We start from the raw sequence: 288,358 nt of genomic DNA, 5'->3' as shown, positions 1-288,358 counted from the left end.
AGGTGAGGATAAGGCTGTGGGTAAGGGTTAGGGTTAAGGTTAGGTTTAGAGGACAGGAACGGTTTAGGGAACAGGTTAGGGTACATCAATGGTTTAGAGTAAGCGTATGTGTGAGGGCACGGATTAGTCTTAGCGTATGGGTTAGGATTAGGGGACGGGTTAGGGTAAGGCTTTGGGTAAGTGTTGGGGTTAGGGTTAGGGTTAGGGTTAGGGTTAGGGGACGGGGATGGTTTAGGGGACAGGTTAAGGTACAAAAACGGTTTAGGGTGAGCGTATGTGTGAGGGCACAGATTAGTGTTAGCGTACGGGTTAGGATTAGGGGACGGGTTAGGGTAAGGCTTTGGGTAAGTGTTAGGGTTAGGGTTCAGGCTAGGGTTAGGGTTAGGGGACGGGGACGGTTTAGGGTCCAGGTGAGGGTATGACAACGGTTTTGGGGGAGCGTTCTTGTGAGGGCATGAGTTACTGTTAGCGTACAGGTTAGGATTAGGGGACGGGTTAGGGTAAGGCTTCGGGGAAGGGTTAGGTTTAGTGTTCGGGCTAGGGTTAGGGTTAGGGGACAGTAACGGTTTAGGGTCCAGGTGAGGGTACGACAAAGGTTTAGGGGGAGCGTACGTGTTAGGGCACGGGTTAGTGTTAGCGTACGGGATAGGATTAGGGGATGCGTTAGGGTAAGGCTTCGGGGAAGGGTTAGGGTAGGGTTCGGGCTAGGGTTAGGGTTAGGGGATGGGGACGGTTTAGGGGCCAGGTGAGGGTACGACAACGGTTTAGGGGGAGCGTACATGTGAGGGCACGGGTTAGTGTTATCGTACGAGTTAGGATTAGAGGACGGGTAAGTGTAAGGCTTCGGGGAAGGAGTACGGTTAGGGTTCAGGCTAAGGTTAGGGATAGGGGACGGCGATGGTTTTATTGTATAGGTGAGGGTACGACAACGGTTTAGGGGGAGCATACGTGTGAGGGCACGGGTTATTGTTAGCGTACGGGTTAGGATGAGGGGACGGGTTAGGGTAAGGCTTCGGGGAAGGGTTAGGATTAGGGTTCGAGCTAGGGTTAGGGTTAGGGGACGGGGACAGTTTAGGGTCCAGGTGAGGGTACGACAACGGTTTAGGGGGAGCGTACGTGTGAGAACACGGGTTAGTGTTATCGTACGGGTTAGGATTAGCGGACGGGGAAGGGTAAGGCTTTGGGGAAGGGTTAGGGTTAGGGTTAGGGCTAGGGTTAGGGGACGGGGACGGTTTAGAGTACAGGTGAGGGTACCACAACAGTTTAGGGGGAGCGTACGTGTGAGGGCACGGGTTAGTGTTAGCGTACGGGTTAGGATTAGGGGACGGGTTAGGGTAAGGCTTCGGGGAAGGGTTAGGGTTAGGGTTCGGGCTAGGGTTAGGGTTAGGGGACGGGGACGGTTTAGGGTCCAGGTGAGGGTGCGACAAGGGTTTAGGGGGAGCGTACGTGTGAGGGCACGGGTTAGTGTTAGCGTACGGGTTAGGATTAGGGGACGGTTTAGGGTAAGGCTTCGGGGAAGGGTTAGGGTTAGGGTTCGGGCTAAAGTTAGGGTTAGGGGACGGGGACGGTTTAGGGTCCAGTTGAGGGTACGACAACGGTTTAGGGGCAGTGTACGTGTGAAGCCACGGGTTAGTGTTAGCGTACGTGTTATGATTAGGGGACGGGTTAGGGTAAGGCTTCGGGGAAGGTTTAGGGTTAGGGTTCGGGCTAGGGTTAGGGTTAGGGGATGGGGACGGTTTAGGGTCCAGGTAAGGGTACGACAACGGTTTAGGGGGAGCGTACGTGTGAGGTCACGGGTTAGTGTTACCATACGGGTTAGGATTAGGGTACGGGTTACGGTAAGGCTTCGGCGAAGGGTTAGGTTTAGGGTTCGGGCTAGGGTTAGGTTTAGGGGATGGGGACGGTTTAGGGTCCAACTGAGGTTACGACAACGGTTTAGGGGAAGCGTACGTGTGAGGGCACGGGTTACTGTTAGCGTACGGGTTAGGATTAGCGGACGGGATATGGTAAGGCTTCGGGGAAGCGTTAGGGTTAGGGTTAGGGGTAGGGTTAGGCTTAGGGGATCGGGACGGTTCAGGGTCCAGCTGAGGGTACGACAACGGTTTAGCGGGAGTGTACATGTGAGGGCACGGGTTAGTGTTAGCGTACAGTTTAGGATTAGGGGACGGGTTAGGGTAAGGCTTCCGTGAAGTGTTAGTGTTAGGGTTCGGGTTAGGGTTAGGGTTAGTGGATGGGGATGGTTTAGAGTCCAGGTGAGGATATGACAACGGTTTAGGGGGAGTGTAGGTGTGAGGGCACGGGTTAGTGTTAGCGTACGGTTTATGATTCGGGGATGGGTTAGGGTAAGGCTTCGGGGAAGGGTTAGGTTTCTGGCTAGGGTTAGGGTTAGGGGACGGGGACGGTTTACGGTCCAGGTGGGGGTACGACACGGTTTAGGGGGATCTTACGTGTGAGGGCAGGGGTTAGTGTTAGCGTACGGTTTAGGATTAGGGGATGGGTTAGTGTAAGGCTTCGGGGAAGGGTTAGGGTTAGGGTTCGGGGTAGGGTTAGGGTTGTGGGAAGGGGACGGTTTAGGGTCCAGGTGAGGGTACAACAACGGTTTAGGAGGAGCGTATGTGTGAGGGCACGGGTTAGTGTTAGCGTATGGGTTAGGATTAGGGGACAGGTCAGGGTAAGGCTTCGGGGATGGGTTAGGGTTAGGGTTCGGCTAGGGTTAGGGTTAGGGGATGGGGACGGTTTAGGGTCCAGGTGAGGTTACGACAACCGTTTAGGAGGACCGTACGTGTGAGGGCACGGGTTAGTGTTAGCGTACGGGTTAGGACTAGGGGACGGGTTGGGGTAAGGCTTCTGGGAAGGTGTAGGTTTAGGGTTCGGGCTAGGGTTAGGGTTAGGGGACGGGGACGGTTTAGGGTCCAGGTGAGGGTTGACAACGGTTTAGGGTGAGCGTATGTTTGAGGGCACGGGTTAGTGCTAGTGTACGGGTTAGGATTAGGGGACGGGTTAGGGTTAGGGGACGGGGACGGTTTAGGGTACATGTTAGGGTACGACAACGGTTTAGGGTGAGCGTACGTGTGAGGGCACGATTAGTGTTAGCGTACGTGTTAGAATTAGTGGACGTGTTAGGGCAAGGGTTCGGGTAAGGGTTAGGGTTAGGGTTAGGGTTAGGGGATGGGGACGGTTTAGAGGACAGTTTAGGGTAGGACAACAGTTTAGGATGAGCGTACGTGTGAGGGCATGGGTTAGTGTTAGCGTACGGGTTAGGATTAGGGGACGGGTTAGGGTTAGGGGACGGGGACGGTTTAGGGTACATGTTAGGGTACGACAACGGTTTAGGGTGAGCGTACGTGTGAGGGCACGATTAGTGTTAGCGTACGGGTTAGAATTAGTGGATGTGTTAGGGCAAGGGTTCGGGTAAGGGTTAGGGTTAGGGTTAGGGTTAGGGGACGGGGATGGTTTAGGGGAAGCTTAGGGTACGACAACGGTTTAGGGTGAGCGTACCTGTGAGGGCACGGGTTAGTGTTAGCATACGGGTTAGGATTAGGGGATGGGTTAGTGTAAGGCTTCGGGTAAGGGTTAGCGTTAGGGTTAGGGTTAGGGTTACGGTTAGGGTTAGGGGATGGGGATGGTTTAGGTGACAGGTTAGGGTACGACAACGGTTTAGGGTGAGCGTACGTGTGAGGGCACGGGTTAGTGTTAGCGTACGGGTTAGGATTAGGGGACGGGTTAGAGTAAGGCTTCGGGTAAGGGATACGGTTAGGGTTAGGGGATGGGGACAGTTTAGGGGACAGGTGAGGGTACGACAATGGTTTAGGGTGAGTGTATGTGTGAGGGTATGGTTTAATGTTAGTGTATGTGTTACGATTAGGGGACGGGTTAGGATAAGGCTTCGGGTAAGGTTTAGGGTTAGGGATAGGGTTAGGTTTATGGGACAGGGACGGTTTAGGGGACAGGTTAGGGTACAACAACGGTTTAGGGTGAGCGTACGTGTGAGGGCACGGGTTAGTGTTAGCGTATGGGTTAGGGTTAGGGGACAGGTGAGGATAAGGCTGTGGGTAAGGGTTAGGGTTAAGGTTAGGTTTAGAGGACAGGAACGGTTTAGGGAACAGGTTAGGGTACAACAATGGTTTAGAGTAAGCGTATGTGTGAGGGCACGGATTAGTCTTAGCGTATGGGTTAGGATTAGGGGACGGGTTAGGGTAAGGCTTTGGGTAAGTGTTGGGGTTAGGGTTAGGGTTAGGGTTAGGGGACGGGGATGGTTTAGGGGACAGGTTAAGGTACGAAAACGGTTTAGGGTGAGCGTATGTGTGAGGGCACAGATTAGTGTTAGCGTACGGGTTAGGATTAGGGGACGGGTTAGGGTAAGGCTTCGGGTAAGTGTTAGGGTTAGGGTTCAGGCTAGGGTTAGGGTTAGGGGACGGGGACGGTTTAGGGTCCAGGTGAGGGTATGACAACGGTTTTGGGGGAGCGTTCTTGTGAGGGCATGAGTTACTGTTAGCGTACAGGTTAGGATTAGGGGACGGGTTAGGGTAAGGCTTCGGGGAAGGGTTAGGTTTAGTGTTCGGGCTAGGGTTAGGGTTAGGGGACAGTAACGGTTTAGGGTCCAGGTGAGGGTACGACAAAGGTTTAGGGGGAGCGTACGTGTTAGGGCACGGGTTAGTGTTAGCGTACGGGATAGGATTAGGGGATGCGTTAGGGTAAGGCTTCGGAGAAGGGTTAGGGTAGGGTTCGGGCTAGGGTTAGGGTTAGGGGATGGGGACGGTTTAGGGGCCAGGTGAGGGTACGACAACGGTTTAGGGGGAGCATACATGTGAGGGTACGGGTTAGTGTTATCGTACGAGTTAGGATTAGCGGACGGGTAAGTGTAAGGCTTCGGGGAAGGAGTACGGTTAGGGTTCAGGCTAAGGTTAGGGATAGGGGACGGCGATGGTTTTATTGTACAGGTGAGGGTACGACAACGGTTTAGGGGGAGCATACGTGTGAGGGCACGGGTTATTGTTAGCGTACGGGTTAGGATTAGGGGACGGGTTAGGGTAAGGCTTCGGGGAAGGGTTAGGATTAGGGTTCGAGCTAGGGTTAGGGTTAGGGGACGGGGACAGTTTAGGGTCCAGGTGAGGGTACGACAACGGTTTAGGGGGAGCGTACGTGTGAGAACACGGGTTAGTGTTATCGTACGGGTTAGGATTAGCGGACGGGGAAGGGTAAGGCTTTGGGGAAGTGTTAGGGTTAGGGCTAGGGTTAGGGGACGGGGACGGTTTAGAGTACAGGTGAGTGTACCACAACGGTTTAGTGGGAGCGTACGTGTGAGGGCACGGGTTAGTGTTAGCGTATGGGTTAGGATTAGGGGACGGGTTAGGGTAAGGCTTCGGGGAAGGGTTAGGGTTAGGGTTTGGGCTAGGGTTAGGGTTAGGGGACGGGGACGGTTTAGGGTCCAGGTGAGGGTGCGACAACGGTTTAGGGGGAGCGTACGTGTGAGGGCACGGGTTAGTGTTAGCGTACGGGTTAGGATTAGGGGACGGTTTAGGGTAAGGCTTCGGGGAAGGGTTAGGGTTAGGGTTCGGCTAAAGTTAGGGTTAGGGGACGGGGACGGTTTAGGGTCCAGTTGAGGGTACGACAACGGTTTAGGGGGAGTGTACGTGTGAAGCCACGGGTTAGTGTTAGCGTACGTGTTATGATTAGGGGACGGGTTAGGGTAAGGCTTCGGGGAAGGTTTAGGGTTAGGGTTCGGGCTAGGGTTAGGGTTAGGGGATGGGGACAGTTTAGGGTCCAGGTAAGGGTACGACAACGGTTTAGGGGGAGCGTACGTGTGAGGTCACGGGTTAGTGTTACCATACGGGTTAGGATTAGGGTACGGGTTACGGTAAGGCTTCGGCGAAGGGTTAGGTTTAGGGTTCGGGCTAGGGTTAGGTTTAGGGGATGGGGACGGTTTAGGGTCCAACTGAGGTTACGACAACGGTTTAGGGGAAGCGTACGTGTGAGGGCACGGGTTACTGTTAGCGTACAGGTTAGGATTAGCGGACGGGATATGGTAAGGCTTCGGGGAAGCGTTAGGGTTAGGGTTAGGGGTAGGGTTAGGCTTAGGGGATCGGGACGGTTCAGGGTCCAGCTGAGGGTACGACAACGGTTTAGCGGGAGTGTACATGTGAGGGCACGGGTTAGTGTTAGCGTACAGTTTAGGATTAGGGGACGGGTTAGGGTAAGGCTTCCGTGAAGTGTTAGTGTTAGGGTTCGGGTTAGGGTTAGGGTTAGTAGATGGGGATGGTTTAGAGTCCAGGTGAGGATACGACAACAGATTAGGGGGAGTGTAGGTGTGAGGGCACGGGTTAGTGTTAGCGTACGGTTTATGATTCAGGGACGGGTTAGGGTAAGGCTTCGGGGAAGGGTTAGGTTTCTGGCTAGGGTTAGGGTTAGGGGACGGGGACGGTTTACGGTCCAGGTGAGGGTACGACACGGTTTAGGGGGATCTTACGTGTGAGGGCAGGGGTTAGTGTTAGCGTACGGTTTAGGAATAGGGGATGGGTTAGGGTAAGGCTTCGGGGAAGGGTTAGGGTTAGGGTTCGGGGTAGGGTTAGGGTTGTGGGAAGGGGATGGTTTAGGGTCCAGGTGAGGGTACAACAACGGTTTAGGAGGAGCGTACGGGTGAGGGCATGGGTTAGTGTTAGCGTACGGGTTAGGATTAGGGGACGGGTTAGGGTAAGGCTTAAGGGAAGGGTTAGGGTTAGGGTTAGGGCTAGGATTAGGGTTAGGGAATGGGGTTGGTTTAGGGCCAGGTGAGGGTACGACAACGGTTTAGGGGGAGTGTACGTGTGCGGGCACGGGTTAGGGTTAGCATACGGGTTAGGATTAGGGGACGGGTTAGAGTAAGGCTTTGGCGAAGTGTTAGGGTTAGGGTTCGGGCTAGGGTTAGGGTTAGGGGATGGGGAGGGTTTAGGGTCCTGGTGAGGGAACGACAGCGGTTTAGGGTGAGCTTACCTGTGAGGGCAGGGGTTAGTGTTAGCGTATGGTTTAGGATTAGGGAACGGGTTAGGGAAAGGCTTCGGGGAAGGATTAGGGTTAGGGTTCAGGCTAGGGTTAGGTTTTGGGGAGGGGGACGGTTTAGGGTCCAGGTGAGGGTACGACAATGGTTTAGATGGAGCGTACGTGAGAGGGCAGAGGTTAGTGTTAGCGTACGGGTTAGGATTAGGGGACGGGTTAGGGTAAGGCTTTGCGGAAGGGTTAGGTTTAGGGTCGGGGCTAGGGTTAGAGGACGGGTACGGTTTAGTGTCCAGGTGAGCGTACGAGAACGGTTTAGTGGGAGCGTACGTGTGAGGGCACAGGTTAGTGTTAGCGTATGGGTTAGGATTAGGGGACAGGTTAGGGTAAGGCTTCGGGGAAGGGTTAGGTTTAAGGTTCGGCGAGGGTTAGGGTTAGGGGACGGGGACGGTTTAGGGTCCAGGTGAGGTTACGACAACCGTTTAGGAGGACCGTAACGTGTGAGGGCACGGGTTAGTGTTAGCGTACGGGTTAGGACTAGGGTTCGGTTTAGGGTAAGGCTTCTGGGAAGGTGTAGGTTTAGGGTTCGGGCTAGGGTTAGGGTTAGGGGACGGGGACGGTTTAGGGTCCAGGTGAGGTTTGACAATGGTTTAGGGGGAGCGTACATGTGAGGGCACGGGTTAGTGTTAGCGTACGGGTTAGGATTAGGGGATGGGTTATGGTAATGCTTCGGGGAAGGGTTAGGGTTAGGGTTCGGGCTAGGGTTAGGGTTAGGGGACGGGGACAGTTTAGGGTCCAGGTGAGGGTACGACAACGGTTTAGGGGGAGTGTACATGTGAGGGCACGGGTTAGTGTTAACGTACGGATTAAGATTAGGGTACGAGTTAGGGTAAGGCTTCGGGGAAGGGTTAGGGTTAGGTTTCGGGCTAGGGTTAGGGTTAGGGGATGGGGATGGTTTACGGTCCAGGTGAGTGTAAAACAACTGTTGAGGGGGAGCCTACGTGTGAGGGCACAGGTTAGTGTTAGCGTACGCGTTAGGATTAGGGGACGGGTTAGGGTAAGGCTTCGGGGAAGGGTTAGGGTTAGGGTTTGGGCTAGGGTTAGGGTTAGGGGACGGGGACGGTTTAGGGTCCAGGTGAGTGTACGACAATGCTTTAGGGAGAGCGTATGTGTGAGGGCACGTGTTAGTGTTAGCGTAAGGGGTAGGATAAGGGGACTGGTTAGGATAAGGCTTCGGGGAAGGGTTAGGGTTAGGGTTCGGGCTAGGGTTAGGGTTAGGCGACGGGGACGTTTTAGGGTCCAGGTGAGTGTACGACAACGGTTTAGGGGGAGCGTACGTGTGAGGGTACAGGTTAGTGTTAGCGTACGGGTTAGGACTAGGGGACATGTTAGTGTAAGGCATCGGGGAAGGGTTAGGGTTAGGGTTCGGACTAGGGTGAGGCTTGGGGGACGGGGATGGTTTAGGGTCCAGGTGAGGGTACGACAACGGTTTAGGGGGAGCGAAAGTGTGAGGGCACGTGTTAGTGTTAGCGTACGGGTTAGGAATAGGGGACGGGTTAGTATAAGGCTTCGCAGAAGGGTTAGGGTTAGGGGACGGGGGTGGTTTAGGGTCCAGGTGAGGGTACGACAACGGTTAGGGGGAGCGTACGTGGGAAGGCACGGGTTAGAGTTAGCGTACGGGTTAGGATTAGGGGACGGGTTAGGGTAAGTCTTCGGGGAAGGGTTAGGTTTAGGGTTCGGGCTAGAGTTAGGGTTAGGGGACAGGGACGGTTTAGGGTTCAGGTGACTGTACGACAATGGTTTAGGGGGAGCGTACGTGTGAGGGCACAGGTTAGTATTAGCGTAAGGGTTAGGATTATGGGACGGGTTAGGGTAAGGCTTCGGGGAAGGGATAGGGTTAGGGTTCGGGCTAGTGTTAGGGTTAGGGTATGGGGACGGTTTAGGGTCCAGGTGAGGGTATGACAGTGGTTTAGGGGGAGCGTACGTGTGAGGGTACGGGTTAGTGTTAGCGTACGGGATATGATTAGGGGACCGGTTAGTGTAAGGCTTCGGGGTAGGGTTAGGGTGAGGGTTCGGGCTAGGGTTAGGGTTAGGGGACGGGGATGGTTTAGGGTCCAGGTGAGGGTACGACAACGGTTTAGGGGGAGCGTACGTGTGAGGGCACGGGTTAGTGTTAGCGTACGTGTTAGGATTAGGGGACGGGTTAGGGTAAGGCTTCGGGGAAGGGTTAGGTTTACGGTTCGGGCAAGGGTTAGGGTTAGGGGACGGGTACGGTTTAGGGTCCAGGTGAGGGTATGACAACGGTGTAGGGGGAGCGTACGTGTGCAGGCACGGGTTAGTGTTAGCGTACGGGTTAGGACTAGGGGACCTGTTAGTGTAAGGCTTCAGGGAAGGGTTAGGGTTAGGGTTTGGGCTAGGGTTAGTGTTAGGGGACGGGGACTATTTAGGGTCCAGGTGAGGGTATGACAACGGTTTAGGGGAAGCGTACGTGTGAGGGCACAGGTTGGTGTTAGCGTACTGGTTAGGATTAGGGGACGGGTTAGGGTAATGCTTCGGGGAAGGGTTAGGGTTAGGGTTCGGGCTAGGGTTAGGGTTAGGGGACGGGGACGGTTTAGGGTCCAGGTGAGTGTACAACAACGCTTTAGGGAGAGCGTATGTGTGAGGGCACGTGTTAGTGTTAGCGTAAGGGGTAGGATAAGGGGACTGGTTAGGGTAAGGATTCGGGGAAGGGTTAGGGTTAGGGTTCCGGCCAGGGTTAGCGTTAGGGTTAGGGGATGGGGACGGTTAAGGGTCCAGGTGAGGGTACGACAGTGGTTTAGGGGGAGCGTACATGTGAGGGCACGGGTTAGTGTTAGCGTACGGGTTAGGATTAGGGGACGTTTTCGTGTAAGGCTTCGGGGAATGGTTAGGGCTAGGGTTCGGGCTAGGGTTAGGGTTAGGGGACGGGGACAGTTTAGGGTCCAGCTGAGGGTACGAAAACGGTTTAGGGGGAGCGTACGTGTGAGGGCATGGGTTAGTGTTAGCGTACGGGTTAGGATTAGGGGACGGTTAGGGTAAGGCTTCGGGCTAGGGTTAGGGTTAGTGGATGGGGACGGTTTAGGGTCCAGGTGAGGGTACGACAGCGGTTTAGGGGGAGCGTACATGTGAGGGCACGGGTTAGTGTTAGCGTATGGGTTAGGATTAGGTGACGGGTTAGGGTAAGGCTTCGGGAAAGGGTTAGGTTTAGGGTTCGGGCTAGGGTTAGTGTTAGGGGACAGGGACGGTTTAGGGTCAAGGTGAGTGTATGACAACGGTTTAGGGGGAGCGTAGGTGTGACGGCATGGGTTAGTGTTAGCGTACGGCTTAGGATTAGGGGATGGTTTAGGGTAAGTCTTCTGGGAAGTGTTAGGATTAGGGTTCGGGCTAGGGTTAGGGATAGGTGATGGGGATGGTTTAGGGTCTAGGTGAGGGAACGACAACGGTTTAGAGGGAGTGTACGTGTGAGGGCACGGGTTAGTGTTAGCGTACGTGTTAGGATTAGGGAACGGGTTAGGGTAAGGCTTCGGGGAAGTGTTAGGGTTAGGGTTCTGGCTAGGGTTAGGGTTAGGGGACGGGGACGGTTTAGGGTCCATGTGAGGGTACGACAACGGTTTAGGGAGAGCGTAGGTGTGAGAGCCCGGTTAGTGTTAGCGAACTGGTTAGGATTAGGGGACGGGTTAGGGTAAGGCTTCTGGGAAGGGTTAGGTTTAGGGTTCGGGCTAGGGTTAGGGTTAGGGGACGGGGACGGTTTAGGGTCCAGGTGAGGGTATGACAACGGTTTAGGCGGAGCGTACGTGTGAGGGCATGGGTTAGTGTTAGCGTACGGGTTAGGATTATGGTACGGGTTAGGGTAAGGCTTCGGGGAAGGGTTAGGGTTAGGGTTCGGGCTAGGGTTCGGGTTAGGGGATGGGGACTATTTAGGGTCCAGGTGAGGGTATGACAACGGTTTAGGGGGAGCGTACGTGTGAGGGCACGGGTTAGTATTAGCGTCCGGGTTAGGATTAGGGGATGGTTTATGGTAATGCTTCGGGGAAGGGTTAGGGTTAGGGTTCGGGCTAGGGTTAGGGTTAGGGGACGGGGACGGTTTAGGGTCCAGGTGAGGATATGACAACGGTTTAGGGGGAGCGTACGTGTGAGGGCAAGGGTTAGTGTTAGCCTACGGGTTAGGATTAGGGGATGGGTTAGGGTAAGGCTTCAGGGAAGGGTTAGGGTTAGGGTTAGGGCTATGATTAGGGTTCGGGAATGTGGATGGTTTAGGGGCAGGTGAGGGTACGACAACGGTTTAGGGAGAGCGTAGGTGTGAGAGTCCGGGTTAGTGTTAGAGAACTGGTTAGGCTTAGGGGACGGGTTAGGGTAAGGCTTCTGGGAAGGGTTAGGTTTAGGGTTCGGTCTAGGGTTAGGTTTAGGGGACGGGGACGGTTTTGGGTCCAGGTGAATGTTGACAACGGTTTAGAGGGAGCGTACGTGTGAGGGCACGGGTTAGTGTTAGCGTACGGGTTAGGATTATGGGACGGGTTAGGGTAAGGCTTCGGGGAAGGGTTAGGGTTAGGGTTCGGGCTAGGGATAGGGTTAGGGGATGGGGACTATTTAGGGTCCAGGTGAGGGTATGACAACGGTTTAGGGGGAGCGTACGTGTGAGTGCAGGGGTTAGTGTTAGCGTAATGATTAGGATTAGGGGTCGGGTTACAGTAAGGCTTCGCGGAAGGGTTAGGGTTAGGGTTCGGGCCAGGGTTAGGGTTAGGGTTAGGGGATGGGGACGGTTAAGGGTCCAGGTGAGGGTACGACAGTGGTTTAGGGGGAGCGTACATGTGAGGGCATGGATTAGTGTTAGCATACGGGTTAGGATTAGGGGAAGTTTTCGTGTAAGGCTTCGGGGAATGGTTAGGGCTAGGGTTCGGGCTAGGGTTAGGGTTAGGGGATGGGGACGGTTTAGGGTCCAGGTGAGGGTACGACAACGTTTTAGGGGGAGCGTACGTGTGAGGGCACGGGTTAGTGTTAGCATACGGGTTAGGACTAGGGGGCGGGTAGGGTAAGGCTTTGGGGAAGGGTTAAGGTTAGGGTTCGGGCTAGGGTTAGGGATAGGGGACTGGGACGGTTTAGGGTCCAGGTGAGGGTACGACAGTGGTATACGAGGAATGTACGTGTGAGGGCACGGTTTAGTGTTAGCGTACAGGTTAAGATTAGGGGACAGGTTAGGGTAAGGCTTCGGGGAAGGGTTAGGGTTAGGGTTCGGGATAGGGTTAGGTTTAGGTGACGGGTACGGTTTAGGGTCCAGGTGAGGGTACGACAACGGTTTAGGGGGAGTGTACGTGTGAGGGCATGTTTTAGTGTTATCGTACGGTTTAGGATTAGGGGACGGTTTGGGGTAAGGCTTCGGGGAAGGGTTTGTGATAGGGTTCGGGCTAGGGTTAGGGTTAGGGGACGGGGACGGTTTAGAGTCCAGGTGAGGGTACAACAGCGGTTTAGGGGGTGCGTACGTGTGAGGGCATGGGTTACTGTTAGCGTACGGGTTAGGATTATGGGACGTTTTAGGGTAAGGCTTCGGGGATGGGTTAGGCTTAGGGTTCGGGCTATGGTTAGGGTTAGGGGACAGTGACGATTTAGGGTCCAGGTGAGGGTACGACAGCGGTTTAGGGGGAGCGTACGTGTGAGGGCATGGTTTACAGTTAGCGTATGGGTTAGGATTAGGGGATGGGTTTGGGTAAGGCTTCGGGGAAGGGTTAGGTTTCTGGCTAGGGTTAGGGTTAAGGAATGGGGACGGTTTACGGTCCAGGTAAGGGTACGACACGGTTTAGGGGGAGCGTACGTGTGAGGGCATGGGTTAGTGTTAGCGTACGGGTTAGGATTAGGGGATGGGTTAGGGTAAGGCTTCGGGGAGTGGTTAGGGTTAGGGTTCGGGCTAGGGTTAGGGTTACGGGACGGGGACGGTTTAGGATGCAGGTGAGGGTACAACAACGGTTTAGGAGGAGCGTACGTGTGAGGGCAAGGGTTAGTGTTAGCCTACGGGTTAGGATTAGGGGATGGGTTAGGGTAAGGCTTTGGGGAAGGGTTAGGGTTAGGGTTAGGGCTATGATTAGGGTTCGGGAATGTGGATGGTTTAGGGGCAGGTGAGGGTACGACAACGGTTTAGGGAGAGCGTAGGTGTGAGAGTCCGGGTTAGTGTTAGAGAACTGGTTAGGCTTAGGGGACGGGTTAGGGTAAGGCTTCTGGGAAGGGTTAGGTTTAGGGTTCGGTCTAGGGTTAGGGTTAGGGGACGGGAACGGTTTTGGGTCCAGGTGAATGTTGACAACGGTTTAGAGGGAGCGTACGTGTGAGGGCACGGGTTAGTGTTAGCGTACGGGTTAGGATTATGGGACGGGTTAGGGTAAGGCTTCGCGGAAGGGTTAGGGTTAGGGTTCGGGCTAGGGATAGGGTTAGGGGATGGGGACTATTTAGGGTCCAGGTGAGGGTATGACAACGGTTTAGGGGGAGCGTACGTGTGAGGGCACGGGTTAGTATTAGCGTCCGGGTTAGGATTAGGGGATGGTTTATGGTAATGCTTCGGGGAAGGGTTAGGGTTAGGGTTCGGGCTAGGGTTAGGGTTAGGGGACGGGGACGGTTTAGGGTCCAGTGAGGGTACGACAACGGTTTAGGGGGAGCGTAGGTGTGACGGCATGTGTTAGTGCTAGCGTACAGTTTAGGATTAGGGGACGGTTTAGGGTAAGGCTTCAGGGAAGGGTTAGGCCTAGGGTTCGGTCTAGGGTTAGGGTTAGGCGATGGGGACGATTTAGGGTCCAGGTGAGGATATGACAACGGTTTAGGGGGAGCGTATGTGTGAGGGCAAGGGTTAGTGTTAGCCTACGGGTTAGGATTAGGGGATGGGTTAGGGTAAGGCTTCAGGGAAGGGTTAGGGTTAGCGTTAGGGCTATGATTAGGGTTCGGGAATGTGGATGGTTTAGGGGCAGGTGAGGGTACGACAACGGTTTAGGGAGAGCGTAGGTGTGAGAGTCCGGGTTAGTGTTAGAGAACTGGTTAGGCTTAGGGGACGGGTTAGGGTAAGGCTTCTGGGAAGGGTTAGGTTTAGGGTTCGGTCTAGGGTTAGGTTTAGGGGACGGGGACGGTTTTGGGTCCAGGTGAATGTTGACAACGGTTTAGAGGGAGCGTACGTGTGAGGGCACGGGTTAGTGTTAGCGTACGGGTTAGGATTATGGGACGGGTTAGGGTAAGGCTTCGGGGAAGGGTTAGGGTTAGGGTTCGGGCTAGGGATAGGGTTAGGGGATGGGGACTATTTAGGGTCCAGGTGAGGGTATGACAACGGTTTAGGGGGAGCGTACGTGTGAGTGCAGGGGTTAGTGTTAGCGTAATGATTAGGATTAGGGGTCGGGTTACAGTAAGGCTTCGCGGAAGGGTTAGGGTTAGGGTTCGGGCCAGGGTTAGGGTTAGGGTTAGGGGATGGGGACGGTTAAGGGTCCAGGTGAGGGTACGACAGTGGTTTAGGGGGAGCGTACATGTGAGGGCATGGATTAGTGTTAGCATACGGGTTAGGATTAGGGGAAGTTTTCGTGTAAGGCTTCGGGGAATGGTTAGGGCTAGGGTTCGGGCTAGGGTTAGGGTTAGGGGATGGGGACGGTTTAGGGTCCAGGTGAGGGTACGACAACGTTTTAGGGGGAGCGTACGTGTGAGGGCACGGGTTAGTGTTAGCATACGGGTTAGGACTAGGGGGCGGGTAGGGTAAGGCTTCGGGGAAGGGTTAAGGTTAGGGTTCGGGCTAGGGTTAGGGATAGGGGACTGGGACGGTTTAGGGTCCAGGTGAGGGTACGACAGCGGTATACGAGGAATGTACGTGTGAGGGCACGGTTTAGTGTTAGCGTACAGGTTAAGATTAGGGGACAGGTTAGGGTAAGGCTTCGGGGAAGGGTTAGGGTTAGGGTTCGGGATAGGGTTAGGTTTAGGTGACGGGTACGGTTTAGGGTCCAGGTGAGGGTACGACAACGGTTTAGGGGGAGTGTACGTGTGAGGGCATGTTTTAGTGTTATCGTACGGTTTAGGATTAGGGGACGGTTTGGGGTAAGGCTTCGGGGAAGGGTTTGTGATAGGGTTCGGGCTAGGGTTAGGGTTAGGGGACGGGGACGGTTTAGAGTCCAGGTGAGGGTACAACAGCGGTTTAGGGGGTGCGTACGTGTGAGGGCATGGGTTACTGTTAGCGTACGGGTTAGGATTATGGGACGTTTTAGGGTAAGGCTTCGGGGATGGGTTAGGCTTAGGGTTCGGGCTATGGTTAGGGTTAGGGGACAGTGACGATTTAGGGTCCAGATGAGGGTACGACAGCGGTTTAGGGGGAGCGTACGTGTGAGGGCATGGTTTACAGTTAGCGTATGGGTTAGGATTAGGGGATGGGTTTGGGTAAGGCTTCGGGGAAGGGTTAGGTTTCTGGCTAGGGTTAGGGTTAAGGAATGGGGACGGTTTACGGTCCAGGTAAGGGTACGACACGGTTTAGGGGGAGCGTACGTGTGAGGGCATGGGTTAGTGTTAGCGTACGGGTTAGGATTAGGGGATGGGTTAGGGTAAGGCTTCGGGGAGTGGTTAGGGTTAGGGTTCGGGCTAGGGTTAGGGTTACGGGACGGGGACGGTTTAGGATGCAGGTGAGGGTACAACAACGGTTTAGGAGGAGCGTACGTGTGAGGGCAAGGGTTAGTGTTAGCCTACGGGTTAGGATTAGGGGATGGGTTAGGGTAAGGCTTCGGGGAAGGGTTAGGGTTAGGGTTAGGGCTATGATTAGGGTTCGGGAATGTGGATGGTTTAGGGGCAGGTGAGGGTACGACAACGGTTTAGGGAGAGCGTAGGTGTGAGAGTCCGGGTTAGTGTTAGAGAACTGGTTAGGCTTAGGGGACGGGTTAGGGTAAGGCTTCTGGGAAGGGTTAGGTTTAGGGTTCGGTCTAGGGTTAGGGTTAGGGGACGGGAACGGTTTTGGGTCCAGGTGAATGTTGACAACGGTTTAGAGGGAGCGTACGTGTGAGGGCACGGGTTAGTGTTAGCGTACGGGTTAGGATTATGGGACGGGTTAGGGTAAGGCTTCGGGGAAGGGTTAGGGTTAGGGTTCGGGCTAGGGATAGGGTTAGGGGATGGGGACTATTTAGGGTCCAGGTGAGGGTATGACAACGTTTTAGGGGGAGCGTACGTGTGAGGCCACGGGTTAGTGTTAGCATACGGGTTAGGATTAGGGGATGGCTCATGGTAATGCTTCGGGGAAGGGTTAGGGTTAGGGTTCGGGTTAGGGTTAGGGTTAGGGGACGGGGACGGTTTAGGGTCCAGGTGAGGGTACGACAACGGTTTAGGGGGAGCGTACGTGTGAGGGCATGGGTTAGTGTTAGCGTACGTGTTAGGATTAGGGGATGGGTTAGGGTAAGGCTTCGGGGAAGGGTTAGGGTTAGGGTTCATGCTAGGGTTAGGATTAGGGGACGGGGACGGTTTAGGGTCTAGGTGAGGCTACGACAATGGTTTAGCGGGAGCATACGTGTGAGGATACGGGTTAGTGTTAGCGTACGGGATATGATTAGGGGACGGCTTAGTGTAAGGCTTCGGGGAAGGGTTAGGGTGAGAGTTCGGGCTAGGGTTATGGTTAGGGGATGGGGACGGTTTAGGGTCCAGGTGAGGGTACGACAACGGTTTAGGGGGAGTGTACGTGTGAGAGCATGTGTTAGTGTTATCGTACGGTTTAGGATTAGGGGACGGTTTGGGGTAAGGCTTCGGGGAAGTGTTTGTGATAGTGTTTGGGCTAGGGTTAGGGTTAGGGGACGGGGACGGTTTAGGGTCCAGGTGAGGGTACAACAGCGGTTTATGGGGAGGGTACATTTGAGGGAACGGGTTAGTGTTGGCGTACCAGTTAGGATTAGGGGACGGGTTAGGGTCAGGCTTCGGGGAAGGGTTAGTGTTAGGGTTCAGGCTAGGGTTAGAGTTAGGGGACGGGGACGGTTTCGCATCCAGGTGAGGGTACGACAACAGTTTAGGGGGTGCGTACGTGTGAGGGCATGGGTTACTGTTAGCATACGGGTTAGGATTATGGGACGTTTTAGGGTAAGGCTTCGGGGATGGGTTAGGCTTAGGGTTCGGGCTATGGTTAGGGTTAGGGGACAGTGACGATTTAGGGTCCAGGTGAGGGTACGACAGCGGTTTAGGGGGAGCGTACGTGTGAGGGCATGGTTTACTGTTAGTGTACGGGTTAGGATTAAGGGATGGGTTTGGGTAAGGCTTCGGGGAAGGGTTAGGTTTCTGGCTAGGGTTAGGGTTAGGGAATGGGGACGGTTTACGGTCCAGGTAAGGGTACGACACGGTTTAGGGGGAGCGTTCGTGTGAGGGCATGGGTTAGTGTTAGCGTACAGGTTAGGATTAGGGGACGGGTTAGGGTAAGGCTTCGGGGAAGGGTTAGGGTTAGGGTTCGGGCTAGGGTTAGGGTTACGGGACGGGGACGGTTTAGGGTCCAGGTGAGGGTACGACAGTGGATTAGGGGGAGCGTACGTGTGAGGGCACGGGTTAGTGTTAGCGTACGGGTTAGGATTAGGGGACGGGTTAGGGTAAGGCTTCAGGGAAGGTTTAGGGTTAGGTTTCGGCCTAGGGTTAGTGTTAGGGCACGGGTACGGTTTAGGGTCCAGGTGAGGGTACGACAGCGGTATAGGGGAAAGTACGTGTGAGAGCACGGTTTAGTGTTAGCGTACAGGTTAATATTAAGAGACGGGTTAGGGTAAGGTTCGGGGAAGGTTTAGCATTAGGGTTCGGGATAGGATTAGGATTTGGGGACGGGGACGGTTTAGGGTCCAGGTGAGGGTATGACAGTGGTTCAGCGGCTGCGTATGTGTGAGGGCACGGGTTAGTGTTAGCGTAGGGGTTGGGATTAGGGGACTTTTTAGTGTAAGGCTTCGGGGAAGTGTTGGGGTTAGTGTTCGGTCTAGATTTAGGGTTAGGGGATGGGGATGGTTTAGGGTCCAGGTGAGGGTACGACAGTGGTTTAGGGGGAGCGTATGTGTGAGGGCACAGGTTAGTGTTAGCGTACTGGTTAGGATTAGGGGATGGGTTAGGGGAAGGCTTCGGGGAAGTGTTAGGGTTAGGGTTTGGGCTAGGGTTAGGGTTAGGGGACGGGGATGGTTTAGGGTCCAGGTGAGTGTATGACAATGGTTTAGGGGGAGCGTACGTTTGAGGGCATGGGTTAGTGTTAGCGTACTGGTTAGGATAAGGGGACGGGTTAGGGTAAGGCTTCGGGGAAGTGTTAGGGTTAGGGTTCGGTCTAGGGTCAAGGCTAGGGAATGGGGATGGTTTAGGGTCTGGTGAGGGTACGACAACGGTTTAGGGGTGCGTACATGTGAGGGCACGTGTTAGTGTTAGCGTAAGGGTTAGGAATAGGGGACAGGTTAGGGTAAGGTTTCGGGGAAGGTTTAGGGTTAGGGTTCGGGCTAGGGTTAGGGTTAGGGGACGGGGACCGTTTAGGTCCAGGTGAGTGTACGACAACTGTTTAGGGGGAGCGTACGAGTGAGGGCACAGGTTAGTGTTAGCGTACGGGTTAGGATTAGGTGACGGGTTAGGCTAAGGCTTCGGGGAAGGGTTCGGGTTAGGGTTCGGGCTAGGGTTAGGGTTAGGGGACGGAGACTGTTTAGGGTCCAGGTGAGGGTACGGCAATGGTTTAGGGGGCGCGTATGTGTGAGGGCATGGGTTAGTGTTAGTGTACGGGTTAGGATTAGGGAACGGTTTAGGGTAAGGCTTCGGGGAAGAGTTAGGGTTAGGGTTGGGGTAGGGTTAGGGTTAGGGGACGGGGATGGTTTAGGGTCCAGGTGAGCATACAAGAACGCTTTAGGAGGAGCGTACGTGTGAGGGTACGGGTTAGTGTTAGTGTACGGGTAAGGATTAGGGGACGTGTTATGCTAAGGCTTCAGGGAAGGGTTAGGGTTATGGTTGGGGCTAGGGTTAGGGTTAGGGTTAGGTGACGGGGACGGATTAGGGTCCAGGTGAGGGTACGACAACGGTTTAGGGGTAGCGTACGTGTGATGGCATGGGTTAGTGTTAGCGTACGGGTTAGGATTAGGGGACGGTTTAGGGTAAAGCTTCAGGGAAGTGTTAGGGTTAGGGTTCGGGCAGGGTTAGGGTTAGGGTACGGGGAAGGTTTATGGTCCAGGTGAGGGTACGACAACGGTTTAGGGGGAGCGTATGTGTGAGGGAACGGGTTAGTGTTAGCTTACTGGTTAGGATTAGGGGATGGATTAGGGTAAGGCTTCGGGGAAATGTTAGGGTTAGGGTTCGGGCTAGGGTTAGTGTTAGGGCACGGGGACCGTTTAGGGTCCAGGTGAGGGTACGACAACGGTTTAGCGGGAGCATACATGTGAGGGCACGGGTGAGTGTTAAGGTACGGGTTAGGATTTGGGGACGTGTTAGGGTAAGACTTCGGGGAAGGGTAAGGGTTAGGGTTCGGGCTAGGGTTAGGGTTAGTGGACAGGTACGGTTTAGGGTCCAGGTGAGGGTACGACAGCAGTTTTGTTGGAGCGTACGTGTGAGGGCACGGGTTAGTGTTAGCATACGGGTTAGGATTAGGGGACGGTTTAGTGTAAGGCTTCGGGGAAAGGTTAGGGTTAGGGTTCGGGCTAGGGTTAGGGTTAGGGGACGGTGACGGTTTAGTGTCCAGGTGAGGGTACGACAGCGGTTTAGGGGGACCGTACGTGTTAGGGCACGGGTTAGTGTTAGCGTACGGTTTAGGATTATGGGACGGGTTAGGATAAGGCTTCGGGGAAGGGTTAGAGTTAGGTTTCGGGCTAGGGTGTGGGTTAGGGGTTGGGCACAGTTTAGGGTCCAGTAGAGGGTACGACAACGGTTTAGGGGGAGCGTACATGTGAGGCCACAGGTTAGTGTTAGCTTCTGGGTTAGGATTAGGGTACGGGTTAGGGTAAGGCTTCGGGGAAGGATTAGGTTTAGGGTTGGGGCTACGGTTAGCGTTAGGGGACGGGGACGGTTTAGGGTCCAGGTGAGTGTACGAGAACGGTTTAGGGGGACCGTACGTGTTAGGGCACGGGTTAGTGTTAGCGTACGGGTTAGGATTATGGGACGGGTTAGGATAAGGCTTCGGGGAAGGGTTAGGGTTAGGTTTGGGGCTGGGGTTTGGGTTAGGGGTTGGGCACAGTTTAGGGTCCAGTAGAGGGTACAACAACGGTTTAGGGGGAGCGTATGTGTGAGGGCACGGGTTAGTGTTAGCGTACGGATTAGGATTAGGGGACGGGTTAGGGTAAGGCTTCGGGGAAGGGTTAGGGTTAGGGTTCGGGCTAGGGTTAGGGTTAGGGGACGGGGAAGCTTTAGGGTCCAGGTGATGGTACGACAACGGTTTAGGTGGATCGTACGTGTGAGGGCACGCGTTATTGTTAGCGTACGGGTTAGGATTAAGGGACGGGGTAGGGTAAGGCTTCGGGGAACTTTTAGGGTAAGGGTTCGGGCTAGGGTTAGGGTTAGGGGACGGGGACGGTTTAGGGTCCAGGTGAGGGTACGATAACGGTTTAGGGGGAGCGTACGTGTGAGGGCACGGGTTAGTGTTAGCGTAAGGTTTAGGATTAGGGGACGGGTTAGGGTAAGGCTTTGGGGAAGGGTTAGGGTTAGGGTTCAGGCTAGGGTTAGGGTTAGGGGAAGGGGATGGTTTACGGTCCAGGTGAGTGTATGACAAAGGTTTAGGGGGAGCGTACGTGTGAGGGCACGGGTTAGTGTTAGCGTACGGGTTAGGATTAGGGGACGGGTTAGTGTAAGGCTTCGGGGAAGTGTTAGGGTTAGTGTTCGGGTAGGGTCAGGGTAAGGGGACGGGGAAGGTTTAAGGTCCAGGTGAGGGTACGACAACGGTTTAGGGGGAGCGTACATGTGAGGGCACGGGTTAGTGTTAGCATAAGGGATAGGATTAGGGGACAGGTTAGTGTAAGGCTTCGGGGAAGGGTTAGGGTTAGGGTTCGGGGTAGGGTTAGGGTTAGGGGACGGGGACGGTTTAGGTCCAGGTGCGTGTACGGCAAAGGCTTAGGGGCAGCGTACGTGTGAGGGCATGGGTTAGTGTTAGCGTACGGATTAGGATTAGGGGACGTGTTAGGCTAAGGCTTCAGGGAAGGGTTAGGGTTAGGGTTCGGGCTAGGGTTAGGGTTAGGGGACGGGGACGGTTTAGGGTCTAGGTGAGTGTACGACAATGCTTTAGGGGAGTGTACGTGTGAGGGCATGGGTTAGTGTTAGCGAACGGGTTAGGATTCGAGGACGGGTTAAGTTAAAGCTTCGGAGAAGGGTTAGGGTTAGGTTTCGGGCTAAGGTTAGGGTTAGGGGACGGGGACGGTTTAGGCTCAAGGTGAGGGTACGACAACGGTTTAGGTGGATCGTACGTGTGAGGGCACGGGTAAGTGTTAGCGTACGGGTTAGGATTAGGGGACGGGTTAGGGTAAGGCTTCGGGGAAGGGTTAGGGTTAGGGTTTGGGCTAGGGTTAGAGTTAGGGGACGGGGACTGTTTCGGGTCCAGGTGAGGGTACGACAACGGTTTAGGGGGAGCGTACGTGTGAGGGCACGGGTTAGTGTTAGCGTACGGGTTAGGATTAGGGGACGGTTTAGTGTAAGGCTTTGGGGAAAGGTTAGGGTTACGGTTCGGGCTAGGGTTAGGGTTAGGGGATGGGGACGGTTTAGTGTCCAGGTGAGGGTACGACAGCAGTTTAGGGGGAGCGTATGTGTGAGGCCAAAGGTTAGTGTTAGTTTACGGGTTAGGATTAGGGTACGGGTTAGGGTAAGGCTTCGGGGAAGGGTTAGGTTTAGGGTTGGGGCTAGGGTTAGCGTTAAGGGACGGGGACGGTTTAGGGTCCAGATGAGCGTAAGAGAACGGTTTAGGGGAATCGTACGTGTTAGGGCACGGGTTAGTGTTAGCGTACGGGTTAGGATTAGGGGAAGATTTAGGGTAAGGTTTCGGGGAAGGGTTAGGGTTAGGGTTCGGGCTTGGGTTAGTGTTAGGGGATGGGGACTGTTTAGGGTCCAGGTGAGGGTACGACAGCGGTTTAAGGGGAGCGTACGTGTGAGGCCACAGGTTAGTGTTAGCTTACGGGTTAGGATTACGGTACGGGTTAGGGTAAGGCTTCGGGGAAGTGTTAGGTTTAGGGTTGGGGCTAGGGTTAGCTTTAGGGGACGGGGACGGTTTAGGGTCCACGTGAGCGTACGAGAACGGTTTAGGGGGACCGTACCTGTTAGGGCATGGGTTAGTGATACCGTACGGGTTAGGATTATGGGACGGGTTAGGATAAGGCTTTGGGGAAGGGTTAGTGTTAGGTTTCGGGCTAGGGTTAGGGTTAGGGGACGGGGAAGGTTTAGGGTCCAGGTGATGGTACGACAACGGTTTAGGTGGAGCGTACGTGTGAGGGCACCGGTTATTGTTAGCGTACGGGTTGGGATTCAGGGACGGGGTAGGGTAAGGCTTCGGGGAACTTTTAGGGTAAGGGTTCGGGCTAGGGTTAGGGTTAGGGGACGGGGACGGTTTAGGGTCCAGGTGAGGGTACGACAACGGTTTAGGTGGAGCGTACGTGTGAGGGCATGGGTTAGTGTTAGCGTAAGGTTTAGGATTAGGGGACGGGTTAGGGTAAGGCTTTGGGGAAGGGTTAGGGTTAGGGTTTGGGTTAGGGTTAGGGGACGGGGATAGTTTAGGGTCCAGGTGAGTGTATGACAAGGGTTTAGGGGGAGCGTACGTGTGAGGGCACGGGTTAGTGTTAGCGTACAGGTTAGGATTAGGGGACGGGTTAGGGTACGGCTTCTGGGAAGGGTTCGGGTTAGGGTTCGGGCTAGGGTTAGGGTTAGGGGACGGGGACTGTTTAGGGTCCATGTGAGGGTACGACAACGGTTTAGGGGGCACATACGTGTGAGGGCATGGGTTAGTGTTAGCGTACGGGTTAAGATTAGGGGACGTGTTAGGGTAAGGCTTCGGGGAAGGGTTAGGGTTAGGGTTGGGGCTAGGGTTAGGGTTAGGGGACGGGGACGGTTTAGGGTCCAGGTGAGCAGACGAGAAGGGTTTAGGGGGAGCGTACGTGTGAGGGCACGGGTTAGTGTTAGCGTACGGTTTACGATTAGGGGATGGGTTAGTGTAAGACTTCGGGGAAGGGTTAGTGTTAGGGTTCGGGCTAGGGTTAGGGTTAGGGGACGGGGACCATTTAGGGTCCAGGTGAGTGTACGACAAAGGTTTAGCAGGAGTGTACGTGTGAGGGCACGGGTGAGTGTTAGGGTACGGGTCAGGATTTGGGGACGTGTTAGGGTTGCACTTCGGGGAAGGGTTAGGTTTAGGGTTCGGGCTAGGGTTAGGGTTAGGGGACGGGGACGGTTTAGGGTCCAGGTGAGGGTACGAGAACGGTTTAGGGGAAACGTTCGAGTGAGGGCACGGGTTAGTGTTAGCGTACGAGTTAGGATTACGGGACGGGTTAGGGTAAGGCTTTGTGGAAGGGTTAGGGTTAGGTTTCGGGGTAGGGTTAGGGTTAGGGGACAGGGACGGTTTAGTGTCAGGTGAGGGTATGACAACGGTTTAGGGGGAGCGTATGTGTGAGGGCACGGGTTAGTGTTAGCCTACGGGTTAGGATTAGGGAACGGGTTAGTCTAAGGCTTCGGGGAAGGGATAGAGTTCGGGCTAGGGATAGGGTTAGGTGACGGGGACGGTTTAGGGTCCAGGTGAGGGTACCACAACGGTTTAGGGGGAGTGTACGTGTGAGGGCACGCGTTAGTGTTAGCGTACATGTTGGGATTAGGGGACGGGTTAGTGTAAGGCTTCGTGGAAGGGTAAGGGTTAGGGTTCGGGCTAAGGTTAGGGTTAGGGTATGGGGACGGTTTAGGGTCAGGTGAGTGTACGACAACGGTTTAGGGGGAGCGTACGTGTGAGGGCATGGGTTAGTGTTAGCGTACGGGTTAGGATTAGGAGACTGGTTAGGTTAAGGCTTCAGGGAAGGGTTAGGGTTAGGGTTCGGGCTAGGGTTAGGGTTAGGGGACGGGGACGGTTTAGGGTCCAGGTGAGGGTATGACAGCGGTTTAGGGGGATCGTACGTGTGAGGGTACGTTTTAGCGTTAGTGTACAGGGTAGGATTAGGGGACGGGTTAGTGTAAGGCTTCGGGGAAGGGTTAGGGTTAGTGTTCGGGCTAGGGTTAGGGTTAGGGGACGGGGACGGTTTAGGGTCCAGGTGAGGGTACGACAACGGTTTAGGGGTAGTGTATGTGTGAGGGCACGGGTTAGTGTTAGCGTAGGGGTTAGGATTAGGGGCGGGGTAGGGTAAGGCTTCGGGGAAGGGTTAGGGTTAGTCTTCGGGCTAGGGTAAGGGTTAGGGGACGGGGACGGTTTAGGGTCAGGTTTAGGGTAGGACAACGGTTTGGGGGAGCGTACGTGTGAGGGCACGTGTGAGTGAGCATACGGTTTAGGATTAGGGGAAGGGTTAGGGTAAGGCTTCGGGGAAGTGTTAGGGTTAGGGTTCGGTCTAGGGTTAGGGTTAGGGGACGGGGATGGTTTAGGGTCCAGGTGAGGGAATGACAACGGTTTAGGGGGAGCGTACGTGTGAGGGCACGGGTTAGTGTTAGCGTATGCTTTAGGATTAGGAGCGGGTTAGGGTAAGGCTTCTGGGAAGTGTTAGGGTTAGGGTTCGGGGTAGGGTTAGGGTTAGGGGACGGGGACGGTTTAGGGTCCAGGTGAGCATACGAGAACGGTTTAGGGGGAGCGTACGTGTGAGGGCATGGGTTAGTGTTAGCGTACGGTATAGTATTAGGGTACGGGTTAGGGTAAGGCTTTCGGGAAGGGTTAGGTTTAGGGTTCAGCCTAGGGTTAGGGGACGGGGACGGTTTAGGGTCCAGGTGAGCGTACGAGAACGGTTTAGGGGGAGCGTACCTGTGAGAGCACGGGTTAGTGTTAGCGTACTGCTTAGGATTATGGGATGGGTTAGGGTAAGGCTTCGGGGAAGGGTTAGGGTTAGGGTTCGGGCTAGGGTTAGGGTTAGGGGATGGGGACGTTTTAGGGTCCAGGTGAGGGTACGACAACGGTTTAGGGGGAGCGTACGTGTGAGGGCAGGGTTTAGTGTTAGCGTACGGGTTAGGAATAGGGCACGGTTTAGGGTAAGGCTTCGGGGAAGTGTTAGGGTTAGGGTTCGGGCTAAGGTTAGGGTTAGGGGACAGGTACGGTTTAGGGTCCAGGAGAGGGTACGACAACGGTTTAGGGAGAGCGTACGTGTGAGGTCACGGGTTAGTGTTAGCGTAGGGGTTAGGATTAGGAGACGTGTTAGGGTAAGGTTTCGGGGAAGGTTTAGGTTTCGGGCTAGGGTTAGGGTTAGGGGACAGGGACGGTTTAGGATCCAGGTGAGGGTACGACAACGGTTTAGTGGGAGCGTACGTGTGAGGGCAAGTGTGAGTGTTAGCATACGGGTTAGGATTAGGGGATGGGTTAAGGTAAGGCTTCCGGGAAGGGTTAGGGTTAGGGTTCGGGCTAGGGTTAGGGTTAGGGTATGGGGACGGTTTAGGTTCCATGTGAGGGTACGACAATGGTTTAGGGGGTGCGTACTTGTGAGGGCATGGGTTAGTGTTAGCGTACGGGTTAGGATTAGGGGACGGGTTTGGGTAAGGCTTCAGTGAAAGGTTAGGGTTTGGGTTCGGGCTAGGGTTAGGGTTAGGGGACGGGGATGCTTTAGGGTCCAGGTGAGGGTATGATAACGGTTAAGGGGGAGCGTACGTGTGAGGGCATGGGTTAGTTTTAGCATACGGGTTAGGATTAGGGGACTGGTTAGGGTAAGGCCTCGGGAATGGGCTAGGGTTAGGGTTCGGGCTAGGGTTAGGGTTAGGGGATGGGGACGGTTAAGGGTCCAGGTGAGGGAACGACAACGGTTTAGGGGGTGCGTACATGTGAGGGCATGGGTTAATGTTAGCGTACAGCTTAGGATTAGAGGACGGGTTAGGGTAAGGCTTCGGGGAAGGCTGAGGGTTAGGGTTGGGTCTAGGGTTAGGGTTAAGGGACGGGGACTGTTTAGGTTGCAGTTGAGGGTATGACAATGCTTTAGAGGGAGCGTATATGTGAGGGCACGGGTTAGTGTTAGCGTATGGGTTAGGATTAGGGGACGGCTGAGGGTAAGGCTTCGGGGACGGGTTAGGGTTAGGGTTCGGGCTAGGGTTAGGGTTAGGGCACGGTGACGCTTTAGGGTCCAGGTGAGGGTACGACAACGGTGAAGGGAGAGCGTACGTGTGAGGGCACGGGTTAGTGTTAGCGTACAGGTTAGGATTAGGGGACAGGTTAGGGTAAGGCCTCGGGGATGGGCTAGGGTTAGGGTTCGGGCTACGGTTAGTGTTAGGTGATGGGGACGGTTTAGGGTCCAGGTGAGGGTTAGACAATGGTTTAGGGGCTGCGTACGTGTGAGGGCATGGGTTACTGTTAGCGTACGGGTTAGGATTATGGGACGGGTTAGGGTAAGGCTTCGGAAAGGGTTAGGGTTAGGGTTCGGGCTAGGGTTAGGGTTAGGGGACGGGGACGCTTTAGGGTCCAGGTGAGGGTATGACAACGGTTAAGAGGGAGCGTATGTGTGAGGGCACGGGTTAGTGTTAGCCTACGGCTTAGGATTAGGGGACGGGTTAGTGTAAGGCTTCTGTGAAGGGTTAGGGTTAGGGTTCAGGCTAGGGTTAGGTTTAGGTGACGGGGACGGTTTAGGGTCCAGGTGAGGGTACGACAACGGTTTAGGGGGAGTGTACGTGTGAGGGCACGGGTTTGTGTTAGCGTACGGGTTAGGATTAGGGGACGGGTTAGGGTAAGGCTTCGGGGAAGAGGTAGGATTAGGGTTCCGGTTAGGGTTAGAGTTAGGGGACGGGGACGCTTTAGGGTCCAGGTGAGGGTACGACAACGGCTTAGGGGGAGCGGACGTGTGAGGGCACGGGTTATTGTTAGCGTACGGGTTAGGATTAGGGGACGGGTTAGGGTAAGGCTTCGGGGAAGGGTTAGGGTTAGGGTTCGCGCTAGGGTTAGGGTTAGGGGATGGGGATGGTTTAGGGTCCAGGTGAGGGTACGACAACGGTTTTGGTGGAGCGTACGTGTGAGGGCACGTGTTAGTGTTAGCGTACGGGTTAGGACTAGGGGACGTGTTAGGGTAAGGCTTCGGGGAAGAGTTAGGTTTAGGGTTCGAGCTAGGGTTAGGGTTAGGGGCGGGGACGGTTTAGGGTCCAGTTGAGGGTACGACAACGGCTTAGGGTGAGCGGACTTGTGAGGGCACGGGTTATTGTTAGCGTACGGGTTAGGATTAGGGGACGGGTTAGGGTAAGGCTTCGGGCAAGGGTTAGGTTTAGGGTTCGGGTTAGGGTTAGGGGACCGGATGGTTTAGGGTCCAGGTGAGGGTATGACAACGGTTTGGCGGATCGTACGTGTGAGGGCACGGGTTAGTGTTAGCGTACGGGTTGGGATTAGGGGACAGTTTAGGGTAAGGCTTCGGGTAAGGGTTAGGTTTAGGATTTGGGCTAAGTTTAGGGTTAGGGAAGAGGGACGGTTTAGGGTCCAGATGAGGGTACGAGAGGGGTTTAGGGGGAGCGTACATGTGAGGGCACATGTTAGTGTTAGCGTACGGGTTAGGATTAGTGGATGGTTTAGGGTAAGGCTTCGGGGAAGGGTTAGGGTTAGGGTTCAGGCTAGGGTTAGGGTTAGGGGATGGGGACGGTTTAGAGTCCAGGTGAGGGTATGACAGCGGTTTAGGGGGAGCGTACGTGTGAGGGCACGGGTTAATGTTAGTGTACGGGTTAGGATTAGGGGAGGGGTTAGGGTAAGGCTTCGGGGAAGGGTTAGGGTTAGGCTTCGGGCTAGGGTTAGGGTTAGGGGATGGGGACGGTTTAAAGTCCAGTTGAGGGTACCACAACGGTTTAGGGAAGCATACGTGTGAGGGCACGGGTTAGTGTTATCTTACGGGTTAGGACTAGGGAACGGGTTAGGATAAGGCTTCCGGGAAGGGTTAGGGTTAGGGTTCGGGCTAGGGGTAGGGTTAGGGGATGGGGACGGTTTAGGGTCCAGGTGAGGGTACGACAACGGTTTAGGGGGAGCGTACGTGTGAGGGCACGGGTTAGTGTTAGCGTACGGTTTAGGAATAGGGGACGGGTTAGGGTAAGCCTTCGGGGAAGGGTTAGGGTTAGGGTTCGGGCTAGGGTTAGGGTTAGGGGACAGGGATGGTTTAGGGTCCAGGTGAGGGTACGACCATTGTTTAGGGGGAGCGTACGTGTGAGGGCACGGGTTAGTGTTAGCATACGGGTTAGGATTAGGAGCCGGTTTAGGGTAAGGCTTAGGGGAAGGGTTAGGGTTAGTGTTCGGACTAGGGTTAGGGTTAGGGCACGGGGACGGTTTAGGTCCAGGTGAGTGTACGAGAATGGTTTACGGGGAGCGTACGTGTGAGGGCATGGGTTAGTGTTAGCGTATGGATTACGATTAGGGGACGGGTTAGGCTAAGGCTTCAGGGAAGGTTTAGGGTTAGGGTTCGGCGTAGGTTTAGGGTTAGGGGACGGGGATGGTTTAGGGTCCAGGTGAGTGTATGACAACGGTTTAGTGGGAGCCAACATGTGAGGGCATGGGTTAGTGTTAGCGTACGGGTTAGGATTAGTGGCGGGTTAGGATAAGGCTTCGGGGAATGTTTAGGGTTAGGGTACGGGCTAGGGTTAGGGTTAGGGGACGGGGACGGTTTAGTGTCCAGGTGAGGGTACGACAACGGTTTAGGGGGAGCGTACATGTTAGCGCATGTGTTACTGTAGCATACGGGTTAAGATTAGGGGACGTGTTAGGATAAGGCTTCGGGGAAGGGTTAGGGTTAAGGTTCGGGCTAGGGTTAGGGTTAGGGGACGGGGACGGTTTAGGGTCCAGGTGAGGGTACGACAACGGTTTAGGGGGAGCGTACGTGTGAGGGCACGGGTTAGTGTTAGCGTACGGGTTAGGATTAGGGGACGGGTTAGGGTAAGGCTTCGGCGAAGGCTTAGGGTTAGGGTTCGGGCTAGGTGTAGAGTTAGGGGACGGGGACGGTTTAGGGTCCATGTGAGGGTATGACAATGGTTTAGGGGGTGCCTTCGTGTGAGGTTACCTGTTAGTGTTAGCGTACGTGTTAGGATTAGGGGACGGGTTAGGGTAAGGCTTCGGGGAAGTTTAGGGTTAGTTTTCGAGCTAGGGTTAGGGGCTGGGGACGGGGACGGTTTAGGGTCCAGGTGTGGGTACGACAACGGTTTAGGGGGAGCGTACATGTGAGGGCATGGGTTAGTGTTACCGTACAGGTTACGATTAGGGGACGGGTTAGTGTAAGGCTTCGGGGAAGGGTTAGGACTAGGGTTCCGGCTAGGGTTTGGGTTAGGGGATGGGGACGGTTTAGGGTCCAGGTGAGGGTACGACAACGTTTTAGGTGGAGCGTACGTGTGAGGGCATGGTTTAGTGTAGCGTACAGGGTAGGATTAGGGGACGGGTTAGGGTAAGGCTTCGGGGAAGGTTTAGGGTTAGGGTTCGGTCTAGGGTTAGGGTTAGGGGACGGGGACGGTTTATGGTCCAGGTGTGGGTACGACAATAGTTTAGGGGGAGCGTACGTGTGATGGCACGTGTTAGTGTTAGCGTATGGGTTAGTATTATGGAACGGGTTAGGGTAAGACTTCGGGGAAGGGTTAGTGTTAGGGTTCGGGCTAGGGTTAGGGTTAATGGACGGGGACGGTTTAGGGTCCAGGTGAGGGTACGACAGTGGTTTAGGGGGAGCGTACGTGTGAGGGCACAGGTTAGTGTTAGCGTACGTGTTCGGATTAGGGAACGGGTTAGTGTAAGGCTTCGGGGAAGGGTTAGGGTTAGGGTTCGGGCTAGGGTTACGGCTAGGGGACGGGGACGGTTAGGGTCCAGGTGAGGGTATGACAACGGTTTAGGGGGAGCGTACGTGTGAGGGCACGGGTTAGTGTTAGCATACGGGTTAGGATTAGGGGCGGGATAGGGTAAGGCTTCGGGGAAGGGTTAGGGTGAGGGTTCGGGCTAGGGTTAGGGGACGGGGACGGTTTAGGGTCCAGGTGAGGGTACGACACCGGTTTAGGGGGAGCGTATGTGTGAGTGCACGTGTTAGTGTTAGCTATGGGTTAGGATTAGGAGACGGGTTAGTGTAAGGCTTCGGGGAAGGGTTAGGGTTAGGGTACGGGGACGTTTTGGGGTCCAGGTGAGGGTACGAAAACGGTTTAGGAGGAGCGTACATGTGAGGGCACGGGTTAGTGTTAGCGTACGGGTTAGGATTAGGGGAAGGGTTAGGGTAAGGCTTCGGTGAAGGGTTAGGGGTAGGGTTCGGGCTAGGGTTAGGGTTAGGGGACGGGGACGGTTTAGGGTTCAGGTGAGGGTACGACAACGGTTTAGGGGGAGCGTACGTGTGAGGGCACGGGTTAGTGTTAGCGTACGGGTTAGGATTAGGGGACGGGTTAGGGTAAAGCTTCGGGGAAGGGTTAGGGTTAGGGTTCGGGCTAGGGTTATGGTTAGGGGACGGGGACGGTTTGGCTTCCAGGTGAAGGTATGACAACGGTTTATTGGGATCGTACGTATGAGTGCATGGATTAGTGTTAGCGTACGGGTTAGGATTAGGGGACGGGTTAGGGTAAGGCTTCGGGGAAGGGTTAGGGTTAGGGTTCGGGCTAGGGTTAGGGTTAGGGGACGGGGACAGATTATTGTCCAGGTTAGGGTACGACAACGTTTAGGGGGAGCATACGTGTGAGGGCACGGTTTAGTGTTAGCGTACAGGTTAGGATTAGGTGATGGGTTAGCATAAGGCTTCGGGGAAGGGTTAGTGTTAGGGTTCAGGCTAGGATTAGGGGACGGGGAAGGGGATGGTTTAGGGTCCAGGTGAGGGTACGACAACGGTTTAGGGGGAGCCAACGTGTGAGGGCATGGGTTAGTGTTAGTGTACGGGGTAGGATTAGGGGATGGGTTAGGGTAAGGCTTCGGGGAAGGGTTAGGGTTCGGGTTCGGGCTAGGGTTAGGGTTAAGGGACGGGGACAGTTTGGGGTCCAGGTGAGGGTACAACAACGGTTTACGGGAAGCGTAGTTGTGAGGGCATGGGTTAATGTTAGCGTACGGGTTAGGATTAAGGTACATGTTAGTGTAAGGCTTCGGGGAAGGGTTAGCGTTATGGATTGGGCTAGGGTTAGGGTTTGGGGACGGGAACGGTTTAGGGTCCAGGTGAGGGTATGACAACGGTTTAGGGGGAGCGTAAGTGTGAGGGCACAGGTTAGTGTTAGCGTACGGGTTAGGATTAAGGGACGGGTTAGGGTAAGGCTTTGGGGAAGGGTTATGGTTAGTGTTCGGGCTAGGGTTAGTGTTAGGGTTAGGGGAAGGTTTCGGGTCCAGGTGAGGGTACGACAACGGTTTAGGGGGAGCGTACGTGTGAGGGCACGGGTTAGGGTTAGCTTACGGGTTAGGATTAGAGTACGGGTTAGGTTAAGGCTTCGGGGAAGGGTTAGGGTTAGGCTTCGGGCTAGGGTTAGGGTTAGGGGACGGGGACGGTTTAGGGTCCAGGTGAAGTACGACAACGGTTTATGGGGAGCGTACGTGTGAAGGTATGGGTTAGTGTTAGCGTACGTGTTAGCATTAGGGGACGGGTTAGTGTAAGGCATCGGGGAAGGGTTAGGTTTAGGCTTCGGGCTAGGGTTAGGGTTTTAGGACGGGGACGGTTCAGGGTCCAGGTGAGTGTAGGACAATGTTTTAGGGTGAGCGTACGTGTGAGGGCACGGGTTAGTATTAGCGTACGGGTTAGGACTAGGGGACGGGTTAGGGTAAGGCTTCGGGGAAGTGTTACGGTTAGCCTTCGGGCTAGGGTTAGGGTTAGGGGACGGGGACGGTTTAGGGTCCATGTGAGGGTACGACAACGGGTTAGGGGGAGAGTATGTGTGAGGGCACGGGTTTGTGTTAGCGTATGGGTTAGGATTAGGGGACGGGTTATGGTAAGGCTTCGGGGAAGTGTTAGGGTTAGGGTTCGGGCTAGGGATAGGGTTAGTGTAAGGGGACGGTTTAGGGTCCAGCTGAGGGTATGACAACGGTTTAGGGGGAGCGTACGTGTGAGGGCACGGGTTAGTGTTAGCGTACGGGTTAGCACTAGGGGACGGGTTAGGGTAAGGCTTCGGGGAAGGGTTAATGTTAGGGTTCGGGCTAGGGTTACGGTTAGGGTACAGTGAAGGTTTAGGATCCAGGTGAGGGTACGACAACGGTTTAGGGGGAGCATACGTGTGAGGGCACGGGTTAGTGTTAGCGTATAGGTTAGCACTAGGGGACGGGTTAGGGTAAGGCTTCGGGGATGGGTTAGGGTTAGGGTTCGGGCTAGGGTTAGGGTGAGGGGACGGGGACTGTTTAGGGTCCAGGTGAGGGTACGACAACGGTTTAGACGGAGCGTAAGTGTGAGGGCACACGTTAGTGTTAGCGTACGGTTTAGGATTAGGGGACGGGTTAGTGTAGTTCTTCGGGGAAGGGTTAGGGTTATGGTTCGGGCTAGGGTTAGGGTTAGGGGACGGGGACGGTTTATGGTCCAGGTGAGGGTATGACAACGGTTTAGGGGGAGCGTACGTGTGAGGGCACGGATTAATGTCAGCGTACGGTTAGGAGTAGGACGCGGGTTAGGGTAAGGCTTCAGGGAAGGGTTAGGTTTAGGGTTCGGATTAGGGTTAGGGTTAGGGGACGGGGACGGTTTAGGGTCCAGTTGAGGGTACAACAAAGGTTTAGGCGGAGCGTACGTGTGAGGGCATTGGTTAGTGTTAGCGTGTGGGTTAGGGCTAGGGGACGGGTTAGGGTAAGGCTTCGGGGAAGGGTTAGGGTAAGGCTTCGGGCTAGGGTTAGGATTAGGGTTACGGGACGTTTTAGGGTCCAGGTGAGGGTACGACAACAGTTTAGGGGGAGTGTACGTGTGAGGGCACGGGTTAGAGTTAGCGTACGGGTTAGGACTAGGGGACGGGTTAGGGTAAGGCTTCGGGGAAGGGTTAGGGTTAGGGTTCGGGCTAGGGATAGGGTTAGTGTAAGGGGACGGTTTAGGGTCCAGGTGAGGGTACGACAACGGTTTAGGGGAAGCGTACGTGTGAGGGCACGGGTTACTGTTAGCGTACGGGTTAGGACTAGGGGACGGATTCGTGTAAGGCTTTGGGGAAGGGTTAGGGTTAGGGTTCGTCCTAGGGTTATGGTTAGGGGACGGGGATGGTTTAGGTTCCAGGTGAGGTTACGAGTACTGTTTAGGGGGAGTGTACGTGTGAGAGCACGGGTTAGTGTTAGCGTCCGGGTTAGGATTAGGGGACAGGTTAGGGTAAGGCTGCGGGGAAGGGTTAGTGTTAGGGTTCAGGCTAGGGTTAGGGTTAGGGGACGGGGACAGTTTAGGGTCCAGGTGAGGGAACGACAACGGTTTAGGGGGAGCGTACATGTGAGGGCACGGGTTAGTGTTAGCATCCGGGTTAGGATTAGGGGACACGTTAGTGTAAGGCTTCGGGGAAGTGTTAGGGTTAGGATTCGGGCTAGGGTTAGGGTTAGTGGACAGAGATGATTTAGGGTCCAGGTGAAGGTACGATAAGGTTTAGGGTAAGCGTACGTATAAGGGCCCGGGTTAGTGTTAGCGTACGGGTTAGGATTAGGGGACGGGTTAGGGTAAGGCTCCTGGGAAGGGTTAAGGTTAGGGTTCGGGCTAGGGTTAGGGTTACGGGACGGGGATGGTTTAGGGTCCAGGTGAGGGTACGACAACGATTTAGGGGGAGCGTACGTTTGAGGGCACGGGTTAGTGTTAGCGTACGGGTTAAGATTAGGGGATGGGTTAGTGTAAGGCTTCGGGGAAGGGTTAGGGTTCGGGCTAGGGTTAGGGTTAGTGGACGGAGACGGTTTATGGTTCAGGTGAGGGTACGACAACGGTTCAGGGTGAGCGTACGTGTGAGGGCACAGGTTAGTGTTAGCGTATGGGTTAGGATTAGGGGACGGGCTAGAGTAAGGCTTTGGGGAAGGGTTAGGGTTAGGGTTCGGGCTAGGGTTAGGTTTAGGGGACGGGGACGGTTTAGGGTCCAGGTAAGGGTACGACAATGGTTTAGGGGGAGCGTACGTGTGAGGGCATGGGTTAGTGTTAGCATACGGGTTAGGATTAGGGGACGGGTTAGCGTAAGGGTTTGGGGAAGTGTTAGGGTTAGGGTTCGGGCTAGGGTTAGGGTTAGGGGACGGGGATAGTTTATGGTCCAGGTGAGGGTAGGACAACGGTTTAGGGGGAGCGTACATGTGAGGGCACGGGTTAGTTATAGAGTACGGGTTAGGATTAGGGGACGGGTTAGCGTAAGGCTTCAGGGAAGGGTTAGGGTTAGGGTTCGGGCTAGGGTTAGGCTTAGGGTATGGGGACTGTTTAGGGTCCAGGTGAGGGTACGACAACGTTTTAGGGGGAGCGTATGTGTGCGGGCATAGGTTAGTGTTAGCGTACGGGTTAGGATTAGGGGACGGTTTAGGGTAAGGCTTCGGGGAAGGGTTAGGTTTAGGGTTCGGACTAGGGTTAGGGTTAGGGGACGGGGACAGTTTAGGGTCCAGGAGAGGGTACGACAATGGTTTAGGGGGAGTGTACATGTGAGGACACAGTTTAGTGTTAGCGTACGGGTTAGGATTAGGGGACGAGTTAGGGTAAGGCATCGGGAAAGGTTTAGGGTTAGGGTTCGGTCTATGGTTAGGTGTAGGGGACGGGGACGGTTTAGGGTCCAGGTGAGGATACAACAACGGTTTAGGAGGAGTGTACGTGTGAGGGCAGGGGTTAGTGTTTGCGTATGGGTTAGGATTAGGGGATGGTTTAGCCTAAGGCTTCGGGGAAGGGTTAGGGTTAGGGTTCGGGCTAGGGTTAGGGTTAGGGGATGGGGATGGTTTAGGGTCCAGGTGAGTGTACGACAACGGTTTAGGGGGAGTATACGTGTGAGGGCACGTGTTAGTGTTAGCGTACGGGTTAGGATTAGAGGACGGGTTAGGGTAAGGCTTCAGGAAAGGGTTAGGTTTACAGTTCGGGCTACGTTTAGGCTTAGGGGACGGGGAAGGTTTAGGGTCCAGGTGAGGGTATGACAACGGTTTAGGGAGAGCGTATGTGTGAGGGCATGGGTTACTGTTAGCGTACGGGTTAGGATTAGGGGACGGGTTAGGGTAAGGCTTCAGGGAAGGGTTAGGGTAAGGGTTCGGGCTAGGGTTAGGGTTAGGTGACAGGGACGGTTTAAGGTCCAGGTGAGGGTACGACAACGGTTTAGGGGGAGCGTACGTGTGAGGGCACATTTTAGTGTTAGCGTACGGGTTAGGATTAGGGGACGGGTTAGGGTAAGGCTTCTGGGAAGTGTTAGGGTTAGGGTTCGGGCTAGGGTTAGGGTTAGGGGATGGGGACGGTTTAGGGTCCAGGTGAGGGTACGACACCGGTTTAGGGGAAGTGTACGTGTGAGGGCATGGGTTAGTGTTAGCGTACGGGTTAGGACTAGGGGACGGGTGAGGGTAAGGCTTCGGGGCAAGGTTAGGGTTAGTGTTCGGGCTAGGGTTAGTGTTAGCGGATGGGGACAGCATAGGGTCCAGGTGAGGGTAGGACAACGGTTTAGAGGGAGCGTACGTGTGAGGGCACGGGTTAGTGTTAGCGTACGGGTTAGAACTAGGGGACGGGCTAGGGTAAGGCTTCGGGGAAGGGTTAGGGTTAGGGTTCGGGCTAGGGTTAGAGTTAGGGGACGGGATGGTTTAGGGTCCAGGTGAGGGTACGACAACGGTTTAGGGGGAGCGTACGTGTGAGGGCATGGGTTAGTGTTAGCGTACGGGTTAGGATTAGGGGACGTGTTAGGGTAAGGCTTCGGGGAAGGGTTAGTGTTAGGGTTCGGGCTAGGGTTAGGGTTAGGGGACGGAGAAGGTTTCGGGTCCAGGTGAGTGTATGAAAACAGTTTAGGGGGAGCGTACGTGTGAGGGCACGGGTTAGTGTTAGCGTACGGGTTATGATTAGGGGACGGGTTAGAGTAAGGCTTCGGGGAAGGGTTCGGGTTAGGGGACGGGGACGGTTGAGTGTCCAGGTGAGTGTACGAGAACGGTTTAGGGGGGGCGGACTTGTGAGGGCAAGGGTTAGTGCTAGCGTACGGGTTAGGATAGGGGACGGGTTAGGGTAAGGCTTCGGGCAAGGGTTAGGTTTAGGGTTCGGGTTAGGGTTAGGGGACCGGATGGTTTAGGGTCCAGGTGAGGGTATGACAACGGTTTAGGGGGAGCGTACGTGTGAGGGCACGGGTTAGTGTTAGCGTCCGGGTTAGGATTAGGGGACATGTTAGGGTAAGGCTTCGGGGAAGGGTTAGGGTTAGGGTTTGGGCTAGGGTTAGGGTCAGGGGACGGGGACGGTTTAGGGTCCAGGTGAGGGTACGACAATGGTTTAGGGGGAGCGTACGTGTGAGGGCACGTGTTAGTGTTAGTGTACGGATTAGGATTAGGGGACGGGTTAGGGTAAGGCTTCGGGGAATGGTTAGGGTTAGGGTTCGGGCTAGGGTTAGGGTTAGGGGACGGGGACGGTTTAGGGTCCAGGTGAGGGTACGACAATGGTTTAGGGGGAGCGTCCGTGTGAGGGCACGGGTTAGTGTTACCGTACGGGTTAGGATTACGTGACGGGTTAGTGTAAGGCTTCGGGGAAGGGTTAGGGTTAGTGTTCGGACTAGGGTTAGGTTTAGGGGACGGGGACGGTTTAGGGTCCAGGAGAGGGTACGACAACGGTTTAGGGGGAGTGTACCTGTGAGGACACGGTTTAGTGTTAGCATACGGGTTAGGATTAGGGGACGGGTTAGGGTAAGGCTTCGGGGAAGGGTTAGGGTTAAGGTTCAGTCTAGGGTTCGCGTTAGGGGACGGGGACGGTTTAGGGTCCAGGTGAGTGTACGACAACAGTTTAAGGGGAGCGTACGTGTGAGGGCACGGGTTAGTGTTAGCGTACGGTTTAGGATTAGGGGTCGGTGTAGTGTAAGCCTTCAGGAAGTGTCAGGGTTAGGGTTCGGGCTAGGGTTAGGCTTAGGGGACGGGGACGGTTTAGGGTCAAGATGAGGGTACCACAACTGTTTAGGGTGAGCGTACGTGTGAGGGCACGGGTTAGTGTTACCGTACGGATTAGCATTAGGGGTCGTGTTAGGGTAAGGCATCGGGAAAGGTTTAGGGTTAGGGTTCGGGCTATGGTTAGGTTTAGGGGACAGGCACGGTTTAGGGTCCAGGTGAGGGTATTACAACGGTTTAGGGGGAGCGTACATGTGAGGGCACGGGTTAGTGTTAGCGTACGGGTTAGGAGTAGGGGACGGTTTAGGGTAAGGCTTCGGGGAAGGGTTAGGGTTAGGGTTCGGGCTTGGGTTAGGGTTAGGGGACGGGGACAGTTTAGGGTCCAGGTGAGGGTACGACAATGGTTTAGGGGGAGTCTACGTGTGAGGACACAGGTTAGTGTTAGCCTACGGGTTAGGATAAGGGGATGGGTTAGGGTAAGGTTTCGGGGAAGTGTTAGGGTTAGGGTTCGGGCTAGGGTAAGGGTTAGGGGACGGGGACGGTTTAGCGTCCAGGTGAGGGTATGACAACGGTTTAGGGGGAGCGTACGTGTAGGGCAGTGGTTAGTGTTAGCGTACGGGTTAGGATTGGGGGATGGTTTAGTGTAAGGCTTAGGGAAGGGTTAGGGTTAGGGGACGGTGACGGTTTAGGGTCCAGGTGAGGTTACGACAACAGTTTAGGGGGAGCCTACGTGTGAGGGCACGGGTTAATGTTAGCGTACGGGTTAGGATTAGGGGACGGGTTAGGGTAAGCCTTCGGGGAAGGGTTAGGTTTAGGGTTCGGGCTAGGGTTAGGGTTAGGGTATGGGGACTGTTTAGGGTCCAGGTGAGGGTACGACAACGTTTTAGGGGGAGCGTACGTGTGAGGGCACGGGTTAGTGTTACCGTACGGGTTAGGATTAGGGGACGAGTTAGGGTAAGGCATCGGGAAAGGTTTAGGGTTAGGGTTCGGGCTATGGTTAGGTGTAGGGGACGGGGACGGTTTAGGGTCCAGGTGAGGATACGACAACGGTTTAGGAGGAGTGTACGTGTGAGGGCACGGGTTAGTGTTTGCGTATGGGTTAGGATTAGGGGATGGGTTAGCGTAAGGCTTCGGGGAAGGGTTAGGGTTAGGGTTCGGGCTAGGGTTAGGGTTAGGGGATGGGGATGGTTTAGGGTCCAGGTGAGGGTACGACAACGGTTTAGGGGGAGCATACGTGTGAGGGCACGGGTTAGTGTTAGCGTACGGGTTAGGATTAGAGGACGGGTTAGTGTAAGGCTTCGGGGAAGGGTTAGGTTTAGGGTTCGGGCTACATTTAGGCTTAGGGGATGGGGAAGGTTTAGGGTCCAGGTGAGAGTATGACAGCGGTTTAGGGGGAGCGTACGTGTGAGGGCATGGGTTACTGTTAGCGTACTGGTTAGGATTAGGGGACAGGTTAGGGTAAGGCTTCAGGGAAGGTTTAGGGTAAGGGTTCGGGCTAGGGTTAGGGTTAGGTGATGGGGACGGTTTAGGGTCCAGGTGAGGGTATGACAACAGTTTAGGGGGAGCGTACGTGTGAGGGCACATGTTAGTGTTAGCGTACGGGTTAGGAGTAGGGGTCGGTATAGGGTAAGGCTTCGGGACGTGTTAGGGTTAGGGTTCGGGCTAGGGTTAGGCTTAGGGGACGGGGACGGTTTAGGGTCAAGATGAGGGTACCACAATGGTTTAGGGTGAGCGTACGTGTGACGGCACGGGTTAGTGTTACCGTACGGGTTAGGATTAGGGGACGAGTTAGGGTAAGGCATCGGGAAATGTTTAGGGTTTGGGTTCAGGCTATGGTTAGGTTTAGGGGATGGGGACGGTTTAGGGTCCAGGTGAGGGTATTACAACGGTTTAGGGGAGCGTACATGTGAGGGCATGGGTTAGTGTTAGCGTACGGGCTAGGATTAGGGCACGGTTTAGGGTAAGGCTTCGGGGAAGGGTTAGGTTTAGGGTTCGGGCTAGGGTAAGGGTTAGGGGACGGGGACGGTTTAGGGTCCAGGTGAGGGTACGACAATGGTTTAGGGGGAGCGTACGTGTAGGGCAGGGATTAGTGTTAGCGTACGGGTTAGGATTGGGGGATGGGTTAGTGTAAGGCTTAGGGAAGGGTTAGGGTTAGGGGACGGGGACGGTTTAGGGTCCAGGTGAGGTTACGACAACGGTTTAGGGGGAGCCTACGTGTGAGGGCATTGGTTAATGTTAGCGTACGGGTTAGGATTAGGGGACGGGTTAGGGTAAGCCTTCGGGGAAGGGTTAGGGTTAGGGTTCGGGCTAGGGTCAGGGTTAGGGGACGGGGACAGTTTAGGGTCCAGGTGAGGGTACGACAACGGGTTAGGGGGAGCGTACTTGTGAGGGCACGGGTTACTGTTAGCGTACGGGTTAGGATTAGAGGACGGCTTAGGGTAAGGCCTCGGGGAAGGGTTAGGTTTAGGGTTCGGGATAGGGTTAGGGTTAGGGGACAGGGACGGTTTAGGGTCCAGGTGAGGGTACGACAACGGTTTACGGGGAGCGTTCGTGTGAGGGCAAGGGTTAGTGTTAGTGTACGGGTTAGGAATAGGGGAGGGGTTAGGGTCAGACTTTGGGGAAATGTTAGGGTTAGGGGACTGGGACGGTTTAGGGTCCAGGTGAGGGTACGACAACGGTTTAGGAGTAGTGTACGTGTTAGGGTACAGGTTAGTGTTAACGTATGGGTTAGGACTAGGGGACGGTTTAGGGTAAGTCTTCGGGATAGGATTAGGGTTAGGGTTCGGGCTACGGTTAGGGTTAGGGGACGGGATGGTTTAGGGTCCAGGTGAGGGTACGACAACGGTTTAGGGGGAGTGTACGTGTGAGGGCACGGGTTAGTGTTAGCATACGGGTTAGGATTAGCAGAGGGGTTAGGGTAAGGCTTCGGGGAAGTGTTAGGGTTCGGTTTCGAGCTAGGGTTAGGGGATGGGGACGGTTTAGGGTCCAGGTGAGGGTATGACAACGGTTTAGGGCGAGCGTACGTGTGAGGGCACGGATTAGTTTTAGCGTACGGGTTAGGATTAGTGGACGTGTTAGGGTAAGGCTTCGTGGAAAGGTTAGGGTTAGGGTTCAGGCTAGGGTTAGGGTTAGGGGACGGGGACGGTTTAGGGTCCAGGTGAGGGTACGAGAACAGTTTTGGGGGAGCGTACGTGTGAGGGCACAGGTTAGTGTTAGCGTTCGGGTTAGGACTAGGGGACGGGTTAGGGTAAGGCTTCGGGGAAGGGTTAGTACTAGCGTCTGCATTTGCTCACGAACCTCAACAATCCTATCACTGCTGCGTTTAAGTCGCTGTACACACACTTGATTCTCTTTCGGAGACATAGCCATCCATAGGTTTTAAGATTCTTACTAGTCAGGTATATTCTTAGGCGTTTAATATGGGGTGTTGAGTCCACTTCGTTGAGCAAGGAGTAGCTCTTCTCTATTACATATTTGGCTTATGGAACGGTATCTGTGCTAATTTCAATCTCTGGTTTTATACAGCACCCCAACTCATCCTTCCCCTTAAGCAAGCATAAGATGGTTTTCTACATTTGAGACCCTGTTCTGTTTTGTAATTCAGTTCCTGGGTAGCCAAGTATAAATTCCGTGTAGTAGTGATATCTTATGATGTTTCTTTTTCTGTGTGACTTATTTCACTTAGAATCATCGTACCTGAATCCACTCATTATGCTGCTACGGGCCTGATGACATAGATTTCATTGCTGAGTGATATTGCATTTTACGTAAGTACCACAACTTCTTTATCCATTTTTCACTTTCTGTGATATTGAACTTGTACCGTAAACGAGGTTCTTGTAAACAGAGCCGTCCCAAACTTTGGGGTGGCTGTGTCTTTTTGATTTTAATTTCCCTAATCTATAGGACCATAAGTGGAAGTGCCCTAGGCTCTGTTGCTTTGTTTTTTAGATGTTTCAGGAAACACCATACACTTTTCCAGAGTGGCTGTTGGCAATTTACATCGCGCTCATCAGCATAACAAGGCTCCCAGTTCTCCATGGCCTGTCCTGCCTTTCTGGATTTTACACTTTTTTCACATGGCCCTTTTGACCGGGGGGCAGTGAGACTTCATTGTAGTGCAGATTTCCTTTGCAAACTTGCTTGGTTGGCCAAAAAGGGCGTATGCGTTTTTTCCTGAATATATTCAGGAAAAAACGCATACGCCCTTTTTGGCCAAGTGCATCATTGTAGACGTTCTGCCTCTTTTCCTATGCTTTACATGCAATTTCCTATGCTTTACATGCTTTACATGCAATTCCTGAAATCGGTTTCCTGCAATTCTGCCCCGCTTTGAAGTCCTCTTGGCAGCTTACTTCAATATATTTTTGGACGATAGCTGTCATTTATAACTCTGCATGTTTGTGAATGACAGTGCCCCTGAGCTCCTTTCTTCAACTCGCTTTCTTGTGAGCTGGCCGCAACACCGCAGGATTGCTTCAGGCCCTAGTGTGGTTCTGGCATGGCACGCTGAGCCTTTGGTTAATTCCTCTTCCTGGTGGGAAATGAGAGTTAAATTTGCCCGTCCAGACACCTCCAGCTAGTCTCTCATTGGTTCTCCCTATTCCTGTTCATTTTCCACAGAAATTGCAAACTGGGCCAAACAGGAGGTTAAAGGCACTGACTCTCCAAGTGGGGAGAGTGTTAGTAAAGCGTCTGGAATGTTGCACCCGAGTAGCAGGGGACGAAAACTGAGACACATTTGAACACGTTTCCCGATCACACTGTGGATCATACTCTGGGTTCCACATGCATGTTTTAGCTGAAGGAAGAATCCCTTAAACCTGGACAGTTGAGACCCATGAAATGGGGACCATGCAATATGACTTCAAAGGATCTGCATTTGCTCACCGAACCTCACCAATCCTATCACTGCTGCGTTTATGCCACTGTACACTCGATTGATTCTCTTTCGGAGACATATAAATCCATAGGTTTTAAGATTCTTACTAGTCAGGTATATTCTTAGGCGTTTAATATGGGGTGTTGAGTCCACTTCGTTGAGCAAGGAGTAGCTCTTGTCTATTACATATTTGGCTTATGGAACGGTATCTGTGCTAATTTCAATCTCTGGTTTTATGCAGCACCCCAACTCACCTTTCCCCTTAAGCAAGCATAAGTTAGTTTTCTACATTTGAGACCCTGTTCTATTTTGTAATTCAGTTCCTGTGTAGCCAAGTTTACATTCCGTGTAGTAGTGATATCTTATGATGTTTCTTTTTCTGTGTGACTTATTTCACTTAGAATCATCGTACCTGAATCCACTCATTATGCCTCTACGGGCCTGATGACATAGATTTCATTGCTGAGTGATATTGCATTGTACGTAAGTACCACAACTTCTTTATCCATTTTTCGCTTTCTGTGATATTGAACTTGTACCGTAAACGAGGTTCTTGTAAACAGAGCCGTCCCAAACTTTGGGGTGGCTGTGTCTGTTTGATTTTAATTTCCCTAAGCTATAGGACCATATGTGGAAGTGCCCTAGGCTCTGTTGCTTTGTTTTTTAGATGTTTCAGGAAACCTCATACACTTCTCCAGAGTGGCTGTTGGCAATTTTCATCCCGCCCATCAGCATAACAAGGCTCCCAGTTCTCCATGGCCTGTCCTGCCTTTCTGGATTTTACAATTTTTTCAGATGGCCCTTTTGACTGGGGGCAGTGAGACTTCATTGTAGTGCAGATTTCCTTTGCAAGCTTGCTTGGTTGGCCAAAAAGGGCGTATGCGTTTTTTCCTGAATATATTCAGGAAAAAACGCATATGCACTTTTTGGCCAAGTGCATCATTGTGGACGTTCTGCCTCTTTTCCTATGCTTTACATGAAATTCCAGTCTACCTCCTGAAATCGGTTTCCTGCAATTCTGCCCCGCTTTCAACTCCTCTTGGCAGCCTTACTTCAATATATTTTTGGACGATAGCTGTCATTTATAACTCTGTAGGTTTGTGAATGACAGTGCCCCTGAGCTCCTTTCTTCAACTCGCATTCTTGTGAGCTGGCTGCAACACCGCAGGATTGCTTCAGGCCCTAGTGTGGTTCCGGCATGGCACGCTGAGCCTTTGGTTAATTCCTCTTCCTGGTGGGAAATGAGAGTTAAATTTGCCCATGCAGACACCTCCAGCTAGTCTCTCATTGGTTCTCCCTATTCCTGTTCATCTTACGCAGAAATTGCAAACTGGCCCAAACAGGAGTTTAAAGGCACTGATTCTCTAAGTGGGGAGAGTGTTAGTAAAGCGTCTGGAATGTTGCACCTGAGTACCAGGGGACGACAACTGAGACAGATTTGAACACGTTTCCCGATCACACGGTGGATCATACTCTGGGTTCCACATGCATGTTTTAGCTGAAGGAAGAATCCCTTAAACCTGGAGAGTTGAGACCCATGGAATGGGTACCATGCAATATGACTTCGAAGCGTCTGCATTTGCTCACCGAACCTCACCAATCCTATCACTGCTGCGTTTATGCCGCTGTACACACGCTTGATTCACTTTTGGAGACATATAAATCCATAGGTTTTAAGATTCTTACTAGTCAGGTATATTCTTAGGCGTTTAATATGGGGTGTTGAGTCCACCTCGTTGAGCAAGGAGGAGCTCTTGTCTATTACATATTGGGCTTATGGAACGGTATCTGTGCTAATGTCAATCTCTGGTTTTATGCAGCACCCCAACTCACCTTTCCCCTTAAGCAAGCATAAGTTGGTTTTCTACATTTGAGACCCTGTTCTGTTTTGTAATTCAGTTCCTGTGTAGCCAAGTTTACATTCCGTGTAGTAGTGATATCTTATGATGTTTCATTTTCTCTGTGACTTATTTCTCTTAGAATCATCGAAGCTGAATCCACTCATTATGCTGCTATGGGCCTGATGACATAGATTTCATTGCTGAGTGATATTCCATTGTAAGTAAGTACCACAACTTCTTTATCCATTTTTCGCTTTCTTTGATATTGAACTTGTACTGTAAACGAGGTTTTTGTAAACAGAGCCGTCCCAAACTTTGGGTGGCTGTGTCTTTTTATTTTAATTTCCCTAAGCTATAGGACCATAAGTGGAAGTGCCCTAGGCTCTGTTGCTTTGTTTCTTAGATGTTTCAGGAAACACCATACACTTCTCCAGAGTGGCTGTTGGCAATTTACATCCCACCCATCACCATAACAAGGCTCCCAGTTCTCCATGGCCTGTCCTGCCTTTCTGGATTTTATACTTTTTTCAGATGGCCCTTTTGACCGGGGGGCAGTGAGACTTCATTGTAGTGCAGATTTCTTTGCAAGCTTGCTTGGTTGGCCAAAAAGGGCGTATGCGTTTTTTCCTGAATATATTCAGGAAAAAACGCATACGCCCTTTTTGCCCAAGTGCATGATTGTGGACGTTCTGCCTCTTTTCCTATGCTTTACATGCAATTCCAGTGTACCTCCTGAAATCGGTTTCCTGCAATTCTGCTCTGCTTTCAAGTCCTCTTGGCAGTATTACTTCAATATATTTTTGGATGATAGCTGTCATTTATAACTCTGCAGGTTTGTGAATGACAGTGCCCCTGAGCTCCTTTCTTCAACTCGCTTTCTTGTGAGCTGGCCGCAACACCGCAGGATTGCTTCAGGCCCTAGTGTGGTTCCGGCATGGCACGCTGAGCCTTTGGTTAATTCCTCTTCCTGGTGGGAAATGAGAGTTAAATTTGCCCGTCCAGACACCTCCAGTTAGTCTCTCATTGGTTCTCCCTATTCCTGTTCATTTTCCGCAGAATTTGCAAACTGGGCCTAACAGGAGGTTAAAGGCACTGACTCTCCAAGTGGGGAGAGTGTTAGTAAAGCGTCTGGAATTTTGCCCCCGAGTACCAGGGGATGCAAACTGAGACATATTTGAACACGTTTCCCGATCACACGGTGAATCATACGCTGGGTTCCACATGCATGTTTTAGCTGAAGGAAGAATCCCTTAAACCTGGAGAGTTGAGACCCATGGAATGGGGACCATGCAATATGACTTCAAAGGGTCTGCATTTGCTCACCGAACCTCACCAATCCTATGACTGCTGCGTTTGTGCCCCTGTACACATGCTTGATTCTCTTTCGGAGACATATAAATCCATAGGTTTTAAGATTCTTACTAGTCAGGTATATTCTTAGGCATTTAATATGGGGTGTTGAGTCCACTTCGTTGAACAAGGAGTAGCTCTTGTCTATTACATTTTTGGCTTATGGAACGGTATCTGTGCTAATTTCCATCTCTGGTTTTATGCAGCGCCCCAACTCACCTTTCCCGTTAAGCAAGCATAAGTTGGTTTTCTACATTTCACACCCTGTTCTGTTTTGTAATTCAGTTCCTGTGTAGCCAAGTTTACATTCCGTGTAGTAGTGATGTCTTATGATGTTTCTTTTTCTGTGTGACTTATTTCACTTAGAATCATCGTACCTGAATCCACTCATTATGCTGCTATTTGCCTGATGACATAGATTTCATTGCTGAATGATATTGCATTGTACGTAAGTACCACAACTTCTTTATCCATTTTTCGCTTTCTGTGATATTGAACTTGTACCGTAAACGAGGTTCTTGTAAACACAGCCATCTCAAACTTTGGCGTGGCTGTGTCTTTTTGATTTTAATTTCCCTAAGCTGTAGGACCATAAGTGGAAGTGCCCTAGGCTCTGTTGCTTTGTTATTTAGATGTTTCAGGAAACACCATACACTTCTCCAGAGTGGCTGTTGGTAATTTACATCCCACCCATCAGCATAACAAGGCTCCCAGTTCTCCATGGCCTGTCCTGCCTTTCTGGATTTTACACATTTTTCAGATGGCCCTTTTGACTGGGGTGAAGTGAGTCTTCATTGTAGTGCAGATTTCCTTTGCAAGCTTGCTTGGTTGGCCAGAAAGGGTGTATGCGTTTCTTCCTGAATATATTCAGGAAAAAACGCATACGCCCTTTTTGGCCAAGTGCATCATTGTCTACGTTCTGAGTCTGTTCATGTTTTCAATGCAATTCCAGTCTACCTCCTGAAATCGGTTTCCTGAAATTCTGCCTTGCTGTCAGTGCCTCTTCATAGCCTTACCTCAATATACTTTTGGAAAATAGTTGGCCTTTATAACTCTGCATGTTTTTGAATTGCAGTGGCCCTTAGTTCTATTTTTCAGCTCTTATTTTTGTGATCTTGCCTCATATCCACAGGATTTCTTCAGGCCCTATTCTTCTTCTTGGGCGCCTTGCTCTGCCTTTGGTTAATTCTTCTTCCTGATGTGAAATTAGAGTGACATGTGCCCATTGAAACCGCTACAGCTATTTTCTCACTGGTTCCCCCTATTCCCATTCATCCTCCGCACTAACTGCAGACTGTGCCATACCGGAACTTAAAGGCATTGACTCTCCATGTGGGGATGTTGTTAGTAAAGTGGCTGGAATGTTGATCCGGAGCCCCAGGAGAGGAAAATTAGGTGCGTTTTAGAAACCTTTCCCGATCATATGGTATACCATCCGCTGGATTTCCCATACATGGTTTAGCTGTAGGAAGATTCCCTTCAACCTGGAGTGTTGGGATCCTTGGAATGAGTAGCATGAAGTATTGCATTAAACTTTCGGCAGTTGCTCACCAAAGCTCACCAATCCTCTCAGCCCCAAGTGTCCAGCCTTATGTCTTATGCAGCTGTGGGTTTATATGTGGTCATTCCAGGTTGCATCACAGCCCCTGAGCGAATTTTGTAAGAATTTTTCTCTCTTTCATTGTTTCTGCATTTTGTTTTTAAAATTTATTTCTATAATGGGGTTTAGCTCATTTTCACTGCTGTGTTTGGCCGCTCTGCACACACTTGATTCCCTTATGGAGATATATCAATACATGGGTTTTAAGATTCTTATTACTCAGATATATTTCTCTGCGGTGTATAGGGTGTGTTGAGGCCAGTTCATTGAGCAAGGTGTAGATCTTGTCTAATACCTATTTGGTTTATTGAACGGTATCTGTGCTAATTTCAAACTCTGGTTTTATGCATCACCCCACCTCTCCTTTCCCCTTAAGCTGACATAAGTATGTTTTCTAAATGTGAGACACTGTTCTGTTTTGTAATTCATTTTTTGTGCAGCCATATTTACCCTCCCTCTATAAATGATATCTTATGATATGTTTCTTTTTCTGTTTGACTTATTTCAAGTAGTATTATCGGACCTAAATCCACTCTTTATCCTTCTACTAGCCTTATTACATTGATTTCATGGTGAAGAGATATTCCATTGTACATAAGTACCACATTTTCTTTATCCATTGTTCTCTTTCCTGGGATATTTAAGGTGTACTGAAGTTGAGGTTCTTGTAAACAGAGTAGCCCTAAACTGTGGTGTGCTTGTGTCTTGTTGATTTTTAGACTTCCCTAGATATACTTCCGTGATTGGAAGTGCCCTATGCTCTGTAGCTCTGTTTTTTAGATGATTTAGGAACCACCATACACTTCTCCAGAGTGGCTCTCGGCAGTTCACACACTGTCCATCAGCGTATAAAGGCTCCCTGTTCTCCATGGCCTGTCCTGCATTTCTGGTTTTTACAATTTTTTCGGATGGCCCTTTTGACCGGTGGGAAATGAGACTTCTTTGTTGTGCACATTTGCATTGCTTGCTTGCTTGGTTGCCCATAAAGTGCGTATGCGTTTTTTCCTGGATATATTCAGGAAAAAACGCATACTCCCTTTTGGGCCAACTGCATCATTGTCGAAATTCTGCCGCTTTTCATGTGCTTTAAAGACGAGTCCAATCTATCTCTTGAAATCTGTTTCTTGCAATTCTGTCTTGCATTCAGATCCTCTTCTTTGCCTTACCTCAACATATTTTTGGACATTGGTTTTCATTTATAACTCTGCAGGTTTGTGAATTGCAGTGACCCTGAGCTCCATTTTTTAAGTTGCTCTTTTGTGAGCTGGCCTCAAAGCCGCAGGATTGCTTCAGGCCCTATTTTGGCTCCGGCGAGGTGGGCTGAGCCTTTTTTTAATTCTTATTCTTAATGGGAAATTAGAGTGACATGTGCCCGTCCAAACCCCTACAACTATTCTCTCATTGGTTCCCCCTCTTCCCGTTCATCGTCCTCACAATTTGCAAAATGTGTGAAACAGAAGTTTAAATGTGCTGATTCTCTAAGTGGGGAGATTCTAAGTAACGTGGCTGGAATGATGAACAGGAGCACCAGGAGAGGATAAATGAGGTGCATTTTAGACACATCTCCCGATCACATGGTGTACAGTCCTCTGGGTTTTCCATGCATGTTTTAGCTGTAGGAAGATTCCTTGAACCTGCAGATTTGGGACCCATTGAATGAGTACCAGGTAGTATTACTTTAAAGGGTGTGCATTTCCTCACCCAACCTCACATTTCTCTTAACGCGAACAGTTTCCAGCCTTATGTCTCATCCTGCTGTGGGTCTAGATGTGTTCAATCCATGTTGCATCACCGTCCCTGAGGAAAAGTTGTAAGAGGTTTTCTCTGTCTCTCTGTCGTTTATTTTTTTCAATTTATTATTATATTGGTTACAGCTGATTTTCAAAGCTCTGTTTCTTGCTGCTGTACATCCACTTGTTTCACGTACAGAGAGACATCAATAAATTCTTTTTCAGATTCTTACCAGTCATATATATTCTTTTCCGGTGACTTGAGTGTGCTGAGTGCAGTTCTTTTAGCTACCGTGTAGGCCTTGTTGATTATCAGTTTGGTATTTGGAATGGTATCTTTGCTAATTTCAACCTCCTGGATGATGCCTCACCCCTCCCCACCTTTCCCGTTTAGCAGCCTTACGCGTGTTTTCTACATATTTGACTATGTTTTTGTTTTGTAATTTATTTCATGTGTAGCCATTTTGGATTCCACCTTTAAGTGATATCTTATGATATGTGTCTTTTTCTTTTTGAATTATGTCACTTAGAATGATCATACGTAACTCCTCCGGAGTTGTTACAACTGGCCATATTTCATTGATTTCCAGGCTGAGTAATATTCCACTCTACATAAGTACCACATCTCTATCCATTTTTTCCCTCCAGAGACATTTAAGTTATATCCTAGTTGAGGATCTTTTAAACAGAGAGGCAGTAAACATTGGGGTGCCTGTGTCCTCTCGATTTTTGTTTTTCCCAAGATATAGGCCCATGAGTGCAAGTGCCCTATGCTCTGTAGCTCATTTTTTAGATGCTTTAGTAAACACAATACACTTCTCCAGAATGGCCGTTGGCAATATACATTTCCACTATAAGCCTCACAGGGCTCCCTCTTCTCCTTGCCCTGTCTGCATTTCTGGTGTTTACACTTTATGAGGATGGCTCTTCTGACTGATGTGAAGTGATATCTTTTGTAGTATTGATTTCCAGTGCCCACCTGTTTGGTTGGCTAAAAAAGTGTATGCCCTTTTCTTGAATATATACAGAAAGAAACGCATACAGCCTTTTTGGCCAACTGCAATGTTGGCAATGTTCAGCCCCTTTTCTTGTGCTTAATGGCGAGTCCTTTCTACCTCCTCAAATCCCTTTCCTGCCATTCTCCCTTGCTTACCAATCCTTTTCTCTGACTTTCCTCAAGACATTTTTCAGTGATAGATATTTTCAACTCTGCAGTTTTGTGAATTTTACTGCCCCTGCGTTCCATTGTTCAACTTGTGTTTATGGGAACTGGCCACAAAGCAGTGGGATTTCCTCAAGCCCTATACTGTTTCCATGGGCAACCTTAGCCTTTGGTCAATTCGTCTTCCTGATTGGAAATTAGAGTGACATGTGCCTGTCTGAACACCTAGGACTTGTCTCTCATTGTTCCTCATCCTTCCGCTTCATCCTCTGGACAAATTCCAAACTGTACGCAACAGGATGTTGACAGTGCTGACATCTCCAAGTGGGGAGACCGTTAGTAAAGACGCTGGAGGGGTGAACCCGAGCACCAGGAGATGAGGAGATGAGATGCCTTTTCCAAACTCTTCCCGATCAGACGGTATACCATCCTCTGGGTGTGACAGACATGTTTTAGCAGTAGGAAGAGTCCCATTCATGTAAAGAGAACACCAGGGCTTTTTCAAAATCAGTGTCTCCCCGAAACCCAAACTGGGGAATTTTTTAAGCTACGGCTACACATATGTTCATTAAGGGCCTTGGGAAGTAGGCAGAGTCCAAACTTTAGATGATTGAAGTCTTCAGGGTCAGGAGCACTCACCACTGGCATCCCTTAGGTTACACTTTAACTGTCATTGATAGATGATGTCAATAAAAATATCTATTCTTTTTCCAATTATTTCCCCTTATAGGTTATTGCAAAATATTGAGTGTAGTTCCCCGTGCTATACAGTAGTTCCTTGTTGATGATCTATTTTATACATAGCAGTGTGTATGTGTTAATTCCAAACTGTTAATTTATCTCTCCTCCCACCTTTCCCCTTTGGTAATAATAAATTATAAGATTTTATACTTCTCAGAAATGGGGGAGCTGAAAGAGAGGTATCATTTTCAATGGAAAAGCATTTAAAACAAGATTGAAGCTTTAACCAAGATTATTAGATGTACATCCTTGGAAAGAAATCACTTCATTTCTCTAATATTGACCTGACAAATAAGACAAACCTTTTCACTGAACTTGCTTATAATAAAGTGATGGAAATATCAAATGGAAGTGTTAGAAACATCTTATTTTACCCGAGCCTTATAAACTGTTCTATGTTAACTAGAGTTTGGCTCACACATCTGTTCATTGAAGTTACAATAGTCTCAATTTCTGTTACTGATCCTCCAGAGTGGACCCCAACAAGTGTCCCCCTGCCCAGTGTCATTGGGGCCAACAGATCGAGACTGAGTTTGGTTCACAAGCAAAGGAAACTTTATATTTTGATCAGAGAATGGAGAGGTGAGAGCATGCACTACCCCGTGGGCTGTGGGCTGGGCTGCTGTGTAGAGATCCCGTCAGAGTCAGTGGGAGGGAGGGGGCGGAGCTCTCGAGGGCCGGGTTGGCTGCAGCTCAGGCTCTATATCTCGGAGTCTGCACTGGGCCCCAGGAGCTGAGGTGTCGACCCAGCCATTCTGCACTAGGAAATCTGGTCTGAAGTGCCGGGTGTGGAACCTCTGCATGCGGGACCCTAGGAGCACGTGAAATTAGACAAAGGATAAAAAAGGTCAGACTTGACTTTATTGCCCAGATTCTATTTTTATCTCCCAGGGATTTTTAATGGGCTTTGCTGGGGACAAACCCCTCCTCTGCCTTTTGTCCCATTCCTCATTCTTGGAGTGCTGAGGGTGCAGACCCTTCTTCTGTAACTGCTGAGTGCTGAGTTGGGAGCCCTCATACCAGGGGACGAGGGTCAGAACTTCTCCCCAGCAGCCTCCAGGTGACGTTGATTGGCCCCAGGACCCCTGCCTCCCTGCTTGTCCGCCTGAGCACCAGCATTGGAAGTGTTATAGATTCTAATGACCTTTAAGGGTCCAGGAAAGGGATGTGCAGAGACGCTGTGGGGGCCGGTTTCACCCCGCCCCACATTTGTTCGGCCACCTTAGGCTGACCGTTTCTGCCAGCCTAGATGCTCTGACCAGTAGTCTGCTCTTTCTTCAATTAGGCCCCTGAATTAATGTAAAAACAGCACCAGGTGTCAGAGCCCTGCCCGCTCAACTCCCAGACAGTCCAGGGTCAGTGGTGATCAAGGACCATGATGACCACTGAGTCAACAGCCTTTTGAAGTAAACAGGAGTCCAGCCGGTCTTATTGGCCACCATCATCACGGTGTCTGTAGGCTTTTCTATGGTGACAGTGTGATATACGTTTCCCCTGCCAAGATTATTAGCTCCCCTCTGGGTGCATTAAGTCCTGCAAGCAGTAGTCTACTCCTTCGGGACACACTATTGTTGTTTTATGAGAGAAACTCCAGGTCAAGTGATGTTCACACGAGTCGTCATGGTGCCCTGTTGCCCCCGGTTATCTCTCTGGATGTTGTTGTTGGAGGGCCTCCTCACTCGAGGTCGGTGTGCCCACGGAGCGAACCCTGCAACTTCAGGGCATGGTTGGTGATTAGGATCACCACGTGGGGTCCTTTTCCCTTAGGAGGGAGGTGGCCTTTTGGGTTGCTGATTTCCAGGTTTTTAGATACTGCCAGTGTCTTGGCCAGATGTGGCAGTGGGCCAAGCCCCTTGGTGACTGTAGTTTATCCTACCTGGATGGCATTCTTGCGTTGTTCCATTTCAAGTGGTCCCAGTTTTTGCACTAATTTTCCAATGGCGATTCACCTTTCACCGGGAGTGGAAAGGTCAAAGGGTTTAGCTCAATTAGGGAGTTCCAGGGCAAGGGTCTGAATTGACTGCTCTTTCCATTCTTGAAAGGCCACTTCTGGATTCTGTTCAAAAGGATCATCATCTTTTCCTTTCAGTGTTTCATATAGAGGCCCAGCTAGTAGACTGTAGTTAGGGATCCAGAAGCAGCAAACCCTGGCCTCCTCAGGAACCCCTAAGCTGTCTTCTAGTTTTAGAAAGGGGTAAGGCTGAAAATGGTTTCTTCCCTTTCCTGGGATGGGCTTCTCCGACCTTCTGTGAGAATGAAGCCCAGGCAGGTCACCGCAGTCTGTGATATTTGAGCTTTTTCTTGGACAACTTCTATCCTTTATTGGCTTGGTAGTTCAGAAGCCTCCTTAGTAGGGCTGGCGATCAGAATGTCGTCTGCATTTTGAAGGAGGGTTTCCTTTTCCAGAGGTAGAACTTTTCGGTCTTTAGCTAAGCTTTCCCCAAAGATGGTGTGGGAATTTTTGAACCCTTGGGGCAAGACGGCCCGGAAGTATTGTTTTAGTTGTATGTTGAGTCCTGCCACTCACAAGCCAAAATTTCTTGTGACTCTGGGACTAATGGAATACAAAAGAAGGCATCATTGAAGACTAATACAGAATACCATGTCCTGGTGGTTGGTAGAATGACCAGCAGGGTGTAGGAATTAGGAGCAACTGGAGGTATATCCTCGGTGGCTTCACTGACTGTCCTGACATCCTTTACCAGGTCCCCAGCAGCCCATGGGGCTCTCGTGGTCAGGCCAATCCCAGGATATGGAGCTCTCCTGGGCAGGTACCCCACCCCCAACCCAGCCCACGGGGCTCTCGTGGTCAGGCCCCTCCCAGGATACAGAGCTACCCTTGCAGGTACCGTGGCAGGGCTGGGCACACAGGAACCGCGCACATAGCCCTCATTGAAGAGCACCCCCAGCTCACCTGTCGCTCAGAGCTGACACAGAGCACCTCAGAGCAGGACTTGAACTAACAAACAGCAGCTCCGACAGGTCTGTGACCCTGGGCATCACTCTGTGTGGCCTCCCTCCACCTGGTCTTCCAGAGACTTCCACTGCACCCAGGGCACCAGGCCTCTGTCTCCAACCACCACCCACCCCTCCTCTCCCTGACTCCTGGGTTTCTCTCATTAGGAGAGGCTTTTCTTGAAGTTGTCTCCCACTCATGGGCCAGATAAAATGATTAGAAAACAAGCCAAATCTGCAGCCCCTTGTCTATCCTGACTCTCAGGAGCCCACACCTGTTCCTTGGACCTGGCCGGTTCAGCAAGTTCCATTTTCTGCAACTGTGAGCCCCTGAGGGGTGATGATTGGCTGACCTGGGCAGCCTTACCTGCCGGCCAGCCCTCCCCAGGTGTGCCTGGGTTGAGATCAATATAAATACCACTCCAGACAGCAAGAGGCCCTGCAGCTGTGCCTGACACCATTTTCTCTGCCCTGTCTGCAGTCTCGGGGCTGGGCTGGTGGGAGGGAGTGAGAGGCCACGGCTTTGTGGGTGGCCCAGTGTGAGTGGGGCTCTGCTGGACTTTCTGCAGCAGTTGCCAGGCTGCCACCTGCTAAAGAAGAGGATGTGTCACCCATACCTGCTGCTGGAATTTCTCCCTGGGCAGAGGTGAGGAAGGAAAAAAGCAGTGGGGGCAGGGACAGGACGGGTATCTCAGGCAGGGAAATGGAAATCTTCCAGAAGAGCACCCAGGGCCAGGACCATCCTGGCTGGCCTGCAGGCACCAAGTCAGCTGGCATGCTGTCACTCGTGTGGCTCCATGGCCCTTCCTCTAGGCTTTCAAGTCCTTGTATATATTCAGGTGTTTTACCTGGGAAGGGGGGGAACAGTTCAGCAGCAACTGGCCTGGGGCTCAGCTCACGTTTACTCACAGATGCCTCGGCACGGTGCCCCAGCTTTGCAATGAGGACGCTTGTTGTGTGGGGGCTGCTGGCTGAATGGGAGACGATTCCCCACCACTGACCAACTTCAGAATTGTTTACAACTGGAGCAAGTGCCCTGATACGGTTTTCCTCTGAGTAACTGGTGGGTTCTGTTTTTTTTTTCTCTTTTTCGTTTTTGGTTCAAGGTAGATTTTATTCCTCTTTTTTGTATTTACAGATATAAGCATGGAAATAATTTATTCATATAAATACATGTATGTGAAGGGAATAATTGTTTTTTCTGTTTTATTTTTTAAATTTTATTTCTTTTTAATTTTGAATTTTATTTTATATTTTTATACAGCAGGTTCTTATTGGTTATCTATTTTATACATATAAATGTTTACATGCCAATCCCAATCTCTCAACTCCTCCCACCACCACCCCCCCAAGAGCTTTCCCCCCTTGTTGTCCATACGATTGTTGTCTACATCTGTTGCTCTATTTATGCCTTGCAAAACGGTTAATCTGTACAGTTTTTCTAGGTTCCACATATATGCATGAATATACAAGATTTGTTTTTCTCTTTCTGACTTACTTCACTCTGTATGACAGTCTCTAGATCCATCAACGTCTCTACAAATGACCCAATTTCATTCCTTTCATGGCTTAGTAATATTCCATTTTATATATGTACCACATCTTTATGCATTCGTCTGTCTGTGGGCATTTAGGTTGCTTCCATTACCTCGATATTGTAAATAGTGATGCAATGAACATTGCGGTGAATGTCTCTTTTTGATTTATGGTTTTGTCTGGGTATATGTCCAGTACTGGGATTGCTGTATCATATGGTAATTCTATTATTAGTTTCTTAAGAAACTCCATATTGTTCTCCATAGTGACTGTATCAATTTATATTCCCAACAATAGTGGAAGAGGCTTCCTTTTCTCCACACCCTTTCCAGCATTTGTTGTTTGTAGATTTTCAGATGATGCCCATTCTAACAGGTGTGAGGTGATACCTCATTGTTGAGTCCATTTCGTTGAGCAAGGGGTAGGTCTTGTCTATTACATATTTGGCTTATGGAACGGTATCTGTGCTAATTTCAAACTCTGGTTTTATGCAGCACCCCAACTCACCTTTCCCCTTAAGCAAGCATAAGTTGGTTTTCTAAACTTGAGACCCTGTTCTGTTTTGTAATTCAGTTCATGTGTAGCCAAGTTTACATTCCGTGTATTAGTGATACCTTATGATGTTTCTTTTTCTGTGTGACTTATTTCACTTAGAATCATCGTGCCTCAATCCACTCATTATGCTGGTACAGGCCTGGTGACACAGATTTCATTGCTGAGTGGTATTCTGTTGTATGTTAAGTACCGCAACTTCTTTATCAATTATTTGCTCTCTGGGATACTTAACTTGTACCGTAGAAGAGGTTCCTGTAAACAGAGCCGTCCCAAATTTTGGGGTGGCTGTGTCTTTTTGATTTTAATTTCCCTAAGCTATAGGACCATAAGTGGAAATGCCCTAGACTCTGTTGCTTTGTTTTTCAGATGTATCAGGAAACACCATACACTTCTCCAGAGTGGCTGTAGGCAATTTACATCCCGCCCATCAGCATAACAAGGCTCCTTTCTCCCCATGGCCTGTCCTGCCTTTCTGGATTTTACACTTTTTTCAGATGGCCCTTTAGACCGGGGGGAAGTGACACTTCATAGTAGTTCGGATTTCCATTGCAAGCTTGCTTGGTTTGCCAAAAAGGGCATATGTGTTTTTTCCTGAATATATTCAGGAACAAACTCATACGCCCTTTTTTGCCAAGTGCATCATTGTCGATGTTCTGCCTCTTTTCCTATGCTTTAAATGCAAATCCAGTCTACCTCCTGAAATCGGTTTCCTGAAATTCTGCCCCGCTTTCAAGTTCTCTTCGCAGCCTTACTTCAATATATTTTTGGACGTTATCTGTCATTTATAACTCTGCAGGTTTGTGAATTACAGGGTCCCTGAGCTCCTTTCTTCAACTCGCTTTCTTGTGAGCTGGCCGCAAACCCGCAAGACTGCTTCAGGCCCTAATCTGCTTCTGGCAGGGCATGCTGAGCCTTTGGTTAATTCCTCTTCCTGGTGGGAAATGAGTGTTAAATATGGCCGTCCAGACACCTACCTCACTCTCAACCCCTTGGTGATGTGGGTCCTCTGGTTTGTGACCACCTTTATGGGTTCCTCACCTTTCGATGATGTGGCCCCACTAGTGTGAGGACACTCCTGCCTGCTTCTCATCCACGTGGTTATGTGGACCCCCTGGTGAGAGTCTGTTCCTGGCTGTGTTCCTCACCCTTCTATGAGGGAGACCCTCTGTTGATAGGTCACTCCTGCATGGCTGGCACACATTGCCTTGGTGAAGTCAGCCGTGTGGTGGCAGTTGGAGCGTGCTGGGAATCTCCTCCCCCCGGTGATGAGGGCCCTCTTGCGTCAGGCCCTAACTGCTGGGCTCACCAACTTTTCTTAGTGAGCCCAGTGTTGCTTGGGCACTCCTCTTCGGATCCCATCTCCATGCGGATGTGGGCCTTCTGCTGTGAGATCCCAACGGCTGGGTTGTTCACATTTTCATGATGTGGGCTCTCTGGTGTTAGTTCACAGAGGCCTGGATCCCATAGCCTCTGTGCTCTTGGCCGCCTGCTGGGAGGTTCCAACTGCTCGATTCCTCACTTTTTTAATTTTTTGGGCCCTCTGTTGTGAGGATCCTCCTGCCTGCCTCACTCCCAGCCCCTTCGTGATGTGTGTCCTCTGGTTTGAGGCCACATGTGCTGGGTTCCTCACCTTTCGATGATGTGGGACCAATGGTCTTAGGAGACTCCTGCCTGGTTCACATCCCCTTGGTGATGTGGGCCCTCTGTTGAGAGTCTGATCCTGGCTGGGTTCCTCACCCATCTGTGAGGTGGGCCGTCTGCTGTGAGGTCACTCCTGCCTGGCTTGCTCACCTCGCCTTGTGGACATGAGCCCTCTGGTGGCACTTGGAGCCTGCTGGGAGCCTCCTCCCGTCGGTGATGAGGGCCCTCTGGCGTCAGGCCCTAACTGCTGGGCTCCCCACATTTTGTGATGTGCGCCCAGTGGTTCGAAGACACTCCATCCAGGTTCACATCCCCATTGGGATGTGGGCCTTCTGCTCTGTGGTCCCAACGGCTGGGTTGCTCACAGTTTCATGATGTGGGCTCTCTGCTGTTAGTTCACTCCTGCCTGCATCCCATAGCTTCTGTGCTCTCGGCCGCCTGCTGGGAGGTTCCAACTGCTGGATTCCTCACCTTTCTTATTCTTTGGGCCCTCTGTTTTTAGGCTCCTCCTGCCTGCCTCACTCCCATTCCCTTTGTGATATGTGTCCTCTGATTTGAGGCCACATGTGCTGGCTTCCGCACCTTTCGATGATGTGGCCCCACTGGAGGGAAGACAGTCCTGCCTGGTTCCCATCCCCTTGCTGATGTGGGCCCTCAGGTGAGAGTCTGATCCTGGCTGGGTTCCTCACCCTTCTGTGAGGTGGGCCCTCTGCTGTGAGGTCAATCATGCCTGTCTGGCACACGTCACCTTGGCGACGTGGGCCCTCTGGTGGCAGTTGGAGTGTGCTGGGATCCTCCTCCCCTCAGTGATGAGGGCCCTCTTGCCTTAGGCCATAACTGCTGGGCTCCCCACATTTTCTGATGTGCGCCAAGTGAGTGAGGACACTCTTGCCAGGTTCCCATCCCCATGGGGATATGGGCCTTCTGCTCTGAGGTCAAAACGGCTGCCTTGCTCACAGTACCATGATGTGGGCCCTCTGCTGTGAGTTCACTCCGGCAAGGATCCCTTATCATCGGTGCTCTGAGCCGCCTGCTGGGAGGTTCCAACTGCTGGATTCCTCAACTTTTTTATTCTATGTGCCCTCTGTTGTGAGGCTCCTCCTGCCTGCCTCACTGCCAGCCCCTTGGTGATGACTGTCCTATGGCTTGAGGCCACATGTGCTGCGTTCCTCACCTTTCGATGATGTGGCCTCACTCGTGTGAGGACACTCCTGCCTGGTTCCCATCCCCTTGGTGAGGTGGGCCCTCTGGCGAGAGTCTAATCCTGGCTGGGTTCCTCAACGTTCTGTGAGGTAGGCCCTCTGCTGTGAGGTCACTGCGGCCTGGATCCCATAGCCTCGGTGTTCTGAGCTGCCTGCTGGAAGGTCTAAATGCTGGAATCCTCACGTTTTTTATATTATGTGCCCTGTGTTGTGAGGCTACTCCTGCCTGCCTCACTCCAAGGCCCTTGGTGATGTGGGTCCTCTGGTTGAGGACACATGTGCTGGGTTCCTCACCTTAAGATGATGAGGCCCCACTGGTGTGAGGATAATCCTGACTGGTTCCCATCCCCTTTGTGATGTGGGCCCTCTGGTGAGAGTCTGATCCTGGCTGGGTTCCTCACCCATCTGTGAGGTGGGCCCTCTACTATCAGGTAACTCTTGCCTGGCTTGCTCACCTCACCTTGTTGACATGAGCCCTCTGGTGGCACTTGGACCCTGCTGGGAGCCTCCTCACCTCTGTGATGAGGGCCCTCTGACGTCAGGCCCTAACTGCTGGGCTCACCAACTTTTCTTAGTGAGCCCAGTGATGCTCGGGCACTCCTCTTAGGATCCCATCTCCATGGGGATGTGGGCCTTCTGCTCTGAGGTCCCAACGGCTGGGTTGTTCACATTTTCATGATGTGGGCTCTCTGGTGTTAGTTCACAGAGGCCTGGATCCCATAGCCTCTGTGCTCTTGGCCGCCTGCTGGGAGGTCCCAACTGCTGGATTCCTCACTTTTTTAATTTTTTGGGCCCTCTGTTGTGAGGATCCTCCTGCCTGCCTCACTCCCAGCCCCTTCGTGATGTGTGTCCTCTGGTTTGAGGCCACATGTGCTGGGTTCCTCACCTTTCGATGATGTGGGACCAATGGTCTTAGGAGACTCCTGCCTGGTTCACATCCCCTTGGTGATGTGGGCCCTCTGTTGAGAGTCTGATCCTGGCTGGGTTCCTCACCCATCTGTGAGGTGGGCCGTCTGCTGTGAGGTCACTCCTGCCTGGCTTGCTCACCTCGCCTTGTGGACATGAGCCCTCTGGTGGCACTTGGAGCCTGCTGGGAGCCTCCTCCCGTCGGTGATGAGGGCCCTCTGGCGTCAGGCCCTAACTGCTGGGCTCCCCACATTTTGTGATGTGCGCCCAGTGGTTCGAAGACACTCCATCCAGGTTCACATCCCCATTGGGATGTGGGCCTTCTGCTCTGTGGTCCCAACGGCTGGGTTGCTCACAGTTTCATGATGTGGACTCTCTGCTGTTAGTTCACTCTGGCCTGGATGCCATAGCCTCTGTGCTCTGGGCCGCCTGCTGGGAGGTTCCAACTGCTCGATTCCTCAACTTTTGTATTCTATGGGTCCTGTGTTGCGATGCTCCTCCTGCCTGCCTCACTCGCAACCCCTTCGTGATGTGGGTCCTCTGGTTTGAGGCCACATGTGCTGGGTTCCGCAACTTTCAATGATGTGGCCCCACTGGTGTGAGGACACTCCTGCCTGGTTCCCATCCCCTTGGTGATGTGGGCCTTCTGGTGACAGTCTTATCCTGGCTGGATTCCTCACTCTTCTGTGAGGTAGGCCCTCTGCTGTGAGGTCAATCCTGCCTGACTTGCACACATCACCTTGGCGACGTGGGCCCTCTCTTGGCACATGGAACCTGCTTGGAGCCTCCTGCCCTCGTTGATGATGGCCCTCTAGCATCAGGCCCTAACTGCTGGGCTCCCCACGTTTTCTGATGTGAGCCCAGTGATGTCAGGACACTCCTGTCAGGTTCCCATCCCCATGGGGATGTGGGCTTTCTGCTCTGAGGTCCCAACGCCTGGGTTGCTCACAGTTTCATGATGTGGGCTCTCTGGTGTTAGTTCACTCCTGCCTGCATCCCATAGCTTCTGTGCTCTCGGCCGCCTGCTGAGAGGTTCCAAATGCTGGATTCCTCACCTTTTTTATTCTTTGGGCCCTCTGTTTTTAGGCTACTCCTACCTGCCTCACTCCCATCCCCTTTGTGATGTATGTCCTCTGATATGAGGCCGCATGTGCTGGGTTCCTCACCTTTCGATGATGTGGCCCCACTGGTGGGAGGACAGTCCTGACTGGTTCCCATCCCCTTGGTGTTGTGGGCCCTCTGGCGAGAGTCTCATCCTACCTCGGTTCCTCACCCTTCTGTGAGATAGGCCCTCTGCTGTGAGGTCACTACTGTCTGGCTGGCGCATGCCACCTTGTAGACGTGGGCCCTCTGTTGGCAGTTGGAACCTGCTGGGAGTCTCCTCCCCTCAGTTATGAGGGCCCCCTGGCGTCAGGCCCTAACTGCTGAGCTCCTAACATTTTCTGATATGTGCTAAGTGGTGCGAAGCCACTCCTGCCAGGTTCCCATCCCAATGGGGATGTGGGCCTTCTGTTCTGAGGTCCCAACGGCTGGGCTACTCACAGGTTCATGATGTGGGCCCTCTGCTGTGAGTTCACTGCGGCCTGCATCCCATAACCTCGGTGCTCTGGGCCGCTTGCTGGGAGGTTCCAACTGCTGGATTCCTCAACTTTTATATTCTATGGACCCTGTGTTGTGAGGCCGGTCCTGCCGGCCTCATTCCGAACCCCTTGGTGATGTGGTTCCTCTGGTTTGAGGCTACATGTGCTGGGATCCTCACCTTTCGATGATGTTGTCCCACTGGTGTGGGGACACTCCTGCCTGGTTCCCATCCCCTTGGTGATGTGGGCCCTCTGGTGAGAGTCTGATCCTGGCTGTGTTCCTCACCCTTCTGTGAGGTGGGCCCTCTGCTGTGAGGTCACTCCTGCCGGGCTGGCACACATCGCCTTGGTGACGTTGGCACTCTGGTGGCAGCTGGAGCCTGCTGGGAGCCTCCTCCCCTCGGTGATGAGTGCCCTCTAGCGTCAGGCCCTAACTTCTGAGCACCCCACGTTTTCTGATGTGAGCCCAGTGATGCCAGGACACTCCTGTCATGTTCCCATCATCATGGGGATGTGGGCCTTCTGCTCTGAGGTCCCAATGTCTGGGTTGCTCACAGTTTCATGATGTGGGCTGTCTGGTGTTAGTTCACTCTGGCCTGGATCCCCTAGCCTCTGTGCTCTGGGCCGCCTGCTGGGAGGTTCCAACTGCTGGATTCCTCACCTTTCTTATTTTTGGGCCCTCTGTTGTGAGGCTCCTCCTGCCTGCCTCACTCCCAGCCCCTTGGTGATGGGTGTCCTATGGTTTGAAGCCACATGTTCTGGGTTCCTCACCTTTAGATGATGTGGCCCTACTCATGTGAGGACACTCCTGCCTGGTTCCAATCCATTTGGTGATGTGGGCCCTCTGGTGTGAGTCTGATCCTGACTGTGTTCGTCACACTTCTCTGAGGTGGGCCCTCTGCTGTGAGGTCATTCGTGCCTGGTTGGCACACATCGCCTTGGCAACGTCAGCCCTCTGGTGGCAGTTGGAGCCTGCTGGGAGCCTCCTTCCCTTGGTGATGAGGGTCCTCTGGTGTCAGGCCCTAACTGCTGGTCTCCCAAAATTTTCTGATACGTACTCAGTGGTGCGAGGACACTCCTACCAGATTTATATCCCCATGGGGATGTGGGCCTCCTGCTCTGAGGTCCCAATGGCTGGGTTGCTCAGTTTCATGACATGGGCCCTCTTCTGTGAGTTCACTGTGGCCTGGATCCCATAGCCTTGGTGCTCTGGGCCGCCTGCTGGGAGGTTCCAACTGCTGGATTCCTTACTTTTTTATTCTATGGGCCCAGTGTTGTGAGGCTACTCCTGCCTGCCTCACTCCGAGGCCCTTGGTGATGTGGGTCCTCTGGTTTGAGGACACATGTGCCGAGTATCTCACCTTTCAATGATGTGGCCCCAATGGTGTGAAGACACTCCTGCCTGGTTCCCATCCCCTTGGTGATGTGGGCCCTCTGGTGAGAGTCTGATGTTGGCTGGGTTTCTCACCTTTCTGTGAGGTGGGACCTCTGCTGTGAGGTAACTCCTGCCTGGCTTGCTCACATTGCCTTGGCAACGTGAGCCCTCAGGTGGCAGTTGGAGCCTGCTGGGAAACTCCTCCCCTCAGTTATGAGATCTCTGGATAAAACACATATGCCCTTTTTTGCCAAGTGCATTATTTTCCAAGTTCTGTCTCTTTTCCTATGCTTTAAAAGCGACTCCCGTGTACCTTCTGAAATCGGTTTCCAGCAATTCTGCCCCGCATTCAAGTCCTCTTCGCAGCCTTACTTCAGTAAAATTTTGGATGATACCTGTCATTTATAACTCTGCAGGTTTGTGAATTACAGTGCCCCTGAGCTCCTTTCTTCAACTCGCTTTCTTGTGAGCTGGCCGCAAAACCGCAGGATCTCTTCAGGTCCTAATCTGGTTCCAGCATGGCATGCGGAGCCTTTGGTACATTCGTCTTCCTGGTGGGAAATGAGAGTTAAATTTGCCCGTCCAGACACCTCCAGCTAGTCTCTCATTGGTTCTCCTTATTCCTGTTCATCTTCCGCAGAAATTGCAAACTTGGCGAAACAGGAGGTTAAAGGCACTGACTTTCCAAGTGGGGAGAGTGTTAGTGAAGCGTCTGGAATGTTGCACCCGAGTACCAGGGGACAAAAACTGAGACACATTTGAACACGTTTCCCGATCACATGGTGGATCATACTCTGGGTTCCACATGCATGTTTTAGCTGAAGGAAGAATCCCTTAAACCTGGAGAGTTGAGACCCTTGGAATGGGTACCATGCAATATGACTTCAAAGGGTCTGCATTTGCTCACCGAACCTCACCAATCCTATCACTGCTGCGTTTATGCCGCTGTACACCCCCTTGATTCTCTTTCGGAGACATATAAATCCATAGGTTTTAAGATTCTTACTAGTCAGGTATATTCTTACGCTTTTAATATGGGGTGTTGAGTCCACTTCGTTGAGCAAGGAGTAGCTCTTGTCTATTACATATTTGGCTTATGGAACGGTATCTGTGCTAATTTCAATCTCTGGTTTTATGCAGCACCCCAACTCACCTTTCCCCTTAAGCAAGCATAAGTTGGTTTTCTACATTTGATAGCCTGTTCTGTGTTGCAATTCAGTTCCTTTGTAGCCAAGTTTACATTCCATGTAGTAGTGATATCTTCTGATGTTTCTTTTTCTGTGTGACTTATTTCACTTAGAATCATCGTACCTGAATGCACTCATTATGCTGCTATGGTCCTGATGACGTAGATTTCATTGCTGAGTGATATTGCATTGTACGTAAGTACCACAACTTCTTTATCCATTTTTCGCTTTCTGTGATACTGAACTTGTACCGTAAATGAGGTTCTTGTAAAGAGAGCCGTCCCAAACTTTGGGTGCCTGTGTCTTCTTGATTTTAATTTCCCTAAGCTATAGGACAATAAGTGGAAGTGCCCTATGCTCTGTTGCTTTGTTTTTTAGATGTTTCAGGAAACACCATACACTTCTCCAGAGTGGCTGTTGGCAATTTACATCCCGCCCATCAGCATAACAAGTCTCCCAGCTCTCCATGGCCTGTCCTGCCTTTCTGGATTTTACACTTTTTTCAGATGGCCCTTTTGACCTGGGGACAGTGAGACTTCATTGTAGTGCAGATTTCCTTTGCAAGCTTGCTTGGTTGGCCAAAAAGGGCGTATGCGTTGTTTCCTGAATATATTCAGGAAAAAACGCATACACCCTTTTTGGCCAAGTGCATCATTGTGGACGTTCTGTCTATTTTCCTATGCTTTACATGCAATTGCAGTATACCTCCTGAAATCGGTTTCCTGCAATTCTGCCCTGTTTTCAAGTCCTCTTGGCAGCCTTACTTCAATATATTTTTGGACGATAGCTGTCATTTATAACTCTGCAGGTTTGTGAATGACAGTGCCCCTGAGCTCCTTTCTTCAACTCGCTTTCTTGTGAGCTGGCCGCAACACCGCAGGATTGCTTCAGGCGCTAGTGTGGTTCCGGCATGGCACGCTGAGCGTTTGGTTAATTCCTCTTCCTGGTGGGAAATGAGAGTTAAATTTGCCCGTCCAGACACCTCCAGCTAGTCTGTCATTGGTTCTCCATATTCCGGTTCATTTTCCACAGAAATTGCAAACTGGGCCAAACAGGAGGTTAAAGGCACTGACTCTCCAAGTGGGGAGAGTGTTACTAAGCGTCTGGAATGTTGCACCCGGGTACCAGGGGACAAAAACTGAGACACATTTGAACACGTTTCCCGATCACACGGTGGATCATACTCTGGGTTCCACATGCATGTTTTAGCTGAAGGAAGAATCCCTTAAACCTGGAAAGTTGAGACCCATGGAATGGGTACCATGCAATATGACTTCAGAGGGTCTGCATTTGCTCACCGAACCTCACCAATCCTATCACTGCTGCGTTTATGCACTGTACACACGCTTGATTCTCTTTCGGAGACATATAAATCCATAGGTTTTAAGATTCTTACTAGTCAGGTATATTCTTAGGCGTTTAATATGGGGTGTTGAGTCCACTTCGTTGAGCAAGGAGTAGCTCTTGTCTATTACATATTTGGCTTATGGAACGGTATCTGTGCTAACTTCCATCTCTGGTTTTATGCAGCAGCGCAACTCACCTTTCCCCTTAAGAAAGCATAAGTTGGATTTCTACATTTGAGACCCTGTTCTGTTTTGTAATTCACTTCCTGTGTAGCCAAGTTTACATTCCGTGTAGTAGTGATATCTTATGATGTTTCTTTTTCTGTGTGACTTATTTCACTTAGAATCATCGTACCTGAATCCACTCATTGTGCTGCTAAGGGCCTGATGACATAGATTTCATTGCTGAGTGATATTGCATTGTACGTAAGTACCACAACTTCTTTATCCATTTTTCGCTTTCTGTGATATTGAACTTGTACCGTAAACGAGGTTCTTGTAAACAGAGCCGTCCCAAACTTTGGGGTGGCTGTGTCTTTTTGATTTTAATTTCCCTAAGCTATAGGACCATAAGTGGAAGTGCCCTATGCTCTGTTGCTTTGTTTTTTAGATGTTTCAGGAAACACCATACACTTCTCCAGAGTGGCTGTTGGCAATTTACATTCCGCCCATCAGCATAACAAGGCTCCCAGTTCTCCATGGCCTGTCCTGCCTTTCTGGATTTTACACTTTTTTCAGATGGCCCTTTTGACCTGGGGGCAGTGAGACTTCATTGTAGTGCAGATTTCCTTTGCAAGCTTGCTTGGTTGGCCAAAAAGGGCATATGCGTTGTTTCCTGAATATATTCAGGAAAAAACGCATACGCCCTTTTTGGCCAAGTGCATCATTGTGGACGTTCTGCCTCTTTTCCTATGCTTTACATGCAATTGCAGTATACCTCCTGAAATCGGTTTCCTGCAATTCTGCCCTGTTTTCAAGTCCTCTTGGCAGCCTTACTTCAATATATTTTTGGACGATAGCTGTCATTTATAACTCTGCAGGTTTGTGAATGACAGTGCCCCTGAGCTCCTTTCTTCAACTCGCTTTCTTGTGAGCTGGCCGCAACACCGCAGGATTGCTTCAGGCCCTAGTGTGGTTCCGGCATGGCACGCTGAGCGTTTGGTTAATTCCTCTTCCTGGTGGGAAATGAGAGTTAAATTTGCCCGTCCAGACACCTCCAGCTAGTCTGTCATTGGTTCTCCATATTCCGGTTCATCTTACGCAGAAATTGCAAATTGGGCCAAACAGGAGGTTAAAGGCACTGACTCTCCAAGTGGGGAGAGTGTTACTAAGTGTCTGGAATGTTGCACCCGGGTACCAGGGGACGAAAACTGAGACACATTTGAACACGTTTCCCGATCACACGGTGGATCATACTCTGGGTTCCACATGCATGTTTTAGCTGAAGGAAGAATCCCTTAAACCTGGAAAGTTGAGACCCATGGAATGGGTACCATGCAATATGACTTCAGAGGGTCTGCATTTGCTCACCGAACCTCACCAATCCTATCACTGCTGCATTTATGCCGCTGTACACACGCTTGATTCTCTTTCGGAGACATATAAATCCATAGGTTTTCACATTCTTACTAGTCAGGTATATTCTTAGGCGTTTAATATGGGGTGTTGAGTCCACTTCGTTGAGCAAGGAGTAGCTCTTGTCTATTACATATTTGGCTTATGGAACGGTATCTGTGCTAACTTCCATCTCTGGTTTTATGCAGCAGCGCAACTCACCTTTCCCCTTAAGCAAGCATAAGTTGGATTTCTACATTTGAGACCCTGTTCTGTTTTGTAATTCACTTCCTGTGTAGCCAAGTTTACATTCCGTGTAGTAGTGATATCTTATGATGTTTCTTTTTCTGTGTGACTTATTTCACTTAGAATCATCGTACCTGAATCCACTCATTGTGCTGCTATGGGCCTGATGACATAGATTTCATTGCTAAGTGATATTGCATTGTACGTAAGTACCACAACTTCTTTATCCATTTTTCGCTTTCTGTGATAATGAACTTCTACCATAAACGAGGTTCTTGTAAACAGATCCGTCCCAAACATTGGGTGGCTGTGTCTTTTTGATTTTAATTTCCCTAAGCTATAGAACCATAAGTGGAAGTGCCCTAGGCTCTGTTGCTTTGTTTTTTAGATGTTTCAGGAAACACCATACACTTATCCAGAGTGGCTGTTGGCAATTTACATCCCGCCCAGCAGCATAACAAGGCTCCCAGTTCTCCATGGCCTGTCCTGCCTTTCTGGATTTTACACTTTTTTCAGATGTCCCTTTTGACCGGGGGGCAGTGAGACTTCATTGTAGTGCAGATTTCCTTTGCAAGCTTGCTTGGTTGGCCAAAAAGAGCGTATGCGTTTTTTCCTGAATATATTCAGGAAAACACGCATACGCCCTTTTTGGCCAAGTGCATCATTGTGGACGTTCTGCCTCTTTCCCAATGCTTTACATGCAATTCCAGTCTACCTCCTGAAATCGGTTTCCTGCAATTCTGCCCCGCTTTCAAGTCCTCTTGGCAGCCTTACTTCAATATATTTTTGGACGATAGCTGTCATTTATAACTCTGCAGGTTTGTGAATGACAGTGTCCCTGAGCTCTTTCTTCAACTCGCTTTCATGTGAGCTGGCCGCAACACCGCAGGATTGCTTCAGGCCCTAGTGTGGTTTCGGCATGGCATGCTGAGCCTTTGGTTAATTCCTCTTCCTGGTGGGAAATGAGAGTTAAATTTGCCCGTCCAGACACCTCCAGCTAGTCTCTCATTGGTTCTCCCTATTCCTGTTCATTTTCCACAGAAATTGCAAACTGGGTCAAACAGGCGGTTAAAGGCATTGACTTTCCAAGTGGGGAGAGTGTTAGTAAAGCGTCTGGAATGTTGCACCCGAGTACCAGGGGACGAAAACTGAGACACATTTGAACACGTTTCCCGATCACACAGTGGATCATACTCCGGGTTCCACATGCATGTTTTAGCTGAAGGAAGAATCCCTTAAACCTGGAGAGTTGAGACCCATGGAATGGGTACCATGCAATATGACTTCAAAGGGTCTGCATTTGCTCACCGAACCTCACCAATCCTATCACTGCTGCGTGTATGCCGCTGTACACATGCTTGATTCTCTTTCGGAGACATATAAATCCATAGGTTTTCAGATTCTTACTAGTCAGGTATATTCTTAGCCGTTTAATATGTCGTGTTGAGTCCACTTCGTTGAGCAAGGAGTAGCTCTTGTCTATTACATATTTGGCTTATGGAACTGTATCTGTGCTAACTTCCATCTCTGGTTTTATGCAGCACCCCAACTCACCTTTCCCCTTAAGCAAGCATAAGTTGGTTTTCTACATTTGAGACCCTGTTCTGTTTTGTAATTCAGTTCCTGTGTAGCCAAGTTTACATTCCGTGTAGTAGTGATATCTTATGATGTTTCTTTTTCTGTGTGACTTACTTCACTTAGAATCATCGTACCTGAATCCACTCATTATGCTGCTACGGGCCTGATGACATAGATTTCATTGCTGAGTGATATTGCATTGTACGTATGTACCACAAGTTCTTTATCCATTTTTCGCTTTCTGTGATATTGAACTTGTACCGTAAACGAGGTTCTTGTAAACAGAGCCGTCCCAAACTTTGGGGTGGCTGTGTCTTTTTTATTTTAATTTCCCTAAGCTATAGGACCATAAGTGGAAGTGCCCTAGGCTCTGTTGCTTTGTTTTTTAGATGTTTCAGGAGACACCGTACACTTCTCCAGAGTGGCTGTTGGCAATTTACATCCCGCCCATCAGCATAACAAGGCTCCCAGTTCTCCATGGCCTGTCCTGCCTTTCTGGATTTTACACTTTTTTCAGATGGCCCTTTTGACCAGGGGGCAGTGAGACTTCATTATAACACAGATTTCCTTTGCAAGCTTGCTTGGTTGGCCAAAAAGGGCGTATGCGTTTTTTCCTGAATATATTCAGGAAAAAACGCATACGCCCTTTTTGGCCAAGTCCATCATTGTGGACGCTCTGCCTCTTTTCCTATGCTTTACATGCAATTCCAGTCTACCTCCTGAAATCGGTTTCCTGCAATTCTGCCCCGCTTTCAAGTCCTCTTGGCAGCCTTACTTCAATATATTTTTGGACGATAGCTGTCATTTATAACTCTGCAGGTTTGTGAATTACAGTGCCCCTGAGCTCCTTTCTTCAACTCGCTTTCTTGTGAGCTGGCCGCAACACCGCAGGATTGCTTCAGGCCCTAGTGTGGTTCCCGCATGGCATGCTGAGCCTTTGGTTAATTCCTCTTCCTGGTGGGAAATGAGAGTTAAATTTGCCCGTCCAGACACCTCCAGCTAGTCTTTCATTGGTTCTCCCTATTCCTGTTCATTTTCCGCAGAAATTGCAAACTTGGCCAAACAGGAGGTTAAAGGCACTGACTCTCCAAGTGGGGAGAGTGTTAGTAAAGCGTCTGGAATGTTGCACCCGAGTACCAGGGGACGGAAACTGAGACACATTTGAACACATTTCCCGATCACACGGTGGATCATACTCTGGGTTCCACATGCATGTTTTAGCTGAAGGAAGAATCCCTTAAACCTGGAGAGTTGAGACCCATGGAATGTGTACCATGCAATATGACTTCAAAGGGTCTGCATTTGCTCACCGAACCTCACCAATCCTATCACTGCTGCGTTTATGCTGCTGTACACACGCTTGATTCTCTTTCGGAGACATATAAATCCATAGGTTTTAAGATTCTTACTAGTCAGGTATATTCTTAGGCGTGTAATATGGGGTGTTGAGTCCACTTCGTTGAGCAAGGAGTAGTTCTTGTCTATTACATATTTGGCTTATGGAACGGTATCTGTGCTAATTTCAATCTCTGGTTTTATGCAGCACCCCAACTCACCTTTCCCCTTAAGCAAGCATAAGTTGGTTTTCTACATTTGAGACCCTGTTCTGTTTTGTAATTCAGTTCCTGTGTAGCCAAGTTTACATTCCGTGTAGTAGTGATATCTTATGATGTTTCTTTTTCTGTGTGACTTATTTCACTTAGAATCATCGTACCTGAATCTACTCATTATGCTGCTACGGGCCTGATGACATAGATTTCATTGGTGATTGATATTACATTGTACATAAGTACCACAACTTCTTTATCCATTTTTCGCTTTCTGTGATATTGAACTTGTACCGTAAACGAGGTTCTTGTAAACAGAGCCGTCCCAAACTTTGGGGTGGCTGTGTCTTTTTTATTTTAATTTCCCTAAGCTATAGGACCATAAGTGGAAGTGCCCTAGGCTCTGTTGCTTTGTTTTTTAGATGTTTCAGGAGACACCGTACACTTCTCCAGAGTGGCTGTTGGCAATTTACATCCCGCCCATCAGCATAACAAGGCTCCCAGTTCTCCATGGCCTGTCCTGCCTTTCTGGATTTTACACTTTTTTCAGATGGCCCTTTTGACCAGGGGGCAGTGAGACTTCATTATAACACAGATTTCCTTTGCAAGCTTGCTTGGTTGGCCAAAAAGGGCGTATGCGTTTTTTCCTGAATATATTCAGGAAAAAACGCATACGCCCTTTTTGGCCAAGTCCATCATTGTGGACGCTCTGCCTCTTTTCCTATGCTTTACATGCAATTCCAGTCTACCTCCTGAAATCGGTTTCCTGCAATTCTGCCCCGCTTTCAAGTCCTCTTGGCAGCCTTACTTCAATATATTTTTGGACGATAGCTGTCATTTATAACTCTGCAGGTTTGTGAATTACAGTGCCCCTGAGCTCCTTTCTTCAACTCGCTTTCTTGTGAGCTGGCCGCAACACCGCAGGATTGCTTCAGGCCCTAGTGTGGTTCCCGCATGGCATGCTGAGCCTTTGGTTAATTCCTCTTCCTGGTGGGAAATGAGAGTTAAATTTGCCCGTCCAGACACCTCCAGCTAGTCTTTCATTGGTTCTCCCTATTCCTGTTCATTTTCCGCAGAAATTGCAAACTTGGCCAAACAGGAGGTTAAAGGCACTGACTCTCCAAGTGGGGAGAGTGTTAGTAAAGCGTCTGGAATGTTGCACCCGAGTACCAGGGGACGGAAACTGAGACACATTTGAACACATTTCCCGATCACACGGTGGATCATACTCTGGGTTCCACATGCATGTTTTAGCTGAAGGAAGAATCCCTTAAACCTGGAGAGTTGAGACCCATGGAATGTGTAGCATGCAATATGACTTCAAAGGGTCTGCATTTGCTCACCGAACCTCACCAATCCTATCACTGCTGCGTTTATGCTGCTGTACACACGCTTGATTCTCTTTCGGAGGCATATAAATCCATAGGTTTTAAGATTCTTACTAGTCAGGTATATTCTTAGGCGTGTAATATGGGGTGTTGAGTCCACTTCGTTGAGCAAGGAGTAGTTCTTGTCTATTACATATTTGGCTTATGGAACGGTATCTGTGCTAATTTCAATCTCTGGTTTTATGCAGCACCCCAACTCACCTTTCCCCTTAAGCAAGCATAAGTTGGTTTTCTACATTTGAGACCCTGTTCTGTTTTGTAATTCAGTTCCTGTGTAGCCAAGTTTACATTCCGTGTAGTAGTGATATCTTATGATGTTTCTTTTTCTGTGTGACTTATTTCACTTAGAATCATCGTACCTGAATCTACTCATTATGCTGCTACGGGCCTGATGACATAGATTTCATTGGTGAGTGATATTACATTGTACATAAGTACCACAACTTCTTTATCCATTTTTCGCTTTCTGTGATATTGAACTTGTACCGTAAACGAGGTTCTTGTAAACAGAGCCGTCCCAAACTTTGGGGTGGCTGTGTCTTTTTTATTTTAATTTCCCTAAGCTATAGGACCATAAGTGGAAGTGCCCTATGCTCTGTTGCTTTGTTTTTTAGATGTTTCAGGAAACACCATACACTTCTCCAGAGTGGCTGTTGGCAATTTACATTCCGCCCATCAGCATAACAAGTCTCCCAGCTCTCCATGGCCTGTCCTGCCTTTCTGGATTTTACACTTTTTTCAGATGGCCCTTTTGACCTGGGGGCAGTGAGACTTCATTGTAGTGCAGATTTCCTTTGCAAGCTTGCTTGGTTGGCCATAAAGGGCGTATGCGTTGTTTCCTGAATATATTCAGGAAAAAACGCATACGCCCTTTTTGGCCAAGTGCATCATTGTGGACGTTCTGTCTATTTTCCTATGCTTTACATGCAATTGCAGTATACCTCCTGAAATCGGTTTACTGCAATTCTGCCCTGTTTTCAAGTCCTCTTGGCAGCCTTACTTCAATATATTTTTGGACGATAGCTGTCATTTATAACTCTGCAGGTTTGTGAATGACAGTGCCCCTGAGCTCCTTTCTTCAACTCGCTTTCTTGTGAGCTGGCCGCAACACCGCAGGATTGCTTCAGGCCCTAGTGTGGTTCCGGCATGGCACGTTGAGCGTTTGGTTAATTCCTCTTCCTGGTGGGAAATGAGAGTTAAATTTGCCCGTCCAGACACCTCCAGCTAGTCTGTCATTGGTTCTCCATATTCCGGTTCATCTTACGCAGAAATTGCAAATTTGGCCAAACAGGAGGTTAAAGGCACTGACTCTCCATGTGGGGAGAGTGTTACTAAGCGTCTGGAATGTTGCACCCGGGTACCAGGGGACGAAAACTGAGACACATTTGAACACGTTTCCCGATCACACGGTGGATCATACTCTGGGTTCCACATGCATGTTTTAGCTGAAGGAAGAATCCCTTAAACCTGGAAAGTTGAGACCCATGGAATGGGTACCATGCAATATGACTTCAGAGGGTCTGCATTTGCTCACCGAACCTCACCAATCCTATCACTGCTGCGTTTATGCCGCTGTACACACGCTTGATTCTCTTTCGGAGACATATAAATCCATAGGTTTTCCGATTCTTACTAGTCAGGTATATTCTTAGGCGTTTAATATGGGGTGTTGAGTCCACTTCGTTGAGCAAGGAGTAGCTCTTGTCTATTACATATTTGGCTTATGGAACGGTATCTGTGCTAACTTCCATCTCTGGTTTTATGCAGCAGCGCAACTCACCTTTCCCCTTAAGCAAGCATAAGTTGGATTTCTACATTTGAGACCCTGTTCTGTTTTGTAATTCACTTCCTGTGTAGCCAAGTTTACATTCCATGTAGTAGTGATATCTTATGATGTTTCTTTTTCTGTGTGACTTATTTCACTTAGAATCATCGTACCTGAATCCACTCATTGTGCTGCTACGGGCCTGATGACATAGATTTCATTGCTAAGTGATATTGCATTGTACGTAAGTACCACAACTTCTTTATCCATTTTTCGCTTTCTGTGATAATGAACTTCTACCATAAACGAGGTTCTTGTAAACAGATCCGTCCCAAACATTGGGTGGCTGTGTCTTTTTGATTTTAATTTCCCTAAGCTATAGAACCATAAGTGGAAGTGCCCTAGGCTCTGTTGCTTTGTTTTTTAGATGTTTCAGGAAACACCATACACTTATCCAGAGTGGCTGTTGGCAATTTACATCCCGCCCAGCAGCATAACAAGGCTCCCAGTTCTCCATGGCCTGTCGTGCCTTTCTGGATTTTACACTTTTTTCAGATGTCCCTTTTGACCGGGGGGCAGTGAGACTTCATTGTAGTGCAGATTTCCTTTGCAAGCTTGCTTGGTTGGCCAAAAAGAGCGTATGCGTTTTTTCCTGAATATATTCAGGAAAACACGCATACGCCCTTTTTGGCCAAGTGCATCATTGTGGACGTTCTGCCTCTTTCCCAATGCTTTACATGCAATTCCAGTCTACCTCCTGAAATCGGTTTCCTGCAATTCTGCCCCGCTTTCAAGTCCTCTTGGCAGCCTTACTTCAATATATTTTTGGACGATAGCTGTCATTTATAACTCTGCAGGTTTGTGAATGACAGTGCCCCTGAGCTCTTTCTTCAACTCGCTTTCATGTGAGCTGGCCGCAACACCGCAGGATTGCTTCAGGCCCTAGTGTGGTTTCGGCATGGCATGCTGAGCCTTTGGTTAATTCCTCTTCCTGGTGGGAAATGAGAGTTAAATTTGCCCGTACAGACACCTCCAGCTAGTCTCTCATTGGTTCTCCCTATTCCTGTTCATTTTCCACAGAAATTGCAAACTGGGTCAAACAGGCGGTTAAAGGCATTGACTTTCCAAGTGGGGAGAGTGTTAGTAAAGCGTCTGGAATGTTGCACCCGAGTACCAGGGGACGAAAACTGAGACACATTTGAACACGTTTCCCGATCACACAGTGGATCATACTCCGGGTTCCACATGCATGTTTTAGCTGAAGGAAGAATCCCTTAAACCTGGAGAGTTGAGACCCATGGAATGGGTACCATGCAATATGACTTCAAAGGGTCTGCATTTGCTCACCGAACCTCACCAATCCTATCACTGCTGCGTGTATGCCGCTGTACACATGCTTGATTCTCTTTCGGAGACATATAAATCCATAGGTTTTCAGATTCTTACTAGTCAGGTATATTCTTAGCCGTTTAATATGTCGTGTTGAGTCCACTTCGTTGAGCAAGGAGTAGCTCTTGTCTATTACATATTTGGCTTATGGAACTGTATCTGTGCTAACTTCCATCTCTGGTTTTATGCAGCACCCCAACTCACCTTTCCCCTTAAGCAAGCATAAGTTGGTTTTCTACATTTGAGACCCTGTTCTGTTTTGTAATTCAGTTCCTGTGTAGCCAAGTTTACATTCCGTGTAGTAGTGATATCTTATGATGTTTCTTTTTCTGTGTGACTTACTTCACTTAGAATCATCGTACCTGAATCCACTCATTATGCTGCTACGGGCCTGATGACATAGATTTCATTGCTGAGTGATATTGCATTGTACGTATGTACCACAAGTTCTTTATCCATTTTTCGCTTTCTGTGATATTGAACTTGTACCGTAAACGAGGTTCTTGTAAACAGAGCCGTCCCAAACTTTGGGGTGGCTGTGTCTTTTTTATTTTAATTTCCCTAAGCTATAGGACCATAAGTGGAAGTGCCCTAGGCTCTGTTGCTTTGTTTTTTAGATGTTTCAGGAGACACCGTACACTTATCCAGAGTGGCTGTTGGCAATTTACATCCCGCCCATCAGCATAACAAGGCTCCCAGTTCTCCATGGCCTGTCCTGCCTTTCTGGATTTTACACTTTTTTCAGATGGCCCTTTTGACCAGGGGGCAGTGAGACTTCATTATAACACAGATTTCCTTTGCAAGCTTGCTTGGTTGGCCAAAAAGGGCGTATGCGTTTTTTCCTGAATATATTCAGGAAAAAACGCATACACCCTTTTTGGCCAAGTCCATCATTGTGGACGCTCTGCCTCTTTTCCTATGCTTTACATGCAATTCCAGTCTACCTCCTGAAATCGGTTTCCTGCAATTCTGCCCCGCTTTCAAGTCCTCTTGGCAGCCTTACTTCAATATATTTTTGGACGATAGCTGTCATTTATAACTCTGCAGGTTTGTGAATTACAGTGCCCCTGAGCTCCTTTCTTCAACTCGCTTTCTTGTGAGCTGGCCGCAACACCGCAGGATTGCTTCAGGCCCTAGTGTGGTTCCCGCATGGCATGCTGAGCCTTTGGTTAATTCCTCTTCCTGGTGGGAAATGAGAGTTAAATTTGCCCGTCCAGACACCTCCAGCTAGTCTTTCATTGGTTCTCCCTATTCCTGTTCATTTTCCGCAGAAATTGCAAACTTGGCCAAACAGGAGGTTAAAGGCACTGACTCTCCAAGTGGGGAGAGTGTTAGTAAAGCGTCTGGAATGTTGCACCCGAGTACCAGGGGACGGAAACTGAGACACATTTGAACACATTTCCCGATCACACGGTGGATCATACTCTGGGTTCCACATGCATGTTTTAGCTGAAGGAAGAATCCCTTAAACCTGGAGAGTTGAGACCCATGGAATGTGTACCATGCAATATGACTTCAAAGGGTCTGCATTTGCTCACCGAACCTCACCAATCCTATCACTGCTGCGTTTATGCTGCTGTACACACGCTTGATTCTCTTTCGGAGGCATATAAATCCATAGGTTTTAAGATTCTTACTAGTCAGGTATATTCTTAGGCGTGTAATATGGGGTGTTGAGTCCACTTCGTTGAGCAAGGAGTAGTTCTTGTCTATTACATATTTGGCTTATGGAACGGTATCTGTGCTAATTTCAATCTCTGGTTTTATGCAGCACCCCAACTCACCTTTCCCCTTAAGCAAGCATAAGTTGGTTTTCTACATTTGAGACCCTGTTCTGTTTTGTAATTCAGTTCCTGTGTAGCCAAGTTTACATTCCGTGTAGTAGTGATATCTTATGATGTTTCTTTTTCTGTGTGACTTATTTCACTTAGAATCATCGTACCTGAATCTACTCATTATGCTGCTACGGGCCTGATGACATAGATTTCATTGGTGAGTGATATTACATTGTACATAAGTACCACAACTTCTTTATCCATTTTTCGCTTTCTGTGATATTGAACTTGTACCGTAAACGAGGTTCTTGTAAACAGAGCCGTCCCAAACTTTGGGGTGGCTGTGTCTTTTTTATTTTAATTTCCCTAAGCTATAGGACCATAAGTGGAAGTGCCCTATGCTCTGTTGCTTTGTTTTTTAGATGTTTCAGGAAACACCATACACTTCCCCAGAGTGGCTGTTGGCAATTTACATTCCGCCCATCAGCATAACAAGTCTCCCAGCTCTCCATGGCCTGTCCTGCCTTTCTGGATTTTACACTTTTTTCAGATGGCCCTTTTGACCTGGGGGCAGTGAGACTTCATTGTAGTGCAGATTTCCTTTGCAAGCTTGCTTGGTTGGCCAAAAAGGGCGTATGCGTTGTTTCCTGAATATATTCAGGAAAAAACGCATACGCCCTTTTTGGCCAAGTGCATCATTGTGGACGTTCTGTCTATTTTCCTATGCTTTACATGCAATTGCAGTATACCTCCTGAAATCGGTTTCCTGCAATTCTGCCCTGTTTTCAAGTCCTCTTGGCAGCCTTACTTCAATATATTTTTGGACGATAGCTGTCATTTATAACTCTGCAGGTTTGTGGATGACAGTGCCCCTGAGCTCCTTTCTTCAACTCGCTTTCTTGTGAGCTGGCCGCAACACCGCAGGATTGCTTCAGGCCCTAGTGTGGTTCCGGCATGGCACGTTGAGCGTTTGGTTAATTCCTCTTCCTGGTGGGAAATGAGAGTTAAATTTGCCCGTCCAGACACCTCCAGCTAGTCTGTCATTGGTTCTCCATATTCCGGTTCATCTTACGCAGAAATTGCAAATTTGGCCAAACAGGAGGTTAAAGGCACTGACTCTCCAAGTGGGGAGAGTGTTACTAAGCGTCTGGAATGTTGCACCCGGGTACCAGGGGACGAAAACTGAGACACATTTGAACACGTTTCCCGATCACACGGTGGATCATACTCTGGGTTCCACATGCATGTTTTAGCTGAAGGAAGAATCCCTTAAACCTGGAAAGTTGAGACCCATGGAATGGGTACCATGCAATATGACTTCAGGGGGTCTGCATTTGCTCACCGAACCTCACCAATCCTATCACTGCTGCGTTTATGCCGCTGTACACACGCTTGATTCTCTTTCGGAGACATATAAATCCATAGGTTTTAAGATTCTTACTAGTCAGGTATATTCTTAGGCGTTTAATATGGGGTGTTGAGTCCACTTCGTTGAGCAAGGAGTAGCTCTTGTCTATTACATATTTGGCTTATGGAACGGTATCTGTGCTAACTTCCATCTCTGGTTTTATGCAGCAGCGCAACTCACCTTTCCCCTTAAGCAAGCATAAGTTGGATTTCTACATTTGAGACCCTGTTCTGTTTTGTAATTCAGTTCCTGTGTAGCCAAGTTTACATTCCGTGTAGTAGTGATATCTTATGATGTTTCTTTGTCTGTGTGACTTATTTCACTTAGAATCATCGTACCTGAATCCACTCATTGTGCTGCTACGGGCCTGATGACATAGATTTCATTGCTAAGTGATATTGCATTGTACGTAAGTACCACAACTTCTTTATCCATTTTTCGCTTTCTGTGATAATGAACTTCTACCATAAACGAGGTTCTTGTAAACAGATCCGTCCCAAACATTGGGTGGCTGTGTCTTTTTGATTTTAATTTCCCTAAGCTATAGAACCATAAGTGGAAGTGCCCTAAGCTCTGTTGCTTTGTTTTTTAGATGTTTCAGGAAACACCATACACTTATCCAGAGTGGCTGTTGGCAATTTACATCCCGCCCAGCAGCATAACAAGGCTCCCAGTTCTCCATGGCCTGTCCTGCCTTTCTGGATTTTACACTTTTTTCAGATGTCCCTTTTGACCGGGGGGCAGTGAGACTTCATTGTAGTGCAGATTTCCTTTGCAAGCTTGCTTGGTTGGCCAAAAAGAGCGTCTGTGTTTTTTCCTGAATATATTCAGGAAAAAACACATATGCCCTTTTTGACCAAGTGCATCATTGTGGACGTTCTGCCTCTTTTCCTATGCTTTACATGCAATTCCAGTCTACCTCCTGAAATCGGTTTCCTGCAATTCTGTCCCGCTTTCAAGTCATTTTGGCAGCCTTACTTCAATATATTTTTGGACGATAGCTGTCATTTATAACTCTGCAGGTTTGTGAATTACAGTGCCTCTGAGCTCCTTTCTTCAACTCGCTTTCTTGTGAGCTGGCCGCAACACCGCAGGATTGCTTCAGACCCTAGTGTGGTTCCGGCATGGCACACTGAGCCTTTGGTTAATTCCTCTTCCTGGTGGGAAATGAGAGTTAAATTTGCCCGTCCAGACACCTCCAGCTAGTCTGTCATTGGTTCTCCCTATTCCTGTACATCTTCCGCAGAAATTGCAAACTGGGCCAAACAGGAGGTTAAAGGCACTGACTCTCCAAGTGGGGAGAGTGTTAGTAAAGCGTCTGGAATGTTGCACCCGAGTACCAGGGGATGAAAACTGAGACACATTTGAACACGTTTCCCGATCACACGGTGGATCATACTCTGGGTTCCACATGCATGTTTTAGCTGAAGGAAGAATCCCTTAAACCTGGAGAGTTGAGACCCATGGAATGGGTACCATGCAATATGACTTCAAAGGGTCTGCATTTGCTCAACGATCCTCTCCAATCCTATCACTGGTGCGTTTATGCTGCTGTACACGCACTTGATTCTCTTTTGGAGACATATAAATCCATAGGTTTTCAGATTCTTACTAGTCAGGTATTTTCTTAGGCGTTTAATATGGGGTGTTGAGTCCACTTCGTTGAGCAAGGAGTAGCTCTTGTCTATTACATATTTGGCTTATGGAACGGTATCTGTGCTAATTTCAATCTCTGGTTTTATGCAGCACCCCAACTCACCTTTCCCCTTAAGCAAGCATAAGTTGGTTTTCTACATTTGAGACCCTGTTCTGTTTTGTAATTCAGTTCCTGTGTAGCCAAGTTTACATTCCGTGTAGTAGTGATATCTTATGATGTTTCTTTTTCTGTGTGACTTATTTCACTTAGAATCATTGTACCTGAATCCACTCATTATGCTGCTAAGGACCTGATGACATAGATTTCATTGCTGAGTGATATTGCATTGTACGTAAGTACCACAACTTCTTTATCCATTTTTCGCTTTCTGTGATATTGAACTTGTACCGTAAACGAGGTTCTTGTAAACAGAGCCGTCCCAAACTTTGGGGTGGATGTGTCTTTTTGATTTTAATTTCCCTAAGCTATAGGACCATAAGTGGAAGTGCCCTAGGCTCTGTTGCTTTGTTTCTTAGATGTTTCAGGAAACACCATACACTTCTCCAGAGTGGCTGTTGGCAATTTACATCCCGCCCATCAGCATAACAAGGCTCCCAGTTCTCCATTGCCTGTGCTGCCTTTCTGGATTTTACACTTTTTTCAGATGGCCCTTTTGACCGGGGGGCAGTGAGACTTCATTGTAGTGCAGATTTCCTTTGCAAGCTTGTTTGGTTGCCAAAAAGGGCGTATGCGTTTTTTCCTGAATATATTCAGGAAAAAACGCATACGCCCTTTTTGGCCAAGTGCATCATTGTGGACATTCTGCCTCTTTTCCTATGTTTTACATGCAATTCCAGTCTACCTCCTGAAATCGGTTTCCTGCAATTTTGCCCCGCTTTCAATTCCTCTTGGCAGCCTTACTTCAATACATTTTAGGATGATAGCTGTCATTTATAACTCTGCAGGTTTGTGAATGACAGTGTCCCTGAGCTCCTTGCTTCTGCTCACTTTCTTGTGATCTGGCCGCAACACTGCAGCATTGCTTTAGGCCATAGTGTGCTTCCGGCACGGCACACTGAGCCTTTGGTTAATTCCTCTTCCTGGTGGGAAATGAGAGTTAAATTTGCCCGTCCAGACACCTCCAGCTAGTCTCTCATTTGTTCTCCCTATTCCTGTTCATCTTCCGCAGAAATTGCAAACTGGGCCAAACAGGAGGTTAAAGGCACTGACTCTCCAAGTGGGGAGAGTGTTAGTAAAGCGTCTGGAATGTTGAACCCGAGTACCAGGGGACGAAAACTGAGACACATTTGAACACGTTTCCCGATCACATTTTGGATCATACTCTGGGTTCCACATGCATGTTTTAGCTGAAGGAAGAATCCCTTAAACCTGGAGAGTTGAGACCCATGGAATGGGTACCATGCAATATGACTTCAAAGGGTCTGCATTTGCTCACCGATCCTCACCAATCCTATCACTGGTGCGTTTATGCTGCTGTACACGCACTTGATTCTCTTTTGGAGACATATAAATCCATAGGTTTTCAGATTCTTACTAGTCAGGTATATTCTTAGGCATTTAATATGGGGTGTTGAGTCCACTTCGTTGAGCAAGGAGTAGCTCTTGTCTATTACATATTTGGCTTATGGAACGGTATCTGTGCTAATTTCAATCTCTGGTTTTATGCAGCACCCCAACTCACCTTTCCCCTTAAGCAAGCATAAGTTGGTTTTCTACATTTGAGACCCTGTTCTGTTTTGTAATTCAGTTCCTGTGTAGCCAAGTTTACATTCCGTGTAGTAGTGATATCTTATGATGTTTCTTTTTCTGTGTGACTTATTTCACTTAGAATCATCGTACCTGAATCCACTCATTATGCTGCTACGGGCCTGATGACATAGATTTCATTGCTGAGTGATATTGCATTGTACGTAAGTATCACAACTTCTTTGTCCATTTTTCGCTTTCTGTGATATTGAACTTGTAGCGTAAACGAGGTTCTTGTAAACAGAGCCGTCCCAAACTTTCGGGTGGCTGTGTCTTTTTGATTTTAATTTCCGTAAGCTATAGGACCATAAGTGGAAGTGCCCTAGGCTCTGTTGCTTTGTTTCTTAGATGTTTCAGGAAACACCATACACTTCTCCAGAGTGGCTGTTGGCAATTTACATCCCGCCCATCAGCATAACAAGGCTCCCAGTTCTCCATGGCCTGTCCTGCCTTTCTGGATTTTACACTTTTTTCAGATGGCCCTTTTGACCGGGGGGCAGTGAGACTTCATTGTAGTGCAGATTTCCTTTGCCAGCTTGCTTGGTTGGCCAAAAAGTGCGTATGCGTTTTTTCCTGAATATATTCAGGAAAAAACGTATATGCCATTTTTGGCCAAGTGCATCATTGTCGACGTTCTGCCTCTTTTCCTATGCTTTACATGCAATTCCAGTCTACCTCCTGAAATCGGTTTCCTGCAATTCTGCCCCACTTTCAAGTCCTCTTGGCAGCCTTACTTCAATATATTTTTGGACGACAGCTGGCATTTATAACTCTGCAGGTTTGTGAATGACAGTGCCCCTGAGCTCCTTTCTTCAACTCGCTTTCTTGTGAGCTGGCCGCAACACCGCAGGATTGTTTCAGGCCCTAGTGTGGTTCCGGCATGGCATGCTGAGCCTTTGGTTAATTCCTCTTCCTGGTGGGAAATGAGAGTTAAATTTGCCCGTCCAGACACCTCCAGCTAGTCTCTCATTGGTTCTCCCTATTCCTGTTCATTTTCCTCAGAAATTGCAAACTGGGCCAAACAGGAGGTTAAAGGCACTGACTCTCCAAGTGGGGAGAGTGTTAATAAAGCGTCTAGAATGTTGCACCCGAGTACCAGGGGACGAAAACTGAGACACATTTGAACACGTTTCCCGATCACACGGTGGATCATACTCTGGTTTCCACATGCATGTTTTAGCTGAAGGAAGAATCCCTTAAACCTGGAGAGTTGAGACCCATGGAATGGGTACCATGCAATATGACTTCAAAGGGTCTGCATTTGCTCACTGATCCTCAACAATCCTATCACTGCTGTGTTTATGCCGCTGTACACACACTTGATTCTCTTTTGGAGACATATAAATCCATAGGTTTTAAGATTCTTACTAGTCAGGTATATTCTTAGGCGTTTAATATGAGGTGTTGAGTCCAATTCGTTCATCAAGGAGTAGCTCTTGTCTGTTACATATTTGGCTTATGGAACGGTATCTGTGCTAATTTCAATCTCTGGTTTTATGCAGCACCCCAACTCACCTTTCCCCTTAAGCAAGCATAAGTTGGTTTTCTACATTTGGGACCCTGTTCTGTTTTGTAATTCAGTTCCTGTGTAGCCAAGTTTACATTCCGTGTAGTAGTGATATCTTATGATGTTTCTTTTTCTGTGTGATTTATTTCACTTAGAATCATCGCACCTGAATCCACTCATTATTCTGCTATGGGCCTGATGACATAGATTTCATTGCTGAGTGATATTGCATTGTACGTAAGTACCACAACTTCTTTATCCATTTTTCGCTTTCTGTGATATTGAACTTGTACCATAAACGAGGTTCTTGTAAACAGAGCCGTCCCAAACTTTGGGGTGGCTGTGTCTTTTTGATTTTAATTTCCCTAAGCTATAGGACCATAAGTGGAAGTGCCCTAGGCTCTGTTGCTTTGTTTTTTAGATGTTTCAGGAAACACCATACACTTCTCCAGAGTGGCTGTTGGCAATTTACATCCCGCCCATCAGCATAACAAGGCTCCCAGTTCTCCATGGCCTGTCCTGCCTTTCTGGATTTTACACTTTTTTCAGATGGCCCTTTTGACCGGGGGGAAGTGAGACTTCATTGTAGTGCAGATTTCCTTTGCAAGCTTGCTTGGTTGGCCAAAAAGGGCGTATGCGTTTTTTCCTGAATATATTCAGGAAAAAACGCATACGCCCTTTTTGGCCAAGTACATTATTGTGGACATTCTGCCTCTTTTCCTATGCTTTACATGCAATTCCAGTCTACCTCCTGAAATCGGTTTCCTGCAATTCTGCCACGTTTTCAAGTCCTCTTGGCAACCTTACTTCAATATATTTTTGGATGATAGCTGTCATTTATAACTCTGCAGGTTTGTGAATGACAGTGCCCCTGAGCTCCTTTCTTCAACTCGCTTTCTTGTGAGCTGGCCACAACACCGCAGGATTGCTTCAGGCCCTAGTGTGCTTCCGGCATGGCACACTGAGCCTTTGGTTAATTCCTCTTCCTGGTGGGAAATGAGAGTTAAATTTGCCCGTCCAGACACCTCCAGCTAGTCTCTCATTGGTTCTCCCTATTCCTGTTCATTTTCCGCAGAAATTGCAAACTGGGCCAAACAGCAGGTTAAAGGCACTGACTCTCCAAGTGGGGAGAGTGTTAGTAAAGCGTCTGGAATGTTGCACCCGAGTACCAGGGGACGAAAACTGAGACACATTTGAACACGTTTCCCGATCACACGGTAGATCATACTCTGGGTTCCACATGCATGTTTTAGCTGAAGAAAGAATCCCTTAAACCTGGAGAGTTGAGACCCATGGAATGGGTACCATGCAATATGACTTCAAAGGGTCTGCATTTGCTCACCAAACCTCACCAATCCTACCACTGCTGCGTTTATGCTGCTGTACACACACTTGATTCTCTTTCGGAGGCATATAAATCCATAGGTTTTAAGATTCTTACTAGTCAGGTGTATTCTTAGGCGTTTAATATGGCGTCTTGAGTCCACTTCGTTGAGCAAGGAGTAGCTCTTGTCTATTACATATTTGGCTTATGGAACGGTATCTGTGCCAATTTCAATCTCTGGTTTCATGCAGCACCCCAACTCAACATTCCCCTTAAGCAAGCGTAAGTTGGTTTTCTACATTTGAGACCCTGTTCTGTTTTGTAATTCAGTTCCTGTGTAGACAAGTTTACATTCCGTGTAGTAGTGATATCTTATGAAGTTTCTTTTTCTATGTGACTTATTTCACTTAGAATCATCGTATCTGAATCCACTCATTATGCTGCGACGGGCCTGATGACATAGATTTCATTGCTGAGTGATATTGCATTGTACGTAAGTACCACAACTTCTTTATCCATTTTTCGCTTTCTGTGATATTGAACTTGTACCGTAAACAAGGTTCTTGTGAACAGAGCCATCCCAAACTTTGGGGTGGCTTTGTCTTTTTGATTTTAATTTCCCTAAGCTATAGGACCATAAGTGAAAGTGCCCTAGGCTCTGTTGCTTTGGTTTTTAGATGTTTCAGGAAACACCATACACTTCTCCAGAGTGGCTGTTGGCAATTTACATCCCGCCCGTCAGCATAACAAGGCTCCCAGTTCTCCATGGCCTGTCCTGCCTTTCTGGATTTTACACATTTTTCAGATGGCCCTTTTGACCGGTGGGCAGTGAGACTTCATTGTAGTGCAGATTTCCTTTGCAAGCTTGCTTGGTTGGCCAAAAAGGGCCTATGCGTTTTTTCCTGAATATATTCAGGAAAAAACGCATAGGCCCTTTTTGGCCAAGTGCATCATTGTGGACGTTCTGCCTCTTTTCCTATGCTTTACATGCAATTCCAGTCTACCTCCTGAAATCGGTTTCCTGCAATTCTGCCCCGCTTTCAACTCCTCTTGGCAGCCTTACTTCAATATATTTTTGGACGATAGCTCTCATTTATAACTCTGCAGTTTTGTGAATGACAGTGCCCCTGAGCTCCTTTCTTCAACTCGCTTTCTTGTGAGCTGGCTGCAACACCGCAGGATTGTTTCAGGCCCTAGTGTGGTTCCGGCATGGCACGCTGAGCCTTTGGTTAATTCCTCTTCCTGGTGGGAAATGAGAGTTAAATTTGCCCGTCCAGACACCTCCAGCTAGTCTCTCATTGGTTCTCCCTATTCCTGTTCATTTTCCGCAGAAATTGCAAACTGGGCCAAACAGGAGGTTAAAGGCACTGACTCTCCAAGTGGGGAGAGTGTTAGTAAAGCGTCTGGAATGTTGCACCCGAGTACCAGGGGACGAAAACTGACACACATTTGAACACGTTTCCCGATCACACGGTGGATCATACTCTGGGTTCCACATGCATGTTTTAGCTGAAGGAAGAATCCCTTAAACCTGGAGAGTTGAGACCCATGGAATGGGAACCATGCAATATGTCTTCAAAGGGTCTGCATTTGCTCACCGAACCTCACCAATCCTATCACTGCTGCGTTTATGCCGCTGTACACACACTTGATTCTCTTTCGGAGACATATAAATCCATAGGTTTTCAGATTCTTACTAGTCAGGTATATTCTTAGGCGTTTAATATGGGGTGTTGAGTCCACTTCGTTGAGCAAGGAGTTGCTCTTGTCTATTACATATTTGGCTTATGGAACGCTATCTGTGCTAATTTCAATCTCTGGTTTTATGCAGCACCCCAACTCACCTTTCCCCTTAAGCAAGCATAAGTTGGTTTTCTACATTTGAGACCCTGTTCTGTTTTGTAATTCTTTTCCTGTGTAGCCAAGTTTACATTCCGTGTAGTAGTGATATCTTATGATGTTTCTTTTTCTCTGTGACTTATTTCACTTAGAATCATCGTACCTGAATCCACTCATTATGCTGCTACGGGCCTGATGACATAGATTTCATTGCTGAGTGATATTGCATTGTACGTAAGTACCACAACTTCTTTATCCATTTTTCGCTTTCTGTGATATTGAACTTGTACCGTAAACGAGGTTCTTGTAAACAGAGCCGTCCCAAACTTTGGGGTGTCTGTGTCTTTTTGAGTTTAATTTCCCTAAGCTATAGGACCATAAGTGGAAGTGCCCTAGGCTCTGTTGCTTTGTTTTTTAGATGTTTCAGGAAACACCATACACTTCTCCAGAGTGGCTGTTGACAATTTACATCCCTCCCAGCAGCATAACAAGGCTCCCAGTTCTCCATGGCCTGTCCTGCCTTTCTGGATTTTACACTTCTTTCAGATGGCCCTTTTGACCGGGGGGCAGTGAGAGTTCATTGTAGTGCAGATTTCCTTTGCAAGCTTGCTTGGTTGGCCAAAAAGAGCATATGCGTTTTATCCTGAATATATTCAGGAAAAAATGCATACGCCCTTTTTGGCCAAGTGCATCACTGTGGACGTTCTGCCTCTTTTCCTATGCTTTACATGCAATTCCAGTCTACCTCCTGAAATCGGATTCCTGCAATTCTGCCCCGCTTTCAAGTCCTCTTGGCAGCCTTACTTCAATATATTTTTGGACGATAGCTGTCATTTATAACTCTGCAGGTTTGTGAATGACAGTGCCCCTGAGCTCCTTTCTTCACCTCGCTTTCTTGTGAACTGTCCGCAACACCGCAGGATTGCTTCAGGCCCTAGTGTGGTTCTGGCATGGCACGCTGAGCCTTTGGTTAATTCCTCTTCCTGGTGGGAAATGAGAGTTAAATTTGCCCGTCCAGACACCTCCAGCTAGTCTCTCATTGGTTCTCCCTATTCCTGTTCATTTTCCGCAGAAATTGCAAACTGGGCCAAACAGGAGGTTAAAGGCACTGACTCTCCAAGTGGGGAGAGTGTTAGTAAAGCGTCTGGAATGTTGCACCCGAGTACCTGGGCACGAAAACTGAGACAACTTTGAACACGTTTCCCGAGCACACGGTGGATCATACCCTGGGTTCCACATGCATGTTTTAGCTGAAGGAAGAATCCCTTAAACCTGGAGAGTTGAGACCCATGGAATGGGTACCATGCAGTATGACTACAAAGGGTCTGCATTTGCTCACCGAACCTCACCAATCCTATCACTGCTGCCTTTATGCTGCTGTACACACATTTGATTCTCTTTCAGAGACATATAAATCCATAGGTTTTAACATTCTTACTAGTCAGGTATATTCTTAGGCGTTTAATATGGGGTGTTGAGTCCACTTCGCTGAGCAAGGAATAGCTCTTGTCTATTACATATTTGGCTTATGGAACGGTATCTGTGCTAATTTCAATCTCTGGTTTTATTCAGCAGCCCAACTCACCTTTCCCCTTAAGCAAGCATAAGTTGGTTTTCTACATTTGAGACCCTGTTCTGTTTTGTAATTCAGTTCCCGTGTAGCCAAGTTTACATTCCGTGTGGTAGTGATATCTTATGATGTTTCTTTTTCTCTGTGACTTATTTCACTTAAAATCATCGTACCTGAATCCACTCATTATGCTGCTACGGGCCTGATGACATAGATTTCATTGCTGAGTGATATTGCATTGTACGTAAGTACCACAACTTCTTTATCCATTTTTCGCTTTCTGTGATATTGAACTTGTACCGTAAACGAGGTTCTTGTAAACAGAGCTGTCCCAAACTTTGGGGTGGCTGTGTCTTTTTGATTTTAATTTCCCTAAGCTATAGGACCATAAATGAAAGTGCCCTAGGCTCTGTTGCTTTGGTTTTTAGATGTTTCAGGAAACACCATACACTTCTCCAGAGTGGCTGTTGGCAATTTACATCCCGCCCATCAGCATAACAAGGCTCCCAGTTCTCCATGGCCTGTCCTGCCTTTCTGGATTTTACACTTTTTTCAGATGGCCCTTTTGACCGGGGGGCAGTGAGACTTCATTGTAGTGCAGATTTCCTTTGCAAGCTTGTTTGGTTGCCAAAAAGGGCGTATGCGTTTTTTCCTGAATATATTCAGGAAAAAACGCATACGCCCTTTTTGGCCAAGTGCATCATTGTGGACGTTCTGCCTCTTTTCCTATGTTTTACATGCAATTCCAGTCTACCTCCTGAAATCGGTTTCCTGCAAATTTGCCCCGCTTTCAAGTCCTCTTGGCAGCCTTACTTCAATATATTTTTGGACGATAGCTGTCATTTATAACTCTGCAGGTTTGTGAATGACAGTGCCCCTGAGCTCCTTGCTTCTACTCACTTTCTTGTGATCAGGCCGCAACACCGCAGCATTGCTTTAGGCCATAGTGTGCTTCCGGCACGGCACACTGAGCCTTTGGTTAATTCCTCTTCCTGGTGGGAAATGAGAGTTAAATTTGCCCGTCCAGACACCTCCAGCTAGTCTCTCATTTGTTCTCCCTATTCCTGTTCATCTTCCGCAGAAATTGCAAACTGGGCCAAACAGGAGGTTAAAGGCACTGACTCTCCAAGTGGGGAGAGTGTTAGTAAAGCGTCTGGAATGTTGAACCCGAGTACCAGGGGACGAAAACTGAGACACATTTGAACACGTTTCCCGATCACATTTTGGATCATACTCTGGGTTCCACATGCATGTTTTAGCTGAAGGAAGAATCCCTTAAACCTGGAGAGTTGAGACCCATGGAATGGGTACCATGCAATATGACTTCAAAGGGTCTGCATTTGCTCACCGATCCTCACCAATCCTATCACTGGTGCGTTTATGCTGCTGTACACGCACTTGATTCTCTTTTGGAGACATATAAATCCATAGGTTTTCAGATTCTTACTAGTCAGGTATATTCTTAGGCGTTTAATATGGGGTGTTGAGTCCACTTCGTTGAGCAAGGAGTAGCTCTTGTCTATTACATATTTGGCTTATGGAATGGTATCTGTGCTAATTTCAATCTCTGGTTTTATGCAGCACCCCAACTCACCTTTCCCCTTAAGCAAGCATAAGTTGGTTTTCTACATTTGAGACCCTGTTCTGTTTTGTAATTCAGTTCCTGTGTAGCCAAGTTTACATTCCGTGTAGTAGTGATATCTTATGATGTTTCTTTTTCTGTGTGACTTATTTCACTTAGAATCATCGTACCTGAATCCACTCATTATGCTGCTACGGGCCTGATGACATAGATTTCATTGCTGAGTGATATTGCATTGTACGTAAGTATCACAACTTCTTTGTCCATTTTTCGCTTTCTGTGATATTGAACTTGTACCGTAAACGAGGTTCTTGTAAACAGAGCTGTCCCAAACTTTCGGGTGGCTGTGTCTTTTTGATTTTAATTTCCGTAAGCTATAGGACCATAAGTGGAAGTGCCCTAGGCTCTGTTGCTTTGTTTCTTAGATGTTTCAGGAAACACCATACACTTCTCCAGAGGGGCTGTTGGCAATTTACATCCCGCCCATCAGCATAACAAGGCTCCCAGTTCTCCATGGCCTGTCCTGCCTTTCTGGATTTTACACTTTTTTCAGATGGCCCTTTTGACCGGGGGGCAGTGAGACTTCATTGTAGTGCAGATTTCCTTTGCAAGCTTGCTTGGTTGGTCAAAAAGTGCGTATGCGTTTTTTCCTGAATATATTCAGGAAAAAACGTATATGCCATTTTTGGCCAAGTGCATCATTGTCGACGTTCTGCCTCTTTTCCTATGCTTTACATGCAATTCCAGTCTACCTCCTGAAATCGGTTTCCTGCAATTCTGCCCCACTTTCAAGTCCTCTTGGCAGCCTTACTTCAATATATTTTTGGACGACAGCTGGCATTTATAACTCTGCAGGTTTGTGAATGACAGTGCCCCTGAGCTCCTTTCTTCAACTCGCTTTCTTGTGAGCTGGCCGCAACACCGCAGGATTGTTTCAGGCCCTAGTGTTTTTCCGGCATGGCATGCTGAACCTTTGGTTAATTCCTCTTCCTGGTGGGAAATGAGAGTTAAATTTGCCCGTCCAGACACCTCCAGCTAGTCTCTCATTGGTTCTCCCTATTCCTGTTCATTTTCCTCAGAAATTGCAAACTGGGCCAAACAGGAGGTTAAAGGCACTGACTCTCCAAGTGGGGAGAGTGTTAATAAAGCGTCTAGAATGTTGCACCCGAGTACCAGGGGACGAAAACTGAGACACATTTGAACACGTTTCCCGATCACACGGTGGATCATACTCTGGTTTCCACATGCATGTTTTAGCTGAAGGAAGAATCCCTTAAACCTGGAGAGTTGAGACCCATGGAATGGGTACCATGCAATATGACTTCAAAGGGTCTGCATTTGCTCACTGATCCTCAATAATCCTATCACTGCTGTTTTTATGCCGCTGTACACACACTTGATTCTCTTTTGGAGACATATAAATCCATAGGTTTTAAGATTCTTACTAGTCAGGTATATTCTTAGGCGTTTAATATGAGGTGTTGAGTCCAATTCGTTCATCAAGGAGTAGCTCTTGTCTGTTACATATTTGGCTTATGGAACGGTATCTGTGCTAATTTCAATCTCTGGTTTTATGCAGCACCCCAACTCACCTTTCCCCTTAAGCAAGCATAAGTTGGTTTTCTACATTTGGGACCCTGTTCTGTTTTGTAATTCAGTTCCTGTGTAGCCAAGTTTACATTCCGTGTAGTAGTGATATCTTATGATGTTTCTTTTTCTGTGTGATTTATTTCACTTAGAATCATCGCACCTGAATCCACTCATTATTCTGCTATGGGCCTGATGACATAGATTTCATTGCTGAGTGATATTGCATTGTACGTAAGTACCACAACTTCTTTATCCATTTTTCGCTTTCTGTGATATTGAACTTGTACCATATACGAGGTTCTTGTAAACAGAGCCGTCCCAAACTTTGGGGTGGCTGTGTCTTTTTGATTTTAATTTCCCTAAGCTATAGGACCATAAGTGGAAGTGCCCTAGGCTCTGTTGCTTTGTTTTTTAGATGTTTCAGGAAACACCATACACTTCTCCAGAGTGGCTGTTGGCAATTTACATCCCGCCCATCAGCATAACAAGGCTCCCAGTTCTCCATGGCCTGTCCTGCCTTTCTGGATTTTACACTTTTTTCAGATGGCCCTTTTGACCGGGGGGAAGTGAGACTTCATTGTAGTGCAGATTTCCTTTGCAAGCTTGCTTGGTTGGCCAAAAAGGGCGTATGCGTTTTTTCCTGAATATATTCAGGAAAAAACGCATACGCCCTTTTTGGCCAAGTACATCATTGTGGACATTCTGCCTCTTTTCCTATGCTTTACATGCAATTCCAGTCTACCTCCTGAAATCGGTTTCCTGCAATTCTGCCACGTTTTCAAATCCTCTTGGCAACCTTACTTCAATATATTTTTGGATGATAGCTGTCATTTATAACTCTGCAGGTTTGTGAATGACAGTGCCCCTGAGCTCCTTTCTTCAACTTGCTTTCTTGTGAGCTGGCCGCAACACCGCAGGATTGCTTCAGGCCCTAGTGTGCTTCCGGCATGGCACACTGAGCCTTTGGTTAATTCCTCTTCCTGGTGGGAAATGAGAGTTAAATTTGCCCGTCCAGACACCTCCAGCTAGTCTCTCATTGGTTCTCCCTATTCCTGTTCATTTTCCGCAGAAATTGCAAACTGGGCCAAACAGCAGGTTAAAGGCACTGACTCTCCAAGTGGGGAGAGTGTTAGTAAAGCGTCTGGAATGTTGCACCCGAGTACCAGGGGACGAAAACTGAGACACATTTGAACACGTTTCCCGATCACACAGTGGATCATACTCTGGGTTCCACATGCATGTTTTAGCTGAAGGAAGAATCCCTTAAACCTGGAGAGTTGAGACCCATGGAATGGGTACCATGCAATATGACTTCAAAGGGTCTGCATTTGCTCACCAAACCTCACCAATCCTACCACTGCTGCGTTTATGCTGCTGTACACACACTTGATTCTCTTTCGGAGGCATATAAATCCATAGGTTTTAAGATTCTTACTAGTCAGATGTATTCTTAGGCGTTTAATATGGCGTCTTGAGTCCACTTCGTTGAGCAAGGAGTAGCTCTTGTCTATTACATATTTGGCTTATGGAACGGTATCTGTGCCAATTTCAATCTCTGGTTTCATGCAGCACCCCAACTCAACATTCCCCTTAAGCAAGCGTAAGTTGGTTTTCTACATTTGAGACCCTGTTCTGATTTGTAATTCAGTTCCTGTGTAGCCAAGTTTACATTCCGTGTAGTAGTGATATCTTATGAAGTTTCTTTTTCTGTGTGACTTATTTCACTTAGAATCATCGTATCTGAATCCACTCATTATGCTGCGACGGGCCTGATGACATAGATTTCATTGCTGAGTGATATTGCATTGTACGTAAGTACCACAACTTCTTTATCCATTTTTCGCTTTCTGTGATATTGAACTTGTACCGTAAACAAGGTTCTTGTGAACAGAGCCATCCCAAACTTTGGGGTGGCTTTGTCTTTTTGATTTTAATTTCCCTAAGATATAGGACCATAAGTGAAAGTGCCCTAGGCTCTGTTGCTTTGGTTTTTAGATGTTTCAGGAAACACCATACACTTCTCCAGAGTGGCTGTTGGCAATTTACATCCCGCCCATCAGCATAACAAGGCTCCCAGTTCTCCATGGCCTGTCCTGCCTTTCTGGATTTTACACTTTTTTCAGATGGCCCTTTTGACCGGGGGGCAGTGAGACTTCATTGTAGTGCAGATTTCCTTTGCAAGCTTGCTTGGTTGGCCAAAAAGTGCGTCTGTGTTTTTTCCTGATTATATCCAGGAAAAAACACATATGCCCTTTTTGACCAAGTGCATCATTGTGGACGTTCTGCCTCTTTTCCTATGCTTTACATGCAATTCCAGTCTACCTCCTGAAATCGGTTTCCTGCAATTTTGGCCCACTTTCAATTCCTCTTGGCAGCCTTACTTCAATACATTTTAGGATGATAGCTGTCATTTATAACTCTGCAGGTTTGTGAATGACAGTGCCCCTGAGCTCCTTGCTTCTACTCACTTTCTTGTGATCTGGCCGCAACACCGCAGCATTGCTTTAGGCCATAGTGTGGTTCCGGCATGGCACACTGAGCCTTTGGTTAATTCCTCTTCCTGGTGGGAAATGAGAGTTAAATTTGCCCGTCCAGACACCTCCAGCTAGTCTCTCATTTGTTCTCCCTATTCCTGTTCATCTTCCGCAGAAATTGCAAACTGGGCCAAACAGGAGGTTAAAGGCACTGACTCTCCAAGTGGGGAGAGTGTTAGTAAAGCGTCTGGAATGTTGAACCCGAGTACCAGGGGACGAAAACTGAGACACATTTGAACACGTTTCCCGATCACATTTTGGATCATACTCTGGGTTCCACATGCATGTTTTAGCTGAAGGAAGAATCCCTTAAACCTGGAGAGTTGAGACCCATGGAATGGGTACCATGCAATATGACTTCAAAGGGTCTGCATTTGCTCACCGATCCTCACCAATCCTATCACTGGTGCGTTTATGCTGCTGTACACGCACTTGATTCTCTTTTGGAGACATATAAATCCATAGGTTTTCAGATTCTTACTAGTCAGGTATATTCTTAGGCGTTTAATATGGGGTGTTGAGTCCACTTCGTTGAGCAAGGAGTAGCTCTTGTCTATTACATATTTGGCTTATGGAACAGTATCTGTGCTAATTTCAATCTCTGGTTTTATGCAGCTCCCCAGCTCACCTTTCCCCTTAAGCAAGCATAAGTTGGTTTTCTACATTTGAGACCCTGTTCTGTTTTGTAATTCAGTTCCTGTGTAGCCAAGTTTACATTCCGTGTAGTAGTGATATCTTATGATGTTTCTTTTTCTGTGTGACTTATTTCACTTAGAATCATCGTACCTGAATCCACTCATTATGCTGCTACGGGCCTGATGACATAGATTTCATTGCTGAGTGATATTGCATTGTACGTAAGTATCACAACTTCTTTGTCCATTTTTCGCTTTCTGTGATATTGAACTTGTAGCGTAAACGAGGTTCTTGTAAACAGAGCCGTCCCAAACTTTCGGGTGGCTGTGTCTTTTTGATTTTAATTTCCGTAAGCTATAGGACCATAAGTTGAAGTGCCCTAGGCTCTGTTGCTTTGTTTCTTAGATGTTTCAGGAAACACCATACACTTCTCCAGAGTGGCTGTTGGCAATTTACATCCCACCCATCAGCATAACAAGGCTCCCAGTTCTCCATGGCCTGTCCTGCCTTTCTGGATTTTACACTTTTTTCAGATGGCCCTTTTGACCGGGGGGCAGTGAGACTTCATTGTAGTGCAGATTTCCTTTGCAAGCTTGCTTGGTTGGCCAAAAAGTGCGTATGCGTTTTTTCCTGAATATATTCAGGAAAAAACGCATACGCCCTTTTTGGCCAAGTGCATCATTGTCGACGTTCTGCCTCTTTTCCTATGCTTTACATGCAATTCCAGTCTACCTCCGGAAATCGGTTTCCTGCAATTGTGCCCCACATTCAAGTCCTCTTGGCAGCCTTACTTCAATATATTTTTGGACGACAGCTGTCATTTATAACTCTGCAGGTTTGTGAATGACAGTGCCCCTGAGCTCCTTTCTTCAACTCGCTTTCTTGTGAGCTGGCCGCAACACCGCAGGATTGTTTTAGGCCCTAGTGTTTTTCCGGCATGGCATGCTGAACCTTTGGTTAATTCCTCTTCCTGGTGGGAAATGAGAGTTAAATTTGCCCGTCCAGACACCTCCAGCTAGTCTCTCATTGGTTCTCCCTATTCCTGTTCATTTTCCGCAGAAATTGCAAACTGGGCCAAACAGGAGGTTAAAGGCACTGACTCTCCAAGTGGGGAGAGTGTTAATAAAGCGTCTAGAATGTTGCACCCGAGTACCAGGGGACGAAAACTGAGACACATTTGAACACGTTTCCCGATCACACGGTGGATCATACTCTGGTTTCCACATGCATGTTTTAGCTGAAGGAAGAATCCCTTAAACCTGGAGAGTTGAGACCCATGGAATGGGTACCATGCAATATGACTTCAAAGGGTCTGCATTTGCTCACCGATCCTCACCAATCCTATCACTGTTGCGTTTATGCCACTGTACACACACTTGATTCTCTTTTGGAGACATATAAATCCATAGGTTTTAAGATTCTTACTAGTCAGGTATATTCTTAGGCGTTTAATATGAGGTGTTGAGTCCAATTCGTTCAGCAAGGAGTAGCTCTTGTCTGTTACATATTTGGCTTATGGAACGCTATCTGTGCTAATTTCAATCTCTGGTTTTATGCAGCACCCCAACTCATCTTTCCCCTTACGCAAGAATAAGTTGGTTTTCTACATTTGAGACCCTGTTCTGTTTTGTAATTCAGTTCCTGTGTAGCCAAGTATACATTCTGTGTAGTAGTGATATCTTATGATGTTTCTTTTTCTGTGTGACTTATTTCACTTAGAATCATCGTACCTGAATCCACTCATTATGCTGCTACGGGCCTGATGACATAGATTTCATTGCTGAGTGATATTGCATTGTATGTAAGTATCACAAATTCTTTGTCCATTTTTCGCTTTCTGTGATATTGAACTTGTACCGTAAACGAGGTTCTTGTAAACAGAGCCGTCCCAAACTTTGGGGTGGCTGTGTCTTTTTGATTTTAATTTCCCTAAGCTATAGAACCATAAGTGGAAGTGCCCTAGGCTCTGTTGCTTTGTTTCTTAGATGTTTCAGGAAACACCATACACTTCTCCAGAGTGGCTGTTGGCAATTTACATCCCGCCCATCAGCATAACAAGGCTCCCAGTTCTCCATGGCCTGTCCTGCCTTTCTGGATTTTACACTTTTTTCAGATGGCCCTTTTGACCGGGGGGCAGTGAGACTTCATTGTAGTGCATATTTCCTTTGCAAGCTTGCTTGGTTGGCCGAAAAGTGCGTATGCGTTTTTTCCTGAATATATTCAGGAAAAAACGCACATGCCATTTTTGGCCAAGTGCATCATTGTGGACGTTCTGCCTCTTTTCCTATGCTTTACATGTAATTCCAGTCTACCTCCTGAAATCGGTTTCCTGCAATTCTGCCCCACTTTCAAGTCCTCTTGGCAGCCTTACTTCAATATATTTTTTGATGAAAGCTGTCATTTATAACTCTGCAGGTTTGTGAATGACAGTGCCCCTGAGCTCCTTTCTTCAACTTGCTTTCTTGTGAGCTGGCCGAAACACCACCGGATTGCTTCAGGCCCTAGTGTGGTTCCGGCATGGCAAGCTGAGCCTTTGGTTAATTCCTCTTCCTGGTGGGAAAGGAGAGTTAAATTTCCCCGTCCAGACACTTGCAGCTAGTCTCTCATTGGTTCACCCTATTCCTGTTCATCTTACAGAGAAATTGCAAACTGGGCCAAACAGGAGGTTAAAGGCACTGACTCTCCAAGTGGGGAGAGTGTTAGTAAAGCGTCTGGAATGTTGCACCCGAGTACCAGGGCACGAAAACTGAGACACATTTGAACACGTTTCCCGATCACACGGTGGATCATACTCTGGGTTCCACATGCATGTTTTAGCTGAAGGAAGAATCCCTTAAACCTGGAGAGTTGAGACCCATGGAATGGGTACCATGCAATATGACTTCAAAGGGTCTGCATTTGTTCACCAAACCTCACCAATCCTATCACTGCTGCCTTCATGCCGCTGTACACTTGCTTGATTCTCTTTCGGAGACATATAAATCCATAGGTTTTAAGATTCTTACTAGTCAGGTATATTCTTAGGCATTTAATATGGGGTGTTGAGTCCACTTCCTTGAGCAAGGAGTAGCTCTTGTCTTTTACATATTTGGCTTATGGAACGGTATCTGTGCTAATTTCAATCTCTGGTTTTATGCAGCACCCCAAGTCACCTTTCCCCTTAAGCAAGCATAAGTTGGTTTTCTACATTTGAGACCCTGTTCTGTTTTGTAATTCAGTTCCTGTGTAGCCAAGTTTACATTCCGTGTAGTAGTGATATCTTATGATGTTTCTTTTTCTGTGTGACTTATTTCACTTAGAATCATCGTACCTGAATCCACTCATTTTATGCTGCTACGGGCCTGATGACATAGATTTCATTGCTGAGTGATGTTGCATTCTACGTAAGTACCACAACTTCTTTATCCATTTTTCGCTTTCTGTGATATTGAACTTGTACCGTAAACGACGTTCTTGTAAACAGAGCCGTCCCAAACTTTGGGGTGGCTGTGTCTTTTTTATTTTAATTTCCCTAAGCTATAGGACCATAAGTAAAAGTGCCCTAGGCTCTGTTGCTTTGGTTTTTAGCTGTTTTAGGAAACACCATACACTTCTCCAGAGTGGCTGTTGGCAATTTACATCCCGCCCATCAGCATAAAAAGGCGCCCAGTTCTCCATGGCCTGTCCTGCCTTTCTGGATTTTACACTTTTTTCAGATGGCCCTTTTGACCTGGGTACAGTGAGACTTCATTGTAGTGCAGATTTCCTTTGCAAGCTTGCTTGGTTGGCCAAAAAGAGCGTCTGTGTTTTTTCCTGAATATATTCAGGAAAAAACACATATGCCCTTTTTGACCAAGTGCATCATTGTGGACGTTCTGCCTCTTTTCCTATGCTTTACATGCAATTCCAGTCTACCTCCTGAAATCGGTTTCCTGCAATTCTGTCCCGCTTTCAAGTCATCTTGGCAGCCTTACTTCAATATATTTTTGGACGATAGCTGTCATTTATAACTCTGCAGGTTTGTGAATTACAGTGCCTCTGAGCTCCTTTCTTCAACTCGCTTTCTTGTGAGCTGGCCGCAACACCGCAGGATTGCTTCAGGCCCTAGTGTGGTTCCGGCATGGCACGCTGAGCCTTTGGTTAATTCCTCTTCCTGGTGGGAAATGAGAGTTAAATTTGGCCGTCCAGACACCTCCAGCTAGTCTCTCATTGGTTCTCCGTATTCCTGTTCATTTTCCACAGAAATTGCAAACTGGGCCAAACAGGAGGTTAAAGGCACTGACTCTCCAAGTGGGGAGAGTGTTAGTAAAGCGTCTGGAATGTTGCACCCGAGTACCAGGGGACGAAAACTGAGACACATTTGAACACGTTTCCCGATCACACGGTGGATCATACTCTGGGTTCCACATGCATGTTTTAGCTGAAGGAAGAATCCCTTAAACCTGGAGAGTTGAGACCCATGGAATGGGTACCATGCAATATGACTTCAAAGGGTCTGCATTTGCTCACCGATCCACACCAATGTTATCACTGCTGCGTTTACGCCACTGTACACACGCTTGATTCTCTTTCGGAGACATATAAATCCATAGGTTTTCAGATTCTTACTAGTCAGGTATATTCTTAGGCGTTTAATATGGGGTGTTGAGTCCACTTCGTTGAGCAAGGAGTAGCTCTTGTCTATTACATATTTGGCTTATGGAACGGTATCTGTGCTAATTTCAATCTCTGGTTTTATGCAGCACCCCAACTCATCATTCCTCTTAAGCAAGCATAAGTTGGTTTTCTACATTTGAGACCCTGTTCTGTTTTGTAATTCAGTTCCTGTGTAGCCAAGTTTACATTCCGTGTAGTAGTGATATCTTATGATGTTTCTTTTTCTGTGTGACTTATTTCACTTAGAATCATCGTACCTGAATCCACTCATTATGCTGCTACGGGCCTGATGACGTAGATTTCATTGCTGAGTGATATTGCATTGTACGTAAGTACCACAACTTCTTTATCCATTTTTCGCTTTCTGTGATATTGAACTTGTACCGTAATCGAGGTTCTTGTAAACAGAGCCATCCCAAACATTGAGGTGGCTGTGTCTTTTTGATTTTAATTTCCCTAAGCTATAGGACCATAAGTGGAAGTGCCCTAGGCTGTGTTGCTTTGTTTTTTAGATGTTTCAGGAAACACCATACACTTCTCCAGAGTGGCTGTTGGCAATTTACATCCCGCCCATCAGCATAACAAGGCTCCCAGTTCTCCATGGCCTGTCCTGCCTTTCTGGATTTTACACTTGTTTCAGATGGCCCTTTTGACCGGGGGGCAGTGAGACTTCATTGTAGTGCAGATTTACTTTGCAAGCTTGCTTGGTTGGCCAAAAAGGGCGTATGCGTTTTTTCCTGAATATATTCAGGAAAAAACGCATACGCCCTTTTTGGTCAAGTGCATCATTGTGGACGTTCTGCCTCTTTTCCTATGCTTTACATTCAATTCCAGTCTGCCTCGTGAAATCGGTTTCCTGCAATTCTGCCCCACTTTCAAGTCCTCTTGGCAGCCTTACTTCAATATATTTTTGGACGATAGCTGTCATTTATAACTCTGCAGGTTTGTGAATGAAAGTGCCCCTGAGCTCCTTTCTTCAACTCGCTTTCTTGTGAGCTGGCCGCAACACCACAGGATTGCTTCAGGCCCTAGTGTGGTTCCGGCATGGCACGCTGATCCTTTGGTTAATTCCTCTTCCTGGTGGGAAATGAGAGTTAAATTTGCCCGTCCAGACACCTCCAGCTAGTCTCTCATTGGTTCTCCGTATTCCTTTCCATCTTACGCAGAAATTGCAAACTGGGCCAAACAGGAGTTTAAAGGCACTGACTCTCCAAGTGGGGAGAGTGTTAGTAAAGCGTCTGGAATGTTGCACCCGAGTACCAGGGGACAAAAACTGAGACACATTTGAACACGTTTCCTGATCTCACGGTGGATCATACTCTGGGTTCCACATGCATGTTTTAGCTGAAGGAAGAATCCCTTAAACCTGGAGAGTTGAGACCCATGGAATGCGTACCATGCAATATGACTTCAAAGGGTCTGCATTTGCTCACCGATCCTCACCAATGTTATCACTGCTGCGTTTACACCATTGTTCACACGCTTGATTCTCTTTCGGAGACATATAAATCCATAGGTTTTCAGATTCTTACTAGTCAGGTATATTCTTAGGCGTTTAATATGGGGTGTTGAGTCCACTTCGTTGAGCAAGGAGTAGCTCTTGTCTATTATATATTTGGCTTATGGAATGGTATCTGTACTAATTTCAATCTCTGGTTTTATGCAGCACCCCAACTCACCTTTCCCCTTAAGCAAGCATAAGTTGGTTTTCTACATTTGAGATCCTGTTCTGTTTTGTAATTCAGTTCCTGTGTAGCCAAGTTTACATTCCGTGTAGTAGTGATATCTTATGATGTGTCTTTTTCTGTGTGACTTATTGCACTTAGAATCATCGTACCTGAATCCACTCATTACGCTGCTACGGGCCTGATGACATAGATTTCATTGCTGAGTGATATTGGATTGTACGTAAGTATCACAACTTCTTTATCCATTTTTCACTTTCTGCGATATTGAATGTGTACCGTAAACGAGGTTCTTGTAAACAGAGCCATCCCAAACTTTGGGTGGCTGTGTCTTTTTGATTTTAATTTCCCTAAGCTATAGGACCATAAGTGGAAGTGCCCTAGGCTCTGTGGCTTTGTTTTTTAGATGTTTCAGGAAACACCATACACTTCTCCAGAGTGGCTGTTGGCAATTTACATCCCGCCCATCAGCATAACAAGGCTCCCAGTTCTCCATGGCCTGTCCTGCCTTTCTGGATTTTACACTGTTTTCAGATGGCCCTTTTGACCGGGGGGCAGTGAGACTTCATTGTAGTGCAGATTTCCTTTGCAAGCTTGCTTGGTTGGCCAAAAAGTGTGTATGCGTTATTTCCTGAATATATTCAGGAAAAAACGCATACGCCCTTTTTGGCCAAGTGCATCATTGTGGACGTTCTGCCTCTTTTCCTATGCTTTACATGCAATTCCAGTCTACCTCCTGAAATCGGTTTCCTGCAATTCTGCCCCGCTTCCAAGTCCACTTGGCAGCCTTACTTCAATATATTTTTGGATGATAGCTGTCATTTATAACTCTGCAGCTTTGTGAATTACAGTGTCCCTGAGCTCCTTTCTTCAACTCGCTTTCTTGTGAGCTGGCCGCCACACCGCAGGATTGCTTCAGGCCCTAGTGTGGTTCCGGCATGGCACGCTGAGCCTTTGGTTAATTCCTCTTCCTGGTGGGAAATGAGAGTTAAATTTGCCCATCCAGACACCTCCAGCTAGTCTCTCATTGGTTCTCCGTATTCCTGTTCATTTTCCGCAGAAATTGCAAACTGGGCCAAACAGGAGGTTAAAGGCACTGACTCTCCAAGTGGGGAGAGTGTTAGTAAAGCGTCTGGAATGTTGCACCCGAGTACCAGGGGACGAAAACTGAGACACATTTGAACACGTTTCCCGATCACAAGGTGGATCATACTCTGGGTTCCACATGCATGTTTTAGCTGAAGGAAGAATCCCTTACACCTGGAGAGTTGAGACCCATGGAATGGGTACCATGCAATATGACTTCAAAGGGTCTGCATTTGCTCACCGATCCTCACCAATGTTATCACTGCTGCGTTTACGCCACTGTACACACGCTTGATTCTCTTTCGGAGACATATAAATCCATAGGTTTTCAGATTCTTACTAGTCAGGTATATTCTTAGGCGCTTAATATGGGGTGTTGAGTCCACTTCGTTGAGCAAGGAGTAGCTCTTGTCTATTACATATTTGGCTTATGGAACGGTATCTGTGCTAATTTCAATCTCTGGTTTTATGCAGCACCCCAACTCACCTTTCCCCTTAAGCAAGCATAAGTTGGTTTTCTACATTTGAGATCCTGTTCTGTTTTGTAATTCAGTTCCTGTGTAGCCAAGTTTACATTCCGTGTAGTAGTGATATCTTATGATGTTTCTTTTTCTGTGTGACTTATTTCACTTAGAATCATCGTACCTGAATCCACTCATTATGCTGCTACGGGCCTGATGACATAGATTTCATTGCTGAGTGATATTGCATTGTACGTAAGTACCACAACTTCTTTATCCATTTTTCGCTTTCTGTGATATTGAACTTCTACCGTAAACGAGGTTCTTGTAAACAGAGCCGTCCCAAACTTTGGGGTGGCTGTGTCTTTTTGATTTTAATTTCCCTAAGCTATCGGACCATAAGTGGAAGTGCCCTAGGCTGTGTTGCTTTGTTTTTTAGATGTTTCAGGAAACACCATACACTTCTCCAGAGTGGCTGTTGGCAATTTACATCCCGCCCATCAGCATAACAATGCTCCCAGTTCTCCATGACCTGTCCTGCCTTTCTGGATTTTACACTTTTTTCAGATGGCCCTTTTGACCGGGGGGCAGTGAGACTTCATTGTAGTGCAGATTTCCTTTGCAAGCTTGCTTGGTTGGCCAAAAAGGGCGTATGTGTTTTTTCCTGAATATATTCAGGAAAAAACACATACGCCCTTTTTGGCCAAGTGCATCATTGTGGACGTTCTGCCTCTTTTCCTATGCTTTACATGCAATTCCAGTCTACCTCCTGAAATCGGTTTCCTGCAATTCTGCCCCGCTTTCAAGTCCACTTGGCAACCTTACTTCAATATACTTTTGGATGATAGCTGTCATTTATAACTCTGCAGCTTTGTGAATTACAGTGCCCCTGAGCTCCTTTCTTCAACTCGCTTTCTTGTGAGCTGCCCGCAACACCGCAGGATTGCTTCAGGCCCTAGTGTGTTTCTGGCATGGCACGCTGAGCCTTTGGTTAATTCCTCTTCCTGGTGGGAAATGAGAGTTAAATTTGCCCGTCCAGACACCTCCAGCTAGTCTCTCATTGGTTCTCCGTATTCCTGTTCATTTTCCACAGAAATTGCAAAATGGGCCAAACAGGAGGTTAAAGGCACTGACTCTCCAAGTGGGGAGAGTGTTAGTAAAGCGTCTGGAATGTTGCACCCGAGTACCAGGGGACGAAAACTGAGACACATTTGAACACGTTTCCCGATCACACGGTGGATCATACTCTGGGTTCCACATGCATGTTTTAGCTGAAGGAAGAATCCCTTAAACCTGGAGAGTTGAGACCCATGGAATGGGTACCATGCAATATGACTTCAAAGGGTCTGCATTTGCTCACCGATCCACACCAATGTTATCACTGCTGCGTTTACGCCACTGTACACACGCTTGATTCTCTTTCGGAGACATATAAATCCATAGGTTTTCAGATTCTTACTAGTCAGGTATATTCTTAGGCGTTTAATATGGGGTGTTGAGTCCACTTCGTTGAGCAAGGAGTAGCTCTTGTCTATTACATATTTGGCGTATGGAACGGTATCTGTGCTAATTTCAATCTCTGGTTTTATGCAGCACCCCAACTCATCATTCCTCTTAAGCAAGCATAAGTTGGTTTTCTACATTTGAGACCCTGTTCTGTTTTGTAATTCAGTTCCTGTGTAGCCAAGTTTACATTCCGTGTAGTAGTGATATCTTATGATGTTTCTTTTTCTCTGTGACTTATTTCACTTAGAATCATCGTACCTGAATCCACTCATTATGCTGCTACGGGCCTGATGACGTAGATTTCATTGCTGAGTGATATTGGATTGTACGTAAGTATCACAACTTCTTTATCCATTTTTCGCTTTCTGTGATATTGAACTTGTACCGTAATCGAGGTTCTTGTAAACAGAGCCATCCCAAACATTGAGGTGGCTGTGTCTTTTTGATTTTAATTTCCCTAAGCTATAGGACCATAAGTGGAAGTGCCCTAGGCTGTGTTGCTTTGTTTTTTAGATGTTTCAGGAAACACCATACACTTCTCCAGAGTGGCTGTTGGCAATTTACATCCCGCCCATCAGCATAACAAGGCTCCCAGTTCTCCATGGCCTGTCCTGCCTTTCTGGATTTTACACTTGTTTCAGATGGCCCTTTTGACCGGGGGGCAGTGAGACTTCATTGTAGTGCAGATTTCCTTTGCAAGCTTGCTTGGTTGGCCAAAAAGGACGTATGCGTTTTTTCCTGAATATATTCAGGAAAAAACGCATACGCCCTTTTTGGCCAAGTGCATCATTGTGGACGTTCTGCCTCTTTTCCTATGCTTTACATTCAATTCCAGTCTGCCTCGTGAAATCGGTTTCCTGCAATTCTGCCCCACTTTCAAGTCCTCTTGGCAGCCTTACTTCAATATATTTTTGGACGATAGCTGTCATTTATAACTCTGCAGGTTTGTGAATGAAAGTGCCCCTGAGCTCCTTTCTTCAACTCGCTTTCTTGTGAGCTGGCCGCAACACCACAGGATTGCTTCAGGCCCTAGTGTGGTTCCGGCATGGCACGCTGATCCTTTGGTTAATTCCTCTTCCTGGTGGGAAATGAGAGTTAAATTTGCCCGTCCAGACACCTCCAGCTAGTCTCTCATTGGTTCTCCGTATTCCTTTCCATCTTACGCAGAAATTGCAAACTGGGCCAAACAGGAGTTTAAAGGCACTGACTCTCCAAGTGGGGAGAGTGTTAGTAAAGCGTCTGGAATGTTGCACCCGAGTACCAGGGGACAAAAACTGAGACACATTTGAACACGTTTCCTGATCACACGGTGGATCATACTCTGGGTTCCACATGCATGTTTTAGCTGAAGGAAGAATCCCTTAAACCTGGAGAGTTGAGACCCATGGAATGCGTACCATGCAATATGACTTCAAAGGGTCTGCATTTGCTCACCGATCCTCACCAATGTTATCACTGCTGCGTTTACACCACTGTTCACACGCTTGATTCTCTTTCGGAGACATATAAATCCATAGGTTTTCAGATTCTTACTAGTCAGGTATATTCTTAGGCGTTTAATATGGGGTGTTGAGTCCACTTCGTTGAGCAAGGAGTAGGTGTTGTCTATTACATATTTGGCTTATGGAACGGTATCTGTGCTAATTTCAATCTCTGGTTTTATGCAGCGCCCCAACTCACCTTTAACCTTAAGCAAGCGTAAGTTGGTTTTCTACATTTGAGACCCTGTTCTGTTTTGTAATTCAGTTCCTGTGTAGCCAAGTTTACATTCCGTTTATTAGTGATATCTTTTGATGTTTCTTTTTCTGTGTGACTTATTTCACTTAAAATCATCATACCTGAATCCACTCATTATGCTGTTACAGGCCAGATGACATAGATTTCATTGCTGAGTGATATTGCATTGTACGTAAGTACCACAACTTCTTTATCCATTTTTCACTTTATGTTATATTGAACTTGTACCGTAAACGAAGTTCTTGTAAACAGAGCCGTCCCAAACTCTGGGGTGGCTGTGTCTTTTTGATTTTAATTTCCCTAAGCTATAGGACCATAAGTGGAAGTGCCCTAGGCTCTGTTGCTTTGTTTTTTAGATGTTTCAGGAAACACCATACACTTCTCCAGAGTGGCTTTTGGCAATTTACATCCCGCCCATCAGCATAACAAGGCTCCCAGTTCTCCATGGGCTGTCCTGCCTTTCTGGATTTTACACTTTTTTCAGATGGCCCTTTTGACTGGTGGGCAGTGAGACTTCATTGTAGTGCAGATTTACTTTGCAAGCTTGCTTGGTTGACCAAAATGTGCGTATGCATTTTTTCCTGAATATATTCAGGAAAAAACCCATAGGCCCTTTTTGGCCAAGTGCATCATTGTGGATGTTCTGCCTCTTTTCCTATTCTTTACATGAAATTCCGGTCTACCTCCTGAAATCGGTTTCCTGCAATTCTGCCCCGCTTTCATGTCCTCTTGGCAGCCTTACTTCAATATATTTTTGGACGATAGCTGTCATTTATAACTCTGCAGGTTTGTGAATGACAGTGCCCCTGAGCTCCTTTCTTCAACTCGCTTTCTTGTGAGCTGGCCGCAACACCGCAGGATTGCTTCAGGCCCTAGAGTGGTTCTGGCATGGCACGTTGAGCCTTTGGTTAATTCCTCTTCCTGGTGGGAAATGAGAGTTAAATTTGCCCATCCAGACACCTCCAGCTAGTCTCCCATTGGTTCTCCCTATTCCTGTTCATTTTCCGCAGAAATTGCAAACTGGGCCAAACAGGAGGTTAAAGGCACTAACTCTCCAAGTGGGGAGAGTGTTAGTAAAGCGTCTGGAATGTTGCACCCAAGTACCAGGGGACAAAAACTGAGACACATTTGAACACGTTTCCCGATCTCACGGTGGATCATACTCTGGGTTCCACATGCCTGTTTTAGCTGAAGGAAGAATCCCTTAAACTTGGAGAGTTGAGACCCGTGGAATGGGTACCATGCAATACGACTTCAAAGGGTCTGCATTTGCTCACCGAACCTCACCAATCCTATCACTGCTGCGTTTATGCCGCTGTACACACGCTTGATTCTCTTTCGGAGACATATAAATCCATAGTTTTTCAGATTCTTACTAGTCAGGTATATTCTTAGGCGTTTAATATGGGGTGTTGAGTCCACCTCGTTAAGCAAGGAGTAGCTCTTGTCTATTACATATTTGGCTTATGGAACGGTATCTGTGCTAATTTCAATCTCTGGTTTTATGCAGCACCCTAACTCACCTTTCCCCTTAAGCAAGCATAAGTTGTTTTTCTGCATTTGAGACCCTGTTCTGTTTTGTAATTCAGTTCCTGTGTAGCCAAGTTTACATTCCGTGTATTAGTGATATCTTATGATGTTTCTTTTTCTGTGTGACTTATTTCACTTAAAATCATCGTACCTGAATCCACTCATTATGCTGCTACGGGCCTGATGACGTAGATTTCATTGCTGAGTGATATTGCATTGTACGTAAGTACCACAACTTCTTTATCCATTTTTCGCTTTCTGTGATATTGAACTTGTACTGTAAACGAGGTTCTTGTAAACAGAGCCATCCCAAACTTTGGGGTGGCTGTGTCTTTTTGATTTTAATTTCCCTAAACTATAGGACCATAAGTGGAAGTGCCCTAGGCTCTGTTGCTTTGTTTTTTAGATGTTTCAAGAAACACCATACACTTCTCCAGAGTGGCTGTTGGCAATTTACATCCCGCCCATCAGCATAACAAGGCTCACAGTTCTCCATCGCCTGTCCTGCCTTTCTGGATTTTACACTTTTTTCAGATGGCCCTTTTGACCGGGGGGCAGTGAGACTTCATTGTAGTGCAGATTTCCTTTGCAGGCTTGCTTGGTTGGCCAAAAAGGGCGTATGCGTTTTTTCCTGAATATATTCAGGAAAAAACGCATACGCTCTTTTTGGTCAAGTGCATCATTGTGGACCTTCTGCCACTTTTCCTATGCTTTACATGCAATTCCAGTCTACCTCCTGAAATCAGTTTCCTGCAATTCTGCCCAGCTTTCAAGTCCTCTTGGCAGCCTTACTTCAATTTATTTTTGGACGATAGCTGTCATTTATAACTCTGCAGGTTTGTGAATGACAGTGCCCCTGAGCTCCTTTCTTCAACTCGCTTTCTTGTGAGCTGGCCGCAACACCGCAGGATTGCTTCAGGCCCTAGAGTGTTTCTGGCATGGCACGTTGAGCCTTTGGTTAATTCCTCTTCCTGGTGGGAAATGAGAGATAAATTTGCCCGTCCAGACACCTCCAGCTAGTCTCTCATTGGTTCTCCCTATTCCTGTTCATTTTCCGCAGAAATTGCAAACTGGGCCAAACAGGAGGTTAAAGGCACTGACTCTCCAAGTGGGGAGAGTGTTAGTAAAGCATCTGGAATGTTGCACCCGAGTACCAGGGGACGAAAACTGAGACACATTTGAACACGTTTCCCGATCACATGGTGGATCATACTCTGGGTTCCACATGCATGTTTTAGCTGAAGGAAGAATCCCTTAAACCTGGAGAGTTGAGACCCATGGAATGGGTACCATGCAATATGACTTCAAAGGGTCTGCATTTGCTCACCGAACCTCACCAATCCTATCACTGCTGCGTTTATGCCGCTGTACACACGCTTGATTCTCTTTCGGAGACATATAAATCCATAGGTTTTCAGATTCTTACTAGTCAGGAATATTCTTAGGCGTTTAATAAGGGGTGTTGAGTCCACTTCGTTGAGCAAGGTGTAGCTCTTGTCTATTACATATTTGGCTTATGGAACGGTATCTGTGCTAACTTCTATCTCTGGTTTTATGCAGCACCCCAACTCACCTTTCCCCTTAAGCAAGCAAAAGTTGGTTTTCTACATTTGAGACCCTGTTCTGTTTTGTAATTCAGTTCCTGTGTAGCCAAGTTTACATTCCGTGTAGTAGTGATGTCTTATGATGTTTCTTTTTCTGTGTGACTTATTTCACTTAGAATCATCGTACCTGAATCCACTCATTATGCTGCTATGGGCCTGATGACATAGGTTTCTTTGCTGAGTGTTATTGCATTGTATGTAAGGACCACAACTTCTTTATCCATTTTTCGCTTTCTGTGATATTGTACTTGTACTGTAAATGAGGTTCTTGTAAACAGAGCCGTCCCAAACTTTGGGGTGGCTGTGTCTTTTTGATTTTAATTTCCCTAAGCTATAGGACCATAAGTGGAAGTGCCCTAGGCTCTGTTGCTTTGTTTTTTAGATGTTTCAGGAAACACCATACACTTCTCCAGAGTGGCTGTTGGCAATTTACATCCCGCCCATCAGCATAACAAGGCTCCCAGTTCTCCATGGCCTGTCCTGCCTTTCTGGATTTTACACTTTTTTCAGATGGCCCTTTTGACTGGGGGGCAGTGAGACTTCATTGTAGTGCAGATTTCCTTTGCAAGCTTGCTTGGTTCGCCAAAAAGGGCGTATGCGTTTTTTCCTGAATATATTCAGGAAAAAACGCATACGCTCTTTTTGGTCAAGTGCATCATTGTGGACCTTCTGCCTCTTTTCCTATGCTTTACATGCAATTCCAGTCTACCTCCTGAAATCAGTTTCCTGCAATTCTGCCCAGCTTTCAAGTCCTCTTGGCAGCCTTACTTCAATATATTTTTGGACGATAGCTGTCATTTATAACTCTGCATGTTTGTGAATGACAGTGCCCCTGAGGTCCTTTCTTCAACTTGCTTTCTTGAGAGCTGGCCGCAACACTGCAGGATTGCTTCAGGCCCTGGTGTGGTTCTAGCATGGCACGTTGAGCCTTTGGTTAATTCCTCTTCCTGGTGGGAAATGAGAGTTAAATTTGCCCGTCCAGACACCTCCAGCTAGTCTCTCATTGGTTCTCCCTATTCCTGTTCATTTTCTGCAGTAATTCCAAACTGGGCCAAACAGGATGTTAAAGGCACTGACTCTCCAAGAGGGGAGAGTTTTAGTAAAGCGTCTGGAATGTTGCACCCGAGTACCAGGGGACGAAAACTGAGACACATTTGAACATGTTTCCCGATCACACGGTGGATCATACTCTGGGTTCCACATGCATGTTTTAGCTGAAGGAAGAATTCCTTAAACCTGGAGAGTTGAGACCCATGGAATGGGTACCATACAATATGACTTCAAAGGGTCTGCATTTGCTCACCGAACCTCACCAATCCTATCACTGCTGCATTTATGCCGCTGTACCCACGCTTGATTGTCTTTCGGAGATATATAAATCCATAGGTTTTAAGATTCTTACTAGTCAGGTATATTTTTAGGCGTTTAATATAGGGTGTTGAGTCCACTTCGTTGAGCAAGGAGTAGCTCTTGTCTATTACATATTTGGCTTATGGAACTGTATCTGTGCTAACTTCCATCTCTGGTTTTATGCAGCACCCCAACTCACCTTTCCCGTTAAGCAAGCATAAGTTGTTTTTCTACATTTGAGACCCTGTTCTGTTTTGTAATTCAGTTCCTGTGTAGCCAAGTTTACATTCCGTGTAGTAGTGATATCTTATGATGTTTCTTTTTCTGTGTGACTTATTTCACTTAGAATCATCGTACCTGAATCCACTCATTATGCTGCTATGGGCCTGATGACATAGGTTTCATTGCTGAGTGTTATTGCATTGTACGTAAGGACCACAACATCTTTATCCATTTTTCGCTTTCTGTGATATTGAACTTGTACCGTAAACGAGGTTCTTGTAAACAGAGCCGTCCCAAACTTTGGGGTGGCTGTGTCTTTTTGATTTTAATTTCCCTAAGCTATAGGACCATAAGTGGAAGTGCCCTAGGCTCTGTTGCTTTGTTTTTTAGATGTTTCAGGAAACACCATACACTTCTCCAGAGTGGCTGTTGGCAATTTACATCCCGCCCATCAGCATAACAAGGCTCACAGTTCTCCATGGCCTGTCCTGCCTTTCTGGATTTTACACTTTTTTCAGATGGCCCTTTTGACCGGGGGGCAGTGAGACTTCGTTGTAGTGCAGATTTCCTTTGCAAGCTTGCTTGGTTGGCCAAAAAGGGCGTATGCGTTTTTTCCTGAATATATTCAGGAAAAAACCCATAGGCCCTTTTTGGCCAAGTGCATCATTGTGGATGTTCTGCCTCTTTTCCTATTCTTTACATGAAATTCCGGTCTACCTCCTGAAATCGTTTTCCTGCAATTCTGCCCCGCTTTCATGTCCTCTTGGCAGCCTTACTTCAATATATTTTTGGACGATAGCTGTCATTTATAACTCTGCAGGTTTGTGAATGAGAGTGCCCCTGAGCTCCTTTCTTCAACTCGCTTTGTTGTGACCTGGTCGCAACACTGCAGCATTGTTTCAGGCCCTAGTGTGTTTCCGGCACGGCACCCTGAGCCTTTGTTTAATTCCTCTTCCTGGTGGGAAATGAGAGTTAAATTTGCCCGTCCAGACATCTCCAGCTAGTCTCTCATTGGTTCTCCCTATTCCTGTTCATTTTCTGCAGAAATTGCAAACTGGGCCAAACAGGATATTAAAGGCACTGACTCTCCAAGTGGGGAGTGTTTTAGTAAAGCGTCTGGCATGTTGCACCTGAGTACCAGGGCACGAAAACTGAGACACATTTGAACACGTTTCCCGATCACACGGTGGATCATACTGTGGGTTCCACATGCATGTTTTAGCTGAAGGAAGAATTCCTTAAACCTGGAAAGTTGAGACCCATGGAATGGGTACCATGCAATATGACTTCAAAGGGTCTGCATTTGCTCACCGAACCTCACCAATCCTATCACTGCTGCGTTTATGCCGCTGTACACACGCTTGATTGTCTTTCGGAGATATATAAATCCATAGGTTTTAAGATTCTTACTAGTCAGGTATATTCTTAGGCGTTTAATATGGGGTGTTGAGTCCACTTCGTTGAGCAAGGAGTAGCTCTTGTCTATTATATATTTGGCTTATGGAATGGTATCTGTGCTAACTTCCATCTCTGGTTTTATGCAGCACCCCAACTCACCTTTCCCCTTAAGCAAGCATAAGTTGGTTTTCTACATTTAAGACCCTGTTCTGTTTTGTAATTCAGTTCCTGTGTAGCCAAGTTTACATTCCTTGTAGTACTGATATCTTATGATGTTTCTTTTTTTGTGTGACTTATTTCACTTAGAATCATCGTACCTGAATCCACTCATTATGCTGCTATGGGCCTGATGACATAGGTTTCTTTGCTGAGTGTTATTGCATTGTATGTAAGGACCACAACTTCTTTATCCATTTTTCGCTTTCTGTGATATTGTACTTGTACTGTAAATGAGGTTCTTGTAAACAGAGCCGTCCCAAACTTTGGGGTGGCTGTGTCTTTTTGATTTTAATTTCCCTAAGCTATAGGACCATAAGTGGAAGTGCCCTAGGCTCTGTTGCTTTGTTTTTTAGATGTTACAGGAAACACCATACACTTCTCCAGAGTGGCTGTTGGCAATTTACATCCCGCCCATCAGCATAACAAGGCTCCCAGTTCTCCATGGCCTGTCCTGCCTTTCTGGATTTTACACTTTTTTCAGATGGCCCTTTTGACTGGGGGGCAGTGAGATTTCATGTAGTGCAGATTTCCTTTGCAAGCTTGCTTGGTTCGCCAAAAAGGGCGTATGCGTTTTTTCCTGAATATATTCAGGAAAAAACGCATATGCTCTTTTTGGTCAAGTGCATCATTGTGGACCTTCTGCGTCTTTTCCTATGCTTTACATGCAATTCCAGTCTACCTCCTGAAATCAGTTTCCTGCAATTCTGCCCAGCTTTCAAGTCCTCTTGGCAGCCTTACTTCAATTTATTTTTGGACGATAGCTGTCATTTATAACTCTGCAGGATTGTGAATGACAGTGCCCCTGAGCTCCTTTCTTCAACTCGCTTTCTTGTGAGCTGGCCGCAACACCGCAGGATTGCTTCAGGCCCTAGAGTGGTTCTGGCATGGCACGTTGAGCCTTTGGTTAATTCCTCTTCCTGGTGGGAAATGAGAGATAAATTTGCCCGTCCAGACACCTCCAGCTAGTCTCTCATTGGTTCTCCCTATTCCTGTTCATTTTCCGCAGAAATTGCAAACTGGGCCAAACAGGAGGTTAAAGGCACTGACTCTCCAAGTGGGGAGAGTGTTAGTAAAGCATCTGGAATGTTGCACCCGAGTACCAGGGGACGAAAACTGAGACACATTTGAACACGTTTCCCGATCACATGGTGGATCATACTCTGGGTTCCACATGCATGTTTTAGCTGAAGGAAGAATCCCTTAAACCTGGAGAGTTGAGACCCATGGAATGGGTACCATGCAATATGACTTCAAAGGGTCTGCATTTGCTCACCGAACGTCACCAATCCTATCACTGCTGCGTTTATGCCGCTGTACACACGCTTGATTCTCTTTCGGAGACATATAAATCCATAGGTTTTCAGATTCTTACTAGTCAGGAATATTCTTAGGCGTTTAATATGGGGTGTTGAGTCCACTTCGTTGAGCAAGGTGTAGCTCTTGTCTATTACATATTTGGCTTATGGAACGGTATCTGTGCTAACTTCTATCTCTGGTTTTATGCAGCACCCCAACTCACCTTTCCCCTTAAGCAAGCATAAGTTGGTTTTCTACATTTGAGACCCTGTTCTGTTTTGTAATTCAGTTCCTGTGTAGCCAAGTTTACATTCCGTGTAGTAGTGATGTCTTATGATGTTTCTTTTTCTGTGTGACTTATTTCACTTAGAATCATCGTACCTGAATCCACTCATTATGCTGCTATGGGCCTGATTACATAGATTTCATTGCTGAGTGATATTGCATTGTACGTAAGTACCACAACTTCTTTATCCATTTTTCGCTTTCTGTGATATTGAACTTGTACTGTAAACGAGGTTCTTGTAAACAGAGCCGTCCCAAACTTTGGGGTGGCTGTGTCTTTTTGATTTTAATTTCCCTAAGCTATAGGACCATAAGTGGAAGTGCCCTAGGCTCTGTTGCTTTGTTTTTTAGATGTTTCAAGAAACACCATACACTTCTCCAGAGTGGCTGTTGGCAATTTACATCCCGCCCATCAGCATAACAAGGCTCCCAGTTCTCCATGGCCTGTCCTGCCTTTCTGGATTTTACACTTTTTTCAGATGGCCCTTTTGACTGGGGGGCAGTGAGACTTCATTGTAGTGCAGATTTCCTTTGCAAGCTTGCTTGGTTCGCCAAAAAGGGCATATGCGTTTTTTCCTGAATATATTCAGGAAAAAACGCATACGCTCTTTTTGGTCAAGTGCATCATTGTGGACCTTCTGCCTCTTTTCCTATGCTTTACATGCAATTCCAGTCTACCTCCTGAAATCAGTTTCCTGCAATTCTGCCCAGCTTTCAAGTCCTCTTGGCAGCCTTACTTCAATATATTTTTGGACGATAGCTGTCATTTATAACTCTGCATGTTTGTGAATGACAGTGCCCCTGAGGTCCTTTCTTCAACTTGCTTTCTTGTGAGCTGGCCGCAACACTGCAGGATTGCTTCAGGCCCTGGTGTGGTTCTAGCATGGCACGTTGAGCCTTTGGTTAATTCCTCTTCCTGGTGGGAAATGAGAGTTAAATTTGCCCGTCCAGACACCTCCAGCTAGTCTCTCATTGGTTCTCCCTATTCCTGTTCATTTTCTGCAGTAATTCCAAACTGGGCCAAACAGGATGTTAAAGGCACTGACTCTCCAAGAGGGGAGAGTTTTAGTAAAGCGTCTGGAATGTTGCACCCGAGTACCAGGGGACGAAAACTGAGACACATTTGAACACGTTTCCCGATCACACGGTGGATCATACTCTGGGTTCCACATGCATGTTTTAGCTGAAGGAAGAATTCCTTAAACCTGGAGAGTTGAGACGCATGGAATGGGTACCATACAATATGACTTCAAAGGGTCTGCATTTGCTCACCGAACCTCACCAATCCTATCACTGCTGCATTTATGCCGCTGTACCCACGCTTGATTGTCTTTCGGAGATATATAAATCCATAGGTTTTAAGATTCTTAGTAGTCAGGTATATTCTTAGGCGTTTAATATGGGGTGTTGAGTCCACTTCGTTGAGCAAGGAGTAGCTCTTGTCTATTACATATTTGGCTTATGGAACTGTATCTGTGCTAACTTCCATCTCTGGTTTTATGCAGCACCCCAACTCACCTTTCCCCTTAAGCAAGCATAAGTTGTTTTTCTACATTTGAAACCCTGTTCTGTTTTGTAATTCAGTTCCTGTGTAGCCAAGTTTACATTCCGTGTAGTAGTGATATCTTATGATGTTTCTTTTTCTGTGTGACTTATTTCACTTAGAATCATCGTACCTGAATCCACTCATTATGCTGCTATGGGCCTGATGACATAGGTTTCATTGCTGAGTGTTATTGCATTGTACGTAAGGACCACAACATCTTTATCCATTTTTCGCTTTCTGTGATATTGAACTTGTACCGTAAACGAGGTTCTTGTAAACAGAGCCGTCCCAAACTTTGGGGTGGCTGTGTCTTTTTGATTTTAATTTCCCTAAGCTATAGGACCATAAGTGGAAGTGCCCTAGGCTCTGTTGCTTTGTTTTTTAGATGTTTCAGGAAACACCATACACTTCTCCAGAGTGGCTGTTGGCAATTTACATCCCGCCCATCAGCATAACAAGGCTCCCAGTTCTCCATGGCCTGTCCTGCCTTTCTGGATTTTACACTTTTTTCAGATTGCCCTTTTGACCGGGGGGCAGTGAGACTTCATTGTAGTGCATATTTCCTTTGCAAGCTTGCTTGGTTGGCCAAAAAGGGCGTATGCGTTTTTTCCTGAATATATTCAGGAAAAAACCCATAGGCCCTTTTTGGCCAAGTGCATCATTGTGGATGTTCTGCCTCTTTTCCTATTCTTTACATGAAATTCCGGTCTACCTCCTGAAATCGGTTTCCTGCAATTCTGCCCCGCTTTCATGTCCTCTTGGCAGCCTTACTTCAATATATTTTTGGACGATAGCTGTCATTTATAACTCTGCAGGTTTGTGAATGACAGTGCCCCTGAGCTCCTTTCTTCAACTCGCTTTCTTGTGAGCTGGCCGCAACACCGCAGGATTGCTTCAGGCCCTAGAGTGGTTCTGGCATGGCACGTTGAGCCTTTGGTTAATTCCTCTTCCTGGTGGGAAATGAGAGTTAAATTTGCCCATCCAGACACCTCCAGCTAGTCTCCCATTGGTTCTCCCTATTCCTGTTCATTTTCCGCAGAAATTGCAAACTGGGCCAAACAGGAGGTTAAAGGCACTAACTCTCCAAGTGGGGAGAGTGTTAGTAAAGCGTCTGGAATGTTGCACCCAAGTACCAGGGGACAAAAACTGAGACACATTTGAACACGTTTCCCGATCTCACGGTGGATCATACTCTGGGTTCCACATGCCTGTTTTAGCTGAAGGAAGAATCCCTTAAACTTGGAGAGTTGAGACCCGTGGAATGGGTACCATGCAATACGACTTCAAAGGGTCTGCATTTGCTCACCGAACCTCACCAATCCTATCACTGCTGCGTTTATGCCGCTGTACACACGCTTGATTCTCTTTCGGAGACATATAAATCCATAGTTTTTCAGATTCTTACTAGTCAGGTATATTCTTAGGCGTTTAATATGGGGTGTTGAGTCCACCTCGTTAAGCAAGGAGTAGCTCTTGTCTATTACATATTTGGCTTATGGAACGGTATCTGTGCTAATTTCAATCTCTGGTTTTATGCAGCACCCTAACTCACCTTTCCCCTTAAGCAAGCATAAGTTGTTTTTCTGCATTTGAGACCCTGTTCTGTTTTGTAATTCAGTTCCTGTGTAGCCAAGTTTACATTCCGTGTATTAGTGATATCTTATGATGTTTCTTTTTCTGTGTGACTTATTTCACTTAAAATCATCGTACCTGAATCCACTCATTATGCTGCTACGGGCCTGATGACGTAGATTTCATTGCTGAGTGATATTGCATTGTACGTAAGTACCACAACTTCTTTATCCATTTTTCGCTTTCTGTGATATTGAACTTGTACTGTAAACGAGGTTCTTGTAAACAGAGCCATCCCAAACTTTGGGGTGGCTGTGTCTTTTTGATTTTAATTTCCCTAAACTATAGGACCATAAGTGGAAGTGCCCTAGGCTCTGTTGCTTTGTTTTTTAGATGTTTCAAGAAACACCATACACTTCTCCAGAGTGGCTGTTGGCAATTTACATCCCGCCCATCAGCGTAACAAGGCTCACAGTTCTCCATCGCCTGTCCTGCCTTTCTGGATTTTACACTTTTTTCAGATGGCCCTTTTGACCGGGGGGCAGTGAGACTTCATTGTAGTGCAGATTTCCTTTGCAGGCTTGCTTGTTTGGCCAAAAAGGGCGTATGCGTTTTTTCCTGAATATATTCAGGAAAAAACGCATACGCTCTTTTTGGTCAAGTGCATCATTGTGGACCTTCTGCCACTTTTCCTATGCTTTACATGCAATTCCAGTCTACCTCCTGAAATCAGTTTCCTGCAATTCTGCCCAGCTTTCAAGTCCTCTTGGCAGCCTTACTTCAATTTATTTTTGGACGATAGCTGTCATTTATAACTCTGCAGGTTTGTGAATGACAGTGCCCCTGAGCTCCTTTCTTCAACTCGCTTTCTTGTGAGCTGGCCGCAACACCGCAGGATTGCTTCAGGCCCTAGAGTGTTTCTGGCATGGCACGTTGAGCCTTTGGTTAATTCCTCTTCCTGGTGGGAAATGAGAGATAAATTTGCCCGTCCAGACACCTCCAGCTAGTCTCTCATTGGTTCTCCCTATTCCTGTTCATTTTCCGCAGAAATTGCAAACTGGGCCAAACAGGAGGTTAAAGGCACTGACTCTCCAAGTGGGGAGAGTGTTAGTAAAGCATCTGGAATGTTGCACCCGAGTACCAGGGGACGAAAACTGAGACACATTTGAACACGTTTCCCGATCACATGGTGGATCATACTCTGGGTTCCACATGCATGTTTTAGCTGAAGGAAGAATCCCTTAAACCTGGAGAGTTGAGACCCATGGAATGGGTACCATGCAATATGACTTCAAAGGGTCTGCATTTGCTCACCGAACCTCACCAATCCTATCACTGCTGCGTTTATGCCGCTGTACACACGCTTGATTCTCTTTCGGAGACATATAAATCCATAGGTTTTCAGATTCTTACTAGTCAGGAATATTCTTAGGCGTTTAATAAGGGGTGTTGAGTCCACTTCGTTGAGCAAGGTGTAGCTCTTGTCTATTACATATTTGGCTTATGGAACGGTATCTGTGCTAACTTCTATCTCTGGTTTTATGCAGCACCCCAACTCACCTTTCCCCTTAAGCAAGCAAAAGTTGGTTTTCTACATTTGAGACCCTGTTCTGTTTTGTAATTCAGTTCCTGTGTAGCCAAGTTTACATTCCGTGTAGTAGTGATGTCTTATGATGTTTCTTTTTCTGTGTGACTTATTTCACTTAGAATCATCGTACCTGAATCCACTCATTATGCTGCTATGGGCCTGATGACATAGGTTTCTTTGCTGAGTGTTATTGCATTGTATGTAAGGACCACAACTTCTTTATCCATTTTTCGCTTTCTGTGATATTGTACTTGTACTGTAAATGAGGTTCTTGTAAACAGAGCCGTCCCAAACTTTGGGGTGGCTGTGTCTTTTTGATTTTAATTTCCCTAAGCTATAGGACCATAAGTGGAAGTGCCCTAGGCTCTGTTGCTTTGTTTTTTAGATGTTTCAGGAAACACCATACACTTCTCCAGAGTGGCTGTTGGCAATTTACATCCCGCCCATCAGCATAACAAGGCTCCCAGTTCTCCATGGCCTGTCCTGCCTTTCTGGATTTTACACTTTTTTCAGATGGCCCTTTTGACTGGGGGGCAGTGAGACTTCATTGTAGTGCAGATTTCCTTTGCAAGCTTGCTTGGTTCGCCAAAAAGGGCGTATGCGTTTTTTCCTGAATATATTCAGGAAAAAACGCATACGCTCTTTTTGGTCAAGTGCATCATTGTGGACCTTCTGCCTCTTTTCCTATGCTTTACATGCAATTCCAGTCTACCTCCTGAAATCAGTTTCCTGCAATTCTGCCCAGCTTTCAAGTCCTCTTGGCAGCCTTACTTCAATATATTTTTGGACGATAGCTGTCATTTATAACTCTGCATGTTTGTGAATGACAGTGCCCCTGAGGTCCTTTCTTCAACTTGCTTTCTTGAGAGCTGGCCGCAACACTGCAGGATTGCTTCAGGCCCTGGTGTGGTTCTAGCATGGCACGTTGAGCCTTTGGTTAATTCCTCTTCCTGGTGGGAAATGAGAGTTAAATTTGCCCGTCCAGACACCTCCAGCTAGTCTCTCATTGGTTCTCCCTATTCCTGTTCATTTTCTGCAGTAATTCCAAACTGGGCCAAACAGGATGTTAAAGGCACTGACTCTCCAAGAGGGGAGAGTTTTAGTAAAGCGTCTGGAATGTTGCACCCGAGTACCAGGGGACGAAAACTGAGACACATTTGAACATGTTTCCCGATCACACGGTGGATCATACTCTGGGTTCCACATGCATGTTTTAGCTGAAGGAAGAATTCCTTAAACCTGGAGAGTTGAGACCCATGGAATGGGTACCATACAATATGACTTCAAAGGGTCTGCATTTGCTCACCGAACCTCACCAATCCTATCACTGCTGCATTTATGCCGCTGTACCCACGCTTGATTGTCTTTCGGAGATATATAAATCCATAGGTTTTAAGATTCTTACTAGTCAGGTATATTTTTAGGCGTTTAATATAGGGTGTTGAGTCCACTTCGTTGAGCAAGGAGTAGCTCTTGTCTATTACATATTTGGCTTATGGAACTGTATCTGTGCTAACTTCCATCTCTGGTTTTATGCAGCACCCCAACTCACCTTTCCCGTTAAGCAAGCATAAGTTGTTTTTCTACATTTGAGACCCTGTTCTGTTTTGTAATTCAGTTCCTGTGTAGCCAAGTTTACATTCCGTGTAGTAGTGATATCTTATGATGTTTCTTTTTCTGTGTGACTTATTTCACTTAGAATCATCGTACCTGAATCCACTCATTATGCTGCTATGGGCCTGATGACATAGGTTTCATTGCTGAGTGTTATTGCATTGTACGTAAGGACCACAACATCTTTATCCATTTTTCGCTTTCTGTGATATTGAACTTGTACCGTAAACGAGGTTCTTGTAAACAGAGCCGTCCCAAACTTTGGGGTGGCTGTGTCTTTTTGATTTTAATTTCCCTAAGCTATAGGACCATAAGTGGAAGTGCCCTAGGCTCTGTTGCTTTGTTTTTTAGATGTTTCAGGAAACACCATACACTTCTCCAGAGTGGCTGTTGGCAATTTACATCCCGCCCATCAGCATAACAAGGCTCACAGTTCTCCATGGCCTGTCCTGCCTTTCTGGATTTTACACTTTTTTCAGATGGCCCTTTTGACCGGGGGGCAGTGAGACTTCGTTGTAGTGCAGATTTCCTTTGCAAGCTTGCTTGGTTGGCCAAAAAGGGCGTATGCGTTTTTTCCTGAATATATTCAGGAAAAAACCCATAGGCCCTTTTTGGCCAAGTGCATCATTGTGGATGTTCTGCCTCTTTTCCTATTCTTTACATGAAATTCCGGTCTACCTCCTGAAATCGTTTTCCTGCAATTCTGCCCCGCTTTCATGTCCTCTTGGCAGCCTTACTTCAATATATTTTTGGACGATAGCTGTCATTTATAACTCTGCAGGTTTTTGAATGACAGTGCCCCTGAGCTCCTTTCTTCAACTCGCTTTCTTGTGAGCTGGCCGCAACACCGCAGGATTGCTTCAGGCCCTAGAGTGGTTCTGGCATGGCACGTTGAACCTTTGGTTAATTCCTCTTCCTGGTGGGAAATGAGAGTTAAATTTGCCCATCCAGACACCTCCAGCTAGTCTCCCATTGGTTCTCCCTATTCCTGTTCATTTTACGCAGAAATTGCAAACTGGGCCAAACAGGAGGTTAAAGGCACTAACTCTCCAAGTGGGGAGAGTGTTAGTAAAGCGTCTGGAATGTTGCACCCAAGTACCAGGGGACAAAAACTGAGACATATTTGAACACGTTTCCCGATCACACGGTGGATCATACTCTGGGTTCCACATGCATGTTTTAGCTGAAGGAAGAATCCCTTAAACTTGGAGAGTTGAGACCCGTGGAATTGGTACCATGCAATACGACTTCAAAGGGTCTGCATTTGCTCACCGAACCTCACCAATCCTATCACTGCTGCGTTTATGCCACTGTACACACGCTTGATTCTCTTTCGGAGACATATAAATCCATAGTTTTTCAGATTCTTACTAGTCAGGTATATTCTTAGGCGTTTAATATGGGGTGTTGAGTCCACCTCGTTAAGCAAGGAGTAGGTCTTGTCTATTACATATTTGCCTTATGGAACGGTATCTGTGCTAATTTCAATCTCTGGTTTTATGCAGCACCCTAACTCACCTTTCCCCTTAAGCAAGCATAAGTTGTTTTTCTGCATTTGAGACCCTGTTCTGTTTTGTAATTCTGTTCCTGTGTAGCCAAGTTTACATTCCGTGTATTAGTGATATCTTATGATGTTTCTTTTTCTGTGTGACTTATTTCACTTAAAATCATCGTACCTGAATGCACTCATTATGCTGCTACGGGCCTGATGACGTAGATTTCATTGCTGAGTGATATTGCATTGTACGTAAGTACCACAACTTCTTTATCCATTTTTCGCTTTCTGTGATATTGAACTTGTACTGTAAACGAGGTTCTTGTAAACAGAGCCATCCCAAACTTTGGGGTGGCTGTGTCTTTTTGATTTTAATTTCCCTAAACTATAGGACCATAAGTGGAAGTGCCCTAGGCTCTGTTGCTTTGTTTTTTAGATGTTTCAAGAAACACCATACACTTCTCCAGAGTGGCTGTTGGCAATTTACATCCCGCCCATCAGCATAACAAGGCTCCCAGTTCTCCATGGCCTGTCCTGCTTTTCTGGATTTTACACTTTTTTCAGATGGCCCTTTTTTCCGAGGGGCAGTGAGACTTCATTGTAGTGCAGATTTCCTTTGCAAGCTTGCTAGGTTGGCCAGAAAGTGCATATGCGTTTTTTCCTGAATATATTCAGGAAAAAACGCATACGCACTTTTCCGCCAAGTGCATCATTGTGGACGTTCTGCCTCTTTTCCTATGCTTTACATGCAATTCCAGTCTACCTCCTGAAATCGGTTTCCTGCAATTTTGCCCCGCTTTCAAGTCCTCTTGGCAGCCTTACTTCAATATATTTTTGGACGATAGCTGTCATTTATAACTGTGCAGGTTTGTGAATTACAGTGCCCCTGAGCTCCTTTCTTCAACTCGCTTTCTTGTGAGCTGGCCGCAACACCGCAGGATTGCTTCAGGCCCTACTGTGTTTCCGACATGGCACGCTGAGCCTTTGGTTAATTCCTCTTCCTGGTGGGAAATGAGAGTTAAATTTGCCCGTCCAGACACCTCCAGCTAGTCTCTCATTGGTTCTCCCTATTCCTGTTCATTTTCCGCAGAAATTTCAAACTGGGCCAAACAGGAGGTTAAAGGCACTGACTCTCCAAGTGGGGAGAGTGTTAGTAAAGCGTCTGGAATGTTGCACCCGAGTACCAGGGCACGAAAACTGAGACACATATGAACACGTTTCCCGATCACACGGTGGATCATACTCTGGGTTCCACATGCATGTTTTAGCTGAAGGAAGAATCCCTTAAACCTTGGGAGTTGAGACCCATGGAATGGGTAAAATGCAATATGACTTCTTAGGGTCTGCATTTGCTCACCGAACCTCACCAATCCTATCACTGCTGCGTTTATGCCGCTGTACACACGCTTGATTCTCTTTCAGAAACATATAAATCCATAGGTTTTAAGATTCTTACTAGTCAGGTATATTCTTAGGCGTTTAATATGGGGTGTTGAGTCCACTTCGTTGAGCAAGGAGTAGCTCTTGTCTATTACATATTTGGCTTATGGAACGGTATCTGTGCTAATTTCAATCTCTGGTTTTATGCAGCACCCCAACTCACCTTTCCCCTTAAGCAAGCATAAGTTGGTTTTCTACATTTGAGACCCTGTTCAGTTTTGTAATTCAGTTCCTGTGTAGCCAAGTTTACATTCTGTGTAGTAGTGATATCTTATGATGTTTCTTTTTCTGTGTGACTTATTTCACTTAGAATCATCGTACCTGAATCCACTCATTATGCTGCCACGGCCCTGATGACATAGATTTCATTGCTGAGTGATATTGCATTGTACGTAAGTACCAAAACTTCTTTATCCATTTTTCGCTTTCTGTGATATTGAACTTTTATCGTAAACGAGGTTCTTGTAAACAGAGCCATCCCAAACTTTGGGGTGGCTGTGTCTTTTTGATTTTAATTTCTCTAAGCTATAGGACCATAAGTGGAAGTGCCCTAGGCTCTGTTGCTTTGTTTCTTAGATGTTTCAGGAAACACCATACACTTCTCCAGAGTGGCTGTTGGCAATTTACATCCCGCCCATCAGCATAAGAAGGCTCCCAGTTCTCCATGGCCTGTCCTGCCTTTCTGGATTTTACACTTTTTTCAGATGGCCCTTTTGACCGGGGGGCAGTGAGACTTCATTGTGGTGCAGATTTCATTTGCAAGCTTGCTTGGTTGGCCAAAAAGGGCGTATGCGTTTTTTCCTGAATATATTCAGGAAAAAACGCATACGCCCTTTTTGGCCAAGTGCATCATTGTGGAACTTCTGCCTCTTTTCCTATGCTTTACATGCAATTCCAGCCTACCTCCTGAAATCGGGTTCCTGCAATACTGCCCCGCTTTCAAGTCCTCTTGGCAGCCTTACTTCAATATATTTTTGGACGATAGCTGTCATTTATAACTCTGCAGGTTTGTGAATGACAGTGCCCCTGAGCTCCTTTCTTCAACTCGCTTTCTTGTGAGCTGGCCGCAACACCGCAGGATTGCTTCAGGGCCTAGTGTGGTTTCGGCATGGCACGCTGATCCTTTGGTTAATTCCTCTTCCTGGTGGGAAATGAGAGTTAAATTTGCCCGTCCAGACACCTCCAGCTAGTCTGTCATTGGTTCTCCCTATTCCTGTTCATTTTCCGCAGAAATTGCAAACTGGGTCAAACAGGAGGTTAAAGGCACTGACTCTCAATGTGGGGAGAGTGTTTGTAAAGCGTCCTGAATGTTGCACCCGAGTACCAGGGGACGAAAACTGAGATACATTTGAACACGTTTCCCGATCATACGGTGGATCATACTCTGTGTTCCACATGCATGTTTTAGCTGAAGGAAGAATCCCTAAAACCTGGAGAGTTGAGACCCATGGAATGGGTACCATGCAATATGACTTCAAAGGTTCTGCATTTGCTCACAGTTCCTCACCAATCCTATCACTGCTGCGTTTATGCTGCTGTAAGCACGCTTGATTCTCTTTCGGAGACATATAAATCCATAGGTTTTAAGATTCTTACTAGTCAGGTATATTCTTAGGCGTGCAATATGGTGTGTCGAGTCCACATCGTTGAGCAAGGAATAGCTCTTGTCTATTACATATTTGGCTTATGGAACGGTATCTGTGCTAATTTCAATCTCTGGTTTTATGCAGCACACCAACTCACCTTTCACCTTAGGCAAGCGTAAGTTGCTTTTCTACATTTGAGACCCTGTTCTGTTTTGTGATTCAGTTCCTGTGTAGCCAAGGTTACATTCCGTGTAGTAGTGATATCTTATGATGTTTTTTTTTCTGTGTGACTTATTTCACTTAGAATCATCGTACTTGAATCCACTCATTATGATGCTCCGGGCCTGATGACATAGATTTCATTGCTGAGTGATATTGCATTGTACGTAAGTACCACAACGTCTTTATCCATTTTTCGCTTTCTGTGATATTGAACTTGTACCGTAAACTAGGTTCTTGTAAGCAGAGCCGTCCCAAACTTTGGGGTGGATGTGTCTTTTTGATTTTAATTACCCTAAGCTATAGGACCATAAGTGGAAGTGCCCTAGGCTCTGTTGCTTTGTTTTTTAGATGTTTCAGGAAACACCATACACTTCTCCAGAGTGGCTGTTGGCAATTTACGTCCAGCCCATCAGCATAACAAGGCTCCCAGTTCTCCATGGCCTGTCCTGCCTTTCTGGATTTTACACTTTTTTCAGATGGCCCTTTTGACCGGGGGGCAGTGAGACTTCATTGTAGTGTAAATTTCCTTTGCAAGCTTGCTTGGTTGGTCAAAAAGGGCGTATGCGTTTTTTCCTATTCAGGAAAAAACACATACTCCCTTTTTGGCCACGTGCATCATTGTGGACGTTCTGCCTCTTTTCCTATGCTTTACACGCAATTCCAGTCTACCTCCTGAAGTCAGTTTCCTGCAATTCTGCCCCGCTTTGAACTCCTCTTGGCAGCCTTACTTCAATATATTTTTGGACGATAGCTGTCATTTATAACTCTGCAGGTTTGTGATTGACAGTGCCCCTGAGCTCCTTTCTTCTACTCGCTTTCTTGTGAGCTGGCCGCAACACCGCAGGATTGCTTCAGTCCCTAGTGTGGTTCTGGCATGCCACGCTGAGCCTTTGGTTAATTCCTCTTCCTGGTGGGATATGAGAGTTAAGTTTGCCCATCCAGACACCTCCAGCTAGTCTCTCATTGGTTCTCGCTATTCCTGTTCATTTTCCGCAGAAATTGCAAACTGGGCCCAACAGGAGGTTAAAGGCACTGACTCTCCAACTGGGTAGAGTGTTAGTAAAGCGTCTGGAATGTTGCAACCGAGTACCAGGGGACAAAAACAGACACGTTTGAACACGTTTCCCGATCACACGGTGGATCATACTCTGGATTCCCCATGCATGTTTTAGCTGAATGAAGAATCCCTTAAACCTGGAGAGTTGAGACCCATGGAATGGGTACCATGCAATATGACTTCAAAGGGTCTGCATTTGCTCACTGATCCTCACCAATCCTATCACTGCTGCGTTTATGCCGCTGTGCACATGCTTGATTCTCTTTCGGAGACATATAAATCCATAGGTTTTAAGATTCTTACTAGTCAGGTATATTCTTAGGCGTTTAATATGGGGTGTTGAGTCCACTTCGTTGAGCAAGGAGTAGCTCTTGTCTATTACATATTTGGCTTATGGAACGGTATCTGTTCTAATTTCAATCTCTGGTTTTATGCAGCACCCCAACTCACCTTTCCCCTTAAGCAAGCATAAGTTGGTTTTCTACATTTGAGACCCTGTTCTGTTTTGTAATTCAGTTCCTGTGCAGCCAAGTTTACCTTCCGTGTAGTAGTGATATCTTATGATGTTTCTTTTTCTGTGTGACTTATTTCACTTAGAATCATCGTACCTGAATCCACTCATTATGCTGCTACGGGCCTGATGACATAGATTTCATTGCTGAGTGATATTGCATTGTACGTAAGTACCACAACTTCTTTATCCATTTTTCGCTTTCTGTGATATTGAACTTGTACCGTAAACGAGGTTCTTGTAAACAGAGCCATCCGAAACTTTGGGGTGGCTGTGTCTTTTTGATTTTAATTTCGCTAAGCTATAGGACCATAAGTGGAAGTGCCCTAGGCTCTGTTTCTTTGTTTTTTAGATGTTTCAGGAAACACCATACACTTCTCCAGAGTGGCTGTTGGCAATTTACATCCCGCCCATCAGAATAACAAGGCTCCCAGTTCTCCATGGCCTGTCCTGCCTTTCTGGATTTTACACATTTTTCAGAAGGCTCTTTTGACAGGGGGGCAGTGAGACTTCATTGTAGTGCACATTTCTTTGCAAGCTTGCTTGGTTGGCCAAAAAGTGCGTATGCGTTTTTTCCTGAATATATTCAGGAAAAAACGCATATGCCCTTTTTGGCCAAGTGCATCATTGTGGACGTTCTGCCTCTTTTCCTATGCTTTACATGCAATTCCAGTCTACCTCCTGAAATTGGTTTCCTGCAATTCTGCCCCGCTTTTAATGCTCTTGGCAGCCTTACTTCAATATATTTTTGGACGATAGCTGTCATTTATAACTCTGCAGGTTTGTGAAAGACAGTGCCCCTGAGCTCCTTTCTTCAACTCGCTTTCTTGTGAGCTGGCCGCAACACCGCAGGATTGCTTTAGGCCCTAGTGTGGTTCCGGCATGGCACACTGAGCCTTTGGTTAATTTCTTTTCCTTGTGGGAAATGAGGGTTAAATTTGCCCGTCCAGACACCTCTAGCTAGTCTTCTTATTGGTTCTCCCTATTCCTGTTCATTTTCCACAGAAATTGCAAACTGGGCCAAACAGGAGGTTAAAGGCACTGACTCTCCAAGTGGGGAGAGTGTTAGTAAAGCATCTGGAATGTTGCACCTGAGTACCAGGGGACGAAATCTGAGACACATTTGAACACGTTTCCCGATCACACGGTGGATCATACTCTGGGTTCCACATGCATGATTTAGCTAAAGGAAGAATCCCTTAAACCTGGAGAGTTGAGACCCATGGAATGGGTACCATGCAATATGACTTCAAAGGGTCTGCATTTGTTCACCAATCCTCACCAATCCTATCACTGCTGCGTTTATGCCACTGTACACACGCTTGATTCTCTTTCGGAGACATATAAATCCATAGGTTTTAAGATTCGTACTAGTCAGGTATATTCTTAGGCGTTTAATGTGGGGTGTTGAGTCCACTTCGTTGAGCAAGGAGTAGCTCTTGTCTACTACATATTTGGCTTATGGAACGGTATCTGTGCTAATTTCAATCTCTGGTTTTATGCAGCACCCCAACTCACCTTTCCCCTTAAGCAAGCATAAGTTGGTTTTCTACATTTGAGACCCTGTTCTGTTTTGTAATTCAGTTCCTGTGTAGCCAAGTTTACATTCCGTGTAGTAGTGATATCTTATGATGTTTCTTTTTCTGTGTGACTTATTTCACTTAGAATCATCGTACCTGAATCCACTCATTATGCTGCTACGGGCCTGATGACATAGATTTCATTGCTGAGTGATATTGCATTGTACGTATGTACCACAACTTCTTTATCTATTTTTCACTTTCTGTGATATTGAACTTGTACCGTAAACGAGGTTCTTGTAAACAGAGCCGTCCCAAACTTTGGGGTGGCTGTGTCTTTTTGATTTTAATTTCCCTAAGCTATAGGACCATAAGTGGAAGTGCCCTAGGCTCTGTTGCTTTGTTTTTCAGATGTTTAAGGAAACACCATACACTTCTCCAGAGTGGCTGTTGGCAATTTACATCCCGCCCATCAGCATAACAAGGCTCCCAGTTCTCCATGGCCTGTCCTGCCTTTCTGGATTTTACAATTTTTTCAGATGGCCCTTTTGACCGGGGGGCAGTGAGACTTCATTGTAGTGCAGATTTCCTTTGCAAGCTTGCTTGGTTAGCCAAAAAGTGCGTATGCGTTTTTTCCTGAATATATTCAGGAAAAAACGCATACGCCCTTTTTGGCCAAGTGCATCATTGTGGACGTTCTGCCTCTTTTCCTATGCTTTACATGAAATTCCAGTTCACCTCCTGAAATCGGTTTCCTGCAATTCTGCCCCGCTTTCAAGTCCTCTTGGCAGCCTTACTTCAATATATTTTTGGACGATAGCTGTCATTTATAACTCTGCAGGTTTGTGAATTACAGTGCCCCTGAGCTCCTTTCTTCAACTCGCTTTCTTGTGAGCTGGCCGCAACACCGCAGGATTGCTTCAGTCCCTAGTGTGGTTCCGGCATGGCACGCTGAGCCTTTGGTTAATTCCTCTTCCTGGTGGGAAATGAGAGTTAAATTTGCCCGTCCAGACACCTCCAGCTAGTCTCTCATTGGTTCTCCCTATTCCTGTTCACTTTCCGCAGAAATTGCAAACTGGGCCAAACAGGAAGTTAAAGGCACTGACTCTCCAAGTGGGGAGAGTGTTAGTAAAGCGTCTGGAATGTTGCACCCGAGTACCAGGGGACGAAAACGGAGACACATTTGAACACGTTTCCCGATCACACGGTGGATCATACTCCGGGTTCCACATGCATGTTTTAGCTGAAGGAAGAATCCCTTAAACCTTGAGAGTTGAGACCCATGGAATGGGTACCATGCAATATGACTTCAAAGGGTCTGCATTTGCTCACCGAACCTCAACAATCCTATCACTGCTGCGTTTATGCCGCTTTACACATGCTTGATTCTCTTTCGGAGACACATAAATCCATACGTTTTAAGATACTTATTAGTCAGGTATATTCTTAGGCGTTTAATATGGAGTGTTGAGTCCACTTCGTTGAGCAAGGAGTAGCTCTGGTCTATTACATATTTGGCTTATGGAATGGTATCTGTGCTAATTTCAATCTCTGGTTTTATGCAGCACCCCAACTCACCTTTCCCCTTAAGCAAGCATAAGTTGGTTTTCTACATTTGAGACCCTGTTCTGTTTTGTAATTCAGTTCCTGTGTAGCCAAGTTTACATTCCGTGTAGTAGTGATATCTTACGATGTTTTTTTTCTGTGTGACTTATTTCACTTAGAATCATCGTACCTGAATCCACTCATTATGCTGCTGTGGGCCTGATGACATAGATTTCATTACTGAGTGATGTTACATTGTACGTAAATACCACAACTTGTTTATCCATTTTTCGCATTCTGTGATATTGAACTTGTACTGTAAATGAGGTTCTTGTAAACAGAGCCATCCCAAACTTTGGGGTGGCTGTGTCTTTTTGATTTTAATTTCCCAAAGCTATAGGACCATAAGTGGAAGTTCCCTAGGCTCTGTTGCTTTGTTTTTTAGATGTTTCCGGAAACACCATACACTTCTACAGAGTGGCTGTTGGCAATTTACATCCCGCCGAGCAGCATAACAAGGCTCCCAGTTCTCCATGACCTGTCCTGCCTTTCTGGATTTTACACTTTTTTCAGATGGCCCTTTTGACCGGGGGGCAGTGAGACTTCATTGTAGTGCAGATTTCCTTTGCAAGCTTGCTTGGTTGGCCAAAAAGTGCGTATGCGTTTTTTCCTGAATATATTCAGGAAAAAACGCATACGCCCTTTTTGGCCAAGTGCATCATTGTGGACGTTCTGCCTCTTTCCCTATGCTTTACATGCAATTCCAGCCTACCTCCTGAAATCGCTTTCCTGCAATTCTGCCCCGCTTTCAAGTCCTCTTGGCAGCCTTACTTCAATATATTTTTGGACGATAGCTGTCATTTATAACTCTGCAGGTTTCTGAATGACAGTGGCCCTCATCTCCTTTCTTCAACTCGCTTTCTCGTGAGCTGGCCGCAACACCGCAGGATTGCTTCAGGCCCTAGTGTGGTTCCGGCATGGCACGCTGAGCCTTTGGTTAATTCTTCTTCCTGGTGGGAAATGAGGGTTAAATTTGCTAGTCTCTCATTGGTTCTCCCTATTCCTGTTCAGCTAGTCTCTCATTGGTTCTCCCTATTCCTGTTCATTTTCCACAGAAATTCCAAACTGGGCCAAACAGGAGGTTAAAGGCACTGACTCTCCAAGTGGGGAGAGTGTTAGTAAAGCGTCTGGAATGTTGCACCCGAGTACCAGGGGACGAAAACTGAGACACATTTGAACACGTTTCCCGATCACACGGTGGATCATACTCTGGGTTCCACATGCATGTTTTAGCTGAAGGAAGAATCCCTTAAACCTTGAGAGTTGAGACCCATGGAATGGGTACCATGCAGTATGACTTCAAAGGGTCTGCATTTGCTCACCGAACCTCAACAATCCTATCACTGCTGAGTTTATTCCGCTGTACACACGCTTGATTCTCTTTCGGAGACATATAAATCCATAGGTTTTAAGAATCTTACTAGTCCGGTATAATCTTAGGCGTTTAATATGGGGTGTTGAGTCCACTTCGTTGAGCAAGGAGTAGCTCTTGTCTATTATATATTTGGCTTATGGAACGGTATCTGTGCTAATTTCAATCTCTGGTTTTATGCAGCACCCCAACTCACCTTTCCCCTTAAGCAAGCATAAGTTGGTTTTCTACATTTGAGACCCTGTTCTGTTTTGTAATTCAGATCCTGTGTAGCCAAGTTTACATTCCGTGTAGTAGTGATATCTTATGATGTTTCTTTTTCTGTTTGACTTATTTCACTTAGAATCATCGTACCTGAATCCACTCATTATGCTGCTATGGGCCTGATGACATAGATTTCATTGCTGAGTGATATTGCATGTACGTAAGTACCACAACTTCTTTATCCATTTTTCGCTTTCTGTGATATTGAACTTGTACCGTAAACGAGGTTCTTGTAAACAGAGCCGTCCCAAACTTTGGGGTGGCTGTGTCTTTTTGATTTTAATTTCCCTAAGCTATAGGACCATAAGTGGAAGTGCCCTAGGCTCTGTTGCTTTGTTTTTTAGATGTTACAGGAAACACCATACACTTCTCCAGAGTGGCTGTTGGCAATTTACATCCCGCCCATCAGCATAACAAGGCTCCCAGTTCTCCATGGTCTGTCCTGCCTTTCTGGATTTTACACTTTTTTCAGATGGCCCTTTTGACCGGGGGGCAGTGAGACTTCATTGTAGTGTAGATTTCCTTTGCAAGCTTGCTTGGTTGGCCAAAAAAGGCGTATGCGTTTTTTTCTGAATATATTCAGGAAAAAACGCATACGCCCTTTTTGGCCAAGTGCATCATTGTGGACGTTCTGCCTCTTTTCCTATGCTTTACATGAAATTCCAGTTCACCTCCTGAAATCGGTTTCCTGCAATTCTGCCCCGCTTTCAAGTCCTCTTGGCAGCCTTACTTCAATATATTTTTGGACGATAGCTGTCATTTATAACTCTGCAGGTTTGTGAATTACAGTGCCCCTGAGCTCCTTTCTTCAACTCGCTTTCTTGTGAGCTGGCCGCAACACCGCAGGATTGCTTCAGTCCCTAGTGTGGTTCCGGCATGGCACGCTGAGCCTTTGGTTAATTCCTCTTCCTGGTGGGAAATGAGAGTTAAATTTGCCCGTCCAGACACCTCCAGCTAGTCTCTCATTGGTTCTCCCTATTCCTGTTCACTTTCCGCAGAAATTGCAAACTGGGCCAAACAGGAAGTTAAAGGCACTGACTCTCCAAGTGGGGAGAGTGTTAGTAAAGCGTCTGGAATGTTGCACCCGAGTACCAGGGGACGAAAACTGAGACACATTTGAACACGTTTCCCGATCACACGGTGGATCATACTCTGGGTTCCACATGCATGTTTTAGCTGAAGGAAGAATCCCTTAAACCTTGAGAGTTGAGACCCATGGAATGGGTACCATGCAATATGACTTCAAAGGGTCTGCATTTGCTCACCGAACCTCAACAATCCTATCACTGCTGCGTTTATGCCGCTTTACACATGCTTGATTCTCTTTCGGAGACACATAAATCCATACGTTTTAAGATACTTATTAGTCAGGTATATTCTTAGGCGTTTAATATGGAGTGTTGAGTCCACTTCGTTGAGCAAGGAGTAGCTCTGGTCTATTACATATTTGGCTTATGGAATGGTATCTGTGCTAATTTCAATCTCTGGTTTTATGCAGCACCCCAACTCACCTTTCCCCTTAAGCAAGCATAAGTTGGTTTTCTACATTTGAGACCCTGTTCTGTTTTGTAATTCAGTTCCTGTGTAGCCAAGTTTACATTCCGTGTAGTAGTGATATCTTACGATGTTTTTTTTCTGTGTGACTTATTTCACTTAGAATCATCGTACCTGAATCCACTCATTATGCTGCTGTGGGCCTGATGACATAGATTTCATTACTGAGTGATGTTACATTGTACGTAAATACCACAACTTGTTTATCCATTTTTCGCATTCTGTGATATTGAACTTGTACTGTAAATGAGGTTCTTGTAAACAGAGCCATCCCAAACTTTGGGGTGGCTGTGTCTTTTTGATTTTAAATTCCCAAAGCTATAGGACCATAAGTGGAACTTCCCTAGGCTCTGTTGCTTTTTTTTTAGATGTTTCCGGAAACACCATACACTTCTACAGAGTGGCTGTTGGCAATTTACATCCCGCCGAGCAGCATAACAAGGCTCCCAGTTCTCCATGACCTGTCCTGCCTTTCTGGATTTTACACTTTTTTCAGATGGCCCTTTTGACCGGGGGGCAGTGAGACTTCATTGTAGTGCAGATTTCCTTTGCAAGCTTGCTTGGTTGGCCAAAAAGGGCGTATGCGTTTTTTCCTGAATATATTCAGGAAAAAACGCATACGCCCTTTTTGGCCAAGTGCATCATTGTGGACGTTCTGCCTCTTTCCCTATGCTTTACATGCAATTCCAGCCTACCTCCTGAAATCGGTTTCCTGCAATTCTGCCCCGCTTTCAAGTCCTCTTGGCAGCCTTACTTCAATATATTTTTGGACGATAGCTGTCATTTATAACTCTGCAGGTTTCTGAATGACAGTGGCCCTCATCTCCTTTCTTCAACTCGCTTTCTCGTGAGCTGGCCGCAACACCGCAGGATTGCTTCAGGCCCTAGTGTGGTTCCGGCATGGCACGCTGAGCCTTTGGTTAATTCTTCTTCCTGGTGGGAAATGAGGGTTAAATTTGCTAGTCTCTCATTGGTTCTCCCTATTCCTGTTCAGCTAGTCTCTCATTGGTTCTCCCTATTCCTGTTCATTTTCCACAGAAATTCCAAACTGGGCCAAACAGGAGGTTAAAGGCACTGACTCTCCAAGTGGGGAGAGTGTTAGTAAAGCGTCTGGAATGTTGCACCCGAGTACCAGGGGACGAAAACTGAGACATATTTGAACACGTTTCCCGATCACACGGTGGATCATACTCTGGGTTCCACATGCATGTTTTAGCTGAAGGAAGAATCCCTTAAACCTTGAGAGTTGAGACCCATGGAATGGGTACCATGCAGTATGACTTCAAAGGGTCTGCATTTGCTCACCGAACCTCAACAATCCTATCACTGCTGAGTTTATTCCGCTGTACACACGCTTGATTCTCTTTCGGAGACATATAAATCCATAGGTTTTAAGAATCTTACTAGTCAGGTATAATCTTAGGCGTTTAATATGGGGTGTTGAGTCCACTTCGTTGAGCAAGGAGTAGCTCTTGTCTATTATATATTTGGCTTATGGAACGGTATCTGTGCTAATTTCAATCTCTGGTTTTATGCAGCACCCCAACTCACCTTTCCCCTTAAGCAAGCATAAGTTGGTTTTCTACATTTGAGACCCTGTTCTGTTTTGTAATTCAGATCCTGTGTAGCCAAGTTTACATTCCGTGTAGTAGTGATATCTTATGATGTTTCTTTTTCTGTTTGACTTATTTCACTTAGAATCATCGTACCTGAATCCACTCATTATGCTGCTATGGGCCTGATGACATAGATTTCATTGCTGAGTGATATTGCATGTACGTAAGTACCACAACTTCTTTATCCATTTTTCGCTTTCTGTGATATTGAACTTGTACCGTAAACGAGGTTCTTGTAAACAGAGCCGTCCCAAACTTTGGGGTGGCTGTGTCTTTTTGATTTTAATTTCCCTAAGCTATAGGACCATAAGTGGAAGTGCCCTAGGCTCTGTTGCTTTGTTTTTTAGATGTTTCAGGAAACACCATACACTTCTCCAGAGTGGCTGTTGGCAATTTACATCCCGCCCATCAGCATAACAAAGCTCCCAGTTCTCCATGGCCTGTCCTGCCTTTCTGGATTTTACACTTTTTTCAGATGGCCCTTTTGACCGGGGGGCAGTGAGACTTCATTGTAGTGTAGATTTCCTTTGCAAGCTTGCTTGGTTGGCCAAAAAAGGCGTATGCGTTTTTTTCTGAATATATTCAGGAAAAAACGCATACGCCCTTTTTGGCCAAGTGCATCATTGTGGACGTTCTGCCTCTTTTCCTATGCTTTACATGAAATTCCAGTTCACCTCCTGAAATCGGTTTCCTGCAATTCTGCCCCGCTTTCAAGTCCTCTTGGCAGCCTTACTTCAATATATTTTTGGACGATAGCTGTCATTTATAACTCTGCAGGTTTGTGAATTACAGTGCCCCTGAGCTCCTTTCTTCAACTCGCTTTCTTGTGAGCTGGCCGCAACACCGCAGGATTGCTTCAGTCCCTAGTGTGGTTCCGGCATGGCACGCTGAGCCTTTGGTTAATTCCTCTTCCTGGTGGGAAATGAGAGTTAAATTTGCCCGTCCAGACACCTCCAGCTAGTCTCTCATTGGTTCTCCCTATTCCTGTTCACTTTCCGCAGAAATTGCAAACTGGGCCAAACAGGAAGTTAAAGGCACTGACTCTCCAAGTGGGGAGAGTGTTAGTAAAGCGTCTGGAATGTTGCACCCGAGTACCAGGGGACGAAAACTGAGACACATTTGAACACGTTTCCCGATCACACGGTGGATCATACTCTGGGTTCCACATGCATGTTTTAGCTGAAGGAAGAATCCCTTAAACCTTGAGAGTTGAGACCCATGGAATGGGTACCATGCAATATGACTTCAAAGGGTCTGCATTTGCTCACCGAACCTCAACAATCCTATCACTGCTGCGTTTATGCCGCTTTACACATGCTTGATTCTCTTTCGGAGACACATAAATCCATACGTTTTAAGATACTTATTAGTCAGGTATATTCTTAGGCGTTTAATATGGAGTGTTGAGTCCACTTCGTTGAGCAAGGAGTAGCTCTGGTCTATTACATATTTGGCTTATGGAATGGTATCTGTGCTAATTTCAATCTCTGGTTTTATGCAGCACCCCAACTCACCTTTCCCCTTAAGCAAGCATAAGTTGGTTTTCTACATTTGAGACCCTGTTCTGTTTTGTAATTCAGTTCCTGTGTAGCCAAGTTTACATTCCGTGTAGTAGTGATATCTTACGATGTTTTTTTTCTGTGTGACTTATTTCACTTAGAATCATCGTACCTGAATCCACTCATTATGCTGCTGTGGGCCTGATGACATAGATTTCATTACTGAGTGATGTTACATTGTACGTAAATACCACAACTTGTTTATCCATTTTTCGCATTCTGTGATATTGAACTTGTACTGTAAATGAGGTTCTTGTAAACAGAGCCATCCCAAACTTTGGGGTGGCTGTGTCTTTTTGATTTTAATTTCCCAAAGCTATAGGACCATAAGTGGAAGTTCCCTAGGCTCTGTTGCTTTGTTTTTTAGATGTTTCCGGAAACACCATACACTTCTACAGAGTGGCTGTTGGCAATTTACATCCCGCCGAGCAGCATAACAAGGCTCCCAGTTCTCCATGACCTGTCCTGCCTTTCTGGATTTTACACTTTTTTCAGATGGCCCTTTTGACCGGGGGGCAGTGAGACTTCATTGTAGTGCAGATTTCCTTTGCAAGCTTGCTTGGTTGGCCAAAAAGAGCGTATGCGTTTTTTCCTGAATATATTCAGGAAAAAACGCATACGCCCTTTTTGGCCAAGTGCATCATTGTGGACGTTCTGCCTCTTTCCCTATGCTTTACATGCAATTCCAGCCTACCTCCTGAAATCGGTTTCCTGCAATTCTGCCCCGCTTTCAAGTCCTCTTGGCAGCCTTACTTCAATATATTTTTGGACGATAGCTGTCATTTATAACTCTGCAGGTTTCTGAATGACAGTGGCCCTCATCTCCTTTCTTCAACTGGCTTTCTCGTGAGCTGGCCGCAACACCACAGGATTGCTTCAGGCCCTAGTGTGGTTCCGGCATGGCACGCTGAGCCTTTGGTTAATTCTTCTTCCTGGTGGGAAATGAGGGTTAAATTTGCTAGTCTCTCATTGGTTCTCCCTATTCCTGTTCAGCTAGTCTCTCATTGGTTCTCCCTATTCCTGTTCATTTTCCACAGAAATTCCAAACTGGGCCAAACAGGAGGTTAAAGGCACTGACTCTCCAAGTGGGGAGAGTGTTAGTAAAGCGTCTGGAATGTTGCACCCGAGTACCAGGGGACGAAAACTGAGACACATTTGAACACGTTTCCCAATCACACGGTGGATCATACTCTGGGTTCCACATGCATGTTTTAGCTGAAGGAAGAATCCCTTAAACCTTGAGAGTTCAGACCCATGGAATGGGTACCATGCAGTATGACTTCAAAGGGTCTGCATTTGCTCACCGAACCTCAACAATCCTATCACTGCTGAGTTTATTCCGCTGTACACACGCTTGATTCCCTTTCGGAGACATATAAATCCATAGGTTTTAAGAATCTTACTAGACAGGTATAATCTTAGGCGTTTAATATGGGGTGTTGAGTCCACTTCGTTGAGCAAGGAGTAGCTCTTGTCTATTATATATTTGGCTTATGGAACGGTATCTGTGCTAATTTCAATCTCTGGTTTTATGCAGCACCCCAACTCACCTTTCCCCTTAAGCAAGCATAAGTTGGTTTTCTACATTTGAGACCCTGTTCTGTTTTGTAATTCAGATCCTGTGTAGCCAAGTTTACATTCCGTGTAGTAGTGATATCTTATGATGTTTCTTTTTCTGTTTGACTTATTTCACTTAGAATCATCGTACCTGAATCCACTCATTATGCTGCTATGGGCCTGATGACATAGATTTCATTGCTGAGTGATATTGCATGTACGTATGTACCACAACTTCTTTATCCATTTTTCACTTTCTGTGATATTGAACTTGTACCGTAAACGAGGTTCTTGTAAACAGAGCCGTCCCAAACTTTGGGGTGGCTGTGTCTTTTTGATTTTAATTTCCCTAAGCTATAGGACCATAAGTGGAAGTGCCCTAGGCTCTGTTGCTTTGTTTTTTAGATGTTTCAGGAAACACCATACACTTCTCCAGAGTGGCTGTTGGCAATTTACATCCCGCCCATCAGCATAACAAGGCTCCCAGTTCTCCATGGCCTGTCCTGCCTTTCTGGATTTTACACTTTTTTCAGATGGCCCTTTTGACCGGGGGGCAGTGAGACTTCATTGTAGTGTAGATTTCCTTTGCAAGCTTGCTTGGTTGGCCAAAAAAGGCGTATGCGTTTTTTTCTGAATATATTCAGGAAAAAACGCATACGCCCTTTTTGGCCAAGTGCATCATTGTGGACGTTCTGCCTCTTTTCCTATGCTTTACATGAAATTCCAGTTCACCTCCTGAAATCGGTTTCCTGCAATTCTGCCCCGCTTTCAAGTCCTCTTGGCAGCCTTACTTCAATATATTTTTGGACGATAGCTGTCATTTATAACTCTGCAGGTTTGTGAATTACAGTGCCCCTGAGCTCCTTTCTTCAACTCGCTTTCTTGTGAGCTGGCCGCAACACCGCAGGATTGCTTCAGTCCCTAGTGTGGTTCCGGCATGGCACGCTGAGCCTTTGGTTAATTCCTCTTCCTGGTGGGAAATGAGAGTTAAATTTGCCCGTCCAGACACCTCCAGCTAGTCTCTCATTGGTTCTCCCTATTCCTGTTCACTTTCCGCAGAAATTGCAAACTGGGCCAAACAGGAAGTTAAAGGCACTGACTCTCCAAGTGGGGAGAGTGTTAGTAAAGCGTCTGGAATGTTGCACCCGAGTACCAGGGGACGAAAACTGAGACACATTTGAACACGTTTCCTGATCACACGGTGGATCATACTCTGGGTTCCACATGCATGTTTTAGCTGAAGGAAGAATCCCTTAAACCTTGAGAGTTGAGACCCATGGAATGGGTACCATGCAATATGACTTCAAAGGGTCTGCATTTGCTCACCGAACCTCAACAATCCTATCACTGCTGCGTTTATGCCGCTTTACACATGCTTGATTCTCTTTCGGAGACACATAAATCCATACGTTTTAAGATACTTATTAGTCAGGTATATTCTTAGGCGTTTAATATGGAGTGTTGAGTCCACTTCGTTGAGCAAGGAGTAGCTCTGGTCTATTACATATTTGGCTTATGGAATGGTATCTGTGCTAATTTCAATCTCTGGTTTTATGCAGCACCCCAACTCACCTTTCCCCTTAAGCAAGCATAAGTTGGTTTTCTACATTTGAGACCCTGTTCTGTTTTGTAATTCAGTTCCTGTGTAGCCAAGTTTACATTCCGTGTAGTAGTGATATCTTACGATGTTTTTTTTCTGTGTGACTTATTTCACTTAGAATCATCGTACCTGAATCCACTCATTATGCTGCTGTGGGCCTGATGACATAGATTTCATTACTGAGTGATGTTACATTGTACGTAAATACCACAACTTGTTTATCCATTTTTCGCATTCTGTGATATTGAACTTGTACTGTAAATGAGGTTCTTGTAAACAGAGCCATCCCAAACTTTGGGGTGGCTGTGTCTTTTTGATTTTAATTTCCCAAAGCTATAGGACCATAAGTGGAAGTTCCCTAGGCTCTGTTGCTTTGTTTTTTAGATGTTTCCGGAAACACCATACACTTCTACAGAGTGGCTGTTGGCAATTTACATCCCGCCGAGCAGCATAACAAGGCTCCCAGTTCTCCATGACCTGTCCTGCCTTTCTGGATTTTACACTTTTTTCAGATGGCCCTTTTGACCGGGGGGCAGTGAGACTTCATTGTAGTGCAGATTTCCTTTGCAAGCTTGCTTGGTTGGCCAAAAAGAGCGTATGCGTTTTTTCCTGAATATATTCAGGAAAAAACGCATACGCCTTTTTTGGCCAAGTGCATCATTGTGGACGTTCTGCCTCTTTCCCTATGCTTTACATGCAATTCCAGCCTACCTCCTGAAATCGGTTTCCTGCAATTCTGCCCCGCTTTCAAGTCCTCTTGGCAGCCTTACTTCAATATATTTTTGGACGATAGCTGTCATTTATAACTCTGCAGGTTTCTGAATGACAGTGGCCCTCATCTCCTTTCTTCAACTCGCTTTCTCGTGAGCTGGCCGCAACACCGCAGGATTGCTTCAGGCCCTAGTGTGGTTCCGGCATGGCACGCTGAGCCTTTGGTTAATTCTTCTTCCTGGTGGGAAATGAGGGTTAAATTTGCTAGTCTCTCATTGGTTCTCCCTATTCCTGTTCAGCTAGTCTCTCATTGGTTCTCCCTATTCCTGTTCGTTTTCCACAGAAATTCCAAACTGGGCCAAACAGGAGGTTAAAGACACTGACTCTCCAAGTGGGGAGAGTGTTAGTAAAGCGTCTGGAATGTTGCACCCGAGTACCAGGGTACGAAAACTGAGACACATTTGAACACGTTTCCCGATCACACGGTGGATCATACTCTGGGTTCCACATGCATGTTTTAGCTGAAGGAAGAATCCCTTAAACCTTGAGAGTTGAGACCCATGGAATGGGTACCATGCAGTATGACTTCAAAGGGTCTGCATTTGCTCACCGAACCTCAACAATCCTATCACTGCTGAGTTTATTCCGCTGTACACACGCTTGATTCTCTTTCGGAGACATATAAATCCATAGGTTTTAAGAATCTTACTAGTCAGGTATAATCTTAGGCGTTTAATATGGGGTGTTGAGTCCACTTCGTTGAGCAAGGAGTAGCTCTTGTCTATTATATATTTGGCTTATGGAACGGTATCTGTGCTAATTTCAATCTCTGGTTTTATGCAGCACCCCAACTCACCTTTCCCCTTAAGCAAGCATAAGTTGGTTTTCTACATTTGAGACCCTGTTCTGTTTTGTAATTCAGATCCTGTGTAGCCAAGTTTACATTCCGTGTAGTAGTGATATCTTATGATGTTTCTTTTTCTGTTTGACTTATTTCACTTAGAATCATCGTACCTGAATCCACTCATTATGCTGCTATGGGCCTGATGACATAGATTTCATTGCTGAGTGATATTGCATGTACGTAAGTACCACAACTTCTTTATCCATTTTTCGCTTTCTGTGATATTGAACTTGTACCGTAAACGAGGTTCTTGTAAACAGAGCCGTCCCAAACTTTGGGGTGGCTGTGTCTTTTTGATTTTAATTTCCCTAAGCTATAGGACCATAAGTGGAAGTGCCCTAGGCTCTGTTGCTTTGTTTTTTAGATGTTTCAGGAAACACCATACACTTCTCCAGAGTGGCTGTTGGCAATTTACATCCCGCCCATCAGCATAACAAGGCTCCCAGTTCTCCATGGCCTGTCCTGCCTTTCTGGATTTTACACTTTTTTCAGATGGCCCTTTTGACCGGGGGGCAGTGAGACTTCATTGTAGTGTAGATTTCCTTTGCAAGCTTGCTTGGTTGGCCAAAAAAGGCGTATGCGTTTTTTTCTGAATATATTCAGGAAAAAACGCATACGCCCTTTTTGGCCAAGTGCATCATTGTGGACGTTCTGCCTCTTTTCCTATGCTTTACATGAAATTCCAGTTCACCTCCTGAAATCGGTTTCCTGCAATTCTGCCCCGCTTTCAAGTCCTCTTGGCAGCCTTACTTCAATATATTTTTGGACGATAGCTGTCATTTATAACTCTGCAGGTTTGTGAATTACAGTGCCCCTGAGCTCCTTTCTTCAACTCGCTTTCTTGTGAGCTGGCCGCAACACTGCAGGATTGCTTCAGTCCCTAGTGTGGTTCCGGCATGGCACGCTGAGCCTTTGGTTAATTCCTCTTCCTGGTGGGAAATGAGAGTTAAATTTGCCCGTCCAGACACCTCCAGCTAGTCTCTCATTGGTTCTCCCTATTCCTGTTCACTTTCCGCAGAAATTGCAAACTGGGCCAAACAGGAAGTTAAAGGCACTGACTCTCCAAGTGGGGAGAGTGTTAGTAAAGCGTCTGGAATGTTGCACCCGAGTACCAGGGGACGAAAACTGAGACACATTTGAACACGTTTCCCGATCACACGGTGGATCATACTCTGGGTTCCACATGCATGTTTTAGCTGAAGGAAGAATCCCTTAAACCTTGAGAGTTGAGACCCATGGAATGGGTACCATGCAATATGACTTCAAAGGGTCTGCATTTGCTCACCGAACCTCAACAATCCTATCACTGCTGCGTTTATGCCGCTTTACACATGCTTGATTCTCTTTCGGAGACACATAAATCCATACGTTTTAAGATACTTATTAGTCAGGTATATTCTTAGGCGTTTAATATGGAGTGTTGAGTCCACTTCGTTGAGCAAGGAGTAGCTCTGGTCTATTACATATTTGGCTTATGGAATGGTATCTGTGCTAATTTCAATCTCTGGTTTTATGCAGCACCCCAACTCACCTTTCCCCTTAAGCAAGCATAAGTTGGTTTTCTACATTTGAGACCCTGTTCTGTTTTGTAATTCAGTTCCTGTGTAGCCAAGTTTACATTCCGTGTAGTAGTGATATCTTACGATGTTTTTTTTCTGTGTGACTTATTTCACTTAGAATCATCGTACCTGAATCCACTCATTATGCTGCTGTGGGCCTGATGACATAGATTTCATTACTGAGTGATGTTACATTGTACGTAAATACCACAACTTGTTTATCCATTTTTCGCATTCTGTGATATTGAACTTGTACTGTAAATGAGGTTCTTGTAAACAGAGCCATCCCAAACTTTGGGGTGGCTGTGTCTTTTTGATTTTAATTTCCCAAAGCTATAGGACCATAAGTGGAAGTTCCCTAGGCTCTGTTGCTTTGTTTTTTAGATGTTTCCGGAAACACCATACACTTCTACAGAGTGGCTGTTGGCAATTTACATCCCGCCGAGCAGCATAACAAGGCTCCCAGTTCTCCATGACCTGTCCTGCCTTTCTGGATTTTACACTTTTTTCAGATGGCCCTTTTGACCGGGGGGCAGTGAGACTTCATTGTAGTGCAGATTTCCTTTGCAAGCTTGCTTGGTTGGCCAAAAAGAGCGTATGCGTTTTTTCCTGAATATATTCAGGAAAAAACGCATACGCCCTTTTTGGCCAAGTGCATCATTGTGGACGTTCTGCCTCTTTCCCTATGCTTTACATGCAATTCCAGCCTACCTCCTGAAATCGGTTTCCTGCAATTCTGCCCCGCTTTCAAGTCCTCTTGGCAGCCTTACTTCAATATATTTTTGGACGATAGCTGTCATTTATAACTCTGCAGGTTTCTGAATGACAGTGGCCCTCATCTCCTTTCTTCAACTCGCTTTCTCGTGAGCTGGCCGCAACACCGCAGGATTGCTTCAGGCCCTAGTGTGGTTCCGGCATGGCACGCTGAGCCTTTGGTTAATTCTTCTTCCTGGTGGGAAATGAGGGTTAAATTTGCTAGTCTCTCATTGGTTCTCCCTATTCCTGTTCAGCTAGTCTCTCATTGGTTCTCCCTATTCCTGTTCATTTTCCACAGAAATTCCAAACTGGGCCAAACAGGAGGTTAAAGGCACTGACTCTCCAAGTGGGGAGAGTGTTAGTAAAGCGTCTGGAATGTTGCACCCGAGTACCAGGGGACGAAAACTGAGACACATTTGAACACGTTTCCCGATCACACGGTGGATCATACTCTGGGTTCCACATGCATGTTTTAGCTGAAGGAAGAATCCCTTAAACCTTGAGAGTTGAGACCCATGGAATGGGTACCATGCAGTATGACTTCAAAGGGTCTGCATTTGCTCACCGAACCTCAACAATCCTATCACTGCTGAGTTTATTCCGCTGTACACACGCTTGATTCTCTTTCGGAGACATATAAATCCATAGGTTTTAAAAATCTTACTAGTCAGGTATAATCTTAGGCGTTTAATATGGGGTGTTGAGTCCACTTCGTTGAGCAAGGAGTACCTCTTGTCTATTATATATTTGGCTTATGGAACGGTATCTGTGCTAATTTCAATCTCTGGTTTTATGCAGCACCCCAACTCACCTTTCCCCTTAAGCAAGCATAAGTTGGTTTTCTACATTTGAGACCCTGTTCTGTTTTGTAATTCAGATCCTGTGTAGCCAAGTTTACATTCCGTGTAGTAGTGATATCTTATGATGTTTCTTTTTCTGTTTGACTTATTTCACTTAGAATCATCGTACCTGAATCCACTCATTATGCTGCTATGGGCCTGATGACATAGATTTCATTGCTGAGTGATATTGCATGTACGTAAGTACCACAACTTCTTTATCCATTTTTCGCTTTCTGTGATATTGAACTTGTACCGTAAACGAGGTTCTTGTAAACAGAGCCGTCCCAAACTTTGGGGTGGCTGTGTCTTTTTGATTTTAATTTCCCTAAGCTATAGGACCATAAGTGGAAGTGCCCTAGGCTCTGTTGCTTTGTTTTTTAGATGTTTCAGGAAACACCATACACTTCTCCAGAGTGGCTGTTGGCAATTTACATCCCGCCCATCAGCATAACAAGGCTCCCAGTTCTCCATGGCCTGTCCTGCCTTTCTGGATTTTACACTTTTTTCAGATGGCCCTTTTGACCGGGGGGCAGTGAGACTTCATTGTAGTGTAGATTTCCTTTGCAAGCTTGCTTGGTTGGCCAAAAAAGGCGTATGCGTTTTTTTCTGAATATATTCAGGAAAAAACGCATACGCCCTTTTTGGCCAAGTGCATCATTGTGGACGTTCTGCCTCTTTTCCTATGCTTTACATGAAATTCCAGTTCACCTCCTGAAATCGGTTTCCTGCAATTCTGCCCCGCTTTCAAGTCCTCTTGGCAGCCTTACTTCAATATATTTTTGGACGATAGCTGTCATTTATAACTCTGCAGGTTTGTGAATTACAGTGCCCCTGAGCTCCTTTCTTCAACTCGCTTTCTTGTGAGCTGGCCGCAACACCGCAGGATTGCTTCAGTCCCTAGTGTGGTTCCGGCATGGCACGCTGAGCCTTTGGTTAATTCCTCTTCCTGGTGGGAAATGAGAGTTAAATTTGCCCGTCCAGACACCTCCAGCTAGTCTCTCATTGGTTCTCCCTATTCCTGTTCACTTTCCGCAGAAATTGCAAACTGGGCCAAACAGGAAGTTAAAGGCACTGACTCTCCAAGTGGGGAGAGTGTTAGTAAAGCGTCTGGAATGTTGCACCCGAGTACCAGGGGACGAAAACTGAGACACATTTGAACACGTTTCCCGATCACACGGTGGATCATACTCTGGGTTCCACATGCATGTTTTAGCTGAAGGAAGAATCCCTTAAACCTTGAGAGTTGAGACCCATGGAATGGGTACCATGCAATATGACTTCAAAGGGTCTGCATTTGCTCACCGAACCTCAACAATCCTATCACTGCTGCGTTTATGCCGCTTTACACATGCTTGATTCTCTTTCGGAGACACATAAATCCATACGTTTTAAGATACTTATTAGTCAGGTATATTCTTAGGCGTTTAATATGGAGTGTTGAGTCCACTTCGTTGAGCAAGGAGTAGCTCTGGTCTATTACATATTTGGCTTATGGAATGGTATCTGTGCTAATTTCAATCTCTGGTTTTATGCAGCACCCCAACTCACCTTTCCCCTTAAGCAAGCATAAGTTGGTTTTCTACATTTGAGACCCTGTTCTGTTTTGTAATTCAGTTCCTGTGTAGCCAAGTTTACATTCCGTGTAGTAGTGATATCTTACGATGTTTTTTTTCTGTGTGACTTATTTCACTTAGAATCATCGTACCTGAATCCACTCATTATGCTGCTGTGGGCCTGATGACATAGATTTCATTACTGAGTGATGTTACATTGTACGTAAATACCACAACTTGTTTATCCATTTTTCGCATTCTGTGATATTGAACTTGTACTGTAAATGAGGTTCTTGTAAACAGAGCCATCCCAAACTTTGGGGTGGCTGTGTCTTTTTGATTTTAATTTCCCAAAGCTATAGGACCATAAGTGGAAGTTCCCTAGGCTCTGTTGCTTTGTTTTTTAGATGTTTCCGGAAACACCATACACTTCTACAGAGTGGCTGTTGGCAATTTACATCCCGCCGAGCAGCATAACAAGGCTCCCAGTTCTCCATGACCTGTCCTGCCTTTCTGGATTTTACACTTTTTTCAGATGGCCCTTTTGACCGGGGGGCAGTGAGACTTCATTGTAGTGCAGATTTCCTTTGCAAGCTTGCTTGGTTGGCCAAAAAGAGCGTATGCGTTTTTTCCTGAATATATTCAGGAAAAAACGCATACGCCCTTTTTGGCCAAGTGCATCATTGTGGACGTTCTGCCTCTTTCCCTATGCTTTACATGCAATTCCAGCCTACCTCCTGAAATCGGTTTCCTGCAATTCTGCCCCGCTTTCAAGTCCTCTTGGCAGCCTTACTTCAATATATTTTTGGACGATAGCTGTCATTTATAACTCTGCAGGTTTCTGAATGACAGTGGCCCTCATCTCCTTTCTTCAACTCGCTTTCTCGTGAGCTGGCCGCAACACCGCAGGATTGCTTCAGGCCCTAGTGTGGTTCCGGCATGGCACGCTGAGCCTTTGGTTAATTCTTCTTCCTGGTGGGAAATGAGGGTTAAATTTGCTAGTCTCTCATTGGTTCTCCCTATTCCTGTTCAGCTAGTCTCTCATTGGTTCTCCCTATTCCTGTTCATTTTCCACAGAAATTCCAAACTGGGCCAAACAGGAGGTTAAAGGCACTGACTCTCCAAGTGGGGAGAGTGTGAGTAAAGCGTCTGGAATGTTGCACCCGAGTACCAGGGGACGAAAACTGAGACACATTTGAACACGTTTCCCGATCACACGGTGGATCATACTCTGGGTTCCACATGCATGTTTTAGCTGAAGGAAGAATCCCTTAAACCTTGAGAGTTGAGACCCATGGAATGGGTACCATGCAGTATGACTTCAAAGGGTCTGCATTTGCTCACCGAACCTCAACAATCCTATCACTGCTGAGTTTATTCCGCTGTACACACGCTTGATTCTCTTTCAGAGACATATAAATCCATAGGTTTTAAGAATCTTACTAGTCAGGTATAATCTTAAGCGTTTAATATGGGGTGTTGAGTCCACTTCGTTGAGCAAGGAGTAGCTCTTGTCTATTATATATTTGGCTTATGGAACGGTATCTGTGCTAATTTCAATCTCTGGTTTTATGCAGCACCCCAACTCACCTTTCCCCTTAAGCAAGCATAAGTTGGTTTTCTACATTTGAGACCCTGTTCTGTTTTGTAATTCAGTTCCTGTGTAGCCAAGTTTACATTCCGTGTAGTAGTGATATCTTATGATGTTTCTTTTTCTGTGTGACTTATTTCACTTAGAATCATCGTACCTGAATCCACTCATTATGCTGCTACGGGCCTGATGACATAGATTTCATTGCTGAGTGATATTGCATTGTACGTAAGTACCACGACTTCTTTATCCATTTTTCGCTTTCTGTGATATTGAACTTGTACCGTAAACGAGGTTCTTGTAAACAGAGCCGTCCCAAACTTTGGGGTGGCTGTGTCTTTTTGATTTTAATTTCCCTAAGCTATAGGACCATAAGTGGAAGTGCCCTAGGCTCTGTTGCTTTGTTTTTTAGATGTTTCAGGAAACACCATACACTTCTCCAGAGTGGCTGTAGGCAATTTACATCCCGCCCAACAGCATAACAAGGCTCCCAGTTCTCCATGGTCTGTGCTGCCTTTCTGGATTTTACACTTTTTCCAGATGGCCCTTTGGACCGGGGGGCAGTGAGACTTCATTGTAGTGCAGATTTCCTTTGCAAGCTTGCTTGGTTGGCCAAAAAGGGCGTATGCGTTTTTTCCTGAATATATTCAGGAAAAAATACATACGCCCTTTTTGGCCAAGTGCATCATTGTGGACGTTCTGCCTCATTTCCTATGCTTTACATGCAATTCCAGTCTACCTCCTGAAATCGGTTTCCTGCAATTCTGCCCCACTTTCAAGTCTTCTTGGCAGCCTTACTTCAATATATTTTTGGACGATAGCTGTCATTTATAACTCTGCAGCTTTGTGAATGAGAGTGCCCCTGAGCTCCTTTCTTCAACGCGCTTTCTTGTGAGCTGGCCGCAACACCGCAGGATTGCTTCAGTCCCTAGTGTGGTTCAGGCATGGCACGCTGAGCCTTTGGTTAATTCCTCTTCCTGGTGGGAAATGAGAGTTAAATTTGCCCGTCCAGACACCTCCAGCTAGTCTCTCATTGGTTCTCCCTATTCCTGTTCATCTTCCGCAGAAATTGAAAACTGGGACAAACAGGAGGTTAAAGGCACTGACTCTCCAAGTGGGGAGAGTGTTAGTAAAGCGTCTGGAATGTTGCACCCGAGTACCAGGGGACGAAAACTAAGACACATTTGAACACGTTTCCCGATCACACGGTGGATCATACTCTGGGTTCCACATGCATGTTTTAGCTGAAGGAAGAATCCCTTATATCTGGAGAGTTGAGACCCATGGAATGGGTACCATGCAATATGACTTCAAAGGGTCTGCATTTGCTCACCGAACCTCACCAATCCTATCACTGCTGCATTTATGCCGCTGTACACACGCTTGATTCTCTTTCGGAGACATATAAATCCATAGGTTTTAAGTTTCTTACTAGTCAGGTATATTTTTAGGCTTTCAATATGTGGTGTTGAGTCCACTTCGTTGAGCAAGGAGTAGCTCTTGACTATTACATATTTGGCTTAGGGAACGGCATCTGTGCTAATTTCAATCTCTGGTTTTATGCAGCACCCCAACTCACCTTTCCCCTTAAGCAAGCATAAGTTGGTTTTCTACATTTGAGACCCTGTTCTGTTTTGTAATTCAGTTCCTGTGTAGCTAAGTTTACATTCCGTGTAGTAGTGATATCTTATGATGTTTCTTTTTCTGTGTGACTTATTTCACTTAGAATCATCGTACCTGAATCCACTGATTATGCTGCTACGGGCCTGATGACATAGATTTCATTGCTGAGTGATATTGCATTGTACGTAAGTACCACAACTTCTTTATCCATTTTTCGATTTCTGTGATATTGAACTTGTACCGTAAACGAGGTTCTTGTAAACAGAGCTGTCCCAAACTTTGGGGTGGCTGTGTCTTTTTGATTTTAATTTCCCTAAGCTATAGGACCATAAGTGGAAGTGCCCTAGGCTCTGTTGCTTTGTTTTTTAGATGTTTCAGGAAACACCATACACTTCTCCAGAGTGGCTGTTGGCAATTTACATCCCTCCCAACAGCATAACAAGGCTCCCAGTTCTCCATGGTCTGTGCTGCCTTTCTGGATTTTACACTTTTTCCAGATGGCCCTTTGGACCGGGGGGCAGTGAGACTTCATTGTAGTGCAGATTTCCTTTGCAAGCTTGCTTGGTTGGCCAAAAAGGGCGTATGCGTTTTTTCCTGAATATATTCAGGAAAAAACGCATACGCCCTTTTTGGCCAAGAGCATCATTGTGGACGTTCTGCCTCTTTTCCTATGCTTTACATGCACTTCCAGTCTACCTCCTGAAATCGGTTTCCTGCAATTCTGCCCCACTTTCAAGTCTTCTTGGCAGCCTTACTTCAATATATTTTTGGACGATAGCTGTCATTTATAACTCTGCAGGTTTGTGAATGACAGTGCCCCTGAGCTCCTTTCTTCAACGCGCTTTCTTGTGAGCTGGCCGCAAAACCGCAGGATTGCTTCAGGCCCTAGTGTTGTTCCGGAATGGCACGCTGAGCCTTTGGTTAATTCCTCTTCCTGGTGGGAAATGAGAGTTAAATTTGCCCGTCCAGACACCTCCAGCTAGTCTCTCATTGGTTCTCCCTATTCCTATTCATGTTCCGCAGAAATTACAAACTGATCCAAACAGGAGGTTAAAGGCACTGACTCTCCAAGTGGGGAGAGTGTTAGTAAAGCCTCTGGAATGTTGCACCCGAGTACCAGGGGACGAAAACTGAGACACATTTGAACACGTTTCCCGATCACACGGTGGATCATACTCTGGGTTCCACATGCATGTTTTAGCTGAAGGAAGAATCCCTTAAACCTGGAGAGTTGAGACCCATGGAATGGGTACCATGCAATATGACTTCAAAGGGTCTGCATTTGCTCACCGAACCTCACCAATCCTATCACTGCTGCATTTATGCTGCTGTACACACACTTGATTCTCTTTCGGAGACATATAAATCCATAGGTTTTAAGATTCTTACTAGTCAGGTATATTCTTAGGCGTTTAATATGGGGTGTTGAGTCCACTTCGTTGAGCAAGGAGTAGCCCTTGTCTATTACATATTTGGCTTATGGAACGGTATCTGTGCTAATTTCAATCTCTGGTTTTATGCAGCACCCCAACTCACCTTTCCCCTTAAGCAAGCATAAGTTGGTTTTCTACATTTGAGACCCTGTTCTGTTTTGTAATTCAGTTCCTGTGTAGCCAAGTTTACATTCCGTGTAGTAGTGATATCTTATGATGTTTCTTTTTCTGTGTGACTTATTTCACTTAGAATCATCGTACCTGAATCCACTCATTATGCTGCTACGGGCCTGATGACATAGATTTCATTGCTGAGTGATATTGCATTGTACGTAAATACCACAACTTCTTTATCCATTTTTCGCTTTCTGTGATATTGAACTTGTACCGTAAACGAGGTTCTTGTAAACAGAGCCGTCCCAAACTTTGGGGTGGCTGTGTCTTTTTGATTTTAATTTCCCTAAGCTATAGGACCATAAGTGGAAGTGCCCTAGGCTCTGTTGCTTTGTTTTTTAGATGTTTCAGGATACACCGTACACTTCTCCAGAGTGGCTGTTGGCAATTTACATCCCTCCCATCAGCATAACAAGGCTCCCAGTTCTCCATGGCCTGTCCTGCCTTTCTGGATTTTACACTTTTTTCAGATGGCCCTTTTGACCGGGGGGCAGTGAGACTTCATTGTAGTGCAGATTTCCTTTGCAAGCTTGCTTGGTTGGCCAGAAAGTGCGTATGCGTTTTTTCCTGAATATATTCAGGAAAAAACGCCTACGCCCTTTTTAGCCAAGTGCATCATTGTGGACGTTCTGCCTCTTTTCCTATCCTTTACATGCAATTCCAGTCTACCTCCTGAAATCGGTTTCCTGCAATTCTGCCCCGCTTTCAAGTCCTCTTGGCAGCCTTACTTCAATATATTTTTGGACGATAGCTGTCATTTATAACTCTGCAGGTTTGTGAGTAACAGTGGCCCTGAGCTCCTTTCTTCAACTCGCTTTCTTGTGAGCTGGCCGCAACACCGCAGGATTGCTTCAGGCCCTAGGGTGGTTCCGGCATGGCACGCTGAGCCTTTGGTTAATTCCTCTTCCTGGTGGGAAATGAGAGTTAAATTTGCCCGTCCAGACACCTCCAGCTAGTCTCTCATTGGTTCTACCTATTCCTATTCATTTTCTGCAGAAATTGCAAACTGGGCCAAACAGGAGGTTAAAGGCACTGACTCTCCAAGTGGGGAGAGTGTTAGTAAAGCGTCTGGAATGTTGCACCCGAGTACCAGGGGACAAAAACTGAGACACATTTGAACACGTTTCCCGATCACACGGTGGATCATACTCTGGGTTCCACATGCATGTTTTAGCTGAAGGAAGAATCCCTTAAACCTAGAGAGTTGAGACCCATGGAATGGGTACCATGCAATATGACTTCAAAGGGTCTGCATTTGCTCACCGAACCTCACCAATCCTATCACTGCTGCATTTATGCTGCTGTACACACACTTGATTCTCTTTCGGAGACATATAAATCCATAGGTTTTAAGATTCTTACTAATCAGGTATATTCTTAGGCGTTTACTATGGGGTGTTGAGTCCACTTCGTTGAGCAAGGAGTAGCCCTAGTCTATTATATATTTGGCTTATGGAACGGTATCTGTGCTAATTTCAATCTCTGGTTTTATGCAGCACCCCAACTCACCTTTCCCCTTAAGCAAGCATAAGTTGGTTTTCTACATTTGAGACCCTGTTCTGTTTTGTAATTCAGTTCCTGTGTAGCCAAGTTTACATTCCGTGTAGTAGTGATATCTTATGATGTTTCTTTTTCTGTGTGACTTATTTCACTTAGAATCATCGTACCTGAATCCACTCATTATGCTGCTACGGGCCTGATGACATAGATTTCATTGCTGAGTGATATTGCATTGTACGTAAATACCACAACTTCTTTATCCATTTTTCGCTTTCTGTGATATTGAAATTGTACCGTAAACGAGGTTCTTGTAAACAGAGCCGTCCCAAACTTTGGGGTGGCTGTGTCTTTTTGATTTTAATTTCCCTAAGCTATAGGACCATAAGTGGAAGTGCCCTAGGGTGTGTTTCTTTGTTTTTTAGATGTTTCAGGAAACACCATACACTTCTCCAGAGTGGCTGTTGGCAATTTACATCCCGCCTATCAGCATAAGAAGGCTCCCAGTTCTCCATGGCCTCTCCTGCCTTTCTGGATTTTACACTTTTTTCAGATGACCCTTTTGACCTGGGGGCAGTGAGACTTCATTGTAGTGCAGATTTCCTTTGCAAGCTTGCTTGGTTGGCCAGAAAGGGCGTATGCATTTTTTCCTGAATATATTCAGGTAAAAACGCATATGCCCTTTTTGGCCAAGTGCATCATTGTGGATGTTCTGCCTCTTTTCCTATGCTTTACATGCAATTCCAGTCTACCTCCTGAAATCGGTTTCCTGCAATTCTGCCCCGCTTTCAAGTCCTCTTGGCAGCCTTACTTCAATATATTTTTGGACGATAACTGTCATTTATAACTCTGCAGGTTTGTGAATGACAGTGATCCTGAGCTCCTTTCTTCAACCCGCTTTCTTGTGAGCTGGCCGCAACACCGCATTATTGCTTCAGTCCCTAGTGTGGTTCCGGCATGGCTCGCTGAGCCTTTGGTTAATTCCTCTTCCTGGTGGGAAATGAGAGTTAAATTTGCCCATCCAGACACCTCCAGCTAGTCTCTCATTAGTTCTCCCTATTCCTGTTCATTTACCACAGAAATTGCAAACTGGGCCGAAAGGAGTTTAAACGCACTGACTCTCCAAGTGGGGAGAGTGTTAGTAAAGCATCTGGAATGTTGCACCCAGGTACCAGGGGACGAAAACTGAGACACATTTGAACACGTTTCCCGATCACATGGTGGATCATAATCTGGGTCCACATGCATGTTTTAGCTGAAGGAAGAATCCCTTAAACCTGGAGAGTTGAGACCCATGGAATGGGTACCATGCAATACGACTTCAAAGGGTCTGCATTTGCTCACCGAACCTCACCAATCCTATCACTGCTGCGTTTATGCCGCTGAACACACGCTTGATTCTCTTTCGGAGACATATAAATCCATAGGTTTTAAGATTCTTACTAATCAGGTATATACTTAAGCGTTTAATATGGGGTGTTGAGTCCACTTCGTTGAGCAAGAAGTAGCCCTTGCCTACTACATATTTGGCTTATGGAATGGTATCTGTGCTAATTTCAATCTCTGGTTTTATGCAGCACCCCAAATCACCTTTCCCCTTAAGCAAGCATAAGTTGGTTTTCTACATTTGAGACCCTGTTCTGTTTTGTAATTCAGTTCCTGAGTAGCCAAGTTTACATTCCGTGTAGTAGTGATATCTTATGATGTTTCTTTTTCTGTGTGACTTATTTCACTTAGAATCATCGTACCTGAATCCACTCATTATGCTGCTACGGGCCTGATGACATAGATTTCATTGCTGAGTGATATTGCATTGTACGTAAATACCACAACTTCTTTATCAATTTTTCACTTTCTGTGATATTGAACTTGTACCGTAAACGAGGTTCTTGTAAACAGAGCCATCCCAAACTTTGGGGTGGCTGTGTCTTTTTGATTTTAATTTCCCTAAGCTATAGGACCATAAGTGGAAGTGCCCTAGGCTCTGTTGCTTTGTTTTTTAGATGTTTCAGGAAACACCGTACACTTCTCCAGAGTGGCTGTTGGCAATTTACATCCCGCCCATCAGCATAACAAGGCTCCCAGTTCTCCATGGCCTGTCCTGCCTTTCTGGATTTTACACTTTTTTCAGATGGCCCTTTTTACCGGGGGGCAGTGAGGCTTCATTGTAGTGCAGATTTCCTTTGCAAGCTTGCTTGGTTGGCCAAAAAGGGTGTATGCGTTTTTTCCTGAATATATTCAGGAAAAAACGCATACGTCCTTTTTGGCCAAGTGCATCATTGTGGACGTTCTGCCTCTTTTCCTATGCTTTACATGCAATTCCAGTCTACCTCCTGAAATCGGTTTCCTGCAGTTTTGCCCTGCTTTCAAGTCCTCTTGGCAGCGTTAATTCAATATATTTTTGGACGATAGCTGTCATTTATAACTCTGCAGGTTTGTGAATGAGAGTGCCCCTGAGCTCCTTCCTTCAACTCGCTTTCTTGTGAGCTGGCTGCAAGACCGCAGGATTGCTTCAGGCCCTAGTGTGGTTCTGGCATGGCACGCTGAGCCTTTGGTTAATTCCTCTTCCTGGTGGGAAATGAGAGTTAAATTTGCCCGTCCAGACACCTCCAGCTAGTCTCTCATTGGTTCTCCCTATTCCTGTTCATCTTCTGCAGAAATTGCAAACTGGGCCAAACAGGAGGTTAAAGGCACTGACTCTCCAAGTGGGGAGAGTGTTAGTAAAGCGTGTGGAATGTTGCACCCGAGTACCAGGGGACGAAAACTGAGACACATTTGAACACGTTTCCCGATCACACGGTGGATCATACTCTGGGTTCCACATGCATGTTTTAGCTGAAGGAAGAATCCCTTAAACCTGGAGAGTTGAGACCCATGGAATGGGTACCATGCAATATGACTTCAAAGGGTCTGCATTTGCTCACCGAACCTGACCAATCCTATCACTGCTGCATTTATGCCACTGTAAAAACGCTTGATTCTCTTTCAGAGACATATAAATCCATAGGTTTTAAGATTCTTACTAGTCAGGTATATTCTTAGGTTTTTAATATGGGGTGTTAGTCCACTTCGTTGAGCAAGGAGTAGCTCTTGTCTATTACATATTTGGCTTATGGAACGGTATCTGTGCTAATTTCAATCTCTGGTTTTATGCAGCACCCCAACTCACCTTTCCCCTTAAGCAAGCATAAGTTGGTTTTCTACATTTGAGACCCTGTTCTGTTTTGTAATTCAGTTCCTGTGTAGCCAAGTTTACATTCCGTGTAGTAGTGATATCTTATGATGTTTCTTTTCTGTGTGACTTATTTCACTTAGAATCATCATACCTGAATCCACTCATTATGCTGCTACGGGCCTGATGACATAGATTTTATTGCTGAGTGATACTGCATTGTACATAAGTACGACATCTTCTTTATCCATTTTTTGCTTTCTGTGATATTGAACTTGTACCATAAACGAGGTTCTTGTAAACAGAGCCGTCCAAAACTTTGGGGTGGCTGTGTCTTTTTTATTTTAATTTCCCTAAGCTATAGGACCATAAGTGGAAGTGCCCTAGGCTCTGTTGCTTTGTTTTTTTAGCTGTTTCAGGAAACACCATACACTTCTCCAGCGTGGCTGTTCGCAATTTACATCCCGCTCATCAGCGTAACAAGGCTCCCAGTTCTCCATGGCCTGTCCTGCCTTTCTGGATTTTACACTTTTTTCAGATGGCCCTTTTGACCGGGGGGCAGTGAGACTTCATTGTAGTGCAGATTTCCTTTGCAAGCTTGCTTGGTTGGCCAAAAAGGCCGTATGCGTTTTTTCCTGAATATATTCAGGAAAAAACGTATACGCCCTTTTTGGCCAAGTGCATCATTGTGGATGTTCTGCCTCTTTTCCTATGCTTTACATGCAATTCCAGTCTACCTCCTGAAATCGGTTTCCTGCAATTCTGCCCCGCTTTCAAGTCCTCTTGGCAGCCTTACTTCAATATATTTTTGGACTATAGCTGTCATTTATAACTCTGCAGGTTGTGAATGACAGTGCCCCTGAGCTCCTTTCTTCAACTCGCTTTCTTGTGAGCTGGCCGCAACACCGCAGTATTGCTTCAGGCCCTAGTGTTGTTCCGGCATGGCACGCTGAGCGTTTGGTTAATTCCTCTTCCTGGTGGGAAATGAGAGTTAAATTTGCCCATCCAGACACCTCCAGCTAGTCTCTCATTGGTTCTACCTATTCCTGTTCATTTTCCGCAGAAATTGCAAACTGGGCCAAACAGAAGGTTAAAGGCACTGACTCTCCAAGTGGGGAGAGTGTTAGTAAAGCATCTGGAATGTTGCACCTGAGTACCGGGGGACGAAAACTGAGACACATTTGAACACGTTTCCCGATCACACGGTGGATCATACTCTGGGTTCCACATGCATGTTTTAGCTGAAGGAAGAATCCCTTAAACCTGGAGAGTTGAGACCCATGGAATGGGTACCATACAATATGACTTCAAAGGGTCTGCATTTGCTCACCGAACCTCACCAATCCTATCACTGCTGCGTTTATGCTGCTGTACACATGCTTGATTCTCTTTCAGAGACATATAAATCCATAGGTTTTAAGATTCTTACTAGTCAGGAATATTTTTAGGTTTTTATATGGGGTGTTGAGTCCACTTCGCTGAGCAAGGAGTAGCTCTTGTCTATTACATATCTGGCTTAGGGAACGGTATCTGTGCTAATTTCAATCTCTGGTTTTATGCAGCAGCCCAACTCACCTTTCCCCTTAAGCAAGCATAAGTTTGTTTTCTACATTTGAGACCCTGTTCTGTTTTGTAATTCAGTTCCTGTGTAACCAAGTTTACATTCCGTGTAGTAGTGATATCTTATGATGTTTCTTTTTCTGTGTGACTTATTTCACTTAGAATCATCGTACTTGAATCCACTCATTATGCTGCTCCGGGCCTGATGACATAGATTTCATTGCTGAGTGATATTGCATTGTACGTAAGTACCACAACTTCTTTATCCATTTTTCGCTTTGTGTGATATTGAACTTGTACCGTAAACGAGGTTCTTGTAAACAGAGCCGTCCCAAACTTTGGGGTGGCTGTGTCTTTTTGATTTTAATTTCCCTAAGCTATGGGACCATAAGTGGAAGTGCCCTAGGCTCTGTTGCTTTGTTTTTCAGATGTTTCAGGAAACACCATACACTTCTCCAGAGTGGCTGTTCGCAATTTACATCCCGCCCATCAGCATAACAAGGCTCCCTGTTCTCCATGGCCTGTCCTGCCTTTCTGGATTTTACACTCTTTTCAGATGGCCCTTTTCACCGGGGGGCAGTGAGACTTCATTGTAGTGCAGATTTCCTTTGCAAGCTTGTTTGGTTGGCCAAAAAGTGCGTATGCGTTTTTTCCTGAATATATTCAGCAAAAAACGCATACGCCCTTTTTGGCCAAGTGCATCACTGTGGACGTTCTGCCTCTTTTCCTATGCTTTACACGCAATTCCACTCTACCTCCTGAAATCGGTATCCTGCAATTCTGCCCCGCTTTCAAGTCCTCTTGGCAGCCTTACTTCAATATATTATTGGACGATAGCTGTCATTTATAACTCTGCAGGTTTGTGAATCACAGGGCCCTTGAGCTCATTTCTTCAACTCGCTTTCTTGTTAGCTGGCCGCAACACCGCAGGATTGCTTCAGGCCCTCGTGTGGTTCCGGCATGGCACGCTGAGCCTTTGGTTAATTCCTCTTCCTGGTGGGAAATCAGGGTTAAATTTGCCCGTCCAGACACCTCCAGCTAGTCTCTCATTGGTTCTCCCTATTCCTGTTCATCTTCTGCAGAAATTGAAAACTGGGCCAAACAGGAGTTTCAAAGCACTGACTCTCCAAGTGGGGAGAGTGTTAGTAAAGCGTCTGGAATGTTGCACCCGAGTACCAGGAGACGAAAACTGAGACACATTTGAACACGTTTCCCGATCACACGGTGGATCATACTCTGGGTTCCACATGCATGTTTTAGCTGAAGCTAGAATCCCTTAAACCTGGAGAGTTGAGACCCATGGAATGGGTACCATGCAATATGACTTCAAAGGGTCTGCATTTGCTCACCGATCCTCACCAATCCTATCACTGCTGCGTTTATGCTGCTGTACACACGCTTGATTCTCTTTTGGAGACATATAAATCCATAGGTTTTAAGATTCTTACTAGTCAGGTATAGTTTTAGGCGTTTAATATGGGGTGTTGAGTCCACTTCGTTGAGCAAGGAGTAGCTCTTGTCTATTACATATTTGGCTTATGGAACGGTATCTGTGCTAATTTCATTCTCTGGTTTTATGCAGCGCCCCAACTCACCTTTCTGCTTAAGCAAGCATAAGTTGGTTTTCTACATTTGAGTCCCTGTTCTGTTTTGTAATTCAGTTCCTGTGTAGCCAAGTTTACATTCCGTGTAGTAGTGATATCTTATGATGTTTCTTTTTCTGTGTGACCTCTTTCACTTAGAATCATCGTACCTGAATCCACTCATTATGCTGCTACGGGCCTGATGACATAGATTTCATTGCTGAGTCATATTGCATTGTACGTAAGTACCACAACTTCTTTATCCATTTTTCGCTTTCTGTGATATTGAACTTGTACCGTAAACAAGGTTCTTGTAAACAGAGCCGTCCCAAACTTTGGGGTGACAGTGTCTTTTTGATTTTAATTTCCCTAAGCTATTGGACCATAAGTGGAACATCCCTAGGCTCTGTTGCTTTGTTTTTTAGATGTTTCAGGAAACACCATACACTTCTACAGAGTGGCTGTTGGCAATTTACATCCCGCCCATCAGCATAACAAGGCTCCCAGTTCTCCATGGCCTGTCCTGACTTTCTGGATTTTACACTTTTTTCAGATGGCCCTTTTGACCGGGGGACAGTGAGACTTCATTGTAGTGCAGATTTCCTTTGCAAGCTTGCTTGGTTGGCCAAAAAGTGCGCATGCGTTTTTTCCTGAATATATTCAGGAGAAAACGCATACGCCCTTTTTGGCCAAGTGCATCATTGTGGACGTTCTGCCTCTTTTCCTATGCTTTACATGCAATTCCAGTCTACCTCCTGAAATCCGTTTCCTGCAATTCGGCCCTGCTTTCAAGTCCTCTTGGCAGCCTTACTTCAATATATTTTTGGACGATAGCTGTCATTTATAACTCTGCAGGTTTGTGAATGACAGTGCTCCTGAGCTCCTTTCTTCAACTCGCGTTCTTGTGAGCTGGCCGCAACACTGCAGGATTGCTTCAGGCCCTAGTGTGGTTCCGGCATGGCACGCTGAGCCTTTGGTTAATTCCTCTTCCTGGTGGGAAATGAGAGTTAAATTTGCCCGTCCAGACACCTGCCGCTAGTCTGTCATTGGTTCTCCCTATTCCTGTTAATTTACCACAGAAATTGCAAACTGGGCCGAACAAGGGGTTAAACGCACTGACTCTCCAAGTGGAGAGAGTGTTCATAAAGCATCTGGAATGTTGCACCCAGGTACCAGTGGACGAAAACTGAGACACATTTGAACACGTTTCCCGATCACATGGTGGATCATACTCTGGGTTCCACATGCATGTTTTAGCTGAAGGAAGAATCCCTTAAACCTGGAGAGTTGAGACCCATGGAATGGGTACCATGCAATATGACTTCAAAGGGTCTGCATTTGCTCACCGATCCTCACCAATCCTATCACTGCTGCGTTTTTGCTGCTGTACACGCGCTTGATTCTCTTTTGGAGACATATAAATCCATAGGTTTTAGATTCTTACTAGTCAGGTATATTCTTAGGCATTTAATATGGGGTGTTGAGTCCAATTCGTTGAGCAAGGAGTAGCTCTTGTCTATTACATATTTGGCTTATGGATCGGTATCTGTGCTAATTTCAATCTCTTGTTTTATGCAGCACCCCAACTCACCTTTCCCCTTAAGCAAGCATAAGTTGGTTTTCTACATTTGAGACCCTGTTCTGTTTTGTAATTCAGTTCCTGTGTAGCCAAATTTACATTCCGTGTAGTAGTGATATCTTATGATGTTTCCTTTTCTGTGTGACTTATTTCACTTAGAATCATCGTACCTGAATCCACTCATTATGCTGCTATGGGCCTGATGACATAGATTTCATTGCTGAGTGATATTGCATTGTACGTAAGTACCACAACTTCTTTATCCATTTTTCGCTTTCTGTGATATTGAACTTGTACCGTAAACAAGGTTCTTGTAAACAGAGCCGTCCCAAACTTTGGGGTGGCTGTGTCTTTTTGATTTTAATTTCCCTAAGCTATAGGACCATAAGTGGAAGTGCCCTAGGCTCTGTTGCTTTGTGTCTTAGATGTTTCAGGAAACACCATACACTTCTCCAGAGTGGCTGTTGGCAATTTACATCCCGCCCATCAGCATAACAAGGCTCCCAGTTCTCCATGGCCTGTCCTGCCTTTCTGGATTTTACACTTTTTTCAGATGGCCCTTTTGACCAGGGGGCAGTGAGACTTCATTGTAGTGCAGATTTCCTTGGCAAGCTTGCTTGGTTGGCGAAAAAGGGCGTATGCGTTTTTTCCTGAATATATTCAGGAAAAAACGCATACGCCCTTTTTGGCCAAGTGCATCATTGTGGACGTCCTGCCTCTTTTCCTATGCTTTACATGCAATTCCAGTCTACCTCCTGAAATCGGTTTCCTGCAATTCTGCCCTTTTTTCAAGTCCACTTGGAAGCCTTACTTCAATATATTTTTGGACGATAGCTGTCATTTATAACTCTGCAGGTTTGTGAATTACAGTGCCCCTGAGGTCCTTTCTTCAACTCGCTTTCTTGTGAGCTGGCCGCAACACCGCAGGATTGCTTCAGGCCCTAGTGTGGTTCCGGCATGGCATGCTGAGCCTTTGGTTAATTCCTCTTCCTGGTGGGAAATGAGAGTTAAATTTGCCCGTCCAGACACCTCCAGCTAGTCTCTCATTGGTTCTCCCTATTCCTGTTCATCTTCCGCAGAAATTGCAAACTGGGCCAAGCAGGAGGTTGAAGGCACTGACTCTCCAAGTGGGGAGAGTGTTAGTAAAGCATCTGGAATGTTGCACCCGAGTACCAGGGGACGAAAACTGAGACACATTTGAACACGTTTCCCGATCACACGGTGGATCATACTCTGGGTTCCACATGCATGTTTTAGCTGAAGGAAGAATCCCTTAAAACTGGAGAGTTGAGACCCATGGAATGGGTACCATGCAATATGACTTCAAAGTGTCTGCATTTGCTCACCGATCCTCACCATTCCTATCACTGCTGCGTTTATGCTGCTGTACACACGCTTGATTCTCTTTTGGAGACATATAAATCCATAGGTTTTAAGATTCTTACTAGTCAGGTATATTCTTAGGCGTTTAATATGGGGTGTTGAGTCCAGTTCGTTGAGCAAGGAGTAGCTATTGTCTATTACATATTTGGCTTATGGAACGGTATCTGTGCTAATTTCAATCTCTGGTTTTATGCAGCACCCCAACTCACCTTTCCCCTTAAGCAAGCATAAGTTGGTTTTCTACATTTGAGACCCTGTTCTGTTTTATAATTCAGTTCCTGTGTAGCCAAGTTTACATTCCGTGTAGTAGTGATATCTTATGATGTTTCTTTTTCTGTGTGACTTATTTCACTTAGAATCATCTTACCTGAATCCACTCATTATGCTGCTACGGGCCTGATGACATAGATTTCATTGCTGAGTGATATTGCATTGTACGTAAGTACCACAACTTCTTTATCCATTTTTCGCTTTATGTGATATTGAACTTGTACCGTAAATGAGGTTCTTGTAAACAGAGCTGTCCCAAACTTTGGGGTGGCTGTGTCTTTTTGATTTTCATTTCCCTAAGCTATAGGACCATAAGTGGAAGTGCCCTAGGCTCTCAAGTTTTGTTTTTTAGAGGTTTCAGGAAACACCATACACTTCTCCAGAGTGGCTGTTGGCAATTTACATCCCGCCCATCAGCATAACAAGGCTCCCAGTTCTCCATGGCCTGTCCTGCCTTTTTGGATTTTACACTTTTTTCAGATGGCCCTTTTGACCGGGGGGCAGTGAGACTTCATTGTAGTGCAGATTTCCTTTGCAAGCTTGCTTGGTTGGCCAAAAAGGGCGTATGCGTTTTTTCCTGAATATATTCAGGAAAAAACGCATACGGTCTTTTTGGACAAGTGCATCATTGTGGACCTTCTGCCTCTTTTCCTATGCTTTACATGCAATTCCAGTCTACCTCCTGAAATCGGTTTCCTGCAATTCTGCCCTTCTTTCAAGTCCACTTGGAAGCCTTACTTCAATATATTTTTGGACGATACCTGTCATTTATAACTCTGCAGGTTTGTGAATTACAGTGCCCCTGAGCTCCTTTCTTCAACTCGCTTTCTTGTGAGCTGGCCGCAACACCGCAGGATTGCTTCAGGCCCTAATGTGGTTCCGGCATGGCATGCTGAGCCTTTGGTTAATTCCTCTTCCTGGTGGGAAATGAGAGTTAAATTTGCCCGTCCAGACACCTCCAGCTAGTCTCTCATTGGTTCTCCCTATTCCTGTTCATTTTCCTCAGAAATTGCAAACTGGGCCAAACAGGAGGTTAAAGGCACTGACTCTCCAAGTGGGGAGAGTGTTAGTAAATCGTCTGGAATGTTGCACCCGAGTACCAGGGGACGAAAACTCAGACACATTTGAACACGTTTCCCGATCACACGGTGGATCATACTCTGGGTTCCTCATGCATGTTTTAGCTGAAGGAAGAATCCCTTAAACCTGGAGAGTTGAGACCCATGGAATGGGTACCATGCAATATGACTTCAAAGGGTCTGCATTTGCTCACCGATCCTCACCATTCCTATCACTGCTGCGTTTATGCTGCTGTACACACGCTTGATTCTCTTTTGGAGACATATAAATCCATAGGTTTTAAGATTCTTACTAGTCAGGTATATTCTTAGGCGTTTAATATGGGGTGTTGAGTCCAATTCGTTGAGCAAGGAGTAGCTATTGTCTATTACATATTTGGCTTATGGAACGGTATCTGTGCTAATTTCAATCTCTGGTTTTATGCAGCACCCCAACTCACCTTTCCCCTTAAGCAAGCATAAGTTGGTTTTCTACATTTGAGACCCTGTTCTGTTTTATAATTCAGTTCCTGTGTAGCCAAGTTTACATTCCGTGTAGTAGTGATATCTTATGATGTTTCTTTTTCTGTGTGAGTTATTTCACTTAGAATCATCGTACCTGAATCCACTCATTATGCTGCTACGGGCCTGATGACATAGATTTCATTGCTGAGTGATATTGCATTGTACGTAAGTACCACAACTTCTTTATCCATTTTTCGCTTTATGTGATATTGAACTTGTACCGTAAACGAGGTTCTTGTAAACAGAGCTGTCCCAAACTTTGGGGTGGCTGTGTCTTTTTGATTTTCATTTCCCTAAGCTATAGGACCATAAGTGGAAGTGCCCTAGGCTCTCAAGTTTTGTTTTTTAGAGGTTTCAGGAAACACCATACACTTCTCCAGAGTGGCTGTTGGCAACTTACATCCCGCCCATCAGCATAACAAGGCTCCCAGTTCTCCATGGCCTGTCCTGCCTTTTTGGATTTTACACTTTTTTCAGATGGCCCTTTTGACCGGGGGGCAGTGAGACTTCATTGTAGTGCAGATTTCCTTTGCAAGCTTGCTTGGTTGGCCAAAAAGGGCGTATGCGTTTTTTCCTGAATATATTCAGGAAAAAACGCATACGCCCTTTTTGGCCAAGTGCATCATTGTGGACCTTCTGCCTCTTTTCCTATGCTTTACATGCAATTCCAGTCTACCTCCTGAAATCGGTTTCCTGCAATTCTGCCCTTCTTTCAAGTCCACTTGGAAGCCTTACTTCAATATATTTTTGGACGATACCTGTCATTTATAACTCTGCAGGTTTGTGAATTACAGTGCCCCTGAGCTCCTTTCTTCAACTCGCTTTCTTGTGAGCTGGCCGCAACACCGCAGGATTGCTTCAGGCCCTAGTGTGGTTCCGGCATGGCATGCTGAGCCTTTGGTTAATTCCTCTTCCTGGTGGGAAATGAGAGTTAAATTTGCCCGTCCAGACACCTCCAGCTAGTCTCTCATTGGTTCTCCCTATTCCTGTTCATTTTCCTCAGAAATTGCAAACTGGGCCAAACAGGAGGTTAAAGGCACTGACTCTCCAAGTGGGGAGAGTGTTAGTAAATCGTCTGGAATGTTGCACCCGAGTACCAGGGGACGAAAACTCAGACACATTTGAACATGTTTCCCGATCACACGGTGGATCATACTCTGGGTTCCTCATGCATGTTTTAGCTGAAGGAAGAATCCCTTAAACCTGGAGAGTTGAGACCCATGGAATGGGTACCATGCAATATGACTTCAAAGGGTCTGCATTTGCTCACCGATCCTCACCAATCCTATCACTGCTGCGTTTATGCCGCTGTACACACACTTGATTCTCTTTCGGAGACATATAAATCCATAGCTTTTAAGATTCTTACTAGTCAGGTATATTCTTAGGCGCTTAATATGAGGTGTTGAGTCCAATTCGTTGAGCAAGGAGTAGCTCTTGTCTGTTACATATTTGGCTCATGGAACGGTATCTGTGCTAAATTCAGTCTCTGGTTTTATGCAGCACCCCAACTCACCTTTCCCCTTAAGCAAGCATAAGTTGGTTTTCTACATTTGAGACCCTGTTCTGTTTTGTAATTCAGTTCCTGTGTAGCCAAGTTTACATTCCGTGTAGTAGTGATATCTTATGATGTTTCTTTTTCTGTGTGACTTATTTCACTTAAAATCATCGTACCTGAATCCACTCATTATGCTGCTACGGGCCTGATGACATAGATTTCATTGCTGAGTGATATTGCATTGTACGTATGTACCACAAGTTCTTTATCCATTTTTCGCTTTCTGTGATATTGAACTTGTACCGTAAACGAGGTTCTTGTAAACAGAGCCGTCCCAAGCTTTGCGGTGGCTGTGTCTTTTTGATTTTAATTTCCCTAAGCTATAGGACCATAAGTGTAAGTGCCCTAAGCTCTGTTGCTTTGTTTTTTAGATGTTTCAGGAAACACCATACACTTCTCCAGAGTGGCTGTTGGCAATTTACATCCCGCCCATCAGCATAACAAGGCTCCCAGTTCTCCATGGCCTGTCCTGCCTTTCTGGATTTTACACTTTTTTCAGATGGCCCTTTTGACCGGGGGCTGTGAGACTTCATTGTAGTGCAGATTTCCTTGGCAAGCTTGCTTGGTTGGCCAAAAAGGCCGTATGCGTTTTTTCCTGAATATATTCAGGAAAAAACGCATACGCACTTTTTGGCCAAGTGCATCATTGTGGACGTTCTGCCTCTTTTCCTATGCTTTACATGCAATTCCAGTCTACCTCCTGTAATCGGTTTCCTGCAATTCTGCCCTTCTTTCAAGTCCACTTGGAAGCCTTACTTCAATATATTTTTGGACGATAGCTGTCATTTATAACTCTGCAGGTTTGTGAATGACAGTGCCCCTGAGCTCCTTTCTTCAACTCGCTTTCTTGTGAGCTGGCCGCAACACCGCAGGATTGCTTCAGGCCCTAGTGTGGTTCCGGCATGGCATGCTGAGCCTTTGGTTAATTCCTCTTCCTGGTGGGAAATGAGAGTTAAATTTGCCCATCCAGACACCTCCAGCTAGTCTCTCATTGGTTCTCCCTATTCCTGTTCATTTTCCTCAGAAATTGCAAACTGGGCCAAACAGGAGGTTAAAGGCACTGACTCTCCAAGTGGGGTGAGTGTTAGTAAAGCGTCTGGAATGTTGCACCCGAGTACCAGGGGACGAAAACTCAGACACATTTGAACACGTTTCCCGATCACACGGTGGATCATACTCTGGGTTCCACATGCATGTTTTAGCTGAAGGAAGAATCCCTTAAACCTGGAGAGTTGAGACCCATGGAATGGGTACCATGCAATATGACTTCAAAGGGTCTGCATTTGCTCACCGATCCTCACCAATCCTATCACTGCTGCGTTTATGCCGCTGTACACACACTTGATTCTCTTTCGGAGACATATAAATCCATAGGTTTTAAGATTCTTACTAGTCAGGTATATTCTTAGGCGCTTAATATGAGGTTTTGAGTCCAATTCGTTGAGCAAGGAGTAGCTCTTGTCTGTTACATATTTGGCTTATGGAACGCTATCTGTGCTAATTTCAATCTCTGGTTTTATGCAGCACCCCAACTCACCTTTCCCCTTAAGAAAGCATAAGTTGGTTTTCTACATTTGAGACCCTGTTCTGTTTTGTAATTCAGTTCCTGTGTAGCCAAGTTTACATTCCGTGTAGTAGTGATATCTTATGATGTTTCTTTTTCTGTGTGACTTATTTCACTTAGAATCATCGTACCTGAATCCACTCACTATGCTGCTACGGGCCTGATGACATAGATTTCATTGCTGAGTGATATTGCATTGTACGTAAGTACCACAACTTCTTTATCCATTTTTCGCTTTCTGTGATATTGAACTTGTACCGTAAACGAGGTTCTTGTAAACAGAGCCGTCCCAAACATTGCGGTGGCTGTGTCTTTTTGATTTTAATTTCCCTACGCTATAAGACCATAAGTGTAAGTGCCCTAAGCTCTGTTGCTTTGTTTTTTAGATGTTTCAGGAAACACCATACACTTCTACAGAGTGGCTGTTGGCAATTTACATCCCGCCCATCAGCATAACAAGGCTCCCAGTTCTCCATGGCCTGTCCTGCCTTTCTGGATTTTACACTTTTTTCAGATGGCCCTTTTGACCGGGGGCTGTGAGACTTCATTGTAGTGCAGATTTCCTTGGCAAGCTTGCTTGGTTGGCCAAAAAGGCCGTATGCGTTTTTTCCTGAATATATTCAGGAAAAAACGCATACGCCCTTTTTGGCCAAGTGCATCATTGTGGACGTTCTGCCTCTTTTCCTATGCTTTACATGCAATTCCAGTCTACCTCCTGAAATCGGTTTCCTGCAATTCTGCCCTTCTTTCAAGTCCACTTGGAAGCCTTACTTCAATATATTTTTGGACGATAGCTGTCATTTATAACTCTGCAGGTTTGTGAATTACAGTGCCCCTGAGCTCCTTTCTTCAACTCGCTTTCTTGTGAGCTGGCCGCAACACCGCAGGATTGCTTCAGGCCCTAGTGTGGTTCCGGCATGGCACACTGAGCCTTTGGTTAATTCCTCTTCCTGGTGGGAAATGAGAGTTAAATTTGCCCGTCCAGACACCTCCAGCTAGTCTCTCATTGGTTCTCCCTATTCCTGTTCATCTTCCGCAGAAATTGCAAACTGGGCCAAGCAGGAGGTTAAAGGCACTGACTCTCCAAGTGGAGAGACTGTTAGTAAAGCATCTGGAATGTTGCACCCGAGTACCAGGGGACGAAAACTGAGACACATTTGAACACATTTCCCGATCACACGGTGGATCATACTCTGGGTTCCACATGCATGTTTTAGCTGAGGGAAGAATCCCTTAAACCTGGAGAGTTGAGACCCATGGAATGGGTACCATGCAATATGACTTCAAAGGGTCTCCATTTGCTCACCGATCCTCACCAATCCTATCACTGCTGCGTTTATGCTGCTGTACACACGCTTGAGTCTCTTTTGGAGACATATAAATCCATAGGTTTTCAGATTCTTACTCGTCAGGTATATTCTTAGGCGCTTAATATGGGGTGTTGAGTCCACTTCGTTGAGCAAGGAGTAGCTCTTGTTTATTACATATTTGGCTTATGGAACGGTATCTGTGCTAATTTCAATCTCTGGTTTTATGCAGCACCCCAACTCACCTTTCCCCTTAAGCAAGCATAAGTTGGTTTTCTACATTTGAGACCCTGTTCTGTTTTGTAATTCAGTTCCTGTGTAGCCAAGTTTACATTCCGTGTAGTAGTGATATCTTATGATGTTTCTTTTTCTGTGTGACTTATTTCACTTATAATCATCGTACCTGAATCCACTCATTATGCTGCTACGGGCCTGATGACATAGATTTCATTGCTGATTGATATTCCATTGTACGTAAGTACCACAACTTCTTTATCCATTTTTCGCTTTCTGTGATATTGAACTTGTACCGTAAACGAGGTTCTTGTAAACAGAGCCGTCCCAAACTTTGGGGTGGCTGTGTCTTTTTTATTTTAATTTCCCTAAGCCATAGGACCATAAGTGGAAGTGCCCTAGGCTCTGTTGCTTTGTTTTTTAGATGTTTCAGGAAACACCATATACTTCTCCAGAGTGGCTGCTGGCAATTCACATCCTGCCCATCAGCATAACAAGGCTCCCAGTTCTCCATGGCCTGTCCTGCCTTTCTGGATTTTACACTTTTTTCAGATGGCCCTTTTGACCGGGGGGCAGTGAGACTTCATTGTAGTGCAGATTTCCTTTGCAAGCTTGCTTGGTTGGCCAAAAAGGGCGTATGCGTTTTTTCCTGAATATATTCAGGAAAAAACGCATACGCCCTTTTTGGCCAAGTGCATCATTGTGGACGTTCTGCCTCTTTTCCTATGCTTTACATGCAATTCCAGTCTACCTCCTGAAATCGGTTTCCTGCAATTCTGCCCTTCTTTCAAGTCCACTTGGAAGCCTTACTGCAATATATTTTTGGACGATAGCTGTCATTTATAACTCTGCAGGTTTGTGAATTACAGTGCCCCTGAGCTCCTTTCTTCAACTCGCTTTCTTGTGAGCTGGCCGCAACACCGCAGAATTGCTTCAGGCCCTAGTGTGGTTCCGGCATGGCATGCTGAGCCTTTGGTTAATTCCTCTTCCTGGTGGGAAATGAGAGTTAAATTTGCCCGTCCAGACACCTCCAGCTAGTCTCTCATTGGTTCTCCCTATTTCTGTTCATTTTCCTCAGAAATTGCAAACTGGGCCAAACAGGAGGTTAAAGGCACTGACTCTCCAAGTGGGGAGAGTGTGAGTAAAGCGTCTGGAATGTTGCACCCGAGCACCAGGGGACGAAAACTGAGACACATTTGAACACATTTCCCGATCACACGGTGGATCATACTCTGGGTTCCACATGCATGTTTTAGCTGAAGGAAGAATCCCTTAAACCTGGAGAGTTGAGACCCATGGAATGGGTACCATGCAATATGACTTCAAATGGTCTGCATTTGCTCACCGATCCTCACCAGTCCTATCACTGCTGCGTTTATGTCGCTGTACACACACTTCATTCTCTTTCGGAGACATATAAATCCATAGGTTTTAAGATTCTTACTAGTCAGGTATATTCTTAGCCGTTTTATATGGGGTGTTGAGTCCACTTCGTTGAGCAAGAAGTAGCTCTTGTCTATTATATATTTGGCTTATGGATCGGTATCTGTGCTAATTTCAATCTCTGGTTTTATGCAGCACCCCAACTCACCTTTCCCCTTAAGCAAGCATAAGTTGGTTTTCTACATTTCAGACCCTGTTTTGTTTTGTAATTCAGTTCCTCTGTAGCCAAGTTTACATTCCGTGTAGTAGTGATATCTTATGATGTTTCTTTTTCTCTGTGACTTATTTCACTTAGAATCATCGTACCTGAATCCACTCATTATGCTGCTACGGGCCTGATGACGTAGATTTCATTGCTGAGTGATATTGCATTGTACGTAAGTACCACAACTTCTTTATCCATTTTTCGCTTTTTGTGATACTGAACTTGTACCGTAAACGAGGTTCTTGTAAGCAGAGCCGTCCCAAACTTTGGGGTGGCTGTGTCTTTTTGATTTCAATTTCCCTTAGCTATAGGACCATAAGTGGAAGAGCCCTAGGCTCTGTTGCTTTGTTTTTTAGATGTTTCAGGAAACACCATACACTTCTCCAGAGTGGCTGTTGGCAATTTACATCCCGCCCATCAGCATAACAAGGCTCCCAGTTCTCTATGGCCTGTCCTGCCTTTCTGGATTTTACACTTTTTTCAGATGGCCCTTTTGACCGGGGGACAGTGAGACTTCATTGTAGTGCAGATTTCCTTTGCAAGCTTGCTTGGTTGGCCAAAAAGGGCGTATGCGTTTTTTCCTGAATATATTCAGGAAAAAACGCATACGCCCTTGTTGGCCAAGTGCATCATTGTCGACGTTCTGCCTCTTTTCCTATGCTTTACATGCAATTCCAGTCTACCTCCTGAAATCGGTTTCCTGCAATTCTGCCCCACTTTCAAGTCCTCTTGGCAGCCTTACTTCAATATATTTTTGGACGATAGCTGTCATTTATAACTCTGCAGGTTTGTGAATGACACTGCCCCTGAGCTCCTTTCTTCAACTCGCTTTCTTGTCAGCTGGCCGCAACACCACAGGATTGCTTCAGGCCCTAGTGTGGTTCCGGCATGGCATGCTGAGCCTTTGGTTAATTCCTCTTCCTGGTGGGAAATGAGAGTTACATTTGCCCGTCCAGACACCTCCAGCTAGTCTCTCATTGGTTCTCCCTATTCCTGTTCATTTTCCTCAGAAATTGCAAACTGGGCCAAACAGGAGGTTAAAGGCACTGACTCTCCAAGTGGGGAGGGTGTTAGTAAAGCGTCTGGAATGTTGCACCCGAGTACCAGGGGACGAAAACTGGGACACATTTGAACACGTTTCCCGATCACACGGTGGATCATACTCTGGGTTACACATGCATGTTTTAGCTGAAGGAAGAATCCCTTAAACCTGGAGAGTTGAGACCCATGGAATGGGTACCATGCAATATGACTTCAAAGGGTCTGCATTTGCTCACCGATCCTCACCAATCCTATCACTGCTGCGTTTATGCCGCTGTACACACACTTGATTCTCTTTCGGAGACATATAAATCCATAGGTTTTAAGATTCTTACTAGCCAGGTATATTCTTAGGCGTTTAATATGTGGTGTTGAGTCCAATTCTTTGAGCAAGGAGTAGCTCTTGTCTGTTACATATTTGGCTTATGGAACGCTATCTGTGCTAATTTCAATCTCTGGTTTTATGCAGCACCCCAACTCACCTTTCCCCTTAAGCAAGCATAAGTTGGTTTTCTACATTTGAGACCCTGTTCTGTTTTGTAATTCAGTTCCTGTGTAGCCAAGTTTACATTCCGTGTAGTAGTGATATCTTATGATGTTTCTTTTTCTGTGTCACTTATTTCACTTAGAATCATCGTACCTGAATCCACTCATTATGCTGCTACGGGCCTGAAGACATAGATTTCATTGCTGAGTGATATTGCATTGTACGTAAGTACCACAACTTCTTTATCCATTTTTCGCTTTCTGTGATATTGAACTTGTACCGTAAACGAGGTTCTTGTAAACAGAGCCGTCCCAAACTTTGGGGTGGCTGTGTCTTTTTGATTTTAATATCCCTAAGCTATAGGACCATAAGTGGAAGTGCCCTAGGCTCTGTTGCTTTGTTTTTTAGATGTTTCAGGAAACACCATACACTTCTCCAGAGTGGCTGTTGGCAATTTACATCCCGCCCATCAGCATAACAAGGCTCCCAGTTCTCCATGGCCTGTCCTGCCTTTCTGGATTTTACACTTTTTTCAGATGGCCCTTTTGACCGGGGGGCAGTGAGACTTCATTGTAGTGCAGATTTCCTTTGCAAGCTTGCTTGGTTGGCCAAAAAGGGCGTATGCGTTTTTTCCTGAATATATTCAGGAAAAAACGCATACGCCCTTTTTGGCCAAGTGCATCATTGTGGACGTCCTGCCTCTTTTCCTATGCTTTACATGCAATTCCAGTCTACCTCCTGAAATCGGTTTCCTGCAATTCTGCCCCACTTTCAAGTCCTCTTGGCAGCCTTACTTCAATATATTTTTGGACGATAGCTGTCATTTATAACTCTGCAGGTTTGTGAATGACACTGCCCCTGAGCTCCTTTCTTCAACTCGCTTTCTTGTCAGCTGGCCGCAACACCACAGGATTGCTTCAGGCCCTAGTGTGGTTCCGGCATGGCATGCTGAGCCTTTGGTTAATTCCTCTTCCTGGTGGGAAATGAGAGTTAAATTTGCCCGTCCAGACACCTCCAGCTAGTCTCTCATTGGTTCTCCCTATTCCTGTTCATTTTCCTCAGAAATTGCAAACTGGGCCAAACAGGAGGTTAAAGGCACTGACTCTCCAAGTGGGGAGGGTGTTAGTAAAGCGTCTGGAATGTTGCACCCGAGTACCAGGGGACGAAAACTGGGACACATTTGAACACGTTTCCCGATCACACGGTGGATCATACTCTGGGTTACACATGCATGTTTTAGCTGAAGGAAGAATCCCTTAAACCTGGAGAGTTGAGACCCATGGAATGGGTACCATGCAATATGACTTCAAAGGGTCTGCATTTGCTCACCGATCCTCACCAATCCTATCACTGCTGCGTTTATGCCGCTGTACACACACTTGATTCTCTTTCGGAGACATATAAATCCATAGGTTTTAAGATTCTTACTAGCCAGGTATATTCTTAGGCGTTTAATATGTGGTGTTGAGTCCAATTCTTTGAGCAAGGAGTAGCTCTTGTCTGTTACATATTTGGCTTATGGAACGCTATCTGTGCTAATTTCAATCTCTGGTTTTATGCAGCACCCCAACTCACCTTTCCCCTTAAGCAAGCATAAGTTGGTTTTCTACATTTGAGACCCTGTTCTGTTTTGTAATTCAGTTCCTGTGTAGCCAAGTTTACATTCCGTGTAGTAGTGATATCTTATGATGTTTCTTTTTCTGTGTCACTTATTTCACTTAGAATCATCGTACCTGAATCCACTCATTATGCTGCTACGGGCCTGATGACATAGATTTCATTGCTGAGTGATATTGCATTGTACGTAAGTACCACAACTTCTTTATCCATTTTTCGCTTTCTGTGATATTGAACTTGTACCGTAAACGAGGTTCTTGTAAACAGAGCCGTCCCAAACTTTGGGGTGGCTGTGTCTTTTTGATTTTAATATCCCTAAGCTATAGGACCATAAGTGGAAGTGCCCTAGGCTCTGTTGCTTTGTGTCTTAGATGTTTCAGGAAACACCATACACTTCTCCAGAGTGGCTGTTGGCAATTTACATCCCGCCCATCAGCATAACAAGGCTCCCAGTTCTCCATGGCCTGTCCTGCCTTTCTGGATTTTACACTTTTTTCAGATGGCCCTTTTGACCGGGGGGCAGTGAGACTTCATTGTAGTGCAGATTTCCTTTGCAAGCTTGCTTGGTTGGCCAAAAAGGGCGTATGCGTTTTTTCCTGAATATATTCAGGAAAAAACGCATACGCCCTTTTTGGCCAAGTGCATCATTATCTACGTTCTGAGTCTGTTCATGTTTTCAATGCAATTCCAGTCTACCTCCTGAAATCGGTTTCCTGCAATTCTGCCTTGCTGTCAGTGCCTCTTCATAGCCTTACCTCAATATACTTTTGGAAAATAGTTGGCCTTTATAACTCTACAGGTTTTTGAATTTCAGTGGCCCTTAGTTCCGTTTTTCAGCTCTTATTTTTGTGATCTTGCCTCATATCCACAGGATTTCTTCAGGCCGTATTCTTCTTCTGGGGCGCCTTGCTCTTCCTTTGGTTAATTCTTCTTCCTGATGTGAAATTAGAGTTACATGTGCCCATTGAAACCTCTACAGCTATTTTCTCACTGGTTCTCCCTATTCCCATTCACCCTCCGCACTAACTGCAGACTGTGCAATACCGGAACTTAAAGGCATTGACTCTCCATGTGGAGATGTTGTTAGTAAAGTGGCTGGAATGTTGATCTGGAGCCCCAGGAGAGGAAAATTAGGTGCGTTTTAGAAACCTTTCCCGATCATATGGTATACCATCCGCTGGATTTCCCATACATGGTTTAGCTGTAGGAAGATTCCCTTCAACCTGGAGTGTTGGGACCCTTGGAATGAGTAGCATGAAGTATTGCATTAAACTTTCGGCAGTTGCTCACCAAAGCTCACCAATCCTCTCAGCCCCAAGTGTCCAGCCTTATGTCTTATCCAGCTGTGGGTTTATATGTGGTCATTCCAGGTTGCATCACAGCCCCTGAGTGAATTTTGTAAGAATTTTTCTCTCTTTCATTGTTTCTGCATTTTGTTTTTAAAATTTATTTCTATAATGGGGTTTAGCTCATTTTCACTGCTTTGTTTGGCCGCTCTGCACACACTTGATTCCCTTATGGAGATATGTCAATACATGGGTTTTAAGATTCTTATTACTCAGATATATTTCTCTGCGGTGTATAGGGTGTGTTGAGGCCAGTTCATTGAGCAAGGTGTAGATCTTGTCTAATACCTATTTGGTTTATTGAACGGTATCTGTGCTAATTTCAAACTCTGGTTTTATGCATCACCCCACCTCTCCTTTCCCCTTAAGCTGACATAAGTGTGTTTTCTAAATGTGAGACACTGTTCTGTTTTGTAATTCATTTTTTGTGCAGCCATATTTATCCTCCCTCTATAAGTGATATCTTATGATATGTTTCTTTTTCTGTTTGACTTATTTCAAGTAGTATTATCGGACCTAAATCCACTCTTTATCCTTCTACTAGCCTTATTACATTGATTTCATGGTGAAGAGATATTCCATTGTACATAAGTACCACATTTTCTTTATCCATTGTTCTCTTTCCTGGGATATTTAAGGTGTACTGAAGTTGAGGTCCTTGTAAACAGAGTAGCCCTAAACTGTGGTGTGCTTGTGTCTTGTTGATTTTTAGATTTCCCTAGATATACTTCCATGATTGGAAGTGCCCTATGCTCTGTAGCTCTGTTTTTTAGATGATTTAGGAACCACCATACACTTTTCCAGAGTGGCTCTCGGCAGTTCACACACTGTCCATCAGCGTATAAAGGCTCCCTGTTCTCCATGGCCTGTCCTGCATTTCTGGTTTTTACAATTTTTTCGGATGGCCCTTTTGACCGGTGGGAAATGAGACTTCTTTGTTGTGCACATTTGCATTGCTTGCTTGCTTGGTTGCCCATAAAGTGCGTATGCGTTTTTTCCTGGATATATTCAGGAAAAAACGCATACTCCCTTTTGGGCCAACTGCATCATTGTCGAAATTCTGCCGCTTTTCATGTGCTTTAAAGACGAGTCCAATCTATCTCTTGAAATCTGTTTCTTGCAATTCTGTCTTGCATTCAGATCCTCTTCTTTGCCTTACCTCAACATATTTTTGGACGTTAGTTTTCATTTATAACTCTGCAGGTTTGTGAATTGCAGTGACCCTGAGCTCCATTTTTTAAGTTGCTCTTTTGTGAGCTGGCCTCAAAGCCGCAGGATTGCTTCAGGCCCTATTTTGGCTCCAGCGAGGCGGGCTGAGCCTTTTTTTAATTCTTATTCTTAATGGGAAATTAGAGTGACATGTGCCCGTCCAAACCCCTACAACTATTCTCTCATTGGTTCCCCCTCTTCCCGTTCATCCTCCTCACAATTTGCAAAATGTGTGAAACAGAAGTTTAAATGTGCTGATTCTCTAAGTGGGGAGATTCTAAGTAACGTGGCTGGAATGATGAACAGGAGCACCAGGAGAGGATAAATGAGGTGCATTTTAGACACATCTCCCGATCACATGGTGTACAGTCCTCTGGGTTTTCCATGCATGTTTTAGCTGTAGGAAGATTCCTTGAACCTGCAGATTTGGGACCCATTGAATGGGTACCAGGTAGTATTACTTTAAAGGGTGTGCATTTCCTCACCCAACCTCACATTTCTCTTAGCACGAACAGTTTCCAGCCTTATGTCTCATCCTGCTGTGGGTCTAGATGTGTTCAATCCATGTTGCATCACCGTCCCTGAGGAAAAGTTGTAAGAGGTTTTCTCTGTCTCTCTGTCGTTTATTTTTTTCAATTTATTACTATATTGGTTACAGCTGATTTTCAAAGCTCTGTTTCTTGCTGCTGTACATCCACTTGATTCACGTACAGAGAGACATCAATAAATTCTTTTTCAGATTCTTACCAGTCATATATATTCTTTTCCGGTGACTTGAGTGTGCTGAGTGCAGTTCTTTTAGCTACCGTGTAGGCCTTGTTGATTATCAGTTTGGTATTTGGAATGGTATCTTTGCTAATTTCAACCTCCTGGATGATGCCTCACCCCTCCCCACCTTTCCCGTTTAGCAGCCTTACGCGTGTTTTCTACATATTTGACTATGTTTTTGTTTTGTAATTTATTTCATGTGTAGCCATTTTGGATTCCACCTTTAAGTGATATCTTATGATATGTGTCTTTTTCTTTTTGAATTATGTCACTTAGAATGATCATACGTAACTCCTCCGGAGTTGTTACAACTGGCCATATTTCATTGATTTCCAGGCTGAGTAATATTCCACTCTACATAAGTACCACATCTCTATCCATTTTTTCCCTCCAGAGACATTTAAGTTATATCCTAGTCGAGGATCTTTTAAACAGAGAGGCAGTAAACATTGGGGTGCCTGTGTCCTCTCGATTTTTGTTTTTCCCAAGATATACGCCCATGAGTGCAAGTGCCCTATGCTCTGTAGCTCATTTTTTAGATGCTTTAGTAAACACAATACACTTCTCCAGAATGGCCGTTGGCAATATACATTTCCACTATAAGCCTCACAGGGCTCCCTCTTCTCCTTGCCCTGTCCTGCATTTCTGGTGTTTACACTTTATGAGGATGGCTCTTCTGACTGATGCGAAGTGATATCTTTTGTAGTATTGATTTCCAGTGCCCACCTGTTTGGTTGGCTAAAAAAGTGTATGCCCTTTTCTTGAATATATACAGAAAGAAACACATACAGCCTTTTTGGCCAACTGCAATGTTGGCAATGTTCAGCCCCTTTTCTTGTGCTTAATGGCGAGTCCTTTCTACCTCCTCAAATCCCTTTCCTGCCATTCTCCCTTGCTTACCAATCCTTTTCTCTGACTTTCCTCAAGACATTTTTCAGTGATAGATATTTTCAACTCTGCAGTTTCGTGAATTTTACTGCCCCTGAGTTCCATTGTTCAACTTGTGTTTATGGGAACTGGCCACAAAGCAGTGGGATTTCCTCAAGCCCTATACTGTTTCCATGGGCAACCCTAGCCTTTGGTCAATTCGTCTTCCTGATTGGAAATTAGAGTGACATGTGCCTGTCTGAACACCTAGGACTTGTCTCTCATTGTTCCTCATCCTTCCGCTTCATCCTCTGGACAAATTCCAAACTGTACGCAACAGGATGTTGACAGTGCTGACATCTCCAAGTGGGGAAACTGTTAGTAGAGACGCTGGAGGGGTGAACCCGAGCATCAGGAGATGAGGAGATGAGATGCCTTTTCCAAACTCTTCCCGATCAGACGGTATACCATCCTCTGGGTGTGACAGACATGTTTTAGCAGTAGGAAGAGTCCCATTCATATAAGGAGAACACCAGGGCTTTTTCAAAATCAGTGTCTCCCCGAAACCCAAACTGGGGAATTTTTTAAGCTACGGCTACACATATGTTCATGAAGGGCCTTGGGAAGTAGGCAGAGTCCAAACTTTAGATGATTGAAGTCTTCAGGGTCAGAAGCACTCACCACTGGCTTCCCTTAGGTTACACTTTAACTGTCATTGATAGATGATGTCAATAAAAATATCTATTCTTTTTCCAATTATTTCCCCTTATAGGTTATTGCAAAATATTGAGTGTAGTTCCCTGTGCTATACAGTAGTTCCTTGTTGATGATCTATTTTATACATAGCAGTGTGTATGTGTTAATTCCAAACTGTTAATTTATCCCTCCTCCCACCTTTCCCCTTTGGTAATAATAAATTATAAGATTTTATACTTCTCAGAAATGGGGGAGCTGAAAGAGAGGTATCATTTTCAATGGAAAAGCATTTAAAACAAGATTGAAGCTTTAACCAAGATTATTAGATGTACATCCTTGGAAAGAAATCACTTCATTTCTCTAATATTGACCTGACAAATAAGACAAACCTTTTCACTGAACTTGCTTATAATAAAGTGATGGAAATATCAAATGGAAGTGTTAGAAACATCTTATTTTACCCGAGCCTTATAAACTGTTCTATGTTAACTACAGTTTGGCTCACACATCTGTTCATTGAAGTTACAATAGTCTCAATTTCTGTTACTGATCCTCCAGAGTGGACCCCAACAAGTGTCCCCCTGCCCAGTGTCATTGGGGCCAACAGATCGAGACTGAGTTTGGTTCACAAGCAAAGGAAACTTTATATTTTGATCAGCGAATGGAGAGGTGAGAGCATACACTACTGTGTGGGCTATGGGCTGGGCTGCTGTGTAGAGATCCTGTCAGAGTCAGTGGGATGGAGGGGGCGGAGCTCTCGAGGGCCGGGTTGGCTGCAGCTCAGGCTCTATATCTCGGAGTCTGCACTGGGCCCCAGGAGCTGAGGTGTCGACCCAGCCATTCTGCACTAGGAAATCTGGTCTGAAGTGCCGGGTGTGGAACCTCTGCCTGCGGGACCCTAGGAGCACGTGAAATTAGACAAAGCACAAAGGATAAAAAAGGTCAGACTTGACTTTATTGCCCAGATTCTATTTTTATCTCCCAGGGATTTTTAATGGGCTTTGCTGGGGACAAACCCCTCCTCTGCCTTTTGTCCCGTTCCTCATTCTTGGAGTGCTGAGGGTGCAGACCCTTCTTCTGTAACTGCTGAGTGCTGAGTTGGGAGCCCTCATACCAGGGGACGAGGGTCAGAACTTCTCCCCAGCAGCCTCCAGGTGACGTTGATTGGCCCCAGGACCCCTGCCTCCCTGCTCATCCACCTGAGCACCAGCATTGGAAGTGTTATAGATTCTAATGACCTTTAAGGGTCCAGGAAAGAGATGTGCAGAGACGCTGTGGGGGCCGGTTTCACCCCGCCCCACATTTGTTTGGCCACCTTAGGCTGACCGTTTCTGCCAGCCTAGATGCTCTGACCAGTAGTCTGCTCTTTCTTCAATTAGGCCCCTGAATTAACATAAAAACAGCACCAGGTGTCAGAGCCCTGCCTGCTCAAGTCCCAGACAGTCCAGGGTCAGTGGTGATCAAGGACCATGATGGCCACTGAGTCAACAGCCTTTTGAAGTAAACAGGAGTCCAGCCGGTCTTATTGGCCACCATCATCACGGTGTCTGTAGGCTTTTCTATGGTGACAGTGTGATATATGTTTCCCCCGCCAAGATTATTAGCTCCCCTCCGGGTGCAGTAAGTCCTGCAAGCAGTAGTCTACTCCTTCGGGACACACTATTGTTGTTTTATGAGAGAAACTCCAGGTCAAGTGATGTTCACACGAGTTGTCATGGTGCCCTGTTGCCCCCGGTTATCTCTCTGGATGTTGGAGTTGGAGGGCCTCCTCACTCGAGGTCGGTGTGCCCACGGAGCGAACCCTGCAACTTCAGGGCATGGTTGGTGATTAGGATCACCACGTGGGGTCCTTTTCCCTTAGGAGGGAGGTGGCCTTTTGGGCTGCTGATTTCCAGGTTTTTAGATACCGCCAGTATCTTGGCCAGATGTGGCAGTGGGCCAAGCCCCTTGGTGACTGTAGTTTATCCTACCTGGATGGCATTCTTGCGTTGTTCCATTTCAAGTGGTCCCAGTTTTTGCACTAATTCTCCAATGGCGATTCACCTTTCACTGGGAATGGAAAGGTCAAAGGGTTTAGCTCAATTAGGGAGTTCCAGGGCAAGGGTCTGAATTGACTGCTCTTTCCATTCTTGAAAGGCCACTTCTGGATTCTGTTCAAAAGGATCATCATGTTTTCCTTTCAGTGTTTCACATAGAGGCCCAGCTAGTAGACTGTAGTTAGGGATCAAGAAGCAGCAAACCCTGGCCTCCTCAGGAACCCCTAAGCTGTCTTCTAGTTTTAGAAAGGGGTAAGGCTGCAAATGGTTTCTTCCCTTTCCTGGGATGGGCTTCTCCGACCTTCTGTGAGAATGAAGCCCAGGCAGGTCACCGCAGTCTGTGATATTTGAGCTTTTTCTTGGACAACTTCTATCCTTTATTGGCTTGGTAGTTCAGAGGCCTCCTTAGTAGGGCTGGCGATCAGAATGTCATCTGCATATTGAAGGAGGGTTTCGTTTTCCAGAGGTAGAACTTTTCGGTCTTTAGCTAAGCTTTCCCCAAAGATGGTGTGGGAATTTTTGAACCCTTGGGGCAAGACGGCCCGGAAGTATTGTTTTAGTTGTATGTTGAGTCCTGCCACTCACAAGCCAAAATTTCTTGTGACTCTGGGACTAATGGAATACAAAAGAAGGCATCATTGAAGACTAATACAGAATACCATGTCCTGGTGGTTGGTAGAATGACCAGCAGGGTGTAGGAATTAGGAGCAACTGGAGGTATATCCTCGGTGGCTTCACTGACTGTCCTGACATCATTTACCAGGTCCCCAGCAGCCCATGGGGCTCTCGTGGTCAGGCCAATCCCAGGATATGGAGCTCTCCTGTGCAGGTACCCCACCCCCAACCCAGCCCACGGGGCTCTCATGGTCAGGCCCCTCCCAGGATACAGAGCTACCCTTGCAGGTACCGTGGCAGGGCTGGGCACACAGGAACCGTGCACATAGCCCTCATTGAAGAGCACCCCCATCTCACCTGTCACTCAGAGCTGACACAGAGCACCTCAGAGCAGGACTTGAACTAACAAACAGCAGCTCCGACAGGTCTGTGACCCTGGGCATCACTCTGTGTGGCCTCCCTCCACCTGGTCTTCCAGAGACTTCCACTGCACCCGGGGCACCAGGCCTCTGTCTCCAACCACCACCCACCCCTCCTCTCCCTGACTCCTGGGTTCCTCTCATTAGGAGAGGCTTTTCTTGAAGTTGTCTCCCACTCATGGGCCAGATAAAATGATTAGAAAACAAGCCAAAGCTGCAGCCCCTTGTCTATCCTGACTCTCAGGAGCCCACACCTGTTCCTTGGACCTGGCCGGTTCAGCAAGTTCCATTTTCTGCAACTGTGAGCCCCTGAGGGGTGATGATTGGCTGACCTGGGCAGCCTTACGGTGCTGGCCAGCCCTCCCCAGGTGTGCCTGGGTTGAGATCAATATAAATACCACTCCAGGCAGCAAGAGCCCCTGCAGCTGTGCCTGACGCCATTTTCTCTGCCCTGTCAGCAGTCTCGGGGCTGGGCTGGTGGGAAGGAGTGAGAGGCCACGGCTTTGTGGGTGGCCCAGTGTGAGTGGGGCTCTGCTGGACTTTCTGCAGCAGTTGCCAGGCTGCCACCTGCTAAAGAAGAGGATGTGTCACCCATACCTGCTGCTGGAATTTCTCCCTGGGCAGAGGTGAGGAAGGAAAAAAGCAGTGGGAGCAGGGACAGGACGGGTATCTCAGGCAGGGAAATGGAAATCTTCCAGAAGAGCACCCAGGGCCAGGACCATCCTGGCTGGCCTGCAGGCACCAAGTCAGCTGCCATGCTGTCACTCATGTGGCTCCATGGCCCTTCCTCTAGGCTTTCAGGTCCTTGTATATATTCAGGTGTTTTACCTGGGAAGGGTGGGAACAGTTCAGCAGCAACTGACCTGGGGCTCAGCTCACGTTTACTCACAGATGCCTCGGCACGGTGCCCCAGCTTTGCAATGAGGACGCTTGTTGTGTGGGGGCTGCTGGCTGAATGGGAGATGATTCCCCACCACTGACCAACTTCAGAATTGTTTACAACTGGAGCAAGTGCCCTGATACGGTTTTCCTCTGAGTAACTGGTGGGTTCTGTTTTTTTTTTCTCTTTTTCGTTTTTGGTTCAAGGTAGATTTTATTCCTCTTTTTTGTATTTACAGATATAAGCATGGAAATAATTTATTCATATAAATACATGTATGTGAAGGGAATAATTGTTTTTTCTGTTTTATTTTTTAAATTTTATTTCTTTTTAATTTTGAATTTTATTTTATATTTTTATACAGCAGTTTGTTATTGGTTAACTATTTTATACATATAAATGTTTACATGCCAATCCCAATCTCCAAACTCCTCCCACCACCACCACCCCAAGAGCTTTCCCCCCTTGTTGTCCATACGATTGTTGTCTACATCTGTTGCTCTATTTATGCCTTGCAAAACGGTTAATCTGTACAGTTTTTCTAGGTTCCACATATATGCATGAATATACAAGATTTGTTTTTCTCTTTCTGACTTACTTCACTCTGTATGACAGTCTCTAGATCCATCGACGTCTCTACAAATGACCCAATTTCATTCCTTTCATGGCTTAGTAATATTCCATTTTATATATGTACCACAGCTTTATGCATTCTTCTGTCTGTGGGCATTTACGTTGCTTCCATTACCTCGATATTGTAAATAGTGATGCAATGAACATTGCGGTGAATGTCTCTTTTTGATTTATGGTTTTGTCTGGGTATATGTCCAGTACTGGGATTGCTGTATCATATGGTAATTCTATTATTAGTTTCTTAAGAAAATCCATATTGTTCTCTATAGTGACTGTATCAATTTATATTCCCAACAATAGTGGAAGAGGGTTCCTTTTCTCCACACCCGTTCCAGCATTTGTTGTTTGTAGATTTTCAGATGATGCCCATTCTAACAGGTGTGAGGTGATACCTCATTGTTGAGTCCATTTCGTTGAGCAAGGGGTAGGTCTTGTCTATTACATATTTGGCTTATGGAACGGTATCTGTGCTAATTTCAAACTCTGGTTTTATGCAGCACCCCAACTCACCTTTCCCCTTAAGCAAGCATAAGTTGGTTTTCTAAACTTGAGACCCTGTTCTGTTTTGTAATTCAGTTCATGTGTAGCCAAGTTTACATTCCGTGTATTAGTGATACCTTATGATGTTTCTTTTTCTGTGTGACTTATTTCACTTAGAATCATTGTGCCTCAATCCACTCATTATGCTGGTACAGGCCTGGTGACACAGATTTCATTGCTGAGTGGTATTCTGTTGTACGTTAAGTACCGCAACTTCTTTATCAATTATTTGCTCTCTGGGATACTTAACTTGTACCGTAGAAGAGGTTCCTGTAAACAGAGCCATCCCACATTTTGGGGTGGCTGTGTCTTTTTGATTTTAATTTCCCTAAGCTATAGGACCATAAGTGGAAGTGCCCTAGGCTCTGTTGCTTTGTTTTTCAGATGTATCAGGAAACACCATACACTTCTCCAGAGTGGCTGTTGGCAATTTACATCCCGCCCATCAGCATAACAAGGCTCCTTTCTCCCCATGGCCTGTCTTGCCTTTCTGGATTTTACACTTTTTTCAGATGGCCCTTTAGACCAGGGGGAAGTGACACTTCATAGTAGTTCGGATTTCCATTGCAAGCTTGCTTGGTTTGCCAAAAAGGGCATATGTGTTTTTTCCTGAATATATTCAGGAACAAACTCATACACCCTTTTTTGCCAAGTGCATCATTGTCAATGTTCTGCCTCTTTTCCTATGCTTTAAATGCAAATCCAGTCTACCTCCTGAAATCGGTTTCCTGCAATTCTGCCCCACTTTCAAGTCCTCTTGGCAGCCTTACTTCAATATATTTTTGGACGTTATCTGTCATTTATAACTCTGCAGGTTTGTGAATTACAGGGCCCCTGAGCTCCTTTCTTCAACTCGCTTTCTTGTGAGCTGGCCGCAAACCCGCAAGACTGCTTCAGGCCCTAATCTGCTTCTGGCAGGGCACGCTGAGCCTTTGGTTAATTCCTCTTCCTGGTGGGAAATGAGTGTTAAATATGCCCGTCCAGACACCTACCTCACTCTCAACCCCTTGGTGATGTGGGTCCTCTGGTTTGTGGTCACCTTTATGGGTTCCTCACCTTTCGATGATGTGGCCCCACTAGTGTGAGGACACTCCTGCCTGGTTCTCATCCACGTGGTTATGTGGACCCCCTGGTGAGAGTCTGTTCCTGGCTGTGTTCCTCACCCTTCTGTGAGGGAGACCCTCTGCTGATAGTCACTCCTGCATGGCTGGCACACATTGCCTTGGTGAAGTCAGCCGTGTGGTGGCAGTTGGAGCGTGCTGGGAATCTCCTCCCCCCGGTGATGAGGGCCCTCTTGCGTCAGGTCCTAACTGCTGGGCTCACCAAATTTTCTTAGTGAGCCCAGTGATGCTTGGGCACTCCTCTTAGGATCTCATCTCCATGGGGATGTGGGCCTTCTGCTCTGAGGTCCCAACGGCTGGGTTGTTCACATTTTCATGATGTGGGCTCTCTGGTGTTAGTTCACAGAGGCCTGGATCCCATAGCCTCTGTGCTCTCGGCCGCCTGCTGGGAGGTTCCAACTGCTCAATTCCTCACTTTTTAAATTTTCTGGGCCCTCTGTTGTGAGGATCCTCCTGCCTGCCTCACTCCCAGCCCCTTCGTGATGTGTGTCCTCTGGTTTGAGGCCACATGTGCTGGGTTCCTCCCCTTTCGATGATGTGGGACCAATGGTCTTAGGAGACTCCTGCCTGGTTCACATCCCCTTGGTGATGTGGGCCCTCTGTTGAGAGTCTGATCCTGGCTGGGTTCCTCACCCATCTGTGAGGTGGGCCGTCTGCTGTGAGGTCACTCTTGCCTGGCTTGCTCACCTCGCCTTGTGGACATGAGCCCTCTGGTGGCACTTGGAGCCTGCTGGGAGCCTCCTCCCGTCGGTGATGAGGGCCCTCTGGCGTCAGGCCCTAACTGCTGGGCTCCCCACATTTTGTGATGTGCGCCCAGTGGTGCGAGGACACTCCAGCCAGGTTCACATCCCCATTGGGATGTGGGCCTTCTGCTCTGAGGTCCCAACGCCTGGGTTGCTCACAGTTTCATGATGTGGGCTCTCTGCTGTTAGTTCACTCCTGCCTGCATCCCATAGCTTCTGTGCTCTCAGCCGCCTGCTGGGAGGATCCAACTGCTGGATTCCTCACCTTTCTTATTCTTTGGGCCCTCTGTTTTTAGGCTACTCCTGCCTGCCTCACTCCCATTCCCTTTGTGATATGTGTCCTCTGATTTGAGGCCACATGTGCTGGGTTCCGCACCTTTCGATGATGTGGCCCCACTGGAGGGAAGACAGTCCTGCCTGGTTCCCATCCCCTTGCTGATGTGGGCCCTCAGGTGAGAGTCTGATCCTGGCTGGGTTCCTCACCCTTCTGTGAGGTGGGCCCTCTGCTGTGAGGTCAATCATGCCTGTCTGGCACACGTCACCTTGGCGATGTGGGCCATCTGGTGGCAGTTGGAGTGTGCTGGGATACTACTCCCCTCGGTGATGAGGGCCCTCTTGCCTTAGGCCATAACTGCTGGGCTCCCCACATTTTCTGATGTGCGCCAAGTGAGTGAGGACACTCTTGCCAGGTTCCCATCCCCATGGGGATATGGGCCTTCTGCTCTGAAGTCAAAACGGCTGGCTTGCTCACAGTACCATGAGGTGGGCCCTCTGCTGTGAGTTCACTCCGGCAAGGATCCCTTATCATCGGTGCTCTGAGCCGCCTGCTGGGAGGTTCCAACTGCTGGATTCCTCAACTTTTTTATTCTATATGCCCTCTGTTGTGAGGCTCCTCCTGCCTGTCTCACTGCCAGCCCCTTGGTGATGACTCTCCTATGGCTTGAGGCCACATGTGCTGCATTCCTCACCTTTCGATGATGTGGCCCCACTCATGTGAGGACACTCCTACCTGGTTCCCATCCCCTTGGTGAGGTGGGCCCTCTGGCGAGAGTCTAATCCTGGCTGGGTTCCTCAACGTTCTGTGAGGTAGGCCCTCTGCTGTGAGGTCACTCCTGCCTGGCTGGCACACATCACCTTGGAGACGTGAGCCCTCTGGTGGCAGTTGGAGCGTGCAGGGTGCCTCCTCCTCTCGGTGATGACGGCCCTCTGGCGTCAGGCCCTAAATGGTGGGCTCCCCACATTTTCTGATGTGCGCCCAGTGGTGCGAGGACACTCCAGCCAGGTTCCCATTCCCATGGGGATGTGGGCCTTCTGCGCTGAGGTCCCAACGCCTGGGTTGCTCACAGTTTTATGATGTGGGCCCTCTGCTGTGAGTTCACTGCGGCCTGGATCCCATAGCCTCAGTGTTCTGAGCCGCCTGCTGGAAGGTCTAAATGCTGGAATCCTCACGTTTTTTATATTATGTGCCCTGTGTTGTGAGGCTACTCCTGCCTGCCTCACTCCAAGGCCCTTGGTGATGTGGGTCCTCTGGTTTGAGGACACATGTGCTGGGTTCCTCACCTTAAGATGATGAGGTCCCACTGGTGTGAGGATAATCCTGACTGGTTCCCATCCCCTTTGTGATGTGGGCCCTCTGGTGAGAGTCTGATCCTGGCTGGGTTCCTCACCCATCTGTGAGGTGGGCCCTCTACTATCAGGTAACTCTTGCCTGGCTTGCTCACCTCGCCTTGTTGACATGAGCCCTCTGGTGGCACTTGGATCCTGCTGGGAGCCTCCTCACCTCTGTGATGAGGGCCCTCTGACGTCAGGCCTTAACTGCTGGGCTCCCCAACTTTTCTTAGTGAGCCCAGTGATGCTCGGGCACTCCTGTTAGGTTCCCATCTCCATGGGGATTTGGGCCTTCTATTCTGAGGTCCCAACGGCTGGGCTGCTCACAGGTTCATGATGTGGGCTCTCTGGTGTTAGTTCACTGCGGCCTGGATCCCATAGCCTCTGTGCTCTTGGCCGCCTGCTGGGAGGTTCCAACTGCTGGATTCCTCACTTTTTTAATTTTTTAGGCCCTCTGTTGTGAGGATCCTCCTGCCTGCCTCACTCCCAGCCCCTTCGTGATGTGTGTCCTCTGGTTTGAGGCCACATGTGCTGGGTTCCGCATCTTTCGATGATGTGGCCCCACTCGTGTGAGGACACTCCTGCCTGGTTCCCATCCCCTTGGTGATGTGGGCCTTCTGGTGACAGTCTTATCCTGGCTGGGTTCCTCACTCTTCTGTGAGGTAGGCCCTCTGCTGTGAGGTCAATCCTGCCTGACTTGCACACATCACCTTGGCGATTTGGGCCCTCTGTTGGCACATGGAACCTGCTGGGAACCTCCTGCCCTCGGTGATGACGGCCCTCTAGCATCAGGCCCTAACTGCTGGGCGCCCCACATTTTCTGATGTGAGCCCAGTGATGCCAGGACACTACTGTCAGGTTCCCATCCCCATGGGGATGTGGGCTTTCTGCATTGAGGTCCCAACACTTGGGTTGCTCACAGTTTCATGATGTGGGCTTTCTGGTGTTAGTTCACTCCTGCCTGGATCCCATAGCTTCTGTGCTCTTGGCCGCCTGCTGGGAGGTTCCAAATGCTGGATTCCTCACCTTTTTTATTCTTTGGGCCCTCTGTTGTGAGGCTACTCCTGCCTGCCTCACTCCCAGCCCCTCGGTGATGGGTGTCCTATGGTTTGAAGCCACATGTTCTGGGTTCCTCACCTTTCGATGATGTGGCCCCACTGGTGTGAAGACACTCCTGCCTGGTTCCCATCCCCTTGGTGATGTGGGCCCTCTGGTGAGAGTCTGATGTTGGCTGGGTTTCTCACCCTTCTGTGAGGTGGGACCTCTGCTGTGAGGTAACTCCTGCCTGGCTTGCTCACGTTGCCTTGGCAACGTGAGCCCTCAGGTGGCAGTTGGAGCCTGCTGGGAATCTCCTCCCCTCGGTTATGAGAGCTCTGGATAAAACACATATGCCCTTTTTTGCCAAGTGCATTATTTTCCAAGTTCTGTCTCTTTTCCTATGCTTTAAGAGCGACTCCCATGTACCTTCTGAAATCGGTTTCCAGCAATTCTGCCCTGCATTCAAGTCCTCATCGCAGCCTTACTTCAGTATAATTTTCGATGATAGCTGTCATTTATAACTCTGCAGGTTTGTGAATTACAGGGCCCCTGAGCTCCATTCTTCAACTCGCTTTCTTGTGAGCTGGCCGCAACACCGCAGAATTGCTTCAGGCCCTAGGGTGGTTCCGGCATGGCACGCTGAGCCTTTGGTTAATTCCTCTTCGTGGTGGGAAATGAGAGTTAAATTTGCCAGTCCAGACACCTCCAGCTAGTCTCTCATTGGTTCTCCCTATTCCTGTTCATTTTCCGCAGAAATTGCAAACTGGGCCAAACAGGAGGTTAAAGGCACTGACTCTCCAAGTGGGGAGAGTGTTAGTAAAGCGTCTGAAATGTTGCACCCGAGTACCAGGAGACGAAAACTGAGACACATTTGAACATGTTTCCCGATCACACGGTGGATCATACTCTGGGTTCCACATGCATGTTTTAGCTGAAGGAAGAATCCCTTAAACCTGGAGAGTTGAGACCCATGGAATGGGTACCATGCAATATGACTTCAAAGGGTCTGCATTTGCTCACCGATCCTCACCAATCCTATCACTGCTGTGTTTATGCTGCTATACACACACTTGATTTTCTTTCGGAGACATATAAATCCATAGGTTTTAAGATTCTTACTAGTCAGGTATATTCTCAGGCATTTAATATGGGGTGTTGAGTCCACTTCGTTGAGCAAGGAGTAGCTCTTGTCTATTACATATTTGGCTTATGGAACGGTATCTGTGCTAATTTCAATCTCTGGTTTTATGCAGCAACCCAACTCACCTTTCCGCTTAAGCAAGCATAAGTTGGTTTTCTACATTTGAGACCCTGTTCTGTTTTGTAATTCAGTTCCTGTGTAGCCAAGGTTACATTCCGTGTAGTATTGATATCTTATGATATTTCTTTTTCTGTGTGACTTATTTCACTTAGAATCATCGTACCTGAATCCACTCATTATGCTGCTATGGGCCTGATGACATAGATTTCATTGCTGAGTGATATTGCATTGTACGTAAGTACCACAACTTCTTTATCCATTTTTCGCTTTCTCTGATATTGAAATTGTACCGTGAACGAATTTCTTGTAAACAGAGCCGTCCCAAATTTGCGGTGGCTGTGTCTTTTTGATGTTAATTTCCCTAAACTATAGGACCATAAGTGGAAGTGCCCTAGGCTCTGTTGCTTTGTTTTTTAGATGTTTCAGGAATCACCATACACTTCTCCAGAGTGGCTGTTGGCAATTTACATCCTGCCATTCAGCATAACAAGGCTCCCAGGTCTCCATGGCCTGTCCTGACTTTCTGGATTTTACACTTTTTTCAGATGGCCCTTTTGACCAGGGGGCAGTGAGACTTCATTGTAGTGCAGATTTCATTGGCAAGCTTGCTTGGTTGGCCAAAAAGGGCGTATGGGTTTTTTCCTGAATATATTCAGGAAAAAATGCATACGCCCTTTTTGGCCAAGTGCATCATTGTGGACGTTCTGCCTCTTTTCCTATGCTTTACATGCAATTCCAGTCTACCTCCTTAAATCGGTTTCCTGCAATTCTGCCCCGCTTTCAAGTCCTCTTGGCAGCCTTACTTCAATATATTTTTGGACAATAGCTGTCATTTATAACTCTGCAGGTTTGTGAATTACAGTGTCCCTGAGCTCCTTTCTTCAACTCACTTTCTAGTGACCTGGCCGCAACACCGCAGGATTGCTTCAGGCCCTAGTGTGGTTCAGGCATGGCATGCTGAGCCTTTGGTTAATTCCTCTTCCTGGTGGGAAATGAGAGTTAAATTTGCCCGTCCAGACACCTCCAGCTAGTCTCTCATTGGTTCTCCCTATTCCTGTTCATTTTCGGCAGAAATTGCAAACTGGGCCAAACAGGAGGTTAAAGGCACTGACTCTCCAAGTGGGGAGAGTGTTAGTAAAGCTTCTGGAATGTTGCCCCCGAGTACCAGGGGACGAAAACGGAAACACATTTTAACACGTTTCCCGATCACACGGTGGATCATACTCTGGGTTCCACATGCATGTTTTAGCTGAAGGAAGAATCCCTTAAACCTGGAGAGTTGAGACCCATGGAATGGGTACCATGCAATATGACTTCAAAGTGTCTGCATTTGCTCATCGATCCTCACCAATCCTATCACTGTTGCGCTTATGCCGCTGTACACACGCTTGATTCTCTTTCAGAGACATATAAATCCATAGGTTTTAAGATTCTTACTAGTCAAGTATATTCTTAGGCGTTTAATATGGGGTGTTGAGTCCACTTCGTTGAGCAAGGAGTAGGTCTTTTCTATTACATATTTGGCTTATGGAACGGTATCTGTGCTAATTTCAATCTCTGGTTTTATGCAGCACCCCAAATCACCTTTCCCCTTAAGCAAGCATAAGTTGGTTTTCTCCATTTGATACCCTGTTGTGTTTTGAAATTCAGTTCCTGTGTAGATAAATTTACATTCCGTGTAGTAGTGATATTTTATGATGTTTCGTTTTCTGTGTGACTTATTTCACTTAGAATCATCGTACCTGAATCCACTCATTATGCTGCTATGGGCCTGATGACGTAGAATTCATTGCTGAGTGATATTGCATTGTACGTAAGTACCACAACTTCTTTATCCATTTTTCACTTTCTGTGATATTGAACTTGTACCGTAAACGAGGTTCTTGTAGGCAGAGCCGTCCCAAACTTTGGGGTCACTGTGTCTTTTTGATTTTAATTTCCCTAAGCTATAGGACCATAAGTGGAAGTGCCCTAGGCTCTGTTGCTTTGTTTTTTAGATGTTTCAGGAAACACCATACACTTCTCCAGAGTGGCTCTTGTCAATTTACATCCTGCCCATCAGCATAACAAGGCTCCCAGTTCTCCGTGGCCTGTCCTGCCTTTCTGGATTTTACACTTTTTTCACATGGACCATTTGACCGGAGGGCAGTGAGACTTCATTGTAGTGCGGATTTCCTTTGCAAGCTTGCTTGGTTGGCCAAAAAGTGCGTATGCGTTTTTTCCTGAATATATTCAGGAAAAAACGCATACGCCCTTTTTGGCCAAGTGCATCATTGTGGACGTTGTGCCTCTTTTCCTATGCTTTACATGCAATTCCAGTCTACCTCCTGAAATCAGTTTACTGCAATTCTGCTCCACTTTCAAGTCCTCTTGGCAGCCTTACTTCAATATATTTTTGGACGATAGCTGTCATTTATAACTCTGCAGGTTTGTGAATTACAGTGCCCCTGAGCTCCTTTCTTCAACTCGCTTTCTTGTGAGCTGGCCACAACTCCGCAGGATTGCTTCAGGCTGTAGTATGGTTCAGGCATGGCACGCTGAGCCTTTGGTTAATTCCTCTTCCTGGTGGGAAATGAGAGTTAAATATGCCCTTCCAGAAACCTCCAGCTAGTCTCTCATTGGTTCTCCCTATTCCTGTTCATTTTCCGCAGAAATTGCAAACTGGGCCAAACAGGAGGTTAAAGGCACTGACTCTCCAAGTGGGGAGAGTGTTAGTAAAGCGTCTGGAATGTTGCACCCGAGTACCAGGGTACGAAAACTGAGACACATTTGAGCACGTTTCCCGATCACACGGTGGATCATACTCTGGGTTCCACATGCATGTTTTAGCTGAAGGAAGAATCCCTTAAACCTGGAGAGTTGAGACCCTTGGAATGGGTACCATGCAATATGACTTCAAAGGGTCTGCATTTGCTCACCGATCCTCACCATTCCTATCACTGCTGCGCTTATGCCACTGTACACACGCTTGATTCTCTTTCGGAGACATATAAATCCATAGGTTTTAAGATTCTTACTCGTCAGGTATATTCTTAGGCGTTTAACATGGGGTGTTGAGTCCAATTCTTTGAGCAAGGAGTAGCTGTTGTCTATTACATATTTGGCTTATGGAACGGTATTTGTGCTAATTTCAATCTCTGGTTTTATGCAGCACCCCAACTCACCTTTCCCCTTAAGCAAGCATAAGTTGGTTTTCTACTTTTGAGACCCTGTTCTGTTTTGTAATTCAGTTCCTGTGTAGCCAAGTTTACATTCCATGTCGTAGTGATATCTTATGATGTTTCTTTTTCTGTGTGACTTATTTCACTTAGAATCATCGTACCTGAATCCACTCATTATGCTGCTACGGGCCTGATGACATAGATTTCATTGCTCAGTGATATTGCATTCTACGTAAGTACCACAACTTCTTTATCCATTTTTCGCTTTCTGTATATTGAACTTGTACCGTAAATGAGGTTCTTGTAAACAGAGCCGTCCCAAATTTTGGGGTGGCTGTGTCTTTTTGATTTAAATGTCCCTAAGCTATAGGACCATAAGTGGAAGTGCCCTAGGCTCTGTTGCTTTGATTTTTAGATGTTTCAGGAAACACCATACACTTCTCCAGAGTGGCTGTTGGCAATTTATAACCCGCCCATCAGCATAACAAGGCTCCCAGTTCTCCATGGCCTGTCCTGCCTTTCTGGATTTTACACTTTTTTCAGATGTCCCTTTTGACCGGGTGGCAGTGAGACTTCATTTTAGTGCAGATTTCCTTTGCAAGCTTGCTTGGTTGGCCAAAAAGTGCGTATGGGTTTTTTCCTGAATATATTCAGGAAAAAAACGCATACGTCCTTTTTGGCCAAGTGCATCATTGTGGACGTTCTGCCTATTTTCCTATGCTTTACATGCAATTCCAGTCTACCTCCTGAAATCGGTTTCTTGCAATTCTGCCCCGCTTTCAAGTCCTCTTGGCAGCCTTACTTCAATATATTTTTGGACGATAGCTGTCATTTATAACTCTGCAGGTTTGTGAATGACAGTGCCCCTGAGCTCCTTTCTTCAACTCGCTTTCTTGTGAGCTGGCCGCAACACAGCAGGATTGCTTCAGGCTCTAATGTTGTTCCGGCATGGGACACTGAGCCTTTGGTTAATTCCTCTTACTGGTGGGAAATGAGAGTTAAATTTGCCCATCCAGACAGCTCCAGCTTGTCTCTCATTGGTTCTCCCTATTCCTGTTCATTTTCTACAGAAATTGCAAACTGGGCCAAACAGGAGGTTAAAGGCACTGACTCTCCAAGTGGGGAGAGTGTTAGTAAAGCGTCTGGAATGTTGCACCCGAGTACCAGGGGACGAAAACTGAGACACATTTGAACACGTTTCCCGATCACACGGTGGATCATACTCTGGGTTCCACATGCATGTTTTAGCTGAAGGAAGAATCCCTTAAACCTGGAGAGTTGAGACCCATGGAATGGGTACCATGCAATATGACTTCAAAGGGTCTGCATTTGCTCACCGAACCTCACCAATCCTATCACTGCTGCGTTTATGCCACTGTACATACGCTTGATTCTCTTTCGGAGACATATAAATCCATAGGTTTTAAGATTCTTACTAGTTAGGTATGTTCTTAGGCTTTTAATATGGGGTGTTGAGTCCACTTCGTTGAGCAAGGAGTAGCTCTTGTCTATTACATATTTGGCTTATGGAACGGTATCTGTGCTAATTTCTATCTCTGGTTTTATGCAGCACCCCAACTCACCTTTCCCCTTAAGCAAGCATAAGTTGGTTTTCTACTTTTGAGACCCTGTTCTGTTTTGTAATTCAGTTCCTGTGTAGCCAAGTTTACATTCCATGTCGTAGTGATATCTTATGATGTTTCTTTTTCTGTGTGACTTATTTCACTTAGGATCATCGTACCTGAATCCACTCATTATGCTGCTACGGGCCTGATGACATAGATTTCATTGCTCAGTGATATTGCATTCTACGTAAGTACCACAACTTCTTTATCCATTTTTCGCTTTCTGTATATTGAACTTGTACCGTAAACGAGGTTCTTGTAAAAAGAGCCGTCCCAAATTTTGGGGTGGCTGTGTCTTTTTGATTTAAATTTCCCTAAGCTATAGGACCATAAGTGGAAGTGCCCTAGGCTCTGTTACTTTGTTTTTTAGATGTTTCAGGAAACACCATACACTTCTCCAGAGTGGCTGTTGGCAATTTACATCCCGCCCATCAGCATAACAAGGCTCCCAGTTCTCTATTCCCTGTCCTGCCTTTCTGGATTTTACACTTTTTTCAGATGACCCTTTTTACCGGGGGGCAGTGAGACTTCATTGTAGTGCAGATTTCCTTTGCAAGCTTGCTTGTTTGGCCAAAAAGGGCGTATGCGTTTTTTCCTGAATATATTCAGGAAAAAACGCATACGCCCTTTTTGGCCAAGTGCATCATTGTGGACGTTCTGCCTCTTTTCCTATGCTTTACATGCAATTCCAGTCTACCTCCTGAAATCGGTTTCCTGCAATTCTGCCCCGCTTTCAAGTCCTCTTGGCAGCCTTACTTCAATATATTTTTGGACGATAGCTGTCATTTATAACTCTGCAGGTTTGTGAATGACAGTGCCCCTGAGCTCCTTTCTTCAACTCGCTTTCTTGTGAGCTGGCCGCAACACCGCAGGATTGCTTCAGGCCCTAGTGTGGTTCCGGCATGGCACGCTGAGCCTTTGGTTAGTTCCTCTTCCTGTTGGGAAGTGAGAGTTAAATTTGCCCGTCCAGACACCTGCAGCTAGTCTCTCATTGGTTCTCCCTATTCCTGTTCATTTTCCACAGAAATTGCAAACTGGGCCAAACAGGAGGTTAAAGGCACTGACTCTGCAATTGGGGAGAGTGTTAGTAAAGCATCTGGAATGGTGCATGAGAGTAGCAGGGGAAGAAAACTGAGACACATTTGAACACATTCCCCGATCACACGGTGGATCATACTCTGGGTCCACATGCATGTTTTAGCTGAAGGTAGAATCCCTTAAACCTGGAGAGTTGAGACCCATGGAATGGGTACCATGCAATATGACTGCAAAGGGTCTGCATTTGCTCACCGAACCTCACCAATCCTATCACTGCTGCGTTTATGCCACTGTACGCACGCTTGATTCCCTTTCGGAGACATAAATATCCATAGGTTTTAAGATTCTTACTAGTCAGGTATATTCTTAGGCGTTTAATATGGGGTGTTGAGTCCACTTCGTTGAGCAAGGAGTAGCTCTTGTCTATTACATATTTGGCTTATGGAACGGTATATGTGCTAATTTCAATCTCTGGTTTGATGCAGCACCCCAACTCACCTTTCCCCTTAAGCAAGCATAAGTTGGTTTTCTACATTTGAGACCCTGTTCTGTTTTGTAATTCAGTTCCTGTGTAGCCAAGTTTACATTCCGTGTAGTAGTGATATCTTATGATGTTTCTTTTTCTGTGTGACTTATTTCACTTAGAATCATCTTACCTGAATCCACTCATTATGCTGCTATGGGCCTGATGACATAGATTTCATTGCTGAGTGATATTGCATTGTACGTAAGTATCACAACTTCTTTATCCATTTTTCGCTTTCTGTGATACTGAACATGTACTGTAAACGAGGTTCTTGTAAACAGAGCTGTCCCAAACTTTGGGGTGGCTGTGTCTTTTTCATTTTAATTTCCCTAAGCTATAGGACCATAAGTGGAAGTGCGCTAGGCTCTGTTGCTTTGTTTTTTAGATGTTTCAGGAAACACCGTACACTTCTCCAGAGTGGCTGTTGGCACTTTACATCCCGCCCATCAGCATAACAAGGCTCCCAGTTCTCCATGGCCTGTCCTGCCTTTCTGGATTTTACACTTTTTTCAGATGGCCCTTTTGACCGGGGGGCAGTGAGACTTCATTGTAGTGCAGATTTCCTTTGCAAGCTTGCTTGGTTGGCCAAAAAGTGCGTATGCGTTTTTTCCTGAATATATTCAGGTAAAAACGCATACGGTCTTTTTGGACAAGTGCATCATTGTGGACGTTCTGCCTCTTTTCCTATGCTTTACATGCAATTCCAGTCTACCTCCTGAAATCGGTTTCTTGCAATTCTGCCCCGCTTTCAAGTCCTCTTGGCAGCCTTACTTCAATATATTTTTGGACGATAGCTGTCATTTATAACTGCAGGTTTGTGAATGACAGTGCCCCTGAGCTCCTTTCTTCAACTCGCTTTCTTGTGAGCTGGCCGCAACACCGCAGGATTGCTTCAGGCCCTAGTGTGGTTCCGGCATGGCACGATGAACCTTTGGTTAATTCCTCTTCCTGGTGGGAAATGAGAGTTAAATTTGCCCGTCCAGACACCTCCAGCTAGTCTCTCATTGGTTCTCCCTTTTCCTGTTCATTTTCCACAGAAATTGCAAACTGGGCCAAACAGGAGGTTAAAGGCACTGACTCTGCAATTGGGGAGAGTGTTAGTAAAGCATCTGGAATGGTGCATCAAAGTAGCAGGGGAAGAAAACTGAGACACATTTGAACACGTTCCCAGATCACACAGTGGATCATACTCTGGGTCCACATGCATGTTTTAGCTGAAGGAAGAATCCCTTAAATCTGGAGAGTTGAGAACCATGGAATGGGTACCATGCAATATGACTTCAAAGGGTCTGCATTTCCTCACCGAACTTCACCAAAACTATCACTGTTGCGTTTATGTCGCTGTACACACGCTTGATTCTCTTTCGGAGACATATAAATCCATAGGTTTTCAGATTCTTACTAGTCAGGTATATTCTTAGGCGTTTAATATGGGGTGTTGAGTCCACTTCGTTGAGCAAGGAGTAGCTCTTGTCTATTACATATTTGGCTTATGGAACGGTATCTGTGCTAATTTCAATCTTAGGTTTTATGCAGCACCCCAACTCACCTTTCCCCTTAAGCAAGCATAAGTTGGTTTTCTACATTTGAGACCCTGTTCTGTTTTGTAATTCAGTTCCTGTGTAGCCAAGTTTACATTCCGTGTAGTAGTGATGTCTTATGATGTTTCTTTTTCTGTGTGACTTATTTCACTTAGAATCATCGTACCTGAATCCACTCATTATGCTGCTACGGGCCTGATGACGTAGATTTCATTGCTGAGTGATATTGCATTGTACGTAAGTACCACAACTTCTTTATCCATTTTTCTCTTTCTGTGATATTGAACTTGTACCGTAAACGAGGTTCTTGTAAACAGAGCCATCCCAAACTTTGAGGTGGCTGTGTCTTTTTGATTTTAATTTCCCTAAGCTGTAGGACCATAAGTGGAAGTGCCCTAGGCTCTGTTGCTTTGTTTTTTAGATGTTTCAGGAAACACCATACACTTCTCCAGAGTGTCTGTTGGCAATTTACATCCCGCCCATCAGCATAACAAGGCTCCCAGTTCTCCATGGCCTGTCCTTCCTTTCTGGATTTTACACTTTTTTCAGATGTCCCTTTTGACCAGAAGGCAGAGAGACTTCATTGTAGTGCAAATTTTCTTTGCAAGCTTGCTTGGTTGGCCAAAAAGTGCGTATGCATTTTTTCCTGAATATATTCAGGAAAAAACGCATACGCCCATTTTGGCCAAGTGAATCATTGTGGACGTTCTCCCTCTTTTCCTATGCTTTACATGCCATTCCAGTCTACGTCCTGAAATCGGTTTCCTGCAATTCTGCCCCGCTTTCAAGTCCTCTTGGCAGCCTTACTTCAATATATTTTTGGACGATAGCTGTCATTTATAACTCTGCAGGTTTGTGAATGACAGTGCCCCTGAGCTCCTTTCTTCAACGCGCTTTCTTGTGAGCTGGCCGCAACACCACAGGATTGCTTCAGGCCCTAGTGTGGTTCCGGCATGGCATGCTGAGCCTTTGGTTAATTCCTCTTCCTGGTGGCAAATGAGAGTTAAATTTGCTCACCCAGACACCTCCAGCTAGTCTCTCATTGGTTCTCCCTATTCCGGTTCATCTTATGCAGAAATTGCAAACTGGGCCAAACAGGAGGTTAAAGGCACTGACTCTCCAAGTGGGGAGAGTGTTAGTAAAGCGTCTGGAATGTTGCACCCGAGTACCAAGGGACGAAAACTGAGACACATTTGAACACGTTTCCCGATCACAAGGTGCATCATACTCTGGGTTCCACATGCATGTTTTAGCTGAAGGAAGAATCCCTTAAACCTGGAGAGTTGAGACCCATGGATTGGGTACCATGCAATATGACTTCAAAGGGTCTGCATTTGCTCACCGAACCTCACCAATCCTATCACTGCTGTGCTTATGCCGCTGTACACATGCTTGATTCTCTTTCGGAGACATATAAATCCATAGGTTTTAAGATTCTTACTCGTCAGGTATATTCTTAGGCGTTTAATATGGGGTGTTGAGTCCACTTCGTTGAGCAAGGAGTACCTCTTATCTATTACATATTTGGCTTATGGAACGGTATATGTGCTAATTTCAATCTCTGGTTTTATGCAGCACCCCAACTCACCTCTCCCCTTAAGCAAGCATAAGTTGGTTTTCTACATTTGAGACACTTTTCTGATTTGTAATTCAGTTCCTGTGTAGCCAAGTTTACATTCCGTGTAGTAGTGATATCTTATGATGTTTCTTTTTCTGTGTGACTTATTTCACTTAGAATCATCGTACCTGAATCCACTCATTATGCTGCTACGGGCCTGATGACATAGATTTCATTGCTGAGTGATATTGCATTGTACATAAGTAGCACATCTTCTTTATCCATTTTTTGCTTTCTGTGATATTGAACTTGTACCGTAAACGAGGTTCTTGTAAACAGAGCCGTCCCAAACTTTGGGTGGCTGTGTCTTTTTGATTTTAATTTCCCTAAGCTATAGGACCATAAGTGGAAGTGCCCTAGGCTGTGTTGCTTTGTTTTTTAGATATTTCAGGAAACACCCTACACTTCTCCAGAGTGGCTGTTGGCAATTTACATCCCACCCATCATGATAACAAGGTTCCCAGTTCTCCATGGCCTGTCCTTCCTTTCTGGATTTTACACTTTTTTCAGATGGCCCTTTTGACCCGGGGGCAGTGAGACTTCATTGTAGTGCAGATTTCCTTTGCAAGCTTGCTTGGTTGGCCAAAAAGGGCGTATGCGTTTTTTCCTGAATATATTCAGGAAAAAACGCATACGCCCTTTTTGGCCAAGTGCATCATTGTGGACGTTCTGCCTCTTTTCCTATGCTTTACATGCAATTCCAGTCTACCTCCTGAAATCGGTTTCCTGCATTTCTGCCCCGCTTTCAAGTCCTCTTGGCAGCCTTACTTCAATATATTTTTGGACGATAGCTGTCATTTATAACTCTGCAGGTTTGTGAATGACAGTGCCCCTGAGCTCCTTTCTTCAACTCGCTTTCTTGTGAGATGGCCGCAACACCGCAGGATTGCTTCAGGCCCTAGTGTGGTTCCGGCATGGCATGCTGAGCCTTTGGTTCATTCCTCTTCCTGGTGGGAAATGAGTGTTAAATATGCCCGTCCAGACACCTACCTCACTCTCAACCCCTTGGTGATGTGGGTCCTCTGGTTTGTGGTCACCTTTATGGGTTTCTCACCTTTCGATGATGTGGCCCCACTAGTGTGAGGACACTCCTGCCTGCTTCTCATCCACGTGGTTATGTGGACCCCCTGGTGAGAGTCTGTTCCTGGCTGTGTTCCTCACCCTTCTGTGAGGGAGACCCTCTGCTGATAGTCACTCCTGCATGGCTGGCACACATTGCCTTGGTGAAGTCAGCCGTGTGGTGGCAGTTGGAGCGTGCTGGGAATCTCCTCCCCCCGGTGATGAGGGCCCTCTTGCGTCAGGTCCTAACTGCTGGGCTCACCAAATTTTCTTAGTGAGCCCAGTGATGCTTAGGCACTCCTCTTAGGATCCCATCTCCATGGGGATGTGGGCCTTCTGCTCTGAGGTCCCAACGGCTGGGTTGTTCACATTTTCATGATGTGGGCTCTCTGGTGTTAGTTCACAGAGGCCTGGATCCCATAGCCTCTGTGCTCTTGGCCGCCTGCTGGGAGGTCCCAACTGCTCAATTCCTCACTTTTTAAATTTTCTGGGCCCTCTGTTGTGAGGATCCTCCTGCCTGCCTCACTCCCAGCCCCTTCGTGATGTGTGTCCTCTGGTTTGAGGCCACATGTGCTGGGTTCCTCACCTTTCGATGATGTGGGACCAATGGTCTTAGGAGACTCCTGCCTGGTTCACATCCCCTTGGTGATGTGGGCCCTCTGTTGAGAGTCTGATCCTGGCTGGGTTCCTCACCCATCTGTGAGGTGGGCCGTCTGCTGTGAGGTCACTCTTGCCTGGCTTGCTCACCTCGCCTTGTGGACATGAGCCCTCTGGTGGCACTTGGAGCCTGCTGGGAGCCTCCTCCCGTCGGTGATGAGGGCCCTCTGGCGTCAGGCCCTAACTGCTGGGCTCCCCACATTTTGTGATGTGCGCCCAGTGGTGCGAGGACACTCCAGCCAGGTTCACATCCCCATTGGGATGTGGGCCTTCTGCTCTGAGGTCCCAACGCCTGGGTTGCTCACAGTTTCATGATGTGGGCTCTCTGCTGTTAGTTCACTCCTGCCTGCATCCCATAGCTTCTGTGCTCTCGGCCGCCTGCTGGGAGGATCCAACTGCTGGATTCCTCACCTTTCTTATTCTTTGGGCCCTCTGTTTTTAGGCTACTCCTGCCTGCCTCACTCCCATTCCCTTTGTGATATGTGTCCTCTGATTTGAGGCCACATGTGCTGGGTTCCGCACCTTTCGATGATGTGGCCCCACTGGAGGGAAGACAGTCCTGCCTGGTTCCCATCCCCTTGCTGATGTGGGCCCTCAGGTGAGAGTCTGATCCTGGCTGGGTTCCTCACCCTTCTGTGAGGTGGGGCCTCTGCTGTGAGGTCAATCATGCCTGTCTGGCACACGTCACCTTGGCGATGTGGGCCATCTGGTGGCAGTTGGAGTGTGTTGGGATACTACTCCCCTCGGTGATGAGGGCCCTCTTGCCTTAGGCCATAACTGCTGGGCTCCCCGCATTTTCTGATGTGCGCCAAGTGAGTGAGGACACTCTTGCCAGGTTCCCATCCCCATGGGGATATGGGCCTTCTGCTCTGAGGTCAAAACGGCTGGCTTGCTCACAGTACCATGATGTGGGCCCTCTGCTGTGAGTTCACTCCGGCAAGGATCCCTTATCATCGGTGCTCTGAGCCGCCTGCTGGGAGGTTCCAACTGCTGGATTCCTCAACTTTTTTATTCTATATGCCCTCTGTTGTGAGGCTCCTCCTGCCTGCCTCACTGCCAGCCCCTTGGTGATGACTCTCCTATGGCTTGAGGCCACATGTGCTGCGTTCCTCACCTTTCGATGATGTGGCCCCACTCATGTGAGGACACTCCTACCTGGTTCCCATCCCCTTGGTGAGGTGGGCCCTCTGGCGAGAGTCTAATCCTGGCTGGGTTCCTCAACGTTCTGTGAGGTAGGCCCTCTGCTGTGAGGTCACTCCTGCCTGGCTGGCACACATCACCTTGGAGACGTGAGCCCTCTGGTGGCAGTTGGAGCGTGCAGGGTGCCTCCTCCTCTCGGTGATGACGGCCCTCTGGCGTCAGGCCCTAAATGGTGGGCTCCCCACATTTTCTGATGTGCGCCCAGTGGTGCGAGGACACTCCAGCCAGGTTCCCATTCCCATGGGGATGTGGGCCTTCTGCGCTGAGGTCCCAACGCCTGGGTTGCTCACAGTTTTATGATGTGGGCCCTCTGCTGTGAGTTCACTGCGGCCTGGATCCCATAGCCTCAGTGTTCTGAGCCGCCTGCTGGAAGGTCTAAATGCTGGAATCCTCACGTTTTTTATATTATGTGCCCTGTGTTGTGAGGCTACTCCTGCCTGCCTCACTCCAAGGCCCTTGGTGATGTGGGTCCTCTGGTTTGAGGACACATGTGCTGGGTTCCTCACCTTAAGATGATGAGGTCCCACTGGTGTGAGGATAATCCTGACTGGTTCCCATCCCCTTTGTGATGTGGGCCCTCTGGTGAGAGTCTGATCCTGGCTGGGTTCCTCACCCATCTGTGAGGTGGGCCCTCTACTATCAGGTAACTCTTGCCTGGCTTGCTCACCTCGCCTTGTTGACATGAGCCCTCTGGTGGCACTTGGACCCTGCTGGGAGCCTCCTCACCTCTGTGATGAGGGCCCTCTGACGTCAGGCCCTAACTGCTGGGCTCCCCAACTTTTCTTAGTGAGCCCAGTGATGCTCAGGCACTCCTGTTAGGTTCCCATCTCCATGGGGATTTGGGCCTTCTATTCTGAGGTCCCAACGGCTGGGCTGCTCACAGGTTCATGATGTGGGCTCTCTGGTGTTAGTTCACTGCGGCCTGGATCCCATAGCCTCTGTGCTCTTGGCCGCCAGCTGGGAGGTTCCAACTGCTGGATTCCTCACTTTTTTAATTTTTTAGGCCCTCTGTTGTGAGGATCCTCCTGCCTGCCTCACTCCCAGCCCCTTCGTGATGTGTGTCCTCTGGTTTGAGGCCACATGTGCTGGGTTCCGCATCTTTCGATGATGTGGCCCCACTCGTGTGAGGACACTCCTGCCTGGTTCCCATCCCCTTGGTGATGTGGGCCTTCTGGTGACAGTCTTATCCTGGCTGGGTTCCTCACTCTTCTGTGAGGTAGGCCCTCTGCTGTGAGGTCAATCCTGCCTGACTTGCACACATCACCTTGGCGATGTGGGCCCTCTGTTGGCACATGGAACCTGCTGGGAACCTCCTGCCCTCGGTGATGACGGCCCTCTAGCATCAGGCCCTAACTGCTGGGCGCCCCACATTTTCTGATGTGAGCCCAGTGATGCCAGGACACTACTGTCAGGTTCCCATCCCCATGGGGATGTGGGCTTTCTGCTCTGAGGTCCCAACGCTTGGGTTGCTCACAGTTTCATGATGTGGGCTTTCTGGTGTTAGTTCACTCCTGCCTGGATCCCATAGCTTCTGTGCTCTTGGCCGCCTGCTGGGAGGTTCCAAATGCTGGATTCCTCACCTTTTTTATTCTTTGGGCCCTCTGTTGTGAGGCTACTCCTGCCTGCCTCACTCCCAGCCCCTCGGTGATGGGTGTCCTATGGTTTGAAGCCACATGTTCTGGGTTCCTCACCTTTCGATGATGTGGCCCCACTGGTGTGAAGACACTCCTGCCTGGTTCCCATCCCCTTGGTGATGTGGGCCCTCTGGTGAGAGTCTGATGTTGGCTGGGTTTCTCACCCTTCTGTGAGGTGGGACCTCTGCTGTGAGGTAACTCCTGCCTGGCTTGCTCACGTTGCCTTGGCAACGTGAGCCCTCAGGTGGCAGTTGGAGCCTGCTGGGAATCTCCTCCCCTCGGTTATGAGAGCTCTGGATAAAACACATATGCCCTTTTTTGCCAAGTGCATTATTTTCCAAGTTCTGTCTCTTTTCCTATGCTTTAAGAGCGACTCCCATGTACCTTCTGAAATCGGTTTCCAGCAATTCTGCCCTGCATTCAAGTCCTCATCGCAGCCTTACTTCAGTATAATTTTCGATGATAGCTGTCATTTCTAACTCTGCAGGTTTGTGAATTACAGGGCCCCTGAGCTCCATTCTTCAACTCGCTTTCTTGTGAGCTGGCCGCAACACCGCAGAATTGCTTCAGGCCCTAGGGTGGTTCTGGCATGGCACGCTGAGCCTTTGGTTAATTCCTCTTCGTGGTGGGAAATGAGAGTTAAATTTGCCAGTCCAGACACCTCCAGCTAGTCTCTCATTGGTTCTCCCTATTCCTGTTCATTTTCCGCAGAAATTGCAAACTGGGCCAAACAGGAGGTTAAAGGCACTGACTCTCCAAGTGGGGAGAGTGTTAGTAAAGTGTCTGAAATGTTGCACCCGAGTACCAGGGGACGAAAACTGAGACACATTTGAACATGTTTCCCGATCACACGGTGGATCATACTCTGGGTTCCACATGCATGTTTTAGCTGAAGGAAGAATCCCTTAAACCTGGAGAGGTGAGACCCATGGAATGGGTACCATGCAATATGACTTCAAAGGGTCTGCATTTGCTCACCGATCCTCACCAATCCTATCACTGCTGTGTTTATGCTGCTATACACACACTTGATTTTCTTTCGGAGACATATAAATCCATAGGTTTTAAGATTCTTACTAGTCAGGTATATTCTCAGGCATTTAATATGGGGTGTTGAGTCCACTTCGTTGAGCAAGGAGTAGCTCTTGTCTATTACATATCTGGCTTATGGAACGGTATCTGTGCTAATTTCAATCTCTGGTTTTATGCAGCAACCCAACTCACCTTTCCCCTTAAGCAAGCATAAGTTGGTTTTCTACATTTGAGACCCTGTTCTGTTTTATAATTCAGTTCCTGTGTAGCCAAGGTTACATTCCGTGTAGTATTGATATCTTATGATATTTCTTTTTCTGTGTGACTTATTTCACTTAGAATCATCGTACCTGAATCCACTCATTATGCTGCTATGGGCCTGATGACATAGATTTCATTGCTGAGTGATATTGCATTGTACGTAAGTACCACAACTTCTTTATCCATTTTTCGCTTTCTCTGATATTGAAATTGTACCGTGAACGAGTTTCTTGTAAACAGAGCCGTCCCAAATTTAGGGTGGCTGTGTCTTTTTGATGTTAATTTCCCTAAACTATAGGACCATAAGTGGAAGTGCCCTAGGCTCTGTTGCTTTGTTTTTTAGATGTTTCAGGAAACACCATACACTTCTCCAGAGTGGCTGTTGGCAATTTACATCCTGCCATTCAGCATAACAAGGCTCCCAGGTCTCCATGGCCTGTCCTGACTTTCTGGATTTTACACTTTTTTCAGATGGCCCTTTTGACCGGGGGGCAGTGAGACTTCATTGTAGTGAAGATTTCATTTGCAAGCTTGCTTGGTTGGCCAAAAAGGGCGTATGGGTTTTTTCCTGAATATATTCAGGAAAAAATGCATACGCCCTTTTTGGCCAAGTGCATCATTGTGGACGTTCTGCCTCTTTTCCTATGCTTTACATGCAATTCCAGTCTACCTCCTTAAATTGGTTTCCTGCAATTCTGCCCCGCTTTCAAGTCCTCTTGGCAGCCTTACTTCAATATATTTTTGGACAATAGCTGTCATTTATAACTCTGCAGGTTTGTGAATTACAGTGTCCCTGAGCTCCTTTCTTCAACTCACTTTCTAGTGACCTGGCCGCAACTCCGCAGGATTGCTTCAGGCTGTAGTATGGTTCAGGCATGGCACGCTGAGCCTTTGGTTAATTCCTCTTCCTGGTGGGAAATGAGAGTTAAATATGCCCTTCCAGAAACCTCCAGCTAGTCTCTCATTGGTTCTCCCTATTCCTGTTCATTTTCCGCAGAAATTGCAAACTGGGCCAAACAGGAGGTTAAAGGCACTGACTCTCCAAGTGGGGAGAGTGTTAGTAAAGCGTCTGGAATGTTGCACCCGAGTACCAGGGTACGAAAACTGAGACACATTTGAGCACGTTTCCCGATCACAAGGTGGATCATACTCTGGGTTCCACATGCATGTTTTAGCTGAAGGAAGAATCCCTTAAACCTGGAGAGTTGAGACCCATGGAATGGGTACCATGCAATATGACTTCAAAGGGTCTGCATTTGCTCACCGATCCTCACCAATCCTATCACTGCTGCGCTTATGCCACTGTACACACGCTTGATTCTCTTTCGGAGACATATAAATCCATAGGTTTTAAGATTCTTACTAATCAGGTATACTCTTAGGCGTTTAATATGGGATGTTGAGTCCACTTCGTTGAGCAAGGAGTAGGTCTTTTGTATTACATATTTGGCTTATGGAACGGTATCTGTGCTAATTTCAATCTCTGGTTTTATGCAGCACCCCAACTCACCTTTTCCCTTAAGCAAGCATAAGTTGGTTTTCTACATTTGAGACCCTGTTCTGTTTTGTAATTCAGTTCCTGTGTAGCCAAGTTTACATTCTGTGTAGTAGTGATATCTTATGATGTTTCGTTTTATGTGTAACTTATTTCCGTAGAATCATCATACCTGAATCCACTCATTATGCTGCTACGGGCCTGATGACATAGATTTCATTGCTGAGTGATATTGCATTGTACGTAAGTACCACAACTTCTTTATCCATTTTTCGCTTTCTGTGATATTGAACTTTTACCATAAAAGAGGTATTTGTAAGCAGAGCCGTCCCAAACTTTGGGTGGCTGTGTCTTTTTGATTTAAATTTCCCTAAGCTATAGGACCATAAGTGGAAGTGCCCTAGTCTCTGTTGCTTTGTTTTTTAGATGTTTCAGGAAACACCATACACTACTCCAGAGTGGCTGTTGTCAATTTACATCCTGCCCATCAGCATAACAAGGCTCCCAGTTCTCCATGGCCTGTCCTGCCTTTCTGGATTTTACACTTTTTTCACATGGACCTTTTTACCGGAGGGCAGTGAGACTTCATTGTAGTGCAGATTTCCTTTGCAAGCTTGCTTGGTTGGCCAAAAAGTGTGTATGCGTTTTTTCCTGAATATATTCAGGAAGAAACGCATACGCCCTTTTTGGCCAAGTGCATCATTGTGGACGTTCTGCTTCTTTTCCTATGCTTTACATGCAATTCCAGTCTGCCTCCTGAAATCGATTTCCTGCAATTCTGCCCCGCTTTCAAGTCCTCTTGGCAGCCTTACTTCAATATATTTTTGGACGATAGCTGTCATTTATAACTCTGCAGGTTTGTGAATTACAGTGTCCCTGAGCTCCTTTCTTCAACTCGCTTTCTAGTGACCTGGCCGCAACACCGCAGGATTGCTTCAGGCCCTAGTGTGGTTCAGGCATGGCATGCTGAGCCTTTGGTTAATTCCTCTTCCTGGTGGGAAATGAGAGTTAAATTTGCCAGTCCAGACACCTCCAGCTAGTCTCTCATTGGTTCTCCCTTTTCCTGTTCATTTTCCACAGAAATTGCAAACTGGGCCAATCAGGAGGTTAAAGGCACTGACTCTCCAAGTGGGGAGAGTGTTAGTAAAGCATCTGGAATGGTGCATCAAAGTAGCAGGGGAAGAAAACTGAGACACATTTGAACACGTTTCCCGATCACAAGGTGCATCATACTCTGGGTTCCACATGCATGTTTTAGCTGAAGGAAGAATCCCTTAAACCTGGAGAGTTGAGACCCATGGAATGGGTACCATGCAATATGACTTCAAAGGGTCTGCATTTGCTCACCGAACCTCACCAGTCCTATCTCTGCTGCGTTTATGCCGCTGTACACACGCTTGATTCTCTTTCGGAGACATATAAATCCATAGGTTTTAAGATTCTTACTAGTCAGGTATATTCTTAGGCGTTTAATATGTGGTGTTGTGTCCACTTCGTTGAGCAAGGAGTAGCTCTTGTCTATTACATATTTGGCTTATGAAACGGTATCTGTGCTAATTTCAATCTCTGGTTTTATGCAGCACCCCAACTCACTTTTCCCCTTAAGCAAGCATAAGTTGGTTTTCTACATTTGAGACCCTGTTCTGTTTTGTAATTCAGTTCCTGTGTAGCCAAGTTTACATTCCATGTAGTAGTGATATCTTATGATGTTTCTTTTTCTGTGTGACTTATTTCACTTAGAATCATCGTACCTGAATCCACTCATTATGTTGCTACGGGCCTGATGACATAGATTTCATTGCTGAGTGATATTGCATTGTACGTAAGTACCACAACTTCTTTATCCATTTTTCGCTTTCTGTGATATTGAACTTGTACTGTAAACGAGGTTTTTGTAAACAGAGCCATCCCAAACTTTGGGTGGCTGTGTCTTTTTTATTTTAATTTCCCTAAACTATAGCACCATAAGTGGAAGTGCCCTAGGCTCTGTTGCTTTGTTTTTTAGATGTTTCAGGAAACACCATACACTTCCCCAGAGTGGCTGTTGACAATTTACATCCCGCCCATCAGCATAACAAGGCTCCCAGTTCTCCATGGCCTGTCCTGCCTTTCTGGATTTTACACTTTTTTCAGATGGCCCATTTGACCGGGGGGCAGTGAGACTTCATTGTAGTGCAGATTTCCTTTGCAAGCTTGCTTGGTTGGCCAAAAAGTGCGTATGCGATTTTTCCTAAATATATTCAGGAAAAAACGCATACACCCTTTTTACCCGAGTGCATCATTGTGGACGTTCTGCCTCTTTTCCTATGCTTTACATGCAATTCCAGTCTACCTCCTGAAATCGGTTTCCTGCAATTCTGCCCCGCTTTCAAGTCCTCTTGGCAGCCTTACTTCAATATATTTTTGGACGATAGCTGTCATTTATAACTCTGCAGGTTTTTGAATGACAGTGTCCCTGAGCTCCTTTCTTCAGCTCGCTTTCTTGTGAGCTGGAGCAACACGGCAGGATTGTTTCAGGCCCTAGGGTGGTTCCGGCATGGCACGCTTAGCCTTTGGTTAATTCCTCTTCCTGGTGGGAAATGAGAGTTAAATTTGCCCGTCCAGAAACCTCTAGCTAGTCTCTCATTGGTTCTCCCTATTCCTGTTGCTTTTCCGCAGAAATTGCAAACTGGGCCAAACAGGAGGTTAAAGGCACTGACTCTCCAAGTGGAGAGAGTGTTAGTAAAGCGTCTGGAGTGTTGCACCCGAGTACCAGGGGATGAAAACTGAGACACATTTGAACACGTTTCCCGATCACATGGTGGATCATACTCTGGGATCCACATGCATGTTTTAGCTGAAGGAAGAATCCCTTAAACCTGGAGAGTTGAGACCCGTGGAATGGGTACCATGCAATATGACTTCAAAGGGTCTGCATTTGCTAACCGAACATCAGCAATCCTATCACTGCTGCGTTTATGCCGCTGTACACACGCTTGATTCTCTTTCAGAGACATATAAATCCATAGGTTTTAAGATTCTTACTAGTCAGGTATATTCTTAGGCGTTTAATATGGGTTGTTGAGTCCACTTCGTTGAGCAAGGAGTAGCTCTTGTCTATTACATATTTGGCTTATGGAACGGTTTCTGTGCTAATTTCAATCTCTGGTTTTATGCAGCACCCCAACTCACCTTTCCCCTTAAGCAAGCATAAGTTGGTTTTCTACATTTGAGACCCTGTTCTGTTTTGTAATTCAGTTCCTGTGTAGCCAAGTTTATATTCCGTGTAGTAGTGATATCTTATGATGTTTCTTTTTCTGTGTGACTTATTTCACTTAGAATCATCGTACCTGAATCCATTCATTATGCTGCTATGGGCCTGATGACGTAGATTTCATTGCTGAGTGATATTGCATTGTACGTAAGTACCACAACTTCTTTATCCATTTTTCGCTTTCTGTGATATTGAACTTGTACCGTAAACGAGGTTCTTGTAAACAGAGCCATCCCAAACTTTGAGGTGGCTGTGTCTTTTTGATTTTAATTTCCCTAAGCTATAGGACCATAAGTGGAAGTGCCCTAGGCTCTGTTGCTTTGTTTTTTAGATGTTTCAGGAAACACCATACACTTCTCCAGAGTGGCTGTTGGCAATTTACATCCCGCCCATCAGCATAACAAGGCTCCCAGTTCTCCATGGCCTGTCCTGCCTTTCTGGATTTTACACTTTTTTCAGATGTCCCTTTTGACCAGAAGGCAGAGAGACTTCATTGTAGTGCAAATTTCTTTTGCAAGCTTGCTTGGTTGGCCAAAAAGTGCGTATGCATTTTTTCCTGAATATATTCAGGAAAAAACGCGTACACCCATTTTGGCCAAGTGCATCATTGTGGACGTACTGCCTCTTTTCCTATGCTTTACATGCAATTCCAGTCTACCTCCTGAAATCGGTTTCCTGCAATTCTGCCCCGCTTTCAAGTGCTCTTGGCAGACTTACTTCAATATATTTTTGGACGATAGCTGTCATTTATAACTCTGCAGGTTTGTGAATGACAGTGCCCCTGAGCTCCTTTCTTCAACTCGCTTTCTTGTGAGCTGGCCGCAACACCACAGGATTGCTTCAGGCCCTAGTGTGGTTCCGGCATGGCAGGCTGAGCCTTTGGTTAATTCCTCTTCCTGGTGGCAAATGAGAGTTAAATTTGCCCACCCAGACACCTCCAGCTAGTCTCTCATTGGTTCTCCCTATTCCGGTTCATCTTACGCAGAAATTGCAAACTGGGCCAAACAGGAGGTTAAAGGCACTGACTCTCCAAGTGGGGAGAGTGTTAGTAAAGCGTCTGGAATATTGCACCCGAGTACCAGGGGACGAAAACTGAGACACATTTGAACACGTTTCCCGATCACACGGTGGATCATACTCTGGGTTCCACATGCATGTTTTAGCTGAAGGAAGAATCCCTTAAACCTGGACAGTTGAGACCCATGGAATGGGTACCATGCAATATGAGTTCAAAGGGTCTGCATTTGCTCACCGATCCTCACCAATCCTATCACTGCTGCATATATGCCACTGTACACACGCTTGATTCTCTTTCGGAAACATATAAATCCATAGGTTTTAAGATTCTTACTAGTCAGGTATATTCTAAGGCGTTTAATATGGGGTGTTGAGTCCACTTCGTTGAGCAAGGAGTAGCTCTTGTCTATTACATATTTGGCTTATGGAACGGTATCTGTGGTAATTTCCATCTCTGGTTTTATGCAGCACCCCAACTCACCTTTCCCCTTAAGCAAGCATATGTTGGTTTTCTACATTTGAGACCCTGTTGTGTTTTGTAATTCAGTTCCTGTGTAGCCAAGTTTACATTCCGTGTCGTAGTGATATCTTATGATGTTTCTTTTTCTGTGTGACTTATTTCACTTAGAATCATCGTACCTGAATCCACTCATTATGCTGCTACGGGCCTGATGACATAGATTTCATTGCTGAGTGATATTGCATTGTACGTAAGTACCACAACTTCTTTATCCATTTTTCGCTTTCTGTGATATTGAACTTGTACCGTAAACGAGGTTCTTGTAAACAGAGCCGTCCCAAACTTTGGGGTGGCTGTGTCTTTTTGATTTTAATTTCCCTAAGCTATAGGACCATAAGTGGAAGTGCCCTAGGCTCTGTTGCTTTGTTTTTTAGATGTTTCAGGAAACAGCATACACTTCTCCAGAGTGGCTGTTGGCAATTTACATCCCGCCCATCAGCATAACAAGGCTCCCAGTTCTCCATGGCCTGTCCTGCCTTTCTGGATTTTACACTTTTTTCAGATGGCCCTTTTGACCGGGGGGCAGTGAGACTTCATTGTAGTGCAGATTTCCTTTGCAAGCTTGCTTGGTTGGCCAAAAAGTGCGTATGCGTTTTTTCCTGAATATATTCAGGAAAAAACGCATACGCCCTTTTTGGCCAAGTGCATCATTGTGGACGTTCTGCCTCTTTTCCTATGCTTTACATGCAATTCCAGTCTACCTCCTGAAATCGGTTTCCTGCAATTCTGCCCCGCTTTCAATCGCTCTTGGCAGACTTACTTCAATATATTTTTGGACGATAGCTGTCATTTATAACTCTGCAGGTTTGTGAATGACAGTGTCCCTGAGCTCCTTTCTTCAACTCGCTTTCTTGTGAGCTGGCCGCAACACCACAGGATTGCTTCAGGCCCTAGTGTGGTTCCTGCATGGCATGCTGAGCCTTTGGTTAATTCCTCTTCCTGGTGGGAAATGAGAGTTAAATTTGCCCAACCAGACACCTCCAGCTAGTCTCTCATTGGTTCTCCCTATTCCGGTTCATCTTACGCAGAAATTGCAAACTGGGCCAAACACGAGGTTAAAGGCACTGACTCTCCAAGTGGGGAGAGTGTTAGTAAAGCATCTGGAATGTTGCACCCGAGTACCAGGGGATGAAAACTGAGACACATTTGAACACGTTTCCCGATCACACGGTGGATCATACTCTGGGTTCCACATGCATGTTTTAGCTGAAGGAAGAATCCCTTAAACCTGGACAGTTGAGACCCATGGAATGGGTACCATGCAATATGACTTCAAAGGGTCTGCATTTGCTCACCGAACCTCACCAATCCTATCACTGCTGCATTTATGCTGCTGTACACACTCCTGATTCTCTTTCGGAGACATATAAATCCATAGGTTTTAAGATTCTTACTAGTCAGGTATATTCTTAGGCGTTTAATATGGGGTGTTGAGTCCACTTCATTGAGCAAGGAGTAGCTCTTGTCTATTACATATTTGGCTTATGGAACGGTATCTGTGCTAATTTCAATCTCTGGTTTTATGCAGCACCCCAACTCACCTTTCCCCTTAAGCAAACATAAGTTGGTTTTCTACATTTGAGACCCTGTTGTGTATTGTAATTCAGTTCCTGTGTAGCCAAGTTTACATTCCGTGTAGTAGTGATGTCTTATGATGTTTCTTTTTCTGTGTGACTTATTTCACTTAGAATCATCGTACCTGAATCCACTCATTATGCTGCTACGGGCCTGATGACATAGATTTCATTGCTGAGTGATATTGCATTGTACGTAAGTACCACAACTTCTTTATCCATTTTTCGCTTTCTGTGATATTGAACTTGTACTGTAAACGAGGTTTTTGTAAACAGAGCCGTCCCAAACTTTGGGGTGGCTGTGTCTTTTTGATTTTAATTTCCTTAAGCTATAGGACCATAAGTGGAAGTGCCCTAGGCTCTGTTGCTTTGTTTTTTAGATGTTTCAGGAAACACCATACACTTCTCCAGAGTGGCTGTTGGCAATTTACAGCCCGCCCAGCAGCATAACAAGGCTCCCAGTTCTCCATGGCCTGTCCTGCCTTTCTGGATTTTACACTTTTTTCAGATGGCCCTTTTGACCGGGGGGCAGTGAGACTTCATTGTAGTGCAGATTTCCTTTGCAAGCTTGCTTGGTTGGCCAAAAAGGGCGTATGCATTTTTTCCTGAATATATTCAGGAAAAAACGCATACGCCCTTTTTGGCCAAGTGCATCATTGTGGACGTTCTGCCTCTTTACCTATGCTTTACATGCAATTCCAGTCTACCTCCTGAAATCGGTTTCCTGCAATTCTGCCCCGCTTTCAAGTCCTCCTGGCAGCCTTACTTCAATATATTTTTTGACGATAGCTGTCATTTATAACTCTGCAGGTTTGTGAATGACAGTGCCCCTGAGCTCCTTTCTTCAACTCACTTTCTTGTGAGCGGGCCGCAATACCGTAGGATTGCTTCAGGCCCTAGTGTGGTTCCGGCATGGCACGCTGAGCCTTTGGATAATTCCTCTTCCTGGTGGGAAATGAGAGTTAAATTTGCCCATCCAGACACCTCCAGCTAGTCTCTCATTGGTTCTCCCTATTCCGTTTCATCTTACGCAGAAATTGCAAAGTGGGCCAAACAGGAGGTTAAAGGCCCTGACTCTCTAAGTGGGGAGAGTGTTAGTAAAGCGCCTGGAATATTGCACCCGAGTACCAAGGGACGAAAACTGAGACACATTACAACACGTTTCCCGATCACATGGTGGATCATACTCTGGGTTCCACATGCATGTTTTAGCTGAAGTAAGAATCCCTTAAACCTGGAGAGTTGAGACCCATGGAATGGGTACCATGCAATATGACTTCAAAGGGTCTGCATTTGCTCACCGAACCTCACCAATCCTATCACTGCTGCGTTTATGCCACTTTACACACGCTTGATTCTCTTTCGGAGACATATAAATCCATGGGTTTTAAGATTCTTACTAGTCAGGTATATTCTTAGGCGTTTAATATGGGGTGTTGAGTCCACTTCGTTGAGCAAGGAGTAGCTCTTGTCTATTACATATTTGGCTTATGGAACGGTATCTGTGGTAATTTCCATCTCTGGTTTTATGCAACACCCCAACTCACCTTTCCCCTTAAGCAAGCATAAGTTGGTTTTCTACATTTGAGACCCTGTTATGTTTTGTAATTCAGTTCCTGTGTAGCCAAGTTTACATTCCGTGTAGTAGTGATATCTTATGATGTTTCTTTTTCTGTGTGACTTATTTCACTTAGAATCATCGTACCTGAATCCACTCATTATGCTGCTACGGGCCTGATGACGTAGATTTCATTGCTGATTGATATTGCATTGTACGTAAGTACCACAACTTCTTTATCCATTTTTCGCTTTCTGTGATATTGAACTTGTACCGTAAACGAGGTTCTTGTAAACAGAGCCGTCCCAAACTTTGGGATGGCTGTGTCTTTTTGATTTTAATTTCCCTAATCTATAGGACCATAAGTGGAAGTGCCCTAGGCTCTGTTGCTTTGTTTTTTGGATGTTTCAGGAAACACCATACACTTCTCCAGAGTGTCTGTTGGCAATTTACATCCCGCCCATCAGCATAACAAGGCTCCCAGTTCTCCATTCCCTGTCCTGCCTTTCTGGATTTTACACTTTTTTCAGATGGCCCTTTTGACCGGGGGCAGTGAGACTTCATTGTAGTGCAGATTTCCTTTGCAAGCTTGCTTGGTTGGCCAAAAAGGGCGTATGCGTTTTTTCCTGAATATATTCAGGAAAAAACGCATACGCCCTTTTTGGCCAAGTGCATCATTGTGGACGTTCTGCCTCTTTTCCTATGCTTTACATGTAATTCCAGTCTACCTCCTGAAATCGGTTTCCTGCAATTCTGCCCCGCTTTCAGGTCATCTTGGTAGCCTTACTTCAATATATTTTTGGAGGATAGCTGTCATTTATAACTCTGCATGTTTGTGAATAACACTGCCCCTGAGCTCCTTTCTTCAACTCGCCTTCTTGTGAGCTGGCCGCAACACCACAGGATTGCTTCAGGCCCTAGTGTGGTTCCTGCATGGCACGCTGAGCCTTTGGTTAATTCCTCTTCCTGGTGGGAAATGAGAGTTAAATTTGCCCGTCCAGACACCTCCAGCTAGTCTCTCATTGGTTCTCCCTATTCCGGTTCATCTTACGCAGAAATTGCAAACTGGGCCAAACAGGTGGTTAAAGGCAGTGACTCTGCAAGTGGGGAGAGTGTTAGTAAAGCCTCTGGAATGTTGCACCCGAGTACCAGGGGACGAAAACTGAGAAAAATTTGAACACGTTTCCCGATCACACGGTGGATCATACTCTGGCTTCCACATGCATGTTTTAGCTGAAGGAAGTATCCCTTAAACCTGGAGAGTTGAGACCCATGGAATGGGTACCATGCAATATGACTTCAAAGGGTCTGCATTTGCTCACTGAACCTCACCAATCCTATCACTGCTGCATTTATGCCGCTGTACACACGCTTCATTCTCTTTCGGAGACATATAAATCTATAGGTTTTAAGATTCTTACTAGTCAGGTATATTCTTAGGCGTTTAATATGGGGTGTTGAGTCCACTTCGTAGAGCAAGTAGTAGCTCTTGTCTATTACATATTTGGCTTATGGAACGGTATCTGTGCTAATTTCCATCTCTGGTTTTATGCAGCACCCCAACTCACCTTTCCCCTTAAGCAAGCATAAGTTGGTTTTCTACATTTGAGACCCTGTTCTGTTTTGTAATTCAGTTCCTGTGTAGCCAAGTTTACATTCCGTGTAGTAGTGATATCTTATGATGTTTCTTTTTCTGTGTGACTTATTTCACTTAGAATCATCGTACCTGAATCCACTCATTATGCTGCTACGGGCCTGTTGACATAGATTTCATTGCTGAGTGATATTGCCTTGTACGTAAGTACCACAACTTCTTTATCCATTTTTCGCTTTCTGTGATATTGAACTTGTACCGTAAACGAGGTTCTTGTAAACAGATCCATCCCAAACTTTGGGATGGCTGTGTCTTTTTGATTTTAATTTCCCTAAGCTATAGGAGCATAAGTTGAAGCGCCCTAGGCTCTGTTGCTTTGTTTCTTAGATGTTTCAGGAAACACCATACACTTCTCCAGAGTGGCTGTTGGCAATTTACATCCCGCCAATCAGCATAACAAGGCTCCCAGTTCTCCATGGCCTGTCCTGCCTTTCTGGATTTTACACTTTTTTCAGATGTCCCTTTTGACCAGGGGGTAGAGAGACTTCTTTGTAGTGCAAATTTCCTTTGAAAGCTTGCTTGGTTGGCCAAAAAGGGCATATGCTTTTTTTCCTGAATATATTCAGGAAAAAACGCATATGCGCTTTTTGTCCAAGTGCATCATTGTGGACGTTCTGCCTCTTTTCCTATGCTTTACATGCAATTCCAGTCTACCTCCTGAAATAGGTTTCCTGCAATTCTGCCCCGCTTTCAAGTGCTCTTGGCAGACTTACTTCAATATATTTTTGGATGATAGCTGTCATTTATAACTCTGCAGGTTTGTGAATGAGAGTGCCCCTGAGCTCCTTTCTTCAACTCGCTTTCTTGTGAGCTGGCCGCAACACCGCCGGATTGCTTCAGGCCCTAGTGTGGTTCCGGCATGGCACACTGAGCCTTTGGTTAATTCCTCTTCCTGGTGGGAAATGAGAGTTAAATTTGCCCGTCCAGACACCTCCAGCTAGTTTCTCATTGGTTCTCCCTATTCCTGCTCATCTTCCGCAGAAATTGCAAACTGGGACAAGCAGGAGGTTAAAGGCACTGACTCTCCAAGTGGGGAGAGTGTTAGTAAAGCTTCTGGAATGTTGCACCCGAGTACCAGGGGACGAAAACTGAGACACATTTGAACACGTTTCCCGATCACACGGTGGATCATACTCTGGGTTCCACATGCATGTTTTAGCTGAAGGAAGAATCCCTTAAACCTGGAGAGTTGAGACCCATGGAATGGGTACCATGCAATATGACTTCAACGGGTCTGCATTTGCTCACCGATCCTCACCAATCCTATCACTGCTGCGTTTATGCTGCTCTACACGCGCTTGATTCACTTTTGGAGACATATAAATCCATAGGTTTTAAGATTCTTACTAGTCAGGTATATTCTTAGGTGTTTAATATGGGGTGTTGAGTCCACTTCGTTGAGCAAGGAGTAGCTCTTGTCTATTACATATTTGGCTTATGGAACGGTATCTGTGCTAATTTCAATCTCTGGTTTTATGCAGCACCCCAACTCACCTTTCCCCTTAAGCAAGCATAAGTTGGTTTTCTACATTTGAGACCCTGTTCTGTTTTGTAATTCAGTTCCTGTGTAGCCAAGTTTACATTCCGTGTAGTAGTGATATCTTATGATGTTTCTTTTTCTGTGTGACTTATTTCACTTAGAATCATCGTACCTGAATCCACTCATTATGCTGCTACGGGCCTGATGACATAGATTTCATTGCTGAGTGATACTGCATTGTACGTAAGTACCACAACTTCTTTATCCATTTTTCGCTTTCTGTGATATTGAACTTGTACTGTAAACGAGGTTCTTGTAAACAGAGCCATCCCAAACTTTGGGGTGCCTGTGTCTTTTTGATTTTAATTTCCCTAAGCTATAGTACCATAAGTGGAAGTGCCCTAGGCTCTGTTGCTTTGTTTCTTAGATGTTTCAGGAAACACCATACACTTCTCCAGAGTGGCTGTTGGCAATTTACATCCCGCCCATCAGCATAACAAGGCTCCCAGTTCTCCATTCCCTGTCCTGCCTTTCTGGATTTTACACTTTTTTCAGATGGCCCTTTTGACCGGGGGCAGTGAGACTTCATTGTAGTGCAGATTTCCTTTGCAAGCTTGCTTGGTTGGCCAAAAAGGGCGTATGCGTTTTTTCCTGAATATATTCAGGAAAAAACGCATACGCCCTTTTTGGCCAAGTGCATCATTGTGGACGTTCTGCCTCTTTTCCTATGCTTTACATGTAATTGCAGTCTACCTCCTGAAATCGGTTTCCTGCAATTCTGCCCCGCTTTCAGGTCATCTTGGTAGCCTTACTTCAATATATTTTTGGAGGATAGCTGTCATTTATAACTCTGCATGTTTGTGAATAACACTGCCCCTGAGCTCCTTTCTTCAACTCGCCTTCTTGTGAGCTGGCCGCAACACCACAGGATTGCTTCAGGCCCTAGTGTGGTTCCTGCATGGCACGCTGAGCCTTTGGTTAATTCCTCTTCCTGGTGGGAAATGAGAGTTAAATTTGCCCGTCCAGACACCTCCAGCTAGTCTCTCATTGGTTCTCCCTATTCCGGTTCATCTTACGCAGAAATTGCAAACTGGGCCAAACAGGTGGTTAAAGGCAGTGACTCTGCAAGTGGGGAGAGTGTTAGTAAAGCCTCTGGAATGTTGCACCCGAGTACCAGGGGACGAAAACTGAGAAAAATTTGAACACGTTTCCCGATCACACGGTGGATCATACTCTGGCTTCCACATGCATGTTTTAGCTGAAGGAAGTATCCCTTAAACCTGGAGAGTTGAGACCCATGGAATGGGTACCATGCAATATGACTTCAAAGGGTCTGCATTTGCTCACTGAACCTCACCAATCCTATCACTGCTGCATTTATGCCGCTGTACACACGCTTCATTCTCTTTCGGAGACATATAAATCTATAGGTTTTAAGATTCTTACTAGTCAGGTATATTCTTAGGCGTTTAATATGGGGTGTTGAGTCCACTTCGTAGAGCAAGTAGTAGCTCTTGTCTATTACATATTTGGCTTATGGAACGGTATCTGTGCTAATTTCCATCTCTGGTTTTATGCAGCACCCCAACTCACCTTTCCCCTTAAGCAAGCATAAGTTGGTTTTCTACATTTGAGACCCTGTTCTGTTTTGTAATTCAGTTCCTGTGTAGCCAAGTTTACATTCCGTGTAGTAGTGATATCTTATGATGTTTCTTTTTCTGTGTGACTTATTTCACTTAGAATCATCGTACCTGAATCCACTCATTATGCTGCTACGGGCCTGTTGACATAGATTTCATTGCTGAGTGATATTGCCTTGTACGTAAGTACCACAACTTCTTTATCCATTTTTCGCTTTCTGTGATATTGAACTTGTACCGTAAACGAGGTTCTTGTAAACAGATCCATCCCAAACTTTGGGATGGCTGTGTCTTTTTGATTTTAATTTCCCTAAGCTATAGGAGCATAAGTTGAAGCGCCCTAGGCTCTGTTGCTTTGTTTCTTAGATGTTTCAGGAAACACCATACACTTCTCCAGAGTGGCTGTTGGCAATTTACATTCCGCCAATCAGCATAACAAGGCTCCCAGTTCTCCATGGCCTGTCCTGCCTTTCTGGATTTTACACTTTTTTCAGATGTCCCTTTTGACCAGGGGGTAGAGAGACTTCTTTGTAGTGCAAATTTCCTTTGAAAGCTTGCTTGGTTGGCCAAAAAGGGCATATGCTTTTTTTCCTGAATATATTCAGGAAAAAACGCATATGCGCTTTTTGTCCAAGTGCATCATTGTGGACGTTCTGCCTCTTTTCCTATGCTTTACATGCAATTCCAGTCTACCTCCTGAAATAGGTTTCCTGCAATTCTGCCCCGCTTTCAAGTGCTCTTGGCAGACTTACTTCAATATATTTTTGGATGATAGCTGTCATTTATAACTCTGCAGGTTTGTGAATGAGAGTGCCCCTGAGCTCCTTTCTTCAACTCGCTTTCTTGTGAGCTGGCCGCAACACCGCCGGATTGCTTCAGGCCCTAGTGTGGTTCCGGCATGGCACACTGAGCCTTTGGTTAATTCCTCTTCCTGGTGGGAAATGAGAGTTAAATTTGCCCGTCCAGACACCTCCAGCTAGTTTCTCATTGGTTCTCCCTATTCCTGCTCATCTTCCGCAGAAATTGCAAACTGGGACAAGCAGGAGGTTAAAGGCACTGACTCTCCAAGTGGGGAGAGTGTTAGTAAAGCTTCTGGAATGTTGCACCCGAGTACCAGGGGACGAAAACTGAGACACATTTGAACACGTTTCCCGATCACACGGTGGATCATACTCTGGGTTCCACATGCATGTTTTAGCTGAAGGAAGAATCCCTTAAACCTGGAGAGTTGAGACCCATGGAATGGGTACCATGCAATATGACTTCAACGGGTCTGCATTTGCTCACCGATCCTCACCAATCCTATCACTGCTGCGTTTATGCTGCTCTACACGCGCTTGATTCACTTTTGGAGACATATAAATCCATAGGTTTTAAGATTCTTACTAGTCAGGTATATTCTTAGGTGTTTAATATGGGGTGTTGAGTCCACTTCGTTGAGCAAGGAGTAGCTCTTGTCTATTACATATTTGGCTTATGGAACGGTATCTGTGCTAATTTCAATCTCTGGTTTTATGCAGCACCCCAACTCACCTTTCCCCTTAAGCAAGCATAAGTTGGTTTTCTACATTTGAGACCCTGTTCTGTTTTGTAATTCAGTTCCTGTGTAGCCAAGTTTACATTCCGTGTAGTAGTGATATCTTATGATGTTTCTTTTTCTGTGTGACTTATTTCACTTAGAATCATCGTACCTGAATCCACTCATTATGCTGCTACGGGCCTGATGACATAGATTTCATTGCTGAGTGATACTGCATTGTACGTAAGTACCACAACTTCTTTATCCATTTTTCGCTTTCTGTGATATTGAACTTGTACTGTAAACGAGGTTCTTGTAAACAGAGCCATCCCAAACTTTGGGGTGCCTGTGTCTTTTTGATTTTAATTTCCCTAAGCTATAGTACCATAAGTGGAAGTGCCCTAGGCTCTGTTGCTTTGTTTCTTAGATGTTTCAGGAAACACCATACACTTCTCCAGAGTGGCTGTTGGCAATTTACATCCCGCCCATCAGCATAACAAGGCTCCCAGTTCTCCATGGCCTGTCCTGCCTTTCTGGATTTTACACTTTTTTCAGATGGCCCTTTTTACCGGGGGGCAGTGAGACTTCATTGTAGTGCAGATTTCCTTTTCAAGTTTGCTTGGTTGGCCAAAAAGGGCGTATGCATTTTTTCCTGAATATATTCAGGAAAAAACGCATACGCCGTTTATGGCCAAGTGCATCATTGTGGACGTCCTGCCTCTTTTCCTATGCTTTACATGCAATTCCAGTCTACGTCCTGAAATCGGTTTCCTGCAATTCTGCCCTTCTTTCAAGTCCACTTGGAAGCCTTACTTCAATATATTTTTGGACGATAGCTGTCATTTATAACTCTGCAGGTTTGTGAATTACAGTGCCCCTGAGCTCCTTTCTTCAACTCGCTTTCTTGTTAGCTGGCCGCAACACCGCAGGATTGCTTCAGGCCCTAGTGTGGTTCCGGCATGGCATGCTGAGCCTTTGGTTAATTCCTCTTCCTGGTGGGAAATGAGAGTTAAATTTGCCCATCCAGACACCTCCAGCTAGTGTCTCATTGGTTCTCCCTATTCCTGTTCATCTTCCGCAGAAATTGCAAACTGGGCCAAACAGGAGGTTAAAGGCAATGACTCTCCAAGTGGGGAGAGTGTTAGTAAAGCATCTGGAATGTTGCACCCGAGTACCAGGGGACGAAAACTGAGACACATTTGAACACGTTTCCTGATCACACGGTGGATCATACTCTGGGTTCCACATGCATGTTTTAGCTGAAGGAAGAATCCCTTAAACCTGGAGAGTTGAGACCCATGGAATGGGTACCATGCAATATGACTTCAGAGGGTCTGCATTTGCTCACCGATCTTCACAAATCCTATCACTGCTGCGTTTATGCCACTGTACACACGCTTGATTCTCTTTTGGAGACATATAAATCCATAGGTTTTAAGATTCTTACTAGTCAGGTATATTCTTAGGCGTTTAATATGGGGTGTTGAGTCCACTTCGTTGAGCAAGGAGTAGCTCTTGTCTATTATATATTTGGCTTATGGAACGGTATCTGTGCTAATTTCAATCTCTGGTTTTATGCAGCACCCCAAGTCACCTTTCCCCTTAAGCAAGCATAAGTTGGTTTTCTACATTTGAGACCCTGTTCTGTTTTGTAATTCAGTTCCTGTGTAGCCAAGTTTACATTCCGTGTAGTAGTGATATCTTATGATGTTTCTTTTTCTGTGTGACTTATTTCACTTAGAATCATCGTACCTGAATCCACTCTTTATGCTGCTACGGGCCTGATGACATAGATTTCATTGCTGAGTGATATTGCATTGTACGTAAGTACCACAATTTCTTTATCCATTTTTCGCTTTCTGTGATGTTGAACTTGTACCGTAAACGAGGTTCTTGTAAACAGAGCCGTCCCAAACTTTGGGGTGGCTGTGTCTTTTTGATTTTAATTTCCCTAAGCTATAGGACCATAAGTGGAAGTGCCCTAGGCTCTGTTGCTTTGTGTCTTAGATGTTTCAGGAAACACCATACACTTCTCCAGAGTGGCTGTTGGCAATTTACATCCCACCCATCAGCATAACAAGGCTCCCAGTTCTCCATGGCCTGTCCTGCCTTTCTGGATTTTACACTTTTTTCAGATGGCCCTTTTGACCTGGGGGCAGTGAGACTTCATTGTAGTGCAGATTTCCTTTGCAAGCTTGCTTGGTTGGCCAAAAAGGGCGTATGCGTTTTTTCCTGAATATATTCAGGAAAAAACGCATATGCCCTTTTTGGCCAAGTGCATCATTTTGGACGTCCTGCCTCTTTTCCTATGCTTTACATGCAATTCCAGTCTACCTCCTGAAATCGGTTTCCTGCAATTCTGCCCTTCTTTCAAGTCCACTTGGAAGACTTACTTCAATATATTTTTGGACGATACCTGTCATTTATAACTCTGCAGGTTTGTGAATTACAGTGCCCCTGAGCTCCTTTCTTCAACTCGCTTTCTTGTGAGCTGGCCGCAACACCACAGGATTGCTTCAGGCCCTAGTGTGGTTCCGGCATGGCACGCTGAGCCTTTGTTTAATTCCTATTCCTGGTGGGAAATGAGAGTTAAATTTGCCCGTCCAGACACCTCTAGCTAGTCTCTCATTTGTTCTCCCTATTCCTGTTCATTTTCCTCAGAATTTGCAAACTGGGCCAAACAGGAGGTTAAAGGCACTGACTCTCCAAGTGGGGAGAGTGTTGGTAAAGCGTCTGGAATGTTGCACCCGAATACCAGGGGACGAAAACTGAGACACATTTGAACACGTTTCCCGATCACACGGTGGATCATACTCTGGGTTCCACATGCATGTTTTAGCTGAAGGAAGAATCCCTTAAACCTGGAGAGTTGAGACCCATGGAATGGGTACCATGCAATATGACTTCAAAGGGTCTGCATTTGCTCACCGATCCTCACCAATCCTATCGCTGCTGCGTTTATGCTGCTGTACACACGCTTGATTCTCTTTTGGAGACATATAAATCCATAGGTTTTAAGATTCTTACTAGTCAGGTATATTCTTAGGCGTTTAATATGGGGTGTTGAGTCCACTTCGTTGAGCAAGGAGTAGCTCTTGTCTATTACATATTTGGCTTATGGAACGCTATCTGTGCTAATTTCAATCTCTGGTTTTATGCAGCACCCCAACTCACCTTTCCCCTTAAGCAAGCATAAGTTGGTTTTCTACATTTGAGACCCTGTTCTGTTTTGTAATTCAGTTCCTGTGTAGCCAAGTTTACATTCCGTGTAGTAGTGATATCTTATGATGTTTCTTTTTCTGTGTGACTTATTTCACTTAGAATCATCGTACCTGAATCCACTCATTATGCTGCTACGGGCCTGATGACATAGATTTCATTGCTGAGTGATATTGCATTGTACGTAAGTACCACAACTTCTTTATCCATTTTTCGCTTTCTGTGATATTGAACTTGTACCGTAAACGAGGTCCTTGTAAACAGAGCCGTCCCAAACTTTGGGGTGGCTGTGTCTTTTTGATTTTAATTTCCCTAAGCTATAGGACCATAAGTGGAAGTGCCCTAGGCTCTGTTGCTTTGTGTCTTAGATGTTTCAGGAAACACCATACACTTCTCCAGAGTGGCTGTTGGCAATTTACATCCCGCCCATCAGCATAACAAGGCTCCCAGTTCTCCATGGCCTGTCCTGCCTTTCTGGATTTTACACTTTTTTCAGATGGCCCTTTTGACCGGGGGGCAGTGAGACTTCATTGTAGTGCAGATTTCCTTTGCAAGCTTGCTTGGTTGGCCAAAAAGTGCGTATGCATTTTTTCCTGAATATATTCAGGAAAAAACGCATACGCCCTTTTTGACCAAGTGCATCATTGTGGACGTCCTGCCTCTTTTCCTATGCTTTACATGCAATTCCAGTCTACCTCCTGAAATCGGTTTCCTGCAATTCTGCCCTTCTTTCAAGTCCACTTGGAAGCCTTACTTCAATATATTTTTGGACGATAGCTGTCATTTATAACTCTGCAGGTTTGTGAATTACAGTGCCCCTGAGCTCCTTTCTTCAACTCGCTTTCTTGTTAGCTGGCCGCAACACCGCAGGATTGCTTCAGGCCCTAGTGTGGTTCCGGCATGGCATGCTGAGCCTTTGGTTAATTCCTCTTCCTGGTGGGAAATGAGAGTTAAATTTGCCCATCCAGACACCTCCAGCTAGTGTCTCATTGGTTCTCCCTATTCCTGTTCATCTTCCGCAGAAATTGCAAACTGGGCCAAACAGGAGGTTAAAGGCACTGACTCTCCAAGTGGGGAGAGTGTTAGTAAAGCATCTGGAATGTTGCACCCGAGTACCAGGGGACGAAAACTGAGACACATTTGAACACGTTTCCTGATCACACGGTGGATCATACTCTGGGTTCCACATGCATGTTTTAGCTGAAGAAAGAATCCCTTAAACCTGGAGAGTTGAGACCCATGGAATGGGTACCATGCAATATGACTTCAAAGGGTCTGCATTTGCTCACCGATCTTCACAAATCCTATCACTGCTGCGTTTATGCCACTGTACACACGCTTGATTCTCTTTTGGAGACATATAAATCCATAGGTTTTAAGATTCTTACTAGTCAGGTATATTCTTAGGCGTTTAATATGGGGTGTTGAGTCCACTTCGTTGAGCAAGGAGTAGCTCTTGTCTATTATATATTTGGCTTATGGAACGGTATCTGTGCTAATTTCAATCTCTGATTTTATGCAGCACCCCAAGTCACCTTTCCCCTTAAGCAAGCATAAGTTGGTTTTCTACATTTGAGACCCTGTTCTGTTTTGTAATTCAGTTCCTGTGTAGCCAAGTTTACATTCCGTGTAGTAGTGATATCTTATGATGTTTCTTTTTCTGTGTGACTTATTTCACTTAGAATCATCGTACCTGAATCCACTCATTATGCTGCTACGGGCCTGATGACATAGATTTCATTGCTGAGTGATATTGCATTGTACGTAAGTACCACAACTTCTTTATCCATTTTTCGCTTTCTGTGATATTGACCTTGTACCGTAAACGAGGTTCTTGTAAACAGAGCCGTCCCAGACTTTCAGGTGGCTGTGTCTTTTTGATTTTAATTTCCCTAAGCTATAGGACCATAAGTGGATGTGCCCTAGGCTCTGTTGCTTTGTTTCTTTTATGTTTCAGGAAACACCATACACTTCTCCAGAGTGGCTGTTGGCAATTTACATCCCGCCCATCAGCATAACAAGGCTCCCAGTTCTCCATGGCCTGTCCTGCCTTTCTGGATTTTACAATTTTTTCAGATGGCCCTTTTGACCGGGGGGCAGTGAGACTTCATTGTAGTGCAGATTTCCTTTGCAAGCTTGCTTGGTTGGCCAAAAAGTGCGTATGCGTTTTTTCCTGAATATATTCCGGAAAAAACGCATACGCCCTTTTTGGCCAAGTGCATCATTGTGGACGTTCTGCCTCTTTTCCTATGCTTTACATGCAATTCCAGTGTACCTCCTGAAATCGGTTTCCTGCAATTCTGCCCCGCTTTCAAGTCCACTTGGAAGGCTTACTGCAATATATTTTTGGACGATAGCTGTCATTTATAACTCTGCAGGTTTGTGAATTACAGTGCCCCTGAGCTCCTTTCTTCAACTCGCTTTCTTGTGAGCTGGCCGCAACACCGCAGGATTGCTTCAGACCCTAGAGTGATTCCGGCATGGCATGCTGAGCCTTTGGTTAATTCCTCTTCCTAGTGGGAAATGACAGTTAAATTTGCCCGTCCAGAAACCTCCAGCTAGTCTCTCATTGATTCTCCCTATTCCTGTTCATTTTCCTCAGAAATTGCAAACTGGGCCAAACACGAGGTTAAAGGCACTGACTCTCCAAGTGGGGAGAGTGTTAGTAAAGCGTCTGGAGTGTTGCACCCGAGTACCAGGGGGCGAAAACTGAGACACATTTGAACACGTTTCCCGATCACACGGTGGATCATACTCTGGGTTCCACATGCATGTTTTAGCTGAAGGAAGAATCCCTTAAACCTGGAGAGTTGAGACCCATGGAATGGGTACCATACAATATGACTTCAAAGGGTCTGCATTTGCTCACCGATCCTCACCAATCCTATCGCTGCTGCGTTTATGCTGCTGTACACACGCTTGATTCTCTTTTGGAGACATATAAATCCATAGGTTTTAATATTCTTACTAGTCAGGTATATTCTTAGGCGTTTAATATGGGGTGTTGAGTCCACTTCGTTGAGCAAGGAGTAGCTCTTGTCTATTACATATTTGGCTTATGGAACGCTATCTGTGCTAACTTCAATCTCTGGTTTTATGCAGCACCCCAACTCACCTTTCCCCTTAAGCAAGCATAAGTTGGTTTTCTACATTTGAGACCCTGTTCTGTTTTGTAATTCAGTTCCTGTGTAGCCAAGTTTACATTCCGTGTAGTAGTGATATCTTATGATGTTTCTTTTTCTGTGTGACTTATTTCACTTAGAATCATCGTACCTGAATCCACTCATTATGCTGCTACGGGCCTGATGACATAGATTTCATTGCTGAGTGATATTGCATTGTACGTAAGTACCACAACTTCTTTATCCATTTTTCGCTTTCTGTGATATTGAACTTGTACCGTAAACGAGGTTCTTGTAAACAGAGCCGTCCCAAACTTTGGGGTGGCTGTGTCTTTTTGATTTTAATTTCCCTAAGCTATAGGACCATAAGTGGAAGTGCCCTAGGCTCTGTTGCTTTGTTTCTTAGATGTTTCAGGAAACACCATACACTTCTCCAGAGTGGCTGCTGGCAATTTACATCCCACCCATCAGCATAACAAGGCTCCCAGTTCTCCATGGCCTGTCCTGCCTTTCTGGATTTTACACTTTTTTCAGATGGCCCTTTTGACCTGGGGGCAGTGAGACTTCATTGTAGTGCAGATTTCCTTTGCAAGCTTGCTTGGTTGGCCAAAAAGTGCGTATGCGTGTTTTCCTGAATATATTCAGGAAAAAACGCATACGCCCTTTTTGGCCAAGTGCATCATTGTGGACGTCCTGCCTCTTTTCCTATGCTTTACATGCAATTCCAGTCTACCTCCTGAAATCGGTTTCCTGCAATTCTGCCCTTCTTTCAAGTCCACTTGGAAGACTTACTTCAATATATTTTTGGACGATACCTGTCATTTATAACTCTGCAGGTTTGTGAATTACAGTGCCCCTGAGCTCCTTTCTTCAACTCGCTTTCTTGTGAGCTGGCCGCAACACCACAGGATTGCTTCAGGCCCTAGTGTGGTTCCGGCATGGCACGCTGAGCCTTTGTTTAATTCCTATTCCTGGTGGGAAATGAGAGTTAAATTTGCCCGTCCAGACACCTCTAGCTAGTCTCTCATTGGTTCTCCCTATTCCTGTTCATTTTCCTCAGAATTTGCAAACTGGGCCAAACAGGAGGTTAAAGGCACTGACTCTCCAAGTGGGGAGAGTGTTGGTAAAGCGTCTGGAATGTTGCACCCGAATACCAGGGGACGAAAACTGAGACACATTTGAACACGTTTCCCGATCACACGGTGGATCATACTCTGGGTTCCACATGCATGTTTTAGCTGAAGGAAGAATCCCTTAAACCTGGAGAGTTGAGACCTATGGAATGGGTACCATGCAATATGACTTCAAAGGGTCTGCATTTGCTCACCGATCCTCACCAATCCTATCGCTGCTGCGTTTATGCTGCTGTACACACGCTTGATTCTCTTTTGGAGACATATAAATCCATAGGTTTTAAGATTCTTACTAGTCAGGTATATTCTTAGGCGTTTAATATGGGGTGTTGAGTCCACTTCGTTGAGCAAGGAGTAGCTCTTGTGTATTACATATTTGGCTTATGGAACGCTATCTGTGCTAATTTCAATCTCTGGTTTTATGCAGCACCCCAACTCACCTTTCCCCTTAAGCAAGCATAAGTTGGTTTTCTACATTTGAGACCCTGTTCTGTTTTGTAATTCAGATCCTGTGTAGCCAAGTTTACATTCCGTGTAGTAGTGATATCTTATGATGTTTCTTTTTCTGTGTGACTTATTTCACTTAGAATCATCGTACCTGAATCCACTCATTATGCTGCTACGGGCCTGATGACATAGATTTCATTGCTGAGTGATATTGCATTGTACGTAAGTACCACAACTTCTTTATCCATTTTTCGCTTTCTGTGATATTGAACTTGTACTGTAAACGAGGTTCTTGTAAACAGAGCCGTCCCAAACTTTGGGGTGGCTGTGTCTTTTTGATTTTAATTTCCCTAAGCTATAGGACCATAAGTGGAAGTGCCCTAGGCTCTGTTGCTTTGTGTCTTAGATGTTTCAGGAAACACCATACACTTCTCCATAGTGGCTGCTGGCAATTTACATCCCGCCCATCAGCATAACAAGGCTCCCAGTTCTCCATGGCCTGTCCTGCCTTTCTGGATTTTACACTTTTTTCAGATGGCCCTTTTGACCGGGGGGCAGTGAGACTTCATTGTAGTGCAGATTTCCTTTGCAAGCTTGCTTGGTTGGGCAAAAAGTGCGTATGCATTTTTTCCTGAATATATTCAGGAAAAAACGCATACGCCCTTTTTGACCAAGTGCATCATTGTGGACGTCCTGCCTCTTTTCCTATGCTTTACATGCAATTCCAGTCTACCTCCTGAAATCGGTTTCCTGCAATTCTGCCCTTCTTTCAAATCCACTTGGAAGCCTTACTTCAATATATTTTTGGACGATAGCTGTCATTTATAACTCTGCAGGTTTGTGAATTACAGTGCCCCTGAGCTCCTTTCTTCAACTCGCTTTCTTGTTAGCTGGCCGCAACATCGCAGGATTGCTTCAGGCCCTAGTGTGGTTCCGGCATGGCATGCTGAGCCTTTGGTTAATTCCTCTTCCTGGTGGGAAATGAGAGTTAAATTTGCCCATCCAGACACCTCCAGCTAGTGTCTCATTGGTTCTCCCTATTCCTGTTCATCTTCCGCAGAAATTGCAAACTGGGCCAAACAGGAGGTTAAAGGCACTGACTCTCCAAGTGGGGAGAGTGTTAGTAAAGCATCTGGAATGTTGCACCCGAGTACCAGGGGACGAAAACTGAGACACATTTGAACACGTTTCCTGATCACACGGTGGATCATACTCTGGGTTCCCCATGCATGTTTTAGCTGAAGGAAGAATCCCTTAAACCTGGAGAGTTGAGACCCATGGAATGGGTACCATGCAATATGACTTCAAAGGGTCTGCATTTGCTCACCGATCTTAACAAATCCTATCACTGCTGCGTTTATGCCACTGTACACACGCTTGATTCTCTTTTGGAGACATATAAATCCATAGGTTTTAAGATTCTTACTAGTCAGGTATATTCTTAGGCGTTTAATATGGGGTGTTGAGTCCACTTCGTTGAGCAAGGAGTAGCTCTTGTCTATTATATATTTGGCTTATGGAACGGTATCTGTGCTAATTTCAATCTCTGGTTTTATGCAGCACCCCAAGTCACCTTTCCCCTTAAGCAAGCATAAGTTGGTTTTCTACATTTGAGACCCTGTTCTGTTTTGTAATTCAGTTCCTGTGTAGCCAAGTTTACATTCCGTGTAGTAGTGATATCTTATGATGTTTCTTTTTCTGTGTGACTTATTTCACTTAGAATCATCGTACCTGAATCCACTCATTATGCTGCTACGGGCCTGATGACATAGATTTCATTGCTGAGTGATATTGCATTGTACGTAAGTACCACAACTTCTTTATCCATTTTTCGCTTTCTGTGATATTGAACTTGTACCGTAAACGAGGTTCTTGTAAACAGAGCTGTCCCAAACTTTAGGGTGGCTGTGTCTTTTTGATTTTAATTTCCCTAAGCTATAGGACCATAAGTGGATGTGCCCTAGGCTCTGTTGCTTTGTTTCTTTTATGTTTCAGGAAACACCATACACTTCTCCAGAGTGGCTGTTGGCAATTTACATCCCGCCCATCAGCATAACAAGGCTCCCAGTTCTCCATGGCCTGTCCTGCCTTTCTGGATTTTACAATTTTTTCAGATGGCCCTTTTGACCGGGGGGCAGTGAGACTTCATTGTAGTGCAGATTTCCTTTGCAAGCTTGCTTGGTTGGCCAAAAAGTGCGTATGCGTTTTTTCCTGAATATATTCCGGAAAAAACGCATACGCCCTTTTTGGCCAAGTGCATCATTGTGGACGTTCTGCCTCTTTTCCTATGCTTTACATGCAATTCCAGTCTACCTCCTGAAATCGGTTTCCTGCAATTCTGCCCCGCTTTCAAGTCCACTTGGAAGGCTTACTGCAATATATTTTTGGACGATAGCTGTCATTTATAACTCTGCAGGTTTGTGAATTACAGTGCCCCTGAGCTCCTTTCTTCAACTCGCTTTCTTGTGAGCTGGCCGCAACACCGCAGGATTGCTTCAGACCCTAGAGTGGTTCCGGCATGGCATGCTGAGCCTTTGGTTAATTCCTCTTCCTAGTGGGAAATGACAGTTAAATTTGCCCGTCCAGAAACCTCCAGCTAGTCTCTCATTGATTCTCCCTATTCCTGTTCATTTTCCTCAGAAATTGCAAACTGGGCCAAACACGAGGTTAAAGGCACTGACTCTCCAAGTGGGGAGAGTGTTAGTAAAGCGTCTGGAGTGTTGCACCCGAGTACCAGGGGGCGAAAACTGAGACACATTTGAACACGTTTCCCGATCACACGGTGGATCATACTCTGGGTTCCACATGCATGTTTTAGCTGAAGGAAGAATCCCTTAAACCTGGAGAGTTGAGACCTATGGAATGGGTACCATGCAATATGACTTCAAAGGGTCTGCATTTGCTCACCGATCCTCACCAATCCTATCGCTGCTGCGTTTATGCTGCTGTACACACGCTTGATTCTCTTTTGGAGACATATAAATCCATAGGTTTTAAGATTCTTACTAGTCAGGTATATTCTTAGGCGTTTAATATGGGGTGTTGAGTCCACTTCGTTGAGCAAGGAGTAGCTCTTGTCTATTACATATTTGGCTTATGGAACGCTATCTGTGCTAACTTCAATCTCTGGTTTTATGCAGCACCCCAACTCACCTTTCCCCTTAAGCAAGCATAAGTTGGTTTTCTACATTTGAGACCCTGTTCTGTTTTGTAATTCAGTTCCTGTGTAACCAAGTTTACATTCCGTGTAGTAGTGATATCTTATGATGTTTCTTTTTCTGTGTGACTTATTTCACTTAGAATCATCGTACCTGAATCCACTCATTATGCTGCTACGGGCCTGATGACATAGATTTCATTGCTGAGTGATATTGCATTGTACGTAAGTACCACAACTTCTTTATCCATTTTTCGCTTTCTGTGATATTGAACTTGTACCGTAAACGAGGTTCTTGTAAACAGAGCCGTCCCAAACTTTGGGGTGGCTGTGTCTTTTTGATTTTAATTTCCCTAAGCTATAGGACCATAAGTGGAAGTGCCCTAGGCTCTGTTGCTTTGTGTCTTAGATGTTTCAGGAAACACCATACACTTCTCCAGAGTGGCTGTTGGCAATTTACATCCCGCCCATCAGCATAACAAGGCTCCCAGTTCTCCATGGCCTGTCCTGCCTTTCTGGATTTTACACTTTTTTCAGATGGCCCTTTTGACCGGGGGGCAGTGAGACTTCATTGTAGTGCAGATTTCCTTTGCAAGCTTGCTTGGTTGGCCAAAAAGGGCGTATGCGTTTTTTCCTGAATATATTCAGGAAAAAACGCATACGCCCTTTTTGGCCAAGTGCATCATTGTGGACGTCCTGCCTCTTTTCCTATGCTTTACATGCAATTCCAGTCTACCTCCTGAAATCGGTTTCCTGCAATTCTGCCCTTCTTTCAAGTCCACTTGGAAGACTTACTTCAATATATTTTTGGACGATACCTGTCATTTATAACTCTGCAGGTTTGTGAATTACAGTGCCCCTGAGCTCCTTTCTTCAACTCGCTTTCTTGTGAGCTTGCCGCAACACCACAGGATTGCTTCAGACCCTAGTGTTGTTCCGGCATGGCACGCTGAGCCTTTGTTTAATTCCTATTCCTGGTGGGATATGAGAGTTAAATTTGCCCGTCCAGACACCTCCAGCTAGTCTCTCATTGGTTCTCCCTATTCCTGTTCATTTTCCTCAGAAATTGCAAACTGGGCCAAACAGGAGGTTAAAGGCACTGACTCTCCAAGTGGGGAGGGTGTTGGTAAAGCGTCTGGAATGTTGCACCCGAATACCAGGGGACGAAAACTGAGACACATTTGAACACGTTTCCCGATCACACGGTGGACCATACTCTGGGTTCCACATGCATGTTTTAGCTGAAGGAAGAATCCCTTAAACCTGGAGAGTTGAGACCCATGGAATGGGTACCATGCAATATGACTTCAAAGGGTCTGCATTTGCTCACCGATCCTCACCAATCCTATCACTGCTGCGTTTATGCTGCTGTACACGTGCTTGATTCTCTTTCGGAGACATATAAATCCATAGGTTTCAAGACTCTTACTAGTCAGGTATATTCTTAGGCGTTTAATATGGGGTGTTGAGTCCACTTCGTTGAGCAAGGAGTAGCTCTTGTCTATTACATATTTGGCTTATGGAACGCTATCTGTGCTAATTTCAATCTCTGGTTTTATGCAGCACCCCAACTCACCTTTCCCCTTAAGCAAGCATAAGTTGGTTTTCTACATTTGAGACCCTGTTCTGTTTTGTAATTCAGTTCCTGTGTAGCCAAGTTTACATTCCGTGTAGTAGTGATATCTTATGATGTTTCTTTTTCTGTGTGACTTATTTCACTTAGAATCATCGTACCTGAATCCACTCATTATGCTGATACGGGCCTGATGACATAGATTTCATTGCTGAGTGATATTGCATTGTATGTAAGTACCACAACATCTTTATCCATTTTTCGCTTTCTGTGATATTGAACTTGTACCGTAAACGAGGTTCTTGTAAACAGAGCCGTCCCAAATTTTTGGGTGCCTGTGTCTTTTTGATTTTAATTTCCCTAAGCTATAGGACCATAAGTGGAAGTGCTCTAGGCTCTGTTGCTTTGTGTCTTAGATGTTTCAGGAAACACCATACACTTCTCCAGAGTGGCTGTTGGCAATTTACATCCCGCCCATCAGCATAACAAGGCTCCCAGTTCTCCATGGCCTGAGCTGCCTTTCTGGATTTTACACTTTTTTCAGATGGCCCTTTTGACCGGGGGGCAGTGAGACTTCATTGTAGTGCAGATTTCCTTTGCAAGCTTGCTTGGTTGGCCAAAAAGGGCGTATGCGTTTTTTCCTGAATATATTCAGGAAAAAACGCATACGCCCTTTTTGGCCAAGTGCATCATTCTGGACGTCCTGCCTCTTTTCCTATGCTTTACATGCAATTCCAGTCTACCTCCTGAAATCGGTTTCCTGCAATTCTGCCCTTCTTTCAAGTCCACTTGGAAGCCTTACTTCAATATATTTTTGGACGATAGCTGTCATTTATAACTCTGCAGGTTTGTGAATTACAGTGCCCCTGAGCTCCTTTCTTCAACTCGCTTTCTTGTTAGCTGGCCGCAACACCGCAGGATTGCTTCAGGCCCTAGTGTGGTTCCGGCATGGCATGCTGAGCCTTTGGTTAATTCCTCTTCCTGGTGGAAAATGAGAGTTAAATTTGCCCGTCCAGACACCTCCAGCTAGTCTCTCATTTGTTCTCCCTATTCCTGTTCATTTTCCTCAGAAATTGCAAACTGGGCCAAACAGGAGGTTAAAGGCACTGACTCTCCAAGTGGGGAGAGTGTTAGTAAAGCGTCTGGAGTGTTGCACCCGAGTACCAGGGGACGAAAACTGAGACACATTTGAACACGTTTCCCGATCACACGGTGGATCATACTCTGGGTTCCACATGCATGTTTTAGCTGAAGGAAGAATCCCTTAAACCTGGAGAGTTGAGACCCATGGAATGGGTACCATGCAATATGACTTCAAAGGGTCTGCATTTGCTCACCGATCCTCAACAATCCTATCACTGCTGCGTTTATGCCGCTGTACACACGCTTGATTCTCTTTTGGAGACATATAAATCCATAGTTTTTAAGATTCTTACTAGTCAGGTATATTCTTAGGCGTTTAATATGGGGAGTTGAGTCCAATTCGTTGAGCAAGGAGTAGCTCTTGTCTGTTACATATTTGGCTTATGGAACGCTATCTGTGCTAATTTCAATCTCTGGTTTTATGCAGCACCCCAACTCACCTTTCCCCTTAAGCAAGCATAAGTTGGTTTTCTACATTTGAGACCCAGTTCTGTTTGTAATTCAGTTCCTCTGTAGCCAAGTTTACATTCCGTGTAGTAGTGATATCTTATGATGTTTCTTTTTCTGGGTGACTTATTTCACTTAGAAACATCGTACCTGAATCCACTCATTATGCTGCTACGGGCCTGATGACATAGATTTCATTGCTGAGTGATATTGCATTGTACGTAAGTACCACAACTTCTTTATCCATTTTTCGCTTTCTGTGATATTGAACTTGTACCGTAAACGAGGTTCTTGTAAACAGAGCCGTCCCAAACTTTGGGGTGGCTGTGTCTTTTTTATTTTAATTTCCCTAAGCTATAGGACCATAAGTGGAAGTGCCCTAGGCTCTGTTGCTTTGTTTCTTAGATGTTTCAGGAAACACCATACACTTCTCCAGAGTGGCTGTTGGCAATTTACATCCCTCCCATCAGCATAACAAAGCTCCCAGTTCTCCATGGCCTCTCCTGCCTTTCTGGATTTTACACATTTTTCAGATGGCCCTTATGACCAGGGGGCAGTGAGACTTCATTGTAGTGCAGATTTCCTTTGCAAGCTTGCTTGTTTGGCCAAAAAGGGCGTATGCGTTTTTTCCTGAATATATTCAGGAAAAAACGCATACGCCCTTTTTCGCCAAGTGCATCATTGTGGACGTCCTGCCTCTTTTCCTATGCTTTACATGAAATTCCAGTCTACCTCCTGAAATCGGTGTCCTGCAATTTTGCCCCACATTCAAGTCCTCTTGGAAGCCTTACTTCAATATATTTTTGGACGATAGCTGTCATTTATAACTCTGCACGTTTGTGAATGACAGTGCCCCTGAGCTCCTTTCTTCAACTCGCTTTATTGTGAGCTAGCCGCAACACCGCAGGATTGCTTCAGGCCCTAGTGTGGTTCCGGCATGACACGCTGATCCTTTGGTTAATTCCTATTCCTGGTGGGAAATGAGAGTTAAATTTGCCCGTCCAGACACCTCCAGCTAGTCTCTCATTGGTTCTCCCTATTCCTGTTCATTTTCCGCAGAAATTGCAAACTGGGCCAAACAGGAGGTTAAAGGCACTGACTCTCCAAGTGGGGAGAGTGTTAGTAAAGCATCTGGAATGTTGCACCCGAGTACCAGGGGACGAAAACTGAGACACATTTGAACACGTTGCCCGATCACATGGTGGATCATACTCTGGGTTGCACATGCATGTTTTACCTGAAGGAAAAATCCCTTAAACCTGGAGAGTTGAGACCCATGGAATGGGTACCTTGCAATATGACTTCAAAGGGTCTGCATTTGCTCACCGTTCCTCAGCAATCCTATCACTGCTGCGTTTATACCGCTGTACACACTCCTGATTCTCTTTCGGAGACATATAAATCCATAGGTTTTAAGATTCTTACTAGTCAGTTTTATTCTTAGGCGTTTAATATGGGGTGTTGAGTCCACTTCGTTGAGCAAGGAGTAGCTCTTGTCTATTACATATTTGGCTTATGGAACGGTATCTGTGCTAATTTCCATCTCTGGTTTTATGCAGCACCCCAACTCACCTTTCCCCTTAAGCAAGCATAAGTTGCTTTTCTACATTTGAGACCCTGTTCTGTTTTGTAATTCAGTTCCTGTGTAGCCAAGTTTACATTCCGTGTAGTAGTGATATCTTATGATGTTTCTTTTTCTGTGTGACTTATTTCACTTAGAATCATCGTACCTGAATCCACTCATTATGCTGCTATGGGCCTGATGACATAGATTTCATTGCTGAGTGATATTGCATTGTACGTAAGTACCACAACTTCTTTATCCATTTTTCGCTTTCTGTGATATTGAACTTGTACCGTAAACGAGGTTCTTGTAAACAGAGCCATCCCAAACTTTGGGGTGGCTGTGTCTTTTTGAGTTTAATTTCCTTAAGCTATAAGACCATAAGTGGAAGTGCCCTAGGCTCTGTTGCTTTGTTTTTTCGATGTTTCAGGAAACACCATACACTTCTCCACAGTGGCTGTTGGCAATTTACATCCTGCCCAGCAGCATAACAAGGCTCCCAGTTCTCCATGGCCTGTCCTGCCTTTCTGGATTTTACACTTTTTTCAGATGGCCCTTTTGACCGGGGGGCAGTGAGACTTCATTGTAGTGCAGATTTCCTTTGCAAGCTTGCTTGTTTGGCCAAAAAGGGCGTATGCGTTTTTTCCTGAATATATTCAGGAAAACACGCATACGCCCTTTTTGGCCAAGTGCATCATTATCTACGTTCTGAGTCTGTTCATGTTTTCAATGCAATTCCAGTCTACCTCCTGAAATCGGTTTCCTGCAATTCTGCCTTGCTGTCAGTGCCTCTTCATAGCCTTACCTCAATATACTTTTGGAAAATAGTTGGCCTTTATAACTGCAGGTTTTTGAATTTCAGTGGCCCTTAGTTCCATTTTTCAGCTCTTATTTTTGTGATCTTGCCTCATATCCACAGGATTTCTTCAGGCCCTATTCTTCTTCTGGGGCGCCTCTCTCTTCCTTTGGTTAATTCTTCTTCCTGATGTGAAATTAGAGTGACATGTGCCCATTGAAACCGCTACAGCTATTTTCTCACTGGTTCCCCCTATTCCCATTCACCCTCCGCACTAACTGCAGACTGTGCAATACCGGAACTTAAAGGCATTGACTCTCCATGTGGAGATGTTGTTAGTAAAGTGGCTGGAATGTTGATCCGGAGCCCCAGGAGAGGAAAATGAGGTGCGTTTTAGAAACCTTTCCCGATCATATGGTATACCATCCGCTGGATTTCCCATACATGGTTTAGCTGTAGGAAGATTCCCTTCAACCTGGAGTGTTGGGACCCTTGGAATGAGTAGCATGAAGTATTGCATTAAACTTTCGGCAGTTGCTCACCAAAGCTCACCAATCCTCTCAGCCCCAAGTGTCCAGCCTTATGTCTTATCCAGCTGTGGGTTTATATGTGGTCATTCCAGGTTGCATCACAGCCCCTGAGTGAATTTTGTAAGAATTTTTCTCTCTTTCATTGTTTCTGCATTTTGTTTTTAAAATTTATTTCTATAATGGGGTTTAGCTCATTTTCACTGCTGGTTTTGGCCGCTCTGCACACACTTGATTCCCTTATGGAGATATATCAATACATGGGTTTTAAGATTCTTATTACTCAGATATATTTCTCTGCGGTGTATAGGGTGTGTTGAGGCCAGGTCATTGAGCAAGGTGTAGATCTTGTCTAATACCTATTTGGTTTATTGAACGGTATCTGTGCTAATTTCAAACTCTGGTTTTATGCATCACCCCACCACTCCTTTCCCCTTAAGCTGACATAAGTGTGTTTTCTAAATGTGAGACACTGTTCTGTTTTGTAATTCATTTTTTGTGCAGCCATATTTATCCTCCCTCTATAAGTGATATCTTATGATATGTTTCTTTTTCTGTTTGACTTATTTCAAGTAGTATTATCGGACCTAAATCCACTCTTTATCCTTCTACTAGCCTTATTACATTGATTTCATGGTGAAGAGATATTCCATTGTACATAAGTACCACATTTTCTTTATCCATTGTTCTCTTTCCTGGGATATTTAAGGTGTAATGAAGTTGAGGTTCTTGTAAACAGAGTAGCCCTAAACTGTGGTGTGCTTGTGTCTTGTTGATTTTTAGACTTCCCTAGATATACTTCCGTGATTGGAAGTGCCCTATGCTCTGTAGCTCTGTTTTTTAGATGATTTAGGAACCACCATACACTTCTCCAGAGTGGCTCTCGGCAGTTCACACACTGTCCATCAGCGTATAAAGGCTCCCTGTTCTCCATGGCCTGTCCTGCATTTCTGGTTTTTACAATTTTTTCGGATGGCCCTTTTGACCGGTGGGAAATGAGACTTCTTTGTTGTGCACATTTGCATTGCTTGCTTGCTTGGTTGCCCATAAAGTGCGTATGCGTTTTTTCCTGGATATATTCAGGAAAAAACGCATACTCCCTTTTGGGCCAACTGCATCATTGTCGAAATTCTGCCACTTTTCATGTGCTTTAAAGACGAGTCCAATCTATCTCTTGAAATCTGTTTCTTGCAATTCTGTCTTGCATTCAGATCCTCTTCTTTGCCTTACCTCAACATATTTTTGGACGTTAGTTTTCATTTATAACTCTGCAGGTTTGTGAATTGCAGTGACCCTGAGCTCCATTTTTTAAGTTGCTCTTCTGTGAGCTGGCCTCAAAGCTGCAGGAATGCTTCAGGCCCTATTTTGGCTCCGGCGAGGTGGGCTGAGACTTTTTTTAATTCTTATTCTTAATGGGAAATTAGAGTGACATGTGCCCGTCCAAACCCCTACAACTATTCTCTCATTGGTTCCCCCTCTTCCCGTTCATCCTCCTCACAATTGCAAAATGTGTGAAACAGAAGTTTAAATGTGCTGATTCTCTAAGTGGGGAGATTCTAAGTAACGTGGCTGGAATGATGAACAGGAGCACCAGGAGAGGATAAATGAGGTGCATTTTAGACACATCTCCCGATCACATGGTGTACAGTCCTCTGGGTTTTCCATGCATGTTTTAGCTGTAGGAAGATTCCTTGAACCTGCAGATTTGGGACCCATTGAATGGGTACCAGGTAGTATTACTTTAAAGGGTGTGCATTTCCTCACCCAACCTCACATTTCTCTTAGCACGAACAGTTTCCAGCCTTATGTCTCATCCTGCTGTGGATCTAGATGTGTTCAATCCATGTTGCATCACCGTCCCTGAGGAAAAGTTGTAAGAGGTTTTCTCTGTCTCTCTGTCGTTTATTTTTTTCAATTTATTACTATATTGGTTACAGCTGATTTTCAAAGCTCTGTTTCTTGCTGCTGTACATCCACTTGATTCACGTACAGAGAGACATCAATAAATTCTTTTTCAGATTCTTACCAGTCATATATATTCTTTTCCGGTGACTTGAGTGTGCTGAGTGCAGTTCTTTTAGCTACCGTGTAGGCCTTGTTGATTATCAGTTTGGTATTTGGAATGGTATCTTTGCTAATTTCAACCTCCTGGATGATGCCTCACCCCTCCCCACCTTTCCCGTTTAGCAGCCTTATACGTGTTTTCTACATATTTGACTATGTTTTTGTTTTGTAATTTATTTCATGTGTAGCCATTTTGGATTCCACCTTTAAGTGATATCTTATGATATGTGTCTTTTTCTTTTTGAATTATGTCACTTAGAATGATCATACGTAACTCCTCCGGAGTTGTTACAACTGGCCATATTTCATTGATTTCCAGGCTGAGTAATATTCCACTCTACATAAGTACCACATCTCTATCCATTTTTTCCCTCCAGAGACATTTAAGTTATATCCTAGTCGAGGATCTTTTAAACAGAGAGGCAGTAAACATTGGGGTGCCTGTGTCCTCTCGATTTTTGTTTTTCCCAAGATATACGCCCATGAGTGCAAGTGCCCTATGCTCTGTAGCTCATTTTTTAGATGCTTTAGTAAACACAATACACTTCTCCAGAATGGCCGTTGGCAATATACATTTCCACTATAAGCCTCACAGGGCTCCCTCTTCTCCTTGCCCTGTCCTGCATTTCTGGTGTTTACACTTTATGAGGATGGCTCTTCTGACTGATGCGAAGTGATATCTTTTGTAGTATTGATTTCCAGTGCCCACCTGTTTGGTTGGCTAAAAAAGTGTATGCCCTTTTCTTGAATATATACAGAAAGAAACGCATACAGCCTTTTTGGCCAACTGCAATGTTGGCAATGTTCAGCCCCTTTTCTTGTGCTTAATGGCGAGTCCTTTCTACCTCCTCAAATCCCTTTCCTGCCATTCTCCCTTGCTTACCAATCCTTTTCTCTGACTTTCCTCAAGACATTTTTCAGTGATAGATATTTTCAACTCTGCAGTTTCGTGAATTTTACTGCCCCTGAGTTCCATTGTTCAACTTGTGTTTATGGGAACTGGCCACAAAGCAGTGGGATTTCCTCAAGCCCTATACTGTTTCCATGGGCAACCCTAGCCTTTGGTCAATTCGTCTTCCTGATTGGAAATTAGAGTGACATGTGCCTGTCTGAACACCTAGGACTTGTCTCTCATTGTTCCTCATCCTTCCGCTTCATCCTCTGGACAAATTCCAAACTGTACGCAACAGGATGTTGACAGTGCTGACATCTCCAAGTGGGGAGACTGTTAGTAAAGACGCTGGAGGGGTGAACCCGAGCACCAGGAGATGAGGAGATGAGATGCCTTTTCCAAACTCTTCCCGATCAGACGGTATACCATCCTCTGGGTGTGACAGACATGTTTTAGCAGTAGGAAGAGTCCCATTCATGTAAAGAGAACACCAGGGCTTTTTCAAAATCAGTGTCTCCCCGAAACCCAAACTGGGGAATTTTTTAAGCTACGGCTACACATATGTTCATGAAGGGCCTTGGGAAGTAGGCAGAGTCCAAACTTTAGATGATTGAAGTCTTCAGGGTCAGAAGCACTCACCACCGGCTTCCCTTAGGTTACACTTTAACTGTCATTGATAGATGATGTCAATAAAAATATCTATTCTTTTTCCGATTATTTCCCCTTATAGGTTATTGCAAAATATTGAGTGTAGTTCCCTGTGCTATACAGTAGTTCCTTGTTGATGATCTATTTTATACATAGCAGTGTGTATGTGTTAATTCCAAACTGTTAATTTATCCCTCCTCCCACCTTTCCCCTTTGGTAATAATAAATTATAAGATTTTATACTTCTCAGAAATGGGGGAGCTGAAAGAGAGGTATCATTTTCAATGGAAAAGCATTTAAAACAAGATTGAAGCTTTAACCAAGATTATTAGATGTACATCCTTGGAAAGAAATCACTTCATTTCTCTAATGTTGACCTGACAAATAAGACAAACCTTTTCACTGAACTTGCTTATAATAAAGTGATGGAAATATCAAATGGAAGTGTTAGAAACATCTTATTTTACCCGAGCCTTATAAACTGTTCTATGTTAACTACAGTTTGGCTCACACATCTGTTCATTGAAGTTACAATAGTCTCAATTTCTGTTACTGATCCTCCAGAGTGGACCCCAACAAGTGTCCTCCTGCCCAGTGTCATTGGGGCCAACAGATCGAGACTGAGTTTGGTTCACAAGCAAAGGAAACTTTATATTTTGATCAGAGAATGGAGAGGTGAGAACATGCACTACCCTGTGGGCTGTGGGCTGGGCTGCTGTGTAGAGATCCTGTCAGAGTCAGTGGGAGGGAGGGGGCGGAGCTCTCGAGGGCCGGGTTGGCTGCAGCTCAGGCTCTATATCTCGGAGTCTGCACTGGGTCCCAGGAGCTGAGGTGTCGACCCAGCCATTCTGCACTAGGAAATCTGGTCTGAAGTGCCGGGTGTGGAACCTCTGCATGCGGGACCCTAGGAGCACGTGAAATTAGACAAAGCACAAAGGATAAAAAAGGTCAGACTTGACTTTATTGCCCAGATTCTATTTTTATCTCCCAGGGATTTTTAATGGGCTTTGCTGGGGACAAACCCCTCCTCTGCCTTTTGTCCCGTTCCTCATTCTTGGAGTGCTGAGGGTGCAGACCCTTCTTCTGTAACTGCTGAGTGCTGAGTTGGGAGCCCTCATACCAGGGGACGAGGGTCAGAACTTCTCCCCAGCAGCCTCCAGGTGACGTTGATTGGCCCCAGGACCCCTGCCTCCCTGCTCATCCACCTGAGCACCAGCATTGGAAGTGTTATAGATTCTAATGACCTTTAAGGGTCCAGGAAAGAGATGTGCAGAGACGCTGTGGGGGCCGGTTTCACCCCGCCCCACATTTGTTTGGCCACCTTAGGCTGACCGTTTCTGCCAGCCTAGATGCTCTGACCAGTAGTCTGCTCTTTCTTCAATTAGACCCCTGAATTAACGTAAAAACAGCACCAGGTGTCAGAGCCCTGCCTGCTCAAGTCCCAGACAGTCCAGGGTCAGTGGTGATCAAGGACCATGATGGCCACTGAGTCAACAGCCTTTTGAAGTAAACAGGAGTCCAGCCGGTCTTATTGGCCACCATCATCACGGTGTCTGTAGGCTTTTCTATGGTGACAGTGTGATATACGTTTCCCCCGCCAAGATTATTAGCTCCCCTCCGGGTGCAGTAAGTCCTGCAAGCAGTAGTCTACTCCTTCGGGACACACTATTGTTGTTTTATGAGAGAAACTCCAGGTCAAGTGATGTTCACACGAGTTGTCATGGTGCCCTGTTGCCCCCGGTTATCTCTCTGGATGTTGGAGTTGGAGGGCCTCCTCACTCGAGGTCGGTGTGCCCACGGAGCGAACCCTGCAACTTCAGGGCATGGTTGGTGATTAGGATCACCACGTGGGGTCCTTTTCCCTTAGGAGGGAGGTGGCCTTTTGGGCTGCTGATTTCCAGGTTTTTAGATACCGCCAGTATCTTGGCCAGATGTGGCAGTGGGCCAAGCCCCTTGGTGACTGTAGTTTATCCTACCTGGATGGCATTCTTGCGTTGTTCCATTTCAAGTGGTCCCAGTTTTTGCACTAATTCTCCAATGGCGATTCACCTTTCACTGGGAATGGAAAGGTCAAAGGGTTTAGCTCAATTAGGGAGTTCCAGGGCAAGGGTCTGAATTGACTGCTCTTTCCATTCTTGAAAGGCCACTTCTGGATTCTGTTCAAAAGGATCATCATGTTTTCCTTTCAGTGTTTCACATAGAGGCCCAGCTAGTAGACTGTAGTTAGGGATCAAGAAGCAGCAAACCCTGGCCTCCTCAGGAACCCCTAAGCTGTCTTCTAGTTTTAGAAAGGGGTAAGGCTGCAAATGGTTTCTTCCCTTTCCTGGGATGGGCTTCTCCGACCTTCTGTGAGAATGAAGCCCAGGCAGGTCACCGCAGTCTGTGATATTTGAGCTTTTTCTTGGACAACTTCTATCCTTTATTGGCTTGGTAGTTCAGAGGCCTCCTTAGTAGGGCTGGCGATCAGAATGTCATCTGCATATTGAAGGAGGGTTTCGTTTTCCAGAGGTAGAACTTTTCGGTCTTTAGCTAAGCTTTCCCCAAAGATGGTGTGGGAATTTTTGAACCCTTGGGGCAAGATGGCCCGGAAGTATTGTTTTAGTTGTATGTTGAGTCCTGCCACTCACAAGCCAAAATTTCTTGTGACTCTGGGACTAATGGAATATAAAAGAAGGCATCATTGAAGACTAATACAGAATACCATGTCCTGGTGGTTGGTAGAATGACCAGCAGGGTGTAGGAATTAGGAGCAACTGGAGGTATATCCTCGGTGGCTTCACTGACTGTCCTGACATCATTTACCAGGTCCCCAGCAGCCCATGGGGCTCTCGTGGTCAGGCCAATCCCAGGATATGGAGCTCTCCTGTGCAGGTACCCCACCCCCAACCCAGCCCACGGGGCTCTCATGGTCAGGCCCCTCCCAGGATACAGAGCTACCCTTGCAGGTACCGTGGCAGGGCTGGGCACACAGGAACCGTGCACATAGCCCTCATTGAAGAGCACCCCCATCTCACCTGTCGCTCAGAGCTGACACAGAGCACCTCAGAGCAGGACTTGAACTAACAAACAGCACCTCCGACAGGTCTGTGACCCTGGGCATCACTCTGTGTGGCCTCCCTCCACCTGGTCTTCCAGAGACTTCCACTGCACCCGGGGCACCAGGCCTCTGTCTCCAACCACCACCCACCCCTCCTCTCCCTGACTCCTGGGTTCCTCTCATTAGGAGAGGCTTTTCTTGAAGTTGTCTCCCACTCATGGGCCAGATAAAATGATTAGAAAACAAGCCAAAGCTGCAGCCCCTTGTCTATCCTGACTCTCAGGAGCCCACACCTGTTCCTTGGACCTGGCCGGTTCAGCAAGTTCCATTTTCTGCAACTGTGAGCCCCTGAGGGGTGATGATTGGCTGACCTGGGCAGCCTTACAGTGCCGGCCAGCCCTCCCCAGGTGTGCCTGGGTTGAGATCAATATAAATACCACTCCAGGCAGCAAGAGCCCCTGCAGCTGTGCCTGACGCCATTTTCTCTGCCCTGTCAGCAGTCTCGGGGCTGGGCTGGTGGGAGGGAGTGAGAGGCCACGGCTTTGTGGGTGGCCCAGTGTGAGTGGGGCTCTGCTGGACTTTCTGCAGCAGTTGCCAGGCTGCCACCTGCTAAAGAAGAGGATGTGTCACCCATACCTGCTGCTGGAATTTCTCCCTGGGCAGAGGTGAGGAAGGAAAAAAGCAGTGGGGGCAGGGACAGGACGGGTATCTCAGGCAGGGAAATGGAAATCTTCCAGAAGAGCACCCAGGGCCAGGACCATCCTGGCTGGCCTGCAGGCACCAAGTCAGCTGCCATGCTGTCACTCGTGTGGCTCCATGGCCCTTCCTCTAGGCTTTCAAGTCCTTGTATATATTCAGGTGTTTTACCTGGGAAGGGTGGGAACAGTTCAGCAGCAACTGACCTGGGGCTCAGCTCACGTTTACTCACAGATGCCTCGGCACGGTGCCCCAGCTTTGCAATGAGGACGCTTGTTGTGTGGGGGCTGCTGGCTGAATGGGAGACGATTCCCCACCACTGACCAACTTCAGAATTGTTTACAACTGGAGCAAGTGCCCTGATACGGTTTTCCTCTGAGTAACTGGTGGGTTCTGTTTTTTTTTTCTCTTTTTCGTTTTTGGTTCAAGGTAGATTTTATTCCTCTTTTTTGTATTTACAGATATAAGCATGGAAATAATTTATTCATATAAATACATGTATGTGAAGGGAATAATTGTTTTTTCTGTTTTATTTTTTAAATTTTATTTCTTTTTAATTTTGAATTTTATTTTATATTTTTATACAGCAGTTTGTTATTGGTTAACTATTTTATACATATAAATGTTTACATGCCAATCCCAATCTCCAAACTCCTCCCACCACCAGCCCCCAAAGAGCTTTCCCCCCTTGTTGTCCATACGATTGTTGTCTACATCTGTTGCTCTATTTATGCCTTGCAAAACGGTTAATCTGTACAGTTTTTCTAGGTTCCACATATATGCATGAATATACAAGATTTGTTTTTCTCTTTCTGACTTACTTCACTCTGTATGACAGTCTCTAGATCCATCGACGTCTCTACAAATGACCCAATTTCATTCCTTTCATGGCTTAGTAATATTCCATTTTATATATGTACCACAGCTTTATGCATTCTTCTGTCTGTGGGCATTTACGTTGCTTCCATTACCTCGATATTGTAAATAGTGATGCAATGAACATTGCGGTGAATGTCTCTTTTTGATTTATGGTTTTGTCTGGGTATATGTCCAGTACTGGGATTGCTGTATCATATGGTAATTCTATTATTAGTTTCTTAAGAAAATCCATATTGTTCTCTATAGTGACTGTATCAATTTATATTCCCAACAATAGTGGAAGAGGGTTCCTTTTCTCCACACCCGTTCCAGCATTTGTTGTTTGTAGATTTTCAGATGATGCCCATTCTAACAGGTGTGAGGTGATACCTCATTGTTGAGTCCATTTCGTTGAGCAAGGGGTAGGTCTTGTCTATTACATATTTGGCTTATGGAACGGTATCTGTGCTAATTTCAAACTCTGGTTTTATGCAGCACCCCAACTCACCTTTCCCCTTAAGCAAGCATAAGTTGGTTTTCTAAACTTGAGACCCTGTTCTGTTTTGTAATTCAGTTCATGTGTAGCCAAGTTTACATTCCGTGTATTAGTGATACCTTATGATGTTTCTTTTTCTGTGTGACTTATTTCACTTAGAATCATCGTGCCTCAATCCACTCATTATGCTGGTACAGGCCTGGTGACACAGATTTCATTGCTGAGTGGTATTCTGTTGTACGTTAAGTACCGCAACTTCTTTATCAATTATTTGCTCTCTGGGATACTTAACTTGTACCGTAGAAGAGGTTCCTGTAAACAGAGCCATCCCACATTTTGGGGTGGCTGTGTCTTTTTGATTTTAATTTCCCTAAGCTATAGGACCATAAGTGGAAGTGCCCTAGGCTCTGTTGCTTTGTTTTTCAGATGTATCAGGAAACACCATACACTTCTCCAGAGTGGCTGTTGGCAATTTACATCCCGCCCATCAGCATAACAAGGCTCCTTTCTCCCCATGGCCTGTCTTGCCTTTCTGGATTTTACACTTTTTTCAGATGGCCCTTTAGACCAGGGGGAAGTGACACTTCATAGTAGTTCGGATTTCCATTGCAAGCTTGCTTGGTTTGCCAAAAAGGGCATATGTGTTTTTTCCTGAATATATTCAGGAACAAACTCATACACCCTTTTTTGCCAAGTGCATCATTGTCAATGTTCTGCCTCTTTTCCTATGCTTTAAATGCAAATCCAGTCTACCTCCTGAAATCGGTTTCCTGCAATTCTGCCCCACTTTCAAGTCCTCTTGGCAGCCTTACTTCAATATATTTTTGGACGTTATCTGTCATTTATAACTCTGCAGGTTTGTGAATTACAGGGCCCCTGAGCTCCTTTCTTCAACTCGCTTTCTTGTGAGCTGGCCGCAAACCCGCAAGACTGCTTCAGGCCCTAATCTGCTTCTGGCAGGGCACGCTGAGCCTTTGGTTAATTCCTCTTCCTGGTGGGAAATGAGTGTTAAATATGCCCGTCCAGACACCTACCTCACTCTCAACCCCTTGGTGATGTGGGTCCTCTGGTTTGTGGTCACCTTTATGGGTTCCTCACCTTTCGATGATGTGGCCCCACTAGTGTGAGGACACTCCTGCCTGGTTCTCATCCACGTGGTTATGTGGACCCCCTGGTGAGAGTCTGTTCCTGGCTGTGTTCCTCACCCTTCTGTGAGGGAGACCCTCTGCTGATAGTCACTCCTGCATGGCTGGCACACATTGCCTTGGTGAAGTCAGCCGTGTGGTGGCAGTTGGAGCGTGCTGGGAATCTCCTCCCCCCGGTGATGAGGGCCCTCTTGCGTCAGGTCCTAACTGCTGGGCTCACCAAATTTTCTTAGTGAGCCCAATGATGCTTGGGCACTCCTCTTAGGATCCCATCTCCATGGGGATGTGGGCCTTCTGCTCTGAGGTCCCAACGGCTGGGTTGTTCACATTTTCATGATGTGGGCTCTCTGGTGTTAGTTCACAGAGGCCTGGATCCCATAGCCTCTGTGCTCTCGGCCGCCTGCTGGGAGGTTCCAACTGCTCAATTCCTCACTTTTTAAATTTTCTGGGCCCTCTGTTGTGAGGATCCTCCTGCCTGCCTCACTCCCAGCCCCTTCGTGATGTGTGTCCTCTGGTTTGAGGCCACATGTGCTGGGTTCCTCACCTTTCGATGATGTGGGACCAATGGTCTTAGGAGACTCCTGCCTGGTTCACATCCCCTTGGTGATGTGGGCCCTCTGTTGAGAGTCTGATCCTGGCTGGGTTCCTCACCCATCTGTGAGGTGGGCCGTCTGCTGTGAGGTCACTCTTGCCTGGCTTGCTCACCTCGCCTTGTGGACATGAGCCCTCTGGTGGCACTTGGAGCCTGCTGGGAGCCTCCTCCCATCGGTGATGAGGGCCCTCTGGCGTCAGGCCCTAACTGCTGGGCTCCCCACATTTTGTGATGTGCGCCCAGTGGTGCGAGGACACTCCAGCCAGGTTCACATCCCCATTGGGATGTGGGCCTTCTGCTCTGAGGTCCCAATGCCTGGGATGCTCACAGTTTCATGATGTGGGCTCTCTGCTGTTAGTTCACTCCTGCCTGCATCCCATAGCTTCTGTGCTCTCGGCCGCCTGCTGGGAGGATCCAACTGCTGGATTCCTCACCTTTCTTATTCTTTGGGCCCTCTGTTTTTAGGCTACTCCTGCCTGCCTCACTCCCATTCCCTTTGTGATATGTGTCCTCTGATTTGAGGCCACATGTGCTGGGTTCCGCACCTTTCGATGATGTGGCCCCACTGGAGGGAAGACAGTCCTGCCTGGTTCCCATCCCCTTGCTGATGTGGGCCCTCAGGTGAGAGTCTGATCCTGGCTGGGTTCCTCACCCTTCTGTGAGGTAGGGCCTCTGCTGTGAGGTCAATCATGCCTGTCTGGCACACGTCACCTTGGCGATGTGGGCCATCTGGTGGCAGTTGGAGTGTGTTGGGATACTACTCCCCTCGGTGATGAGGGCCCTCTTGCCTTAGGCCATAACTGCTGGGCTCCCCGCATTTTCTGATGTGCGCCAAGTGAGTGAGGACACTCTTGCCAGGTTCCCATCCCCATGGGGATATGGGCCTTCTGCTCTGAGGTCAAAACGGCTGGCTTGCTCACAGTACCATGATGTGGGCCCTCTGCTGTGAGTTCACTCCGGCAAGGATCCCTTATCATCGGTGCTCTGAGCCGCCTGCTGGGAGGTTCCAACTGCTGGATTCCTCAACTTTTTTATTCTATATGCCCTCTGTTGTGAGGCTCCTCCTGCCTGCCTCACTGCCAGCCCCTTGGTGATGACTCTCCTATGGCTTGAGGCCACATGTGCTGCGTTCCTCACCTTTCGATGATGTGGCCCCACTCGTGTGAGGACACTCCTACCTGGTTCCCATCCCCTTGGTGAGGTGGGCCCTCTGGCGAGAGTCTAATCCTGGCTGGGTTCCTCAACGTTCTGTGAGGTAGGCCCTCTGCTGTGAGGTCACTCCTGCCTGGCTGGCACACATCACCTTGGAGACGTGAGCCCTCTGGTGGCAGTTGGAGCATGCAGGGTGCCTCCTCCTCTCGGTGATGACGGCCCTCTGGCGTCAGGCCCTAAATGGTGGGCTCCCCACATTTTCTGATGTGCGCCCAGTGGTGCGAGGACACTCCAGCCAGGTTCCCATTCCCATGGGGATGTGGGCCTTCTGCGCTGAGGTCCCAACGCCTGGGTTGCTCACAGTTTTATGATGTGGGCCCTCTGCTGTGAGTTCACTGCGGCCTGGATCCCATAGCCTCAGTGTTCTGAGCCGCCTGCTGGAAGGTCTAAATGCTGGAATCCTCACGTTTTTTATATTATGTGCCCTGTGTTGTGAGGCTACTCCTGCCTGCCTCACTCCAAGGCCCTTGGTGATGTGGGTCCTCTGGTTTGAGGACACATGTGCTGGGTTCCTCACCTTAAGATGATGAGGCCCCACTGGTGTGAGGATAATCCTGACTGGTTCCCATCCCCTTTGTGATGTGGGCCCTCTGGTGAGAGTCTGATCCTGGCTGGGTTCCTCACCCATCTGTGAGGTGGGCCCTCTACTATCAGGTAACTCTTGCCTGGCTTGCTCACCTCGCCTTGTTGACATGAGCCCTCTGGTGGCACTTGGACCCTGCTGGGAGCCTCCTCACCTCTGTGATGAGGGCCCTCTGACGTCAGGCCCTAACTGCTGGGCTCCCCAACTTTTCTTAGTGAGCCCAGTGATGCTCAGGCACTCCTGTTAGGTTCCCATCTCCATGGGGATTTGGGCCTTCTATTCTGAGGTCCCAACGGCTGGGCTGCTCACAGGTTCATGATGTGGGCTCTCTGGTGTTAGTTCACTGCGGCCTGGATCCCATAGCCTCTGTGCTCTTGGCCGCCTGCTGGGAGGTTCCAACTGCTGGATTCCTCACTTTTTTAATTTTTTAGGCCCTCTGTTGTGAGGATCCTCCTGCCTGCCTCACTCCCAGCCCCTTCGTGATGTGTGTCCTCTGGTTTGAGGCCACATGTGCTGGGTTCCGCATCTTTCGATGATGTGGCCCCACTCGTGTGAGGACACTCCTGCCTGGTTCCCATCCCCTTGGTGATGTGGGCCTTGTGGTGACAGTCTTATCCTGGCTGGGTTCCTCACTCTTCTGTGAGGTAGGCCCTCTGCTGTGAGGTCAATCCTGCCTGACTTGCACACATCACCTTGGCGATGTGGGCCCTCTGTTGGCACATGGAACCTGCTGGGAACCTCCTGCCCTCGGTGATGATGGCCCTCTAGCATCAGGCCCTAACTGCTGGGCGTCCCACGTTTTCTGATGTGAGCCCAGTGATGCCAGGACACTACTGTCAGGTTCCCATCCCCATGGGGATGTGGGCTTTCTGCTCTGAGGTCCCAACGCTTGGGTTGCTCACAGTTTCATGATGTGGGCTCTTAGGTGTTAGTTCACTCCTGCCTGGATCCCATAGCTTCTGTGCTCTCGGCCGCCTGCTGGGAGGTTCCAAATGCTGGATTCCTCACCTTTTTTATTCTTTGGGCCCTCTGTTGTGAGGCTACTCCTGCCTGCCTCACTCCCAGCCCCTCGGTGATGGGTGTCCTATGGTTTGAAGCCACATGTTCTGGGTTCCTCACCTTTCGATGATGTGGCCCCACTGGTGTGAAGACACTCCTGCCTGGTTCCCATCCCCTTGGTGATGTGGGCCCTCTGGTGAGAGTCTGATGTTGGCTGGGTTTCTCACCCTTCTGTGAGGTGGGACCTCTGCTGTGAGGTAACTCCTGCCTGGCTTGCTCACGTTGCCTTGGCAACGTGAGCCCTCAGGTGGCAGTTGGAGCCTGCTGGGAATCTCCTCCCCTCAGTTATGAGAGCTCTGGATAAAACACATATGCCCTTTTTTGCCAAGTGCATTATTTTCCAAGTTCTGTCTCTTTTCCTATGCTTTAAGAGCGACTCCCATGTACCTTCTGAAATCGGTTTCCAGCAATTCTGCCCTGCATTCAAGTCCTCATGGCAGCCTTACTTCAGTATAATTTTCGATAATAGCTGTCATTTATAACTCTGCAGGTTTGTGAATTACAGGGCCCCTGAGCTCCATTCTTCAACTCGCTTTCTTGTGAGCTGGCCGCAACACCGCAGAATTGCTTCAGGCCCTAGGGTGGTTCCGGCATGGCACGCTGAGCCTTTGGTTAATTCCTCTTCGTGGTGGGAAATGAGAGTTAAATTTGCCAGTCCAGACACCTCCAGCTAGTCTCTCATTGGTTCTCCCTATTCCTGTTCATCTTACGCAGAACTTGCAAACTGGGCCAAACAGGAGGTTAAAGGCACTGACTCTCCAAGTGGGGAGAGTGTTAGTAAAGCGTCTGAAATGTTTCACCCGAGTACCAGGGGACGAAAACTGAGACACATTTGAACATGTTTCCCGATCACACGGTGGATCATACTCTGGGTTCCACATGCATGTTTTAGCTGAAGGAAGAATCCCTTAAACCTGGAGAGTTGAGACCCATGGAATGGGTACCATGCAATATGACTTCAAAGGGTCTGCATTTGCTCACCGATCCTCACCAATCCTATCACTGCTGCGTTTATGCCGCTGTACACACACTTGATTCTCTTTCGGAGACATATAAATCCATAGGTTTTAAGATTCTTACTAGTCAGGTATATTCTTAGGCGTTTAATATGGGGTGTTGAGTCCACTTCGTTGAGCAAGGAGTAGCTCTTGTCTATTACATATTTGACTTATGGAACGGTATCTGTGCTAATTTCAATCTCTGGTTTTATGCAGCAACCCAACTCACCTTTCCCCTTAAGCAAGCATAAGTTGGTTTTCTACATTTCAGACCCTGTTCTGTTTTGTAATTCAGTTCCTGTGTAGCCAAGTTTACATTCCGTGTAGCAGTGATATCTTATGATGTTTCTTTTTCTGTGTGACTTATTTCACTTAGAATCATCGTACCTGAATCCACTCATTATGCTGCTATGGGCCTGATGACATAGATTTCATTGCTGAGTGATATTGCATTGTACGTAAGTACCACAACTTCTTTATCCATTTTTCGCTTTCTCTGATATTCAACTTGTACCGTAAACGAGGTTCTTGTAAACAGAGCCGTCCCAAATTTGGGGTGGCTGTGTCTTTTTGATGTTAATTTCCCTAAGCTATAGGACCATAAGTGGAAGTGCCCTAGGCTCTGTTGCTTTGTTTTTTAGATGTTTCAGGAAACACCATATACTTCTCCAGAGTGGCTGTTGGCAATTTACATCCCGCCCAGCAGCATAACAAGGCTCCCAGTTCTCCATGGCCTGTCCTGCCTTTCTGGATTTTACACATTTTTCAGATGGCCCTTTTGACCGGGGGGCAGTGAGACTTCATTGTAGTGCAGATTTCCTTTGCAAGCTTGCTTGGTAGGCCAAAAAGGGCGTATGCGTTTTTTCCTGAATATATTCAGGAAAAAATGCATACGCCATTTTTGGCCAAGTGCATCATTGTGGACGTTCTGCCTCTTTTCCTATGCTTTACATGCAATTCCAGTCTACCTCCTGAAATCGGTTTCCTGCAATTCTGCCCCGCTTTCAAGTCGTCTTGGCAGCCTTACTTCAATATATTTTTGGACGATAGCTGTCATTTATTACTCTGCAGGTTTGTGAATGACAGTGCCCCTGAGCTCCTTTCTTCAACTCGCTTTCTTGTTAGCTGGCCGCAACACCGCAGGATTGCTTCAGGCCCTAGTGTGGTTCCGGCATGGCACGCTGAGCCTTTGGTTAATTCCTCTTCCTGGTGGGAAATGAGAGTTAAATTTGCCCGTCCAGACACCTCCAGCTAGTCTCTCATTGGTTCTCCCTATTCCTGTTCATTTTCCACAGAAATTGCAACCTGGGCCAAACAGGAGGTTAAAGGCACTGACTCTCCAAGTGGGGAGAGTGTTAGTAAAGCTTCTGGAATGTTGCCCCCGAGTACCAGGAGACGAAAACTGAGACACATTTGAACACGTTTCCCGATCACACGGTGGATCATACTCTGGGTTGCACATGCGTGTTTTAGCTTAACGAAGAATCCCTTAAACCTGGAGAGTTGAGACCCATGGAATGGGTACCATGCAGTATGACTTCAAAGGGTCTGCATTTGCTCACCGAACCTCACCAATCCTATCACTGCTGCCTTTATGCCGCTGTACACATGCTTGATTCTCTTTCGGAGACATATAAATCCATAGGTTTTAAGATTCTTACTAGTCAGGTATATTCTTAGGCATTTAATATGTGGTGTTGAGTCCACTTCGTTGAGCAAAGAGTAGCTCTTGTCTATTACATATTTGGCTTATGGAACGGTATCTGCGCTAATTTCAATCTCTGGTTTTATGCAGCACCCCAACTCACCTTTTCCCTTAAGCAAGCATTAGTTGGTTTTCTACATTTGAGACCCTGTTCTGTTTTGTAATTCAGTTCCTGTGTAGCCAAGTTTACATTCCGTGTAGTAGTGATATCTTATGATGTTTCTTTTTCTGTGTAAATTATTTCCGTAGAATCATCGTACCTGAATCCACTCATTATGCTGCTACGGGCCTGATGACATAGATTTCATTGCTGAGTGATATTGCATTGTACGTAAGTACCACAAGTTCTTTATCCATTTTTCGCTTTCTGTGATATTGAACTTGTACCGTAAACGGGGTTCTTGTAAACATAGCCGTCCCAAACTTTCGGGTGGCTGTGTCTTTTTGATTTAAATTTCCCTAAGCTATAGGACCATAAGTGGAAGTGCCCTAGGCTCTGTTGCTTTGTTTTTTAGATGTTTCAGGAAACACCATACACTTCTCCAGAGTGGCTGTTGGCAATTTACATCCCGCCCATCAGCATAACAAGGCTCCCAGTTCTCCATGGCCTGTCCTGCCTTTCTGGATTTTACACTTTTTTCAGAAGGCCCTTTTGACCTGGGGGCAGTGAGACTTCATTGTAGTGCAGATTTCCTTTGCAAGCTTGCTTGGTTGGCCAAAAAGGGCGTATGCGTTTTTTCCTGAATATATTCAGGAAAAAACGCATACGCCCTTATTGGCCAAGTGCATCATTGTGAACGTTCCGCCTCTTTTCCTATGCTTTACATGCAATTCCTGTCTACCTCCTGAAATCGGTTGCCTGCAATTCTTCCCCGATTTCAAGTCCACTTGGCAGCCTTACTTCAATATATTTTTGGACGATAGCTGTCATTTATAACTCTGCAGGTTTGTGAATGACAGTGCCCCTGAGCTCCTTTCTTCAACTCGCTTTCTTGTGAGCTGGCCGCAACACTGCAGGATTGCTTCAGGCCCTAGTGTGGTTCCAGCATGGCACTCTGAACCCTTGGTTAATTCCTCTTCCTGGTGGGAAATGAGAGTTAAATTTGCCCGTCCAGACACCTCCAGCTAGTCTCTCATTGGTTCTCCCTATTCTGTTCATTTTCCGCAGAAATTGCAAACTGGGCCAAACAGGAGGTTAAAGGCACTGACTCTCCAAGTGGGGAGAGTGTTAGTAAAGCGTATGGAATGTTGCACCCGAGTACCAGGGGACGAAAACTGAGACACATTTGAACACGTTTCCCGATCACACGGTGGATCATACTCTGGGTTCCACATGCATGTTTTAGCTGAAGGAAGAATCCCTTAAACCTGGAGAGTTGAGACCCATGGAATGGGTACCATGAAATATGACTTCAAAGGGTCTGCATTTGCTCACCGAAACTCACCAACCCTATCACTGCTGAGTTTATGCCGCTGTACACACGCTTGATTCTCTTTTGGAGACATATAAATCCATAGGTTTTAAGATTCTTACTAGTCAGGTATATTCTTAGGCGTTTAATATGGGGAGTTGAGTCCAATTCGTTGAGCAAGGAGTAGCTCTTGTCTGTTACATATTTGGCTCATGGAACGCTATCTGTGCTAATTTCAATCTCTGGTTTTATGCAGCACCCCAACTCACCTTTCCCCTTAAGCAAGCAGAAGTTCGTTTTCTCCATTTGAGAGCCTGTTGTGTTTTGTAATTCAGTTCCTGTGTAGCCAAGTTTACATTCCGTGTAGTAGTGATATCTTATGATGTTTCTTTCTCTGTGTGACTTATTTCACTTAGAATCATCGTACCTGAATCCACTCATTATGCTGCTACGGGCCTGAAGACATAGATTTCATTGCTGAGTGATATTGCATTGTACATAAGTAGCACATCTTCTTTATCCATTCTTCGCTTTCTGTGGTAATGAACTTGTACTGTAAAGGAGGTTTTTGTAAACAGAGCCTTCCCAAACTTTGGGTGGCTGTGTCTTTTTGATTTTAATTTCCCTAAGCTATAGTACCATATGTGGAAGTGTCCTAGGCTCTGTTGCTTTGTTTCTTAGATGTTTCAGGAAACACCATACACTTCTCCAGAGTGGCTGTTGGCAATTTACATCCCACCCATCAGCATAACAAGGCTCCCAGTTCTCCATGCCCTGTCCTGCCTTTCTGGATTTTACACTTTTTTCAGATGGCCCTTTTGACCGGGGGGCAGTGAGACTTCATTGTAGTGCAGATTTCCTTTGCAAGCTTGCTTGGTTGGCCAAAAAGGGCGTATGCGTTTTTTCATGAATATATTCAGGAAAAAACGCATACGCCCTTTTTGGCCAAGTGCATCATTGTGGACGTTCTGCCTCTTTTCCTATGCTTTACATGCAATTCAAGTCTACCTCCTGAAATCGGTTTCCTGCAATTCTGCCCTGCTTTCAAGTCCACTTGGCAGCCTTACTTCAATATATTTCTGGACGATAGCTGTCATTTATAACTCTGCAGGTTTGTGAATGACAGTGCCCCTGAGCTCCTTTCTTCAACTCGCTTTCTTGTTAGCAGGCCGCAACACCACAAGATTGCTTCAGGCCCTAGTGTGGTTCCGGCATGGCACGCTGAGCCTTTGGTTAATTCCTCTTCCTGGTGGGAAATGAGAGTTAAATTTGCCAGTCCAGACACCTCCAGCTAGTCTCTCATTGGTTCTCCCTATTCCTGTTCATTTTCCGCAGAAATTGCAAACTGGGCCAAACAGGAGGTTAAAGGCACTGACTCTCCAAGTGGGGAGAGTGTTAGTAAAGCGTCTGGAATGTTGCACCCAAGTACCAGGGGAAGAAAACTGAGACACATTTGAACACGTTTCCCGATCACACGGTGGATCATACTCTGGGTTCCACATGCATGTTTTAGCTGAAGGAAGAATCCCTTAAACCTGGAGAGTTGAGACCCATGGAATGGGTACCATGCAATATAACTTCAAAGGGTCTGCATTTGCTCACCGAACCTCACCAATCCTATCACTGCTGCATTTATGCCGCTGTACACATGCTTTATTCTCTTTTGGAGACATATAAATCCATAGGTTTTAAGATACTTACTAGTCAGGTATTTCTTAGGCGACTAATATGGGGTGTTGAGTCCACTTCGTTGAGCAAGGAGTAGCTCTTGTCTATTATATATTTGGCTTATGGAACGGTATCTGTGCTAATTTCAATCTCTGGTTTTATGCAGCACCCCAACTCACCTTTCTCCTTAAGCAAGCATAAGTTGGTTTTCTACATTTGAGACCCTGTTCTGTTTTGTAATTCAGTTCCTGTGTAGCCAAGTTTACATTCCGTGTAGTAGTGATATCTTATGATGTTTCTTTTTCTGTGTGACTTATTTCACTTAGAGTCATCGTACCTGAATCCACTCATTATGCTTCTACGGGCCTGATGACATAGATTTCATTGCTGAGTGATATTGCATTGTACGTAAGTACCACAACTTCTTTATCCATTTTTCGCTTTCTGTGATATTGAACTTGTACCGTAAACGAGGTTCTTGTAAACAGAGCCATTCCAAACTTTGGGGTGGCTGTGTCTTTTTGATTTTAATTTCCCTAAGCCATAGGACCATAAGTGGAAGTGCCCTAGGCTCTGTTGCTTTGTTTTTTAGATGTTTCAGGAAACACCATACACTTCTCCAGAGTGGCTGTTGGCAATTTACATCCCGCCCATCAGCATAACAAGGCTCCCAGTTCTCCATGGCCTGTCCTGCCTTTCTGGATTTTACACTTTTTTCAGAAGGCCCTTTTGACCTGGGGGCAGTGAGACTTCATTGTAGTGCAGATTTCCTTTGCAAGCTTGCTTGGTTGGCCAAAAAGGGCGTATGCGTTTTTTCCTGAATATATTCAGGAAAAAACGCATACGCACTTATTGGCCAAGTGCATCATTGTGAACGTTCTGCCTCTTTTCCTATGCTTTACGTGCAATTCCTGTCTACCTCCTGAAATCGGTTTCCTGCAATTCTTCCCCGATTTCAAGTCCACTTGGCAGCCTTACTTCAATATATTTTTGGACGATAGCTGTCATTTATAACTCTGCAGGTTTGTTAATGACAGTGCCCCTGAGCTTCTTTCTTCAACTCGCTTTCTTGTGAGCTGGCCGCAACACTGCAGGATTGCGTCAGGCCCTAGTGTGGTTCCAGCATGGCACTCTGAGCCCTTGGTTAATTCCTCTTCCTGGTGGGAAATGAGAGTTAAATTTGCCCGTCCAGACACCTCCAGCTAGTCTCTCATTGGTTCTCCCTATTCTGTTCATTTTCCGCAGAAATTGCAAACTGGGCCAAACAGGAGGTTAAAGGCACTGACTCTCCAAGTGGGGAGAGTGTTAGTAAAGCGTATGGAATGTTGCACCCGAGTACCAGGGGACGAAAACTGAGACACATTTGAACACGTTTCCCGATCACACGGTGTATCATACTCTGGGTTCCACATGCATGTTTTAGCTGAAGGAAGAATCCCTTAAACCTGGAGAGTTGAGACCCATGGAATGGGTACCATGAAATATGACTTCAAAGGGTCTGCATTTGCTCACCGAAACTCACCAACCCTATCACTGCTGAGTTTATGCCGCTGTACACACGCTTGATTCTCTTTTGGAGACATATAAATCCATAGGTTTTAAGATTCTTACTAGTCAGGTATATTCTTAGGCGTTTAATATGGGGTGTTGAGTCCAATTCGTTGAGCAAGGAGTAGCTCTTGTCTGTTACATATTTGGCTCATGGAACACTATCTGTGCTAATTTCAATCTCTGGTTTTATGCAGCACCCCAACTCACCTTTCCCCTTAAGCAAGCAGAAGTTCGTTTTCTCCATTTGAGAGCCTGTTGTGTTTTGTAATTCAGTTCCTGTGTAGCCAAGTTTACATTCCGTGTAGTAGTGATATCTTATGATGTTTCTTTCTCTGTGTGACTTATTTCACTTAGAATCATCGTACCTGAATCCACTCATTATGCTGCTACGGGCCTGAAGACATAGATTTCATTGCTGAGTGATATTGCATTGTACATAAGTAGCACATCTTCTTTATCCATTCTTCGCTTTCTGTGGTAATGAACTTGTACTGTAAAGGAGGTTTTTGTAAACAGAGCCTTCCCAAACTTTGGGTGGCTGTGTCTTTTTGATTTTAATTTCCCTAAGCTATAGTACCATATGTGGAAGTGTCCTAGGCTCTGTTGCTTTGTTTCTTAGATGTTTCAGGAAACACCATACACTTCTCCAGAGTGGCTGTTGGCAATTTACATCCCACCCATCAGCATAACAAGGCTCCCAGTTCTCCATGCCCTGTCCTGCCTTTCTGGATTTTACACTTTTTTCAGATGGCCCTTTTGACCGGGGGGCAGTGAGACTTCATTGTAGTGCAGATTTCCTTTGCAAGCTTGCTTGGTTGGCCAAAAAGGGCGTATGCGTTTTTTCCTGAATATATTCAGGAAAAAACGCATACGCCCTTTTTGGCCAAGTGCATCATTGTGGACCTTCTGCCTCTTTTCCTATGCTTTACATGCAATTCCAGTCTACCTCCTGAAATCGGTTTCCTGCAATTCTACCCTGCTTTCAAGTCCACTTGGCAGCCTTACTTCAATATATTTCTGGACGATAGCTGTCATTTATAACTCTGCAGGTTTGTGAATGACAGTGCCCCTGAGCTCCTTTCTTCAACTCGCTTTCTTGTTAGCAGGCCGCAACACCACAAGATTGCTTCAGGCCCTAGTGTGGTTCCAGCATGGCACTCTGAACCCTTGGTTAATTCCTCTTCCTGGTGGGAAATGAGAGTTAAATTTGCCCGTCCAGACACCTCCAGCTAGTCTCTCATTGGTTCTCCCTATTCTGTTCATTTTCCGCAGAAATTGCAAACTGGGCCAAACAGGAGGTTAAAGGCACTGACTCTCCAAGTGGGGAGAGTGTTAGTAAAGCGTATGGAATGTTGCACCCGAGTACCAGGGGACGAAAACTGAGACACATTTGAACACGTTTCCCGATCACACGGTGGATCATACTCTGGGTTCCACATGCATGTTTTAGCTGAAGGAAGAATCCCTTAAACCTGGAGAGTTGAGACCCATGGAATGGGTACCATGAAATATGACTTCAAAGGGTCTGCATTTGCTCACCGAAACTCACCAACCCTATCACTGCTGAGTTTATGCCGCTGTACACACGCTTGATTCTCTTTTGGAGACATATAAATCCATAGGTTTTAAGATTCTTACTAGTCAGGTATATTCTTAGGCGTTTAATATGGGGAGTTGAGTCCAATTCGTTGAGCAAGGAGTAGCTCTTGTCTGTTACATATTTGGCTCATGGAACGCTATCTGTGCTAATTTCAATCTCTGGTTTTATGCAGCACCCCAACTCACCTTTCCCCTTAAGCAAGCAGAAGTTCGTTTTCTCCATTTGAGAGCCTGTTGTGTTTTGTAATTCAGTTCCTGTGTAGCCAAGTTTACATTCCGTGTAGTAGTGATATCTTATGATGTTTCTTTCTCTGTGTGACTTATTTCACTTAGAATCATCGTACCTGAATCCACTCATTATGCTGCTACGGGCCTGAAGACATAGATTTCATTGCTGAGTGATATTGCATTGTACATAAGTAGCACATCTTCTTTATCCATTCTTCGCTTTCTGTGGTAATGAACTTGTACTGTAAAGGAGGTTTTTGTAAACAGAGCCTTCCCAAACTTTGGGTGGCTGTGTCTTTTTGATTTTAATTTCCCTAAGCTATAGTACCATATGTGGAAGTGTCCTAGGCTCTGTTGCTTTGTTTCTTAGATGTTTCAGGAAACACCGTACACTTCTCCAGAGTGGCTGTTGGCAATTTACATCCCGCACATCAGCATAACAAGGCTCCCAGTTCTCCATGGCCTGTCCTGCCTTTCTGGATTTTACACTTTTTTCAGATGGCCCGTTTGACCGGGGGGCAGTGAGACTTCATTGTAGTGCAGATTTCCTTTGCAAGCTTGCTTGGTTGTGCAAAAAGTGCGTATGCGTTTTTTCCTGAATATATTCAGGAAAAAACGCATACGCCCTTTTTGACCAAGTGCATCATTGTGGACGTTCTGCCTCTTTTCCTATGCATTACATGCAATTACAGTCTACCTCCTGAAATCGGTTTCCTGCAATTCTGCCCCGCTTTCAAGTCCTCTTGGCAGCCTTACTTCAATATATTTTTGGACGATAGCTGTCATTTATAACGGCAGGTTTGTGAATGACAGTGCCCCTTAGCTCCTTTCTTCAACTCGCTTTCTTGTGAGCTGGCCGCAACACCGCAGGATTGCTTCAGGCCCTAGTGTGGTTCCGGCATGGCACGCTGAGCCTTTGGTTAATTCCTCTTCCTGGTGGGAAATGAGAGTTAAATTTGCCCGTCCAGACACCTGCAGCTAGTCTCTCATTGGTTCTCCCTATTCCTGTTCATTTTCCACAGAAATTGCAAACTAGGCCAAACAGGAGTTTAAAGGCACTGACTCTGCAATTGGGGAGAGTGTTAGTAAAGCATCTGGAATGGTGCATCAGAGTAGCAGGGGAATAAAACTGAGACACATTTGAACACGTTCCCCAATCACACGGTGGATCATACTCTGGGTCCACATGCATGTTTTAGCTGAAGGAAGAATCCCTAAAACCTGGAGAGTTGAGACCCATGGAATGGGTACCATGCAATATGACTTCAAAGGGTCTGCATTTGCTCACCGAACCTCACCAATCCTATCACTGCTGCGTTTATGCCGCTGTACGCACGCTTGATTCCCTTTCGGAGACATATAAATCCATAGGTTTTAAGATTCTTACTAGTCAGGTATATTCTTAGGCGTTTAATATGGGGTGTTGAGTCCACTTCGTTGAGCAAGGAGTAGCTCTTGTCTATTACATATTTGGCTTAGGGAACGGTATCTGTGCTAATTTCAATCTCTGTTTTTATGCAGCACCCCAACTCAGCTTTCCCCTTAAGCAAGCATAAGTTGGTTTTCTACATTTGAGATCCTGTTCTGTTTTGTAATTCAGTTCCTGTGTAGCAAAGTTTACATTCCGTGTAGTAGTTATATCTTATGATGTTTCTTTTTCTGTGTGACTTATTTCACTTAGAATCATCGTACCTGAATCCACTCATTATGCTGCTACGGGCCTGATGACATAGATTTCATTGCTCAGTGATATTGCATTGTTCGTAAGTACCACAACTTCTTTATCCATTTTTCGCTTTCTGTGATATTGAACTTGTACCATAAACGAGGTTCTTGTAAACAGAGCCGTCCCAAACTTTGGGGTGGCTGTGTCTTTTTCATTTTAATTTCCCTAAGCTATAGGACCATAAGTGGAAGTGCTCTAGGCTCTGTTGCTTTGTTTTTTAGATGTTTCAGGAAACACCATACACTTCTCCAGAGTGGCTGTTGGCAATTTACATCCCGCCCATCAGCATAACAAGGCTCCCAGTTCTCCATGGCCTGTCCTGCCTTTCTGGATTTTACACTTTTTTCAGATGGCCCTTTTGACCGGGGGGCAATGAGACTTCATTGTAGTGCCTATTTCCTTTGCAAGCTTGCTTGGTTGGCCAAAAAGGGCGTATGCGTTTTTTCCTGAATATATTCAGGAAAAAACGCATACGCCCTTTTTGGGCAAGTGCATCATTGTGGACGTTCTGCCTCTTTTCCTATGCTTTACATGCAATTCCAGTCTACCTCCTGAAATCGGTTTCCTGCAATTCTACCCTTCTTTCAAGTCCTCTTGGCAGCCTTACTTCAATGTATTTTTGGACGATAGCTGTCATTTATAAGTCTGCAGTTTTGTGAATTACAGTGCCCCTGAGCTCCTTTCTTCAACTCGCCTTCTTGTGAGCTGGCCGCAACACCGCAGGATTGCTTCAGGCCCTAGTGTGGTTCCGGCATGGCACGCTGAGCCTTTGGTTAATTCCTCTTCCTGGTGGGAAATGAGAGTTAAATTTGCCCGTCCAGACACCTGCAGCTAGTCTCTCATTGGTTCTCCCTATTCCTGTTCATCTTACGCAGAAATTGCAACCTGGGCCAAACAGGAGGTTAAAGGCACTGATTCTCCAAGTGGGGAGAGTGTTAGTGAAGCGTCTGGAATGTTGCACCCGAGTACCAGGGGACGAAAACTGAGACACATTTGAACACGTTTCCCGATCACACGGTGGATCATACTCTGGGTTCCACATGCATGTTTTAGCTGAAGGAAGAATCCCTTAAACCTGGAGAGTTGAGACCAATGGAATGGGTACCATGCAATATGACTTCAAAGGGTTTGCATTTGCTCACCGAACCTCACCAATCCTATCACTGCTGCGTTTATGCCGCTGTACACACGCTTGATTCTCTTTCAGAGACATATAAATCCTTAGGTTTTAAGATTCTTACTAGTCAGGTATATTCTTAGGCGTTTAATATGGGGTATTGGGTCCACTTCGTTGAGGAAGGAGTCGCTCTTGTCTATTACATATTTGGCTTATTGAATGGTATCTGTCCTAATTTCCATCTCTGGTTTTATGCAGCACCCCAACTCACCTTTCCCCTTAAGCAAGCATAAGTTGGTTTTCTACATTTGAGACACTGTTCTGTTTTGTAATTCAGTTCCTGTGTAGCCAAGTTTTCATTCCGTGTAGTAGTGATATCTTATGATGTTTCTTTTTCTGTGTGACTTATTTCACTTAGAGTCATCGTACCTGAATCCACTCATTATGCTGCTACGGGCCTGATGACATAGATTTCATTGCTGAATGATATTGCATTGTACGTAAGTACCACAACTTCTTTATCCATTTTTCGCTTTCTGTGATATTGAACTTGTACCGTAAACGAGGTTCTTGTAAACAGAGCCATTCCAAACTTTGGGGTGGCTGTGTCTTTTTTATTTTAATTTCCCTAAGCCATAGGACCATAAGTGGAAGTGCCCTAGGCTGTGTTGCTTTGTTTTTTAGATGTTTCAGGAAACACCGTACACTTCTCCAGAGTGGCTGTTGGCAATTTACATCCCGCCCATCAGCATAACAAGGCTCCCAGTTCTCCATGGCCTGTCCTGCCTTTCTGGATTTTACACTTTTTTCAGATGGCCCTTTTGACCGGGGGGCAGTGAGACTTCATTGTAGTGCAGATTTCCTTTGCAAGCTTGCTTGCTTGGCCAAAAAGGGCGTATGCGTTTTTTCCTGAATATATTCAGGAAAGAACGCATACGCCCTTTTTGGCCAAGTGCATCATTGTGGACGTTCTGCCTCTTTTCCTATGCTTTACATGCAATTCCAGTCTACCTCCTGAAATCGGTTTCCTGCATTTCTGCCCCGCTTTCAAGTCCTCTTGGCAGCCTTACTTCAATATATTTTTGGACGATAGCTGTCATTTATAACTTTGCCGGTTTGTGAATGACAGTGCCCCTGAGCTCCTTTCTTCAACTCGCTTTCTTGTGAGATGGCTGCAACACCGCAGGATTGCTTCAGGCCCTAGTGTGGTTCCGGCATGTCACGCTGATCCTTTGGTTCATTCCTCTTCCTGGTGGGAAATGAGAGTTAAATTGGCCCATCCAGACACCTCCATCTAGTCTCTCATTTGTTCTCCCTATTCTTGTTCATCTTACGCAGAAATTGCAAACTGGGCCAAACAGGAGGTTAAAGGCACTGACTCTCCAAGTGGGGAGAGTGTTAGTAAAGCATCTGGAATGTTTCACCCGAGTACCAAGGGAAGAAAACTGAGACACATTTGAACACGTTTCCCGATCACAAGGTGCATCATACTCTGGGTTCCACATGCATGTTTTAGCTGAAGGAAGAATCCCTTAAACCTGGAGAGTTGAGACCCATGGAATGGGTACCATGCAATATGACTTCAAAGGGTCTGCATTTGCTCACCGAACCTCACCAGTCCTATCTCTGCTGCGTTTATGCCACTGTACACACGCTTGATTCTCTTTCGGAGACATATAAATCCATAGGTTTTAAGATTCTTATTAGTCAGGTATATTCTTAGGCGTTTAATATGGGGTGTTGAGTCCAATTCGTTGAGCAAGGAGTAGCTCTTGTCTATTATATATTTGGCTTATGAAATGGTATCTGTGCTAATTTCAATCTCTGATTTTATGCAGCACCCCAACTCACCTTTCCCCTTAAGCAAGCAGAAGTTGGTTTTCTACATTTGAGACCCTGTTCTGTTTTGTAATTCAGTTCCTGTGTAGCCAAGTTTACATTCCGTGTAGTAGTGATATCTTATGATGTTTCTTTTTCTGTGTGACTTATTTCACTTAGAATCATCGTACCTGAATCCACTCATTATGTTGCTACGGGCCTGATGACATAGATTTCATTGCGGAGTGATATTGCATTGTACGTAAGTACCACAACTTCTTTATCCATTTTTCGCATTCTGTGATATTGAACTTGTACTGTAAACGAGGTTCTTGTAAACAGAGCTGTCCCAAACTTTGGGGTGGCTGTGTCTTTTTTATTTTAATTTCCCTAATCTATACGACCATAAGTGGAAGTGCCCTAGGCTATGTTGCTTTGTTTTTTAGATGTTTCAGGAAACACCATTCACTTCCCCAGAGTGGCTGTTGGCAATTTACATCCCGCCTGTCAGCATAACAAGGCTCCCAGTTCTCCATGGCCTGTCCTGCCTTTCTGGATTTTACACTTTTTTCAGATGGCCCTTTTGACCGGGAGGCAGTGAGACTTCATTGTAGTGCAGATTTCTTTGCAAGCTTGCTTGGTTGGCCAAAAAGAGCGTATGAGTTTTTTCCTGAATATATTCAGGAAAAAACGCGTACGCCCTTTTTGGCCAAGTGCATCATTGTGGACGTTCTGCCTCTTTTCCTATGCTTTACATGCAATTCCAGTCTACCTCCTGAAATCGGTTTCCTGCAATTCTGCCCCGCTTTCAAGTCCTCTTGGCAGCCTTACTTCAATATATTTTTGGACGATAGCTGTCATTTATAACTCTGCAGTTTTGTGAATCACAGTGCCCCTGAGCTCCTTTCTTCAACTCGCTTTCTTGTGAGCTGGCCACAACACCGCAGGATTGCTTTAGGCCCTAGTGTGGTTCCGGCAAGGCATGCTGAGCCTTTCGTTAATTCCTCTTCCTGGTGGGAAATGAGAATTAAATTTGCCCGTCCAGACACCTCCAGCTAGTCTCTCATTGGTTCTCCGTATTCCGGTTCATCTTACGCAGAAATTTCAAACTGGGCCAAACAGGAGGTTAAAGGCACTGACTCTCCAAGTGGGGAGAGTGTTAGTAAAGCGTCTGGAATGTTGCACCCGAGTATCAAGGGCCAAAAACTGAGACACATTTGAACACGTTTCCAGATCACACGGTGGATTATACTCTGGGTCCACATGCATGTTTTAGCAGAAGGAAGAATCCCTTAAACCTGGAGAGTTGAGACCCATGGAATGGGTACCATGCAATATGACTTCAAAGGGTTTGCATTTGCTCACCGAACCTCACCAATCCTATTACTGCTGCGTTTATGCCGCTGTACACACGCTTGATTCTCTTTCGGAGACATATAAATCCATAGGTTTTAAGATTCTTACTAGTCAGATATATTCTTAGGCGTTTAATATGGGGTGTTGAATCCACTTCGTTGAGCAAGGAGTAGCTCTTGTCTATTACATATTTGGCTTATGGAACGGTATCTGTAGTAATTTCCATCTCTGGTTTTATGCAGCACCCCAACTCACCTTTCCCCTTAAGCAAGCATAAGTTGGTTTTCTACATTTGAGACCCTGTTCTGTTTTGTAATTCAGTTCCTGTGTAGCCAAGTTTACATTCCGTGTAGTAGTGATATCTTAAGATGTTTCTTTTTCTGTATGACTTATTTCACTTAGAATCATCGTACCTGAATCCACTCATTATGCTGCTACGGGCCTGATGACATAGATTTCATTGCTGAGTGATATTGCATTGTACGTAAGTACCACAACTTCTTTATCCATTTTTCGCTATCTGTGATATTGAACTTGTACCGTAAACGAGGTTCTTGTAAACAGAGCCGTCCCAAACTTTGGGGTGGCTGTGTCTTTTTCATTTTAATTTCCCTAAGCTATAGGACCATAAGTGGAAGTGCCCTAGGCTCTGTTGCTTTGTTTTTTTAGATGTTTCAGGAAACAGCATACACTTCTCCAGAGTGGCTGTTGGCAATTTACATCCCGCCCATCAGCATAACAAGGCTCCCAGTTCTCCATGGCCTGTCCTGCCTTTCTGGATTTTACACTTTTTTCAGATGACCCTTTTGACCGGGGGGCAGTGAGACTTCATTGTAGTGCAGATTTCCTTTGCAAGCTTGCTTGGTTGGCCAAAAAGGCCGTATGCATTTTTTCCTGAATATATTCAGGAAAAAACGCATACGCCCTTTTTGGCCAAGTGCATCATTGTGGACGTTCTGCCTCTTTTCCTATGCTTTACATGCAATTCCAGTCTACCTCCTGAAATCGGTTTTCTGCAATTCTGCCCCGCTTTCAAGTCCTCCTGGCAGCCTTACTTCAATATATTTTTGGACGATAGCTGTCATTTATAACTCTGCATGTTTGTGAATGACAGTGCCCCTGAGCTCCTTTCTTCAACTCGCTTTCTTGTGAGCTGGCCGCAACACCGCAGGATTGCTTCAGGCCCTAGTGTGGTTCCGGCATGGCACGCTGAGCCTTTGGATAATTCCTCTTCCTGGTGGGAAATGAGAGTTAAATTTGCCCATCCAGACACCTCCAGCTAGTCTCTCATTGGTTCTCCTTATTCCTGTTCATTTTCCGCAGAAATTACAAACTGGGCCAAAGAGGAGGTTAAAGGCACTGACTCTCCAAGTGGGGAGAGTGTTAGTAAGCGTCTGGAATGTTGCACCCGAGTACCAGGGGACAAAAACTGAGACACATTACAACACGTTTCCCGATCACACGGTGGATCATACTCTGGATTCCACATGCATGTTTTAGCTGAAGGAAGAATCCCTTAAACCTGGAGAGTTGAGACCCATGGAATGGGTACCATGCAATATGACTTCAAAGGGTCGGCATTTGCTCACCGAACCTCACCAATCCTATCACTGCTGCGTTTATGCCGCTGTACACACGCTTGATTCTCTTTCGGAGACATATAAATCCATAGGTTTTAAGATTCTTACTAGTCAGGTATATTCTTAGGCGTTTAATATGGGGTGTTGAGTCCACTTCGTTGAGCAAGGAGTAGCTGTTGTCTATTACATATTTGGCTTATGGAACGGTATCTGTGGTAATTTCCATCTCTGGTTTTATGCAGCACCCCAACTCACCTTTCCCGTTAAGGAAGCATAATTTGGTTTTCTACTTTTGAGACCCTGTTCTGTTTTGTAATTCAGTTCCTGTGTAGCCAAGTTTACACTCCGTGTAGTAGTGATATCTTATGATGTTTCTTTTTCTGTGTGACTTATTTCACTTAGAATCATCGTACCTGAATCCACTCATTATTCTGCTATGGGCCTGATGACATAGATTTCATTGCTGAGTGATATTGCATTGTACGTAAGTACCACAACTTCTTTATCCATTTTTCGCTTTCTGTGATATTGAACTTGTACCGTAAATGAGGTTCTTGTAAACAGAGCCGTCCCAAACTTTGGGGTGGCTGTGTCTTTTTGATTTTAATTTCCCTAAGCCATAGAACCATAAGTGGAAGTGCCCTAGGCTCTGTTGCTTTGTTTTTTAGATGTTTCAGGAAACACCATAGACTTCTCCAGAGTGGCTGTTAGCAATTTACATCCCGCCCATCAGCATAACAAGGCTCCCAGTTCTCCATGGCCTGTCCTGCCTTTCTGGATTTTACACTTTTTTCAGATGGCCCTTTTGACCGGGGGGCAGTGAGACTTCATTGTAGTGCAGATTTCCTTTGCAAGCTTGCTTGGTTGGCCAAAAAGGGCGTATGCGTTTTTTCATGAATATATTCAGGAAAAAACGCGTACGCCCTTTTTGGCCAAGTGCATCATTGTGGACGTTCTGCCTCTTTTCCTATGCTTTACATGCAATTCCAGTCTACCTCCTGAAATCGGTTTCCTGCAATTCTGCCCCGCTTTCAAGTCCTCTTGGCAGCCTTACTTCAATATATTTTTGGACGATAGCTGTCATTTATAACTCTGCAGTTTTGTGAATCACAGTGCCCCTGAGCTCCTTTCTTCAACTCGCTTTCTTGTGAGCTGGCCACAACACTGCAGGATTGCTTTAGGCCCTAGTGTGGTTCCGGCAAGGCATGCTGAGCCTTTCGTTAATTCCTCTTCTTGGTGGGAAATGAGAATTAAATTTGCCCGTCCAGACACCTCCAGCTAGTCTCTCATTGGTTCTCCGTATTCCGGTTCATCTTACGCAGAAATTGCAAAGTGGGCCAAACAGGAGGTTAAAGGCACTGACTCTCCAAGTGGGGAGAGTGTTAGTAAAGCGTCTGGAATGTTGCACCCGAGTATCAAGGGCCAAAAACTGAGACACATTTGAACACGTTTCCCGATCACACGGTGGATTATACTCTGGGTTCCACATGCATGTTTTAGCTGAAGGAAGAATCCCTTAAACCTGGAGAGTTGAGACCCATGGAATGGGTACCATGCAATATGACTTCAAAGGGTCTGCATTTGCTCACCGAACCTCACCAATCCTACTACTGCTGCGTTTATGCCGCTGTACACACACTTGATTCTCTTTCGGAGACATATAAATCCATAGGTTTTAAGATTCTTACTAGTCAGATATATTCTTAGGCGTTTAATATGGGGTGTTGAGTCCACTTCGTTGAGCAAGGAGTAGCTCTTGTCTATTACATATTTGGCTTATGGAACGGTATCTGTAGTAATTTCCATCTCTGGTTTTATGCAGCACCCCAACTCACCTTTCCCCTTAAGCAAGCATAAGTTGGTTTTCTACATTTGAGACCCTGTTCTGTTTTGTAATTCAGTTCCTGTGTAGCCAAGTTTACATTCCGTGTAGTAGTGATATCTTAAGATGTTTCTTTTTCTGTATGACTTATTTCACTTAGAATCATCGTACCTAAATCCACTCATTATGCTGCTACGGGCCTGATGACATAGATTTCATTGCTGAGTGATATTGCATTGTACGTAAGTACCACAACTTCTTTATCCATTTTTCGCTTTCTGTGATATTGAACTTGTACCGTAAACGAGGTTCTTGTAAACAGAGCCGTCCCAAACTTTGGGGTGGCTGTGTCTTTTTGATTTTAATTTCCCTAAGCTATAGGACCATAAGTGGAAGTGCCCTAGGCTCTGTTGCTTTGCTTTTTAGATGTTTCAGGAAACAGCATACACTTCTCCAGAGTGGCTGTTGGCAATTTACATCCCGCCCATCAGCATAACAAGGCTCCCAGTTCTCCATGGCCTGTCCTGCCATTCTGGATTTTACACTTTTTTCAGATGGCCCTTTTGACCGGGGGGCAGTGAGACTTCATTGTAGTGCAGATTTCCATTGCAAGCTTGCTTGGTTGGCCAAAAAGGGCGTATGCATTTTTTCCTGAATATATTCAGGAAAAAACGCATACGCCCTTTTTGGCCAAGTGCATCATTGTGGACGTTCTGCCTCTTTTCCTATGCTTTACATGCAATTCCAGTCTATCTCCTGAAATCGGTTTTCTGCAATTCTGCCCCACTTTCAAGTCCTCCTGGCAGCCTTACTTCAATATATTTTTGGACGATAGCTGTCATTTATAACTCTGCAGGTTTGTGAATGACAGTGCCCCTGAGCTCCTTTCTTCAACTCGCTTTCTTGTGAGCTGGCCACAACACCGCAGGATTGCTTCAGGCCCTAGTGTGGTTCCGGCATGGCACGCGGAGCCTTTGGATAATTCCTCTTCCTGGTGGGAAATGAGAGTTAAATTTGCCCATCCAGACACCTCCAGCTAGTCTCTCATTGGTTCTCCGTATTCCGGTTCATCTTACGCAGAAATTGCAAACTAGGCCAAACAGGAGGTTAAAGGCACTGACTCTCCAAGTGGGGAGAGTGTTAGTAAAGCGTCTGGAATGTTGCACCCGAGTATCAAGGGCCAAAAACAGAGACACATTTGAACACGTTTCCCGATCACACGGTGGATTATACTCTGGGTTCCACATGCATGTTTTAGCTGAAGGAAGAATCCCTTAAACCTGGAGAGTTGAGACCCATGGAATGGGTACCATGCAATATGACCTCAAAGGGTCTGCATTTGCTCACCGAACCTCACCAATCCTACTACTGCTGCGTTTATGCTGCTGTACACACGCTTGATTCTCTTTCGGAGACATATAAATCCATTGGTTTTAAGATTCTTACTAGTCAGATATATTCTTAGGCGTTTAATATGGGGTGTTGAGTCCACTTCGTTGAGCAAGGAGTAGCTCTTGTCTATTACATATTTGGCTTATGGAACGGTATCTGTAGTAATTTCCATCTCTGGTTTTATGCAGCACCCCAACTCACCTTTCCCCTTAAGCAAGCATAAGTTGGTTTTCTACATTTGAGACCCTGTTCTGTTTTGTAATTCAGTTCCTGTGTAGCCAAGTTTACATTCCGTGTAGTAGTGATATCTTAAGATGTTTCTTTTTCTGTATGACTTATTTCACTTAGAATCATCGTACCTAAATCCACTCATTATGCTGCTACGGGCCTGATGACATAGATTTCATTGCTGAGTGATATTGCATTGTACGTAAGTACCACAACTTCTTTATCCATTTTTCGCTTTCTGTGATATTGAACTTGTACCGTAAACGAGGTTCTTGTAAACAGAGCCGTCCCAAACTTTGGGGTGGCTGTGTCTTTTTGATTTTAATTTCCCTAAGCTATAGGACCATAAGTGGAAGTGCCCTAGGCTCTGTTGCTTTGTTTTTTAGATGTTTCAGGAAACAGCATACACTTCTCCAGAGTGGCTGTTGGCAATTTACATCCCGCCCATCAGCATAACAAGGCTCCCAGTTCTCCATGGCCTGTCCTGCCATTCTGGATTTTACACTTTTTTCAGATGGCCCTTTTGACCGGGGGGCAGTGAGACTTCATTGTAGTGCAGATTTCCTTTGCAAGCTTGCTTGGTTGGCCAAAAAGGGCGTATGCGTTTTTTTCCTGAATATATTCAGGAAAAAACGCATACGCCCTTTTTGGCCAAGTGCATCATTGTGGACGTTCTGCCTCTTTTCCTATGCTTTACATGCAATTCCAGTCTATCTCCTGAAATCGGTTTTCTGCAATTCTGCCCCGCTTTCAAGTCCTCCTGGCAGCCTTACTTCAATATATTTTTGGACGATAGCTGTCATTTATAACTCTGCATGTTTGTGAATGACAGTGCCCCTGAGCTCCTTTCTTCAACTCGCTTTCTTGTGAGCTGGCCGCAACACCGCAGGATTGCTTCAGGCCCTAGTGTGGTTCCGGCATGGCATGCTGAGCCTTTGGATAATTCCTCTTCCTGGTGGGAAATGAGAGTTAAATTTGCCCGTCCAGACACCTCCAGCTAGTCTCTCATTGGTTCTCCTTATTCCTGTTCATTTTCCGCAGAAATTACAAACTGGGCCAAACAGGAGGTTAAAGGCACTGACTCTCCAAGTGGGGAGAGTGTTAGTAAGCGTCTGGAATGTTGCACCCGAGTACCAGGGGACAAAAACTGAGACACATTACAACACGTTTCCCGATCACACGGTGGATCATACTCTGGGTTCCACATGCATGTTTTAGCTGAAGGAAGAATCCCTTAAACCTGGAGAGTTGAGACCCATGGAATGGGTACCATGCAATATGACTTCAAAGGGTCGGCATTTGCTCACCGAACCTCACCAATCCTATCACTGCTGCGTTTATGCTGCTGTACACCGCTTGATTCTCTTTCGGAGACATATAAATCCAGAGGTTTTAAGATTCTTACTAGTCAGGTATATTCTTAGGCGTTTAATATGGGGTGTTGAGTCCACTTCGTTGAGCAAGGAGTAGCTCTTGTCTATTACATATTTGGCTTATGGAACGGTGTCTGTGCTAATTTCCATCTCTGGTTTTATGCAGCACCCCAACTCACCTTTCCCCTTAAGCAAGCATAAGTTGGTTTTCTACTTTTGAGACCCTGTTCTGTTTTGTAATTCAGTTCCTGTGTAGCCAAGTTTACATTCCGTGTAGTAGTGATATCTTATGATGTTTCTTTTTCTGTGTGACTTATTTCACTTAGAATCATCGTACCTGAATCCACTCATTATGCTGCTATGGGCCTGATGACATAGATTTCATTGCTGAGTGATATTGCATTGTACGTAAGTACCACAACTTCTTTATGCATTTTTCGCTTTCTGTGATATTGAACTTGTACCGTAAACGAGGTTCTTGTAAACAGAGCCATTCCAAACTTTGGGGTGGCTGTGTGTTTTTGATTTTAATTTCCCTAAGCTATAGGACCATAAGTAGAAGTGCCCTAGGCTCTTTTGCTTTGTTTTTTAGATGTTTCAGGAAACACCATACACTTCTCCAGAGTGGCTGTTGGCAATTTACATCCCGCCCATCAGCATAACAGGGCTCCCAGTTCTCCATGGCCTGTCCTGCCTTTCTGGATTTTACACTTTTTTCAGATGGCCCTTTTGACCGGGGGGCAGTGAGACTTCATTGTAGTCCAGATTTCCTTTGCATGCTTGCTTGGTTGGCCAAAAAGTGCGTATGCGTTTTTTCCTGAATATATTCAGGAGAAAACGCATACGCCCTTTTTGGCCAAGTGCATCATTGTGGACGTTCTGCCTCTTTTCCTATGCTTTACATGCAATTGCAGTCTACCTCCTGAAATCGGTTTCCTGCAATTCTGCCCCGCTTTCAAGTCCTCTTGGCAGACTTACTTCAATATATTTTTTGACGATAGCTGTCATTTATAACTCTGAATGTTTGTGAATGACAGTGCCCCTGAGCTCCTTTCTTGAACTCACTTTCTTGTGATCTAGCCGAAATACCGCAGGATTGCTTCAGGCCCTAGTGTGGTTCCGGCATGGCACGCTGAGCCTTTGGTTAATTCCTCTTCCTGGTGGGAAATGAGAGTTAAATTTGCCCATCCAGACACCTCCAGCTTGTCTCTCATTGGTTCTCCCTATTCCGGTTCATCTTACTCAGAAATTGCAAACTGGGCCAAACAGGAGGTTAAAGACACTGACTCTCCAATTGGGGAGAGTGTTAGTAAAGCGTCTGGAATGTTGCACCCGAGTACCAAGGGACGAAAACTGAGACACATTACAACACGTTTCCCGATCACACGGTGGATCATACTCTGGGTTCCACATGCATGTTTTAGCTGAAGGAAGAATCCCTTAAACCTGGAGAGTTGAGACCCATGGAATGGGTACCATGCAATATGACTTCAAAGGGTCTGCATTTGCTCACCGAACCTCACCAATCCTATCACTGCTGTGTTTATGCCGCTGTACACATGCTTGATTCTCTTTCGGAGACATATAAATCCATAGGTTTTAAGATTCTTACTAGTCAGGTATATTCTTAGGCGTTTAATATGAGGTGTTGAGTCCACTTCGTTGAGCAAGGAGTAGCTCTTGTCTATTACATATTTGGCTTATGGAACGGTATCTGTGCTAATTTCCATCTCTGCGTTTATGCAGCACCCCAACTCACCTTTCCCCTTAAGCAAGCATAAGTTGGTTTTCTACATTTGAGACCCTGTTCTGTTTTGTAATTCAGTTCCTGTGTAGCCAAGTTTACATTCCGTGTAGTAGTGATATCTTATGATGTTTCTTTTTCTGTGTGACTTATTTCACTTAGAATCATCGTACCTGAATCCACTCATTATGCTGCTACGGGCCTGATGACATAGATTTCATTGCTGAGTGATATTGCATTGTACGTAAGTACCACAACTTCTTTATCCATTTTTCGCTTTCTGTGATATTGAACTTGTACCGTAAACGAGGTTCTTGTAAAGAGAGCAGTTCCAAACTTTGGGGTGGCTGTGTCTATTTGATTTTAATTTCCCTAAGCTATAGGACCATAAGTGGAAGTGCCCTAGGCTCTGTTGCTTTGTTTCTTAGATGTTTCAGGAAACACCATACACTTCTCCAGAGTGGCTGTTGGCAATTTACATCCCGCCCGTCAGCATAACAAGGTTCCCAGTTCTCCATGGCCTGTCCTGCCTTTCTGGATTTTACACTTTTTTCAGATGGCCCTTTTGACCCGGGGGCAGTGAGACTTCATTGTAGTGCAGATTTCCTTTGCAAGCTTGCTTGGTTGGCCAAAAAGGGTGTATGCGTTTTTTCCTGAATATATTCAGGAAAAAACGCATACGCCCTTTTTGGCCAAGTGCATCATTGTGGACGTTCTGCCTCTTTTCCTATGCTTTACATGCAATTCCAGTCTACCTCCTGAAATCGGTTTCCTGCATTTCTGCCCCGCTTTCAAGTCCTCTTGGCAGCCTTACTTCAATATATTTTTGGACGATAGCTGTCATTTATAACTCTGCCGGTTTGTGAATGAGAGTGCCCCTGAGCTCCTTTCTTCAACTCGCTTTCTTGGGAGATGGCCGCAACACTGCAGGATTGCTTCAGGCCCTAGTGTGGTTCCGGCATGGCACGCTGAGCCTTTGGTTCATTCCTCTTTCTGGTGGGAAATGAGAGTTAAATTTGCCCATCCAGACACCTCCAGCTAGTCTCTCATTGGTTCTCCCTATTCCTGTTCATCTTACGCAGAAGTTGCAAACTGGGCCAAACTGGAGGTTAAAGTCACTGACTCTCCAAGTGGGGAGAGTGTTAGTAAAGCATCTGGAATGTTGCACCCGAGTACCAAGGGACGAAAACTGAGACACATTTGAACACGTTTCCCGATCACAAGGTGCATCATACTCTGGGTTCCACATGCATGTTTTAGCTGAAGGAAGAATCCCTTAAACCTGGAGAGTTGAGACCCATGGAATGGGTACCAGGCAATATGACTTCAAAGGGTCTGCATTTGCTCACCGAACCTCACCAGTCCTATCTCTGCTGCGTTTATGCCACTGTACACACGCTTGATTCTCTTTCGGAGACATATAAATCCATAGGTTTTAAGATTCTTACTAGTCAGGTATATTCTTAGGCGTTTAATATGTGGTGTTGTGTCCACTTCGTTGAGCAAGGAGTAGCTCTTGTCTATTACATATTTGGCTTATGAAACGGTATCTGTGCTAATTTCCATCTCTGGTTTTATGCAGCACCCCAACTCACCTTTCCCCTTAAGCAAGCATAAGTTGGTTTTCTACATTTGAGACCCTGTTCTGTTTTGTAATTCAGTTCCTGTGTAGCCAAGTTTACATTCCGTGTAGTAGTGATATCTTATGATGTTTCTTTTTCTGTGTGACTTATTTCACTTAGAATCATCGTACCTGAATCCACTCATTATGCTGATACGGGCCTGATGACATAGATTTCATTGCTGAGTGATATTGCATTGTACGTAAGTACCACAACTTCTTTATCCATTTTTCGCATTCTGTGATATTGAACTTGTACCGTAAACGAGGTTCTTGTGAACAGAGCCGTCCCAAACTTTGGGGTGGCTGTGTCTTTTTCATTTTAATTTCCCTAAGCTATAGGACCATAAGTGGAAGTGCCCTAGGCTCTGTTGCTTTGTTTTTTAGATGTTTCAGGAAACACCATACACTTCTCCAGAGTGGCTGTTGGCAATTTACATCCCGCCCATCAGCATAACAAGGCTCCCAGTTCTCCATGGCCTGTCCTGCCTTTCTGGATTTTACACTTTTTTCAGATGGCCCTTTTGACCGGGGGGCAGTGAGACTTCATTTTAGTGCAGATTTCCTTTGCAAGCTTGCTTGCTTGGCCAAAAAGTGCGTATGCGTTTTTTCCTGAATATATTCTGGAAAAAACGCATACGCCCTTTTTGGCCAAGTGCATCATTGTGGACGTTCTGCCTCTTTTCCTATGCTTTACATGCAATTCCAGTCTACCTCCTGAAATCGGTTTCCTGCATTTTGCCCCGCTTTCAAGTCCTCTTGGCAGCCTTACTTCAATATATTTTTGGACGATAGCTGTCGTTTATAACTCTGCCAGTTTGTGAATGACAGTGCCCCTGAGCTCCTTTCTTCAACTCGCTTTATTGTGAGCTGGCCGCAACAGCGAAGTATTGCTTCAGGCCCTAGTGTGGTTCCGGCATGGCACGCTGAGCCTTTGGTTAATTCCTCTTCGTCGTGGGAAATGAGAGTTAAATTTGCCCATCCAGACACCTCCAGCTAGTCTCTCATTGGTTCTCCCTATTCCGGTTCATCTTACGCAGAAATTGCAAACTGGGCCAAACAGGAGGTTAAAGGCACTGACTCTCCAAGTGGGGAGAGTTTTAGTAAAGCGTGTGGAATGTTGCACCCGAGTATCAAGGGACGAAAACTGAGACACATTACAACACGTTTCCCGATCACACGGTGGATCATACTCTGGGTTCCACATGCATGTTTTAGCTGAAGGAAGAATCCCTTAAACCTGGAGAGTTGAGACCCATGGAAAGGGTACCATGCAATATGACTTCAAAGGGTCTGCATTTTCTCACCGAACCTCACCAATACTATCACTGCTCCGTTTATGCCGCTGTACACACGCTTGATTCTCTTTCGGAGACATATAAATCCATAGGTTTTAAGATTCTTCCTAGTCAGGTATACTCTTAGGCGTTTAATATGAGGTGTTGAGTCCACTTCGTTGACCAAGGAGTAGCTCTTGTCTATTACATATTTGGCTTATGGAATGGTATCTGTGCTAATTTCAATCTCTGGTTTTATGCAGCACCCCAACTCACCTTTCCCCTTAAGGAAGCATAAGTTGGTTTTCTACATTTGAGACCCTGTTCTGTTTTGTAATGCAGTTCCTGTGTAGCCAAGTTTACATTCCGTGTAGTAGTGATATCTTATGATGTTTCTTTATCTGTGTGACTTATTTCACTTAGAATCATCATACCTGAATCCACTCATTATGCTGCTATGGGCCTGATGACATAGATTTCATTGCTGAGTGATATTGCATTGTACGTAAGTACCACAATTTCTTTATCCATTTTTCTCTTTCTGTGATATTGAACTTGTACTGTAAACGAGGTTTCTGTAAACAGAGCCGTCCCAAACTTTGGGTGGCTGTGTCTTTTTGATTTTAATTTCCCTAAGCTATAGGACCATAAGTGGAAGTGCCCTAGGCTCTGTTGCTTTGTTTTTTAGGTGTTTCAGGAAACACCATACACTTCTCCAGAGTGGCTGTTGGCAATTTACATCCCGCCCAGCAGCATAACAAGGCTCCCAGTTCTCCATGGCCTGTCCTGCCTTTCTGGATTTTACACTTTTTTCAGATGGCCCTTTTGACCGGGAGGCAGTGAGAGTCCATTGTCGTGCAGATTTCCTTTGCAAGCTTGCTTGGTTGGCCAAAAAGGGCGTATGCGTTTTTTCCTGAATATATTCAGGAAAAAACGCATGCGCCCTTTTTGGCCAAGTGCATCATTGTGGACGTTCTGCCTCTTTTCCTATGCTTTACATGCAATTCCAGTCTACCTCCTGAAATCGGTTTCCTGCAATTCTGCCCCGCTTTCAAGTCCTCTTGGCAGCCTTACTTCAATATATTTTTTGACGATAGCTGTCATTTATAACTCTGCATGTTTGTGAATGACAGTGCCCCTGAGCTCCTTTCTTCAACTCACTTTCTTGTGAGCTGGCCGCAATACCGCAGGATTGCTTCAGGCCCTAGTGTGGTTCCGGCATGGCATGCTGAGCCTTTGTTTAATTCTTCTTCTTGGTGGGAAATGAGAGTTAAATTTGCCCATCCAGACACCTCCAGCTAGTCTCTCATTGGTTCTCCCTATTCCGGTTCATCTTACGCAGAAATTGCACAGTGGGCCAAACAGGAGGTTAAAGGCACTGACTCTCCAAGTGGGGAGAGTGTTAGTAAAGCGTCTGGAATGTTGCATCCGAGTACCAAGGGACGAAAACTGAGACACATTACAACACGTTTCCCGATCACATGGTGGATCATACTCTGGGTTCCACATGCATGTTTTAGCTGAAGGAAGAATCCCTTAAACCTGGAGAGTTGAGACGCATGGAATGGGTACCATGCAATATGATTTCAAAGGGTCTGCATTTGCTCACCGAACCTCACCAATCCTATCACTGCTGCGTTTATGCCGCTGTACACACGCTTGATTCTCTTTCGGAGACATATAAATCCAGAGGTTTTAAGATTCTTACTAGTCAGATATATTCTTAGGCGTTTAATATGGGGTGTTGAGTCCACTTCGTTGAGCAAGGAGTAGCTCTTGTCTATTACATATTTGGCTTATGGAACGGTGTCTGTGCTAATTTCCATCTCTGGTTTTATGCAGCACCCCAACTCACCTTTCCCCTTAAGGAAGCATAAGTTGGTTTTCTACTTTTGAGACCCTGTTCTGTTTTGTAATTCAGTTCCTGTGTAGCCAAGTTTACATTCCGTGTAGTAGTGATATCTTATGATGTTTCTTTTTCTGTGCGACTTATTTCACTTAGAATCATCATACCTGAATCCACTCATTATGCTGCTATGGGCCTGATGACATAGATTTCATTGCTGAGTGATATTGCATTGTACGTAAGTACAACAACTTCTTTATCCATTTTTCGCTTTCTGTGATATTGAACTTGTACCGTAAACGAGATTCTTGTAAACAGAGCCATTCCAAACTTTGGGGTGGCTGTGTGTTTTTGATTTTAATTTCCCTAAGCTATAGGACCATAAGTGGAAGTGCCCTAGGCTCTTTTGCTTTGTTTTTTAGATGTTTCAGGAAACACCATACAGTTCTCCAGAGTGGCTGTTGGCAATTTACATCCCACCCATCAGCATAACAGGGCTCCCAGTTCTCCATGGCCTGTCCTGCCTTTCTGGATTTTACACTTTTTTCAGATGGCCCTTTTGACCGGGGGGCAGTGAGACTTCATTGTAGTCCAGATTTCCTTTGCATGCTTGCTTGGTTGGCCAAAAAGGGCGTATGCGTTTTTTCCTGAATATATTCAGGAAAAAACGCATACGCCCTTTTTGGCCAAGTGCATCATTGTGGACGTTCTGCCTCTTTTCCTATGCTTTACATGCAATTGCAGTCTACCTCCTGAAATCGGTTTCCTGCAATTCTGTCCCGCTTTCAAGTCCTCTTGGCAGCCTTACTTCAATATATTTTTTGACGATAGCTGTCATTTATAACTCTGAATGTTTGTGAATGACAGTGCCCCTGAGCTCCTTTCTTGAACTCACTTTCTTGTGAGCTGGCCGCAATACCGCAGGATTGCTTCAGGCCCTAGTGTGGTTCCGGCATGGCACGCTGAGCCTTTGGTTAATTCCTCTTCCTGGTGGGAAATGAGAGTTAAATTTGCCCATCCAGACACCTCCAGCTAGTCTCTCATTGGTTCTCCCTATTCCGGTTCATCTTACTCAGAAATTGCAAACTGGGCCAAACAGGAGGTTAAAGACACTGACTCTCCAAATGGGGAGAGTGTTAGTAAAGCGTCTGGAATGTTGCACCCGAGTACCAAGGGACGAAAACTGAGACACATTACAACACGTTTCCCGATCACACGGTGGATCATACTCTGGGTTTCACATGCATGTTTTAGCTGAAGGAAGAATCCCATAAACCTGAAGAGTTGAGACCCATGGAATGGGTACCATGCAATATGACTTCAAAGGGTCTGCATTTGCTCACCGAACCTCACCAATCCTATCACTGCTGTGTTTATGCCGCTGTACACATGCTTGATTCTCTTTCGGAGACATATAAATCCATAGGTTTTAAGATTCTTACTAGTCAGGTATATTCTTAGGCGTTTAATATGAGGTGTTGAGTCCACTTCGTTGAGCAAGGAGTAGCTCTTGTCTATTACATATTTGGCTTATGGAACGGTATCTGTGCTAATTTCCATCTCTGCGTTTATGCAGCACCCCAACTCACCTTTCCCCTTAAGCAAGCATAAGTTGGTTTTCTACATTTGAGACCCTGTTCTGTTTTGTAATTCAGTTCCTGTGTAGCCAAGTTTACATTCCGTGTAGTAGTGATATCTTATGATGTTTCTTTTTCTGTGTGACTTATTTCACTTAGAATCATCGTACCTGAATCCACTCATTATGCTGCTACGGGCCTGATGACATAGATTTCATTGCTGAGTGATATTGCATTGTACGTAAGTACCACAACTTCTTTATCCATTTTTCGCTTTCTGTGATATTGAACTTGTACCGTAAACGAGGTTCTTGTAAAGAGAGCAGTTCCAAACTTTGGGGTGGCTGTGTCTATTTGATTTTAATTTCCCTAAGCTATAGGACCATAAGTGGAAGTGCCCTAGGCTCTGTTGCTTTGTTTCTTAGATGTTTCAGGAAACACCATACACTTCTCCAGAGTGGCTGTTGGCAATTTACATCCCGCCCGTCAGCATAACAAGGTTCCCAGTTCTCCATGGCCTGTCCTGCCTTTCTGGATTTTACACTTTTTTCAGATGGCCCTTTTGACCCGGGGGCAGTGAGACTTCATTGTAGTGCAGATTTCCTTTGCAAGCTTGCTTGGTTGGCCAAAAAGGGTGTATGCGTTTTTTCCTGAATATATTCAGGAAAAAACGCATACGCCCTTTTTGGCCAAGTGCATCATTGTGGACGTTCTGCCTCTTTTCCTATGCTTTACATGCAATTCCAGTCTACCTCCTGAAATCGGTTTCCTGCATTTCTGCCCCGCTTTCAAGTCCTCTTGGCAGCCTTACTTCAATATATTTTTGGACGATAGCTGTCATTTATAACTCTGCCGGTTTGTGAATGAGAGTGCCCCTGAGCTCCTTTCTTCAACTCGCTTTCTTGGGAGATGGCCTCAACACTGCAGGATTGCTTCAGGCCCTAGTGTGGTTCTGGCATGGCACGCTGAGCCTTTGGTTCATTCCTCTTTCTGGTGGGAAATGAGAGTTAAATTTGCCCATCCAGACACCTCCAGCTAGTCTCTCATTGGTTCTCCCTATTCCTGTTCATCTTACGCAGAAGTTGCAAACTGGGCCAAACTGGAGGTTAAAGGCACTGACTCTCCAAGTGGGGAGAGTGTTAGTAAAGCATCTGGAATGTTGCACCCGAGTACCAAGGGACGAAAACTGAGACACATTTGAACACGTTTCCCGATCACAAGGTGCATCATACTCTGGGTTCCACATGCATGTTTTAGCTGAAGGAAGAATCCCTTAAACCTGGAGAGTTGAGACCCATGGAATGGGTACCAGGCAATATGACTTCAAAGGGTCTGCATTTGCTCACCGAACCTCACCAGTCCTATCTCTGCTGCGTTTATGCCACTGTACACACGCTTGATTCTCTTTCGGAGACATATAAATCCATAGGTTTTAAGATTCTTACTAGTCAGGTATATTCTTAGGTGTTTAATATGTGGTGTTGTGTCCACTTCGTTGAGCAAGGAGTAGCTCTTGTCTATTACATATTTGGCTTATGAAACGGTATCTGTGCTAATTTCCATCTCTGGTTTTATGCAGCACCCCAACTCACCTTTCCCCTTAAGCAAGCATAAGTTGGTTTTCTACATTTGAGACCCTGTTCTGTTTTGTAATTCAGTTCCTGTGTAGCCAAGTTTACATTCCGTGTAGTAGTGATATCTTATGATGTTTCTTTTTCTGTGTGACTTATTTCACTTAGAATCATCGTACCTGAATCCACTCATTATGTTGCTACGGGCCTGATGACATAGATTTCATTGCTGAGTGATATTGCATTGTACGTAAGTACCACAACTTCTTTATCCATTTTTCGCATTCTGTGATATTGAACTTGTACCGTAAACGAGGTTCTTGTGAACAGAGCCGTCCCAAACTTTGGGGTGGCTGTGTCTTTTTGATTTTAATTTCCCTAAGCTATAGGACCATAAGTGGAAGTGCCCTAGGCTCTGTTGCTTTGTTTTTTAGATGTTTCAGGAAACACCATACACTTCTCCAGAGTGGCTGTTGGCAATTTACATCCCGCCCATCAGCATAACAAGGCTCCCAGTTCTCCATGGCCTGTCCTGCCTTTCTGGATTTTACACTTTTTTCAGATGGCCCTTTTGACCGGGGGGCAGTGAGACTTCATTTTAGTGCAGATTTCCTTTGCAAGCTTGCTTGCTTGGCCAAAAAGTGCGTATGCGTTTTTTCCTGAATATATTCTGGAAAAAACGCATACGCCCTTTTTGGCCAAGTGCATCATTGTGGACGTTCTGCCTCTTTTCCTATGCTTTACATGCAATTCCAGTCTACCTCCTGAAATCGGTTTCCTGCATTTTGCCCCGCTTTCAAGTCCTCTTGGCAGCCTTACTTCAATATATTTTTGGACGATAGCTGTCATTTATAACTCTGCCAGTTTGTGAATGACAGTGCCCCTGAGCTCCTTTCTTCAACTCGCTTTATTGTGAGCTGGCCGCAACACCGAAGTATTGCTTCAGGCCCTAGTGTGGTTCCGGCATGGCACGCTGAGCCTTTGGTTAATTCCTCTTCCTCGTGGGAAATGAGAGTTAAATTTGCCCATCCAGACACCTCCAGCTAGTCTCTCATTGGTTCTCCCTATTCCGGTTCATCTTACGCAGAAATTGCAAACTGGGCCAAACAGGAGGTTAAAGGCACTGACTCTCCAAGTGGGGAGAGTGTTAGTAAAGCGTGTGGAATGTTGCACCCGAGTATCAAGGGACGAAAACTGAGACACATTACAACACGTTTCCCGATCACACGGTGGATCATACTCTGGGTTCCACATGCATGTTTTAGCTGAAGGAAGAATCCCTTAAACCTGGAGAGTTGAGACCCATGGAAAGGGTACCATGCAATATGACTTCAAAGGGTCTGCATTTTCTCACCGAACCTCACCAATACTATCACTGCTGCGTTTATGCCGCTGTACACACGCTTGATTCTCTTTCGGAGACATATAAATCCATAGGTTTTAAGATTCTTCCTAGTCAGGTATACTCTTAGGCGTTTAATATGAGGTGTTGAGTCCACTTCGTTGACCAAGGAGTAGCTCTTGTCTATTACATATTTGGCTTATGGAATGGTATCTGTGCTAATTTCAATCTCTGGTTTTATGCAGCACCCCAACTCACCTTTCCCCTTAAGCAAGCAGAAGTTGGTTTTCTACATTTGAGACCCTGTTCTGTTTTGTAATGCAGTTCCTGTGTAGCCAAGTTTACATTCCGTGTAGTAGTGATATCTTATGATGTTTCTTTATCTGTGTGACTTATTTCACTTAGAATCATCATACCTGAATCCACTCATTATGCTGCTATGGGCCTGATGACATAGATTTCATTGCTGAGTGATATTGCATTGTACGTAAGTACCACAATTTCTTTATCCATTTTTCTCTTTCTGTGATATTGAACTTGTACTGTAAACGAGGTTTCTGTAAACAGAGCCGTCCCAAACTTTGGGTGGCTGTGTCTTTTTGATTTTAATTTCCCTAAGCTATAGGACCATAAGTGGAAGTGCCCTAGGCTCTGTTGCTTTGTTTTTTAGGTGTTTCAGGAAACACCATACACTTCTCCACAGTGGCTGTTGGCAATTTACATCCCGCCCAGCAGCATAACAAGGCTCCCAGTTCTCCATGGCCTGTCCTGCCTTTCTGGATTTTACACTTTTTTCAGATGGCCCTTTTGACCGGGAGGCAGTGAGAGTCCATTGTCGTGCAGATTTCCTTTGCAAGCTTGCTTGGTTGGCCAAAAAGGGCGCAAGCGTTTTTTCCTGAATATATTCAGGAAAAAACGCATGCGCCCTTTTTGGCCAAGTGCATCATTGTGGACGTTCTGCCTCTTTTCCTATGCTTTACATGCAATTCCAGTCTACCTCCTGAAATCGGTTTCCTGCAATTCTGCCCCGCTTTCAAGTCCTCTTGGCAGCCTTACTTCAATATATTTTTTGACGATAGCTGTCATTTATAACTCTGCATGTTTGTGAATGACAGTGTCCCTGAGCTCCTTTCTTCAACTCACTTTCTTGTGAGCTGGCCGCAATACCGCAGGATTGCTTCAGGCCCTAGTGTGGTTCCGGCATGGCATGCTGAGCCTTTGGTTAATTCCTCTTCTTGGTGGGAAATGAGAGTTAAATTTGCCCATCCAGACACCTCCAGCTAGTCTCTCATTGGTTCTCCCTATTCCGGTTCATCTTACGCAGAAATTGCACAGTGGGCCAAACAGGAGGTTAAAGGCACTGACTCTCCAAGTGGGGAGAGTGTTAGTAAAGCGTCTGGAATGTTGCATCCGAGTACCAAGGGACGAAAACTGAGACACATTACAACACGTTTCCCGATCACATGGTGGATCATACTCTGGGTTCCACATGCATGTTTTAGCTGAAGGAAGAATCCCTTAAACCTGGAGAGTTGAGACGCATGGAATGGGTACCATGCAATATGATTTCAAAGGGTCTGCATTTGCTCACCGAACCTCACCAATCCTATCACTGCTGCGTTTATGCCGCTGTACACACGCTTGATTCTCTTTCGGAGACATATAAATCCAGAGGTTTTAAGATTCTTACTAGTCAGATATATTCTTAGGCGTTTAATATGGGGTGTTGAGTCCACTTCGTTGAGCAAGGAGTAGCTCTTGTCTATTACATATTTGGCTTATGGAACGGTGTCTGTGCTAATTTCCATCTCTGGTTTTATGCAGCACCCCAACTCACCTTTCCTCTTAAGCAAGCATAAGTTGGTTTTCTACTTTTGAGACCCTGTTCTGTTTTGTAATTCAGTTCCTGTGTAGCCAAGTTTACATTCCGTGTAGTAGTGATATCTTATGATGTTTCTTTTTCTGTGCGACTTATTTCACTTAGAATCATCATACCTGAATCCACTCATTATGCTGCTATGGGCCTGATGACATAGATTTCATTGCTGAGTGATATTGCATTGTACGTAAGTACCACAACTTCTTTATCCATTTTTCGCTTTCTGTGATATTGAACTTGTACCGTAAACGAGATTCTTGTAAACAGAGCCATTCCAAACTTTGGGGTGGCTGTGTGTTTTTGATTTTAATTTCCCTAAGCTATAGGACCATAAGTGGAAGTGCCCTAGGCTCTTTTGCTTTGTTTTTTAGATGTTTCAGGAAACACCATACAGTTCTCCAGAGTGGCTGTTGGCAATTTACATCCCACCCATCAGCATAACAGGGCTCCCAGTTCTCCATGGCCTGTCCTGCCTTTCTGGATTTTACACTTTTTTCAGATGGCCCTTTTGACCGGGGGGCAGTGAGACTTCATTGTAGTCCAGATTTCCTTTGCATGCTTGCTTGGTTGGCCAAAAAGGGCGTATGCGTTTTTTCCTGAACATATTCAGGAAAAAACGCATACGCCCTTTTTGGCCAAGTGCATCATTGTGGACGTTCTGCCTCTTTTCCTATGCTTTACATGCAATTGCAGTCTACCTCCTGAAATCGGTTTCCTGCAATTCTGCCCCGCTTTCAAGTCCTCTTGGCAGCCTTACTTCAATATATTTTTTGACGATAGCTGTCATTTATAACTCTGAATGTTTGTGAATGACAGTGCCCCTGAGCTCCTTTCTTGAACTCACTTTCTTGTGAGCTGGCCGCAATACCGCAGGATTGCTTCAGGCCCTAGTGTGGTTCCGGCATGGCACGCTGAGCCTTTGGTTAATTCCTCTTCCTGGTGGGAAATGAGAGTTAAATTTGCCCATCCAGACACCTCCAGCTAGTCTCTCATTGGTTCTCCCTATTCCGGTTCACCTTACTCAGAAATTGCAAACTGGGCCAAACAGGAGGTTAAAGACACTGACTCTCCAAATGGGGAGAGTGTTAGTAAAGCGTCTGGAATGTTGCACCCGAGTACCAAGGGACGAAAACTGAGACACATTACAACACGTTTCCCGATCACACGGTGGATCATACTCTGTGTTTCACATGCATGTTTTAGCTGAAGGAAGAATCCCATAAACCTGGAGAGTTGAGACCCATGGAATGGGTACCATGAAATATGACTTCAAAGGGTCTGCATTTGCTCACCGAACCTCACCAATCCTATCACTGCTGTGTTTATGCCGCTGTACACATGCTTGATTCTCTTTCGGAGACATATAAATCCATAGGTTTTAAGATTCTTACTAGTCAGGTATATTCTTAGGCGTTTAATATGAGGTGTTGAGTCCACTTCGTTGAGCAAGGAGTAGCTCTTGTCTATTACATATTTGGCTTATGGAACGGTATCTGTGCTAATTTCCATCTCTGGGTTTATGCAGCACCCCAACTCACCTTTCCCCTTAAGCAAGCATAAGTTGGTTTTCTACATTAGAGACCCTGTTCTGTTTTGTAATTCAGTTCCTGTGTAGCCAAGTTTACATTCCGTGTAGTAGTGATATCTTATGATGTTTCTTTTTCTGTGTGACTTATTTCACTTAGAATCATCGTACCTGAATCCACTCATTATGCTGCTACGGGCCTGATGACATAGATTTCATTGCTGAGTGATATTGCATTGTACGTAAGTACCACAACTTCTTTATCCATTTTTCGCTTTTTGTGATATTGAACTTGTACCGTAAACGAGGTTCTTGTAAAGAGAGCAGTTCCAAACTTTGGGGTGGCTGTGTCTTTTTGATTTTAATTTCCCTAAGCTATAGGACCATAAGTGGAAGTGCCCTAGGCTCTGTTGCTTTGTTTTTTAGATGTTTCAGGAAACACCATACACTTCTCCAGAGTGGCTGTTGGCAATTTACATCCCGCCCGTCAGCATAACAAGGCTCCCAGTTCTCCATGGCCTGTCCTGCCTTTCTGGATTTTACACTTTTTTCAGATGGCCCTTTTGACCCGGGGGCAGTGAGACTTCATTGTAGTGCAGATTTCCTTTGCAAGCTTGCTTGGTTGGCCAAAAAGGGCGTATGCGTTTTTTCCTGAATATATTCAGGAAAAAACGCATACGCCCTTTTTGGCCAAGTGCATCATTGTGGACGTTCTGCCTCTTTTCCTATGCTTTACATGCAGTTCCAGTCTACCTCCTGAAATCGGTTTCCTGCATTTCTGCCCCGCTTTCAAGTCCTCTTGGCAGCCTTACTTCAATATATTTTTGGACGATAGCTGTCATTTATAACTCTGCCGGTTTGTGAATGAGAGTGCCCCTGAGCTCCTTTCTTCAACTCGCTTTCTTGGGAGATGGCCGCAACACTGCAGGATTGCTTCAGGCCCTAGTGTGGTTCTGGCATGGCACGCTGAGCCTTTGGTTAATTCCTCTTCCTGGTGGGAAATGAGAGTTAAATTTGCCCGTCCAGACACCTCCAGCTAGTCTCTCATTGGTTCTCCCTATTCCGGTTCATCTTACGCAGAAATTGCACAGTGGTCCAAACAGGAGGTTAAAGGCACTGACTCTCCAAGTGGAGAGAGTGTTAGTAAAGCGTCTGGAATGTTGCATCCGAGTACCAAGGGACGAATACTGAGACACATTACAACACGTTTCCCGATCACATGGTGGATCATACTCTGGGTTCCACATGCATGTTTTAGCTGAAGGAAGAATCCCTTAAACCTGGAGAGTTGAGACGCATGGAATGGGTACCATGCAATATGATTTCAAAGGGTCTGCATTTGCTCACCGAACCTCACCAATCCTATCACTGCTGCGTTTATGCCGCTGTACCCACGCTTAATTCTCTTTCGGAGACATATAAATCCATAGGTTTTAAGATACTTACTAGTCAGGTATATTCTTAGGCGTTTAATATGGGGTGTTGAGTCCACTTCCTTGAGCAAGGAGTAGCTCTTGTCTATTACATATTTGGCTTATGGAATGGTATCTGTGCTAATTTACATCTCTGGTTTTATGCAGCACCCCAACTCACCTTTCCCCTTAAGCAAGCATAAGTTGGTTTTCTACATTTGAGACCCTGTTCTGTTTTGTAATTCAGTTCCTGTGTAGCCAAGTTTAAATTCCGTGTAGTAGTGATATCTTATGATGGTTCTTTTTCTGTGTGACTTATTTCACTTAGAATCATCGTACCTGAATCCACTCATTATGCTGCTACGGGCCTGATGACATAGATTTCATTGCTGAGTGATATTGCATTGTACGTAAGTACCACAACTTCTTTATCCATTTTTCGCTTTCTGTGATATTGAACTTGTACCTTAAAGGAGGTTCTTGTAAACAGAGCCATCCCAAACTTTGGGGTGGCTGTGTCTTTTTGATTTTAATTTCCCTAAGCTATAGGACCATAAGTGGAAGTGCCCTAGGCTCTGTTGCTTTGTTTTTTAGATGTTTCAGGAAACCCCATACACTTCTCCAGAGTGGCTGTTGGCAATTTACATCCCGCCCAGCAGCATAACAAGGATCCCAGTTCTCCATGGCCTGTCCTGCCTTTCTGGATTTTACACTTTTTTCAGATGGCCCTTTTGACCGGGGGCAGTGAGACTTCATTGTAGTGCAGATTTCCTTTGCAAGCTTGCTTGGTGGGCCACAAAGTGTGTATGCGTTTTTTCCTGAATATATTCAGGAAAAAAGCATACGCCCTTTTTGGCCAAGTGCATCATTGTGGACGTTCTGCCTCTTTTCCTATGCTTTACATGCAATTCCAGTCTACCTGCTGAAATCGGTTTCCTGCAATTCTGCCCCGCTTTCAAGTCCTCTTGGCAGCCTTACTTCAATATATTCTTGGACGATAGGTGTCACTTATAACTCTGCAGGTTTGTGAATGACAGTGCCCCTGAGCTCCTTTCTTCAACTCGCTTTCTTGTGAGCTGGCTGCAACACCGCAGGATTGCTTCAGGCCCTAGTGTGGTTCCGGCATGGCACGCTGAGCCTTTGGTTAATTCCTCTTCCTGGTGGGAAATGAGAGTTAAATTTGCCCATCCAGACACCTCCAGCTAGTCTCTCATTGGTTCTCCCTATTCCTGTTCATTTTCCGCAGAAATTGCAAACTGGGCCAAACAGGAGGTTAAAGGCACTGACTCTCCAATTGTGGAGAGTGTTAGTAAAGCGTCTGGAATGTTGCACTCGAGTACCAGGGGACGAAAACTGAGACACATTTGAACACGTTTCCCGATCACACGGTGGATCATACTCTGGGTTCCACATGCATGTTTTACCTGAAGGAAGAATCCCTTAAACCTAGAGAGTTGAGACCTATGGAATGGGTACCATGCAATATGACTTCAAAAGGTCTGCATTTGCTCACTGAACCTCACCAATTCTATCACTGCTGCGTTTATGCCGCTGTACACACGCTTGATTCTCTTTCTGAGATATATAAATCCATAGGTTTTCAGATTCTTACTAGTCAGGTATATTCTTAGGCGTTTAATATGATGTGTTGAGTCCACTTCGTTGACCAAGGAGTAGCTCTTGTCTATTACATATTTGGCTTATGGAACGGTATCTGTGCTAATTTCCATCTCTGGTTTTATGCAGCACCCCAACTCACCTTTCCCCTTAAGTAAGCATAAGTTGGTTTTCTACATTTGAGACCCTGTTCTGTTTTGTATTTCAGTTCCTGTGTAGCCAAGTTTACATTCCGTGTAGTAGTGATATCTTATGATGTTTCTTTTTCTGTGTGACTTATATCACTTAGAATCATCGTACCTGAATCCACTCATTATTCTGCTACGGGCCTGATGACAGATTTCATTGCTGAGTGATATTGCATTGTACGTAAGTACCACAACTTCTTTATCCATTTTTCGCTTTCTGTGATACTGAACTTGAGCCGTAAACGAGGTTCTTGTAAACAGATCCGTCCCAAACTTTGGGGTGGCTGTGTCTTTTTGATTTTAATTTCCCTAAGCTATAGGACCATAAGTGGAAGTGCCCTAGGCTCTCAAGTTTTGTTTTTTAGAGGTTTCAGGAAACACCATACACTTCTCCAGAGTGGCTGTTGGCAATTTACATCCCACCCATCAGCATAACAAGGCTCCCAGTTCTACATGGCCTGTCCTGCCTTTCTGGATTTTACACTTTTTTCAGATGGCCCTTTTGACCGGGGGGCAGTGAGACTTCATTGTAGTGCAGATTTCCTTTGCAAGCTTGCTTGGTTGTCCAAAAAGTGCGTATGCGTTTATTCCTGAATATATTCAGGAATAAACACATACGCCCTTTTTGGCCAAGTGCATCATTGTGGACGTTCTGCCTCTTTTCCTATGCTTTACATGCAATTCCAGTCTACCTCCTGAAATCGGTTTCCTGCAATTCTACCCCGCTTTCAAGTCCTCTTGGCAGCCTTACTTCAATATATTTTTGGACGATAGCTGTCATTTATAACTCTGCAGGTTTGTGAATGACAGTGCCCCTGAGCTCCTTTCTTCAACTCGCTTTCTTGTGAGATGGCCGCAACACCGCAGGATTGCTTCAGGCCCTAGTGTGGTTCCGGCATGGCACGCTGATCCTTTGGTTAATTCCTCTTCCTGGTGGGAAATGAGAGTTAAATTTGCCCGTCCAGACACCTCCAGCTAGTCTCTCATTGGTTCCCCTATTCCTGTTCATCTTCTCCAGAAACTGCAAACTGGGCCAAACGGGAGGTTAAAGGCACTGACTCTCCAAGTGGGGAGAGTGTTAGTAAAGCATCTGGAATGTTGCACCCGAGTACCAGGGGACGAAAACTGAGATACATTTGAACACATTTCCCGATCACACGGTGGATCACACTCTGGGTTCCACATGCATGTTTTAGCTGAAGGAAGAATCGCTTAAACCTGGACAGTTGAGACCCATGGAATGGGTACCATGCAATATGACTTC

General features: G+C 46.2%; 1 long non-coding RNA gene across 2 annotated transcripts; it reads left to right on the top strand.

Moving 5' to 3' along the window:
- The first annotated feature begins 54,153 nt into the window (after positions 1–54,153).
- On the top strand, positions 54,154–217,758 carry LOC125963539 (uncharacterized). Of its 2 annotated transcripts, XR_007475614.1 has the most exons (4): positions 54,154–54,253; positions 64,859–64,940; positions 214,515–214,596; positions 217,674–217,758. It is a non-coding gene; the product is annotated as an uncharacterized LOC125963539 (long non-coding RNA). The 2 variants fall into 2 exon arrangements; XR_007475613.1 differs by lacking the exon at positions 54,154–54,253 and having other exon boundaries at positions 64,820–64,940.
- Positions 217,759–288,358: the final 70,600 nt, after the last annotated feature.

Source organism: Orcinus orca, chromosome 2, assembly GCF_937001465.1.
Source record: "Orcinus orca chromosome 2, mOrcOrc1.1, whole genome shotgun sequence".
Taxonomy (NCBI): domain Eukaryota; kingdom Metazoa; phylum Chordata; class Mammalia; order Artiodactyla; family Delphinidae; genus Orcinus; species Orcinus orca.
This window is presented reverse-complemented; position numbering and strand designations above follow the sequence as displayed.